The sequence below is a fragment of the Strix aluco genome, chromosome 13 (genome assembly GCF_031877795.1).
Source record: "Strix aluco isolate bStrAlu1 chromosome 13, bStrAlu1.hap1, whole genome shotgun sequence".
Taxonomy (NCBI): domain Eukaryota; kingdom Metazoa; phylum Chordata; class Aves; order Strigiformes; family Strigidae; genus Strix; species Strix aluco.
The window spans coordinates 5,664,434-5,908,286 of record NC_133943.1 but is presented as its reverse complement, the minus strand read 5'-3'; the positions used below and the strand labels follow the sequence as shown (position 1 = coordinate 5,908,286).

At 41.7% G+C, this 243,853-nt stretch overlaps 4 protein-coding genes across 20 annotated transcripts; 2 read left to right on the top strand and 2 right to left on the bottom strand.

Moving 5' to 3' along the window:
* Positions 1 to 467: 467 nt before the first annotated feature.
* Positions 468 to 34,921, bottom strand: CNOT6 (CCR4-NOT transcription complex subunit 6). 6 transcript variants are annotated; one of them, XM_074838227.1, is made up of 13 exons: positions 32,267 to 32,433; positions 30,165 to 30,544; positions 18,917 to 19,030; positions 16,193 to 16,379; positions 12,301 to 12,386; positions 11,213 to 11,317; positions 11,053 to 11,121; positions 9,458 to 9,615; positions 8,800 to 8,954; positions 7,974 to 8,128; positions 6,770 to 7,000; positions 5,238 to 5,440; positions 468 to 4,554 (listed from the first exon to the last, which is right to left on the bottom strand). In XM_074838227.1, exons 3-13 carry the CDS (start codon positions 19,026 to 19,028, stop codon positions 4,342 to 4,344), a joined length of 1,674 nt encoding a protein of 557 aa, XP_074694328.1. In that variant the 5' UTR covers positions 19,029 to 19,030; positions 30,165 to 30,544; positions 32,267 to 32,433; the 3' UTR covers positions 468 to 4,341. The 6 variants fall into 6 exon arrangements, with proteins under 6 accessions (XP_074694328.1, XP_074694329.1, XP_074694327.1 ...); XM_074838228.1 differs by having other exon boundaries at positions 30,165 to 30,490; XM_074838226.1 differs by lacking the exon at positions 32,267 to 32,433 and adding an exon at positions 31,006 to 31,202.
* Positions 34,922 to 85,322: 50,401 nt separating this feature from the next.
* GFPT2 (glutamine-fructose-6-phosphate transaminase 2) lies at positions 85,323 to 103,306 on the top strand. Its single transcript, XM_074838233.1, has 19 exons — positions 85,323 to 85,366; positions 90,267 to 90,374; positions 90,964 to 91,062; positions 91,749 to 91,874; positions 92,451 to 92,509; positions 93,016 to 93,150; positions 94,624 to 94,685; positions 96,264 to 96,343; positions 96,629 to 96,746; positions 97,434 to 97,597; positions 98,129 to 98,224; positions 98,330 to 98,427; positions 98,776 to 98,896; positions 99,212 to 99,369; positions 99,506 to 99,620; positions 100,235 to 100,362; positions 101,088 to 101,255; positions 101,689 to 101,850; positions 102,450 to 103,306. The coding sequence occupies exons 1-19, from the start codon at positions 85,360 to 85,362 to the stop codon at positions 102,492 to 102,494; spliced, it is 2,049 nt and encodes a 682-aa protein (XP_074694334.1). The 5' UTR covers positions 85,323 to 85,359; the 3' UTR covers positions 102,495 to 103,306.
* A 1,840-nt stretch (positions 103,307 to 105,146) lies between these two features.
* Positions 105,147 to 184,472, top strand: MAPK9 (mitogen-activated protein kinase 9). Of its 12 annotated transcripts, none has more exons than XM_074838937.1 (13): positions 105,147 to 105,285; positions 109,708 to 109,882; positions 114,562 to 114,691; positions 115,873 to 115,931; positions 116,946 to 117,084; positions 118,617 to 118,782; positions 120,047 to 120,118; positions 124,156 to 124,338; positions 125,268 to 125,392; positions 125,925 to 125,988; positions 127,606 to 127,677; positions 135,869 to 135,962; positions 184,438 to 184,461. In XM_074838937.1, the coding sequence occupies exons 2-12, from the start codon at positions 109,761 to 109,763 to the stop codon at positions 135,916 to 135,918; spliced, it is 1,182 nt and encodes a 393-aa protein (XP_074695038.1). In that variant the 5' UTR covers positions 105,147 to 105,285; positions 109,708 to 109,760; the 3' UTR covers positions 135,919 to 135,962; positions 184,438 to 184,461. The 12 variants fall into 12 exon arrangements, with proteins under 12 accessions (XP_074695038.1, XP_074695039.1, XP_074695043.1 ...); XM_074838938.1 differs by lacking the exon at positions 184,438 to 184,461 and adding an exon at positions 177,415 to 177,429; XM_074838942.1 differs by lacking the exon at positions 127,606 to 127,677 and having other exon boundaries at positions 184,438 to 184,472.
* On the bottom strand, positions 136,276 to 139,672 carry LOC141929329 (rho GTPase-activating protein 24-like). Its single transcript, XM_074838627.1, has 2 exons — positions 139,379 to 139,672; positions 136,276 to 138,175 (listed from the first exon to the last, which is right to left on the bottom strand). Exons 1-2 carry the CDS (start codon positions 139,630 to 139,632, stop codon positions 137,968 to 137,970), a joined length of 462 nt encoding a protein of 153 aa, XP_074694728.1. The 5' UTR covers positions 139,633 to 139,672; the 3' UTR covers positions 136,276 to 137,967.
* Positions 184,473 to 243,853: the final 59,381 nt, after the last annotated feature.

The following is a 243,853-nucleotide window of genomic DNA, read 5'->3' as shown; positions in this document are numbered from 1 at the left end:
CACTTTGTTCCTCTTCCACTGTAAATTAATCCCTTTGAATCCCTTCCCGCTGCCAAACCCCAAGTCCATTTTGGGCTTTCTGGGGTGGGAAGAGGAAGGAAGGAGCAGGGTCTACAGGCCCCAAACAAAACCTCTGGACCCTATGCTGCACAACTGACCTGACTGACTTAGAAAGGTTAGAAAATCGCCAGGTATGAAGACCTGGGGTTGAGATTTGAGCAGGTTTGGACACGAGTTTACCACAAATTCAGGTCTTCACTTTGCAACCCAAACCCAACTGATTCAAGTAACTTCTCTAGATCTGCAGACCAGAAAGCAACAGAAAATACAGGAAAGTCCTTCTGGGATTAGCTGCTCACATGTTTCCATTTTACCCTTAACATACTTCACTCACTCTGGCTGTACATGCATCTCTTCAGGAAAAGCTTTAGGAATTAAGTTAAAATATGAATTAGACTTCAAGAAGGTTTGAAACAGATATTGGATTTATTGGTCAGCTATGAGTAGGAAAATACATTGGTAAAGAAAAAGAAGACCCTGTATATAAATATAATACTAACTAGTTAAAATTTGACCAAGAAGAAAGTTCCACTGAAGAGAACAGTAAAAGCCCTTGTTTACCATCAGACCATATTCAGTTTCCCATTTATCTTATTGAAGAGCTGCCTATAGACAAATGCAACATTCTTTGAGCTTAGTGCAGATAATGTGCTGGTTTTTGTTACATGAATGGTAAACAAGAGTTAGTCCAGTGCATTACACATTATACAGAAGTACTGTGAATAAAGACTAAGATAATTCTATTTTAGACACTACTTAAACATACCAAGACACTTAAGTGTTACAAATTTATGCAACCAAAAGAAAAGAATAGCCGTTAACATACTAAAAAATACTGTGTCTGGCTGGATGAAAAAGGCTTGCTACTTAAGCGGTTAACTGAAGTTTAAGTTTTACAGTGTAATTAGTTGGGTTTTTCCCCCCCCCAATGGTGGTGTAATTATTTTGTCTTTCATACAGATTTTGTGTGGTTGAAAAAGCAAACCATAAGCTATTTTCTAATTCTGCTCTAAAAAAACCTTTGAGATTTGCTGAAGTGACATCAAAGATGCATACATACAACGTTCTTAAAGTCACTTTTGTCAAATGTTGGCCAAATTTACTTTTTTTTTTTTTTAAAGCTGCTAAAAGGGCAAAATAATTACAACACACACCGACTTATATGCTCTTCCCCCCCCTACTTCTGTTATGTTAAAAGCAGTAACTTGTGGTATTAGTCATTTATTCTAATCAATTCTTTTAGTTAAAGGTGTATTTCAATTTACACTTTGACACCCAGAATTCTTGGTAAATGTAAATAAAACTACACAAGATATGGCTGACTGTACTTTAAGTGGGAAAAAGCCTGGTCTAACCTAAATAAATCCTTTCAACCCCAAGGATGTTCTGTGACTTTTGCTATATGTGCTTTTACAACAAGAACACTGAAGGTACATTATGGCAACACCCAAAACCACCTTGAATAAAAATATTGTAAATAACCATTTTATGTTAAAAACTATGAAGCAAACATTTTGATTTTGTGAAGACACGGTTTATTGCCTTATTCTATGTTATAGCTGGAAATTGAGACTTTTGAGTTAGATTTGTTTGACACGGGAATATATTTTCTTTGAAGATTGTTTGACAAGGTTTATCTCAGCTCTGTTTTGGTGCCATCTGCTCTTTCCCTATATTCAAAATATTTCTCCTTCCTTCAGCCCCTGAGTCATAGCTGCAGTCCAGGTAAAACCCAGTGAAGTCAAAGGTGTGTCTTCAATGTATTCAGTGGGTTTTCAATTGGGACATGATGGACTAATATAAAAGCTGGAGAAAACGGTTATTTAAATGGATCCTTAGACTGTAAGGTGACTAAGCAGGAACAGTTGTGTCTCCAAAAGCACAAGGGGCTGTATTTTAACATGCTGTCATAAATTCAAATATTTTTTTAAGACTAAGCAATACAGGAGAACACATATTGGATAAAGCTCAAACCTTTAGAATCTAACAAGTGCACTCAAGCTCCAGCATCTATTAAAGTAAATTATCCCCCTCTAAGAAATACAAAATGAGTAAGTGCTTCCCTTCCCCTTCTGTAAAGCTTTCTGGACTCAATACACAATCCAGATAATCAGAAAAGAAAAATAGTTTGCTCAGTTTGACAAGCTAAATTGGCTCATCATCACTGGAAATTGTCATGATGTACATTACCAAGACATCATTAAGGAAACATGAGTAAAACACCTTTTATTCACACTTTACAAAAAAACCCCAAAAAACAAACAGAAAAAAAAAAATAACACTACGCATTAAGTCTACTACAGCAATACTACCAGCATTTCAATGTACTGATTATAAACTGGACATGTTTGGTGTTTTCACAACTAAAACCAAAACAAAATAATCCCAAGAGATCAGGTCCCAGACAAGGATTCAAGATCAAAATTTCTCATACTGAAATTTTAAAATGTACATTTTACATATCCGAACTGTTTGTAATTTTTACTTTCAGCTTAAAACAGAACGGTTTGAGCACACTTCTGTGCTGACTACTTTTCAATAAAATTTTGAATCATTATTACCAATCCACTCTCTTATATATAAAAATTCACAATATTTAGAAAGTTTTCTCTTAATGCTCAGTGTCCTTTTGCTTCCCTGCCCGCAGCTGAAACAAAAGCTGTTTAAGACCAAGCTCTCTATCTCCATTTTTAATTTTTTTTTTTTTTTACATTGATTATTCAAGCTGTATTAGTTTAAGGAGATGCTAAATCCTCCCTTTTAGGATACAAATAGACAAGTTAAATTTGTAAGCTGTTATATACTTGGCTTCATGACACAAATGGCACTGAGGGTACACTATAACTTTAGTCTTGCTTGACACTTTAAAATAAGACTTGGTCACTTTAAAAAAAATGATCTGAAGAATTGTCTTTGGGACCTGTATTGAAAATGCGTTTATTTCACACTGCTTCATCAATAGAAAATGTAGGGTTGTTGGTTTTTTTCTCTTCAAGGAATTATACTCTCTGAAACTGAGGAACACACTTCAACGAAAGAGAATTCACATGATAGTAATTCTTAGTGGGAAAAACGGCACTGTGCAATGACACTGAAAGAAGCAGTGCATGGGTATTAGAAGCTAGAAACTGTGTACCCATAACCTGAACATGTTCAAAAAGTGTGATATTCAATGCTTCACAAAGGAAAAAAAGATGCCACAGCTTATACAAAAGTATCTTCATAAAATTTTCACAAGTGTTAACATTATTTAAAAAAATAAAAGAGGATGCACAGGATCTCTCTGCATGCACAGGCAGTGCTAGTTGAGAACAAATTTAAGCAGGCACAGTGGAGATAGGACAAGTATTTAAAACAGAAATGAAGAAGCTGTACACAAGTATCCCTCAATTTTACTTCAAAAGTTAGAGATGAGAAAAATATCTGAGTGTATACACATCAGCAATAACTTTCAGTCCATACAGGTCTACTTATATTCACTGCTTAGCTTATCTGTTCTGCGAGAACTCCATGCTTTTCTCTTTTTTTTGAAAAAAACAGAAACAGAATGCATTTAGTTATCTCTGTAAGATATTAAGATTTTATAGGTTTGGATTTTAAAAGCAACGTTCTCAATTGAACATAAAAAGTAGTACAAAAGGGCTAACGAAACCCTAACAGTGCAAATCATTAGCAGAGAAAACCTGTGACAACCTCTTTTACAAGCTGGCCTTTATAACACATGAAAACAGATAAAAATTTAGCCTTAGTTTACAATACAATCATTTTCCAAATCTGATTTTTCTTTTTTTAAAGTACAAAATCTCATAAATCAGGTTTTCTGTTGTTCATATACAATCAATAAAGGCTAAATTCAAATTCTATATTTTACAAACAAGTCTGAAAAAGGAGGGAGTGAAGTACAGAAGAATGTTCTGTGGATGTTCCTACTGGCCTCAAAAAAGTAGTGCTACAGATAACTGTGCAAAGAGAATATACTGTATAACAATTCCCTATTTCAAGGCATGAAAATGTCACGTTGGATAAAAGAAACAGGAAGGTTAATTGTAACGTATTAAAGGTGCAAATGCACCAATTGCTGTCAAACAGTATACAAAGTATATTGGGCTCAGAATTGTGTCTGTTGATAGCACCTGGCTTTTACTATGTCTTTAGCAAATAATTAGATTTAAGATTAAGATTATTAAGAAAAAAATCCCTGTTGGCCATACCTCACTCCTCTATATTCAGATTTTACAATTGTACAAGTTAGATTGAGGTTGCCCTCTAAAATGTACTTGACTACCTCCTGCCAGGGAGATGGATTCCATTTACAGGAGGCAGGAAAGGCAGCAAAAGCTCCAGTTGTGCAAAAAGTGAGAAGTGGTCAGAAGGGATGAGTGGATGTGGACAACCACTTATATTGTTCTCTATTAACCAATGATGATCCAAAGGTCCAAGAATGCCAAGTATGTTTAGCTGAGGTTTAGAGTAGAAGATGTAGTCAATAATACCCTAAAACAAGAGAAGAAATAAAATCAGTTATTAGCATGTATTCTTGACTCAAGTTATTTCTCCAAACAAAAGGTGAGCTCAGTATTATGAATAAGAGAAATGCTACCATTCCTTCTCTATAGCACACCATCAACTTAGGAGACTTCTACTTCCTATATCCCAGGGTTGCTCAATATAGATTAGGAAAAGAAAAGATCACCCTGTATCACTTCTGCTATGCTCTTGTGGGTTGTAATTTCCAACCTCCTACATAGCTTTCAATTACATTTGTCTGATTTTGAAGAAGAAAAGAGCCATTTTTGTGTCCCCTGGGCAACAGAGCACAGAGTTTTCCAGTAGCAACAGGGATTGTTTTCCTTGAAGTCGACAGCTTAAGTGCCCCTCTTGTACTATTTAATTTAGCTTAGACTATGAAAATACAGAATCCTCCTATATACAGGGATGGTTAACAGCAACCCCAACTCTTGCAAATCTATTACAAATTACTACAAGAAAAAGGAAAATTTGGTTTCTAGGAGACTGAAGTGTTGGGCACTATAGTTTGCTATGTTTTAAATACAAACTTGGTGAATTTACTGTCAGCTACCCAAACAGATTAACTTGTCAAACAATTTAATACAGCAAATCACAGTAATTAAACTTCAAAATGAGAAACTTTTCCAAAATATCAGCCGAGTTCTTACCTTGAAGTCAAATGTGTAATTTGTGTAAGGCATTAGACCATTCTCATAGGCACTCTTCAACTTGAAACCATGTGTAATTCTTCCATTTGTTGTTCCATTTTTTCCATTACAGCTGAAGTTAGTAAGACTTTCATTGTATCTCAGTTCCTTAAAATCTTTGTGGTTTGTTTCCACTCCACCAGTGCTCAAGTACTCAACAACACCTATAAGGAGAGACACATACACACAAGAGTATTAACAAGCATTCAACAACTAAGAGTGTGTAGGTACTTCGAGTCATACATGCTACTTTATGCTTTATATAAGCAAAACCTTAACACATATACAATACAGTCAGCAATAGTTCTTTTAAAATACTGCAAAACAATGTATCTGTACATCAAGAGCAAATGTCATCTAGAACAGAGAGGCATGCTTTTATCAGAAAAAAACGAGAAGGTGAAGGAACAGACTAGGGGGGAACATGAAAAAAGCTGAAGGAAAATTCTATAGATGCTAGGAGTCAGCTTCCTCCTCTCCTAGTCTCTACGCTCAAGTCCTGGCTTTCACTGTTCTTCAGCTGGAATGTTGCAAAAAAGCAACTTTTCTAACACTACTTCAAATAAAGTTAACTTTAAAGAGGCTGCAAAGCCAAATTGACAAGAGTTGTGTCTTGGAAAACTATGATCCTGCCTCTTAATTTCAGAACAGCTGTGTTAAGGTTCTGGAAGGTAAGAGAAGCAATTAGTTGTTTTGAAGACACAATCAGACACATGAACTGGCTATTGCAATAGGCTGTAGCGATCTTTGCCTTCCTGGTATCAGAAAGAATCAATTTCCAGTACTGCTGAGCCGTAACTGCTCCTATCAACCCTAACAGATATTAAGAGTTGCCAAGCAGAGGCCAAAAGGAAGGGGGACCAGGAATGGAGATTATTGTATTGAACAACTAGCAATAAGAAGGTAGGATGGCTCTTGAGTTCAGCACTTCAGCTGGGTACCTAAGAAAGCCAAGAAGGCGATCACTGAATCTGTTCTTTTCTTGCACTTTACAAAGTTGCCACCAAGTACAAAAAAAGTTGTATGTTAGTAAGGAGGGAAAAATCCCGTTCTGACAGGAGATGTATTGAATTTTAGAAGTCCTAAAACATTTGAACCACAGAAAATGATTGTATGGTGGCAACTTTAAAGAGAAGAACCTATCTTCTCACACTTAAAAATTAAGAAAATCCAATTATCAGCAACATACTCATGTTTCCAGTTATTTTTGGAAGATAGCTTCTTCCTTTCCATTCCTGTATTGTAAGATAACAATGAAAACGCTTCTGAAAGACCAGACACAGCTATACTACTGCACAGGCAATAAGGTCACTCACAAAAGAAACAGTTCTGTTTTCTCTCTCTTCCTTCTATTTTCTTAGTACCTTTAGAGCTTATGATATCAAACAATGTATTCTCTAAATTGAAAACTCCTTTAAAAAGTGAGACTTTAAAATTTAAATTGTTACACACTTGAAACAGTTTAAAAAAAAAAAAAGAAATAGAACTCTTACCAGAGTCTGGTAGAGAATTGAGATCTGCACACAGTACAAGTGGAATGGTTCCAAGTTCTCCCGAAACACCAGGTTTGAGACTACGAGAAGCTTTATCAATAATGTTCTTTACCTCGGACAGGAACATCATAGTCTGAACAAGCTTCACATCAGAATAATCTGGGTCCCAATGCATATGTGCATTAGCTACAAGAACTAGCTGCTTTTCCATCCCAAGATGTGGCTTCCCAGCTAAAATTTAAAATCAATTATTTACCTTACATGGTCAGCAACAGAAAACACTATTATTGAATTTTAAACAAGATGCTCGAGGTGAAGAAAAAAATAAATAATACACCAGTATAACTCAAAGAGGGTTATAATACCTTTTAAGAGGGTCATACAACTCCCCTTACATCTACTAAGTGTTTTATTTGATATAAAGCATTAGGAATAATTGTGTTTCACATTCAAGGCCATTAACAGACAGACTATCTTGTTACAGGTAATGCTTATGTATTTAAGAATACTATGAATTAACATAAATAACATATAATCCTAATTACAGGCAAATAGTGTTCTAAAAATTACAACAGTTTTCCTCAGGTTGTGATAGTAAACAGGCACTGCTCTCATCTTATTAGGCAATGAGCTCTGAATTTTAAGTTATTCACATTATAAGTTACCTCTCTTGCTAGAAGTGCTTCTTAAAAGGCTTGTTTGTTAGAATCTGAATTATATAAATATAATTTGGATAAATATAACACAGGTTGAGTAGGTACCCACTGCGATACTTATAAAGCCAGTTTACATTTCCTAAATTAAGAATGACAGGGCAGAACAAACAGGTTGTATAAGCATGACAGTGAAGAAAATAACAAGCTAAAATGATGCAGATATATGACCCAAAAACACATGACTAACACCAACTGACTCTTTGATACCTGTACATAACAGGAAAAAAAAAAAAAAAAAAAAAAAAATCACTGAAACTCAAGTCTTTGTATTTTTTAAGCAAAAAGGTGTAAGTGGGGGGAAAAAAAAAAAATCTTCGTCATTTGAGCAATATGACTTTTCCCTAAATCCTCTTGGGAAATAAATTTGCCTGAGCATACAATGTGCAAAGTTATATTCATCTGTAGAACCCAATTTCTCTGGTTTACTATACTAAGTCATTATTTGAATTTACAAAATACAATCTATTAAAAAATTAAATAGGACTTACATGACATTTCTATCAATTCCTTTCGCAGCTCTAACAATACAGCAACTCCAATGTTATCTTTTGTCATAACTCTGTTCAGCATAGCTTCTGAACCTTCTGAGTTTGCCATAGCTAGTTGATTGAACTCAACAGTATGTTTTTGAACCAAAGTAAATCTGAAAGAGAAACATTATATACATTTTTCAGGAGCTGGATACAAAAGGAAACGTTATAGATAATTCTCCTTTTAATTAAAGCTCAAACACATTTATGATGTGAAAAATCTCAATCACATAATTTCATAAAATCCTAAAATGAAATCAAAGGATACAGTTTTCCCAGCAATTTTTATATATTTTATAGTACCTTAGTTTCAATTAAAAGATTTGAGAGATAAAGAAAGAGAGAGAGAGATTGAGATACTGAGAAACTACAGAAAAGGAGTGCTTGTTTCTAATTCTGCACCAGTTTCTAGTTCGAAGATGCAGGTTTAACAGAGGGACTAAATAATTTTTCTAAGCCAAAAGGTATCAAACCTGGCACCTACATTTACTCGCGGACACAAAGGAATGGAAGCAGGAGGAGGAAGAGAAGTTATTCCTTCATATCCAAACAGTTGTACGAGTTGTACATACATGACATAATCAGTAAGTCCGGCAGCTCTTAAAATAATGACTTTTTTTCAGAAGCAAGCAGTGATGTTAAGTGCCTTGTCTTTTGCTTTATCAGAAGACTACAAAAAGAGTGACTAATGCCAAACTGTTTGAGCTACAGTCTGACCTGACCTGAGAAGTTACGTGAAAGGGAGCAAGACACAACAGAAGGCTTTGCAAAATACATCACTTACTTTTCTGTTTTGAAGAATATTGCACAACCATCAACATGTTTTCTTTCCTGTTCTGACATTGTCCTAGCTCTAGATTTTGGACTGAAGAATCCATTATAGCCACGTTCTTTCAATTCTACCAGGAAAAAACTGTAGTACTGTTCTGTTTCAACCTCCTATAAAGTTATAAGACAGCACAGCATGAATGTACTATTAGCAAAATACAGAAGCCTGATATTATTTAGACTCTTCAGAAGTGTAAATCACTTTCAAATTAGATTTAAGGCAAAAAAAATTGTCAGAATTAAGTACATCAGAGAATGCAAATTTAAGAGCAATATCCCTATTTTAAGAAAATATAAATGAATTTCTGTAATCCCCAGAGTTAAGATTATCTCAAGACTTTGATTTGAAAATGTGTCAATTATAGCCCCACATACACATGCAGGCACAAAGACACCCCCACGTACGTTTCTTTGATCAGCAGCTGCTGGTTCACATTCCAGCTGCGTGGGCTGAAAAGCATTCTTTTGATGTCAAGCAACAAATAATGTTCTAAACACCACTTTTTTCTTTTGTTTTCAGAAGGTTTTGAAAACAGACCATATACTGTAAATACATTTAATATAGAGAAACCAGCACATGGGAATAGAAAAAGAAATAATAGTATATCTTTTACCTGAAGACTTATGATGTCAGCATTGCAGCTCAGGATTTCCTGCATAATGGCTTTTTTTCTGTATTCCCAGTTCAATGCCCAAGATGGACAATAGCCATACAGCTGCCGGGTAGCATATTTATCACAGAGTACGTTGTAACACATGACAGAAAACAAGGCTGCAGAACAATAATTTTACTTACACTCTGATATATTTAACAACAACAACAGAAATTATGTTCTTCGCTTCCATCTTCTGCAAATTTATCAATTCATGCTTCATTTGCTTCAATCAAAACACAGCTCGTGTAGCTACACTGAAAAAAAATTGCTAGTCCTAAGACAATAAACTGTAAGTTTGGACTTACGGCAGCTGTCTTCTAGCACTTAATTAGAAAACAAAAACAAACCCCCTCTTCATATGGTTAATGCAGTAAATAGCAGACAAATGTACTTTATGCTAAGTGGTGCTCTACTGTGAAAAGGTAAGTGTATTTGAACACTTATATTTGCTAGCTATACCAAGGTTTGCCAACTCTTCAAATAGATTATTTAAAATCTACCTTAATTATTACCACCATGAACTGGAACAGAGCCATAGGCAGGGTAAGGATCCCTTCACACAATGAAAAAAGTATAGGTAAAATAAATCCCCATATGTTTCCACCTCAGAAAGCTTACAATTCAGGTGTGGAGTTAAGAAACATCTACTCTATGTACCATTTGGAACAGGAGTGATAATGAGACAGTCTGGGGCAACTTAACAGGTAATCAAGCAGCATGGATTTTGGGTTTTGCTTTGTTGGGGTTTTTTTGTTTGTTTTTAAAAAGCACTAAGGAATTTGCAGTACAACAATGAGATGCCTGCAAGCTTACTGGGAGCTTCTCTCAAATGTGGAGTACAACTCAGGAAAAAAAAAAACCAAGGCAGTTGTTGGAAGATTTAGCAAATTGAGTCAATAATCTCAGGCTGATTGGGGGGTCAAAGCCCAGCATTTTGAAAGCAGACAGGTGACAGCAAAAGACAAGCTGCGTTAACATCATCATCTTTAAAGCAATGCCTTAATAAAATCAACAGGAGAAAATAATGTACATCAGTCCAGAAAGAGAGGACACTGCAATATTTGAGAAATACACTAAGATTTTTGGTGTGCAGGTAAATAGAAAAGGCTTTAGACAATTCATTCAGAAAAATTAGGAAATGATTAAAGATGACCTGAATCCCAACAGCAAGAAAAGTACTGAGTCAAAGATGATACACTGATTACTTAAAAAAAAAAAAAATCTACTTTTTTTTGGAAATTATGCTCATATTCTTCAACAAATGTTCAATTAAGCCTGTTATAATTCAACTATTTAACTAATTGTGGACAACAGTTTCAATTCCTTTGAGGAAATTATTAATTAAAAAGAAATTACTTTATAGTAAAAGATGGGTAAATCTGAAACAGGTGTTCCAACTGAGATAGAACTACTTCAGCTGGCTGGTCAGCACTGCACAGATGACTGGTTAATTTAAGCACTTTTTTTTCTTTCCCCCCAGTAGATAGTAAAGATCAACAGCTTTTCTAAAAGAAAAAAAAAAAAAGGAAAAAATCCTTAAAATGTTACAGTACCTGTTGGTCTTGTACGGTCTGGTTCTTGCAACATAATCCAAGATCTTGGAGGTGGCTGTTCTGTTGAAACTATGGGAATATTTTAAAGTACAGATACAACAAGTGATAATCATGTTTAATTTACACAGCAGAAATAAATGTTTGAAGAATGATCACTTACTTCTTTTTGCAGTACCTGCCAAATTATCAAGCAAATAGTTCAGTAGCCTTCGCGTCCCATCTGGTTCCTGATAAAGGTTCAGAATATCCTGTGTAAGTGGATTTCCTGCAAACAGATTTACAGAAATATTGAATAAAATATACAGAACCGTTATGAACTTACATATCAGTGTTTAAAGCTGGAATCTCTCAGAAAAGATACTGCATCTTCTATGAACTACTTAGAGGTTTCAGATCTCACATCTTCAATCCCCCCCGATACACTAGCTGTCTTAACAGCTCTAGTGAAGTTCACCACATTCCCCCCTGCCTCTGTCCCCTGAACACCCCAAGGGCAGTCGCTGGATCTAACTAGAACTGGCTGGTACAACACACAGGCAGAGCTGATAAGAACCACCTTCTGCTCGCTTTGCTCCGCATGAGCGAAACATCCATCAGTTTATTTGCCAGTCATATCTGAGTAGAGTCTACCGTCTACCATCTCCCAAAAGCATAAGCAGATTGTAAAAGCTTTCACGGACAACACACATTGCAATTATCCAGTTTTAAGGGAGAGAAAAACAGACTTCTGAGACTTAACAGTGTTTAGAGGTATTGTATCACTCAGTGCTCCTGATTTTGTGACACGATTTCCCCCAAGGTCAGCAATTTTACAGCTAGAATCCATATAGTTCAGAGAGAGGAGAAAAAAAAAAAAAGGAAAATATTTAAATTGCTACTTGCGTAAACAGCACACTACCCTACAGCAGTACAAAGCACATCCCCTTTTTGGTTGGAGTTGAATACCTCCAGTTAACAGCAGACTATTTCTTAGTTAAAGCTGCACTGTATGCAACCCCTATGCGAGCAACAGAAAGCTTCCGCTCACTCTGCAGAAAGAGAAGCAAACATCTTTATATGTTGAGTGCTTTGCCAAACTCGTTCTTTTTTTAAATAATCCCTAAATAACAATATTTATAGATGTGGAGTAAGTAGCTACATCTGGGATTGCTATTCAGTAACACTTTGTGAACCAGCAGTCTACAGCCATCACATCACAGAAGCGATATCATTAAACAAAGTGTGGATACCAAGAAAAAGCAGCAATACCTTTCAGACCCAAAGTCTGTAACTGGAACAGTTTTCCCAGCTCAAAGGGTAGAACTCGTAACAGGTTGTTATTTAAATGTAGTTCCCTGTAGACAGAGCAAGAATCATACAGAGCTGAAAACAGACCAAGATTTGCCTTCAGCAGCACAGCACAAGAAGTTTAACTAAAAGAGAAACAATATACTAGCAAACCACAATATTGAAAAACTCAAAGACTAAACAGCAATAGGGAAATCCTGCTGTACTTAAACACACACACACACAGACAAAATACATATTACGTTGAAGTACAGAGGAAAGTAGCTGTTTGGTGAGTTCATCTTAAAAAGTCAGAAATTTTGTAAACATTAGCAATAATTGAATACTTTAATAACTGCAAGTGATGAAGCAGTAATAGCTCTGAAAAACCAGGCCATGAAACAGTTTGGCTATGATTAAAGGCCAAAGGGAAATTATATCCCAGAAAACAAATAAGCAAAAAAGCCAGGATCATGGCAGTATGATTAGAACTATGACATTACCATGTAATAGTCAATTACAACAGTAATTTTCTGTTGTGGGGTTTGGTTGGTTTTTTTTTCCCCTCATAATTTCAGTGTTAAGACAAAATATGTGCTTTTTAACTTACAAAACCAATATGCAGACAGGAACAGAATTCATGTCCTGAATTCTGATTTCCCAACGAACTAGGCAGACAAAATGGACTTGTTAGGAACTTTTCACTTTCTTCAACACATTCTCATCTACGCAGCAAAGACCTTCCTCATCATATTCAATATAAAGTTGCTACTTCAAAGTGTTTACAACTTGGTGCCCAGAGACTTGAAAAGTATTTTAGGACAACAAAAAAGGGAAGAAAAAAAAAAAGAAAAAGAAAAGAAAGGAAACCTGGATGCCAAGAGTTACCTTAGCTCTTTTAGATTCTACAAGACAGCACCTGAAGCAAAGAGACACAACTCTTCTAGACTTGCACTTCAAAAGTAAACTCTGCTGTTTCCGAAATTCTGTTTCACTGCATATTTAGAAACCTTGGTAAAAGTAAAGTGGCTTGTTTTAGAGACACTCTGGGGTGTGTAATAGTGGAAGAAGATACAGGAGAGGACCTTTTTTTTTTTTTTATTTCCCTGGGTTCTCTAGAAATGTCAAGTCATTGCTCAACTGATTGCCAGACTGTAGCACACCTAGCCAACTGGGGTTTTTTTTGGGTTTTTTTCCAATATAAAAATCCCATAGACAAAAGCACATATTCCAGAGAGAAACTCAGAAGACCACTACGTCATTCTAGGGTTTCTAAGTACGAATGAGGCCCATGGCAGGTAGAAAAGAGGATGGGGGGGGTTAAAAAAAATAAAAATCAACATCTCCATGAGTTCTCAGCACTTCCATAGACATTTGAGATTTAAATTGCTATTATTTTCAGGGATGATATTCTATGTGACATTAGTTTATTCTTTAGGAAGCTACTTTGGCCTCTCAGAGTTTTTCAAAGCACTGCTGAAGTCTAAAAACTTATGTATGAATTACAAAAAAAATACACTAAATTGTTCCAGAGGAAAAACACCAAGCTGGAAGAATGGCACAGTAGTAGGTATCATTACACCTTCTCTCTTGGATGAAAGAATTATTTTCTCTAATGATCCTTGCCTCCACAGAACCCGCCCCCTCTACACACAAATGGGATCACAGCAAATCGCACTAGTTCTTTCAAGCATATCAACAGAATCTGTTTTACAGTTGAGCTTTCCAAGGTAACATGTTACAGTGTTTATTTTTTCTCCTCTTTCTTCAAAGATCAGAAAGTGTACTGCTCTGACACCTCTTTCTTCAAGTACCTGTAGTAAAAAGGAGATGCAAGGAGCCTTAGGTGAGCTCTGCCACACAGACCAAACCCAGAGCTCCAGATGCAGGAGCTGGAAGACCTGTTATCAATTCTCAATGTGAGAGCACAAATTATTTCTGTGGCTCAGGGTATTAGCAATGCCCAGTGTTGAATTACCGTTGGTTTGAACAACTTCCCAGAAGCTATGGGAAGTGTCTGCAGTAAGAGCCAGCCTGAAACATAAAATGTCTGCACAGCTGAGACCTGCAGAGCACTATCACGTAGGATGTGCTTACGGGTTTTTCTTCACTTTCACCCCAGTGAAAAGAAATCATGGATCAGCTGCAATTACTGAGACCAGACAGTGCAGTGGATCAATGCACTCGCTTTTCACATCGAGAACTGGATTCAAATGTTATGTTTGGGTCATAAATAGAAAACAAGTGTGATCCTAGACTTAGCTACACACTTCACATTCACAGCATTTAGCCTCCTCTACTCAGAAGAGACTTAGGACATGGAAGAGCTGAAACTTCACAGAATCAGCGAGAATAAATTCAAAGAGTGTTGGGAAGAAGGCACAGTATCTTTTGACACTACTGATGACTATACACTACTAAGCTAACTCTATGTCATGAATATTATGTTTACATCAACATTTTAAAAGGAAAAAGACTGATGAAAATAAAAGGATGCTAATGAAGTACGAAGATGAATTTGAGAATATTCCAGTACATTTAGGACTGCTAGCTCACAATACCTGAGGAGTGGACAAAGGAGAGAAGAAACCTGTTACTAATAACTGCTTTTACTTGAAACAGTAATGCAAAGCTTTCTTTAGAACAGACTACTTCACAGCTGAAAACAACTATACAACACACTACAAAACAGAGCTGCCAATTATGCTCTAAAAAGCAAGGTCCCTTTGCTCAGCCTCCAAGGTTGAGTCTTTAACTGCTTTGGAATTTAAGCTTTTAGTACCAATTTAATCAGCTAGTTTAATCCTCCTCACAGAATGGACTTTTCTAAAGTAGAAGAAAATGCAATGACTGATATTTCTCTGTGCAAACTTGCTTTGCTTCCAGTTTCATTAGAGCTGTGCTGGCAGCCCATTTCTCTATTGTCTTCTTTACTTCTAATAACATTCTCATTACTTTTAGACTCAGTGTTTTCTGGATTTGAGAAAGGTGTCCAGAAATGTCTTCAAAATTAAAAGCAATGAAGGCAATTACTGGTACCTGTCTAATAAACCTAAGTTACGGCTCTTCCTTTGGGTCAAGGGCAAAAGGATGTTGCCTGTAAATATTTACTCTTGTATTAATTATTTATATATTTACAGAACAGTGATTTTACAAAGTTAAATACTATAGCCTTAACTATCATACAAATAGGCATAACTATTCGTGTTTCAATTCCAAAAGGAGGTATTCCATGCAAACTTTGCACATCTTAGCACCGTAAAATTGAGAAAAAACAAAAGGTACATTTAGAACATTTTTCTTCTTCCTAGTTTCTCCCAGGAACGCAGTTACATGATAGCAAACGTGGGAAGGAGACGATATTAGACAAGTTGCAGCTGTTATAAAAAATAAACAGAATAAGAACTACTGTTAAAGATTAATAAAGAGGAAAAAATTGTAGTTAGGATGATTATGAATGTTTAATCTGACCTTTTTCCTACCTTACTATGAGTTAAAGGCAGGGGTTTTTTGTGCATCAATATTTCTTAGAGAAAAACACCACATAAAGATTTGTAAAAGAGTCTGCAAAGAGACATCTAAGAGAGGAAACCCAACTTGGAAAAACATAAAATGGGTGATTGCCATAAAACCAAGCACTTCTGAAGCTCATTCCGTACTGTCATACATCGGAACAGGAGATCACAGGAAAGCCAGCACTGCTATAGCTGCACAGACCGTACCAAGTATTCAGGGAGACAGATAAAAAGGAGTGAGGAAGGGGGAATTTACTTATGCTTTTCACTTACTAGAACGTAAAAATTGTGCTGAAATTTAAAGTGTTGCTACAACAATAGTAAGAGAACAATTTTAACTCCTGTTAAAATTTACATACCTGAGTGACACCATGTTTCCGAGCTCTGCTGGTAAACTGCGGATTTTATTAGAGGACAGGTCCAGATATACCAGATTGTGAAGCTTGGCAATGTCTGAAGGAATACGGGATAAGGAATTGTCACTGAGATGCAAAGCTGTCAAATGGGTCAGTGTCCACAATGACGAACTTAAGCTCCTCACTTTCCCTGTGGAAGGAAGGTACAAAAAAAAAAAAAAAGAGAACATTTAAAATACCTAGGTTTAAGAATAATTACACATCTTATAAGTATGTAGGAGGGGTTTGGGGGGGGGTGGGGGGGGGGGGTGGGGGGGGGGGGGTGTTTGGGTTTTGTTGTGGTTTTTATTATTATTTTTTTATTCAATAAAAATTCAATCAATCATCAATTCTATAGATCAAAAAAATTCAGTGATGCATAAGAGAATGTAAGGTGTTGCCAAGGATACTTCGACTGGTTTTTCCGATCCATACTTAAGGTTTAAACATCTTTCCCCAATTCCATACAAAACAAGACATATTTACTAACTGACCATGAATTCAATAATTAACAGACATGTAAGAAACATATTTTTTTCAATTACAGTTTACATTTGAGATGAAAGATGCTTCTTCGGTTTGCCCCTTATTTCTGCACATCTTTCAAACCAAAAATCTTTATTCTATGGCATTAATCCAGCCAAGAACAGATAGAAGCACTATATTTAGGGTGACTAAGATGCTTAGTTGAGAACATGGATTTCCATCTGGCATTCAACTAAAAGCTGCACAAACTATTGCCAGATATTTAAAAAAACGGTATGATTTTTGTATAAACTGAAGGGTGGAAACATGGATTTGTGTGACAGAATCAAGATTTTTACATTGCTGCATGCAAGGAATGTGAGATATCATCAGAAGGTCTCAAAACATTTCTTCTCTCCAAGATTTTTTTCCCCCAGATCCTTTTTCATTTACAGAAGTCATCTCACTGTACCAAAAGCATCAGAAGAACAGTACCAACATCAGTTTGTCCAAGGCAAAAAGTTACTTGCGACAGCCTTTAAAAACCCCACCATAACTTACCAATATTAAAACCAGTCTGGTTAATATTATACCAACATACACACTTTATAATTCCTTTCCTTAAATGATTTTCTTCAAAATAAAAGAAGTCATATTTAGTGCCTGGGGAAAGCTACACCGATACACGTGTATCTGGGACTCAGCCCTGGTAACAAAGGGTTTAACACAGGTATCATTTCCAGTGACCTATAAGAAAGTGAGTGGCATAAAAAAGCCTGCAGTGAAAAAGCTCAGTGATTTAAATGAGAGCACTTAAAACATTTGTGGCTTTCTGTATTAGACGACCAGGTATTTAACAAGGAAAAGACAGTGTGAACATTAACAAAAATATTGTCACATTTTATTTTGCAAGGCAAATGCATACAGTTCTTAAGGGATTCGTGCTACTGTAATGCTCATTAAAGAAATCTTTTGAAAGGTTGTATTTAAAAAACATACAAGTCAATAGCTCTTTGTATTTTTAAAATTGAATTAACACCTCTTCCCCTCACAATGCAAACAGGTGACTGTAATCAAAGAAACCCTTGTAGCCGAAAGGATTTCCAATCAACATCACTGATCCATCCTCTTCACTACCTGCATCTCTTTTGGCTGGAATCAGAGATTACCAGGCATGAAAGGAAAGAGCCATCACTTAATGCATTTCCTATGCAGAGGCAGCAGATGTCCAAGTGGATATCCAAGCCTAATGCTGATACATAATGCTGATTCCTGAAGCAGCATTAAACTAGGTTTCTGCATCTGTAACCTTCAAGTAAAGAATGCTATTCACATGTTAAGGCACATGGCACTTGAAGACACAGATTCAATGATCTGGATGGAAAGACTCTTCACAGTTAAAAGACCTCTGCTTGTATTCTTCCTTCCATAAATTTATCTATTAGACAGTCATTTAGAAATACCACATACAATCTTTGCAGTCTCTTAAAGAACCTCCATATTTAAGTAAAATTTCAGCCTAAATTTACACCACCACAAAATAATTTTTAAATTCTTAAAATATTTGCTCTAATTTCCTTGTAAACACACTTCGTGTAGCAGAATCAGAATTTGCTCTACAAATCAAGAGAGACTGGTATCCCACACCAGTTGGAATTCATGTTTATGAATTCTGAGCATTATCTTATTTTCAAGAAAAGATCCAAAAGTCAAACAGCAGTATCTCAAGGCTAGCACAGTTCTTGGATATTTTTTTTTTTTTTTAAATCTCAGGAAGGGAGCAAAGATTTACAACTGCTTTTAAATGGAAAACTTCTGCTTCAGTAAAAACTATTCTGTCATGGACTAATACAACATTGTTGTTACATTACTTAAAGTAACAGCATATGTCTATACATCATCCCCCACTTCACCCTCTTCTCTTTGACAAATCAGATCTTAAATACATGCTCTCATCCACCCTGTCTTCTTAAAACAGAGCACTCACATCCACATCCTCATCTTTCCAACCTTCCTATGTGTTAGGATTCCCCACCTCCCTACATTATCCCAACCCAATCTCTTCCCTCGACACACCCAGAGGCTGGCAGCTGCTATGCTGGTGTGCTGGCTCACTTCAAGGTAGGTAACTCCACTCCAGACTTCTTGTTCAAGCCCGTACTACGTAGGCTAGTCTTAACTTGCAACGAGTTCATAACTCAGGGCCATCCCTCAGTTTCTTACCACTTATTTCCAACTCTGCCCAGTGTGATTTCTTTCCGTTGGCTGCTTCCTCTGAGGACATAATTGTGTACATCCTCCGTGGATCAGGTGGATCGTACTTTTCCTTGGGCATTCCTGTTGAGACAAAAAACCAAATAATTAAGACACTATATGCTGAGAATTCTTTAAAAGATAATTTCTGTTTCAGTTAAATTTCATATTGGACATTCACTCCAAATACTTTTCAAAACTTCAGATAAATATAAGCCATGCCCATTTACAAACTTCACTGAGTGGGAAGACTGCTCTAAAACAGAAGAACACAGATTCCTGATGCTCCTAGAATAGCAGCACAGCCTAAGCCCCCCATCGAATATGTAATCTGTAAACCAACACAAACATTACATCCTGCAACCTTTCCAGGGTATATCACTGTGTCCATCAAAATCAATCCATCCTACCACAGGCACAAGCAACAAGCTATACAATTATTTATATGAAATAGAGAAATTAAATAATGCTGGCTCAAATCACATTTACAAACACATTACAAGCAATATTATGCAATTATTAAGCAAAATACAGCTATATTACAATACTACCCAAAAACACTTAATAAAGAGGAAGCTATATGGGTCAAAATTATGAGCACACCTACCTACCAGGTTTTTTAAGGCTTTCTAATTTTTTCACATCCCTGGACAGAGTGAACACATCAGAAAAGTGTTGTAATTATATAGAGAATAAATAAGGAATAACTGTAAAAAAAAAACTAAAGTAGACTATCAACCAGACTTATTAACTGTTTACTGAATGTACTGGAAAGTGTTTACTCTGCATGTTAAAAAACAACAGAAAAAAACCCAAAAGTTCCAGCTAATTATGTATCTTAATTAAAATAAAGCTTTTAGGCACCACACACTTACTTTAACACAACAGCTCTTTTACTAATTCACACTCCTCCTTCCCTTTCCCACTGCCACTACTGGTGAAAAACAGGTTTCTTCAGTGAAAAGAAATTCCCCTTTAAAAAGTGAATTGTGGGTAAAAGGATGAGATTATAAATAGCAGCTGGGTGGAGCTCCTTAAAGAATGAAGGCACTTGAGTACCCAGGGTACTAGAATCACCAAGTGTAACACTTTCTTCTTCAAACTAAGCTAATTAAAGGAGATAAGACTGGATTATAACCACTAGAAAGGTAAAAGTAACTTCTCCCTGCAATAACTATGCTATATATTATTGCACTAGTTGCAAAGTAACATATAAAGCATCTCTTCTGAAATTGCTATATATAATTATATATAATTCACAAAGACCAATGCCACATAGGAATGCTCCAGTGTGTCAGGAAACATTTACCTTCCTTGGTCATTTGATGCTTTTTCTTCTTGCAGCTCCCTGAATTAATAAATATGTTCCAATTTTTCAAGACACGAAGCAGGTATACTAGAGACAGAAATCTCATTCAGTACAGAAACACGAACATTCCCCAGAGCACACTCAATCACATGCACTAATTAACAACCTTGCTGGTACCAGCAGCATATCACTCCTTGCTACCAGAAGAGGATGACATACTTTTCCAGTGGGTTTTGTTAATGTGCACTAAAACAATTACAGATTTAAGAATTTGAGGTTTTAACACTGGATCCTGGTGACCTTGTGCTCCTGGTCCATCCCTGGCACTATTCTCCCTCTCATTAAAGTTCCTGCTCTTGATGGGTTTTCCCTCTCACTGCTACATTTCACAGTGGACGATTCCCCGCTGTTTAAGATGACCAGGAGGAAAAAAAAGCAGCAAATGCTTGAGAGCCTCCTGGCTGGCTGCAGGAGCTGCTGCTGACCAACATCATCACTGACATTGGCCACACCAGAACACCAAGGACACTGTCACACCATGTCTCAGAGCATCTTTATCCCATCACATAGAGATTCCTCAGGATATGACAGCAAGGCTAAATTTGAGTTGTATTTCACAGGACATCATGAAACATGAGCGCAATATCTTGAATTGCATTTCAAAACTTCACACCATGGAGTAGTTCAAGAAAATCAGTCTCTTTTACAAATCACTGTCTCTCCTCCTTTCTCTACCTCCCCAAATCCAATTTTAGAGCCTGCTGAGCTGCTACGGTTAAACGTAAAAGCTGAGGTAAACGTCAGATTAAGCGATACAGTTTTGTCAGACTAAAGCAATTTTTAGTAAGACCCATTAAATGGTGTTGAACAACCTTGAAGCCATTGATAACTGCAGCTTTAAACTATCATAATGATCATTTTCAAAAGAGCTTGCACACATCTGTAATTTTCAGTTGCACCAACACAGACGGTGGAAACCACCACTGAACATTAGGCTCTTATCACATACAGCAAGTTAGTTCATGAAGGTGAAAATCTTTATAAACAAAGATATGACATGGATGCCGGGAACACACCCCAGACTACATAAATTTAATGAAGAGGACATTTACATATGTTTGAATGCAAATGAAACTGTTTACTATCTTGTACCAGGTTATTAAAATTGTTATTTAAATAGTTGTAAAAAAAAAAAAAAAAAAAAAGAAGAGCTTGAGAGTTCAAGGAATGTGGCTGCCCATTTCCACCCTGGGTCACAGTCCCAACACAGAATTAACACCCCTTACTCCAAAGCAACTGAGCTAAACAAGGCCGATGAGGTCAAGAGCACAGAGGGTCTGCCATAGGGAATTAGATCTTGAGGCTTCAGTGCAGACAGTTTTAAGCCCTGGTTTGCACGGAGGGTACTGAGAAAGGGAGTAGGACAGGGCAAGGGAGAAGAGCAGCAGACAAGATCCTTCAGGGAAAGGTGCAGGGCAAGGATGATAAGGATCAGAGAGAGAAGAAGAAAAAACCTGAAGGTTGTACAGTCAAGGGAGGGCAACCTGTTAGAAGAAGAGCTGACAAAGTTGGCTAATACAGCAGGTGGGTGATGGAGCACTGGCTCTGGCTTCACCCGGGAACAGACCACTGGAGACAAGGCCAAATGTTCACAGGTTGAGGAGCACCTGTACCGATGGCTGCCTGTCTCTCCACATTAAAGCAATGAGTGCAGTCAGGTGATGAACAGCCAGGCTAGGTGTTGTTTTACAGAACTGTCCTGGACAAGAGGCACTGTGATTACCAGCAGCCATGCGAGTGGTGTGCTCTGCTCCTGAGGAGCTCTTACAGCTGCAGCACCAGTGCCATTACGGGTGTGGTGTCAGGAGGGGTTGGTGGCCTAGAAAAGAAGGAGTTGCTTGAAGGCCCAGCTGTTTTAGCTACACTGCTAACTGTAGAAGAGTGGGAAGAGTTCAGACCATTGCCTGACAAGATTTCTGAAATGGTAAGTCTTCTAGGCTACAGGTGTGTGTAAAGTGGAAGCTGGACTATGAGGTAGTTAGTGCTCCAGACGACTATGTAAACTACTGATAAATAATGCCTCTAAAATGGAGAAATTATAGTCTGGTAAACTGCTTTGAGTGACAGGGCAGAAAAGATGCTGATTTCTTTCCTGTTCTTCCCTTCTGCCATTTTTACAAAACTGGAAGATGGTGGGGAGAAGGATTTAATCAAAGTAAGTAGGTGAGCAGTTTTTCTGAGTGTAGGTTGGTTGTTTTTTTTTTCTTCAAAAAAAACCCACCAACACCAACAGAAAACACTACAGCAGTTCCTCATTTCCTGAAATGCTTTCTGTAACACCACAGATAACTCTATTTCAAAACTAAATGTACTAGACAACCCCTGGAGGCCAAGTACCATCAACCTTTTACAGTATTAGTTTTACTATAAATGTAGATACCAAGTTTGCCCCAAAAACTCTCCTAGAAACATCAACTTCTTCCACCTCAAAATTTAAATTAGGCAAAGAAAACCTAAATTCTAAAACTTTGTAGAAAACAATGAACAAGTGAGGGCAATGTGGGTTAGTGTTCAGATACAACTTTATCTGACCTAATCAACTATTCTGAAAGAACTGCTTCAATACTTACTAAGCAGCACCTACAACTCCCATTTACAGATATACAAAAGCACCTTTAGCTATACCTCAAGATCACTACGCTGAAGCACTGCAACTTGCTTCTGAAACTTCTTGACATATGTTGACTTCTTTTGACTTCCCCCCCGGCCTTTACTTGATATTACTTACCACTAATAAACTAATGTAGATCAGGAGATAGCCAGAAGGGAGAAGTAAACAAAGTAGCACCACACCTGATCAAGTGCAGAATTACTCAAACTTCTTGATACTTTAATTAAAAACAGTGAATAAACTATAAAAAAATAGATCTAACAAAATTAGAAGTAACAAGATAACTGAAGTATATTTTCCACTTATTGATGTAGTACAGTATTACTCACCAAATAAATGACTTTTACACTGCTGAAAAGTAGCAGGATAGAGAGCAATCTGCAGTACTTCCTATTAATTATAAACCATTAAGTTGCTCAAAGATTTCGTAAGGAAGCAATAGCACATCTGGGAGAGTTTTTTTTCCTTTCTTTCTCCAAATCCTAATACTGGAAGCTCATCCCAGACCATTCATTTGTAACCTTGTGCCTTTAACCTTGAAGCTCTTTTCCATGTAATCCAAAGTTTCATTTGAAAATAGGTTCCAATGACCCTCCCCACGAACATAAGTGTTTCTTAAGTTGACTGATATATCTTGAATTCAAAGTTAATTTAGGATCCTCCTCGCCCCCCCCACCAGCCACTTGCACTGTGGTTTTACAACGCATGAAGCAGAACTAAGCTGGTCCTGCTGCAGTTCCTTCCTCCCTGGGACTGTGTATTTCTACTTCACTCTTGCATCAGCACTGACTTTTGTCCGATAAGAAAAGGAGCTGGTGAAGAGAATTAAACTGGCCAAAAGCTAAGACGGAGGAGGAAAAAGAAATATTTGAGGGAGCCTAGCTGCCTGTATTATTATTCCTGCAATGTATGTGTGGATTTGCAGCACAGCTGTTTATGGGACTGAAATCAGGACAACACCACACTTGTCTTTCTGGCCACACCTACCCGAAATCTCTTCTTGCACAGCAGGAAGCAAAAGCCTTGCTTGCAGCTACCCTCATCTATGCATTAGTTAAATAGTAACACTGAACAAAGTCTAAAATCCTAACTGAAGTCAAAGTACACTGCTTTTTAGATAACTTAAATCTGTAGCAGTTCTAGCAATGTATATGCTAATCAGAAATGTTAACCTGTATTTAAAGCATTAATCTCGACTGTTGAGCTTTATTAGAACGAACAGAAGTTACTGCTTTAAACTCCAAACAGTGACCCTCTTCAAAGGGAACGTAGAACAGAAGTACATCTACAAGATACCTACTATGCTTTGGAAAAAATTCTTTAATTTCATAGTGTTGTAGTTCAGCATTTACCATAAAACTCAAGATTTGCTCAAAGATCTGCAACCCATTCTTTAAACAAGTGCTTTTCCAAAGTGAATCAAGCTTACTGCTTTCACCTTCTTGTCACTGATGGCACTTTACTCAGCAAGTTACGAATTTCTATGGCAACTTAATTCCATTTCAGCTTAAAGTACAGGCAAATGAAGCAACAACCCTGCATAAACAGACACTGTCCCTGGCCAGGATGACAAGATGCAACATCTGTCTTCTCACACAAAAAGCAAAAGAAGCTTGAACAGGCTTATGATAAAGGTCAGTCCCTACAGAATTTACACACTTGAATTGATGTGTTGAGTCAATGACTATATTTATCCTCAGTCTATATCATGCACGGGCAGCAAACATGACAGTGATCTTACTGAAAAAAAAAAAACAAACCTATTTTCAGTATTAAGTATATAGAATCGAAAAAATAAGACTAGGAAAAGTCCAATTGGAAAATTAGCTAAAGGATAACACCTGCATTTTTCAGAACACATACTGCAAATTAAAAATTTCCTTTTACCTAGTGTGAGGAAGGATGGTACGTAACAGCTGTGTGTCCAGGCAGCACCGGAGCAGCACAGGGGAGCAGCACAAGAATGACTCCTGAAACACTCCCTGCCCCCAAGAGGCTCAACTATGTGGGAAAGCATCAAGATCCCTTTAACCCAATTTATAGCTTAATGTTGGAATAATCTAAGTTAAAAAAATTAAAGTGCTGTTGAGTCAACAGAAAGTCAATTGATTCATTCCAAGTGGTTTTTTTCACTTGGTAGGATCACATTTTTAGTGGCTGTTAGCATATTAAGATTTAATAGCTTCATCAGGGAAGTAATGCTTCTTCATCATATTTTGAGGACTTCTAAAACTAGAGTTTTACATGACTGCCAATACAAACCCACAAGTTACCCTTCCTCTTTTTCAGACTTAGATAATGCAGTGGGATGTGAACATGCATTACAACTATGTAATAATAAATACAGGATACTGTTTAAGTCAATACACATTAGTTCATGTGAGTATATCTGGAATATGACTAATCAGATGAGTTATTTGATTTTGCATATATAAGTTCTGCTACAGAAAACTCTGAAGTTGACATATGGTTTAATATTCTTTCAAAAAAATCTATAAAGCTGTAAAAGTTCTGCAAAACCCTTAATCTAGCCGAAGCTGACTAAAATGAGACAAAACCCTTCTGAAATTTAAGAAAAACAAAGCATCCCAGTTCATATCAACTGGGCCATGAATGCCAAAGAGTATATTTGCTGTTTTCAAATCAGGAGGACTTGATTAGACAATAGAGCTATACAGCCCCAACAAGATCAGGCTTTAAATTTTAAATCTAAAAATCAGTCAATTCATATTTTTAAGACGACCATATTATTAACTTTTGTCCTGCAGGTATTTCAAATTTAATAAAGGTTTCTTCATCCTTCTTAACTGCCTGTTTACAGAAATGAAACTGGTGGATTACAAGGAGTGTGGCAGGGGTAGGCAGATTGCCATTTTCCAAACCTCTCCTTCTCCTCTTGACCAACCTGCCACCCCTCCGCTCCACTCGCAATCACAGTTTCCTATTTGATGACCAACCTGCAGCCTGGTATTTTAATGGTGTAGATGTAATCCCCTAAAATTTGGAAGATGTGAAAAACTTATTAACCATAGTTTCACTAGTGCAAAGAAGCAATTCTCACTTTCATGTTCAGTTGCTATGAAGACCAGTTTGGGTTCAAAAGAGAACTCTAAAATGGTCAGAATGCAAAAGGCACAATTCAGCATAGAGGTCCTTGACTGCTCCATTTTCTAGACAGACCTACAAGATAGATCTATTTTATCTGACTCATGATAAAGAACTCAAATGCCCACCCCTTACCCTGCACAACATCTAATGATTAGAAATACTACGTTCAAATGCTCTCAGTGTAGCGCATAGTCCAGATGATTAGAATCGTTCTTAATTATCAGCAATTGTATGTAATTATGCCTATAGTAAAAGGCTGCTGTATACAAAACAAACATTAACACAAAACCAAATTGCAAAGCAAAGGCTGACCTTTAACTGGTATCCCTAGAAACACTTTGCCTAGCTAACGAGTACTACACAACATTCAGATTTCTGCATTTTCTATTTTAGTGTATTCTGAAATGCCAATGCATTAAAAGATCAGTCAGGTTCACTAATTACTTTAAGAATTCACTTGCATTACATAATTATATACTGTAAGATAGAACCTAAAAGATTAACTTTAAAAGGAAGAGTTCTGTCATAAAACATTCAGCTTCATGTTTTAAAAATGCAGATAGGCAGTAAGACCAAGGCCTAAAAACTTCACCTACAAACGTCTTCAGAAAGCTAATGAGAATGGTCTTACACTCAAAAACATTAATACAATACCAACTCTCACTCCACTGGCTGTGTCCAGTCATATTTGACAATTTAGTTATGATTCTTCACTATACATGGAACATTAATCCTTGTTTAGAGTAACTGCTGCACAATTTCTTATCTCGGTCCAAGCCAGTAGCTATTCTAAATACTGGCACGTATTCCACAACGTTCCTTACCACATTTTCCTTTATGCGTCTGCAGAATACTGACCACATTTCTGTTGTTTTGTGGCTGAAAACATGAAGTCACCACAAAAAAACATTATTCTCTTAGCCTTGCAGTAGAATTTAGGAGTAAGAGAGAACCTAGCTATTTTAAATGAAGTTTGGACATGAGCTCATTTTCAGCATTCCTGCTACAGATCTGAACGAGAGCTTGACAAGAGGTGTCAGTATCTAAATTTAAAAAAAACTCTTCGCCTTCCTAAAAAACAATCTCTAGATATTTAAATGCTTGTTAATATTAGAGCTGCTAAACTAACTGAAGTTCAGGATATTACAGACCTTGTTCACACAGTTCATGCTCTAGTTCATCTAGCCACATCCTGATAAAAGCAACCAGCCTATTCATAGACTGTTTTTACTTCAAATTAAACCAACAAGCCTGAGAATGTTGTTCCACAACCACACTCTTGCACAACAAAGCCAACTTGAGACTTCTTTCCTGTCCCCATGTTCCACTTCATCACCTCTCTCCATTGTGTTGATGCAGCTGTTTGTGAGGCAATGCTGAAAACCGATGATACCCAGCTAAGAAAGTGGGATTTATTTTTTTTAAAAAAAGTATCACCGCTCCAGCCATGTCACTGGTTGGTTTTCAGTGTTACTCCAACAATGGCTGTACTGACATAGATTATGCGTAGTTAATGAGCAACCAAAGTAGCAGCTTTCCAAGTTCTACCACAAAAGTTCTGACCTAGTATAGCAGAAGAAACCATGGGGTGATCTAGCCCATTGCTCTCCACATAGAAAGCATTTATGCCATGACTGACAATTACTGTACAATCAATTCTCATATCTCCAGAGGTGGATCTTTCATGATGTTCCTCAGCAAAGCAAGGATTTCTTCAGTTTTAATTATTCTTCATACAGATTACTTGTTCCTGAAAGTACTCTATTTACAGAGGAGCTGTGATCAAGGCAGCACTGAAACTCCTCTTAGTCCACAGGACCTTTGCTTTGTCAGGCAAAGCTCTTCTGTTGGGTGGACATCTGTTAAAACGTCTTTAAAAGAATACTAAAAAGTGTTAATGGTCAGAATTTGACATAAACCATCTTAATACTTTTTATTATTTAGCCATTACAATGCCATCTCCTTGTTCTGACAGGTGATACACATCAGACAGTACACACTTAAACCTAGATGTTTTAGTTTAGTTTCAAGCCTTCCTGTCTTTGTAGGTGTCGATTCAACGTGGGTTTTGTTCCAAAAAGCACACGAAAGGATCTGTCTCTGAAGCGCAGCCAGTGCTTAAAAGTTTTTTTTTGATCCCAGACTCTGCAAACTGATCTATGCAGAGATACACTTTTGTGGAGCGCCATTTAAATCAGATCAACTTGCAGGATCCACACCTCACTCATCAATGTACTCCAAAATAGGTCAAGCAGTAAAGATGCACAGATTATTTGTAATATACAGTATACCAAACTACAGTATACTTCATGGTCTCCTAACTATGGCAAGATGACCATAATATAATGGTCAATGCCCTAATGACATAAGCTACCACGCAGATTGCTTCATCATGTTCTAGAAACCCCCAGTCTTCAGACTGAAACTGCTGCCTTGCTAAGGAAAGGGGGAAACTCAACGAGCGGAAGGAGACCTTGGAGATACTGGTATTATAAAATGGTATAGGCACTTTAGGATGGTCTCAAGGTAGGAAGCCACTCCACTTGTGGAATAAAGGCTGCGTATCAGGAACATGAACTAAGGCACACAAGAGAGACATCAAAATATCCAGGCTGTGATCCCAACATCTAGGTGGCAGCCTCTATAAACACACTTAACGGACTTCCCAGTCAAAAAAAAAAACCCAAACCCCAAATCAATCTCTTCCTGCAGAGCTTCATTATAGCATAAATCTGAATACTAACAGCAAGTATTTTAAGTTCTAAAGTAAACAGCTATGTATATATTTTCTGCTCCTAGTCCCTCCTTGACACTTTCACTTAAAAAGAGCCCTCTGAGGCATTAACAAAAGGATTCATGTTGCAGTCTTACAAAAGAAAAAATTGAGTTGTTGCCAATTTTTTTTTTTTTTTAAATAAGCACCATCTTGGAAGTGTAATTAGTAGGTCAAAAGTACACGTTAAGCATTTAAACAGTTTATTCTATGGGACCTGCCTAAGCATCTGTAAACTCAACTGCAGAAATCGCTTCATGTAGAAATTGTGAGTGCGGGTCCCCAAGTTTATGCCAAGTTTCCCTGTTCAGTGGATTTCCTCAACCCAATTTCAATGTAGGAACATAAATGATGTCACTTAATACAATGCTAATAATCCTGCAGGATACTGTACAATAATCACACTTCCAAGTGTAAAGCACCAACATTGAAGAAGGAATACAAAACAGATGAAACCCTGCAGTGATTCAGTTTGAGCAATTTATGTATAAAGCTTTCAAAATTACACCATGAAGAAGCCTAAATTTAGACTGGATTCAGTAATCTCAGTATTTTGACACTGAAAGTAGTGTAAAATCTCAGTATACGGATTAAAAAAACCCAGATGCACTGAATGCAACAGGCCAAGCATTAACCTCTGTCTCATGCAACTAGGACTAAAATCTAGAGGTAGGGTCTGTTGAGATTATTCTTGTGGGTTTTTCAGGTCAGTGGCAGATTTTTCAAGCTCATCATATGCAACTGTAGCTTCTGAATACTATATATTTCTCCGATCAGAAAAACCCTAAGGAAATAAGTGACAATTCCTGTACATTCTTTCAATTCTGAAGACTGAAAGGCATCTTCATTCATAAAGATACCAGCTGTGTACAATCTTTGCTTAATGCGGCGCCATTTGGGCCAGAGATGTAATGGTACAGACTGCACATATACAGCCAAAATTACATGACAAAACCGGAAAATAATTCAAAACTCAACAGTCTGTTAGCAAACAGAACCAGGGCCCCTGCAACATGGACTGCCTGTTGTAGCAGGTGCTGCACAACTGGAAGGAGGAACTGTGGTTCACCTCCCGGCCTCCTAGGCAGGTGGTAACCCAAACAAGACCACACACTGCACTACAAACAAAAAAACTTAGCTTTTAGGTGACAGATTAACAGGACCGTTTTTATTTATGCTGCCATGCTTTTAAAAGTAGATGCTTTTGTTCATGCGTTGGGAAAGAACTGTCTTCCTATTTATCTAGTACAGCCTGATCTTAATGATTTTTACCTAAAGAGATACTATGCTCATTCAATTTGTAACCCTTCATAACGTGTTTTCAAGCCTTCATACATAAAATACCAGAAGTATTTACCTGCCCATGCAGTATTACAGTCTCATCTATCTTTGTATTTCAGTTCTTCCTCTAAAATTCAAGCAAAGTAAACAGCCTGAACACATCAAGACCGCATTCAGAGTTCAACTTCAAAACGCAAACAGAAAAGAGATGCATGGTAGTATCCTTTTTATAAATGGAACAATCCAAGCGATTCAGGTGAAAAGTGAACAAAGAGTTAATCCAAATGCGAAGGGCTCCATTTCAGTAATAGCATGAATAAACCCCCACAGAAGGCTTCATTGCTAGCAGCAAACTCCACAGAGTCCAGATGAACCAGCAGGAAGAACAGAGGGCGGATAATCCTGTAAAATTACCCCAGTGGAAATGTTGATAAATTCCCAATTACGGGACCTGCTCTAGAATGAAAAAAAAATGCAAGACACAATACAATTACCAGTCAACACTTGCACATCTTTGTATTTAAGCCAGACAAATACCACAGGTATTTCTTAATCCCTTGAATTTTGAATTAGTTACCCATTGTGGCGACATCTAGATTAAGAAAACAAGCCCCAGAAATCAAATGAAAAACCAGAAGATCTGCAACACTAGCTACAAAGCAAATACCTGTCTGTGAAGTTATATTTTCAGTAATACAATTTTTTATGCGTTTGTGGAAACACAGGTATCGGTATTAAAAAAACAAACACAACAAAGCCTCTGGTTTTACTGTATTTGTTCTGACTGTATTTCTTATATTACACAAAGCAAAGTAGGTTTTGTATGAATTTTTAATGTGTGTGGAAAAATTGCTCATAGAATACGTGTTCACAATCCATAAGTATATCAAGATAGAAACAGGTGCACATATACCTACTTTTCTAAAGCCTTGTCTGATCCCAGGCTTAAAATTCTCTATAAAATTCTAAATGAGAAGCGCTGTCCTGTGAGCGCGACGGCAGATCACGGAGCGCGGGAGCTCCTACACGGCGCTGGAGTTCCGCGCCCGGTTCAGGTGCTCAGTCCCTACCCACCTGCCCCAGACTCGAAGGAAGACGACAACAATCCCCCCTAATTAGCTCAATCAAGGACCGATTGCCGCCCGAGCCCGCCGTTTCCCCGCCCCCATTCCCCTCTGTTTATCCCTGCATGCGTCTGTCCCGCGGCCTCACGTGCCGGCGCCCGGCCCGCCTCCCGCGCTCCCCCATTGGCCGCCGCGGCTGGCAATCACCCCCCCGCGCCTGCCTCGCCGTTTCCCTCCGCCGGAACGAGCCAGGGCCGCTCCGGGGCCCCGGCGCCAGCCAGGCCTCGGCTCCCGCTGCCGGCGGGGCGGGCGGCTGCCAGCAGCTCCTTCCGGAGCAGGAGAGGCGCGGCGCTAGCAGGGCAGCGCTGCCGGTCCTCGGTGCGCTCCCAGCGAGGCGCGTCGGCCTCCGGGGAGGCAGAGGCGCGGGGGGAGCCGCGCGCTGAGGGTGGACGGGCAATTACCAGATTGATGTCATTTCCCTCTGCCTTTGTTTAATTATTTTAAACTCAATTGCACAGTGAGGAAAAAACAACAAACAACAACAACGAAAAAAAAAAAAAACTTCAGGCTTCCAGATCCCATTATACTAATTTCTCTTAATTGCCTTCCCGATGCAAATAAACCCGGGCTCCCTGTGAGGCGCCGCCCGGCCCGGCTCCCCCCCCGCACGCCGGGTGGGTGTTTACCGGCCTCCGGCCGGGGGTGCGCGGCCGGGCAAGGTCCCGCCGGCGGAGCCCCCTTCCCCCGCCTTGCTACCGGCCATTTCCCAGCCGCTTCCCCGCGGCGCGGAGCCTCCCCCGGCCGTCCCCGCAGCAACAACCGCCCGGGGCCCAGCGCTTCCTCCAGCGCCGCCCCCCACCCCCCCGCCCCTTCCCTAGAGCCCCCTCACGCCCAGAGGGGCCTCGCCCCCCCCATGACACCCCCCAAACACCACAACGCGGGGGAGCCCCCCCCCAGCCCGAACTCTGAGGAAGGCTCCCCCCGCCCTCCGCCGTAATAACGCCGCTCCCTTCCCCCACAGCACACCCCCCCCCCAAGTACTGCCCCCCCGAGCGAGAGCCCCCCCTCGAGGCGAGGCGCCGCGGACGCCCCCCGCGGCGGGGGCCGCCCCTACCTGTGGCTGCAGCATCCCCGTCCCCCCGCCGCCCTCGCTCCGCCGCCTGCCTGGCTCTTTGTTTCCTGCCGCGGGCCGGACGGGAGAGCAGCTCCCCCCCGCCTCCTCCTCACACTCATTGAAAGCAAACAAGCATCATGGCGGCGCTGGCGGCGGCAGCGGCTGCGGGCGGGCCGGCCCTCCTCCTCCTCCTCCCTCCTCCTCCTCCTCCTCCTCCTCCTCTCCCTCCGCCCCGCCTGCCCAGGCCGCCCGTACTCCGCGCACGCTCCGCGGCTGCGGAGGGGAACGCGGGGTGGGAGGCCGGGGCGAGCTCGGGGGGCAACCGCGGGTGGGGGGAACAGAGGGGCTCGGGGGGGCTGCGGCGGAGCTGGGCAAGGGGTAGAGGGGCCGGGGGGGGGGGTGATAAAAGGTGCGGGGAGGCGTTTGGCGGGGTGTTTTGGGGTACCCCTGTAGGAATCGGGGAGGGGGGCAGAAAAGTGGGGGAAAGTAACGCGTCAGCTGTATCGTAAAACACAAAACCAGTATAAACGGTATATCGCAGGGAAACGGTTTCTAGCAGGAGCTCAGAAGCCTAATTTAAATAGTCGCTTGTTTGAAAAAGAACTTTAAATTCTCCTGCAAAAGTCCGGATCAGGAACTCTCAAACTTGCAGTGGACGTGCTCAGGCGAAAGGTGGATGGTGTGCTGAACGCTTTTTAGGAAAGAGGAGATCTTTTCTACGTGTCTTTGATAGCAAAGGATCTGGGGCACTATTTTGCTATGACATTGGCACAGTGTTTACCGTGAAATGGCCACCGGAATTGCCATCAGCACCTTTGTGAAACTCAGATAACGGCTCACGTAATTTTCTCTCGAGTCAGTTAATGGATGCATACCAAGATATTTGGAAAAATAAAGGACATTCTTGTTATGTGGTGTTACTACTGCCCCTGTGCAACAAGACTTTACAGTAAGACGAGAGGTGCTAGATGAAGTGATGGTGGGGAAGTGCCATTCGTGGTGGTGTATTGGCCAAAATCATAATAATGACTTCCTAATGAAGGCTTCCGTCTGATTTTCAGAGAGTTAAAATGTTCAAGCATTGGTGATGTGGCAGCAAACGTGCGCTTGGTATGCACCACCTCACTGAAAGGAATAGTAAAGAAAAAGACTTTATCCCAGATACACAACCCTATTTCTGAACTAGGGAAGCTAAATGAGAATTGAAGCCTCATCTGTTTAGGTATAACTGGATACGTAGCTGGAAATAAATGGCACTCACACTGTTGTGCGATAAGGCATTCTCTTTTAACATAATTTAAAGGAGGATGGCACCTGGTCGTGCTTCTGAGGAGCACCACCACCAACCATCAACAGGCGCAGCACTTTGAAAAAGATGACCGTGGCACGCTGTGTACCAAACCCGATCGCAGAACATCCTCCGTTGAAAGGCTGAGCCCTTGGGCACTTTGTTGGAAATAATCCTGCTATATTTCAGATTTCTGTTCAGCCTTATCATATCACGTATCTGAAATGCTCTCGGATGATAAACTATCTCCTCGCTGCATGGTGCAGTCCTGTGCTAGGGATATCTGAGCTAGCTCCGTTACGGGATGCGGCACGGGCTCTGGCAGAAGAGCCATATCTGCTTCCTGGGCTTGGCTGGCTCTGGAGAGCTGACAGTCATTCAGAACTAACTCGAGTAGCTCTACATGTCATTCTCCTGCACTGCATGTCTTTTCTTTCCGATAACCAGCTGTCCCACACATTCTTCAGTTAATACTTTCTAGGTCAGATATGGCCTCGGTAGACTATATCATTTTGCTCAGAGCTAATTCTCCAAAAGCAGTAGGAAAGTCTTTGAATACGTTGCAGGATTTTCCAGGAATTGCTGCTCAGCAAAGAAAATTCAGCTGATCATAAGTCTCTCAAAAAATGCTTGCAGGGAAATTTCATTCCTCGGGGATGGATGCTGGGGTAATATTACAGTAGACTTGGAAGGGTCTACTGGCGAGGGCCTTCATCACTGCAAATGGAGAACTAATGGCAGAAAATACTAGTAATTCTCAAATAACAGATAAGCAAAAAGAGCATTAGAGGAACTAATTTAAAAGAAATTAAAAAATAATTCTGTATTATTGCCCATTATATAAACTAACAGGAGATCCCAGCAATTTGGCAGACTTCAAGTTAATCAACTTTCTGATAACTTTACAGGTTATTAAAACCAGCAATATTTGAAGAGTCTAAAGTTATGGCCTTTTATGTCAACAATTTTTCTTTGAACTGCCAGCTTGCCTATGTGGTTTGAAACAACAGAATGAAGTAAAAACAGGTATGGGGGTGTTTTTTTTAGAAACTGTTATGCTTCACTGAATTTCCTGTGCAGAAGTGCTGTTGCTCATCTGTACATATGATTAACTTTTGCTCCCTGTAAGTGTTATCAGATCTGTAACCAGGCAAACACTGGAGCAGATGGTCAGTGCCAGTATCGGTGTTTCTGGTCTGGGTGCTTAATGAGATCTGAGAGTGTAATATGAGCCTCTTTCATTTTGTCTGTCTGGCAGGGCAGATATACTTCGTGCAAGTGCTCTTGTTGCTCAAGGTCACAGATTCATCAATCAAGAGAGACCCCTTCCCATTAATCTTTTACCTGATCATGACAGTTTCCATACGTCTCAGGAGCTGCCGTGTCGCATGGAGTGCCGTTGTCCTGAGTTCAGGGCAGTTCTGCTGTGAAGGACAATCAGATTAGAGCAGAAATTAGTCACTTTTTAAAACACCATGTTAAATTTACCATGTTCTGAGTGTAAGTTTTCACTCATTAACCCTAAAACAAAAATACCTTCTTGTGCTGTGGAATAAGGCTTCAGTTGGGGCACATCTTGCTTGCGACACACAACCATGTGTCCCCACAAAATGAAGGTCAATGTCCCACAACCTTTCTGACCTTACACCTGGAGATAGAAGTATTTGCTATGAGTAGTTTAAAAACTCTTAACACCCCTGCCATCTCCCCTCTTCACACGTACATCCAAGCAGGAGCTGGGGTGTGTGCCTGGGAGGGCTCGGGGAGGGCTGCTTGGTCCCTCTTACCAACACTTACAGCTGGTTTGAGGTTCTGTTGCCTCCGTGCACTGACAGAGGGATGTGAAACTTGTGGTAGAGAGCTGTCTTTGTGGCTGAGCTATGGTACTTTTTGCTTTGTTTAAATTGCCAAATTTGGTGCAGCTGTACTCTTTTGAAATATCTATATGCGGTTGTACAGTAGAGGCTTGTTTGACTTCTAAATTATTTGAGGTAAAAGATGTGTCCTTCATCTTGCATGGCTCATACATGGTGGGTGAGCTGAAGAGACATCATCCCATCCTGAGAGAGAGCAGGTACAGAGCTGTCATGGCTTGTAAAAGCTCTCGTGTCTGGGGTTACAGAAGAGGTGAACAAGGCAAGGCTCAGTCCTCTCTGCTCCCCTGACTTCTGTGCCCAGGAAATGTGAAAAAAACAAGGTAACTGGAGGCAAGAAATGAAACAGAGGAGGAGAGCAGAGTTATGGCAAAGCAGGGGAGATAATGAGGAGGAAAGAAGGGAGTAACTGGGAGGAGGAGAGGGATCTCAAATAGGGCAGCAGAACTTAATTATGGTCTACATTTTCAATATATCCAGGTAGAGACAGGGATCAGAACTGCAAGGTAGCTTCCATGGCTATTGAAATCAGTGGGATCACTGCTCTGAACATGGGATATTCCTAAAATGATAGGTACTCTGAAAAATGAGGACTTGGAGCACTCATATTGTACATCTGAAATCATTGCACGCTTAATGATTTCAGCCTTAAGTTTTATGGCCTGTTCTTCATCTACCGAGTTAATGTAAGAGCATCTTCTGTCACAGTTGGATAGTAAAGATAAATCTTTGATGTTTATCGAGCATTAAAACTACAGTGAAAGCTCCTGAAAACAAAAAGCATTGAAGAAATTAATATTCCTGCTTTCCTCTGCATGGAATGGAGTTCAGTGGTTTCCAGAAGACTTGTATGTAAAGAGGTAATTGAAAACTCCCCTTATGCGTATCCACAACATGGCTGAATTAAGGAATTTTAATCCTGGAATGGCACAATTTGTAGGTAAGGGCTTTGCAGCCTTAGCATTGCTGTAATATGCATTGTTACACAAAAATGTACTTAATTGTACAAAAAAGTACTTAAAAAAGTTGAATATGATCAAAAGCTTTCTTTCTAGAAATATCTGCATTTACTATAAAGGCTTCCATAGTGAGAGAAGAATTTCTAACTCCTTTTTGCCAGTTATGGATACTACTACTTAACTCTGCCACCATCTGAGATGCTTTATGCCATGTTTAGATGACTATTATAATTATTTAGATATTTGATCTGTTGTCAGGATTGTAACAGTTTAGAATGTGTATTGAATCTCGTTCTCTACCTCAAGCTTGCAGGTCTGTGGAGCATTTAGGCATTAATATTTTCTAGTGTGTACATTTGTGCTGTACTGTAGTAGTGAAGTAACAGATCTAAGAATACCATAATTCTTACTTCTCCTAATCAAATATTAAAATCTGAACACTGATAAGAAGCTGGAATTATGAACCATGATGTTGTTTTCCTCACTGTAATTTTTTAGGTGCAGGTTGATTCTTACAAATTATTGTCTCTAGAATCACTTCTCCAGCTCTTGGTTACCTTTCTCCAAGAAGATGACCATCTTTTTGTATTAAAACTAAAATAATGATATGAAAGAATAAGTAAAAGGTACGACCTGCATGTATTCATTACACGGGCAGAGCTCCTTGTTGCATTCAAAGCAGCGCAAAAGGAGCACAAGGCTTTGCCTTTCACAGCAAGAGCTTTTATGTATGTGAGCAAACAGTGAAAATTGCTATGAAGTACTTGAATGCCCAGTTACGGAGTCACAACTGGGAGGTTAAATGCCAAATAACGGCGTTATTGATGTAAGATGGAAGGATTCTCATTAGTGGAAAGTCAGCTGCTCAAACTACCTGTCCAGCTTTTTGGTTCTTTCTACCATATCCTCTTCTCTTTGTACCCATTTTGGCGGGTTTTTTCCCTTCTTCTGTCAGCATCCCATTTTTCATCTTTATTCATTGTTGCTTTCTACGCTTTCCTCTAGCAACAGAAACATATTTACTTGCAAGCTGATCCCATCTGTGCTCCTGCGTTGTAAAGCTTCCCCCTGCCGTGGCACTGCATGTCTGATTTAGTTTCGTACGACTGCTAGGAAGCTCCAGCCTTCAGGAGTGCCAGGATTTCACACCACGGATCAGATAGGCAGGGTACTGCCACTTGGGCATGGTTTTAAAGAAAGAGGGTGTGCGGTTTTTCTTGTGTAAGAAAATGCAGTAATACTATAATCATTTGACGCCTGATAGTTCACTGAAATGGAAGACTGCTGAACTTTTAGCTTAATTGGGTCTCTCATGATTGCACTGTTTCTTGCTCATGAACCAGAATATATGGGGACTATAACTCAAATATACGCTAAGCTGTCCCTGCTGCAGTCTCATACCTTGCAAATTAAGTAGGATCAAGACTCAAAAGAGATAACTAAGGAGACCTATGTCCTGGAGGAAATTACCATGAATTACAAAATGATGGTTTCTCTCTTAATAAAAAATGAACTTACGCTCCAGTGTGACACTATGGAACTCTTCAGTTTATAAAGGTACTGTCTTTCAGGAAATATATATGATAATCCAGCTGTCATGCATAAATTCTCATTTGGGCCCTGATCTAATTCCCATTGAAGTAGAGATGGACTCAATCTACTTAAATTTCTCCATGCAGTTTCACGGCTTTCCACTATCTTCATCTGTTGTATCACATTACTGTGTGTGGGTAGAGTTGCCACATTCCACCCATGACACAACTGTTTCAGTGGCAAGTGAAGTGATATGTGCATATGGTATATGCAGTCTTTACACAAACCGTATGCTTTCAGACAGCTATCTATGTAATTGGGGGAAGTTATGGAGGCTTCTTGAATATTAAGTCCATTTGCTACACTATTAGAAGATGTTGCAAGCTTCGTTTATCAGTCCTATGACCTTACTTTTCATATTTGAGAGATGGAATGAGTGATTTATTTTTTACTTTTTGTATATTAGTAACTCATTTTAACTACTTCGAATAACAATAAAATGGTGGCGTGAAGAGTTTAGAATCAATCCCTTTAATTTTCTCGTTTCTTGCATCAAACCTTAGGTACAAATTTTACTTACGTAACAGTAAGTGACTTCATACAATTTCCAATTACGGTTATACATAATCTCAATTTTACTACCTGTTACACATTTCCAAGATGCTAAATGTCCTCACTGCTGATTGTTTCATATAGGAGATCATTATTTATCTGAAGAGTTTTGGCTAAGGACAGTCTCTAGTGGGGAAAAGAAACCTCCACTGAACTTATAAAGTACACTTTAATCATGAGGCTATCATAGGCGCTAATATTTTTTTTTCATTGGTAGTTACACAAAAAATACAAAACGACAATAAATGTGGCTAGTATTTAAGTGTGGATATTTCTATATTATCTGAATTGGCAAAATACTTTCCTTAGGACACTGGGTTTGCAGAGAGGGGAGACAACATAGTATTGGGTGAAAGACCAACACAGCCAAAGTAATTAAATACTAAAACTTGGCAGCTTCTCATGGAGCTACACATTAGAGTGCTTCCCTCTTGCAGAGCTGGGTCCGTTGCTCTGGGACACACCAGGCTGGGATTCGCCAAAATAAACGTGGGCATATATTGTACGTGTCTGTGAGCTGCTCACCGTAGGCTGCCCCCGTAGTCAGTGGAGGCTACAGTACGCGTTGTTGGGGCTGTAATTTCGTTTTGAAGGCTTTGAAGGCAGGCATTGAAGCTGAGATTATAAAACTGGAAGAGGTTTGTTTCCAAGCACTGGGATACCTCAGTGAGCTGAACAAACACAGGGTGTTCACTGCTGCAAGGGTGAGGGGGTTGACTCAGTGTCTATAGCCATGCTGGCTAAAAGGCTGCACCACAAAACGGTCTTTGCTCAGAAGAAGATGAAAATCATTGCCTGCTTCTCAGGTGATCACTGCAGGTGACAGAAGGACAATTTGTCCAACGTTTACAGCTGGTGATTGGTGTGGTGCATTAAAGGTTTTTCCACTCCTTCCAAAATATTAGGCGCTTTGAATAAATGCCTTCAGTTGGGGCGAAATGCCAGGTTGAGTGAGCCACTGATCTGACCTGCCATTGTTTCCTCTGTGTCCAGAACTGTTGGGCTGTGAGATTAAAAAGAAGAACAAGAAGTTGTAGGACAAAAATCAAAATGTCTGAGCCTAATGCAGCAGCCTCAGGCTAAATCACGTTTCCAAAAGTGTGGCTTTCAATATCAAGCCTACTCCTGAGGAACTGGCAAATGCTCAACGAGCACAACACGGAGACAACTGGCAGCCTGAGTCATTTTCGCATGTGATTGTTGAATGTGACAGATTGAGAATAGCAAGGAGTACGAGTTCATGCTAAGAGAGTGAAGTAACCCAGCATCCGCTCACTGGCTCAAGCCTACAGATAGATGTGGAGTGCTGCGGGAGAGAAATGCCATCGAGGTTTCAGGGGGAAAAAAAAGGGTTTAGAACATATGTTACTTTCTTCCTTTGCTCATTTTTATTTCACCACAAATTGTTTCTTTCTTCTCTTTATGGCAGATGGAAAGTAAGAGAAGAGCCCTTGAAACATATTTGTAAAGCCTGGATTGCCATTAACTTACTCCCCTTTCTGTTTTTTCTCTGAGTAACTTTTGCCTTTCTACTTTACACTAATGCTGGATTGGCCTTTTTATTCCTTGGTAGTTACTGCTCCAGCACGTTGGCTGAACAGAAATGGTTTCAGATAAAACTGGGGTAAATGTGGTTGTGGAAATGATCACTTCCAAACCAGCCCAGTGTAGGTTTGCTTTCAGAGCAAACTGCAACAGGCTTGGGAAGGCCAGGGAAGTTACTGGTGAAATCCCTGCTGCAATCAAACCTTCTGCTGCAGTTGGTCAAAATGTTGTATCTGAGTAATTTATGAATTAAATTTAGCCACACTTTATTTTCATACACGTTCTTGGAAAAGGTAACATCCTTCCCAACTGCTTGTTCATAAATGTTGAATGCGTGATCTCTGCCAGCAGAGCGGAGCACACTGGCTGTTTGAGACAAATCTGCAACGTCTTCTCCAGTGAGTTTGTGTTTGAAGTTTGCTGCTCAGCTATATAGTGTTGTATGTGAGGGATTAATTCATTTAACCTTTGTAAAACAGTGTGCTTGATTAATTAGCTGTAGACATGTTTTGAAGGTGTTGGACGAGAGGCACCGTGGACTGGTGGCACCAGTGACATGTTGTAAAAGAAGCAGATGTAAAGACTTTGAGATGTGTAACTTCGATGCCCAGGGCTTTTACAGACACAAAAGCCTCTGCACAGGCTGAGAAGGATAAAGGTGGATTTTTGATGTGTCCAGAAGTTTCTTCCATTCTTTTTCTCCTGTAAGATCTTATGTGTAACCATGGGTTCAGAATGTATGTGGTTCTGGTAATAACAGTTGGAAGCAGATCTTTTTTCCTCCTTTAAGTCCCTACTTGTCAAGACTTTGGGAGGGTAACAATTCCTGGGAGTCCTTTGGCCGCAGTGAATGGTGAGTACCTAGACTGACTCCACTGGTCTCCATTTTATTTTACAAATAATTATGGGTAATACATTAACACAAGAGGAGCCTGGACCTTTGCTGCCTAATGTGCCGGGCACACTCTGTTTGCTCACCACGGCAACAGAAAAAGATTAGATACATTCTTTGTATTTGTGAGCTCTGGATCATTATTCTTGCCAGCCTTAGGTGATTTATTGCTTCAGATTTGTGTTGCTAGTTCAGAGTCAATGACCTGGTGAGGATGTGTGGAAGTGAAGTGACCTGTACAGAAATTTGTCTACTTAAACCCGTATTTATTTGGTGAATCTTCTGCTGGTTTTTTGCCATGATTACAGTCTGTAACAGCAGCAGCCCGTCAGCGATGGGCCAGCAGGCGATGACAGACCCCAGGAGAGTGCCCAGGACGTGGGTGTGTGGAGCTGCCATCGCTGTTTTCTCCATCTTGGTACCTCCATGTTCGTCCGTGGATCTGACATCTATATGAAACTGCTCCAGCCTGGGCACCTTTCTGGCCTTCCCTTTAACCTCGTCTCCTAATTCTCCTCGATGCTGCTCTTTATTGAACATAATTCAACAAAATCTGAGCCCGTTTCTCTTCGGGGTGGCTATTCCCTGCCGCTGAGGCGGTCCCTGCACAGACAGCCTGTGCTGGGGCAGGAGTGGGACATCAGGCCTCAGCGCTGCCCGAGCTGTGGAGAGACCGTCCAGTGCCAGACCGTGCTGAGGAGGCTGCTCTTGCAAATAATGGACAGCAGGTGGTAGCACACGTTCATTTCATCACTTTCTATTTTTTTTTAAAGAATTAGGCTTTGCAAAGCTTCTTATTTTATAAAAAGGGGTATGGGCAGGAAGACTCCTCCCAAAGACGATGAGCACTTGGCTTGCTTCCGAGTTTTTCCACAAAAGCTAAAGCCCTTCCCTTCCACTCTGACATTTCTAGAGACACTTTTCCTCCATGAGCTACTTTGCCGTGTTTCCAAAAGAGCTTGTCTTGGCTTGACTCTGTAATCCCATGCAGGATAAATTTGCTGTGGAAGCATGCAGGTAGTGCTGAGCAAGCAGAGCACCGGGGCTGGGAAAAGCAGTGAGCTAAAACAGTGCGTACCTGCATGGGAAAGCCAAATTAAACTGGTTGCATCAGCTAGCAGTGCTGCTGAAAGGAAACAGTCTCTTCCAGCCCAAAATTCTCCCCAGAGGTGAGATGATAGCTGAGGCAGTGTTTCAAACAGACAGGGTCTGGCCACTTGGTTGAGTCTGCCCTCCAGCCGGCAGATAAAATGTTGAGAGCCCTCTTCCCTACGATCTGTACATCACCAGGAGCAATGTAAGATATTTTGGACAAAATATTCCTGTAAGTTTTTCTGATAAGGTGGTGCTTTGTATTGGCCTGGTGTGAACATCTGCATGGGACTGGACAAAGACGCAGATGTAGTTTTGAAGCATTCAGCCCAGTTAATCCATACGTCGATAATATATTCATCCCGTGATTTATTTAGTACAGACACTTTATTTACTGCTCACTTTGGAAATATTTCAGCTCCAATAAAGCTGCAAACTTGTGGGTTTTTTTTTAATAACTGGACTTTCATAATTAACTTACATGTTATGACAGTCTGCTGTGGCCTGAAAAGCAGAGCTTCAATGAAATGTCTTAAATGAAATTAAGGCGACCTAACCTCAGGTTTCTCATTTGACTGGGTTTATAATTGCTTTCAGACTGCCTTTAAAAGCGCCCACATCTGGACAACAACATCTGCAGTTTGGCCACTGGGATAATGACCGAGTTCTTTCCTTGTCAGACCTAGGCCAGAGCACAGCTGATGTGTACCAGGAGGCTTAACCCTCCTACGTGGCATGTATTTTCAGGTGTAGCTGGTCATGTTAAAAATGTTATACATCTAATCTATTATATTTGTATATATCTATTTATAGTTGTGAGAGCAGAAATGCCACCATTTTATGCTACAGGAAATGGATGCTGTCAAAAGAATATGTGATCCAACTTGGCTCTGCTTATTCTGAACTGTTTAGGTTTTTTCAGGATTGAACTATAAGCCTACTGTGATTAAATTGTGTTTGAGGTTTTATGTCTTGATTCTGACAAGCCAGAACTTTTCTTCTACAGCAGCAAGCTGGGATCCCATTCCCAACATGAATGTAGAAAAAGTAACAATTCTCCAAGGAACTGGCCAGACTTCCAAATCTTCCAGAAGTTTGTTCTGTAGTTTAAATTAGTTCTCAATACACTGTAGTTACTGTGTCATCTGTTTTTCAGTGCAAACCTGTCTCAGGCAGGTGCTTATTACAATATGTGGCAATATTACCTTTCATTAAACTTTTACCAGTAAAACCTCATTAATTCTCATCTGGATAATCTAGAAGATGAATTATCACTGCAGTACTCCTGTTTTCTTGTAGTTGAGCCAAATCCCAACTTTTCCAGAAAAATGGAGATTAATTTTATATCCCAGTCAGCGGGTAAATCACATAGTAAATGTTAATAGCAGGAATGGTTCCTCAATGAGGTTGCATGTTTCTAAGTTATTTTTTCTGAAGTTTACAGCAAAAAAATGACTAGCTAGTAAACCATCTTATGAAAGATGCATTTTAAGTGGAGGAGAAGAGGGGTTGCTAGCGATGACTTATTTGTTCTTAAATAAGTGAATGTAGAAGTAGCAACTGATATGAAGTTACTGGTCAAACTGTGCCAGATTCTGATGGGTAATTGCAACATGCTACTTCTGAAGGGTGGTGCTTGCAGAAATATCAGTGTTTGTAAGTAAAATTCCCTTCAGGACAGGATGATAGGAAAGCTCTGGGAACAAGCCCTAACGTAGACTGGGTGTCCTGCCAGTAACCTTCACTGTGGTGACGTGAGAGGAACCACCCGTTGCAGGAGTGCAGATGGCTCATGCTATTAGAGATGTCCCCGACAGGCTGGTCAGCAATTTCTTATTTAATTTCAGTGCGACAGGGAACATGCTATTAATTGTAGAAGGGACATGGATGTGCAGGATGGTGCTCAGCTCTGTAAACAAGTCCAAAAACCTGAGTCTCCCCTCCATCTTCTCATACTTGGGGCAGATGAGGACTGCACCTCTACTAAAATTCCCTCCCTTGTAAGGCATCTTTTATGGCTCGCAGCAGCAGAACCCAAGCTGTGAATCAACATTAGCATGAAGGTGGGACTGGGACAATCTTTCTGGTTTTGCTTAGTGGTGTAAATGATTTTTAACTTTGTTTCTAAGCTGTGTCTTTAAAAAAAATTAAAAATAGAATTGCTCAGAGACAAGTCGCAGAGCCTTATTCAGGAGCAGAGGCACTTCAGTCTGAAAGTTCAACTGAGCTCACATATGTTTTTCTCTGATTTGGGAAGCTCTGCCGTTCAACCCCCCTTGGTGGTGGTTCACATGGTGCAATACTTAAACGTGTCCCTTGACAACCATTTGACACTGTTTTCTAGCCAAAATGAGAAAGTGTGCACGCCTAGAGACTAAAGGGATGCTTCACTTAATTTTGGCAAAGAACACGATGCTCATATCATTACTGATGGGTGAGCAGGCTAAAGGCTGTCTCCTTCGCTATCTTAGCAAAGCTGTGCATCAGCTCCAGCTCCTGTGGCTCTGGCTTTCTGCTGGGCAGTTCACTGGCTGTCGGCCAAGGCAGCTGATAGCTCACATACAGTGTCCTGCTATTAGATATAGATGGGGGCTAGGGAGAACATTAATTCAGAGCAAGTCCACCCTATATGGTGGAGATACAATGCCCTGCTGGGAGATTCCCATGGAAAACTCCAGTAAACCTGATAATCCATCAACTGACCTTTGACGTCTGCAGGTTTCAGCTGAAAAATGTTTAACCTAAGGAAACAGTAAATCTGATGTGTTCCCGAGTAGATGTGAGTGAGGGCAAGCTGCAAATGTATTTAGAGCTTTTACTATAGATTTGTGGGGTTAGTATGGTCCAGCTAGAAGGAAAAGGTTTTCCTTTCTATGAGAGGATACTGTTGCCAGTTACCTACAGAGGCCAGATCCTGTAAGTCTTGTTTTGTTAGAAAAAAATCTTCTCAGCCAGAGCTTTGCCTGAAGAGATTCAGGCCATGCCTGTGTTTTTCTCATATTACATAGCTTTCATTTAATTGTTTGTGGTGCTTGGGTGATGCTTGTGGAGGTCAGAATGGTTCAGGGGATTTTATTCTGTGCATTTTTCTAGTGTACATCCCTGGAGGCTTGTACAGCCCTAAGGAACACACTGGCCCTGCTGCAAACTGTATCTCACCACTGCAGAACTGAGTGAAGAAAATCATAACACAATGCAGCAGGTGAAGTAACCTTCTGGCTCAACACCGTGAAAGAGTTGGAAGCAAAGGAGCAGCCCAGACTGCAGACGTCAAGGGGGAGCGGAGGCGATTAGCATGCAGGAATGCAGAGGGGAGATCTGCTCCAGACCCCAGCAGTAATAAAGTCAAGCTGCAAAAATACCCTTTTTTGATGGGAGATTTCAGGAATTCTGTCGGTTATCGCTGAAAACCAGACTGCAACCTCCATTCTCCTTTCTCCAAGTGTGAGGATGTGTAGGTTCAGATCAAAGGATCTGGTTCATACTTTGTAGCTGCTCATCATGGCCCTACAAAGCATTTCAGTGCTTATGCAATGAATGTGAATAATTTCATTGATCTCATTGAAACTGCTGTTGTATTTAAAATTAGGTGTTGGAGTGCTTTGAGTGGTTATAAGGGCCTCTAGGAAAGAAAAAAGTGATTAAATGGAAACATTTAAGCACTTCTAAAAAAGAAACTCCTCCTTCATGCTGGACTGCCTGAATTCAAATGAGACTTATCAGACCACCTCTTCAGGTCAGATAAAAAAAAAGAAGATAATGCAGGGAAAAGAGCATATTTTTAAAAGAAATTACTTCTTTAAGCATAGCTTCCAGTAACTTTGTTAGTGACGCAGTATTACTTGATGCGTCATAGGGTGTGTTGGGTGTATTACACTATATGGTGTAAAATTGTTCTCATTTGGCAGGAGAAATGTTTGACAGTATTTTGAAGGGCCTGTAGTTTGTCCATAAAAGACCTTTGTTTTTCAACTGCTGTACTGCTATGCACTGGAAAAGTGATGTTCCATATAACCAAGCTGGAAAAAAAAAAGGCATTTCTGGTTTTAGCTCTGTTTACCAGTATAGACAGATGTAAAAGACTTGCTTCTGTTTGTTTGTTTTTATTGAAAGATTAATGATTAAAAGGATTGCTTCATCTCTTTAAATGCACTAAAAGATAAAAAAGGTTGTATAAGATACGACCTAATCCTCAGATTTTTAATACAAGTTCTGCCTGCTCCATAGTGTCTGATCTATGCCGTTGCTCACAGAGGTGACTGAATTGATGCAGATGTTTTCCTTCCTACATCACAAGTAACAGCTGAACACACAAATCCCAGCCTTTCCCAGTCAGAACTGATCGGTTGCCTCATGTGTAGCTTAGTAATATATAGAAAGTAGATTTGAAAATGTTACAGGGAACTAAGCAATTGTCATTTTTGCCTGCTTTGTAACCCAAGCCACAGAATTAATCAGGAGGTTTCTGTATCAGCCCAGATGCTGTAGCCCAACTACCAGCTGTGGGGTAAAGATACGTGAGCTTCAGTAGGCTAACTGCACCCAGAAAATAGGAGGAGGGTTGGGTGCTCCCGGGAGTGGTAGAGGTCTAGTTTAAACAAAGACCCACACTTTTGGCTTTGCTCATTTAAACCTGTTTCTTCCCTCTAATCAATAGCTTCCCTTATAGCATTGTTTCAGTTGATTGAAATAGTGATAACTCTGTTACAGGTGGTCCTTGTGCACTTAATAGTATTAGAAAGGGCACTATAATGTGCTGTCTCTTCCATTCCCTGAGATAGCTATAGTAAATCCAAGGGACTACTCCTCACTTCCAAGCGTCTATGAGAAAGTATCCCAGACACTCGTCTCTGGAAGTTAGTGGAGAAGCTGAATCAGAGAACAAGCAATTTAAAAAGAAATGGTATAAAACTATTTGCACTGTTTGCCTTTTAGAAACCAGATTGTCTGTGCCTTTTGCGAAGTGGCACAGGATAGATGCCCAGTGTGATATTTCATGTGGTGTCCTGAAGATATTGGAGTCTCATTTCCAATAACCATCACCAGCAGGAGCAAGGCTGGCGTGCCCTGCGGTTTGGCTCTACTCGCAGTGAGGGATTGCAGAGCTTCCCCACAGAGGACATTACGCTCCTTAAAAAGTGCAGCTCGACTGTGCCAACCACGAAGCAGAGCATTACACAGAGCACTTGATTTTCTACAGTCATTCAGTCGCTTGTAAGAAATGGAAAAGAAAATCAACTCTGTTATAACAGCTGCCTTTGTAGGGAAACAGGGTGGATTTTATGACCCTGTTAGAAGCATTTTATTACTTAATAGTAATTCCCAAGTTCTTCTTTTGTTTCCATCTCATTTGAAAGTAAGATAATTTGAGGATAAATACCTATTTTGGGGATAAATACCTATTTTTCAACCAACAGTCTTTCCTTGGGTTCTTAATAAATCTTTGGAGGTGTTTTGATTCATGCATGTGCAAACCCACCTGTCAGGGCTTTTGTAAACCAGCACCTCCCTCTTCTGTTGCCCTGGTTTTGTACCTCCTCCTGCCCTGCACCGTGCCTGATCTGAAAGCAACACGGCCCTTTCCTGTCAACGTGGCAGCTCCTTCTTCTGCCTCTCTCCTGACTTTAGTATCTTGATCCCCTGCCCTAATTCACTCAGAAAACCAGGACTCCTTACCTTTAGATCCCATTTTGATTTTTATTTTTGCTGCAATGTCACTTAACTGACTAGCTAGTGGTCATCTAGCAAAAAGTCAAAGAAGGAGAGTTAGTGTTAATTTGGGAAAAAAAACAACCACAAATGTTAGATGTTTTATAAACATTATTATTTTGTATGTTATCTATCCTCCTGGCTCTCATCACTTACAAATTTACAGCTCTCCATGAGACCACACTCCTTAGCACAGCAGGATCCTGATTTGATCCTAATTGTGACTGCTGGGCCTGAATATGCTGTTTATAAGCAAACTGTACACGTGCATGCAGCAGCAAGTGTGTGAGCCTAAGATGAGTAATCTGATTATCTGGCAGCCATCACCTCCTTGCCCCACATCGTGCGAGACCCTGGCTTACCCGCAAAGTGGGGGGAGCGCAGGCACCAAACCTGCTTATGCACAAAACTTTTGAGAGCTGAGAAGGCCAAATTTTGCTGGCTTAAACTCTGGACTAAGCCAAGCAAAGTTCTGCAGGGACCCAGTGGTGCCACTAGAGGCTGCCAGGCAGCCCCTGTCACCTGAAAATCTATTTTTATATGAGACAAAGCCTCACCCAGGTCCCTGTGGACATGAGTGGGTGAAGAGTCCTCAAGTGGCCCCGGAGATGTCCCAGAGTGGCCGGCTCCTGCGCCGACAGCAGCCTGGCCAGAGAGCTGCGAGGCTCAGCAAGGCTGAGCTACCCCTTTATGTCGCCCCTGAGGGCCTGTCTTCTCTTTCTGCTGCTTCTTGGGAATCTTGGAAAGCAAAGCCAAGGCATGAAAATCGTCCACACGTTTGTCTTAAAGGCAAATTACTTGATGCTCTCCTGCAGTCTCTGCCAGAAGGTTACAGGAATAAAGGCTCAGCTATGTTATAAATAGCTTGAAACCTTGTGTGTGAAGGTAGTTCTGGGGTAATTAGGGTATTTTTCTACTTTAAGAATCCCATTGGGATTGACCTTAATGCTCCCTCATGCACAGATCCCTCATGTGACTGCAGACATCTTTTCATGGCACAGCTGCAGGTAGGGTCTAAAATCCATATGGTCCTTTGCGTTGTGGTGGTAACCTGCAGTTAAGGCATAGAGAGAGGGATTCCAACCCTTTTTAACTTACTGACCCCCTAAAATTTTTCTAGTGGAAACACAGCCCCTTATACAAATTTTGCATGTGTAGATTGCAAAGAGAATACAGACATTTACAACTATGTCTTCCAGATCACTTCGTAGTAGTCTATAGAACCTTAAAAATTTGTGAGCAGCTGATTGAACTCCACTAGAAAATATTATGTTGTTTGTTGAAAGTCCTGTAAAACCTTCCTGCTCTCCCTCCCAGAAGAACAGGCAAGTTATCTCATAGATTTATGCAATTCTTCTGCATCACAGCTGAGGGCCCTAATGAGCTCAGCTGGCAATGCCCCTGGCCGAGTCTGCCAGAGGAAGAGCTAATGCTGTGCAAACCCCACTGTATCTCACTGCGGTTACCCCAGTGGGAATTGCAGGGAGATAAGTCAACTTCATTTCATATCAGCTTGAATTCCTGCAATGTGTCGTTTCATTCCGATAATATTAGCCAGTCATTTTAGATTTTAACGGTTGCTTTCCCAATGGTGTGAAGGTGTAGGAGAGTGGAGTTCCCTCTCACTCACCAACATGTACAGGAAGGGAGCACAGCACAAGGAGGTCAGTGCTTGCTGCAGAACAATAACCCAAGTGAGATCTGAAGTTATTTATTAAAATACATGCTTTTAGACTTCTTCCATTAAACGAGTCACTTGCCTACAGGATGACCCATTTTGTGTCCCATAGTAGTATAGAATTCAGCAGTGCCAGTGCTTATGGAAGATGTGCTAAATGGTGGATACACAGAAAACTAAATATCACCTCCTCCAGAGCCATCAGCAACAGCCTCCATTCTCTATCAAGCTGGCTGGATTTAAAAGAGTGATAAAGTGCAGGATTTTTCTCTAGCCTCTGATCAACCTTCCATTTTTTATGTTTGTATTTATATCTGCAGGTGGCATCTGATCCATAAGACAAGTTAATTGAAAGCCTACTTTAATCATAAAATGTGGGAAATAGCTGGAGGGTGAAATATCAGGCTGGGATTATGAGACTAAAGCTATGTTTTATAAAGGAAAACCTTGTGCCTGGCAATTGTCCTTGTAATGTTGCAAGAGCTGGAGGCGTTGAATTAATGCCCAATACAGCTGAGTTCTAATTATCCAAATAGATCGGGGGGACCCAGCAGCGACACATCCCCCACTAAAGCTCACAAAGCCACTTCAAAGCAATGTGTCGGTGTTCCCTGAGATGCTGTTGTGTGTGCAGCCATCACTGGTGGTACCTCAGTCAATGTAGTCTCATACCTCAGTGACATACTAAGCGATGCTTGGTTCTGTTGCTTTCAAATAAAAAAGGGACATCCACTTATTTAGATAATGCAAGTAGGAGAACACAGATCATGCTGAGATAATGGAGAGTGGAGTACAAAAAGAAACCAGAAAATGGAGGTTTCTGCAGAGGAGCTTGCCATCTCTAGGCAAATTTCCATGTACTTTGAAGGAGCTACATTCCTAAAAGGACAAAGCCAATAGTTTATGATTTGAGTGTTTATCTGTCACTTGCTGATGGTGTCTCAGTTTTCCTTCTTTCGCCTCTTGTGCTCCTATGAATAGAAGTCCAGGGGAGAAGGCAGAGCACAGCTGTCAGCAGGATTTCCAGGTTACTGGTGCTGGAGGCACACACAGGTGTCAGAGGGACCAATATTCCTGCCAGAGGGAAAATGTGGAGAGGGATTGCTGGTAGGTAGGTGGAAAAGGAAAGAGAAACCACAGGATGGCAGCCCACAGGCAGGTCTGCACTGGGGTTGCTCATTGACTGCACTTTGGGAGTAAAATCCCACAGCCTCTGGTATTTAACATGGCATTATTGCTAAAATAATCAGTCAGTGACAGACTTGAAAGATTTAATGCAGGGTAGAGCCTAGAGACTGGCTCATATAACCGCATGTATTTTGTTCCATTAGCAGATTTCTGCTTGGAGAGCAATCATAATGATCTTCTTCCTTAAAATGCATTAATTGTCTCCCGGACAGGTTGTCCAAGAAGAGTCACGGTCTGGTGGGTCGCTCTGGCATATTCACTGCAAACATATCTGAAATTCAGGCAGAGAAATGCTTTCTGCCAGGATGAGCATTGCTTCCACAGCCAGGCTGCCCATGCAAATCCTTTCATTACTCAGAGAAAGGCTGTAGCAGCAGCAGAGGTCTGAAGGCAAGCTGCCCTGCTGACGTTCTCAGTGCAGGACACATCCAAGTCGAGCTTAAGGTTATCACAGACATTTATTTTAAATTGACAGAATAGGGTGTGGTGTTTTGGGCTATGGGTGGAACGTGGATTTTTGGGTGTTTTCCTGATTTATGATTGGAAATACTTAAAAAGCAGTTTCTGTTTTGCAGAAGAATAGCTATGTCATCTTCCTGTGAATAACACAGGGTGTTCACATCTCCATGGCAATTGGACATGATAAAATAAACAGATGTTCTGAGCTTCTTCTACAAGAAAAGTCCTGTAAAGGTTTGAGGTTTAGTGCTTCTAATGAACACATATCCCTTTGCCTCCACATTTCCCAAAAATAACAAGGTCTGCCATGGGGCATGCTACAACTCATGGGAGAAGCAAATACAGATCTGAAGAGAATTATGACTGGAAAAATTTTCATTAACTTTGTTTTAAAAATATTGGAGAAGATTTTAGGAATAAGGCACCTGATTCAACATGCCTACCCTTTATTTCCATCTGCACTAATCCTGTCTTCAGCTTTAATTTCGTATCCTAATTCCTTTCCTCTTTCAGAAATGAATAGAGGTATCTCTTAAATTCCTCAGTCTCAATCCCTTGCTCTCCGCAGGCTGCAGTACAGCAGCCCCTTGAGGAAGAATACTTATGCTAAATACCCTCCTGCCCAGCACAAGCATGTTATATGGCTTTTTATTGGCATGTTTTCATGAACACGCACACACACACACATATACATACCCCACACACAATTTCAGGAAGCCATGAGAGACCACAGCAGTCAAATGAATTTGAGCCTTTATTTGAACAAATGTCAGAATTTGTTGACCTTCCCGGCGCAGCTGCAGAGCTCTTCTGCCCGAGCCAGCTCCCGCGGGGCTCGGGGCAGCTCAGGGGGACTTCTGGGTCTGGGAAGGTGCTGTGGAGGTTTTGGGTTGCATTTGCTACACAGCTAGTGGCGATGAAGAGGAGGAGAGTGTTGCTGTCTAAGCCAATTTGTTCTTGTGGATATTTCACTGGTGCCTAAAAGCCCGGTATGAGAGTGTAGCTGCTTAGTGCTCCGTCCTGTGTACGGCCTTGCACACACACTGCTTTCCCAAAAGGCTTCATCCTCTAACCAGACGAAGCAAAGAGTGGAAGGGGAGCATGGGGCAGTGGGGGGTGCTTCTCCACCCCGCTTGGCAGGTCTCTGGCTGCGCTGGAGCAGCACCAAAGCCTCCTGACTCCCAGCCCAGCATCTCAGCCACATCATTTCTTATCTTTTTTTTGCATTCTTAAATGCATTTGATGGACTGCGGTTGCTGGAATACCCCAGACCTTGTGAGAGGCTCTCTGATGTGCAGTTGAGGATTGAAGTGTAAATAGAGTATCTTTTGGAGAGCTAGCCCAGCTCCAGTGATAAGCCTGGGGTAAGAACGGGTCAGAGTCTGTTCTGCACATCTCAGACAAAGCGACTGCTGACACATGGGGCATCCTGTAGTTGCGAGAGTTGTCAGATTTGCTCTCACTTCATATAAATTGTAGAGAAGAGAGAATTTTATCCTCGAAGAACAATAGAAAGAGGTATTGAAAGTATATTCACCACAATTTCCATCTTTACGGTACCCTTTAATTTCAGATGCATTGTTCCAAGTTGTTTTTGCTGAAATAACTATAAGGTGTTGGAGTTTATCGTCTTCCTGGATGACAGCCGTACCTGGAAAAAAGCAATGAATAAAAGCCACGTTAGCAGTTAGCCCTGGGCTGGTTCCCACTGTGAGCCAAACCCGCTGCTCCGGAGCTCAGCTGTTTGCACTTGGCAGTCCATTTATTTAAAAGCTGTTAAAATGCCCAAATATTTTTTCCCTAGGAATTTGGTGAAATTGAATGTAATTAATTTCCGCATTTCTAGCAAGCAGTTAAATTATTTTTGTTCCACATTAGCTAATAAAGCTCTCAAGATGGAAAGCTGTTTTCCTGCCACAATGAAGCAGTAATATTTTGCTCTTAAAACATCAGCATTCATGTGAGGGCCACAAAACATTTTGCAAAGGTGGACAAATGTAAGGGTTGGTATGTATACATACATACATACATATATATATGTGCCATCTGTCATCGGCATTTCTGTCACAATCTGTTGTCTCTAACTGCAGTCACAGCTGGTTCCGGCTGGGGTGAAAGCTGACCCTCACCAAGGAAATGTGTTAACTTCCAGACCCCTGAATTCTTTAGAGGTGGTTTAAAAAGTTTGAAAACTCCCATTCAGTCTCTTTTCCCCTCTACCTCCATAAAAAAGACTGGGAATTTTCTGATTATGCTTTTTCCTTAAAAAACCCAAGCGAGCAAACAAAACCCCTCAGCTCAAGCTGGCTGGAAGATTTATGAGGGTGAGTTGGGGGGAGCTAATTTTCTTGACTGGTTTCAATTTCATTTCTAAGCTGAAAGAAAATAAATTTTGAAACCTCCATTTTTTTATTAAACATAATGCTGTTTTCTAGCAAATGCTAAGTCTAAAAAAACCCAACAAAAACTAACATGATCCAATCTTGGGTGCCAAGGAAAATCCTTTCTGACATGGGTAAGAGACCAGTGTGCTCCGTGCAGGCACAGGAGCATGGGGAAAGATCGGGGCAGGATTTCTGGAGAGATTTTTTCCTCTCCAGGAAAACTTGATGGGAGGCCCATCAGCCCTGGATCTCTTCCCTTCATCCAACCAGTAATTCAGGCTCTCAGTCCCCAGCCAAGTGCCTGTCCCTCCGGCAAGCCTTCTGGCCTCTGTCCTCTATGTCAAGGGACTGGTTCCCCCTTGGTTGTCTGAGCAGTTAATAGCCAAGACTCTTCATGTGGGCTTGGGAGATTTATCTTCTGCATTTACCCTCGCACTCTTCACCGCTCTCTCCTCTCCCCCCACGCTGGCTGAGCCTGGCTTGGCCTCTCTTTTTTCAAACTTCTGAGATGCTCCTTCTGCTCCAGCACATGAGAAATGTGACCACACACATTGAGAAACAGTCCGCCTTGACTCCTTCCCGTGGAGGCAGATTTGCCAGGGAGGGGGGCAGTGAATAGACTCTTTCAGTCTAAAGCCAGAAAGCACTGGTCTCATTTGCTGTATGACGTTTCAAAGGGAAAGTCGCATGATTCTGCCTGATGTCAAATGACAAAGCGTAGCACTCTGATAGAAAATTGTTTCCAGTTGCTTTCCAGCAAGTGAAATGAATCCAACCTAAACCAGCCCGTATTACCCGTATTCACCCATCCGTGAGCAGATGAAGTTGCATAACGGAGTGTCCAACCAAGCGATTTCTAGACTGAGAAGATAACGGGATATATCGTATTTAATTACAAAAGCAGCAGAGTCAGTTCAGAGATTTAGACTTATGAGCAGCTGTGAGGGTGGAAATAAAACAGACCTCTTTCAAAATATACTTTAAGATCCTTTGCCAAACACCTATTCTTATTCACCTTTCAACGAACACTAGCCTTTTTAATTAAAAAGGGAGCAAATTCCATTATTATGAACTGCTGTCAGTAGGAGAAGAAACATCTGTCCTGTGTTAACTAAACTTTTAGAAGGATTTTATTTCCCCAAAATGCCTCCTTTTTATAGGCTTTAGCTTTATTAATACTATAAATGCAACAAATTGTATCAATTTAAATATCCACCATGTTTTATTCAAAATGAGCTGTACACCTGGTGTTTAATAACCATGGATATAAGCCACGGAAGAGAAATCTTTATGAAATGCAGTGAAATTTTTATGAAATACAGTGCAGTCACTGGAAGTTTTGTCATTATCTTTTCTGTAGTCAGCTTCTCCCTTCTGTTCACTTTCGATTCTCATTTCTTTCTCCAAACATGGAGACAATATCTGTCCCCTGCTGCCACCTGGACCTAAACCAGGCTGGCCAGGCCATGCCTTCATTTCTATCCACAGGTTTATCAGCTTCCCCAAACCTGCAGCACCACCATCCACTTTCCTCCCTGTTGCTTTGCTGAAGGCAAGTGCAACCCAAAGCAGTCTCCAGGCCACCTGCCTGGGATGCAGCCAGATTAAACGCAGGCAGGTCTCAGGTCTGAGGCTACATCCACACCCTGCAGAGACCAGCATCGCCATTTCGGTGTCTAAGCAACATAAATTAGTCTGCCTGGAGCTTGGCAGCAACACCGCCACTGATTTACTGAGGTGGGCAGGAGGACCTCAAGCTGTTCCACAGCATCAGCTGGTGCAGGATGCGTTCCCCCATCCCTTGGCAGAATCATGGTCCTCACCTCTCCCTCCCTCAGTCCCTCCCTCCTATCCTTCTCCCCTGCAGCCAACTGGTTCCAGTACAAGAGCTGACTCACCCTGAGCTGCCTGGACTATCTAGAGTGGATGCTGCATGGTATAAGCTTGACAGATATTAACTATCCTTCTTGGACTTACTCATAGCTTCCAGCAATGCTGGTTTTATCAAACTGCAGTAGCTAAAAAGAGTTCTTTTCCTTCTTTAGGGGCTCATCAGTCACCACCTTCCAGGGCATGTCCTAAAATGGAGAAAAAGACATGCACTGTCACTCAGAAAGCAGAGGTTATAAATATTGACCAGGTTGGAAAACAAGCGGTTCTTTTGTGTTTGATCCCCATTCTTCAGTGTTGGGTACAGCAACAGAAAATGACCCAAATGACTCCCATCATCAGTAAAGATGCTCGTCGTCTAGAGTCTGGGAGAGGCTTCAGACTTTCTGGATAGCAGCACATGTTGCTACATATGCACAAAATGCCTGGCTTAGATATTTTATTTAGCTTGGTTTGTTTTCCAGTTTCCACTTCAGGTCTTGGAAGTGGACTGTTTTTCACACCTGAGGCTCACAAAAGGTCTGTAGATCAGTGCTAGACATGAGGGAAGAGGGCAGGAGATGGCTGGCAGGGAAAGCGATGCCTCCAGAATCCAAAAGGTAATTATTTATGTACCCAAAATGTCACTGGCCGAAGCAGTGATTGGAACAACAGACCAGAGCACTGAGAGCTGTTTCATATTGAGGGAATGTGACTCCTCCAACAAGCGTTGCACTCACGGGAGGAATTTCTAAAGTAAATGGAGCCACTGCTCTGCCCCTTATCCCAGGGCCCTGACCCAGAGCCCGCTGCAGCCAAAGGGAGTCTTTCCAACATCTTAAGCACACTTGGGATGGAATCTGAGGTACAGAAACGCTAGATCTTGTGCACAGAAAAATAATTAGAAAAATTCTGTTGGCTGCAGTTGTTACCATCTTGCATATTTGTGGATTTGTCTGGCCGGACACATGGTTAGAAGAAAGAATTAGGACTACACACATATCCCCCTAGAGAATTAACTTCCCTTATTCCCATCTGACCAAACCACCAACCCCAACAAACATCTTGACACCAGACTCTTCTCTAAGATGTTTGTTAATCTGCAATGGAAATGAGACTAAAAGGGCCAGATTCCATTGCTAAACTGGTCAGGGTGGACTGTGCATAAATCAGGGGCACAAATCTGTTTGAGGAACTTTAGATAAATCCATCTTGCCTACAAAAATCTTTTAGCTGTAGATACACTCAGGCAGTTGAGGCTTAGGAGGCTGGGATCCTCACTCCAGTTTGGCCATGGGCCCACTGGGTGATCTGGGCAAATCACCTTTGTTCTGTGTGGCTCATTGGAGGCACTTGATTTACTCTGCAATTAGATGTTTCTGGCAGCCCAGATGCTTCACGGCTATTGGGTATTTTTCCTTCACACTCCTGGGCACTCTATAGAGAAATCTTGCATAAGAGAGACTCTGGAGGCACAGTCAAGTCAGAAGTAAATCCTGATGTCGGAGTGGCTCCAAGCCTTTCCTCCAAACCTGATACTTCTGCTGACAGATCTTTCACCCAGGCCCAGTTTTACGCCCACTTAACCTGCTTTTATATATCTATTGGGAGAAATGGTTTCTTGCTGAGTTAAAAAAAAGGTTCAAATATGATGAAATAATGACAGTGCTGGTGAAGCAGCCCTTAGTCAGAGACCTGAACTGTGGGACTTCATTACTCATAGTGAGTACAGCCTTACTTTTGTTGGTACACTTCCTTGCTTAGGATCAAGCTGAACAATTACGCAGCCAGGGTATCTTTCATTGCAGTTAATGGAGGTTCACCTGTTTGTGCTAGACTTGAGTTTGCCCCAGTATTTATGTGTCTGGTAAAGATCCAGTTGCCTTTTTTTTTTTACTTAGGCTTTGACAAATGAGAGTCAGGAGAAATATTAATCTGAAACGTGTATACTAAACCTTTGATTGCCTTGAGCCAATGAGAATCTGTGATTAATTTTAATCCTTTAAATGTTCAAATGCAAATCCAGAAATCTGAATTAATATATTTTGCTGGCATCACCAAAGGATTGTGAAACAGGAAATTAAGAGCACAATAACTTAAACAAAAGCTTATGAAGAAATAATGGCAGTGAAATGGGTAATGAGTCAGAGTGAAGGTTGGGCTGTTCAGAGAAGCCTGTAAGAGCTGGGTACCAGTTTGGTGGGATTTGGGGACCTATTGCCCCTTAAGTTTCTGGAAAATCCCAGCCTAAAGCAGTTGCTAACATTTTATTGCAAGTTTATATCTTCATAGTAAAAATTCTTAATAAAATTAGCTTTCCTCTGACCTTGTGCTGAGTCTCAGCTAGAGCCTTTGCCTGTGGGTTTTCCTGGAGTCTATTGTCTGCGGCAGAGGCTCTGATTTGTGTTGAACGGGAGGAGTGAAGATGGTCTCCCTCATCACGCCAGAGAGATGCTATGGTTTAATTGCTTCTTGTTACTGATACTGGGCAGCAGCCTTACAAAATGCAAGATGTAAAATATATCTGGGGTTTTTGATCTGTAAATTTTGGTTATGCATTGTGAATTGATCTCTAGTGTCATTCATCGTATTAAAAAGTGTCGTAGGTATTATTTATACATGCCAATTACCCTACTAAATTACTTATAAAGATTTAATAGGTGATAGATGTTTCCATGAGGAACAGGTGTCACGAGTCAGTACAGTCATATGAGCAATAAATAACAAGTCATAAAAGACTAACTCTGTAACAACAGATTAATCATCATTAGCCCTCTCTGGAATATTTATAATTGGAATCAGATCATAAATTTTCTGCCTACAACCAGCAACAGGTTAACCAGCCACTTTTATCACTGAGCTACACCTCTGGAGGCCTGATCCTGATCCTGTTTGCAATCCCATGGGGCTAGAAATGACGTTGCTGCAAACTCTGTGAACTGGTGCTGCTGGCGCAATGTGCTGGGCTCCTTCGTGGCTACCACAGGCAGTGGATGTCATCCTGCTAATGCACTCCTAAAAATACTCAAAATATTTACTAGCCTGTGCGCTAGTCAGGTCCAAGGGGAATGAGTTTGGGAGTTCGTAATGTCTCTCTTTCTCATGCTGCCAGTCTCCGCTGTCTGTAGTAGTCTGGGATTATGTCTGAGCCTGTGGAGCTGAGGAATTGTGTGTGTGTGTGTGTCAGCCACTGCCGGAAATTCAGCATCTGGAATCGATTGTGCCACAGTCATCCTGAGCTGAGCTGGAAGCCAAAAGAGCTTCAGACTGCATGGGTGCATTTTTTAGCTCCATGCTTGTGGGATTTTTAAAGCACAAAGCAAACTCAAAAAAATCAAATTCGCAACATCTCTAATCCTCACAAGTTGACTTCACATTCTTTGGTTTTAAGGGTCAAATTATGACTGTTGCGCAGGAGCCAGAGAATCTCCTTCCTCCTTCCCTTTCAAACAACACCACCATTCCCAGGCACACTGCACCCACAAAAAGCCAGACTGGGAGAGTGCTGGCCCTACCTCCACACTGCCAGGGAAGGATGTGCAGCTGCATTTCACCTCTTTGCACCACTCAAACAGTGGTGAAAGGACCACAAAGGAGGCTGAAAACAGCCCCTCCAGAATCCCATGTCTATCTCCATGACAGGCATCATCCCTGTGCTGCCTGCCTCCTTGGCCCCTTGGGTGAATATGCATCAGGCAAAAAGATGGAGAGCAGAGGGAGGAAGAAGGTAGAAAGGGTGGGTGGTGGGCTGCCGTTGTGCAGATCCTCATGAAGCAGCCATGGGACTGCCCTAGGTTACCCTGGGGACCATGCCAGACCTCAACTGCTTTCAGAGTGCCAGCAGCACACACGGATTTTTACCCCTTTGGCATTGCGGAGCTCAGTTTTGTTCTATTTTAGAGAGAAATTTTTCTCTGAGGTTTTTAGAGGCTGCAACATGACACCTGTGTGCTGCAGGAGGCAGGAGCCAGAGGGTGGATTCAGTGACCATGCCCAGGGGCTGGTGCACACAACAGGGCACTGGGAGAGGAGCTGGAGCATCACCCTGCTATGGCTCAGTCTGTGATACTTGGAGGGCTAAAGACCAGCTGCCACCTTTGTGGCACATGCTGCAAGGGTTGACAGTGGCATAAATCTGGGAATCAATAATTCACCCTATGGCACAGCCCCCTCCTGGGTAATGCCACAATATGTGGTGCTGTTACCTGGGTTTTCACCTGTTAGAGGCTATTCCAGAACCGTACTGCTCAGAAGTGAGAAAGCCCCTGACTCCCAGCCTGAACTGGTCTGTGGTCAGGTAACCTTATCTGTTCCACTGCCAAAATTGCTCTTAAATAGATCTTCTCTCTCACAGGCATTATCTTGACAAGTATTTATAGAAAGCAATTGGTGTCCATACTCACTCATGTAGACTGAAGGTGTCATTTCTCAAAATCTGTCTTTGGGGAACTCCCCATGTGACGTGAGCAGTCAGTAGTTCCTTTTTCTGTTGCTGATTTGGTATTTCCCTTTACAATGCAAAATTGCTGTTTTTCTCGTTAGCTGGGGAAATTACTTAATCAACAGTTCCTTATTAATACCCATTTCCTCCAAGTTATTTGATTTTTCTGGGTGATACCTAACGAAAAGCTTTACTGAAGTCTTCGTAGCTGAGACCTACCATATTCCTGCGGTTTAGAAAATCACGTATCAAGGAAAGATTCTGTTAGTGTAACCAGTGTTACCTTTGATAACTTGCAATATAGGTTTATCCTGGTTTTCTACATCTGAATATGGAATGAGACTTCAGGCACACTTAGGTGCTATAATAGTTATTCCATGTATGAAATGCAGTGAGTAAAGTTAAAGAAGAGATTTGAAGGAGACAGATATGGTCATCTTTCAGAAGATAGATAAAACATCAGGAAGTTAGGTCTGGAGCAAAATGAAAATGCTTTGGGTTGTTAAATTTAATAAAATCCTCCATTCTGTTGGATTTGGGACAAGAAAAAAAATTAAATCTGTGTTTCTCCTTTTAGGTTTTCTTTTGATGCGTGACACTTGGAAGACTTTGGGTCTTGACAGGGTAAATGAAACTGTAGATCTAGTGAAGGAGAATTTCCCCTAAAATCCGTTTTTTCTGTCTTTCTTATACTTTCTGGTCACCTTTCCTTCCCCTCTCTCATGAGCTGCCAAGCTGAGGGGTTCGGTGCCAGCTGGTGGAGAGCAAGGAAGACTTCTGCAATGAAAAACATGAATGGTCTTATTTCAAAACACTAATATAAGCAGCAGGAGGCTCTGCCCATGTATAATGAGCCTTTGGGGGTGGAAGGGACTTGATCTGCCCATCCCTGATCAGAGCTGCCTCATGCCAAAGAGATGGGAAAGATTCAGATCCAAGCCCCCAGGAACCACATTGGGTTCAATGCAGGACTTCGAGAGCTCAGCACAGTTTTGCCAACCATGATATCCAAGCTCATAGTGGGTCAAACAGCATAAGTTACATGGAAATGTCTTCTGCCTCTCTTGCGTGCTACTCTCTGTGCCAGTCACTTTGGACATCACAGCGTGCCGGCCCCATGCAGGGTGACTACCACAGGAAACCTAAAGAACTCTTTCTCTGTACAAACCAAGGTTTGCTCATGTGTCCTCTTGTGTATCGCTCTTATGTCAACCTCATATGGCTAATGAACAGCAGGGACTGCCCAGGTGTCAGGGCTGAATGTCACTCTTTTCCAGAGGTGTAAGGGAAGGCAGTTCTGAAGTGAGGTCTGAATTTGGCTGGTTGTCCCATGGCTTTGCCATATGCGTATATCCAAACCCCTGTTTTATGGGTAGAACTGTGCTGCAGTTCACCAGGATATATTAGTTAAGACTTAATGTTCTAAGTGTCATAAGAAATGGAATAGCAGCCTGTAACAATTTTTTACTTTATTGCCTTAAAAAAGCACAAGTTGTAGGAGTAAAATGCCCCTCCAACCCCCAAAACTGACCTAGTGATTCAAATATTCCTGAGCTATCAGCTCCCTTGATCCTGACACAGAATTTGTGCCAAACTTCAGCCAGAAAATGATCACTGAGGGATGTTTAAACTGAGAAAACAAATAAGCCCTGGTGCATTCTGAAGGGATGCAGATTTTCACTGCGTATGAATCTTGACAACGTACATTATGTCTACATTCAGCAACAAATCTGTTATCTTCTGGCCTTAGAAACATGCCACAGATGCAAGTTACAGAAAAACAGCTGCTACAAAAAGGGGATGTGTAAGTAGTTACTATCAAAAAAATCCACAAACCTAAACAAATGTGAACTACTATAATGTCTCACTGCTTACCACAACAAAGAGAGCAAATCTGGTCTAGAAGGGAAATGATGCAAAGCACCGATCTCCAAATCAGGAACATCCCAGCAAGACCTCTCATAGCAACAAAAGAATTAACAATAACAAGGAAAAAAGGACAGGGCACGCAGCATTACCTGGGCTGCACAATCAAATCTAGAATCCCTCACTATTACAAAGAAAATATTTGCTGATTAAACCACTTCCACGCTGACACCATCACTAGTGGCACTGCAGTGTGGTACTTCCAGCATCACTACTGTGAGCCTGTGCTTACCGCAGGCTGATTACACCCTACAAAGTGAGGTCTCCTAGATATGGTCTTCAGTGCACTACCCCAATTACTAAAATCCAGATTTCTAATCCACCATATAGTTATGGTTTAAGAGAAGGAGCTAGATCTGGAATTAAAAAGCCCATGGCTTTTAATCTAGCCACTGGGAAGATTGCCTGCTGCAGATTTGGCCAGGGGTTATTAAGTTACATGAACTGCCATGTGAATACGTGACTAGAAATGAAGTGGGCCCTCGAGCAGATAGAAATTGGCCATCTCTCAATTACAGGATCACTCTTTGGGAGGCTTGAGTGCCCATGGTCAGCAGTTGGCCATGAAGTCATGTCAATGGAAAACAAATGGCAGTGAATGAGCTCTTTGACACTGTACCTGGTAAATGATAGCTCTTCAAAGTGGGATAGGAACTGGACTATACAGAAATTCATTATTTCATATATATACAGACGATGTATTCTGAGTCTTGGGTCTTTAAATCTCAAAACGTAGCCAGCTATTTGTACTTGGCTTTTATATTTTCTTTAATTACTTCAACCCTTGTCTCTCAATAGACATTTCTGCTACAAGCTACTACAGGGACTGCCCAGCTCCATTCCTGGTGTGACAGTACAGTCAGACTGTCTATGTTTGGATGTTGGAGTCTCAGGGTTGGAACTATTCACTAACGATGATTTTGGCCGCTGCAGTGGCATATCAGGCTCTAACATCTTGCCTTCTTCTACTTTAGAAATCGAAGGGCATCTGCCTCCCAGCCATCTGATGGTTATGTGCTGAGGAGCTTTCTGCCCAAGTCTTTGCGGGCACATGAAGTTTACAAATATGTGAAAAAGAAAATGCCATATAGCATTTTCTCTTGCCTAAGTATCTACCACATTATAACTCAGTAATTGCTGAGTTCTTTGCAATAGAAAACGAAGAGCTTATGAAAATTCAGAGGAAAAGCTCCCCAATTCCCCAAAGAACCAAAAATGGGAACAACATATTCTGAAAGTTCATCCTCAGCAGCCAAACTCTGATCCAACACAGATGTAGTTGAATCTTGTAGATGGAGAAGATTATCATTTTATATAGTTTCTCTTGCTTTATCATTCTCTACATTTTTATGGGCTAGCCACATCTTGCTTCATGTATGAATGTAAATACATATGTAAATGAATACTATTGTGCAAAGACTTTTGCTGATACCAATAATGGGATGTTTTCATCCCAGGGTTAGATGTACAGCATACTAAACTGCACACTTTTGACTTTTGAGTATTATACTATTTCCTGATAATAAAAGTATGCAACCACAGTTTATTGCTCTCCATTTAACAAAGGAAATCAATGTTTATTTTGTATGTCTGAAAAGTACAAACTCAATTAAAGGAACGACCGATGAAATACTGACTCAGGAGCTTGTACACAGACTTAATCACACATGTGGGAGAAACCCCCCTGGAAGATTGATTGTGCTGCCCATTGAAAATGATGCCAAAATCTATGAACTACAACAGGAACAAGAACTGGCCCAATCTCCGAGTGCTCAGCCAGCCTCTCCAGGCTAAGGGTTGGCAAGAAACTTCCAGCATCTGCTGCAGGGTCCTGTCTTCTGCTGTGTATACAGAATTGCTCCTTTCACAATAGCCCACATCTACGAAGACCCCCTGCTGCAAAGGGCAGCCAGCTGGATCTGGGTACCCGGCAGTGCATAACTTGGATCCCTCAAAGAATTCATCTGTTTTTTTGGTATTAATTTTACTGTACTTGAGCAATATACAAGAGTGGACAAAGGTCATAACTCAAAAAGGCCAGTCTTGCCTTGTAACACTGAAAGGTGACGGCAATTTGTAGAGTGTTGGTGATGTATTTCCCATTCAGAAATATAGCAAGTTTCAAAAATCCCTAATATCGCTTATTTAAAATATCACTGACAAATTTTAATAGGCCTCACTCTAGGAGTTCTATGTCTGATTTTTAACACATAAAAAATAGAAGTCTTTTTCACTGGAACAGACTGCATATTCAACATCATCGTTGGTAAAGCTGAAGGCAATGACACAATTTTTCAGTTGTGTCATTTTCAGTGTGATTTAGACACAGCCACTTTCAGATGAAAAAGACATTAGATAGGACAAAAAAAACTCACTGGGTGTTATAACCCATGAGGGTAGCCAGTTCCACTCCCCTACTACTGATGACTTGCGTAATTTGATGGTCAAACCTATTGAAACTACACAACATACTCTGTTTTTCAATTTCATAGACAGTGATGTAACTCCAAAACAAGCAATGATTAATGAAATATCATTCGTCCCACCCAATGCAAGAAATGTCATGCTGTTCCAAGCTTTGCTATTAGGCTGAAAATGTGTCTCTAGAAGAGCTTCTGCAGTGCTGCAGAGACATGGCAGCTGGTCTTCTCTGCCCCAGAAAATTTCATGTGACATGGTAGGGATGCTCTAGGTACATCTGGAGAATGACTCAAGTGGTTACAATTGGGTAAATGGTTCCTTGCTCAATATCCTATGTCATTATATCTGCTAGTTTTTGTGTTTTCATTAAAACCCAAGGGAATTGGGTTATCTCATGCAAAGTCACAGCTGAAGAGGAAGTATCAGAAGAGAAAATATATGAATTTGGGAATGTCTCGTTTTGTGGAAAGGTGACTCTGTCATGTCTCATGCATCAAAGACTACTTCATGACTGACTGCTGTGGGAGGGGTGCATGAACCCTGGACCAGGAATTCCCATGGAAACCTCAAAAGTTCAGATAGATTTGTTCACTGCTCGGCTTCATCATCTCTCATTCTCATTAAAGTAAAAATATCATATAAAAGAGGATATCAGTCAGTAAAGCTTCCTCTAAATTAACTCATAATGAAGGAGTGAGAGATGAAAAAGAAAAGGAGAAAGCTGAAGAAAGGCACAAGCAAATGCACAAGCAAAGCTGCTGTGTGAAACGTGTCCGCTTCCAGAGTCACGCAAATCAACAGCAGATGTTTTAGATAACCTCTTGTGGCTGTTACTTGACATGTCAAAGAGCAGTTCTGCCCTACAGCCCTTCACTTTTTCTCCCCTTAAGAGGGTAAGAGGAGATCTTTCTGTCATCCAGTGAAATTTCTCTTTTACCATGATGCTAACATCAGTAATTCAATATATATTAGCCTCTGAAACTGATAAATGTTGAGGGGCTGTGGAGGTAGAAATCTCTTCAATCTTTGGTACTATTTTGGGGATTTACTAGGACACTTCCATGAGGCAAAAGATAGTGCTGAAATGCTCACAGCAACCCACAGCCCCTGAGGTCTGCAGCAAGTGGTCTCCTTTGGATGGCCACTGTTGTGCCAAGCACAGGTGGGAATTGGGTGAACGGGGCTCACATGCACAAAATTGATCCCTCTGTTGGTGTCATGGCTTTTTTTTCAGGTAATAGAACTACAAGAATGTTTTGCTGAGGAGGCAGTTGGGCTCTAATCCCTCATGGCAGAGCAAATGTGACATGAATGATGCTGGCAAAAAGCCTTGCAAAAGCACAGTCACTCGGCAAGTTACTGGGATTAATATTTTTGTCACCAAAAAGTGGCAATTATTTCTTCACCCATGGGATCTCTGTCTTCTCCTCCTGCAGGCAATAGAGTAACATTTATGTTCTGGTTTTCCTCCAGAGTGCATTATAATGACATGACAGAAACAAGAGAGAGATCTTGGATTTGATTAACCCTCATGTACTGAAGGCATGAAAAAATAAAGCCCAAGGAAAGCTCAAACTGAAGAGGGATTTCTTCAATGTCTTCATCTTTCTAGAATCATTTTCACTCAGATGGCCCGGCATGGGGCAGCACCCAGGTGGTGAGCTGGCAAGCAGAAACATTCCTTGGCAGGATCAAACCCGAAGTCACCAAACCGAATAAATATGCCCGAAGTGCAGGCAATAACCTGGGCACGCCAAAGATCCAAACTGAGTCTTGAGGTTCATTCTCAGTGAATCCTTATTATATCGCATTTCTGCACTATAGACACAGGACAAGGCTCCACTTGCTCTCCATCATCACATCTTTAACACAACTACACATATATGAGTCTAAAAGCACTTTTGTCCCCCAATAGATTTAATCAATTTTTTCCTAACAGAGGTCGATTTTCCTAGTTGTTCTCCTGCCTGCCTAATGAAAAATACTGTAGTAAGGAAGAAAATGCTGCAGCAGCTCCTGCTTATAATGAAAACCACATTGTGGCAGAGCCCTGAGGACTGGCTGGGGGAGGTGGAGGCAAGGGGCTCCCTGGCTCTGCTCACAAGTATGATTCAATAAGTCATTTCCAGGGTAAACATATAAATCTGTCCTTCTTGAACAGAATCCAAACAATAAGAAGTATCCCCCTTGCTTTATTCAAAATGTCTCTGCTGCTACTGAGGAAATAAAAGGAGTGGATAAAAACAAACACCCTTTGGTGGAAGTCAAAAAAGAAAACATTCAGTGTAAATGTTCAGATGGCCACTGAGTAACTTTGCTCAGAGGCTAAAGTTCTGGCTGCTGCTGATGTTCCTGATAAGTACCCTACCTCACTAGTGGTGTCATGTGTGCACTGATGTTGCTCAGAGTGTTAGGATTAGATGTGAGGATGGATGCCTCCAAGAAAAGAAAAAACAGATGGGAAAGAAGAAAAAAAAATCAACAATTCTTCCCCTGCAGCAAATATGGTTTAGCTAATGTGCAAGTCTGTATTTGTACAGAAAGCAGAACCTACAATCGCATCCTGTTTTCATCAATGTGCCCTGCTGGGAAAGTTTAAGACTGGCTCAGTTGAATGGGGAAGACCAAGAAGAAAATTCTTTTTATGAGGGTCAAAACTGCTGTGTAATCTGCAGTGTCAGATTAAAAAACAATTCTGATAGATTTTGCATTACAGTTGAAGGCTATTATGCTGTCGTAATGCAAGCTCTCCCCTCCCCAAAATTTGGTTCTGTGTATAATGTCATTGCAGAAGTCATTAACTGCTACAGTTAGTGACTAGTATGGCTCACCCTGCTGTAAACCTGGTGTCTGTATGAGAAGCTTTTCAGATCTAGTGCTATCTTGTTTAAAAAGTTGATCCTCATTGTTATCCTAAAGACCTTTTTCTGCAAAAGCAATGATGGTCTTAGAGAGTTGGAGTTACAGTGAAACACCAGATGTTACAGAGGTGTTTTCTTCTGGATAGTGATTCAAACTGAGCATTTGAAAATGGTGATAGCAGAAATCACCTCTCTAGCTATGTTCTAGGATGCATTCCTGCTGCAGAATCGTAAAACTTCCCATCCTTCCCTACTGAGATGATACAAACAGTTCTAAGGCTTTTACTATTGGTCTTCATTGGGAACACCAAGAACATAACACACTGTTCAGCTTTAGCTCTTTCCCAAATTGTGCTATTCAATGCTTTTCCTTGCAGACCCTTCCTTTAAATACAAGGCTCAATCTATGCTGCTATAACCCAGTAAAAGGATGACTCAGAAGGTGAGCCAGTTCCCCAAAGTATGGTTGTAGACAGGACAAAGCCAGTCAAGCCATGGCCAGTAGAAGTCAGGAAGATGCCTCCAGACAGTTCATCCTCTCTGTGTAACCAGCTGGATTCTGTCCTGAGGATCTACAGGCAATTCAGCAACAAAACTGAAATTTTTCAGCAAATGCATATAGGAGACTGTGTATTCTGTGATTCTTTCACAAGACTTTGGTAGCTACACACTTACCTTTCCATCTGGTCCATCCTACTCATCAGTTCAAATCTCCCAATTTTCATGTAAATTGGTTAGCTAGAAGATGGTTTGGACTTCCTGTAGGCCATCTTTTCCCTACCTCTTGCTTAACTGACTCCACTCTTGAGCTTATATTTATTGCAGAAGATTATGAGATGTAATTCCCAACAGTGCAATACCTGACGCTACAACTTCAATGGGTCATTTCCATCTTGAATTCAACCTCTTCCTGCATTAGCTCAGTTGTATGTGTCACTAAGACGCACATGATCCCATCACTTGACTCTGTTTCTACGCACAAGGGGAGAGGCAGACAGCAGAGTGAGTAGTTAGGAAGGAATTAAATTTTTTTTGTCAGTCCTTTCACTAGAGAGGACGTTTAGAGATATTATTGGCATAGTCATGTAAAGTGTTTTCCAGGCTAGATTTCATCAAAAGACTTCAAAAATAGTTTAGGGACATAAATTTAATATTTAGATGATTTTGTGAGGAACAGATTAATTCAGCCTTGCTTTAAAGCTGAAGTAACTCCCAACAAGAATAGAATAAAGTCCAACACATTTTATACAGACGGATCCTCATTATTTGAACTCACATGGCTCATGCAGAGTGTGTCAGGGAAATAGTCACTGGCAGGGACCAGAAAGTTGAATCTGTTCTCCTACATTAAGAAGGAATAACACAGAGAACCCACGCAAGGAGGAGCTGGGGGCACACTGGGGACACTCCAGGAGGGCATGGTTTGGCTGGTAGGGGATGGATTACAGTACATACACGCAGGCGTCTGGGAGAGGCTTCTGGCTATTCTGGCAGAGGGAACTGCCTCTTCCTTGTGTCAGATACACATATCAGGTCAGACAGATGTATTGGGCACCTGCTTTATCATGTGATCATCTTTCATATCAGGTCATTTGTGGGTAGCTTTGATGTTTCAGTGGGGTTTATTTCCCAGTTCCCCAAGGACATCCTTCCCTCTTCAACTGCTCTCTTCCCATGCGTAACTTGAAAGCATGGCTACTGAGGGCTGAAAGTGCTGCTGAATTGCTTTTAGAGGCTTAGGACTCAAATTCCTAAGTTGCCCAGACACAAGGCATTATGAAACCAAGCCAACTGGTACCCAGGTATTTTTAATGATCTGAATTCAAGTGACTTACCTACATTTACATAAAAAAGTCAGTGGTGGAGCATGAGATTGTAATAGGATCTGCTAAAGCCCATTTAACCCCTGAACCATCTTCCCATGATCTAACTGGTGCTTTAGAGCTAAAGGAAAATGCCACAAGCTTAGTTCTAGGGTTCACTTTGGAGACTCCTCTAAGTAGAAAGCAGACTTGATAGATATTTCATGTCCCTTAAGGGGTACATTCTGCTTCCACAGCACTTTTTGAAGGTCAGGGAATCACCTGCTCAGAGCCTGTTCTGAACAGTTTGCAGACTGGGAGCTTCAACATCTTGGCTTGTGGGATTGTGTTTCAAAGGAAAGTTGCGGGGGGGTGATATTGTAAAATTAGGCTCCTACTCTACATCCATGGATACTTACTGTCTATTATTGCAAATTGCTGTTATATTTCCTACAAGAGTGACTGCTGAAACATTAAATCCAGCTGCTAACAGCTGGGGTGCTGGGGAATATAATGCATGTGCTAAGCCATTTTCTTAGAAGCTTTTTAGATATCTAAATACAGTCTGAAGAAGGAAATAATTTTCACTGAAGATACCTTACTTTTGTTAGCTTCCTCTCCCAACGACGCTCTTCTGATGTCTCACTTCGTGGAAGGAAGCAGAAAGGCTTGTTGCAAACAGTGAGGATACTGCTTTACCACAAAAGATCTGGCAAAATGTTCTGTGGGTTTAGTTTCATTTTGAGCAGTACAGGATCAAAAGACCAGCTTCTTTCTTTTCCTGAATCAAAATATGAAAGCAGAGGAACCTAACTATTTCCATACACGAGGCTACAGCTGAATGAAGACACCAAAATCTTGTCAAACAGAAAAGATTAATTCACTTGGTTGCTATTATCATGAGAAAGACCATTAATTGGCTGAGTACTGGAATGGCTGAACATTGATTTCTGGAAAAGTTTATGTCTCCTCAAAGAGGTACAAACAGTGTTACATCAGAAAATTCACATAGGGAAAAAGTATGTTCTAATTCACGGTTTCTGTATTCTAACACTTTGAAATTTATTCCATTGAGTCTATTTGCCCCAAATATTTTACAACAAATAGTGGAAATGAACATTTGCAGAAACGTGTAGGCTGAACTTTGCCTTATAGTATTATTACTCTAACAATTACGTCCATATAAAGCACAATCAACTGGCAAGCAGTACATTGTCAGAAAAGAGAAAATATAACTAATATTGGTGGATAGTTTATTTTGTATTTTAATGTCCTACCGACACCATTAAAGGTTGGTTAGCTTAGGATGGCTAATTTGTTTTTGAATCTCCATCTGTGTAACATGTTTTGTTAAATCTAAGCCAAATTTGGTAGAAAGAAATTGTATTTTTGCATGCCAGAAAAGGATGTATTTCCTGTTAATTTTGCAGACATGCCTTTTAATTTTCTGCCCAGTGAACTGAGCTCAGATCTGTTAAAAGGCAGTCATTACTTAAACCTCCTCTAAGCTGTCACTAAAAGCTATTTATTAGAGGTGATCCTTTAATAAAAGGAGAGCAAGAACTGGATGTAGCTTACTCATGCGATACTTCTTAGTTCCTTCTGTTGCCAAGAGGTTACCAATAAGGAAAAGTTTTTATTGCATTTTGGAACTGTTCCACTAGCAATGCATATCACAGGACAGTAAGAACAGGTAAAGAGAGAGGAGAAGGATACTGGAATTGCTCCATTATTGTTGTTGGCTGCAACAAAAGCATTCAATCTCCTCTTGGATATGTTTTCTCAAATATGGAGTAACACACCAATATGTAAGAATTGCAAGGTAAGAAGAGTTAGTCTTCAGAAGATAAATTTGTAAAGGGCAGGTCCTACCTGTCTAGATCATCTGGGAGACCTCTTATATGAAAAAGTGAAATATTTCATCACTTTATTATTTTCAAGTGTGAGCTGAGAGGTGAGAGATGGGCTTGGGGTTGAGACAGAGACACTACAGGGGCTCTATCCTCAGCATCATGCACTGCCTCTGGCTTTCTTTGACAAGTCCTTTACCTCATGTCCTTTGACCTTTGACAAGTCCTTTACCTCATGAACAGGAAAAAGAATATTTATTTATCACTTTATTTATCTCCTCTGCAGATGGTTTGCCCTGTTAAAACCAAATACAAATGTTGAATTGCAGGAGCTGTGAATAATCCATCCTACATACATCTCTGCTCATTAAAAGCCATGTGCACAGGTCTGAGATCACAGCCTACAAAAACCAGCGCTTTCCCCAACCTACAAAGGGAGCATACTGCCCCCAGCATTATATTTCTGTCTTTGAAACTTCTGGCAATAAAGACTTGCTTTCTTAGGAATTTCCCTAGCAGCTGATTGCCTATCTAAGGAAAACAGATCTATATGAGTGTAAGCAGACCCACAGGTACTGGATGCAAGTTATCAGTGGGATGGGACTCCCTGAGGCCAGCAGTTAGGCTTGAGTGAAGTAAGTGTCCACCCAGCCCAGAGCTGATAAGAAGCAATAAAACCCAAGAAACCACCAGTCTGAACAAGAAAGGAAGAAATAGGCTCTAGCTTCATTCTTGCCTAGTTCAACTCAAGGGATGATACACAGGATAACCCTGGGGCCAGCTCCCACTAGCTGCAAGGCAAAACCAGGTAGTTGGTGCGGTATCGTACAATATACACCACTGCTTGTCTTGCATGTTTCGATGAGAGCTGCTCAATTTTGAGCCAGTTTACAGAAGAGTGGGTCTCAGAAGAGCCTGATGAATACAACGCTCACAAACGTAACTCATGCTTCCAAAAGCTCAAATCTCATCCTAACACCTTAAGCCATCTCTATGGAAAATGGAATGGAGTTTTCCAAAGCAGCTGTGTATTTGGGATTTTTCCTTGAAAAGCTTATAGTCGCCACCTGTGAATTAACTCAGCTGCTCTCAGCTGCTGTAGATCAAGTAAATTACTCTGTTGTGTGGCTAAACTTCTCCTTCTTGTGGGTGACCTTGGCTATATTTAAGGGCTGTAGTCTTTACCTACCCCTCTTCCATCTCCTTTGTGCCTCTAATTGCATCTGACTGGTTATGCCTATGAAAAAGAAGTAAATTTTTTTGGGGTACATCTAGATCCATTAACTTAAAGGATAAGGAGGAAGCTTAAGTTGGTTCAGTATTAGCAACCAGGTTCAAGGCAATGAATAAACTGTGGTTTACACCATTAACAGAGTAGGGAGAAGAAGACTAGGACTGGGTTTTAGATTTTGTTAGTTTGTAAAATAACTGAAATAGTATTTATTCTTGTTCATAGAAACTTACAGGAGTTCTGTCCCTAGGAGGAAATATGTACTCTATTCTGAGCTGTGTTTTTTCACAGCCTATCTGGAAAAAATATATTCAGATAGGCTGTAACAATTGAAGCACAAGCTGTTTATGCATTGCTGGGTATTTCTGACTTGAAATATTTGACAGGCTCTATGTTAAATATGTGGGTTTAGTTTCTAAATGTCTATCTCAAAGCATCTCTTTTGCCTGTGTGTTATTAAAAGAAAGGCTGTAAGAAAGGAAGTGAGGAAACTTGAAAGTTAAAAACATTCTAGGGGTTTGCCTGTGAACAGAGAAGCACATAGGAAGCCTTCCATGGTATCAGCTCTCCTTGCTGTCTTTTGTTAGTGCATTGAAATTGCTATATTAATTCTATTAATTAATTAGTTTGTGTTTCTTTAAAAATTGCGAACACATCTAGGACTTCTTAAGGAAGAAGTTGCACTTAGGGATAGAGCTCTCAAAGATACCAGAATCAGACTTAGCTAAACCTTTGTTTGCTTCACAATATTTGCCTCTGCAGTTGATGGGGATGTGTTTACTGGGCTGAAGGTAAGAAGCAATCACTTCAACTGTGTGTGTCTGGAGAAAGTTTACTTAGAAACTGTCTTCCAGAGGTACTACATAAAACCCCTGCCCTATTCAGGAAGAGCATCAGGCTGCCTGGTGTGATCTGTGGTAGGAAGCCATGTGTTACTGTCAGCAGACTGGCAGAGGCTGGTGCCTTTGCTACCGAGTCCCAGTGATCATGCCCTTGCCTTGAAACAATGCCCAGCATGTGACTGGGAATCCTGTACTGCTGGAGCTGGTGTCTGCAGGTAAGGCATAGAAAAGTCATCCTGATCCTCTCAAAATCACTGGAGATTCTATACTATTTTTCAAAAGAGAAAAGGGTTTAGTGTTAATGCTTTAATGGGGTTCTTTGCATCAAATGGGTGTGGTGGGGGGTGATGGTTGCTGTTCTTGCAGAGGATGCTCCACGGTGTCAGCAGCACGTTTGTGTAGCAAACTAAGGTATTGCCCTTTCACTGCACACAGTTATTAGCAGACTTGTAGGTGGATGTCACCGATAGCCTCAGAGCTGGACAAAAAGATTTGTCCAGTTGTTTGCAACGTTAATGCAATGATTTGGTTTGAGAGACACCATAAGCTCAATGGACCCTCTTCTTGTTCACATGCATGCTGTCTCCTTGAGAGCTGCTGGGCTGCCCAGGTACAACAGGAGAAACTCTGAGTTATTTAACATCATTAATGTACAGCATCTCAAGTCCTGCCGCCCAGGTTGGACAATAAAAGCCCTGGTAGTGTGCTTTGCCGTCCACTGACTCTTTATTATAAGATTTTGCAAAAGCAATGAAGATGGACCACCTATATAACCTGTCTGCCCAATGTGATCAGGGTGATATTGCTGGGTTTTGCAAAGGTAAAGGTAGTGATAAAGCCTTGCACTGAACCTAGTGGGTTTCGCTAAACTGTACTTCAATAAGCCTGCAAATTTGGGGTGTAGAAACACAAGTAACTGTATAATGTTTTGTTGCCTTTCATACAGCTGTGCTCAGTTGTTGACAACATGACTTGGGAGAAAGCAGATGGTTTTACAGTCCAGAAGTCTGGAATTCATTAGTGGAAATTTTCAGACGTGGGTTGGTTATTTGTTTTTTATTTTTTCTTTTTTTTGGTTTTGTTGGGGTTGTTTTTTTATTCCTTGGCTTAGCTACAAGATGTCAAAGCAAACAGAGCTGAAAATTCATAGTGAGGGGTGTGAAAGAGTTTCTTTGCTCTCTTTCACCGAAGAAGTGACTGGGCAGAAAAACCAAACACTCGAGAATTTCTTTTTCCTGGTTTTCTTTATCTGTGACAGCAAACCTTTACTGAGAAGAGGGGCTCTTAAGAGCTTCTCTGGAATTCAGGTTTATTTGGAGAACACCAACATGATCCTTGCTACTAAAGACTGCAGTTGTGCTAACCTCGTAAAGGAAAGGGGAGGAGACAGGAGAAGTAATGTTAATTTATTCACTGAAGAGTTCCAACTGTGTAGTTTTTCCTACAAGGATCTTTTTCTCCTGCACAGGAACCCTGCACAGATATAAAAACTGCATGGCAAATGTTAACCTGGGACATCCTGACTCGAGACAGCAGCAAAGCTCTTTGATAATGAGGTGCTGTGTCTTGGAAAGGTGGAGTTTTGCGCTTGAACTTTTTATTGGATGAGTTTGTTTTCTAGGCACTTAGCAAGAGCAGACTGCCACACTTCAATAATGCCACTACCTGGAAGAACCTGGAGGTGGAATTACTGGCGGGGGGGCAGGGGGTGTGTGTGTGTGAAAAATTCTTTGCATGAGAAAGCACAGGAGTACTGCAGCCCTCCTGAGCCAGGCACCAGCCTTGCTGCCAACCTGCTGCCCTGGCACAGAGCTCTTAGCCAGGTTCTGCTTTGAGTTCTCCCTTCTCAGAGTCTCATATCTGTTTCTTCCACTTCCCCATTTTTCACCCATTCCTACCATCTAGATGTGTTGTTCCAGGCTCCCCCTATTTGCGGGGGCAATGCCATTGTTCCAGCTCTTGGCAACTAATTTCTAGAGCGATTTCCTTGAGGTCCTGTGCCCCAAGCCTGCCCCAGGGGCCACTCTTCCCTGCCAGGTTACTTCCCAGTATCCTTTAGACAACAAATATTTCCTATCTTGTTACACTCCTCTGATGCTAAGCCACAGAAGAGGCTGGCCTCTGGTTCAGGGCCAACAGCTTTCTGACAAGCACAAGCCACAGAGTAACAAATAACAAGGCCCGGGAGAGCCACCTTTTCAGTAAGTAAAGGGGAGGCGCAGAGAGAAAACACGCAAGTGAAACCTCTCCTTCTAAAATCTTTCAGCACACTCTGTGGATCTGCTACAAAGGATATTTCAACATGAGCTTCTGGAAGCTGTACTGCTTGTGAGTGCCGAAGTGGTTTACATGCACCTACAGTCTGGGAAATCCTTTAAGCCTTATGTAAATACAGGCTAACAAAGCTACTTTGCCTGGGACTTTAAAAGTGTTAGGTAAACTTCTTTGGGATTGGGAGGCTTGGTTGTTTAAAAAAAATCCAAGTTTCTGCTTCTCATTCTTAGTCCTCTTGGATTTCCAAGCTGAATTGGGTATTATCCTCCTATACAGACATAGGGGGAGCAGAATCAGTGTGTCAGCAGCCTTGAAGCAGAAGTCGTAGAGTCATCATAGAAACACAGAATGGTTTGGGTTGGAAGGGTCCTTAAAGATCATCCAGTTTCAGCTCCTTGCTGTGGGCAGAGACACCTTCCACTAGCCCAGGTTGCCCAAAGCCCCGTCCAACCTGGCCTTGAACACTTCCAGGGGCATCCAGAACTTCTCTGGGCAACCTGTTCCAGTGTCTCACCACCCTCACAGTCAACAACTTCTTCCTCATATCTAATCTCAATCTACTCTCTTTCAGTTTAAAACTGTTACCCTTTCTCCTACCCCTATACCCACCTTTCCTGTAGCCCCTTTAAGTCCTGGGAGGCTGCTCTAAGGTCTCCCCAGAGCCTTCTCTTCTCCAGCTGAACCCCCCCAACTCTCTCAGCCTGTCCTCACAGGGGAGGTGCTCCAGCCCCCGATCATCTTTGTGGCCTCCTCTGGACCCGCTTGAGCAGGTCCGTGTCCTTCTGATGTTGGTGCCCCCAGAGCTGGACACAGCACTGCAGGGGGGGTCTCACAAGAGTGGAGTAGAGGGGGAGAATCTCCTCTCTTGACCTGCTGGCCACACTTCTCTGGATGTAGCCCAGGACACAGTTGGATTTCTGGGCTGCGAGCACATGTTGCTGGTTCATAGGCAGTTTTTCATCCACTAATACTCCCAAGTCCTCCTCCACAGGGCTGCTCTCAATCCACTCATCACCCAGCCTGGATTTGTGCTTGGGATTGCCCCTACCCATGTGCAGGACCTTGCCCTTGGCCTCATTGAACTTCATGAGGTTCACATGGGCCCACCTCTCCAGCCTGTGCAGGTCTCTCTGGATGACATCCCTTCCCTCCAGCGTGTTGACCGCATCACACAGCTTGGTGTCATCAGCAAACTTGCTGAGTGTGCACTTGAACTCACTGTCCATGTCACCATCAAAGATGTTAAACAGTGCTGGTCCCAGTACCAACCCCTGAGGAACGGCACTCGTCACTGCTCTTCCCTTGGACGTTGAGCTGTTGACCACAACTCTTTGACTGTGACCATTCAGTCAATTCCTTATCCACCCAGTGGTCCATCCATCATATCCATGTCTCTCCAATTTAGAGACATGATGTCATGCGGGACAGTGTCAAAAGCTTTGCACAAGCCCAGGTAGATGACATCTGTTGCTCTTTCCTTATCCATCAACACTTTAACCCTGTTGTAGGTGGCCACCAAATTCTTCAGGCACAATTTGACTTTAGTGAAGACGTGTTGGCTGTCACCAATCACCTCCTTATTTTCCGTGTGCCCTAGCAGAGTTTCCATGAGGATCCGCTCCATGATCTTGCTGGGCGGAGGTGAGACTGACTGGCCTGTAGTTCCCTAGATCCTCTTTATTTTCTTTTTTAAAAGCGTCATGTTGTAAGAAAGCTTTGCCCATATCTGGAGAGGACAATAACTCTTGCAGTTGGAGCTAAGGACTAGCTAACCCCTTGTCAGTCCTCATCTCTAATCTATAATGTAGAGAAAGTGCTGTGGCTTGTTACTTCACATAACATCTGTGCTCCTCGCTCTGACACAGCCAGTAAACAATGTGACTAAGAGAAAATGAAATTGGAAATTTTTTTCTGTAAGATGGAATGTGTAATTATGGCAGATGATAATCCTCCATTTCTTGGAAAAGGCAAAGACTCTTAGCTGGGATTTCCCTAGCATGACCTAGTTCAAAAAGCAAATGACACTTCATAGGAATCACTGCAAAGCTAAAGTAGCGAATTTCTGGTCCTTAGTGCCAAGGGTGGTGGTGACTGCTTGTGAACTGACACTCTTCCCTTCGGTTCCCAGCATGGAAATTCTTGTTCTAACTCCAGTGGGAGATGCAAGACAGACTGTGAAGCTGTTCCTTCTGCCTTCTTTTAGTGCTGCTTGTTGGAAATGAACCCAGAAGATACATGATATAAAATAGAATGGTTTCTTATTTGAAATTTTTTCATGAACTTATATTTTTAGCACATACAAGTTAAAACTGCATTCGTTTATGTTGCTTAGAAGTAATTTCAGGTTTTCATGAAGGTGGATTAATAAATGCACATACTCCTGTTAAATGTTGGCCATTTCGTGCCTTTAATTCAACACCTATCTGTGTTTGAGTTAATTTAAATTGTACCAAATGGTATTATAATAACATATCTGAGGCCAAACTCTGAACCTGAATTGATTGTACTGCATTCAGATGCTCTCTTAGGCTACAGCAATGCCACGTGTGTAGCTGTACAAGCACCAGTTTAAACACTGCTATGGTTAGAAGACTTTAGCACTACTTCCATGGGCAGAACCTTCATAGCTCGTAAAGCCAGATCACCCCATCTGCCTGCTGCAGGACCTGGTGGTAACTCCCTTGCCATAGAGTTGACGTCCTGCAGCACGATCATTTATGGGGGGTGGAGGAGAGTCTGGTACAGGCAGCTGTACAAATAAGGGATTTAACTGGTTTGGTTTCAAGTTTACAGCCAGTTTTGGTCAACAGAATTGAAAACTGCCTGCTTTTGCTGTCAAAATATACAGCATATAAAAAAGATTTCGGATCTGACTTGAAATTAAATGTTATGACTTGGGGAGAATATTTTTTAAGAGTAAAACCACTTCATTTTAAGATGTAACTAAAATACAGAAAAGAGAAATATATACTCCTCATTGGTTTTCTGGTAACTCTCTCCTCCCCCTACCCCCCTCCCAATTCTTCCCTGAATTTTGCCCAGGTTACGGTGACTTAGTATATTTTTTTTCTCTTTAAATTGCAGAAGCAGTAGGAAGCATTTAAGAAATGTGTGCTGTTTCAACACAGAAGTCAAAGCAGCATAGTTAAAAGTGGAAATACTACTTTTACAGTCAAAGAAGGTGCCTTTGAAAAAAAACTTCCAGTGGAAAATACTGTCATCTTGTCTCTCGCTTGCCTAGATACAATGCTGGGGTAAGTTGAAGACAATGTTTTGCTTCAAAACTGAATTTCCTGCTTTCAGTCGACCTACAGCTTACCTCGTCTGGGATGTTCACACCAAAATAATCATTGCCCAATGACAATACCACGGGCAACTTTGGTTGCCAAAGACAACTTTACAGAGCAACAGCATAAACATCCCCATGGGGATGTCATCTTTCATGCATCTCATGGGATACCCTAAACATGGGGTTCTAAATCCAGTTAGTAATTGGAGCTATTAGGAGTAGATAGAGTCCATTTCAGTGAGTGAACCCCAAAGGGGATTTTTAATTTTTCTGTAACACAAAAATCCTATGCTTAATATTAGGGAAAACTATATTTAAAAAAAAAAAAAAAAATACAAGGAATTTTTACTGGCAGCAAACCAGTGCAATTCATAGCTTGGTCATCACAGTTGTTTAACTGAACAGTTGCTTGCAGAAGTTGTCAGGGGATAGATTTATGGCTGGACATGAGCCTGACTGAGGGGTGGTAGCGGCAGAGGTGGGTTGGTGTGGGACATGCAATCCAGGTGATGCGGTGGAGGAGCTGTCGTATCGCTGCACAACTTTTCCTCCATGGCATGCTAACTTAAGGTTAACATCCTGCACACTCGATATAGGTTGTACAGCACTGTGTTTCTGTTAATTTATGAACATGTAACTTCTACTCAGCAGTCTCTATCACCCTGTCCTATAGCAATACTCTGTGTAGTGAACAAACTGATGTCCAGCATTATTTCTTCTTAGGTACTTCTTAATCCCTAGTACAGAGGAACTGCACAAGAACTGAACTGGTTCTGGATATGGCTGGTGATATAAAAGTTATCTTGAAATCCCCTGTGTGCAATGTCTTTATTTCTACCAATGCAAATGTGCCCAAATCTGATTTTGACAACTGGTAGATTATGGCAGATTGAAAAACCTCAAAACTCTATAAACAGAGACATAGAGCGGTCATTAATCAGCAGTGAAAGAAAATTAATGCTTCTATTTAAGCATAGTTAATGCCATTTTTCTTTGAATAAGCTGCCAAAAGAACATGATCATAAGCTGTTACAAAAACAACTTAAGCTGTAGCTGTGATTTGCGTCAAGCATTCAAAAAGGAAAAATATAGAAACCGTAGGCAAGAGCAGGCATCAGTGCAATAGCTGTGATTCCAGGACTGAAAATAACCCACCTGTGAAATGAATTTCCTTCAATCATTTATCAGTTGCTAAACAACAGCATTGCATATCTATCATAACTGTTAACGTATTTATTAAAGTTGGGGAATCTCTGGTCACCTGGGGGCATTTAGGTACTTTACTTTCAGCCTCTTTTAAAATAAATAGTAACACTGCAGCTGCAATGTTAAATACACCAGTCCTAAAAATTACTTCTGTATCTCGATTCTGGCTCCCCCCCTTTATTTATTTTAATCACAAATGGGAGAAAAAGGGGAAGAGGGGTAGTGTTTAAGTTCCCAGTATGTAATCTTTTGATGCCTATCTTGATTGTAGAAGGAAGTGATAGGGACAGCAGATTTGAGTGTGTGAGGGAAAGCCAGATGCATCTTGTTATATGGGCTGCTTTTAGAAATTTGGATTTGTTTTCTTTTAGTCTGGAGCTGCTGATAACTGGAGCTGTGTGGAAGCAGCTCCTACACCCAGCACTTTGCTTCCCTCCAGCTCCTTCCAGTTGCTGCTGTAGCAGCTGCTTGCTGGGCAGTGGTGGCAGAAGCAATGTTGGGGGGTGAGACAGTGGGGGAGAAAACTGGACTATTATTTAGCATCCTCTTGCCTTGCTTTGTGGAGAGTACAGGTATGTGTTCTGCAAAACAGCAGGTTTTGATTTGCAAAATCAGAAGCTTCTTGCCAGAGAACTGTCTAAAGGGCAAACCAGAGGGCAGCCAGCAGCAAAACTATTTTCTAGCTTCAAAGGTGTTCTTTTCAAAGGCCAGTTTAAATCCTTGAAGTATTAAAGCTGTGAAAACAAATCAAGAGAAGAATGGAATGAAATTGTTCTTACCAAAATAGCAAGCCAGGTTCACATGCTTAGAAATAAAATTAACCAGAGCAGTGCAGAAGTTGCACTTCACCCTGCTCTGTGGTGTTGAGTGAGCCAGTGCAGCTTGGGCAGTGCCGAATTATTGCCCTTGGAGGGTGGTGGCTGCCGGGACGGCTCTACGGGAACTGGGGATGAGTGTAAGGCTTTCCTTTGGTGGAGAAGAAAGAGGTGATGCTGTGGCTGGTCCTGCAGTGTGATGTAGCTGTAGGAGCCATATGGAGTAGCTCCGGTACCTTTTTGATTCTACAATTGGCTCCTTATTCAAACACTTTCAGCGAAGCCATAATTTGGTGAATACCAGAAAAAATTGATTTCTTTTAATGCTTTTTTTTATCTTTGGAATTTAAGCTTTTCGACTCATTGGGCATGCTTCCCCCAGCTATTATAAATAGGTAGCTTTGCTCTCTCCAACCTCATGCAATCTGTGAGAATCCCGTATTTATGAAAAACACTGAGTGGATGGACCTGATCCCTAGAAATGTGGCAGGGGAGGGCAGGTATACAGATATCTGTACTGCTCTGTCAGCGTTTCTCACTCTTGACCTGAAGGACCACACAACAGGCTGAGAAAACTAATCCAGCACCAAAAGCTAGCTTGTTTGAAAAATCTATAGACTTTTCCAAACATTTCTTTTTCTCCCCGCCACTTCCCATTAACTTACTTACAGCTCCTGTTATGAGGAATTTACATCAAAAACTCAGGAAACCACTTAACGCTGTTTAAAATGTAATGCTTTAGATGAATTATTACTGAATGCGCCTTTGTGTTTTTAAAGTATTTCCAGTCTAGTTAATTAGCCGAGTTGGTTTTACATTACACATGCTCATCACGATAATTCTGCTGAAAAGCCGTCATTGAATTAAATCATGGTTACTTAATTCTCAATCATAGCTATGACGTTGATTCACATTTATACATAACTCCTCCTAACACACGTAATTTTTAGCATTTCAAAGATAGCTGTCTGACAGTGACAAATTATGATTAACTCTCCCCTGTTCTCAAATGAAAAGCTGTTAATTACTGTTATGTGCTTTTAAACTGAAAATACCAACTCCTTAGTCCTAGACAGATCCTAGGTGAACAGCTAGTTGACACCTCCACTGAGAGAACCATCAGTGTAACAAACATGTTTTCCTCTCCTTTGAACTTCTCAGCAGAAGAAAGGTGTTGCTGTCTTCACTTCAAAGGCACTTGCCAATTATCTCCAAACTCGCTGTGGAGCCAAGATGGATGCAGAGGCGGGATGGCCTTTCCCACCCAGCTGTGTCCTGTCCTGAAGCACACAGGCGCTGTGCCATGCACAGCCCGACCTCCTTCCAATGTCAGCAAGGTCAGACCCTTACATTTGTTTTTTCTATCGGTGAAATTCAGCTTCATCGGAGTGACTCCTGGTTAACAGCAGTCACCATTACCAGACTGGGAAGAAATTGGAGAGAAGTTCAGATCAAGCTGGCAGCCCAAATATTCTTGAGAGCCTTGGTAGTGAATAACTCTGTTCCATTTTGTTAAAATTAAAGTGATGGTGATGGGAGTGTTCAGCTTTTCCCAAGGTTTTAAATATTTTTATTGGGAACAATACATAAAAATTGCAGAAGTGCAGGAATCTAGTTGAGGAGGACAATGATCTGTAATGTATGATGGCTCTTTTGGTCTCTCAACTTCCACATTTGAAGCAAGAAAAACTCTTCAGGGCAATTCTTCCTACTGTTCCTTTTCTCTAGTTTGTTATTTCTTTCTTTTATGTATATATACAACTAAAATAATGAATTATCATTGTTAATATAAGAACAAGTACTGTGTATTCTAGTATGAATCTAGCAACAGGCTATTAGTTCTCAGAAATGTAGTAGCCACTCAACCAGCAGTCCAAAAAGGGCAATTTCAAAGGAGTTTTATAACCCAGCTATAATCATAGAAGTGCTGGAGTTGGAAGGGGCTTCCATTTGGTCACACATCCTCCTTCACACCACACACAGATCATTCACTTTAGTGATGCCTCACAGGACAGGGTCTACTCCAGCAGTGTCACCAGTGAAAGGGCCATAAACCAGCCTTGGCAGCCCGTTCTATTGTGTAACTGCTCCTCCTGACTTTTTCCTGATATTTTTCATAGTTCTTTCTTCTGCAGTTCACATCCAGTAATACTTTTCTCCTGCCCCTGTTTACTAATGACAATGTTTTTATCCTTTTACTCCCTGGGACAACTGAATTTACTGAAACTCCTCAGCAGGAAATTCAGTCCCCTTTGGTGTCTAGGATGGAAGAGAACAAAGTATTTAGATATGTATCTGAATCTCTTGAATGTGCAAATGCAGTTTGAAATATCTGTCCTTAAAATGCTGCTGGCTGCTTTTCAGGGCAGATCATAAATGCTGTAAGAACTACTACCTGCATCAGGCTCAGAGAGAGCTTAAGCATAAATCCCTCTTCTTTCCAACCACATCCTGAATGATTTTCATTGCTCCTCACCTTTGCCTAATGGTGCCCCAGGCAACTTCCCTGTTACCTGATGCTAAAACGGCAATACAGTAGTCTCCATACTGTACCCTACGATTTCCTACTTCCATTTTTGATCACTTGTGTGAAGACAGAAAAAAGAAAGACATAGCTGGGCAAAAATTCCGGATCCTTAGAGAGTCACTGTGGATTTGTGCTCAGATTTTCATGGGAAGTTGCATCAGTTGACCTCCTTTGTTGCTTCTCAGATGCCTGTCTCTTATAGCATGAAAATGGCAACCTTCAATTTTTACACTCTTTGTCAAAACTATCTGTTTTGGGGTTTTTTTTATGGTCTCCCAAGAAGAGCACTTTTCCAGAGTACAGGAGAGTTGTTATATCCTTATTGTGTTGAATATGGTAGATGATATTTTGGCTTTTAGACTTTATCAAGTTTTAAGGTGAGATGGGATCAGTTTGATCATCTCATCTGAGTGCTGTAAAATCGGTCCCTCAGGCCAAACAAACCCACCAGTAAACACAATTAGTGTATTCTCTAATACACTTCCAAAAAGTCATGAAAAAGCCAAATGGCATCAGACAGATGAGTCTGGGAAGTGTTGACTGATAAGTTATCAAAATGACAAGTTAACCACTAATTAATGCAGTTCATACTTGCAGCTGAGTCTCATTTTTGTTTATTTTTCTCCCTGGGAATGTCACATGGAAATATGAAATGTCTTGCATGAGTGAAATTTTGGGCTCTGACTCGTGATCTTTGGCAATCAGTATTGCAGTGATTAAAAAAAAAAAGTGCTTCTTTCCTATCATCTGCACCACTCATTAGTTGAAAGGCATGTTGTACAGGGAGCAAAAAAAGTTTATCTTTATTCTAATAATTTAATATAAATAGCTATGCTACTTAACACGCATAGCTGAGATTAGGAACCTCTCCCTTTGCTTGGGCTGGACTGGGGGAAACAAGATCAGATTGCTTCTGAGGAGGAGCGAAGTAACCTAAACAGACAAGACAAACTGGAATGGAGTGTCAAAATGACTTGCTTGATGTGACACGGCAGGTCAGTGACAGAGCTGGGACTGCACTGTTTGGTTTTATTCTGGGGGGTAGGGAGAAGGAAAACAAAACTGGTTTTTACAGAGCATGGTGTGCATAGCTGTTTCACACAGGCAGTAAAAACCACAATTTATTCCTCCTTATAAACTAATTTAAAGCAGAATTTCTAACACTGTTTTCTTTAATTTTATGACTTGAGAAGATTTTAAATCTAGGTTTTTGCCTTAAAAGTGAGACAGAGTTTTCCTTTCTCAAAGTGGCAAAAAAATTTATGAAAAACCAAAAAGTTTTTTTGTAGTTGAAATGTCGATGTTCCAATCTTTATCTTTCATTTGACCTCTGCATCAAGAGAAAAAGTGACAAAGTTTGAGGGAACCACCACTTTATGTAAAAAAATTATGTACAAAAAGAAATTCAAGAGAAAATGAGCCCTTAAGTTCTAGCTTAAGTAAGATACCTCGCACTTGAGTTTCAATAACTATGTGTGAGATAACTAGGATCCTCTCTATGAAAAATTTTGGTACTTTTTAATAAGGAAGGGGAAACTATAAGCAGGCTGAACCATCGTCGAACTTTACGGATTTTTAAAAAAAATCCCATTTGTTCAAATAGTGGCTTGAGCTACTTCTGTGACTGCTGCAAGGCACTCGCTTTAAAAGTCACCATTCCCTTTGCTTGGAGGAGGCTCCCTGAGACAAGGGATCACAAGTTTCTTTAGCAGAAGGTGAAACTCAAGACTGCTGCCCCGGGCTCGACGCCGGCCGGGCCAGGGCCTCTGGCCTTCCCTCTCCCTCATGGCATCTGCCCCCAGGAGAGAGCCCAGCCCGGGAAGAAAAGGCTGGAGAAGGCTCCTAGAGCCGATCTGCTGTTTCTTTCTTGCCAAGTAAATGGCAGAGACCACACAGCCCGACCAGGAGTTCAGTCTGCTACTGCAGGGAGAGGCTCTCCCTCAGGTGGAGGCCGGCGGCCCCTGCCCTTGGCCCTCGTTCCGCCGAGGGCCAACACAGGTGCTCTGGGTCCATGTGCGGATGGGGCTGGCTGCTGAGCGTGCGTCTCGAAATGCTTGTGGCTGAAAAGGCTGAAAAATGGGGGACACCTTCCCCCCGCCAAGCTCGGTGGGGGGCTGCCCTACCCCTCCGCCTCAGGCCCGGCCATGTTGCCCTGACCGGACGGCCCGCTTCGCCTCCCGCCCGGGCTCCTCCGCGTACGGAGCCCGGGAGACCCCACCGCTCGCCACAGCCCCTGGAAGGGTCGAGCCGGGCAGGCGTGCGTAGCCCCCGGGGCAGGGCTGGGCCGGGCCGGGCGCGAACCACCGCGGGCCCCCCCCCGCCTCTGGGCCGGGGCTCTGCCCCCGCCGTGCAGCCGCTGGGGGCCCCGGGCGGAGCGGCCCCGGCGCCCGCTCCCCGGCCAATGAGCGGGGAGGCAGGGGCCGAGCCGGCCGCACTATAAGAGCCGGGGCGGCGGCAGTCCCCGAGCAGGGCCGTCGGGCGGGAGCCGCGTTTCCTGACAGCGGGAGGGACCGTGCTGGAGCGACCATGTGCGGTGAGTGACGGGACCGCGGCTGCCGCCCCTCGCCCGCCGCAGCCCTTCGCCTTCCGGGCGGGATGGAGCTGGGGGCCTCCCCGGGCCGCGGCGGGGGCCGCTGGTAGGAGCGAGGTGCCCCGGGCCGGCCCAGGGCCGGGGTGCTTTGTCCCTGAGCTGAGGGGTGTCCGGCTGCCCCGCGGGGAGTCCCGCGGGAACTCGCCCCCCCCGCAGCGGGTTCGTTCGGGACTGGCCCCGCTGCATCCATTTTGGGGGGTTGGGATGGGGGAATGACCGGCTCTTGCGGTGGTGGCAGGTAAAGGTAAAGCTCCTCCGTCCGCCCCCTTCTCCCAAGGAGAGGAGACTGCCTTTCTGCTCCCCAGAGCCTCCCCTCTCTGTGCCCTCCCTGTCCGGCTTGGCCCGGATTTGTGATCGAAAAACATCCCGTTCCCACCGCCCGGCTGCCCTGGGGGTATCTCGGCAGCGTGGTTAACCTTTGCTCCTCCTGATGCCTCAGTGCATCACTGCTTTGGCTGATGCACAGGCTTCTCGAGGCGCTTGGCTCTGGTTTTCATAATCCAGGACTAGGGATTAGTTGTAACTCACTTCCCAATTGCGACAATAGGGAAAGTTTGTGGTTTTCAAACAAAGGCTGTGAAGGAGCTTAATTCTTAGCTGATGTGAGTTTATTCACCTTCCTTTATCTAATAAAGATGAGATGGTGAAGATAATACCTACATCGTGTATGCAGTTGCTTAGATATGCTTTGGATCAGATTAAAATCAAACTGCAGATTCAGAAGCTGTTAATGCAATGTATTTTAGTTATGGAGGAAATTTTAGTGAAACTTTACCTGTCACTTCACTGAAACCTCCTCTCAGGTCTGGAAGGATACTTTTGTTGAAAGTAGAAAAGATTGTGCTTGTACTTAGCCACCATGAACAAACCCTCTTTTGTGAGAAGCAGACTGAAAATGAGTTGAGTTACTGCTCCCAAAAATGTACTTTCTGAGCTAGATATCTTTTCCCTGCCTCCACATCCTCTTTAATTGTAACCTTAGAAAGAGCAAGGAGTCCAGTAAGCCTCTTTCACTTGAATGGAAACACGAGGTGATATTGTTTGAGCTCCTACGTGACTCTCGGTTCACTATCAATGAGACAAGCTCGGCGTCTTCTAAACAAAACCCCTTTAGGTGAGAGACTTGGCTCAGTGCCTAAGCAAACCAAAGGTATTGGTGGCAAGCGCTAAGCAGTGAGACATAATGGTAACATCAAAAACTTAGCCTATCTGGGCTCTATATTGATTGGGAAATGAGGGTGTTAACAGTGTTAAATGAGTTTGGTAAAGCATCTATCTTGGGGTGGAGTAACTGACTCAGTATGAAATGACAAAGAGAGTGGCAGTTCATGAAGTGCAGTGAGAGTAGTGTTAGTTTTCTTCCCATCAACATTTGGAGACGTTTTACATGACATTTGTTACCATGAAAGATGTCCCATATCTTCCTTGCTAGGCTGATCTGCTGTAAAAAGTGCAGGAGTTTTTGAGGTTGCAACCAACAGTTTCTAAATTACCTTTTTTTGTTTGTTTTTATTTTTGCATATCTTCCCAGGTGTAAGTGTTGAAAATATGTCCTGTTGTGGTTTTTTTTTTCTGATTTCAGGTAGCACTTGAAGATTTAAACCTATTGATTTCTGTTTTGAAAATAGATAGGTCATTAAATACTGCCATAAACATGCTCTTTAGGAAACAAAGTTGAGATGTTGTCACACTAACATGTAGAGAAGACAGTATAGCAAAAGTATGCAGGGTTTAAAAACCAGGTAAGATACTCTTAAACTGATGATCTACCTATTTTAGATCAAAATTAGTGTCATCAGGGTATGAAGTTGAGACTGGGACTTTCTCAAGGCTAAGTTTCTGGCATCAACAATGTGCTTACCTTTATAGAGGCATCATTTTATGTAAAAAAATAAATAAATAAAAAAAAATGTTCAAACTTCAAGTATAGGCTGCCCCCTTCTTGATTTTGGTGAAGTCTTGCAATTGCAAGAGTTCTTGTGGACTTTTCCTACAAAAAATAGTCTTTTTGATGCTCTGCTTGCAATCCTGAAAGGGAAAGGGGAGTCTCTAAAGCCTTGCTGTGCACATACAGGGAGAGCCTTGCTTTTAGTGCCTGCACCTGATTAAAGCTGGTTTTAGTAACATTTTAACAACCTTCTGTTTCTGTTTTGAGTATCTGATTCTAAAGGTAAGCCACACATGATTGACCTAGTTCACACTTCTGTGCAAACTTTTTAATTATGGGAAATTATAAACTATATTCAGAATACAAATCAAGAGTAATGCCCTAGTAAACCGCTTCTTAATTTTTTTTCATTGGATTCTGATTGTATGTATGACTTGGGAAGGTATTTAATTGATCATGTTGTGCTGACAAATAAACATTACCTTGCTTGATAGGTATCACTTCAGTATTGCATTAGCTTAGAGAGTACTTGAGTCTTCACTGGGGAGGAGAGATGCAAGCTCTGGAAATGACGTCTAATAGCTTGGAGAGGCCATTATAAAGTAACTTGCGAGCATCACAAGGCTTTCTTATCAAGAGTATGATTCAACTAAGATTCAGTTGTATTGGTTTGTTTCCAGAAGGAATTAAGCTACAAGAAGTCTTTATCAGAAGTTCTTTCTACATGAGTTGAGCAATGTGCTTTAAATCTAGCCAAAATGATGACCGAGTAGGGAAGAAAATATGCAAGAGGGTAAATCATGAAACAGAAAATTACTAGAGAAACGGTGCTGAGAGAAAGATTTATTTCCTTTAACTGAAAGAGTTTATAATATATTTCTTGAAGTCAGGCTGCAGCTATTGCTTTCATTGTAAATGGCCTCTAGTGACTTCTGTGTCTTATAATTCACGTGTGTGGAAGCACAGCTACGGTTCCCTGGAAACAAGGATCTTTTTAACAATTGCAGCACACTGGTAGCATTGTAAGGACGGTCCCGAAGGAAGGTTCTTCCTGGAGCTCTGTGTAGTCAGAGATGCCACATGGATCATACGAGGCTGATGCATCTTAAATACATTGTGAAATCTGGCCTAGAAAGTAGAGCTGGATCTGAAATGAGGTGTGTAGCAATGTTTTGGAATGATGTTGAGAAACTTGTATTGAAGAAATTGAAGAATGCTGCTCTTGAGGTTCGTGGTTAGTGCCAGAGAACGGTAAATAATCTGTCTGGAAAAATGATCAACAAGCTCTCAGTCTAAAGTTACTGTATATAACCAGAGGCATTATTTTTCAAAGCATCCATGAAGAACAGTATTTAGCTGTTCAAATTCCCAAATACCTCTTTAAATGCAACTATTGTCTTAATATCTTCGTTAATGTTGGACGTTCTAGAAATCGTTAGGCTGGCCTCCTCATAAATCTCACTTCTGTAGCAGAAAAGCATTTTTCACCCTTTAATCCTTCCAGGATAAATTCAGAGACCAATGTAATAGTCTGTTAGTCTCACTGTCAAATCAAGAGTATTAATGGCTTAAAACCAGTGGAGTAACTGAATTCACAACAATATTTATAAGGGAGATTTATTGGTGTATCATTATAACCGCATCTTCACTACAGCCATTTACAGTTCAAAAGCCTTAATTGAAGGGGAAGAGGGTGTTAAATTTCAAACAAAGGCTTTCTCTATCTAAAACGCTTGTCTGAAGTGCTTATCTGTTGGGCTCTTAAAAGTCTGGTTTTTGCTAACTGTAGTCTCCAGTCCTGACTTGTTTCAACAAATTCTCCAAGAAACAGTGAAATTAGATATTTCTGTTTTATTGGGGTACAGATTTGCAAGAGTTAATAAAAGGGCCTAATATATCCTTATAAATGGAGAAGTCCCAGGAAGAGCAGTAGGCAGAGAAAAGGAATGGTTGTATTTTCCTTTGCAGGTGATCTTTTTATTACACCTTTTCTAAAGATAAAACATCCCCTGAATTCCTTATAATGAATAAATGCTTGTGTACTTTTGCTTTCCAAAAAAAAAAAAAATTGTGCAGGGGTAGGATGAGGAGGGAGCCAACCCCAAAACTAAAAAAGCCACTTCTTGGTTGATGACTGGCCTATTCAAGAGAAGAGGGATCAGACTTGCAGACTTTTCCAGGCTCTGTTTGCCAAGTAGGCAAGGAGTGAGTTCACGTCTTTCCGTATGACGCCTCTGTAAGAGTTGACCTGAGTAACACGGGGCAAGCAAATGGATCTCATGTCTCTACTGAGTTGAGTTTGGCAGGCACCATTGTGTTGAGGCAGTGCAAAGGGTGAATGCTTGTTTTTTGGGTGACCCTGTTTTTGTATCTTCTGTTTCTTTCCTTTGTTGTCCTATCCTTTTGACTTCTGCCCTTTCTTTATGTTTTTTTCTCTGTTCTCCTCCTGCTGAAGTGACTGTTGTATACAGGATTAAGCTGGAGCCTCTCATAAATAGATGTTGTGCCTAGTACCTACCCGTGGGTATTTAAGGCCATGACTTTGATTACAAAAGTCTCCTTGTGTTAGTACTGGTGAATATATTCCTTCTTTGAATGTCTGGATATGAAATAGATCACAATGTTCCCATTTTCAGCTGTGGTTTTCACGAAAAGTAGAGATTTTTTAAGCTCTCTCAACTGTTTAACTCTTGGTGGGTAACATGAGGAGAGTGAAACTGGCCAGGAAAGTGTATGTGTAGTGTGGTGAAAATGAGAGTCCTGAATCCTCTATTGTATTTGAACTCTTTCCATTAAAAAACCTGGTAGGAGGAATTGTACTAATTGGGAGATTGAGTCCCCTGGGAACTCTCTGTGATACTAGTTTTAAAGGGTTTTAACTTGAGTCTGAAGGGATGGAAACTCTAAAAAATCTTTGCTTCTTTTTTTCCCCCTTCCCCTTTTCTCTTTAAACAGGAATTTTTGCTTATCTAAACTACAGAGTGCCTCGGACTCGGAAGGAAATATTTGAAACCCTGATAAAAGGATTACAGAGACTGGAATACAGAGGATATGACTCTGCAGGTATGTAAACTAACTGAACAAATTAACAACCAATAGCTACTTCTATGACTTTTTGGGTATTTTCAACTTCTGCATGTTGGGTTTTTCTTTTTTTATCCTGCAGATTAAAAGATCAGAACTAATTACCTTGATTCTTGGAGTTTCTTCTTCAGCTTTCCTCAGGACTTTAAACTGGGTGCTTAGCTCTTTAATCAGATGGTGGTTGAGGTTTAGTACACATAAGCAAAGCAAACAGGGTGTGAAGAAGAAGACCTCCATACAGGGTCATGTGATGTGTGCCTCAACCTTTTTTGTGCATGTGAATCCCAGTGAAAGGATGAGGAAGATTAAACTTTAAATTTAAGTTGGCTAATTTCATTGGGCAAAGTATATCAGTCTGTCCTCAAGAAAAATTTGAGATGGCTCATGTATATTTTCATCTATGCAGTGGATATAGATTTCATCTAGGGACAGACTTCAAATATATCCCTTTGAAGGATAATTTAAAAATAATTGTTTCACTAGCATGTGCTTGTATTTTCTCAGCCTTCTTTTCATCCAGTGTATTTCACGATTTAAATAACACTTGTGACTGTGTCCTATACTGTAGGAGTGGCAATTGACGGAAATAATAATGAAGATAAAGAAAGGTTCATCAAACTAGTTAAGAAAAGAGGAAAAGTAAAGGCCCTGGAAGAAGAGCTGTACAGTAAGTGTCTTTAAAAATTACCCTTTTACTTTGGCGTCCCAGTGAGATATCATCTGCATCTCAGCAGAAAGTCAGACCATGAAATTACAGTTACGATTCTGTACCAGAAATAACTGCATTATGTAATCCAACGGCAGTTAAATTGTTTGTGCCCCACAAAACTGCACTTGAAAAGCAAGCTGATCTTTAGGTACAGTGTTGTGAAATTATCAGTCTACTCTCCTCTCTTTTGGCTGCTGCTTTGTTTGAGACCTGGGCTCCCTGGTGCTTTACTCAGATGAGTTCTGTGCTTGGGAGCTGAAACGTCGAAACATGGACTCTGACAGAATTTACGACCGTTTAAGCAGCTGGCTGTCATCACAATCTGCTTTATGCAGTGCTTCCATCTGTGAAGAACTGAAGTTTTATTTTAATACGTTTACATTAGATTTTGTAGTAATGTGGTCTGTTAGCCTAGCTGTTAGTATTGGCTGAAAATGTTTGAGTCTTGGCAAACAAAGTTTTAATCACAGTAACTTGAACTATCTGAAGTGTAATGTCAGGAAAGCAAATGGTTTAGAAGAAGGCCAGAAGATAACTTTTAGATTTTGCCTGTAGGAATTCTCTTAGTGTTTTACTAGGGGTGTGTGTATGTGAGAGAGAGACTCAACCTTAAATATTCAGTAAACTGAATTTCTTGTGTATAGAACAAGATGACCTGGATTCAAAAGCAGATTTTGAAACACATTTTGGAATTGCTCATACTCGCTGGGCGACCCATGGAGTACCAAGTGCAATAAACAGTCATCCTCAGAGATCAGATAAAAGGAATGGTACGTGATCTGCAGCGCTCTGGAACTGTATGAATTTGAAATGGTTCAGTCCACATAGTACATATGCTCTCCATTCTTACTAGTGTTATGGTATTTATTTTGTATACTAGGCTTAAGCTGTTGCCATTCTAAGTTAGATACTTTCACAATAAAATAGCCTCTTCTGAGGCTAAAGTAATACTGTAAAAGATTAATGAGCTCCATTCTCTGAAACTTGATGCAAATTAGTCAAAGTACAACAGTCTTTTTTTAAAAGATAAGACTGAAAATATAAATGCATCAATATTGTCTGGGCTGGAAAAGGGAGATTTTGTATCACTTTTCACTTGAGATGGCTTGGTGGTATTCTACTGGGTGTAGTTTAAAACTGTCTTAATGATTTGGAACAACCTTTGTATGCCTTCAGAATTTGTAAACTTCTATCTTCTGTTATCGATTTTGTGATAAACTGTAGGTCTGAAAGCTATAGCAGGTAGATTCTAGCATATTTCTAAGCTTTTCTCCCTCTAATTTTGTATTCTGAGTTAAATATCTTAATTTTCTGCTACTGATGAGTATATATTTTTTTCCTTTCAGAATTCGTTGTTATCCATAATGGAATCATCACAAATTATAAGGACTTGAGAAAATTTCTGGTGAGTCTGTGGCAACTTGATTCTAAAACTAGAAAGTAAATGCTTCACCAACTACCATCAGATATTTCATGACTTTGTCGGAATCTGAATGCAAGTTTCTTGATATCATCTATAAAATAGGTGAAGGAGTCTGCCTAATAAAGATACTGGTGAAGTGCAATATGTTCTTGTAATCCAAAATGCAAAGTCATTATGAGTAGAGTAGCAATTTATGCTCAAATTCTTTGAGAGGGTCTGTGGAGTGAGCTCCCTTATGTCTCTTGTTGCTCGACAGATGTTAAACAGATCTTAATACTTGTTTTATTACAGTGTTTCTGAAAGATTAGCTATGACAGGATAAGTCTTTAATATTTTGTTTATAGTGATACATATCCACTAGTCCAGTGTAGTGCTCCAAGCAGTCTGTCTTACTGTGCAGTTTCTGGTGGGAGGAAGCTGAGAGGCCCTTCTCTGTTTCTTGCCTGAGGATGAAAACACTTTTTTTACTCTTCTATACGATATTTCAGGAGAGCAAAGGCTATGAATTTGAATCTGAAACGGATACAGAAACAATCCCCAAATTGATCAAATACATGTATGACAACAGAGAGAGCGAGGACACCAGTTTTTCAGCCTTGGTAGAAAGAGTTATTCAACAGTTGGTAAGTGGGACGTTCCTGTTTTCCTGGACTACAGTATAAGCTATTTGTGGGATTCCTTAGTATTCTGCATTTAGATCCTCTGCAGGAGTCCTCAGAAAGTGCTGCAAATAACACTTTTTGGCCTCTAAACAATGCTTAATAGACCAAGAAATGAGATTAAAATTTTGGAAACTTCAAAGGCTTTTCAATGGCAAATCTTTAAATTGCATTAGCAGTGGGGTTTTTCTGGTGGTTTGTTGTTTTTTTGGGGAGTTTTGGGGGTTTTTTTTTAAGCAAGAGGTTATCACAGTTTTTTAATGAAGCAGCTTAATTTAAAAAAATTAATAGCCTCTGGGAGTTGAAATCTCTCATAAAGGGCAGTGTGTTCTTAAAGGCTATCCTGATCATGTTAAAACACTGCTGTGATTCAAGTTTATCTAATAATATGCCTTGGCTCCCATATTTGGAAATAGATCTAACAAGCTGTACTGATTCATGGCATAGTTGGTTTCCAAACTGCGAAGTGGGAATCTACTGTTACTTAGTATGTGAACACTTAAAAATGTTGATAGATGCATTGCAAACTTGGAGAAAGCTTGCTTTGTTTCCTCCCCCAGTCTCCGGGCAGATGTTTTCCCTCCCCTTCATGCAGTTTCGTACACTCTTTTCACGTCCCCTTTCTCCTCTCTGAAGCAACTCTGTAGGATTCCTCTAGAGCAGGGCTGACATACACACAAAGTAAAGACCTGTATGGGTCAAGAGGGAACAGTGGTGCAGCCACCTAGTTGAGGGGAAGGGTGGCTTCCCCTCACCACAGAACAAGAGCAGAGTAGTCTGACTGGAGTTCCTGCGAGAGGAGTGAATGTTGCCATCTCTCTTCTGTTTGCAAGGTGGGGGGGCTTTTGCTCCTGCTTTTGTAATGCTCCTCAAGTTCGCGAGCTGTGTTAATACTATAGAGTGTTTGACTGTGTCCCTGGTTTTGTGTTGTGGATTTGGGGGTTTTATTGGTGGAGGTTTTGTTTTGCGGGTTTTGGGGGTTTTTTTATTACATTAATGAGAATTTGCTACTTAAACTAGAAGTAGTAACTCCAAAATTTTAGCTGAAAATGCATGATAAAATGCAGCTGCATCCACATTCTCATTAAAAGTCTCACTAAAAGTAAAGTTCTACAGTCGTCATGTTGATTATGAGTAACATCTGAGAGCTTCTCTTTATAAATAAAAACAGTACCTTCTAATGCAAGGGTTAAGAAACTAAGTGCTCACTTCCTGATCTTTCAGCTGTTGCACTGTTATGTGCATGTTAGCTTGTTCTGCTCCCTGACCAATTCCTTTAAAGGTGCAGTCTGCCTTCCAGGAAGAGATTCCTGATAGTAGTAAAGAGCTCTCCTTCACAGCCCCCTCAGGAAGAGGGGCCCCAGTTTAATGAGATGTAACTAATTGAGATAAGTTGTTTAGGATTTTTTTTTTCTCTTCTGTTTGCATGGTTTCCAGGAAGGTGCTTTTGCATTGGTTTTCAAGAGCATCCATTACCCAGGTGAAGCTGTTGCTACCAGGTTAGTGAAAGTCCATTTTGTACTTAATTCATGCTCTTTTAGGTTTAAAAAAAAAAAAGTGGTAACATCTATAAAAAAAACCCAAAACCAAAACAACCAAAAAACCCCCCTTCAAGAAACCTAGAATACTGATGTCTAAAACTCTTAATTAACCAAAACTCTGAAGGTAGATAGCTGCACTAATGGAATCTGTGTGAAATGCAGCAAAGTTCTGCTGAGCATCTCTTCAACTGACTGTTAAATATTACTTAGTTTGAGCTGTAGTGACAGCAGGTCACAGAATTTCCAGAGGCTTGTGTTGATTCTCTATGGTATTTAACTTGATTTTGTTTAATAAATTAGCTGTGACCACTCACTTTCTGAGGATGCAAAGACAGTAGTGAAAAGTAATCAGATGATGTTTTCTTGCTTCATGCAAATACACTTCTGGTTGCAGATTGTCCAAATGACACACTCAAGAGGGTACTACTCACACACTCATTCCCAGGCTGTCCTTTTATCTGTTACAGTGTGTCAATAAAAAAGCTCAGTATATCTCCTGTTTCTAAAGTGGTATTAAGAGTTATCCTGTATCAAAGAGGGAGGGAGAAGGGTATGGTTCAATTTTACTTTACATTGAATAAAGACTAAGATAAATGTGTTCAGGTTGGCTAAAATGCCATCATACTTATACAAACAGTGTTCTATAGCTGTCATAGCATTTATGAGTTTTTTCTGTGTAAGTTCTGCTTTTATTTATGACTTAGAAAACAACTTTCAGGCAATGTAAAGATACTAAAGTAGCAAGTGAAGTAGCAGTGGGAATAAAGACTGTTTTATACTACAACCAAAAAGCCCATTGCTCCTGTGTGCTAAAATGGGACTATATTAAAATTGTGAAAAAGCCAGCTCTACCATCATTCTAACTGGAGAACATCTTCTGAAATGAACTATTCTATATGTGGTTCAGGTTTGGGTTTTTAGGAGTGAGGGGATTAAGAGAAGCTAAATTTGTAATCTGAGGTGTTGGGGGTGGTGTGAATTACTCTTTTATTCCTGTGAGATTTTTTTTTTTAATAAGCTCTTCAGTGTGGCACATGACCCATATAATTGAAAAATGATCTTAATATTCTACAGTTTCAGAGGTGCAGTAGTGATGGTTGACATTTCTGAATTTAAAAGGCTAAAGGGTGGAACAGTATTTCAGTAGTAAAGAGCACTGGATCTTATTGCTGGCTCACTTCAGAGGCAGAGTAAGCTTTGTTTAAAAACAGTATTCAAATTGGTGCCTGTGCTAAGCTGTTTTGTGATTACTGGAAGGAAAGCAACTAGTTCATCTACGTTCTCCTCTGTCTGGGTGTAGTTCATGGGGAAAGAATCACCAAGGCATATGATACCTATTCATGTAATAATATTTGGTGAATCTGCCAGAAACAAGCCAAGTTTATATAACTCCTGCCATGTAATGGCTTTAGGATTGGGGTTGGGGGCGATCTTTAGGAAAGCTAGATGGTATATTGTCTTTCAGCTTCCCAGATGTCCTCTGACTTCTTTGAATGCACCTTTTTCTTTATAAATTTACATGTTTTCCCTTTGTAGGAGAGGGAGTCCTTTGCTCATTGGGGTTAGGAGCAAGTACAAGCTCTCCACTGAACAGATTCCTGTTTTATATAGAACATGTAAGTTGGTAAATCAAATTACATTATTTTTAAGAATTAAAATTATTGTTACTTTATGATTAGAAATTAGGTTAATTGGTCTTTGTACTATAAAACTACCAGTTGATGCCCCAAATAGCTTCTTAGCTGAGGTTGTTATATTTTTATACTACTGAACATGTACTTCATGTAAAAGTCCCATCCCCTCAAAATATTTGTGTAACTGTGATGACTTGAACCTGTGTAGACAGTAATCTCTAACTTGAACATTGGTTTTACATTTAAAGTGTCTCATTTCTTTAATAGGCAACATTGAGAATGTAAAGAACATATGCAATTCCCGAATGAAAAGATTGGACAGCTCTACCTGCCTTCATGCTGTTGGGGATAAGGCAGTAGAATTTTTCTTTGCTTCAGATGCAAGGTAGTAAAAGTACTTAAACATTTATCAAAATACTGGTTTTGTTCAGAAGCGAGATAGTTCTGAAAATCTTATGCTGTCTTCCTGCTGTATAATTGTTTTCTGATAAAATAGTTTCTAATCGAGGTAACTTCATAAAGGCCCCAGCTAAGAAAAATGTGAAGGCTTGACATCAGCATTTGAAATGCAAATGAGTGCAATATCTGCCAGTTGTTAACCTCTGTGTAAAATACATCCAGTGTGGGAAGTTAAGTTGGGTACAAATAGACATATCAGCTGAGTATTTGGGCAGACTATAGGTTAGTCTGGGTTTTGGCATTTTAATCCAGCTATCACAGGAAGAGATAGTGGTGTGATTCCAAACTTAGCAGGAACCTGGTGTACACATTTATCTCAGAAACAAGATGGTGACCTTAGGGGTCCATCACTGGGAGGCAGGATCAGATCAGGAGGAACTTGCTGATGCGAGATGCTGTGGTTCCTCAGCCTTGTGCTCCAGGTTCCTGTGAGAGTGCAGGAGGAGCAGCAGATGGAGCCATTTCCTTTAAGATGTCTTTATCTGTGGTTATGTCCAAAAGGAAGATAGAAGGGGGGCTGGAAGTGCTGTGTGGCATATTTAAATGCTTTGAGGAGTGCTGCTACCAACTCTTTCTGACGTCAGGTGTGTCTTGCTTCTGTTTTTTTCTGTAGTGCTATTATTGAGCACACCAACAGAGTAATTTTCTTAGAAGATGATGACATTGCAGCAGTAACTGATGGGAAGCTTTCAATTCACCGTCTTGAGCGTTCAGCTAGTGATGATCCTTCCCGGGCCATTCAAACCTTGCAGATGGAATTGCAGCAAATCATGAAGGGTGGGTTGAAACATCTGTAAACGAATATCATCAAAGATGGATAGCTACCGACTGTGTAGTAGATGAGGCAGAAAACTGCTCATTTGTTGTGGAAAATGACCTGATATTTAGGCTGTTTGTAGTGGGAACTGACAACTCCAAGACGAAGGGAAGATGGGCGGAATGGGACCCTACCCATTTTTAGCCTTGGAAAAGTCTTAGATGCTTCTATTCATCTCAGTATTTAGTGAAAATATAACTAATGTTAGCATGTTATAGTTGTTGGCAAACTTTGACTGTAAACTAAGACCTGAAGCGGAATACAGAAGTTTCCTTAAAAAAGAATTCGGTTACCTTGTCAGTGCTGGGAAATGAAACCAACCAAATACTGAACCACCAGTCCCTCTTTTCTTCTCGCCTTTTATTTAAGCTAACACAGTCAACTTAGATTAGCTTGCTACCACAGGTTGTCTTTAAAGTCGTCTCTTTGTAACTGTATGTAGACTTCAGATAACAAACCTAAGCATTACCATGTAATGTTTTTCTAAACAGGTAACTTCAGTGCCTTCATGCAAAAGGAAATTTTTGAACAACCAGAATCAGTTGTCAATACGATGAGAGGCCGGGTGAATTTTGAGAGCAGCACAGGTAACTCAGAACGGGCGTTCAAGCTGCACTAAGCCTGCAAATTTTGAACATACTAACTAGAAAATAAAATACACCATTGATAGATGTTTTTTTGTTTGTTTATAGTTCTGCTGGGGGGGCTGAAGGATCATTTGAAAGAAATCAGAAGATGCCGAAGACTGATCATTATTGGCTGTGGGACCAGTTACCATGCCGCAGTAGCTGTATGTTCAGCCTTAGCTGAAATGCATATGTAACTCCCTAGTTGCTGGGTTTCTAGACAATAGCTCTTCATCTGCTTTTTCTTCTATATTTCAAACTTTGCCTTTCATTGAGGGGTCTTGCCCTTTTATTTATTTTTCCTTTGTGCCACATTCTTTATGAATGCTCCAATGCGGTTACCTACCATGCTAGAAATTAAAAACCAAGGTGAAAAAAGTTAAAGCTTTAGTGAGCTGTAATGATCAATTTTTGTAATAAGAATCCACTTAGATTATCTCTGACTCAACTTAAGATGTCAAGACTTCTATAGATGGCAATATTAACAAATACTGTGTGCTGCTTGAATACAGACTCGACAAGTATTGGAAGAATTAACTGAATTACCAGTGATGGTGGAACTTGCTAGTGACTTCCTGGATAGGAACACACCTGTATTCAGAGATGACGTATGCTTTTTTATAAGTCAGTCAGGTGAGCTGCATTTACTGTTTTTCTTCACTTGAGTGAAAACTGTAGAAAAAATATAAAAAGCCAGTGATTTATTACTTTCTGCATGTTGCAAAGGAGGATGGTGGCTAATGGCCCAGATTTGTCTTGAATGAAAGTTTCTTTCAGTCTTGAGTCAAATATGTAGACAATGAGTGAGTGTCGAAAGATTGTTTTCAGTTGCATTTTGCATTGTGTGTGGATGCAGTTATTGAGAACACAGTTATGTAGAATTTTATGCTTTTCAGGAATCATTACTATCCTCTGTCAACCTAAAGTCAAAATGTAAATGTTTTCCAGGTGAAACTGCAGATACACTTATGGCCTTGAGGTATTGTAAAGAACGTCGTGCTCTAACAGTTGGCATCACAAACACCGTCGGGAGCTCAATATCCAGGGAGACTGACTGTGGTGTACATATCAATGCAGGACCTGAGATAGGTGTGGCAAGCACAAAGGTAATTGCTGTTCAGTGTTTGACTTTCATACTTCAGCCCTGTGGAATCCAATTAAAATTTTAATTGTAGCACTTCAAACTGAGATCATAGTAACTCTCTGCAGACTTAGCTGCTAAATGCTTTTTTTTGTTTGCAGGCTTACACCAGCCAGTTCGTGTCTCTTGTAATGTTTGGCCTAATGATGTCTGAAGACCGAATTTCCTTGCAGAAAAGGAGACAGGAAATCATTAGTGGACTAAAATCATTGCCAGGTATATTAATATTTTGGGTTTGAGAAGGGATAAGAGATGTTGCTTAATGGGCAATATGAAATACTACTCAGGGATGTTTCTTTCTCATTTAAGTTTTGCTCTCCCCCTCCTCCTGAAAGGTAGACAACAACAAAAAAAAAAATGGACTATTAGTTTCTGTACTAATTGCCAATTTTACAAGTGCCCTTCCAAGAAACTTGGCAGGAAGATCAGAATTTTCATGGGTTGGATTTTCTAATTACAATAAGGTAGTTTTATATGAAAAATATTACTTTATCTCCTAAATTGGTGATTTGAAATTTTTAAAGCCTTTCACTTTAAATTGGGATAGATAAAAGGAAACTAATTCAAGGTGACTTTAAAAACGGATATACACAACTTCCTTTAGAAATACAAATGGGATGTCTGAGCACTGCTTAAACTAGTAGTTGCTTTAGATTTGTTACTCTAAGGCTGGAGAAAATATCCTTAAACTGCAGTCAAAGATGCAAAGTTAATGGTTGAATTATATTAAGCATATTTGTTCTAAGAAATCATTAGAACACCCTTCTACAAGCAAGCTATTTTTTCCAATTAAAAAGTTTTTAATATGTGCTTTTTGTGTGCCCCAATAGAGATGATTAAAGAAGTCTTGTCCCTGGATGAGAAGATACACGATTTGGCTCTTGAGCTGTACAAACAAAGATCACTGCTGGTTATGGGTCGTGGGTATAATTATGCCACTTGTCTGGAAGGAGCTCTGGTAGGAACCCCTCAGTATTGTTGGATGTTATTGAAAATGAGCTTTTGTGGCTTCTGCAACATAGTTTAATTCTAATATTTCATTACAATTTAATTCTGCTTCAGTAAAACTGCTATCTATAATTAAGAGCATTTAGTCCTGTTGGATTGAACACATGTAAGGTGAACCTGGACATGATATCAGTTTCTTTTTTCTTTCAAATAATAATAAATACAGTGTTTAATGAGTCTATTTAAAAAAAACCCAAACAATTTAAAATGCTGACCCATTTGAAAATAACATTGGAAAACACAATTTGTTGATGTTCAGATGAGATGCTCATGCAGGAAACTCATAAATTATGTTATGAACATTCTGGTGGAATGGATGCATATCTATCTCTCACAGAAATTTGAAATGTATTATTGAATATTGAATATAAAGAATATTGAAATGCATTAGCCAAGGTTGTGCTGGGTGTTCGGTTCTTAAAGTTCCTGTTGATTATTCCATTTCTTTGTCTGCAAATGCACATGCATGGGCAAGCTCTGCTTCTACCAGCAGCCTGCTAGAAATCCCAGCAGACAAGTCTGCCTGTTTTCACTATTAACTGGTATTTGAAAATACCAGTTTGATACCGTATGTCTGTATTTAAGTGGCAGATGTACAGCTTTGGTGTTTTGCTTCTTGTGGCTTTTATTTCTCATCTGATCTGCTAGTAACTTGATGGCATTTGTGTTTTTTAGAAAATAAAAGAAATCACATATATGCACTCTGAAGGTATCTTGGCTGGTGAGCTGAAACACGGGCCATTAGCCCTCATAGATAAACAAATGCCTGTTATCATGGTGATAATGAAGGATCCTTGTTTCACCAAATGCCAGAATGCTCTGCAACAGGTCACTGCTCGACAGGTAAGCTGTTTATCTAATACAGTGTGATAGGGAAAGAGATTGTGGATGTCGTATTGCTGCTGACTGTGCCTCAGAAAAAGGATGTATTGGTGATTTTATTTTTGTTCCTAATTATTAAGTTATAAATAAGATGCATAATCTGCATTGTAGGTTCTCATTAGAGGTTAACAACAGTAGTGAAAACTGATTCCATGTGGATCATTTGTTTGGGTTTTTTGTTTGTTTTGAAGCAAATGGAATTATGTTAAAACTCTAGAGGGTGAAAACATTCAAGTCTTACAGAACAGTGAATGACAAAAGTCATTACACAAGACTGGCATTGTCTGTTAGCTACCTGAGCATCTTCAAACATAGTACAGGCATGCTGTGAACCAGTATTTCAAAGCAGTTCTAAGCCACCTCTTCACTTAACACTGTGAAATTTTATTTTCAGGGTCGTCCAATCATTCTGTGTTCTAAAGAAGACACAGAAAGCTCAAAATTTGCATACAAAACCATCGAGCTGCCTCATACAGTTGACTGCCTTCAAGGAGTCCTGAGTGTTATTCCTCTCCAGTTGCTCTCATTCCACCTGGCTGTTCTCAGAGGATACGATGTAAGTGCTTTCTATATTTAGCACTCCAGTTAGTGCAGTTTTGAACTTCCTCCCACCAATGTAAAGTGAGAGACCCAGTTATATTGCATGTCGAACAAAGAACTATGATAATAGTTAGTGGAGCTTGTAGTGACTAGTAGTAGAGGTGGCATTTTGGTGCAAATTCTTCAGCTTAATTTTTTTAATTGGTATCCTAAAAAAATTATAATTTGCTTGGTGTGATTAGTTAAGAGTGCAGATAGGACTCTTTCAGATAACTAAATCTGAAAATGTGATATTGCACTTTAAAATAGTTCATTACTTTGTACAGCTTAGTTTGTTGATGCTGGCTGGGTGTGTCAGTTTGATAATGACAACTGCTTTGGAAAGGTACCCTGTGCAAAGCAAATATGTATTTGTTAGGAGGGTTTTGGAAGCAATGATGAATTCAACAGTGAGTCGTTATCTTGCAGATCTGTAGTCGCTTGTGTGTGTGGAATGTGTCTAGAATAAAGCAGAACTCATTAGGCAGTCTAAAAAAAAGCACACTAAATGAACTGTCGAATGCAGAACGTCAGTATTACTCTGTCATATATTGAAAGTCTGTCTCTTCATTCTAGGTGGACTTTCCAAGAAATTTGGCCAAATCTGTTACTGTAGAATAACAGCCAAGAACAGCTGATGTTTTTGTCACCAGACCTCTGAGTTATACTTGTAGAAATGTGTTGTTCTGAATTGATAGGTACAAGTTTTTCTAAAGAGAATGACAGTGCTAACTGGAAAGTGTCAGAAGGATTTATCTTGCAGCTTTAAAAGCTTTTGATGTGCCTTGTACCCAAGTGCTTTTGCTCACAGCAAATACTCCTCTAAGTCCTGAAATTGCCAAAGAAGATAAAAATTGTTTACACATGGTATACTGAATGAACTTTTCTACTGTGCAATATATATATATACAGCTCTCTCCAGAGTAACTGTGAACATTTTTTTAGCCTACACTACTTAACTAGTTTTAAAGATATAGTATTTATAACTACAATTGTATAGCTTTTTTTAAGTTATTTTTTTAGTACATTGCTTATCTGTAGCATTGGTAATGCTCAGAATGTAAATACTGAGCATGTTGACACTTGTGTACAGTTGTTAGGGTTTTTTCCTACTTCAGCTTCAAACTGGAAATTTGTTGTCCCTCTTCCTCCCCAGCTTCCCGTCCCTGCTTTGCATCTGTGTTTTGTATTTTAACCAGTCATTTGCAAAGCTCTTTTGTGGCTGTAAATTCCCAGCTATGTTTTAAATTTCTGCTTCTTTCAACTAATTATTTGAAAAGCCAGAGCAACATTTTGGTTTGTATGCCACCCCAGCTCTTATTTGCATAACATGTACAGTGCAACAAACTAAGGGAACTGGATGTCTTTCAAGTGATATTTCTGTTTGAAGAGTGTACAATAAAATTACAATGCCATTAAAAGATTATACAATTCTTCTTGTTTTGTGGTTTTTGTTTTTAACTTGATGACTCCACATCTCCAGTCTGAACACGGGTACAGCACTGCAGTACTCTGATACAAGTCTTGTCCCAGTCTTGCCTAAATACTGATATCAGAGTTCTTTCTCTTTTTCTGGGGTTAGTTCTTTCTGTGTCACACAGGTCTCCCAGGTAGACATAATTTTCTTTTCCTTATCCAGCAGCTGTGTTTGAAAATAATATCTCAGGTTTGGGTAGCTTGCTCCGTATCACCGTATTTCTGAAGCACATGAGTACAGGAGAATTAAAGTTGGTGACTGTTTGTTAGTGTTTTGCCAGACATGTACTGATACAGCGGTGTCATCTCTGATTGTAGCTGCTACTGTAGTTTATACCAGCTATTGATTAAACCTTTGTATTTTACCTTCTGTTGAGGTAGATGAATATGGGAAGAAATTTATTGCAGGTGAAAATAGAAGCTGTGTCTCTATTTTTATATACAAAAACCCCCGGTACCCTATACTGGCAAATAGGGGACAGCTTCAAGCTCTAGAAGTAAAGCCATATTTTATTAATGTATATATTTGCAAAAGCACGCTTTGCTAGTTGTGAACTAACTAGCAGTAGGAAGCATCTATAAATCTCAAAGAAATAAGCCAGATATACACATAAAATTTTTTGCTTGTTTGTTACTTTGGAACAGTCAGAAATAATATTTATTTTCTGCATTTTATTAACTAAATCCTTGACTAGTGGAGTTTTCTTTATGTATTCCTCTGCAGGCTTGCTTCTAAATGAAGATTGAATGCTTATGTAGGTTAATAGCTTGAAAGTGTCACACTAGCTTGTTGTAATAGGAGCTTCTTACTGGAAACTGCTCTAGTACTTTTTATAACCACATAAAAGAACACAAATCATAACAAGAAGTGATAATCTGACCTAGATGCCAAGAATATGTAACTCAGTATCCAACGTGTTTTGGTAAACGATACAAAGGTTCCTTTTACTCTACTAGAATTGGTAACTTCTTTCATAATAACAAGTGGAGCTATTAAAGGAAACTGATGTAATTCTGCCTATATGATACATTAAATTGATTTTAAAAAATTACAGATGTGCTTTTCTAAAATCATCTATGAGAAATCACAGAAAAGAAAGCTCTTGTTAGTCCTAGAAGAGATGGAAAAATATATTTTTATTTTTAGTCAGCAGCTGTTTTAAAAAATAAGCAGTCCTAATGTCAAGGCAGGCGGTATGGTAACGTATAGAAGGCTTATGATTTTTGAGTGGGGTCAGAAATAGCTGGGCTACCGGGAGGGAATAAATCCCTTCCCTTCTGCTCCGTCCCCTGCGGAAAAGCCGTGTGAAGCCCATTCCCCAGTGCCTGAGGCCATCGCAGACCCGACGGGGACCGGGCACAGTGTTGTCACCCCAAAGCAGAGCTGTGAGGTGACCGGGGTGGTGACAGGCTGCCAAGGCGTGACGTCATTCTGCTGTGGCGCTGTGAGGGCTTCCTGAACACGGGAGGTGTTTCCCTCACGGAGCACTGCCCCCCCCCGCGGGCTGGAGCAGGGCGGCTGTGAGCATTGGTGCCACCGCAACTCATGACGCGGCGCTGCTGTGAAGTGACATCAGAAATGTGGTGACAGGTTGACGTGCGATGATGACATCACGCCAGAGGGCGGGAGCTGCGCCCAGATTGGCCTGAACTTCCCTATCTCCACTGCGGTCCTTCGCCGCCCTCCCTTATATAGTGGCTGCTAGGTCCCGCCTCCGGAGCTCGATTGGATGAGCTTCGCCAGCAAAGGGCTGCGATTGGGCTGGGCGGCTGTCTGTCACCCGGCGCAGGCCTGGCGCGGCCTGTGTGGAGCACCGGGAGGCCATTGTGGCAGGGGCAGCTCTGCGCGCCGGAGGAGGAGGAGGAGGCGGCGGCCGCGGCCCGGCAGCGCCGCGCCCCGTCCCGTCCCGCCGAAGCCCGACCGAGGAAGGAGACGGTGAGGGCGGCCGCCGCGAAGGGACTCTGTGGGCGGCGGGGCTGGAGCCGGACGGAGCGGGACGAGCTCCCGGCCCTGTGGTGACCAGAGTCTCCCGGCTTCTCCCGCGGGCCCTGCCTGCCGAGGCGCGGGCAGAGCCGGGGTTCCCCCGTGCCGCTGCCCCGGGCCGAGCGGGAGGGAGGCGGGGGGGAGCGACGGGGCAAGACTGGGGGTCCCTTCCTCCGCCGCGCCCCGCCAGCGGACTGCCCTGGCCGAGCCCCCCGCCTTTCCCCGTGCCGCAGTGCCGCCGCCGGCCCTGCTCCGCTCCCAGCGGGAGCCGCGCCCGCTCCGCTGCGCCGGGCGCTGCCTCTCCTCCACCTTCTCCTCTCTTGCTTCGTGTCCGGCCCGGGGCGGGATCGCCCCCTGCCCCGCTCCCGCCGGCGAGGGCAGCGCGCTCCGCAGCCGAGCAGCCGGGGACCGGGGTGCTCGGCGTCCCCTGGGAGCTCCCCCTCGGCCTGAGGGGGTCGAGGGCTGAGCCGAGGGAGAGGCCCGCGCTGCGCGCCCCGCTCGATGCGAGGGGAGCGAACCTGAGCTTCCTCCTGAGCCGGAGCAATTTCTCAGCAGAAGTTTTAGAAGAGATGTAAGAAGTGCTTTTGCTCAGTTATGTGGCAGTTACATAATTGTACAACAGCGTAACTGGTTACAGCAGATGCACGTTGAAACTTTTTCCCTTGTCCCACCGACTTGCCTCAGCAGTGGTGCTGAGATACACCCAGTGTTTCTCTGCAGTGTATGAGTGATACTGTTACAGGTAGTTGGTAAAATCTTTGGTCAGTAATTGTTTGGGTGGCTTAAAGAAAAAGACTGACTTTTCAAAGAGCTGAATAGATGCGGAGTACTGCTACACTCTGCTGTAACCGATTGACATTACTCAGCTACTGCTTTGCTACGATTACCTTTTTTAACACTGTCCAGGAGTTGTGAGTAGAGGGGTGGGAGGCAACTCACTGTGGTTTTGTAGTTGGACTCATACCTGTTGATATATATTGCTGTAAAGATTAAAGAAAACCCCAACACTATTGAATAATAGTCTTTAAAAGGGCACACCTGAATTTGAAGATCGTTTGCAGGGGTGAATAAGAGAATGGGGGGAGATTTTCTGCACAGAATTTACATATCTTTTCATAAATATATATGTGTGTTCATTGTCTTTTCATTCTGTCAGTAGTAGAGTTTTAGCTTTAGGCTTAAAAATCAAGCTAAGTTTCTTCATGTTCTTATGCTTCTTTGTCAGTAATAACATTTCTGTAACCAAAACAACCCTGGGAATGTGTTCCCAACCGCTACAACCTGTTTGTTTCAGAAGCCTTTGACATGAAGATATCCAGAGGACAGATCTGGTTAATAATAAGTTGCCGTTGTAATAAATGCCTTTTAGGGAAGTGACTGTTTAATACAGGATGTATGCTACAGTGCAGTTGCTTTCAACTTCTAAAAATTTCTTGGTGGAATTCCGTATAACAACTGATAAGCCTACTGATGGTAGGTTTGATGTGATGGTTATTTTTCTAGTTAACTTTCATGAACCGCTCCTGTAAGTTTCCTATATGTGAATTTAAAAAAAAAAAAAAACCCAACAGCACCACTCAATTTACATGCATCTTCTGCATGTTCTAAAATAGAAAAACATCTTGAAACATTGTGATTCAGTAACATGCTATTATCAATAGGTAGAAGTATGTTTGCTGACTATCCTGTGACTTTCATTTTTGCTCTGGTCCTATTTGGTGCAGCTGCAGCTAGGAGCCCATAAATGAAAATTTATGGCAATAATGCCTATTTCAAAAAAACCCCTGTATGGAAGTGTGGAGTAGGTTACTTGGAGTGATTAATTGAATAATTTCAGGTAGGATAGTAACAGCTCAGGATTAAGAAACTTACTTGTCTGATATACTTTTCCCTTGAGCAGTGGCAATTCGGTTTTTATTTGGGGGATCTTGCCCCCAAAATAGATTGTCTGAAGTCCTGCAAACAGCTACAGTCCCATGGCACCTAATTTTACATTAATGCATGTGTCTGAGATAATGTATGTCCTGATGCATCCAAGCAGCTTGCAGCCCAAGTGAAAATTAGGGCTCAGCTTATGGAGAGGCCGGGTGCTTAGCATGGTGAATTGCAAAGGATGTCAGAACACATAAAACTTGTATGTTGTGATGCCTAATTCCCTCTTTGGGTCTTGTCTAAAGAGCTTATCCTGATCTCTAAATGATTTTTAAAAGATGGCTTTGTGCACACAAGGTTCCTTAAAAGGGGGGTTTCTCTGGTTCAGGATAACTTCCTTTTCCCCTACTTCTTTATCACTGTTACAGAAAAGTGTTTCATTAACCATGAGGAGGTATAGTTCTTGTGTAACTATCGGGTCTCTAACTTGATACCCAGCTTATGCAAAATCTATACTTGCTTGGTTTTGTTCTGCAAGCCCTTTTCAGAGACAGGATCTTGGCCTTTCAGCCATACCTTTCTTCCAGTGTATTCACTGCAAATACCATGGCTGCTCAGGGACTGTTAATCAAAAAATTTGGTACCTCAGAGTCCATGGCTTTGGAGTAATAAAAAGGGTCAGAAAGAAGAGTGGGGCTTTTCCTGGGATGTAATAGGAAAGGTTGGGAGTGCCTCTTAAGGCAGCATTTTGGTCTCACGTTAGTCTGAGTTGATTGTGGAGCTGCATCTGACTGCCCCTAAAAATACTGTATTGGAGGTGTAATTCTTTTCTTCCCTTGCTACTACTGCTGTGGCAGAGGCAGAAAGTTGGTAGCTCACATTTTCCCTTTGCTGATTCTTTCTCCTCTGCTTTTTTTTCTTAAGCTTCTAAGAGGAAATATCATGTAAATTTACTGTCTAAATTGCTGCCAGAGATGACCAAGTTGAATATTACTTAAAATGCTGCTTAGATTGTGAGAAACTAGAAGGTAGAAGGGACTCGAGACATTCTTGAGAATCCCTTAAGACTAACCATTATCAGTTCAGTTTAAGCCTGGTCTTTATTAGGATTTGTAGGTCTTCCACCTGTTTTATTTGCAAATTTCTTGGAGTTCATCTGCTGGCTTAAGCCGTGGAAAAGATGGTGCTCCCTCCTATGTGCACCTAGGAAGAGAGAGGTCCAAATTCTAATTCTTGAAGCAACCAAGAGCTATTTGTGTGGCTGTATGCTCTTCTAGGATGGGCTTCTGCATTGCTCTTAAGGCTTTCCTGTTTTGCATTTTGCATTGGCTCACAAATATTCTGTAGGCCAGCAAAGAGAGAGGGACTAGCTGCTCTTTCTTTAGCTAAAGCAGACGTTGTACAGCCGGTGGCTAGGACAGCTGCTCCGGGGGAAGGTGATCTGCTTTCATTTCCTCTTTCAAGGAACATTTGACGGTGCAATTTACTCTGGGCTGTAATGACACTATTTGTCATAGTGAACGTGAGATTAAAAATTTGAGACTTTGTGAGAGACCTCCTCAGTAATTATTGAGGTAATTCTCTTGTAAGGTTTGCAAGAGCGTTGGAGGCCAGGAAAACTGGAGGTCTCTACTTGTTACTGTAGCACTTTAGAGCTGAAGAGGTTTAGTCCATTACCTTGGTCTCGGATGTAATTACCTACCTCTAATTCATTCTTGACAGATGGATATAACTTACTGTCTATTATGGCATGAAAGTCTCTTTCAAACTATGGCACAGATCTCTAATTCTGGTAGGACTGTAGGTACACTAACTGATGGCATAGGATGTTGTGGTGTGTTTAAAATGGGAGGGAGCGTGGGTTGCGATAGGTATGGATCGGGGAAGGGTTGTCTGGCCGAGGTGAGGAGGCAGAGCCCTGCTTGAAATTTCCTCCTGAACTAGATTGAAAGGAATGTTGGAGAAACTGCATTAGCCTTGGCGATTTTGGGGGCAGTTGTTTGGTTTCAAACCTGTTTTGCAGTTGTAATTAAGTCTTTTATTGAAACCCTGTTTCCTTCTATGTATGTGGACTCCATGGGTTTCTGCTGTTGCTTTTATCTGCATTATCAGTGTTTGAAAGACATTTTTTTTCTGTAATACAGAAATTAATACAGTCCTAGCACATAGTAGTAACTCTAAGTTAGGGAGTAGCCTTCAAGTAGTAGAGTTGTTGAATTTGGGTGGTTTTGTTTGTTTTTACAGTTGTTTACTTAACTGCTTTTTGTTTTAAGGATTGGAATAGAAACATGTATTTACTTAAAGCTGTGAAAGCTGTAATTATTTGCTCTTTGTCTGCAAGTATTTTTCATTAGTGATAATACATGAAGTTGAAAGAATGCTTACTTAATGGTCTGCTATTGAAAAATTCATACGTGTTAAAATATGTATAATATATTTTTCATCTTGTTTGCCTGACATTAGTGAGAGATTGAACATTTGTTGTCTTTCTTTTTCTTTAAGATCTTGAAAACTTAACCAGGTCCTCGAGAGAGAAAACTACATGACACTACACCATGAGTGACAGTAAATGTGATAGTCAGTTTTACAGTGTTCAAGTTGCAGATTCAACATTCACTGTACTAAAACGTTACCAGCAATTGAAGCCCATAGGATCAGGGGCACAGGGCATTGTTTGGTGAGTAATAAATACTTTATTTAAATATAAAAAGCTATAAATATAAACCAGAATTTGAATGTATTCCTGATAGAGGTGCCAGAATGTAAAATACTGATGATCATTTCTGTCTCTTGCTACAGGGTTATGGACTAAATAAATTCTAAAACACCTGCTTGCTATAGTTCATGTGCAGACCTGTTTTTTATTTCTGTTTCTAGTTCTCGCATTCCCCATGTAGTTATGATATTGCAGTGTGAGGTATGACAATGTGATGGTGAGCGATTCTGGGTTTTACTCGTTTCTTCATCACGGCCCCCTTTCTTCCCCCCCTTTTATTCCCGATCACTCCTATCCGTTTCTAGGAGCCATCAATGCAGTGCCTTGCCATTAACTGGCAGGATGAGGCAAATCAGTGTCATTGTCACTCCATGGATTAACCAGAAAGGGATGCTGTATGAGGGGTTGGGCTGGCCGGCTCTTCCTTGGTGTGTCACCTCAGCTATGTGTCCAGCCTCCACTGGCCCAGGACGTGAGAGTCGTTAGTCTGATCCTGAACCTTAGTCTCTTGTATGGCACCACACCTCTGGGCCAGCTAAAGGTAAACACTTTCAAATGTTTTTTAGACTGCACCAATCCATTCTGCACGACTTAGTGCCAGCCCGTATTTTGTTGGGCCAAACTTACTTGGTAACAGCAGAAATGTTTATTGATGCGGTTTTTAATTCCTTACACAGGGAAGCAAACATGCTCAGGAATCCTCTAATATTAGACTTAATCACAACACATGGTGGGCTGTTCATGCTTTAAATCCAGTCTGCAGTTTCTCTTCATCTATAAATTCTGCAGAATAAGTCTGATGACTCATGTGTTGTGAGCAACTCCTTATACAGCACCTGCCCATTTCTTTTTGGTTTTTCATAACCGTAGTAAGTTATATATGTAGGAAAAGAGTGCATTTTTGTGAGAACATGCCTTTATTTTTAAATTAGATACCCACATTGCCCTGCTAATAGGTGAAAAATAAGCAAAATCAGAACAGCATATTTCATTCTTCCTTAGTGGGTTGAGTGATGAGTGGATAGGCATACTAGATCTTGGTTATTAGTGTTGGGGTAAGACTTAGTATAACGCTAACGTTTTCCAGGTATAAATATTCTTAAAGTTGTGCTTGTTCTAGATGGCATGCAGGAATTTAGAGTGTTTATAAGCATTCCTCCTTTCATTAGAAGTAGTGCATTTCTAAGCTATATGACTTAAACTAGGTGTTTGCTTCAAAATGAAGTTAGGGTCGTGTTAAGGTCAATGTTTTGGGAGGAAGAAGGAATGGTCTGTTTTATTGACTTGTTTTGAGAATACTTGATTTATGGAACAACAGAGTGAAGCATTGTATAAACTTTCATCTTCCTGTGAAATACCTGAAAACTATGTCTAGGTTTAAGAAGGTGCAAAATTTCTCCTAAAATTCCTTATAGTACACAAAGCAAAGATACAAACTACTAGGATGTAAAATGTAGTAAACTCAGTGTAAGATGAGTGCTATCCTGTCGTGTTTGGCTGAAAAAATTGTCCAGTCGTTAGTGTGGCACTCAGATGTGATGCTTTTTTTTAATCATGCAGTGTTTAACATGAAAGTTAGGAAAAGTATTTCTGGAGTTTTGTGTGTGGATTTTATTTTTTGGTGAGAAAGTTTTAATATTGCGTGTCACTTCAGCTAGGAGAGGTCTGAATTTTGCTATTTTTTTTCTCAAAATATGAATGGGAAACTCCATTGGTATTGGTTCTGCTTTTTTTTTTCTGTGATTATTAAAATGTAGAAAAACAGTTTTAAAAATACATATTTAGGAAAAGTGATAAATGAAAGCTCTAGGAAGATGAAAAAGTAACTCAGTTGTTATGTAGAGGGATTTCTTTCTCACACTGCAAACAGGGTAGGAGAGAAATTGGATATACCTGTTGTATTTTATGTCAAAGTACACTTTTATACATGACTTTCTGCACTTCTTTGTTACTAAGTATTAATACATTTAAAGTCTTATAATCTATTTAGGACTGAATAATCACTTATACAAAATTATTCTTTTGAAATAACTTTTGTCTTTGTCTTCCTGATATCTCTCTTCCGTTCTTGTCCTTGATTTCCTAAACTTTCTAGTGAATCTGACTTTTTTTTCTGTCCCAGCAAATTTCTTTTGTCCTGCAATGCAGCAAAGCCTTGATCTTATAGCACAGCTTTGTGTTGATAACTTTACATACAGTTGAATTTGAAGAAATGGTTGGGATAAGTTTGTTATTATTTGCAAACTCCTGTTTAGACAGTAAGGAAAGAGTTAGTGAAGTGGAACTGTCAGAGCAAGAGTCCATAGTAGTAGCATCGTGCAGTTCAAAGTGGAAGTCATTTGCCTACAGAAATGAAGTGTGATTTCCTACTGTAATTTAGGTCATAATGTTTTGTTAATAATTTTATCGTGTATGTGGCATCACTACTCTTAATATTAAATGTTTGCTCAAGATGCAAAGCTATCACAAGTGCAGTGAAGACCCTACTACAATTCACTATGATCAAATTGAAATTGCTGTTATATGGTGGGATAGACACTGAAATTCTTTCATGATACCAAACGCTGAAATAATTTGTAGACATTATGTTAGTAGCCAAGGTGATAACTGGGTAGACTCTGGCAAATGTACTTGTTAAAAATCTGCCTGAAACAGTTGTGGTGATGAAAAAGTCTCTTTGAATTCAAATGAGCAGGAATGGGGAAAGAAATTTAGCACCAATTACATCCATGATTTTTTTTTTGTTAGTTTATGTAAAATTATATGATATTTAGAAGTGTGGCCTTGGTACTAATAGGGATAATCTTCTGTCTTTTTTTTTTTTTCTTGGTAAATTAAATAAATGCATGCTCACACAATTTTTTGTTTTTTTTTTTCTTCTACCAGTCTGTTTTTAATTCTTTACCCTTGGATTGTGTAGGTAGCAGACAGCTTCATTTTTGTAAAAAAAATTTTTTTGGAGCTCCAATATTGGTCACTTCCATGTAGATAAGCAAAATAAAGAGGTTTAGGTGGTGTCCTTCACATGTGCTCAGACTGAGCCTTGACATATACCCAGTTTGTCAGATCAAGGGCTACTTCCCCTAAAACTGGTCCTTTGTCCACTGCTGACCTGTGATTGACTCGAACAGCTAATTCACACAGACCCTGTTGGTTAATGATTTTCTACTAATTACCAGGTGTAGCTAGTCATTAACATATGCAAACCATTTTAATTTACATATAACATCTTGGTGAAGTGAATACTGAAACATCAGTGCTTTCATATTTGGGAGGAAAATAATTTTTCCAGCTGTCTGGCCAGTTGCCTTCCTCCCATTTTGTGTTTTGTTTTGCACAGACATAAAGGCTTTAAATCTGAGAGTGATCATATCATTGAACAGTGACTTGCATATTTCACAGAACTAAGCTGAAATAAATGCTAGCAATCCTTTAGTGCAAGTGGCACATAGATTCAAATTTGGGACATGTAATCTGGGCCGTGCCTCCAAGAAAACTCATCTCATGGGTGAGCCCTGCTTTGTGGTGGTATTGCTTTTTCCAGTAGGGAAAGTGGTGACTTGATGCTGGTAAGCTGCGTTTAATTTGTGTATTGTTATCACAGGGGAGCTGTACTTTTTGTGAGAGTACTGTAATGTGATGGTCCTTGTACGTGTCTTGACGAGATAAGGAAGGAGCTCACAAAGAGCTTAAATAAGCTTGGAAAATATATGTGAATGAGAATTCTTCCATACCTTAAAAAAGTAACATTAAATGGAAATAGAGTAATATAGGAATCCTTATTTAAAACTGGAACTATTTAAAGATTGGAACTCTTGAGTAGTTTGCGGTATGAATTCACATATATTTTTGACAAATTGTGTGTTAATGAAGAATATTTCCACTTCAGTCTCATTCTGCATATACATATAATTTAGCTGTAGATTCTTACACTTGTTAAATCAAGTTTACACCTTGATCTCAAACTGCAGAGGAGGAAGGAACTGAAAAACAAGATTAATAGCCATGTTCACATTTAAACTCTTGTGTTGCTCCCTGCAATCTGAGTTTTCCATATTTCTCAATTCCATTAATTATATTTTTTCCAAAACCAGATGATGAATGTAACTTTTTACTAGGCACTGCAATTGTTTATAATTGTAAACTATCCACATACAGGAGAGTATCGATGCCTGCAGAACGGATCACGGTGACATGGTTGTGACTCTCCTTTAGCAAAGAGAAATTTCTGTTGCAAATACTAAATGATTGTCAGTCAACGACAGTGTTAAGAAAATACTCCAAATATACAGATTAGACAACTGAAAGGCTTCTTGATTTCAAATAAGCTCAAAATATTTTTGGATCGCAATTTTGAATGTGAGTCTTGAGTCAGCAGATTCAGTCTTAAGACAGAAAGGAGGGCGGGAAGACTTCTGGTGAGTGTCAGTGGCTTCTGTTTAACTATTTGTATTTATTAAAGAATGTGTAGATTTTAAGGGATGTTTATTTTCTAAATGAAAATTACATGAAGTTAATATAAACAGCTTAGTGGATATGCTTTGTCTTGAATCTTGAATTCTTTCCTCCTGTCTCCCTTTTGTCCCTCCTCTCCCTCAAACAGACTTCAACTTAAGTTGTTTGTCTTTGAAAACTTCTAGTGCTGCGTTTGATACAGTCCTTGGAATAAATGTTGCTGTAAAGAAGCTGAGTCGTCCTTTTCAGAATCAAACCCACGCAAAAAGGGCTTACAGAGAGCTTGTTCTTTTAAAATGCGTCAATCACAAAAATGTAAGTTTGGCTTCAGATTTCTCTCCCTCATTACTCTAGGTTGTCAAAAAAGCTCAGGATTTGCTCTCCTACTTGCTGTTAGTAACCAAAGTAATGGAAAAATAGCGAGAGAAAGACTGGCAAGGTTTGCTGTGGGTAATGCAGTTAGTTCTCCACAATGCACAGTTAAGTTCTTGGGTGAGCTGTCTGGAGTATGAGGTGCCACAAGGAGAAGGTTTTTGCTGCGTTGTTGGTATAGGTTTACCATCAGTGTCAGATTTATAGAGGAGGCCCTGCTTTATTGCATTTGCCCTCTTAAGTCATGCAGCAGCAAAGCCTGCTTGGCAGTGGGTTTCTTTGTGGGTTTGGCTCTTGTAACTGCTCTGTAGTTAAATCTGAATTTAGACAAGATTTTTATTAAATACAGTGTTTAACTGGTGGGGTTTGCAGGTATGCAGCACTGTCTAACAATTAGTTGGTAAACAGAAGTGAAATACTATGGACAATACACATATATTTTAAAATCTTTGAACCTTCTAAAATAACAAGCCTTAATCGATACATCAGCGTTCTAGTACAAGAACATAAGGTTTATGTGACTGTTATGTTTTGATACTAATGTGAACTAGAAACATTGCTGATTTTTGAAGTTGTGCACTCAGGTCTAAAACTTCCTGGAATCAACTAGCCTTTTGGGATTGATTTTTAAGCAAGCTTTTGGTGAAGTCCAGAAGTAGCAGAATAAAAGCAAGGTGGTTATTAAAGATGGCAATACAGTAATTTTAGCAGTTCTTCTGGAAATAGTACATCATCATCTAAGTTTAACGGGGTGGTGTGGGGCAACTCTGTGTACATGTTCTTGGACAGCCTTAGTAAAAGTTTCTTGCACATGTGATTTAAAATAAGACATTTAGGATTTGGGATATATTTTAGGCACTGAGGAGGGAGATAGGTGTCGTATAACTTTAAAAAGAAAAAAGTGGTTTTGTCCTGTCTCAGCTCCTTTGGCATCCATGCTGCAGTTTTGAACTATTTCTGAATTGGCAGTTTTTCAGCACATGTGAATTAAGTGAAGCCAAGTAACATTCAAATTGTATATAGTAACAGCGTGCATTTGGTTTTTGAATAGTAGCTTCTGCAATAGTGAATTTTTATGTGATTTAAAGTGGAAGTTTCTTCTAATGTTTATTTTTATTTTATAGATAATTAGTTTATTAAATGTATTCACACCACAGAAGTCACTAGAAGAATTTCAGGATGTGTAAGTACTAGATTTTTTTGGTTTAATTTTCCTGACAAATACTGGCCTAAGCCCTGGAGCTGTATTTCCAGTATCCTACAGACTTCACACTTTGAAAATAAGAGGGTAGTTAAAAGCTGAGTTTAACCTTTAATTAGTCTTTATCTCCAGATTTTTTTCAAGAAAGACCAAAAAAGTTGTTTCACTACATGTGTAAGATGGAAGTGGGAAATAAAAAAATATTTATTTACCTTTTATTCATCCATCTGCCATTTGTTGATTGCATATGCATCTGGTTTGTGTGCATTGTCCTTTAGCTAAATGGGTCACCTCAGGATAATATGGTCTGAATAACCTGATACCATTTTTTGGCATGCCAGTCCCATCAGCACAACAGTATTTTTGGCCTCAATTAAGAACTGACTGTTTCTTTTTTATGCAAGCTGTGTCAATTGGACTAGAAGGGATTCATGGTGATTTAATTGGTGGGATATTCATAGGTTCCAGTGAATATGCTGTTGTGGTTTGTGAATGGGCTTTTTGGGTAAACGGGGGAGCGTGTGAGTCTGAGGCAGGTAAGCAGATGATATTTTAACTTGAAAATGAATCATTCCTCCTTAGTTCTTACTGTGCTTTGCTTAATTTTCTAATTTTTAAAAAATTAAAATACAGTAAAAGGAAGCATCATTTTTTGACACATTGCAGTATCTGCAATTTCTGCATCAGCTTCAGTCAGTCTTAGTTTTTCATGCTGCATAACCTCAGAATTATTCTTCTGTACTGCTGTTTATAAAACTGGTGGAATTGTCATCTCTTGTGACAGACTATTGAACACTCAATTTTTAATAGTAAGACTATTTGAATAGATAATAATTTGATTTTGAAATTGTGGTCACGTATGATTTTTTTAATCGTAAGCTTTTTGACACTTAAGTTAGCAAAGTAGTTGACTTTTATTAAACGTCTCTCATGCTAAGCTTAAGCCTGATGTGTAAAGACTTGAGTTTTCTTAATGCTTTCTTTTTTGTGCTTTAGATATTTGGTTATGGAGCTGATGGATGCAAATTTGTGCCAGGTTATTCATATGGAATTGGATCATGAAAGAATGTCTTATCTTCTTTACCAAATGCTATGTGGTATCAAACATCTCCACTCAGCTGGTATCATCCACAGAGTAGGTAGTATTAGATCATTAACAATACTCTTTATGAACACAGATGTTCTCAATGAGTCAGGGGGAAGGCAAGGGGTTGCTATTTCATAAGTATGTTTCTTTCGTAAGAATGTTATTAAACCTAAAGATAGTTTTTATCTTTGAACTAGAAACAGTATTGTAAATAGATCTTAAATCAGGTAATCTCTGTGGATTTAACTAATGCCAAACTAATTAAAAGATAAAACATGAGTATCTGGACCTTTCAAATTACTAAAGAATGAGTCTTTAAAATTTAATAGTTACCTCTTAAATATCTCTATCGTTGGAGGTATTGAAAAGTCATCTGGACATGGCCCAGCTGGCTGTAGGTGGCCCTGCTTGAGCTGGGGGTGAAACAGGTGACCTCCAGAGGTCCCTTCCAACCTCAACCATTCTGCGATTCTGAAAAGTAAAGTTTGTAAATGATCAGAATTTCAAAGTCTCGTGCAGACTTCATATAGCTCTTGGCTTCTGTTGTTTTGCTGCTGCTCTTTTTTAAAAAAATGTTTAATTTCATCACTAGTCTGTTTGACTAATTAATTAGATTGAGAGTTGATTTTTGAAAAGATACCAGGCTAGGAAAGGAACAGAGCTGGGATAGTTCAGAAGGAATGGAATAGTAGAAATTACATCTAGAAACTACTCAGTCTGTGAGCAAACAGTACATTCAGTAGTGTTCTGCAGAAGATTTGTTGCTTTCCTGAAACATGCAAACCCACATGAATTATTTGCATGTCCCCATCTCCTTTAAGAAAAGGAAGTTCTGTACCTGAGAACATGGTTCATGTGGTTGAAGCGAAGTCCAGCATTTGAGCAGAATTAAATGTACATCTGCAATTTGGCTACTTCTATAATTTTCTGACTAAAGCCTAATTATTCTAGTTTTCCCTAACTGTGTATCCTTTTGGGTGCAATAATGGCTCTTCCCATGAGACACATCTCCTACAGTATTTTATTTCTCTCCTCACTCATTGGGTAACTGTGTTTTCACTACATCCTAATTCTGAGAAATTTGCTAATCGTTATAACGCAGGTGACTTGTCTGTCATTAACAAATACACTTATTAATGCTTTGTGTGTTGAGAAACTCCTTTTCCTACAGATACTTGACCAATTCATGATGCTGTCTTTATGGTCTATACCCTAATAATGGCAGTATTTGGAACTCCTTTACTCCTACCCAAAATATGTCCACTTAATGTGTGAAAGGAAGCAGATATATATACATATTGTCCATATATACACACAATTGTAGAACTGACTGTACTGTCAGTGCACAAATGGGTAAAATAAGACTTTGCAGGCAACTTTGATTCTGTTTTTCCCTGAATTTTTTTGAGTACTTAGCTGTGTAGCATTTAACTTCTCTAGCCTGTGTATAAAGCAGATATATCAGAGCAGAAGTTTGCAGCTGTTAACAAAGTGAATTGGTGACATATATTGACTGTGAAGGGGGGGGGTGTATTATTCGGTATGTTGGTCCTTCCTTAACTGAAGTAATTTCTTGTTAGGATTTGAAACCCAGCAACATAGTAGTAAAATCAGATTGTACGCTCAAAATCCTTGATTTTGGACTGGCAAGAACAGCGTGTACAAACTTCATGATGACTCCATATGTAGTAACACGGTATTACAGAGCACCAGAGGTTATCCTTGGGATGGGATATAAAGAGAACGGTAAGTTGCTGGGGTAATGCTTTACATTTTTTGTCTAAAGAGTATCTGTCTCAGAACATAATGCCTTTAAAAGGGGGAGGGAGAGCTGGTTTCCCGCTGTCATGTCTGTTTGAAGTGTGTTAATCATGGTAAATTACACCGTAATAATTTTGGAGAATATAATAGTTTCTGCTCTATGTGCCTATCTCCATTTAACATCTACTGCTCCCTCTCCCCTGCTATTATCTTTTCATGTGTTGTCCCATTGTCTTGTTGCCATTTTTTTATTCTACAAAACACTGTTGAGACATGCTGCATGATATTAAAAAAACCCCCCACATCAATATGTAAACAATAAGCCCTTTTATCAGTGTGATTTTATTCTGAAGCATCTTCTTTCGACAGTCTGTCCCCTTTTGCATCTCTGATTATTAAAATCAGTTTCAGATCCCTATCATAAACCATGCCTTATACTCTCTTAAATCTGCATGGCACTCAAAGAGGCTAGGTGTTATGTTATTAAAAACGATACAGCTGTAATATATTGAATGTTTAGCCAGCAAAATTGGCAAGGAAATTGTCCTTGACTTGCATTTTCGGGGGTTTTACCTGCTGATTTTTACTAGCGGTGGAGTAATAGCTGCCTCCTCTGGACTTCTATGCTGGTGCATCTTTTTGCTTTATCATAGGGGCTTGGGGATACCACGTTTTTTGTATACGTGTAACTTTGGCTGTGTAAAGCAAGGGACTTGCAGGACCTTGCTGGGCCACTGATAATGAAAAAAACCTGCCATTAATATGCAAGGCAGCTTATTGTACAGCAAATGCTGATGTGGATCCAAACTTTTGTAGAGGCTGTTCTGGATGGGACAAAAAAATAAATTATCTGCAGGACTGTAGGAATACAGTGTGAGCTTACAAATAAATAATTGTGTTTAAAAAAACCTCTTTAATCTTTTGTCCTTGTTGCACCTAACATATGATAGTGGATATCTGGTCTGTTGGGTGCATTATGGCAGAAATGGTCCTCCATAAAGTCCTGTTCCCAGGAAGAGATTGTATCCTTCTTCATGGTTTCAGATATGTAAACACTGATTGTATTTTACAAAATGCTAATAACAAAACTTAGCAACAGTCAGTTGGTGGTGATATGATTGAAAATTCATGTTAGCAGTTTGGTTTTCCACATTGTTGTGTTTTATTGTAGATGCTAGATGTTTTTGTTTGTTTTTCTCACTTTTGTTCATGATATTTCATAATTTGATCATTTCATTTTTACTTTCAGTTGATATCTGGTCAGTTGGGTGCATCATGGGAGAATTGGTGAAAGGTTGTGTGATATTCCAAGGCACTGATCGTATCCTTCCCTAGTCATCCTTGAATCCCTATGTTTTAATAGATCTACTGTACTATTTGAAATTAGTGTCATTAACCAAATTGTTGAGCTTTCCATTTTATTTTCTTAGTAGACTATATTTCGTGTAATTTGTACTGGTTGAATCCATAGAATTTATACTAAGAGCTTCAGCTTTTGTAGCTTAAAAAAGGATACTGTTAGGTTTAAAAAATAAATAGCAGTAAGTATATTTTCTTACTCTTGTTCTTTGTAGATAAGTGTTATAAGCAGAAGTCTACAAAGTTACTTTTTACTATGCATGGATTTTGCTTACTATTTGTTTGAACAGTAGACTTTTTTTTTTATCGTACAATTTTTTGAGTTTCAGACTTTTTTCTTGCTTATTAGGACTTGCTGGGCAACACTGTCCTAACTGCAAGCACACTGCATGAGATCTTTTTTATTACTATTATTTAATATAAAAAGAAAAACTTTTTCTTTTTGGAGTTTTTTTTCATTCTATTAAAATTTTATTTTGGGCTTACTTTTTCTGTAAGACTGTTATTCCTCCATTTCCCCCTCCCAATATTTTTGACTCAGATTTGTCTTCATAAAATTCTGTTCTCTTGTATGATAGTAATTGTAGGAAGTTATACTGTATTAAAAGCAAACAAAACCCTCATATGTTTTCATGCCTTAGAGACTGGAAATCTCAGTAACACATCACTGGGTCACAAACAAATCTTTACACTGTATTAAGCGAACAGAAGTGATCATTTAATAAAGTAAATGTTCTCTGAAGATTTTGATGTATTTCAGAATATTTCCCTAGAAACAAAATTTGAAACATTTGACTCATTATCAAGTTCCAATTATAAAAATTGGAGGAAAACCAATTTCATCCTTTATAAATAATATCTTACAAAGTAGTAGCTAGTGTTGTAGGACTAGACATTCAAAACTGATCATTAGATAAATAGAATCTGTCCAGGTGATGTAATTAAACCAGAATTGCCAGTTATGGCTGTAGGTCATCAGAAGCTATAGCTTCTGATTTTGAAGATTTTGAAGAAAGTATAATATTTTTGCTCGTCAGCAAGGAAAAGTTGAGTCCACCACTAAAGATATCAAGTACATGTTCACAGATACCTATGTATCTTATAGAGGAGAACTTTCAATTTTAATGCTAAATTTCATGACACTAATCTTCAGCAGTTGATCACACGTTATTTGGTAGTATAAATGATTAATTGTTAAATAAGTCTTTTTGTTTTCCACCTTTCTTCCTTTCTATACTTATTGTTTTACCTTTTGAAGCCTTCAGACCAACCTAACACAATTCTTCATGTATGTTATGTGTTTCACCTGCATGTTAGCATGGGCTATTTTGATTCATTCATGAATAAATGAAGGAAATTTTGTCCATACTTGTTGAATATGCAAGCTATCATTTGTGGTTCTCTGGAGGTCACTGAAGTTCCACCAGTCTATGTTTCAAGGAGTCTCCTCCCCTGGTATCTTATTGAAGTGCATAGGTGTGCTTACAGGGTTTTTTATTTCTTGTTAGACTTTCGGTTCTCTTGAATGTAAAATACTGATAACTGTGTTGTTGAAACTTGTCCCAAGTGGTAACTGCTTCAGTCAGATTGTCACTTTGTTTTACCTTCAGCTGCACGGTTGTTTTGACAGTGTGGTTTATGGGTGATGCTGGCGCAAGTGGACATGAAGTTTCCTATTTTTTTGGCTGTGTTTGGGGTTTTTCTGTTTGTTTGGTTTTTAAGTCAAATTTTGAAATGTCTTAATATTTGGAGAGGGAACCAAGTTCAGCCTGTTGCCTTTGACTTATCTTCAGGAAAGCCTACTCTTAGGCTCAGTAGTTTGTATTTTCCCGTAGGGTCGGTGGGGGTTACTGGGATAGTTGCAGTAGTGCTCTGGGGGGGATGAGGTGCTCCACATTGCCAGGGCGATGGGTGCCCTGAACCTGCTCCCGACTGGTGCTGCGGAGTCCTGAGTCACGGGCGGGTGCTGCCGCACTGGAAAGGCAAAACGTAGAAAAATCAGGCAACGTAGCTACCCAAGATGAAATAATGGAAAGCCTAGCAGCACCGGCGTGTTTTTAATGCTCTTTCTGCCCAGATAGTGAAGGAAACAAAGACTGATGCAGAAAGCATGAGGGGGCATTCATGCTTTCTTGGGAAAAATCATGCTTTGTTGTGATTGTAGTAAGAACTGTTTTCAGCTTTTTTTCCAGAGTCCCCAAAAGTAGGCAGATATATTTGGTATGGGCTAAACTTCTGGTTACTTTTGACCCCAAGGTCACTGGAACAGGAAGGGTAGTTTTGTCTGCAGATTGGAAGGTTATTCACATAGCATGCTGTCTGTGCTTTACATTGAAATTAGGGTGTTCTCCCATTTGGGTTTCTGACAAGAGGCCTAGCTTATTTCAAGTCCAATCCTATATAGGGGATGTTAAAAATTTTTTTTCTCAGTATCTGTAAAGCACTCTGAAGCAATCCAACTGCGTCATTGGGTTTTTTTTTTCCATTTTTTATTACCAAAGTGACATAGGTCATCAAGTTTTTCTGCCCTCCCCCCAGTGCTCTGAGACCACCATAGACTGGACTCTGATTAGCTGACTAACCAAGCTGCTGTTACTCAAAGAAAAAGCATCTTCTTGAATCTAGATTGGTGGAGATCTCACAGAAATCACTTTTCCAGCTAAGAACAAAATTTCCTGATGTATGTTAGAATTTTCTTTGTTATGTGTTTTGTTTTAGCATGAGAGTTAACAATATTGACTTCTTACTTCTGATTTTAATATGGTTTTTCCATTGGAATGTATTCAGTAAGCAAATAAAATTTTCAATCTTTGTATCAGAAGTCTAAAATCTTAGCATAAAGCAATTACTATACATATATATATAGTTGTATTCTTGGCATATTAACTGAAATAAAAGCACCTCAGTTTTTTAAATACATTTTAATTCAAAGTGCAGCAAATTTGTTGTTTTGTTACAAAATCTGTCTATGAGAATGGATAGGTTGAAGCACTAGATTGTGAATTTAGCTATGAATGTTTGCAAGGTCAGTGGTTAGACTCTGCTAGAATTGCACATTCTTTTTATCAAAAAAACCTGTAAAGTATAAATCTGAATAAACTTGAAATATCAGGAATACTAATGCAGTGTGATAAATGAGCTTTGTTACCCTGACTAGGCTCGTTCAGAGTGGACTCTGGTATCTCTGTAACAAGTGTCACCATGTCTAGGGGAAGTGCCTTCACTTGAAAGAGGGAGAAGGGACAGTCCAGAAGAAACTTGAGGCACAACTTCCAACTTGTGGCTTGTAAATGCAATTCCTATACAATATTTAAATTCTGAATTTAAGAACAGAGTAGCCTTTTTGAGTAAAACTGACAGAAATCTGGATTCACTGTTCAGAGCTCCTTTGAACCTTTTCTGAATTTAAAAATTCAAAAAATAAAACAGCAACAACAAACCCTGCCTCCCCCAACCACCCCACCCGCCCCAACGCTACAACCCAAAGCCTAATTTCCTTAGGAGACAGGCACAAAATTCCTTACTTTGAATGGGATGTATTTGTGCTTTAGGGTTTTTTCATGCATGTTTCCCTATTTTCAGTAATCTTCAATGTTGATGGTATTATGTTGCACTTAGAAGATTCAACAGCAGCCTTTCTTTTCTGTCCTTGTAGTTGTTTTGCTAAGAATGCAATTGCCAAATAACTACTTTTGGACTCCAAAAAAAGTATTGCTTTCAATACTAGCCAATAGATAATAATTAGCAAAAGATACTTAAGTATCATGCATTGTGCAGCACTTCTAGCCTGTCCTTAAGATTATAAAATCTGAATCTTATTTTTATGTCAACTTAGCTTTTTGCATGGTAGCTCAAAAGAGTGCTGTTGATGCTAGAATGAAGTTCATATTTGTGTCCTTTGTTCAAGTTTTCATTAACTTTTCAGATTTCTGTAAGTGATGTTTTTGAATAGTGCAGACTTCAAATTCTTCAGCTGATTTTCCTAAAGATATGGTGCAGATATTGATCAGTGGAATAAAGTTATTGAACAATTAGGAACACCATCAGCAGATTTCATGAAGAAACTACAGCCTACAGTGAGGAATTATGTGGAAAACAGGCCAAAATATCCTGGTATTAAATTTGAAGAGCTCTTCCCAGACTGGATATTTCCATCCGAGTCTGATCGTGACAAGTTAAAAAGTAAGGCGAGTTTTTTCTCTTTTCTCTTTAAAAGACGTTAATTTAAAATGTCTGCAGTACACTTAAACATTTTATATTTTTAATTATTGCAATAGGTGTCAACATTAGAAGCTGCATACCTTCTGTTTCATTTGTGACATGTCCTGGAATCTTAGTAGTAGTCATTAAATACAGAACTATTTCTCTGTCCCCAGTATTCTGTTTAATTCTTTTAATTCTAATCTATTGAATAATGTCTGTTGCTTAAATGTTCTCTGAAAGTAATACTCGTTATGGAGGTTATTTGTAATTGTCTTTTTGTAGTTGATGTGTGCATGTAACTCATTTTGGCTGTACTTTGACTTTAGATAATTAGTGATGAAATGAAAAAAAACCCCAACCTCATGATATTCTTTAGATGGTCAAATAATTTTTTTACATAAAATAACTTGTTATAGCCTATTTTATTATTACAATGATTGGTCAGACAAAAAAGTGATGTCAGTGATGTACCACTGCAACAATGGGTAGCTAGTTATTGTGCAGTAACACCTTTACAAGAAGAACTAATTGGATAGTACACAAATTAGATCATTACTGTACCAAGATGTATTTTTAAAAGCTTATTAAAAATGTTTAGTGTTTTGTGTTCAGTAGTTAGTGCCAAATAAATTGTGACTCATTTAACAGCAGAACTGTTCAAAATTGAGGTTGGTTGGTGTCAGCTGCAGGGTTTATTTTGGATAATAGCAAAATAACATTTACACTAAAGGTGTGGGACATTTTTTTTTTTTTTAAATGTAGCTGTATAGGAAAGCTTGGATTTGTGGGCCTGTTTCACAGTGAAATCTGTTACAGTGTCTGTCCTATGTTCCCAGTATTCATTTTCTGTGTCAGATATTAAACTCTACAGTTTTTACATGTATGTTCTTTTCATTTTTACTTCCTAGCCAGCCAAGCTAGAGATTTATTATCAAAAATGCTTGTAGTAGATCCAGACAAGAGAATTTCTGTAGATGAAGCCTTACGTCATCCTTATATTACTGTCTGGTATGATCCAGCTGAAGCAGAAGCTGTAAGTTTTTGCATTTAAAATAAATTTTAAGGTGCCGGTTTAATAGCTTTAAAGAATATCTTTAGTTTTAGTCAAGAGCATGCTTTGAACTCATTCTTTGGCTAGCAAAAGTCACACATAAAGCCTTCAGATCAACATTAGGGGCAGAATCACCTGAAGAACAGCTGCTGGAGTGGAGTTGATGTGATTTTGAAAGTAGTTGTTGGTGGTTCCTTTTACTTTACAGAAAGAGTTGCCTATGTGGTGGTAATGTAGGGCTTTTTGCAAAGGGGACTCTCTCTAAGGCCCCATAAAGCCTTACAGTGAGTTTAATTTTAGTTGATGCTTTTAAACAGCCTTTCAGTGGGAAGGAGGACTTAAAGGCAAATTCTGGAGTTGAGAAATGAAATGTACTTTTGAGGTATAGGAAATAGATTGCCAAAGATGAGGGTAACAAAATGCTAAAAAAGCTGTAATTTTTAGGTTTTTTCAGTTATGATTGGTTGTAGTACCTGGTGTAGTAGACACATTATAGAGTTTCTTTTCTTTGTAGCCTCCACCTCAAATATATGATGCACAGTTGGAAGAAAGAGAACATGCAATTGAAGAATGGAAAGGTAAAAAGTGAGCATGACAAATGACACTTATTGTAATAACTTGTATGATTAATGCGTGGCTCGCATTATATATACATGTGTATAATACATGTGTGCTGGATTGTGTAACTGACTGGAACTCACTGTTTCATTTACACAGTACTGCTTGTGGCAATATGAAAAGAAGTCAATAGTGGAAAGATGTTCTATTTGGAGTGAATATATATGTATGTGTGTATATGTACATATATATACATGTAACGTTCTGAAGTCTGTTCAACAAAATGCTGCAGTTATCTCTTTTCCTTCCCTTCCTCTGAGTACTTTGTTAGTCTTAAGTGTTTGTAACCTCAATAAGTTTCTTGATAGAAAGATCTCTGAAGGAGAAACATGTGCCTCTTCTCAGTGTGTATTATTTAAGCCATATCTCTTGACAATATTTACTATTGCATTTGTTTTAGAGGTCTTAAATAGCAGAAGAGTTTTTTTGGTGTGTTTTCTCTCATTGCTTGCTTATTGACCAAAGAGATTAAACTGTTGACTTAAACAAAAGAATAAATGGCATTGTGTTAGAAATCAATTACACCTTATAGTTGTAGTCAAAAACATGAAGTGGTGAGGCAGTTCAAATTTTAAGCATCTACTATCACAGAACCACCATCTTTGACTACTTTGAAAGCTCGTTGTTTTTGTAAAATAGCTTTATAGATTTCAGATATTGATTCTGGCTTATATATATATTTTTTTAGGGCATGTCTGCACAGGTACACTTCACATTTTTTTGGATTAATGCAAGGTGGAAAATTAAAATGAATCAGTTAAATATAATTTAATCCTTTAGTAAATGCTGTTACTTAGAATTAAAGAGGTCTTAACCTATTTAAATATTATTACTCTTAGCTACATTAAGACTATGGGTACATACACAAGGTGCTGTGAGTTAACTGAAGGTGTAACTTAAAGTATACCTGGTGCTCTGCAGCAGTAATAATCATAATACAGACATACCAAACGGAATAATGAATGCTCCTTTAAAGTTACCACTTTTTTTTTTTTTTGCTGTTGTGGTTCAGGTGCCTCTATGCTGAATTGTCCTTGATCAGTAAATGAGGGTTTTCATGCAATATTTTAATGGTTTAACCTACTTCAAAATTTTCAGACTTCCCTCAATGTGTCCATGGAGATTGTTGTTTAAGAATAAAGATGTTTGTGTATGGTTTCATTATGAAAGTCAAATTTCCATGGGGGTTATTCATACTTTTTTAAAAAAATCTAAATCTGTTGGTTTTCTTTTTTTACAGTTAATATTAGTGCGTTGTAGGTATACATAAAGCTTTGGGGTGGAATGGTTGTTATTTTTAAATGGGCAGCTATTATAAAATATGTTGATTCTGGTACATGCTTAGTGCCTTTCTGTGGTGCATAAAGAAAATCTGTAGAATTCTCTAATCATTGCTGTAGGCTTTTTAAAAAAAGGGAGGGGGGAAAGGAATAAATACCTATACAGTTGTACTTCCAGACTGACCCTTAACCATTTCATGGCACCTTTATACATATGTGAATTGTTTACAAATCCTCTGTGATCTTACAATGTTTTTTCTGTCACTTCTCTCATTCCTCCCACCCTTTTCTTATAAGAATTAATATACAAAGAAGTAATGGATTGGGAAGAAAGGAGCAAGAATGGTGTGGTAAAAGATCAGCCCTCAGGTTAGTCATTGTTTCTGTAGTTCTCCTGTAACTGTGATACATGGTGCTGATCTGTTGCACTAGTGAATGAAGAAATCCTGCTTAATAATCCAGGTAGGCAAAAGTTTTGTTGTTCAAGACCCTTGATTCTGATCTGCCTTTGGAGATCCACGTGCAGTAGTTTTTCATTGGTATAAGCTGTAGGAAAACTTCAGAAGTCTTGTGTGTCCAACGCCCTGAGCTGCCTTCTCCCCAAAGGGCTCTGTCATCAAATGAAATAATCAGTACCATGTTATGTCACCTGTTGCATAGATACCTTTTATGCTGAACGGTTATTCTGTGGCTCTGTATGAATAAGTCCCTTTCATGCAGGGTTAAATATCATTAGGGCTCCTTTAAAGTAGTTAATAGTGCAAAGTATTTATGGCCATGATTGAATCTTTGATGTTTGCTGCTGTTCTCTTGCTTCAGTAATTGGAATATTGTGCTGTCTTTTATTAACTGTATCTATTAGACTTCTTTACACTCGGGTCACTATTCACATTATACATTGCCTTTTTTCCCTTCCCCCCCCAGAGAGGGGGAAAAATATCTCTTAATGTTCACCTTGTGATTCAAGTGCTAGGGAACATATTGCTTGCTTTTCTAATCTTTATTAATTTCTTTATCCCCTAAGGATTTCTGTGGGGAAAGTGATACTCAGAGCCTAGAAGTGTGGTTATTTGTACCTGCAATATTGTCTTGCCTCAGATTTTATTATGTTTGGTTTACTTAGCACAGATGCAGCAGTGAATAGCAACACCAGTCCTTCCCAGTCATCATCTATCAATGACATTTCATCCATGTCAACAGAGCAAACATTGGCCTCAGATACAGACAGCAGCCTCGATGCCTTGACAGGACCCCTTGAAGGATGTCGATGATCAGCCAGGATTGCAGACTTGACTTTGGAAAAGAACTCTTGCTTCCATTGGGTCTGAATTGCTTGTAAGTTAATGGAACCAAGTAGAAAAACTCCATGTTCTGCATGTTCTGCTAAAGTAATGCCTGTTGTTTTTTTTTTTTACTCAGTTGTTATGAAATTGCCTGCTTAATGTTGTAGAATGAAAGCAAATCAATGTCTAAAGAACAAGAAAATTTAAATTTAGACACTATTATAGGCATTTCTTTGTTTCGGCCTATTTCAGGTGAGCAGTTATAATAGACTTTATTACACAATAAAATAACTCCTCTTCAGTGGGTTCATGAATCTTCAGTTCCGACTGGCAGGCTTCTGTGACACAGTGGTTGTTTACATTTTAGTACAGTATTGCTCATTAGTAGGTTTTTTGAATGTATAGTCTCTATGAAGTTTGTTTTAACATGTGACTGGCAGTTTGCTTTATTTAACAACTGGAGTGTTGTATGTAAGTGTGAAATCACACATTGAACGCTCTCAGTACTATGTTTAAAGGGCAGTTATTCTTCCACATAGCACTTTTTTTTTATTGAGCCCTTTCTATATTCGATTTCCAACAATTCCGTCTATCTTCTTGTAGAAGAGATAAACGTGAAGTTTAAAGAATATAGCCATTACTTTGTATTTCACCTACGAGTATGTGTCTTTTTCAGTTTTTTAAACATGGATGGAAGTTACAGTGACTTAAGGTCACTCATCCTTCCTTAAGATTTAATTATCTGTGAAGCAGTGCCTGTTGAGAAAGAGGAGAGAGTTCTAAGATGTTCTGTATTTTCTAGTTTGTGATACTGGTCCTTTAACAAAAACAGACAGAAAAGGAAATTATATCTGTGATGCTCTTCATTCACTGCAAACTCTGATAAAAGGTCAGATGAACTGGAGAGACTTGCAGCCTCAGAAAGAGCTGCATAAATGTTTTCCATTTTTTTAAATGGGTCCACTCTATCTAGCGAGTAATTAGAGAAATAAAAATACAGTAGTTTTGAGTCAGTTGAGTTGTAAATTAAGTATTTGGTTAACAGAGCTTAGCTCTATTCCCGCCGTAGGAAAACCTCTCTAATTGTACTGGGGGAGTAAAACATATTTAATACCTATTTTCTCAATACAGTGTCAGAAGAGGAGATTATTTACTGTTTCAATACAGGCTTATCAATACAGTTTTCAGAATCGGATAATACAAACATTGCCTGTTACATTGCACAACAGAAAATGTGTTTGCAGTAGAGTAGGGCTTAAATTGCTTTATACTACACACTTGTGAATTTGTGCACATTGACTTTGGAGTGCACAGGTGTGAAATTTTGCTAAAGGATCTTGTGTGTGCATGTGTGTGAGATTAAACTATATAACTGTAAGAGTAATAGAGATGTACAAGATGAGGTAAAACACCGCTTTCTTAAAGGCACTATATTTAGCTGTTGATCCAGATACTTTTGACTTGAATATATAAATAGAACTTCTAAAATATACTGGCCCAGCCAGCCGCTTCATTACTGACATATTTCTTTTGTAAAAGAAAATTGTTCATTGTTTCTGACCTTGATTTGAAATTTCTCTTTATGCAAACATTGTTTTTATGTTAAAGTTGTACCCCTTTTTAATAGCTTAATTTGCTGTAGCAAAAATACTAAGGTTTTATTGTCCCAGAAGGTTAAAAAAAATTCAAAAATTAGCAAAGTATTTAATATGATGTTAACTTCAGAATTGCCATCTGGAATTACAGATTTTTAAAATTCTGTTTAATTGAATTGCAGCATATTGGGACTTGTTTTTTTTCTCATTGTTTGGTTTTAAACTGATGGATACCTTAATTTATCTTTGGATACTGACAGTCTATGTGAAATATTTTTAGTACACTTTTGTCACTGGAAAAAACATTTTAAAATACCTATTTACCGTGTAGCAGAACAGTACAGGTTGCTGTTCTTTTGCGTTTTTTAAATCCTTGTTATCTGTGTAAGTTAAAATTACTAGAGACACCTATTCAAAATGAACATTAGTGATTCACTATGGAAGTAACCTACAGGATTTCATTTTTCAAGATTTTTTTAAATCTTTTTCAACTGAAGTTGCACTGTGCCATGTTCATTTTAACCGTTTCTGCTTTAAAAGATTTAAAAAAAAAAATTTGTTGTGTTAAATTTTTTCATGTGTTTTGGATATTTGCAGAGTTGAGTTTTTCCTATTGGACTTGGGTTGCTCAGAACACCGGGGGGTTGGACCAGATGACCTCCAGGTCTTTTTCAACCTAAATTATTCTGCGATTCAAATTATTGTTTAATGTTTTTTATCAGACCTGCCCTATCTCCATGATGTGAACTAGTATCTGACCTTCTAGTACACACTGTTAGCTTGAATATGTACTCTTGGAACAGAAAAAAAACAAAACCCTGAGGTGAACTGAGTTTATTTGTAAATCTTGTTATAGGAAAAGCTGTCTCATACCTTATTTTTTTAATGTCGTCTTGCTGTGGCATACATTGACGCTTCAGAATTTTACAGAAATGTTGCTGCTTTCAGAGCATGCATGAAATGTCTGTGAATATTGTGGATTTTGATTCCAGTATAATTCAAAACCAAATTGCTAATAAACTGAATGAACATTGATCTCAAGATGGCACATATGCAGATTATGTTCAGAAAAACGCATGCAGAATAGATGCATGCTAAAGTTCCCATGCTATTTCAGTGTGCACATATAGACTATAAATGCACTGCATGCAGATTATATACATATAGTTGTATTCCTGACTGCAGATTAAGTTCAGTGCCACGTTTGTGAAATGGTCATCAATGCCACAAGAACCTCATCATTGATGGAAAACAAAATGCACATGTAACTTGACAGGGGTTTAAAAGTTTAGAGAGTTTGGTGTGCAATATAATCACTGTTATTCCTAATACTAAAATCATGTATGTAAAGTGATGCAATTGACCATTTTTTTGCACTTTGGCATTTATAAATATTTATATGTATTTAAAGATTAAGAATATGTGTGTGTATACATATACATATATATATTAAGAAACCTGCTCAGTTTTGTAAACATGAATGTTACTTTTCTTTGAGAGACTTTGTATAGTGTTAACACTACTGCAGTATACATAAACAATTTATGAAATATGACTAAAAATAAATGGTGGTCAACATAGATACAATCTGTAATCTTAACTGCTCACCTGAAAAAAAGAGGGATCTATAACTATCAATCAGATTATCTACCAGAAACATTGTGTTAAGTATATGAACACTGAGTAGCTGCATGGCATTGCAGAAATGGAGTAGGTTTTAAACAGTTCATTTCATCTGTGCTCATACAATTTTTCCTCAAAAAAAAAAAAATCCAAACCCAACAACCTTAGAAAGAGAAGCTTGGCGTTTTGGAATCTGGATAAGCAGCCTGTAAGTGTGCTTTGAGGAAATACTGTGATATGACAAGTCTAGTTTTTTATTGAAAGACAAGAATTGAATGTCAAAATTAAGGCTTTGTCTGCATGGATCATACAAGGTTAAACTAGCTTAATGACTGGAAATTAGTGTTTGCAAACAACCTTTGAAATTTTGGAATGTTTCCAGTAAGGGTTTGCATTTCCATGTCAAAATAATGAAAATTAAACTCAACCTTAACTAGAAATTAACTGGTTAGTTGGTAAGTTTCAAAAACTGTTAGGAACCAGAGGGGACTTGAGGTTTTCTTTGTCTTTAAGTCCTAACAGAGCATATGTGTTTATTCAAAATGAATTAAAAAAAAAAAAAAAATTATTCCATATGTTTAATTTTTCTTTCCTAAAGAAAGGACTTTAAATGAATGCTAAATCAATTTCCTCTTTAGATCTGATTGTATTTGGCTTAAAATTATAATTTTATGAATGAAGTAGGATTTAGACATTCAAAATACAGCTGATATACCGAGTCTCCAAGAACTGAGTGGATGACCCTTTTGGCAGAAGTGCAGTTCTCTAGTTTGGTGTGTGCTGGAAGTTCAGTTGTTAAAGTGCAGACAAATCTTTACTGAACATAATGCCGTTTTGGAGTACGGGTTCAGTCTTGCAGCAATACAGTTTGTGCGGAGTGTTTTATTTGAATTGTGACACTTTAAGTGTGGTGGGGGGTAAATGCTGAACAGCCTTTGTCTGTATATTCTACATATGTCATATGGATTCTATCAGGGCTTGATGCTAAACTTAGTGATACCATATACTGGGAACCAAATTCTTTCCTGGGATATGTATTGTGTAATTCCTGCTCAAAACTGGTTTTGATCCAGGGACACCTGCACCCAGATGCAGAATTTGGACTTGAGTTCCTATAGATGAATCTGGTGATTTCTTTGCTTTTCCAGAGTGTCTTTGATTATTTTTTAACATGTTGAAATATGACAGAAAAAGTGTATTCTGGCTCATTATTTTACATCTATTGTAGATTGTCTATTACATGAGTGATAGTGATGTTCTAAAAGCTTATTACACGACTTATCAAATCAGTTTTATTTTTTGCCCGCTCTGCATGCTAAAAATGTCTGGAGCTAAACTAATGTTTTAAGTAAACCATCTTTTCTCATATTAGCGTTGGAGGAAAGTGGAGAGATAACCATCGTTTCTGTTTGTGTTCTATAAAATGACTATTTTTGTAGCTAAAATTTTAGTTGTTGGATTTCAATCCCACAGTGTTGCTTTGTGGATATAAATTTACCTGGGTCCGCTATTTCAAACAGTATATGTATAACAAGTCCAGTATAAAATTAAACTAATAAAATGCACTCTTCTGTAATTTGTTATTGAAAATATGGCAAATTATTTTGGTCCAAGAATTCAAAACAGAATAGAGAAAATACATTTAACTATGTAAGTTTTTATTCTGTGATGCTGCTGCTTATTTTTTTGAAAAGGTGCTTGCAGTTTTGCACAAAAGAAATCAACTTTATTAATTGTTGAGTTTGAAGCACTTTAGGATTCTTCTAAATACAACCAGTATATGGTGTAAAAAGGAATGACATAAAAATGCTAAATATGTTTAAGTTTTGGTTGCAATCTTTGCTATTCTAATAGATTTGATCAGCATGTTCCTTTAAATAGAAACCTGTTTTCAGAGATTTGATATTAGGTTTTTTTATGGGCTGAAATTTAACACATAGTAAGAGATCCTTTGAGAAACATCTTGTACTCAGATGCCTGTAGGATGACTTGAATAGCAATGTGACTACCTAGCCATCTATTATATAAAGATACAACAACGTTTGTTCCTATAGCAAGGTCAGCTAGCTAGGAGCACTAGGATTCTTTTTCTTAAAAGAAAAAACTTTTTATTACCTTTTGCCTAAACATCATAATGTAGTTGTATGTGCTGTGGTAAGGCCAGAACACCTGCTTCTTGGGACTCCACTGCAGTAGGTGCTCTATGAATACCACAGGAAGACACTGTCCCTGCTCTGAAATACTAGTCCCAAACCCTGATACTTTCTAGGGTGTGCTTAAGCAAGTACATGTGTATTTGTTTCCCAGGCTGGGTCTGTAGTTCATCACTCCGTAGTTTCTTAGGATAACAAAAGCACAGGAGAAAGTAATCGGGTGAGAGCAACGTTTTATGTTCACTACCTGAAACAGCAGTCATATTTGTTACTGATAACAAGGCTAATTGAGCATATGCCATTGTATTGTCTTCTAATGGGGAAAAACTTTTTTTGAAAAACCAAGTGTGTCACTAGCTTTTCTATAAATTCAGATGCTTAAATTGGTGCTAATTTTTTAAAAGAAAATGTAACAGATGGTTAGCAGTGTATTTGTCTGTTTTTGATACCTATATTTTCTTATACGGTGGCAAACCAAACTTTATAAAATGACTAATGTGCATTTTCAGCTTCATCAGATTCCCAGATTTTCCTAAAGTAAAACATTTAAACTTCCGTGGTGGTTACTGCTTCTTTGGAGCTATTGCTTTCAGGTGTTTTATACACTAATAAAATGAACACAATTAGGAAGGATAGCAATACATAACTGTCCCTTTCTTTAAATTACATGACATGTTGGGTTCCCCAGGTGGTTTTAGCAGTTTACTGTAATCAAGATACCTAATTAAGAGAAAATCACAGATAACTCTGTGCAGTTAACTCAGCACAGTGAAGCCTTACCTGGTCACTAAGATAATTTATAAAGATTATACAAATTTTCATCTATTTTAGAGGGAATAACACGTAGAAATAATTAACTGTTTTCGTAAAAATGCAAATGTTAATTTCAGAGAATATATTGTATAGTGTACTCCAGAACACGTGCTATTAAAGAGTATAATAGACTCTGAGTGATTTATTATGAAATTCAGTTTTATCTAATGATTCAAAATAAATCCCCTCCAAAAATTAGTTCTTCGAATTTCTTTTGAAATGCCTTCAAGTTTTAACTACCTTCAGAATACTTAGTATGTCTTGTTTTGGCCCTCTTTCCCACCTTCTGTTTGCGAAATGTCACAAAAAGTAGCATCAAGCCCTATCACTTGTTACAGTGTTCTGATTTTATGGCCTTAATATTAGTTATAGTATGGTATATAATTTCAGAAGAAAGATGTGCTTTGAAGTCTAATTATATAGATACATGTGGCCTCTTCTGCCTATGAAATTAGGCTTTGATTGTCATATCCCATTCTTGATGCTTGTGCAATAGGAACATGTTCCTTCCAATGCAGTGGCTATTTTGTCTGATGCTGGACTTTGTTTTCAGGATGACTAGAAAGTTTTTTGGTTTTTTATGGACAGCAGTCATGCTTCCTTGGTTTTTTTTGATTGATTTTCTTTAAGTAAACTAGAATTTCATAAGGAAAACTGTCGATAACTAGTTCTGAAGTTCTAGTTAAAGCCTCATTCTGAAGATTTTTTTTTCCCTCCAAAAACCTAATCGTAAAACAGTACGAAAGCCACTGTAAAATTACAAATAAATATGTATACTTAAAAGATTTGAGCAGTCTGTCTTATTTACTGTAGCAATGTTTTATTTTTCTTGATTCTTCCTGTGTTGAAATGAAATGTTTTATGTAACCAAAATGATGTATGCTCTTAGTTATTTTAAAACATGAAGTTTCAGTTTTCACTTTAGCTTCCAGTTAACCAAAATGTAAATATTGGTATGAAAAATGAATGAACAGCAGCTTTAAGAGATTGGTTGGAGCTGCTTTCTCCTGGTCAGCTGGAACATTTGGACAGATTAACAGCACTTGGGTTTACTGCCAAGTGTGTTTTGAAATGATTTTTTTTTTAATTGCAGAAGCTTGCCTGGTAATACTTGACAGATCTGTATTCCCATCCATGTGCTGAAACAGTGTCATAATCAGATTGTCAGACTTCCTTGCAACTTTAAGGTACTGGCTATATACGTGTGTGTGTGTATATATGTACATATATAAAAGGACTTTGGAAGAATTTTCTCTTCACCTTGTGCTCAAACAGTGTTTCATTTTGTTCTCACTGAACAAAACAGAGGTACAGCTAACTTGAAAAAATAGTTCTGTTGTACTTACTTTGAGGAAGAGGTAAGTATTTTTGCGAAGAGAGCGATGAGGTTTCCAGGCACTTTGCAAAGCTGTCTGCTCTAACTCTGGAGAAGGTGAAGTAAAACTTAACTGCCACTTTGATCTAATTACTTTTCATGGAGGTTTTCTAATATTAAAGGAAGGGTTAACATAGCCTCCTGTCTAGATTTATGGCTAGGGCTCTCAGCCAGACTTTGGCATCGTAAAAGCTTCACCTATGACAGTCTGAAATAATTTTTACCACAACATTGCTATTTCTTGCATGGAGAACTTGAAGTTTTAGCTCTTCTCTACAGGACATTGCAACAGAGTTCTGGATAAAGCAGGGATGCCCAGCAGATCCCAAAGCTCCCCTGTGTTTGATGATAGGATATTTTTCAGGTTGCTTTTTCAGCTACAGAGGAAAATAATTCATTAAATAGAGAACAAAAAAAAAATAATGAAGCAGGACAATGATGTGTGTGCAGGGAAGTGCTTTACAAAGCATTACCCCCAAGTACATTCCTTGCCTTACGCCATTTCTTTATATTTCAAGTTCTTGACATTGACAGGACAATTCTAGAAAGGTGAGGAGAGAAAGAACTGATTAAACAAGACCCAAATAATTTTTGAGAAAAGTGTGAATTCAGAAGTGTGTTTTCTCATAGTAACAAGGTTTCAGAAGATGGAGAAAAAAAAAAAGGTGGGAAAAAAGTGGAAAAAATCAAGAATGTAAGTGCATGGAATTAAAATTTTAAAAATACTTCATGATTGCTTGGTGTGAAGGTAAGGTTGCAAAGAAGCCAGTTCTGGTTCAGCAGGGTACTCACTCGTGGAGACCAGGCAATGCATTGAAGTGGTTGGCCAGCGAGCACGTATGAATAAAGGGCCTGCAGTGTGGAATAGGGCAGGGCTGCTTCACCCCGTGAACCTTGTGGGGTAACACTGGTTTTTTGATTCACTCACACTTGATCTTAAAACAAGCTGCTCACTCCTCTGGGGAAGAAGATCGTCTGTGTGGTTTCTGCTTGCACATTGTGAGCTGTTCTAGTGAGACACTGAGTTATCAAATAGATGGTCACTCTTACATTTAATCTTGCTGAAGAGCAAATAATCACGTGGTTTTGTCATATAAAGTATAATTTTAAATTCAGTAAAGGTTTAGGTATACAGATGCCATTGTTAATGTTGAAGTTCTTCTGCAGTGGGTTAAAAGAACAGTGGGTTTTTTCCTGATATTTAACTATTTTGTGTCATTAATGTTGGTATGAAAATAGTTAACACAGTTGTTGTGTGGAGAGAGGTAACTCTGAAGAGATGGGAGGGAGGGAGCCTACCAGTGATAGTCTTAAGACTAATGTGTTCTTACAGGAGTCCTGTAGGGAGGCTAATTATAATCTGGAGGAGCAAATGGCTCAGCACTCTCTACAGCCCATGTAATACCTGTGGGACTTCTGGGGTGGCTGCTAAAATGGACTCCAGCAAGCATGACGTCCCTTGATTGAAGCCACTCACGCATTTAGTGCGTCGGTACAAGACTCAAGGCTGGCCAAAAAGCACCAGGGTGCTTCCCCAGCATGCTGCGTAGGCTGGCGTGGGAGCTGGTAGTGCAAAGTGTCTGAAAGATTTTTCTAGGGGTAAGAGAAAGCGTCTCTGGCATTAGCAGGGTGGTGCAGAGCTCCTGGAGTTCAGGGATCCCCACGAGTTTGCATCAACTGCACTTTATAATCAGCACACTAGTTTTTACTGTTGGGTTTCTTATTTCACCTCTGAGAGGGGAGTATGTGCTGAAATCAGGATCTAGCCTTTCTCTCTCCTACAGTTTAGCTCAATTTCAAGCTGAACACATGCCTGTTTATTTCCATCTGTTAATTTCCCCGAAGGTTTCAAAAAACTCTTCCATTTCTTTTTGGAGCATTTCATTTCTTCTCTCTGCATCTTCCTTTGCTCTCTCCGCATTTCGCATTTTCATCTCCACAAGACTGTACCACTTACGCTGCTGTCCCAGTTTTGAATGCATACCCTTAATCTCTGACTGCAGCTCTCTGTTCCGCTGCTCCAGGCTGTTGGAAAGACAAACGTTGTAAGTTACAGGATTTTTTCCCCCTTTTTTAATAAAGCTAAAGGCTTTTTTAAAGCTAGCATTTTTTAACATGTTCCTATAAATATAAATATTGGCATCCCCAATACTTTTCCAATTTATAATATATTAAAATAAAAGCTGCAATTTTTAGTTATCCTAATCTACAGTAAGTAACTATATGGTCAAAGGAGTCAGTTTTGGGGTTGGAGGTGTTTGGTTTTTTTTTTGTAGTGGTGAAATACTACAGTAGTCTCACAACAAATGGCAATGCAACGTATTTTAGGAAACGTAGGATTCTGCTTATATTGCAGTTCCCTTGAACTGCAAGGGAAAACTAACAGAATATGGCAAAGAGATTTAAAAAAAAGCAAGCTAAAAACCTAGAAATAGCTCCTTTTATGAAGAAGAAATTGATTAATACTTTTTCAAGGAACTAAAGATCAAATAGATTTTTCTTTACACAATGTTCAAGGCAAAGTGTCATTCAGCATAACGCACTTGCCATCTGTTGCAATAATGCATGTTGAGGTATTTTATGATTTAATCAAATAGTCAATTTGCACAACATACCTGTAAATTACAATATTGTTCATTAGCTATGTTTAGAAAGTTCATTCCTTTTAACTACACAGTAGAAAAGCAGTACTATTTGGAAAGTAGAGCCTGGAACTGTTTCTGGGTTTATTTTCCTGCATAACAAGCTCTGGCTAAATCTATTCAATTTCTAATCTTAGAATTTGGGAAAATACTTATGAACACTTTCCTCTGAGTTGTTAAAATTCATGACTTGCAATTTGTAAAGGATAATGACTCACTGCTAATGCTGCCGAGAAGCCTGCACACTTTTCCCTAGAGAGATGCTCAGTATTGGATTAAGGCAAAAGGGAAAAATACACAATAGACCAGAGGCTTTTCAAGAGCTCTGCGCAGCCCTGCAAAAAAAATCTTACAGATGCTCTGGAGTTTCTCAAGCATCTGACATGAAAATGAATTCAAATAACTTCAAATAATTGATAACCTAATCCTGTAATGCTGGATCCTGGGTGACATTCGCAGTGGCATGTGGAGGCAATGGCTGCAGCAGCATCCGTAGCCTCTACTCGCAGATAAGGACCCTGCAATAGTTGCATACAGTAGGAAAAGTTGCCTCCCCTGAAGCCTCATATTTTTTAAAATCCTTTACCTTGCCATTTTAGATTCGTACTCGGCCTTCTGTCTGGACATCAGCATCTTCAGATTTGCCAGGTGGTGCTGTGGGGAGGTTGGGTTTGCTGGCAAGTCACCGGAGGATGCGAAGCTGTCGCTGTTGTCTGCTGGGACGTGTGCTGTGTTTTCCTGATCCCGCAAAACATGGCTTACAGCTGTGTTGGTTTCTTGGGAGTCTTCTGGGTGGGCAAGTCTTGTCAAATATCTTGAAGGAGGATTTTCCTCAAACATTGTTTAGCAGCAGGAGCCTGCTGAGTGTGCCCAGCCAGCACCACCCGTGCCCTCCGGGCACTGTCAAAGTCTCAGTGCCTTTTCTGTTTTAGAGGAGACCTTGTTTTCGTGTCTGCCTCGCTCTGCCTTGTCATGGGCTGTGAGAGTTTTCTTCCTCCCCACAGCTGTTTGAAGCTTTTGAAATACTTGGAAATTGTCCATTTTGCTGGAGCCTGGATCTTATTTCAGGCTCCAGCTCTGCTTTTTGTACACAGTGGGTTGAGGTCTTGAGCTGTTGTGCCCGTTTGCTACCGCTCGCCTTTATCGTCATGGCTGGTTTATTCTCATCTCTGGGAACTACTACTGCTTTCCTACCCTCGGTCTGTTTGGTGTGGTTTGTCTGACATCTGTAGGTGGCCTATTTGATAGCTGTCTACCCTTGACTAGTTTCATTCCTGGGCTGGGGAGGTGAATTCTGCAGCACTAGCCCGGTCCCAGGGCTGCTCAGGGGGAGCAGGGCACCTGCTTTGCAGGTGGCAAGGACAGGGCTCCTTGTGCTCCCCTTCGCACCCATCAGGAGAGAGATGTCTTGCATCTGCTTTGGCTGCACTGTATCTAGTTGGTCAGGCATGAGAAAAATGGCATGAATGTAAAATAGCTCCTTGGGCCACCTCATCTCTGGTGCATCCGCTGTGTCTGCTTCACAGAGAGCAAATAGTGGTGCAGGCGAGGGAGGCTGGTTTCTCCGGGCATGATGTTTCAAGGGCAAGAATCTGGAGGTTAAGAAAAAATAGGCCACTTGTCAGTTATATTTCAATTCCTCTTGGAAACACTATTTGATGTGAGTAAATATGGAGTGTTTATTTTAGTTTCCTGTTCTCACAAGAGAATCAAGCACAGTACAGAAATAACTTGATTATAAAAAAGGAGGAGCAAAATATGCATGCGGTTTAAGTGCATGTCTGAAAAATAATAGAGGTGGTTTAAAATAACCTGGAAAGTTGTTTCCTCTTCCTGACCCCCACCTGTTCATTCTCTTGGTACAAGAAGTGAAAATGAGCTGGTTTAAGTGCCGTTGGATTTCTGTAAGTGTTTTACTGGTCTCCTATGTGAAAACCACTCCTGTTTTTCACTCTGCACACCTGACACGCCTGTGACGTGTTCCTTGTCAGCGTCAGGGCTGGGAGGTTATTGAGGCAATTTCCCAGTTTGACCTGCACTCCCTTCAGTAGGAAGAGTCCTTAGAAATGAGCAGGCAGGTAGGTGAATGTTGTAGGAATCTAAAGAAGGCTTGGGGTGAGGATTATATTAAAAAAAAAAAAAAAGTGTTTAGTCTTCTGAGGGTGAGATGCTGTGCTGGAGGAAGGTGGAGAGAAATCCATTAATTTGATTTCAACCATCAACACCCTGCTCTCCCCCCCCAACACTGCAGTTGCTGCTAACTTACACTTTTCCCTCCAGAAAAAGATATTCCTGGAATATTAATGCCAGTGCTTTGCATGAGTTCTGTGTCTATTAATAATCTAACAGATGGCTGCAGTTTCTGATGAATCGGATTCGGTTTCATTGATTAATCTGTCTTCTCCCCACCCCTAAGGAGAGAGGCAGCAGCTGTGCTGACCAGCAGCTGCTCTCGCACAAGCGGGAGTGTCTCCAGCCCCGATTCCTGCAGGCACCTCCACTCACCTGTCGAGGAAGCGATCCCAGTGTTGCTGCCTGTCGGGAGGCTGGTAGGGAGCAGGTCCCTCACCTCTGCAAAGTCAGGATGGAGAAGTGGGTCTGCTGAGGGGTCCCTGTTTGAGGGTGGGCAGACTGGGAGGAACCCAACCTTTGTGGTCGCATTTTTGGTTACGGTGCTACAGCAACTCGATGTGGGTGAAATTAAGGAGGTCAGTGGGATACAGGCAATTTGGGGGGGTGTGCTTAAGGCATGTAACCTCTGATCCCCAAGCCAGTGTATTAGTGGAACTGATTCAAGTGGCTCATGGGGCAGACGTTCGGAGGCAGCAGGTTTTCAGCACGTGGGGCTGGGATGCGGAATGAGCAGTCCTTAGTCCTGTCCCTCTAACGCCAGAGCTGTGTGTTGGCACCAAGACAGTGACCAGTTCCTTCTCTTGACACTTGACCGCTCAAGGAAAGTGTAAAACCACCACTCGGATGTGGAGCCAACCGTGCAATAAGGTGACTGGGAAAATCACATGAAGGTGTAGTGTGTAGTACTCCTCTGCTTTGCCTTCCTTATGCAGCTTAGCACTGACTTGGGCACTTGTGTTAGCTCATGCTCCTCTGGGAGAGCTCTTTTTATTTTTGGATTTTGCTAATTACTCACCTTGACATTATCTTGGAGCTGATGTGCAAAGAAAAGACAATGATAGATGAAAGGAGTCCCCTTTCCTGCTGCCCCTCGCACGCTCACTTCTAGTGCTGGTGTGGCTTCAGAGCAACGTGAAGCACGTCAGCACTGATGCTACAACGAACGGGGGCCGAGAAGGATGCAGCTTCTCTGCTTTCTCCTGGAGGTTAGTGCTGGCAGGGGAGCTTTATAGCAGGAACTGCTGACAGCTGCTCTGTGACAAGTTGTTACTGCGTGAGCTGGGCTGGTGGTGTCAGAGGGGAAAGAGGAAGATAAGTGAATATTGCATTGAAGGTTGCTGCACAGGGGCCAGCTTCAAGGCTGGGATGAAGGTGAGGGAGTGATGCCCAGGGTTCCTGCCACAAAAAATTATTTCTTCAAGCAGGAGACTGTCTTCTGGGTGTCCTGCTGGTCACAGACCCATGGTACAGAAGGCTTTGGGCATCTCGGATGGCTTTCTCTGGGGTGTGCCAGTACTGACAACTGCTTTCTCAGACGTCGCATCCCTGTGATTCTTAGACAGTCCCGTAACACCTCTTTTATAGGGTGTCTGCCAAGCTCCAGGTTAGGAACTCGGAGTGCATCAGAGCAATATCAATGGGGTATGACAGCTGGAATCTCATCTACTCTGTGCTTCTTCTCCTGATTATAGCCTTGATCAGGCACAGCACCATATAATGCTGATTCCCCACACACCACCACCCCCCTGCCCTGAATTTACATTTATTCATATGCCATGTTCTTTCACCTTCCCCATGGCTTCTCGGGGAAGATTGCTTGTATTAGTTTCCTGACAATTTAAAGGTCAGCGATGAAAAGAGCTGTGTATTTTTTTGCCCTGAGGCAGAGGAAGAGCTCTGTTCCAGACTCTCAGCTTGCAGGGAGCTGGGATGTTTTGAAATATTGTTTCTTATTTTGGCCTGACTTGGGATGGAGCTTGTGATTCTCTGCGATGACCTCTCCCTGGAGCGTAGAGATGCTGCCATGTGTGGTTAAAATTTAACATGCTTGAAATAGTTCCTCCAGGCGAGCTGTGGGATTCAGCCTCCCTCAGTTCTGGTCCTGTGCCAGCTGCCTGTTCCCCTGCATCGCCTCCAAGCTCTAGAAGAGAGACCAGAGCACCCTCTCTTCGCCTTTTGTAGGGTGTCATTGGCACTGTGGACAGATGGGATGCGGCTGTTCCAAAAAGGATGTCAGTTTGCCCCAGGGATGCGCATGTTTGAGGTTACTACCTAGATAAAAGCTCATAACTTCCTTTACACAAAAACTGATGATAAATGGACCCTGGTGTTGGTTGGTTGGTCTGTTTTTGTAAGCCAGGTTTATCAGCACTTTCTCCTCTTCAACATGGTGGTAGAGATGAGCTCAGCTGCCAGCAAGGGCCTTTGTATAGGAACAAGCATCATAAAAAGGCAAAGATTAAAAATTTAATTAGCTTTCAATATCAAGCTATGAAAGTTTGCTTTTTATTAGTTTGTTTCTATTTTCCTTTGCAAAAAGATTTCTATCAAACAATACAGGACTGCACACAGCTTGCGGGGCATGTCCTTATGCCAGCCTCAACTGTGTTAAAAAAAAATAATTTTAAGAAGTGTGTAGAGTGTGTGCAGGCAGCCAAGTGCCTCTCAAAATGCACTCCCAGCTGTACACCAGAACGGTTGGGCAAGGTAACACCTAAAAACCAGCCCCATGCTCCCGAGTCTCCTGGCTCTTGATGAGCCCCTCGTGCAAGGTGTCCTGGGCTGGGGAAACACTGCTGGGAGGTGGCTGTGGGATGCAGTCAGAGCTGTGTGTGTGATGCCAGAATGAAAGAGTCTGAAGTTTAATAATTTCAGATGTTCTTTGGGAAAATATTTTAATTCTCTTTGGTAACAGTGACACACTCACCCTGAAGTGTCTCTGCTAAACTTGATATATTTTATAGTTACTTTGGAGCTAGGTTAGACCCATACATTTGTGTGAGTTGTTTGCTTGCACATGTTTATTCAGACTGAACTTCCACACCTTCTCTGTGTTGTAATGAAAGAAACAGTTCTCATGGACTGACGTAGAATGATTTGTCTTGACCTATGTTTGGAAACTAGAACCCAATAAAAATACATGAACTGATTTTTCTATTAAATGAGACTATCTGTAGTCAACATGTTTCGCATCTAAAATTGACTTTAATTCTATCTTGGTTTGCCATTAATGAATTAAGTTTTGTTCTTGCTGGAATTTTTCAGCCTGGACTTCATGATGTTAGAATGGTGAATCCCATAGTCTCATCTCTAGTTTTCCTCTCACAGTTGAATTAAAAATAAAATCAGTTTCCTGTGCTTTTTTTTTTTTTTTCAAATCCTGTTTGGTCTTTTTAACTCTGAATGGACTATTTACTGTGTGAAATACGCAGAATAAATGGAAACAAAGAAAAAGTTCTCTCTGCACCTGCAGAAACAGGACAAAGCGCTCTTGGCTGGGACAGACTCTGGTTCCAGGTGCTTACCAGCTTCAGGAGTCTGAGCTCTTTTACAGTTTTGGCAGCAGTCCTGTATTGTTTGAAAGCAATCTTTGTGCAAAGAGAAACAAACTAGTAAAAAACAAACTTTCACAACTTGATTTTGAAAGCTGATTAAATTTTTAATCTTTATTTGCCTTTTTATGACGGTTATACAAAGGTGTTGCCACATCCCAGTAGAGGAGGAAGAGGCATGTATGGCTCAATGCTGTAAGAGCATGAGCTTGTCAAGCTTTGGGGCTTGTCAGGAATGTTGCATATTGCCTTGTTTGCATAACCTAATGGATTTGTGCACAAATACGGAGGTCTGCAGCTAGGCAGAGTCACAGAAAACGAGGGCGCTTGCCTCTGGGCAGCTGGAAGCTGCTCGAAAAATAGAGCTGGAATCTCCTTACTGCGACCCCAGCAAAGAGCTGGGAGCATTTTTTTTTGTTGTTTTTCTGCTCATCGCAGGGCTGCAGCTGACTGCGGTATCGCCCTCTTCCCTGCCAGAGCTGGGTTATGTCCCTGCAAACAGCCGCTGCCCAGCTGTAACGCTCCAGGGCTGGAGGTGGCTGGGGGCTCTGCAGTCCCTCCGGGTGGGAGACACTGTCAAATGTAAGGGGCTGTTGTTGCCAGAGTGCAGGAATGAGTGGGAAGGGAAAAATGACCTTTTTTTCTTTTCTCTCCAGAGGAGAAGGGTAGTGTTCAGCTGCTTACCCACTAGATGTCATGGTTGGGTCTGGATATGTGCTGCTGTGGCCAGTACTGCCTGAGCTCAAATGCCTGGCGAGGAAAAATCGCATAATTTTTTCAAGCTCACTGGCAGTTTGTGACCAACATCTTGTAAAAGCAAGACATAAATTAATTTTCATCACTTAAGCAAGGGCAGAAAGGCTGGTGAGGGGGAATATTTAAAAAACAGCGGCTCCTGGCAGGAGAGGGCACTGTGTACTTTGCTATACCCAAGGAATCGTGCATTTAGGATGAGTTTATTTTAGGTGGGAGGCTGTGCAGCCGCAGAGCAGCCACCCCATTCCCCCTGCGGTGTGATACAGGCCCTGTGCCGTGGGGAGAAGCTCCCGAGGAAAGCTGGTGAGCCCAGAGCTGCTCGCTGCGCCTCTTCCCATACCACGCTGTTTTTTAATTAAAACCTGCTTTTTACATTATGCTGGGTTAAAGTGGGTAGAGAGGCTGTTGATGGAAAGGGCTGTGGGGAAGGCAGAGCGAGCGTGGGGAGGGGTGAACTGGGGCTGCAGCATGGGCAGTGTCTTCATCGCTCTTCAACAAAAGCATCCTCACTAAATATATGCAAATAGCTTTAATCTAAGTTGATTTTCTCCCACCCCAGCTGTATTTTGTGTCTTAAACATAGTTTACCTGTTTGCTTTAAGTGTAGGGTTTCCATTTTGGGGGAAAATGGTGTTTCATTTGAAACGTATGTTCAAATTAACTCTCTCATCCATTTTCTTCTGTACAATAATTCCTGTTGCATTATAATGGGGAAAAACTGCTTGGAAGGAACCCTCCCAAACTGCATTTCTCATGGACTTTGCTTTTAATTGGAGGCAGTTTTGATGCAATTCCTTACTTCATTTTTATTTTAGCTCTGCAGATCTGCAAGGAAGGATTTCAGGTATTCGGTTTGTTCAGGGCTAAAGGCGAGCCAGCTTTCTTGTGCTTTCAGAATGATCCTCGACCACTCAACAGCCTGTTTAGTTCAGCCTTTGTATTTCTGGTTAACATTAATGGGAGCTGCTGATTTTCAGGATGACATTCCGTTTTAAGGATTTTTTTTTCCTTTCGGGATCTTCCCAAGGCGTGTTTCCATGTGGGACTTTTGTCTTTGTATAAGGACAGGTCTTTGACTTTAAAATAGCAAAAAAAAGTCAAGATCTCCTGCAATCCCCCTGGAAATGATCATTTTAACAAATGCCTGCTGCTCTGCTTAAAGCGAGCTGTCGTGTTTAGCTGCATTTTGGATGGTGTCTATAAACACAGCAGCTGTCTGCATGCAAACGGGACTTTCCAGCAGTGCATAATATGAAAAGAATCTTATTACTAGTTTAAAAAAAAAAAAAAGGCAAGAAAGGCTGAAAGAGCTCGGATGATGCCAGCTTCCTATCAGCTCCAACAATAGTCTAGACATCTTGGAGAGTCATCAGATTAATGTGATGTGCATTCAGCATTTACAGCTCAATGTTTCTTAAAGAGAGCTGGGAAAAGTGAGCTTTCCTCCAGGGATCGGTACAACCCTGAAGGGCTCCTTTCCTCTGTCCCACTTCTTATGTATTTCTTTCTCTCCTCTGATATCTGGGTTTGGGGTGTCATGGGTCACCTCTTCAGTGAATCACAACTTAAAGCATGCGATGATGACCTTCATTTAATGTCATTAACCTCACTCAGAAACCCCACAGCGTTTTGCAAACCCTCCTGGGACAGGGAGGTAGTCGCTTCATTTTGCCCTGTTGCAGGGCGGCAGCGGCTGTGGCTGTGAGATGGGCTGAGGCTGTAGGAGCTTGGGTGGGCTCTGTTGGAAGGTCAAACGGCTTCACCATCCCCTTCCCTGGTCTTCACTCAGCGTGGTGGAGATGGGACAGCTGAGATCTGGCCCTGCTCTGAACGCTTCCCCCAGCCACAAGCTGCTCTCCCGCCTGCTCCGTTAGCCCCAGCACCAGGGCATCCAGACACGGGGCAGCTCGTTCTGCCAGGGACCATTTCTGAGTCGAGTGTAGCCATCACCTCTTGAGCCAGGCTGCTCTTCAGGGTGAAAATAAACTGTGTCCCAGCTGCAGGAGTCAATTTGTAAAACATTATAAAATTCTGCAAAAAACCCTGATCCCTTGCTATTTAGTGAGTTACGTTACTCACTTGAGTGCAAAGGCAGGGATCGAAGTGGGTTTCGTGCCATCCCTCGTGGCTGGCCGAAACGTGGGTGATGCCACAAGAGAGACTTGGCTCTGCCTGCCTGCACCGAGGAGGTTCCCAGAAAAGAAATACCAAAACACCAGAGGAAAGGCTGCTTTTATGATATCTTCTGGCCCATCCAGAAGGAGAAAATGTCAGGAATTTCCCAAAAAAAGCTGTAGTCTTTCACTTCCCAACTGAACTGTCCAGAGCTGGCTGGGACAGAGGAGCACCAGTGCTTGTGGGTGTCCTGCATTCCCACCAGTGCCGAGACTGGTCATTTCTTTACAGGGCTCTTTTTTTTAGCTACATTTTAACATTTATTTAGTGCTTCTGGGTTTTTTCTTCTGGTTTGTGTTGACACAATTGTGTTGGGGAGCGTGCTGGGCTGGTACATGGCTGCATTGTTTGCATGTTAAAGGGGGAAAAAGCAGCAAGAAAATGGTGAGACTTGTGGAAAAGTAGCACTTCTTTGCTAGCATTTTTGGAGAATACAGTAGTCCTAAGCAAAGATACTGAAGAAAGAGGGAAGAAGGAGATACATCAGTTAACAAGTTATTTTATCTAGGCAAAGCAAGCTGATATCAGTAAACTCAGTGGAAGGAATAAATCCATGTTGTTATTCAAACTGGTTAGAAAAATGCATATTAAAAATAAAGTGATGGCTTTAGGGGGTTTAAAATTATGGCCATAAAAAGCTCCAACAACTAACTGATTTGAAGGTACAAGGTTCACAGTTGTTCCTGTCTAATCGCTGCCCCGTGAAAATGATTTTGCTTTTCCCTGCACCCACTGCTGGGGGCTGTGTGCTTCACCATGGAGAGTTTAAATTGCCCACCAGCTCGGGTCCTGCCTGTGGGACCGGGGATACCAGGCATGGGGCTGCGTGGGACAGTCCCCTCTGTTCCCTTTGTCCCCCCCATCCATGGAGGCTTTTCATGGCTGGAGGGGAGTGCAAGGGACAGACCCCCCAGGGTGCCCAGTTCAGCCCACACTCAGGCAGAGTTTTAGGGAGAATAAAGCAAAACGGTGCGTGAGCCCTGTCCAACGATGGTCCCGGGGAGGAGGGGGCTCAGGCAGGGCCAGTGCTGTGGGGTCACTCGGGCTGAGCATGGGGGAATTGAAAGGGAAAGCAGCCGTGTTAGACCCTCTGATTAAATCACTTTTTCCTAAATGTCACTTGAAGAGAGTGGTCGTAATGTTGAGTCATTACCAGCCATTTGCATGTACAATAGCAACAGGGAAAAAGATAAAAAATCAATACAGGAATCAATAGAGAGCTCCCTGCTCTAGGTCTTTTGCCGGGATCTTACCGTTAGTAGACACTTAAGGAGCAGAGGACTATTAATTAGAGGAAACATTTGCCATCTGGGGCAAATGACTGGCAGCTGGAAAATCCTTGGATTTTTTTCTGAGTTTTTGAAGGTGGGTTTCTTTTCCCTTTCTCTTCTGGACTCCTCTGTGTCCCAAGTGAAGCATCTCCTTCCCACCTGTGTTTTGAAGGAAGAGAGAGGTTTCTCACCTGGGATTTTTGGAAAGGATGAATTTCCAAAACTGGTGAGCAAAAGCCTGGGGCAGCCCTGCTCAAGTTTAAACCCTCTCTTAAATCTTTGGGCAGTAAATCTCTGTTCTCTCCTCTCTCGTACCCATCCCACCCAGCACTGCTCACAGCCTGAAATAGCCCATAAATAAGAAACATATTTTGTTGTTTTTACAAAGAGCAGCTGCTGGGTTTCCAGAAGAGGGGGCTCTCGGCAGGCAGAGCATCCTCTGAGCACTGCTGGAAGCCTCCGCTCTGGCTTGAGCAGGACTAGGACCAGGTGGATGGGTTGAGCATCGCCCTTCACTTCTTTTACCCAGGCTGAGTGACTTGCATCAAACCTCCAGGAAAAAGCCTTGCTGCCCCCAAGGGCTGTGGCATCCCTCGATGCCCAGCTCATCATCTCACCATCGAAGTTGGTGCCATGGGTTTGGCTGCTTGTCGCTGACCCTTGGGAAATGGCCCTGTGGCGAAATTCAGTCTCGGAGCTCCCAGCCCACCCACCCACAAACATCAGGGGGGAAAAAAGAAGTGCACAAATAATTACAAAAAAATAATGCTTTTGCTTATTTTTGTGACAGTTCCATGAGCCAAAAGGGAGACAGAATGCAGTGAATATTTTTAGGGATAGCTTCAAGCAGCCGTGCCGGGGTGGGCAGGGGCTGTGCTGCCGTGGTGCTCCCTGCGGCATCGCACCCACAGGAGGGTTGCGCATGGCATCGGGTCGGGGAGCACACACTATTTCTCAGGCGTGGGGTCAGGGCCTGAAGCAACATTTTTTTTAGCATTTTGGGGGAGTTATAATGAATTTTGGATGTGGGAGAGTGTGCACGATCCTGCCTGGACTAGCTGGGCTGTGAACCTGGCTCTTGGCAGTGCGTTTGCTTTATTGTCTGCGGTTGTGTATTTACTTTAATTAATAAACATACGCTGAAACCACATTTGAGATATTGTTTCTCCTCTGCATCGTGGTTTAGCTGATCCCAGGCAGCCACTATTAGATGGCTTTGTATTTTGGGGTTTTTTTCATACTCGCTATTACTACTATGAAATCATTGCCAGGCCCCAGGGAGGATGATGAAAAAAAAAAGCTCTTTAAAAACAGCAATTATTCTTAGTAAAATATTCTAAATAATTCATTGCTTATTGGCTGCACTGTGCTATTAAATGCCTTTTAGCTACTACTTGTATAAACTCTTAAAGCCCTGGTTCAAAGCCAAGCTCAGGTTAATGACACAGCAATTTCTGCAAGAAGCTCAGTGCTGCTGAGAAAGCAGCTCCTGCCAAGTGCTTCATGGGGCCGGGCACGGTCCTGGGGGGTCGAGGGGGCTGTGGGGTGCCCATGCTGGGGGCTGGTGATGCTCCCAGCACCCATCCAGCAGCCCTCAGCAGCTCGGGGGCAGGATGTGCGTACGGGTGCGCAGGAGGGCTGAGGCTCGCCCCTGCCTTGGAGCGGGTAGGTCGGGTTCAGCTCCAGCACAGGATTTAGCCCTGTGGCTTCAGGCAGTAGCTTTACCCCTGCTCGTGTTGGCACTGCTTTTCTGTTTGTAGGGTTAGATCTTAAATGCGTCCGGGTTCGTTGGGCTGAGGGGTTTTCAATGCGTGCTGTTGCTTCTCCAGGTGATGGAGAGGCGTCTGTGGGCGTGTGCCAGCATCACTGTACTTGATTTTAACTATTTTCTCAGGATCTCTGCATTTAGAAAGTCTTCTCATTCTTGCCCACGTTCTGGAGAAGCTGGGTGGAAAATACACTGTATTGGTGTAACACTCAGGTTACAACAGTAACCCTCAGGATTTAAGAATGGTGACAACTGCCTTTAATGCATGGAAGAAAGGGCAATAAATGAGAATACAGCAGTAGCTCTATTAACTTCCTTCTCCAGCAGCCTGTTTTCTATGCATGCACGCTGGAGATAAATGAGTGCGCTCAGCAGGCTGGGCTCACCGCAGTGCCAAGCGTTCCCCATCTTTGTAGTGTGAAGGCGGTTTTTCTTTATCATATGCCTTCTCACCTCCATCATTTATTTGTTTCTATTTGGTTTAATCCCAATCATTTCCTTTTGCCTCATGCACTTCAGCCACTAAATCTGATCTGGATGAGTCCTTGCTTGGCTGCTTTAGTGCTGGCAAAAGGCTGGATGACAGGGCTGAACTGGGCACAGCATTACACCCAAGGCATTTGCCTCCAGCTCATCGCTTTGAGCATCACTTTCTGGTGCAGCTATAACGAAATGACTGAAAGATCCTGACGCACAAAAATTTTAATTTAAATTTTTTCTACAAAGCTTTTTTTAATTGCTTCTGCCTATTAGCAGGTATTAGCATCTCTTTGCAGCGAAGATCCTAAACAGTTGGGTAAAAAGTAAGAGCTATGACATGGCTCAAGAGACGTCATGTACATCAGATCTCAAGGCTGTTTTCATCAGCGATTAAAGCAGAGCTTGTGCAGTCTGTAGGACAGGGCGTGTTTCCAGGGGAAATGGCTGGCAGAACCAATTAAAGGTTTTTCAGTTTCATTCGCATTTAAAAGATGAACATTGCGGAGTTTTGGCAGTCACTGGGCTATTTATTTTGTTATTTCAAGTGTAAAATAGGTCACATCACGACTTAAACCACAGAACTGTTTGCAGAGTTGATTCCACTTAGTTTCCAAGAAACAGTATTTTGTTACTAGAGCTGAAAAATATCCATCTCAGCTGCTGGCCCCCGTCCAGAAGCAGCTCACCCCGTGGCACTGGGGTCTCTTCTTTCAGGCTCAGTTAAAGACATGGGATTTGCAGGATCTGGCTCAGGGTGCTGTTCAGAAACCAGCGGACATAACGTAAGGTCTGTTCTTCCCGAAGGTCTCCAAGAATTTCACAAACGGTGACCTTCGCTATATCTCTTGGAGGTAGGTAAATAGTAATATACTAATTTTACAGATGACTAAACAGCGTGGAGTGTTTAAATGACTTGGCCAAGGTCAGAGCAGACAGTGGTGGGGCTGGGAGGAGAGTCCCATCCTGCTAAATCCCGTCGTTTCCTCTAATAGCTCTGAGCAGCCCCTGCCTTTAGCAGAGCTCGATGGTGTGGTGTTGAATTTAAATGGATCTCAATTTCATATACAGCAAATGCCAGGATATAAACTGGGGTTTTCAGAGCAAATCTTTTATCTGGGCAGTTTTTAAGGACTGTTTCATTTAAAATTGCACTCGGCAGAAATCGGGCTCTTAGAAATCGGAAAATAAGCTGCCTCCTGAATGACAGCTACGAGGGAACAGGCGAGTTAGGGGATTAATTTGTTTGATTAAATCTTTAAAGAGTTTACTCTGAGAGTGCAGACAGGCCTACAGATTATAGCATGGGCGCAGTGGTGGGCAAAGGAGTTATTTAGATAGAGCCTACGCGCTGTCTTTCATTTTTCTCAGTCCATAATGAATAAATAAAATAAAAGCAAAGCCACAACCGAAGCTGTGGAATTAATTACCATACTATTTTTGCTCCTCCAGGATAATAAAATAGTGCAAATGACTGATAGCAACTGAAGTGCCTCCAGCAGCCACCAGCACCCTGACACTGGTGCTCCAGGGAGAAATCCGGTGGTGTAAATCACCGTGCCAGGAGCGATCAGTTCTATGGCTTGTGCTCTGAGGAGAGACTACACTTTATCTGGAAGGAACTCCAGCATTTGGGCACCATAAATTGTGCCTGGATTAGGCTCTTATCAGGTTATTTAAAGATGCACAGCTCATATTTCTGTAACACTGCTGATATAAGGACCCGAGGCAGCCACATATCAAAATTGTTGGCCAGAAGTTAAAGTCTGACCCCAAGTTGAAAACACAAGTGTTGACTGTGGCCATGGTATTTACACGTGCTTTCTAAATCTGCTGTGGATCATAGCATCATAGAATGGTTTGGGTTGGAGGGGGCTTTAAAGGTCATCTACTCCAACCCCCCTGCTGTGGGCAGGGACATCTTTCACCACAGATGAGGTTGCTCAAGGCCCCGTCCAACCTGACCTTGAACAATTGCACAACTTCTCTAGGCAACCTGTTCCAGTTGGACAGATACTTCAGGGTTTCCATGGTAATAAGTTACTGCTGGGGAAGAAGAGGCATAGCAGAGCCAAAGCCTGGTTCCACATGGCCAGTGGAAGAGGAAGTCACTTACACAAAACTGAACCCATGTTCAAAAGGCACCAAGAGTCTTGCTGTGTGCAAACCATTGAACATTGCCAGGTTTTATGCTTAAAGCATCCCAGCCATTGACCCAGACACTGCTGGGCCTGTAAAATTTTCCCCACTGTGTGTGGCTGCTGGAGGAGATTCTCCAAAATAGCCATTATTTTTCATCTTTTTTTGATCTGCAAACCTGCACCAGAGTTGAGGATCTGTAGCCAACCAGAGCCAAGCACAAATGGCTTGGCTGAGGGTTGTAGTGTGAAGATGGCACACCTCTAAATCGGGGCATTGACTGCACTTGCAGCCACAACATCATGGCCCAATACATCATGCTGGGTAATTTTTTCAATTTCTGCGCTCACCAGTAGAGCAAATTCTCTCTCAGTGCCTTGAGTTTGGTCTTCTCCATCATCAGTGGAGATCAGCCCGTTTGCTCGCTGGTGGCAGGAATATGTGGTGGGTCTGTCCTGCCTCCCCACCAGGAAATGACAAATTGCCACCCACCACCCCTGCAGAGACACCAGGAGCCTCATCCCTCCCCAGAAGGGCTCCTTTAGTGTCAGGACTTCAAAACATAACAGCAACAGCAAACCCCAAATGGGAAGGAACCAAATTAGCTCCAGACAAACCGGCCACATTTGGCAATGGCAGATTTAGATTTGTGGCCCCTGGCCACCCCACTGGCTCTGGGGGATGAGGTGGGTTTGGGGATGCATGAAATTTCTTGGTGCAGCAGGATTTGTGCACTGCGTGTGGCTCGGGGCTGGATGGGAGATGGCGAAGAGGCTCCAGTCAGTGCCACAACCCAGGAGGGCTTTTGGTGAAATAATTTTTATCATCCAAACATTAAAGCAATTGCTGAAAGCACGCATTCAAGGCAGAAACAAGTTGGAGACACTGAAGTTTTTGATCACATTAACGAGCTCTGTTTTCATGAGGGCTAAGAGACTGAAACATCCCCATTTGTCTCTGTGTTTCTGCTGAGCCCCCAGTGAGACCCCGCTCGCAGGCAGCCTCCCACGCAGCTTCTGAGAAGTGGCTTCCGTGTCGCTGGCCATTTGTTGCTGCCATCTGATAACATAAGCACATTTATTTAAATCAATAGCAATTAATGTTGGGGGGTGGTGGGGGTGGTGTTTCCCTTCATTTTTTCTAAGATATGCAATGCACCAGGAGCATGGCAACACAGGTTTTTACTTTATTTAATGACTGGATGCAGCAGTTCCCTGCTGGCCCCCAGGCTGCAGTGCACTGGCTGTCACAGAAGAGCAGCTGAAGGAGCTGTTTATTAACTGAGTTTACTCCCCAGGAATATGAGGCTGGCTTTTCATAAACCCGGTGTTGATGATGGGGTAGGGTGCTGCTAATCAGGGACAACTCCCCTGGACCAACCTTTCCTGGGACACCTTAGGGAAAGCCATGCAGTTGGGGCTGGATCCTCCCCACACCCCTGGCCCGGGCAGTGCCCTCAGCTGCATTAATCACTTCAGGGCCAATAATCCCCCAAAGCCTTCACCCAATTTGCCGTTACCTGCCCAAAAGGAGGGATGAGCTCGTTTCAGAATTTGGCCCTCTGCCTAATGACTCTGGGGTGGGCAGGTATAAATGAGGGGCAGCCTCCAAAATTAGGTGTACTCAGTGTGGCTGAGGTTGGAGGCAGGCTGAGTCCATGCTGTATGGTTATACTAAAGATTTTTTGTCTTGATTGCAAGTTTTGAAGGGTGGAAGTGGCTGTGGAGTGGTAGAGCTGTACCCTTAAACTGACCATAGGAGATACCAGGTGGGAGATATTTCTTAAAAATTAATTTCTTCAATGTAAGAAACTGCAGGAGAGCTCAGTGTATTTAAATACCTCACTGAGCACTTGGAAATCTGGTACCAGGCTTGCAAATGGTGTGTGGGGTGAGTATCTGCCTTGTGAGGGATGGCCCAGGTGGGAAGGGGAGGCAGGATGTCCCCAGGTTTGGTGGCCACATGGGGAAGCATTCGCAGTGTGGCTGCGTGTGACCCCAGGATATGTCCCTTAGTACAGTGTCCTCAGCTGCTCCTTGTCCCTGCCCCCATGTCCCCATGCAGCTACAGCTATCCCTGATGGGCACCTCATTGTTCTGTGCCTTTGAGGAGAGCTGTTGGTGAGGTTAACTGTGGATGGTTTGCTCTGCTGAAAGGCCACAAGCAACTGCTCTGAGGGGACTGGTGACAGAGATGGGGAAGGTGCTGGCTGCTGGTGCCATCATAAGCATCTCCTGCAAGCTGGGAACCCTCCCTAAAACTGTGTGTCTTTAAAACACTATAGAGCTGAATGGTTGGTTTTTTTGGAAGTGTTTGGTATGGGAAAAAGTGAAAACAGCCAAGTGACACTGTTGCTGTCAGAGGGAGAGTCAGAGGCTTTCAAAAGCCTGGAAGGACTTTGTTGCAGGTGGCAACTCAGCCTCCCCCTCTGGCCTGAGGTTCATCGGTCTCTGCAGCTTCATTCCCTTGTGTCTGGTTTATGAGATGGGTTTGCTCGGTGCCCCTCTGGGACCCCCAACCACAGAGGTGGTGTGTACCAACCTGCTGGGCTGGACTCGCTTGGTTTGAGGGTGCTGGCTTGGTGGAGGTGATGGTTTTCAGTGATGCTGAAGCATCACTGCACTGTGGAGAGGGTGGCTAATGAATGTGAACATCAGTCTTGCTTTTTATTTGCAATTAATGCTGGCTTTGCTCCTTGAACTCTTGTTTTCTTCAATGCGTGCATGCCTGTTCTGAATCATTAACCTGACAGCCAGTGAATAGTAGCCTTTATTTTGTCATCTCCAAAACAATAAAAGTCCTTTTGTGGAAAATGAATGGAAGATCAGGTTATAAAAATCCTACAGACATACTGTGGTGAGTCACTGAAAAGCCCAGGTCCCTCTCTTGTTCACATCACTCTGATGTTATCCACACAGGTACCGGGGGAAAAAAGAAGGCCCCAAATTATTAAAGCCATAGTTCAAGGGCAACTGAACAATATACATCCGTAATACACTGGATGAGTGGTGATGTGAACCACAGAGGAGCAGGGCTGTGAGGGAAGGGGAAACCTGGCTGTGGCAGCAGCGGGTGCTTCAGCAGAAGGACAGAGGAGCCCTTTGCACGGGGCAGCATCTCATCCTCCCTGCAAATGCATCCTGCGGGGCAGGAGGGCTCTGCTCGCCCACGCTGCTGCCAAAAAGGTCCAAGTGCAGGCATGGCCAGTGAGCTGCCCTGAAATGATCCTTGCCTTTCTCAGGCTGGGTTTGCACTTAAACTTTGAACTATAAAGGCACTGTGTGTTTGTGATAACCTAAAGCTGTTACAAGGTGTACCCTGCTGGCATCCCGCATTACGGCTGCTGGTTTTACCCCTCTGCAGCTCCCTCAGGCCAGATCTGTTCCCAGCTTTGGTGTATTTGGGCTAACTGAAGAAGCAGAGCTTTGCTGGCTTGTGTCAAGGCAAGGTCCTGACCTACTGATTTTGGTTTGCTCTAGGGTAGGAAGTAGCTGGGTTGGTGCTTATATGCAACAAAAGTGGGAGTGATTACCTGGGGGTATGGCGTGGTTCGGCTGACAAATGTGTTCACTGTAAAACGGCAGATTTTCAATGCAAGTGCTGTCCTATAGCTTTTCCTACATCTGACGATGGACAGATCTTCTAGTTTGGTCAGCAGTAGAGAACAGGAGCTGGATACCCAACATGTATACGTTATACAGCTTTGCAAATTGAAAACAAGTGTGTTTCCCACTATCTTTGTCAAAATGATGGTGCTGGGACAAATCCAGAGGAGCTCTCTTGAAGCCATGGCAGAGGTTCCAAGTTCATGTGGTGGTGCTGAGAACAGGATGATCCTGCCGAATTTTAGCAGCAAGTCTTTGCAGAACAAAGAGTTCCTGTAAAGCAAATGGCCCTGAGCTGCAATTTAATTGCACTTCTGTTTTTCTTTTATTATTATTCCAGAAGCAGTTTGGATTCCCGTGATATTCTGCTGTTATACGCATATGTAGGAAGCAGTCTGGCAAGAGCCAGCTTATGGTGTAGAAAGAAACATCCTGGGGGAGTGAATGCCTCAGGGATGAGGTTTAAACTTTGTTTCCCCACACAAGTACTCCCAGCTGAAGGAAGGGTTGAGTCAGTGGAGCAGCAGGTAACATCCCTGCTCCCACCGAGAGCATCACTGCTGTCTCATAGTTTTAGCTTTAGGTTGTAGGTAGAATTTGTGGGATTTCTGGGTGGTACAACCCAAAAATGCACAAGATGCAGCATGGGGGTGGAAAACAGCCTTCTAAACCCCTCTGGACAACACAAGAGTCACCTCCTCTACCTGGTGGCTGTGCCACCAGCACCACCCTGAGCTGTCCCCAGGAGGGGTCTGGGGAAGGGCTGGGAGCAGTATTGCTCCTGCCTAGGCTGGTGAGGGGTCTGGATGCCACCTCTGCTGTCATCTTGCCCTCTGTGACATCTCCCTGCATTGCAAGGAAACCCATCCTAATGACCAAGAAATTGCTTGTCTAATTAACTCTTGCATTTCACCCATAATAGACCTTAAGCAGCCTAAGTGTTATCGACCCTTGGGAAAGAAGAGTCACAGAAGCATCCCGATTAATGAAAATAAATTTCAGGAAATTCAGATATTCTTCCTCCTGAGGACAGAGTGCGGGGTGGTTGATGCTAGAGCTGAGGAAGAATGAGGCATGTTCAGCTCTGCAGGGGTTTGGTGTGTGCAGGGGCCTCCAGAGGCTTCTGTACTGCTGCTTTGCTCTTTGGATGGAGAGAGGAGGGCGTTTGCATTGCCAAGGATGAAATAGGGAAACTGAGGCAAAAGGCACCAACTTTGCTGCCCTAAATGACCATAGGCCCATCTGGTGTGTTTAAGGTGTTACAGGTGATGAAACGGACTTTCCTGAGGCTCATATCTTTGCAGCATAAGAGGAGGTCATGGAGAAGATGACGTGTGTTTTCACGCTGTTGAAGCCTTAAGCAACAGCAGTGGATGTAATGTTGGACTGGTTTGGGGGCTTTGCACTGTGCTGGCAACCTGTGAGCTGGGGTTAGAGCAGCCCGTGCTGCTGGGGCTCTCCCAGTCCTTGTGCTTGGCTCGGCAATGTGGGGCTCAGGCTTCCCAAAGTTCCCCACTGTCCCTGGCTGCTCAAGGCTCTCTGGTTTACTACGTCTGCCTACCTTCTGCTGCTCAACTTGGAGCTTTCCAAGGGAGAAGTCCAAGTGTCCATGAAACTTGAAAGCAAAAACTTCCTAGCAGCTTGCAATAAAAAAACTAAGCAAGCTCCTGTTATGAAAATCTATGGAAAAAACCTCTTAATTTGCGTGTGGTACCTCTACATTGTATCTTAAAGAAATTTGGAAAAGAAGGTTGACATTGCTGCCCCCATTTTACAGCTAGAAAAACTGAGGCACAGAAAGGAAAAAGATTTCTCCAAGCTTGCTTGGCAGCAGAAGCAGGGAGAGCCATTGTGCCTCCTAAGGCAGAGTGTACCTATTACAGCACCTCCTTGTTATTATTAAAATATCTTTTTTTTTTTTTCCTCCAATTTGAGGACCTTATTCCACAGGCTGCCTTTCGGGGTGGGAGAGGGGTGGGGGGAGGGAAGGCAATTTAAAAAGAAATACCAAAGCTATAAGAATCTAGTTCTGTTGTAAAGACAGAACTTGAGGAGCAAAAGGAACTTACAGTATTTTGTCCTTGCTTGCCATTTTAAGTATAGGCCCCCTCTGCTTTTCTTGTTATTGCAGCATAAGTATTTAGCAAAGCATTAATCTTGCTTGTCAGTAATAACATGCAAATTAAACACCTGCTCTAGGAATCTGTAGTGCTTTGTTCCATTAGATGGTATTGACATGTCAGATATTTGGACTTTAATTCAGAAAAATGGTGCCATTTTCATTTATCTCTCCTAATGAAGAATGAAGGTGTGCACTGATACAGGGCTGCCCACAGCAATGCAGCTAAAAGTGAAAAACAATACTTAATATAGCCACTAAATTACATGTGACATCTCATTTAAAGATAAACAGCCTGAAGGCATATGTCCAAGTGGCATTGATGAAATTTTTAAATGTTCCTTTGAATTTTCATTTAACCAGTAATTTGGTAGTGAAGGTGCTGTGCTGGCTGGCAGATGTAAAGTGTTGCTGCTTTAAATGTGAACTGAAAGCAGAAATAGGAGAAAGATACAAGTGCTGAGGGAGACTGATATGGATTGACCCAGACATTCCCCTCCAGTCCCATGGGAAAGTAGGAGCTGCACCCAGTAGATGGTGGCCATGAGATGGGTGGATGGGGCTCTTGTGCTCCTTGCTGGAGGACAGGTCTTACGAGGAGCGGCTGAGGGAACTGGGGTTGTTTAGTCTAGAGAAGAGGAGGCTGAGGGGAGACCTCATGGCCCTCTACAACTACCTGAAAGGAGGGTGCAGAGAGCTGGGGATGAGTCTCTTGAACCAAGGAACAAGTGACAGGACAAGTTGCACTAGGGAAGGTTTAGACTGGCTATTAGGAAGCATTTCTTTCCAGAAGGGGTTGTTGGGCGTTGGAATGGGCTGCCCAGGGCAGGGATGGAGTCCCCATCCCTGGAGGGGTTTAAGAGTAGGGTCAACATAGTGCTTAAGGATATGGTGTAGTTGAGAACTGTCAGTGTGAGGTTAATGGTTGGACTAGATGATCTTCAAGGTCTTTTCCAACCTAGATGATTCTGTGATTCTGAGATGTCAAAGCTGACTTGTCCCCACTTGCAGAGCTGAGCTTTTGAGAGCGACACTGGTACCAAACAGTGGGCATGGTGTGGGGGTGTGCTTCAGCCTTGCAGAGCTGCATGTGCACTGTGAATGATGTTCTGTGGTCTTGGGAGCTGCAGGTTGGACACTGCTGAGCCCCCACTGTGTCATATCTGACCCCATCTGCCCATCTGGCTCTTCAGCTTCCTGTTTTCTACTTTCTGGAAAAGTTCAGATCCACATGGAGAAATGCTCCTTAGCAATTTAAGCTACACAACCAACCTTATCTCTGGAGATGGGTTTTCCTCTGTGTGGGGGATCACAAGGGATGGTCACTGGGAGCTCATTCCCTGCCCTGAGGGATGACCAGTTACACCTGCCGTTACAGTCACCAGTTCAATCTGTGCTTAAGGACCTCCTGGCTGGACACCTCACAGTCTTCTAACCTGATCCAGTGCTTTGGTCACCTGAGCTGCAGAAAGAACTTCTCTCCCAACATCCAGTCAGTATCCTTTACTCTGGTTCAAGCTCGTTTCTTCCCAAATGATCCATCACAAACATGGAAATTGGGTCCCATCTTCCATCTTAGTAAGGAAGCCCTCTGCATTTGAAACTTATCACGTTCCACTCTTGTTCTTTTTTCCAGCTAAATAGTCCCGGTTCATTCAGTCTTTTTCCACTGCTTTCCCAGGCTGGTTTTGTTTTCCTCTGGACCTGTTGCTGTTGGCTTTCCTGTGTGATGCCCAGCTAGACACAGTAATGAAGCTGAGGCTCTTTCAATGTGAAACAGAGAAGGAAGTTTTTTGGTTTGGGTTGTTTTTTAGGGTTATGTTTCTGTTTGTGCAATAGAAAGCAACTGATTTTCAGCAGGGCTTCATCCTATGGTTTTGCTTGTGTGGGCTATCTGGGCCATCAAGAAGCAACTAATTCCTTGTTTGTGTGTGCAGCTGGGGCTTTTCGGTACCTTGCACAGCCTGTTCCTAGAGGCAGGCCCTGGGGCAAAGCATCTTGTGGTAAAAATAAAGACTTCCAGAGGGAAGGCACAAAGTGCCATATTCTCCTATCGATACTTGCCCATCTCTTTAAGTGACTGCTTGAACTGGTGTCTCTACGATGTTTTTGCGGTTGTTCTTAGATGATAGCCTTTGATTTACTTTCAACTAATTTCTTTTGAGAAATGCTCCAGAGATGAGCTCTGTGATTTATTCTTGTCCAAGCTCTCCTAAATTTACACCAGAGACTTTTTGTTTTCTTGCTTGTTTTCCCCCAGTACGTAACAGGCAGCAGCAGGAGCAAGCTCAAGCAGAGGCTGCTTTTGTGGCCAGGCACTGAACACACAAATGACCAGGATGCAGAGCTTCAAAAACGTTCAGCAGCAAGAAAAAGCCATGTCAGAGGCAAACAGCAGGCATTTATAGACCATTCCCCTCCAAATCTTTGATTAGTCACATTTAATGGGATTTCTTCTTATGTTCTTGAGCTGCACAGCTATGCTAGTGTTTGACCATGTTCATAGTCACCTATTGCCAGCTCCAGCCAACCCCCATACATTCACTAAATGTTTCTTTGCTTCTCCTTGATAAATGTCAGGCTCAATCTATAATGCAGCTCTCAGAATTTCCTGGTATGGGGTCACTTGGCATTCAGCACTTGGAAAGATCACATACTTCTACTTGTTCAGTCTTGATTTTGATCAAGAGAAGAGCTGATGTCATTTCAGCATTCCTAAAGCTCCCCCTCCCCTTTGGCTTTTTTTAGAGTATAAAGCAATTTGACACAACAGGCTGTGCTTTGTTGGTTCTTATTTTTGCATGTGACAATATCCATAATAAACACAGGCTGGGATTGCTTGTAGAGAATCTACACTTATTTTGAATAGATCCCTTTCCTGTTCCTCCAAAGATGTTTAAAATCTGCCTTATTAAAAATAAGAAATCAATGCATTTCCCCTCACATAAAATATTAAAAGCAGTGTGATGGGTTTTATTGTTTAATAAATAGTTTGCACTCCCAAGGCTCTTTCCAGCAGAGAACGAGTACTTCAAAAGCCTTTCCAGTGTCTGGCCATGCAGCTTGCCTCTACCAAAGAGTTCTTAATTCGCATCGTACCTCTAGACGATGTGCAATTGTCAACCCAAACCCCAGCGCTTTCTAATCGTGGTTGGCACGAGCTTCCCCCTGCTGTCTTTCAAGCTGCAGGGAAGTCAGACATTTTCATACCCGCTAGATCTCTGGGTATTTTGTGATAGAGACAGCAGCCCATTAAAAGCTGGACCTACTCCACCAGCTAAGCAGGAATTGGGTATTTCTAAGACTAGCCTCACTTATTTACGCTACTGAAGTATCTGTACAAAGTATCCTTTAATTTACTTCCCCCTAGACCATGAGAAATAGGGCTTTTCCATGTTGTTTAGCTGGGAATCAAGGCTTGGAGAGGGGAGGGGCCTGTCCGCAGAGAGCCCAGGGCAGAGCCACGAAGCTGCAGAGGTCTGCTAGCATCATGGCCTCATCCCTGCTCTGGTTTCTCGTTCACGTTTCCCTGAGCTGTGCAGCCCTGTGACAAGTGACATTTAGCAAATCGTGTCAAACTGAGGATTTCTTGGTATGATTCTTTTGGCCTGATGGAGAGGGAAAAAAAAAGCCTTAGTTTTTCTTGCTAGCTCTTGCTAATTATCCCAGAGGTCTCTTCAGCAGCAAATGCTCATGAAGAGCTGTGCAGGGGAGTCGAGGCTCTGCTGAGTTTCCTTCACCCCTGCATTTCTACAGTTACACATAAGGTGTTGCTTTGGTTCACAGATGATGACTTGCAATATTTGGGTGGCTTCACCTCCTTTCCCCTGGCACAGCACAGGTTATTTGGAAATGCTGAGGAGCAGCAGCCCACAGAGTGTGCAAGGGCAGCTCCTGCCAGCCCCAACCAGCTGGGTGTGGCCCCACCATTCCTGTCCATGCCCCTCAAGAAAATTTAATTTCATAATAAGATGCCTAAAATTCACTATTACATGGTCCTATTTTATGGGGGCCTTTGTGTATCTTTTCTGATTTGCCTCACTCTCCTGGATGGCATGTCAGAGCTCTCTTGGCCCAAAAATTGTGGTGTCCTTTAGGTGGGTCTTTATGGGTGACAGACACTGGGAAAGGTGGGGATAAGTTGTGATCTCAGCTCACAATACTAGGGGAATGGGGTGTTTGAGAGACTCTGTTACAACAAGATGTGAGCAAAAATGGCAGCAGGGAATAGATTCTTAATTTAAATAATGAGCACCCCTTGTTGCCTGACAGATGGTCATTTTCTGAGAAATGCAAAGTCTCTTTGGAGGGGTCAGATTGCTTGTATTTACATGGAATAATGAGGGAGAGGCACCGGTCCCAACACATGCTGTGTTTTTCACATTTTTCCAGGGGTATTCCCAGCTGTCTCTGAAAAGAGCAGATTTGATCCTTTGCAAACCTTGTGTGAATCTGACCATGCGTTATTGCACGAAGAAATCAAACAGTGATGGGAGTGTCTCTGATATTCAGGCAGCTATTATAATGCCCTTTAAGCATCTTTAGTTGCTAGAAAGGAAGCTTGATACTGATGCCAGAAAACATCTTGGGCCTGAATGTGCCTTTACTTGTGCAGGGCTGGCTGCAATCCAACACCCAGTTATCTGCACGCCAGTGGCGTCTCCCGGATTTAACACGTGGGAAGGCAGATGGATGGCAAAGAATTTGCTAAGGGGTAGGGCACCTTCCTACGCACTTCCCCGCTTGCTGCATCCACTTTTAATGTAAGAACTAAAGATCAGGCACCTAATACTGTGTCTTAACCATTATTTATTCCACCAGTGCTGATGATGGACAGCAGGAGTTATACTGCAGGAAGTTTCTTTTGGGTACACCAGGAACTCCTTGCTGTTTCATGGTATTTTAACTGGGGTGGTGGCAGCCCTGTTGGGCATCAGGTCTGCTCTGACAGAGGCATCTCAGTTGTCCAGCTGCTTCTCTGAAGCATGCTGGTGCTTGCTGTCTTCATCATACAGAGCATAAAGCAAAGCAGCCTGTCCCAAACCAATGGCCAGGAGACAAAGATCTGGTTGCTTATGGCTCATGCTCCCATGGTGCCCAAGGCCTGTGCTGCTTCTTGGCTGAGATCTCAGGCACAGCTTACAGGGGGTTTTGTCTACATGAAAGCATTCAAAAAAGTACAAATTGAATGAACTGTTGAAGGAGTTGTTCAACCATCCTTGAACCCCCATGGAGGAACCGTTATTGACAGTTGGTGGCCTTAGTATGGTTTCTCTTACTGTATGTAAATCACCATTTAGGCTAATTTTGGCACAAGTAAGGCCCTTACAGTCCCATTAAGCTTCTCCTGAAATGGGAAGGAAAACAAACCCTAGTCTTGAACCAAAGAACTCTTGTAATGATACAGACTGTACTTATGTGTTGTCTTTCTGCCTTTTCCTGTATGTGGATCCCTCATTCTGCCCCATGTCTCCCAGTGCCGAGGAAGCATGAAGACTTTCTGTTGGGGAACATGTAGTGATGATAGACCAGGGAGAACTGAGCTTGCAGATACCAAAACAGCCCTCTTCTGAGTTCCCTTCAGCGGTGTAGGGATAGAGTTTACTTTTACATTTTAAAAAAGGCTAAAAAAACCCCAAACCCTCCCAACTTCCCAATTCTGAAAGCCTAGAAAGGTGCAAGCAAGTTTGAAAACACCAAAGGCAATAACTTTCTTTGTTGCTTGGCAGCTGAGAGATGCTCCCATAAAATTCAGCAGTTTCATACATCCTCACCATGTGGTCTTTAATCTCTGGGTAGCAATGTGTTTAGAAGAAGCCAAGTCAATCAACACCCATTTTTCACAGTGAATTGACTACTAGTGTCAAATTCTGGTTCACATCTTGTGCCAGAAAAAGGCTTGTTGTCACCTACATGGAGAGCATGCCATGTCAGGCTGCAAAATCATTTGTTTTATGGACATGGCCCTAAATTATGTTCCTTGTCAAATCTGGGAGATTGAAACCAAAGTTGTATTGTGGTAGGGTTTTTCTCCCTATTTGGTTCATTCCTCTCCAAAGGTGGTTGCCTGCTTTTTTCCATATACCCTGTGCTCAGACTGACAGAGAAACAGGAGACTTGAGCAACACATTGTTCCTGTCAAGGTTGTTGCTCGTCCACTTCTGTTGGCCAATGCTACTTGCTAGGAGCTCTGTGCATCTGGGAGGGAGTTTCCAGGGACCTCAAATTACCGGACAGTTTACAAAATGTTGGCCTGATCTGCATGGCTTCCTGGCAGCATATGGAGGCGTTAGCTTTGCTCTGGCATGCATAGGCTGTTACAGCTTAAAAAAATATTTTCTTTATAAAATTGGTTTTTAGCTGGTGACCTGCAGTGAACCAAACAGGTGATGTTTACCTGTGATCTCCACATGTACAGGACTTATTTGCAGCAGTGGGAAGAAAAGGAGAGAGACTGGAGCAGCAAAGCAGTTGACAGTGTCTAGCACTGACAGGGACCGAAACCTGTAACTGAAAACAAAACAAAAGTCATTTTTTAAAAAGGTTAGTATTCTAAATTTAGCTCCAAAGCTGCTAAAAGAAGATGGAGGATGTTTTTTAGTAGGTGACCCAATTGGTCTGTGATGTCACAGGCAGTGAAAAATGTGTACAAAGCCAAAAAAAAAGTTCATGCTCTTCTGCACCCCATCATCCATGCAGGCTATATTTGGGCTCAGGGACGACACGTGTATGTGCGTCTGGTGGTGGCATTCAGGAATGATAGAGGAGCTGGTGACAACCAGGAATGATCCACTGGTGTGCAATGGGATGCTCCCAAAGAACCTGCCCAGCTCTGTGCTATGCGTGATTGCAGATAATGAAATGCCATGTACTTTCATTACGCTTCCAAATACTAAGGAAGCCTTCATTTATCTATGCCTGGAGAATCAGAGAGAAAATCAGCATCAAAGAGAACCTCCTACTGAAAGCATTTGATGTGATAAAGGATAAAGGGTATCTGGCGGGGGCCTTAAAGGGGGAAAACCTGACAGGCGTTCAAGCGCTGCTAGCAGTCCAGCCTTGTAGCCTCCAGTTTAAACGTTCTAAGAATATGATGATAATGCACTGGGGCATTCAGAGCACAAATTGATGTTTTGTCTTTAGCTTTTTTTTTTTGGTTGCACTAAGAATCTGCCCTGCAGCTCCCAGATTAATTAAATGCTGACAGTCTACTAGAATAGGAGCGGAGGATCTCTCCTGCCCTTTATGCGTGTTGCACAGACTGGAGTACATAGTGCCCCTAGGAAAGGAGCTTGTTCCATTAGGCAAAATCAATAAGGCAGAAATCTCTGTGAAATTCTTCTATTAAATTACAAATAGACTAAAACCCTATACCTGGTGACAGCAATCATTGCTTTTGTGTCCTGGACAGATGCTTGTGGGAGCACTTTGGTCAAGTAGGCAAGTGCACTTCTGCAAACATTGGCTTCACTTCACTGCTGTTTCCTACAGTGGCTGATTTTTCATTCTTTGGGCTATAAGAACAAAACTTTATTTTGTCTCTGTGCCTATTCTGAGAAATCAGCTGTTTTCTGGAGTATTTAGAGTAACTCTAGTATACCTATTCATGCAAACATTTGCCATTAAAGGTCATTTTCCTGCTGATAAATTCGGGCTCTCTCCCTGAGTAGGATGTTCTAAGTTTATAACTTTCCTTGGTTGCAGCATAGGCTTTTCCTCATCATACAAGTTTTATCTCAGATCCAAGCTTGGAGCCTTCTGCCATAGTGGGGCAGGGATGGGTGAAGAGCTCAAACACCTACACGGCAAGCGACACCTGTGCCCAAGCAGTGCCTGAGATAAACATCAAATGTGCCATGCATTTATTGTCTCTGAGTGGCCCAAAGTGACACATGCCCTGCGATCAATCTTTTTGTCAGTAATCTTTTAAGATCAGAGTATTCAGTTTTGCAAGCAGATCTTGGGCTGCTTCTCAGCTGGGGCAAAAATCAAAAGGTTCAATTTATGTCACAAGGAACCATGTCTGTAAAGGCAAAAGTTTGGGCACTGATGACTTTTGATGGCCTCTCAGAGACCTGCCATGCCTTTCACCTTCTCTTACGTGTCCTGTCTCTAGCAGGTGTATCGTGCTGATGAGCTGTTAAAGCAGCAGATGCCACAAAGGTTTATTTTCTTAGGAGATGCAACATGGGAGAAATCCGCAAAGAAATCATGATCCTTATTAGTGTCATTTTCACAGAAGATTAGTCTCCCGCTGTCTCTGTATTGCACTGAAAGACCCAATCCTGAAAAAAGTTCTTTGATATTAAAAAAACCCAATATTCATGCAAGTGTATCTGGTGGATGGGGCAGGGAACAGCAGAGTTAAGCTGCAGCAAGCAAGGGACATGCTAAGTGTTAGAAGAGTGGCCAGGGACTGGATTGCTTTGAGGATGTGGACAGGACAGTCTCCACCTCAAAACTCTTAAGAACACCCTGGATAAGGTTTGTCAGAAATGACTGACTGACAGCCTGAGGAAAGGGTTATGTCATTTCTGGTCCTTCCCAGGGTTATTTGTCATCAGTGCTGAAGGTCCTGTGTTATGTCAGGGTGCTGTGCACCAAACTACTTGTTTCTTGGAGGTTTCCAGAACTAAAGTCCTCCTTACAGTTCCTGGAAAAAAAATGGCTTTGGGGGAACATATTTTGTTATGAGGGTCAGAGATTAACACCCTTCCCAGCATCCATAGCAACCTGCCTTAAAAATCTCTGCTTGGAAATCTTTTAATCTTCTTTGGATGCTTTTTGAACATTTTCCAGGAATGTTCTGCGCTTTCCCATTCACAACTACTAAATATACACTCTGTTTGGACTGTGGACCCCAGCCTATTTTTACATTTATTTCCAGCATATTTTAATTTTTCTACCCTGGATAGAACAATTTGGTCTGTTCTTAAACCCAAGACCTTGCTGCCCCCTCTCCTGCTGTTGCCCAATTTCAGCATTGCTTACAAAGAGTTTATTATTCTGGGGTACTTCTGTGTGGACAAGGACTGCACTAGCTTCTGTCTGTCTGGAGACAGACATAAAACTAGGAAAAAGTGGGCCGGAAAGAAGGGAAGTCAGCTGTCCCTATAAAAAGTAGTAATAAAGCACCTCTGCAGTCTCTATGCTGTTTGTAAATGGTTAACTGAGTTTTGGGGCAGAAAATATTGTAATAGAGCAGTGAATTCCCGCTTGTGGAACATTTCTCCTTCCTCTTGGGTTGAAATGGCCAATGGTTTCCATGTGTAAGGCAGAAAACAAGTGACTGCTTGCTGCTTTGTCCTCCTGTGTGCTAATATTTAGCAGGGTTTTCTTTATTTCATTAGGTGCAGGAATATGGACTCATTGTTTACATTGCATGAACGGGAATGGCAAGAAATAGATTTTTATCATTGCTACTCTTGTCTTTGGCTGCTCCTTTGGCCTGTGGAGTGTTTCTTTCTCGATCTGGTGAAGATTTAAAGGTGGGGGAGCAAGATTTGAGAAAATATTCTCAGGCACGTGGGTTAGTGGAGGACTATTCCATTTGTGCTGTGGCTTGATTAAACTTATACATCTCCACTTGACCTTCGTATGGAAATTCACCTTTCAGATAATGTTTCTAAGTCTCCAGGGTCAAATCCAGGCTTCTGTGATGCAAAACATTACTAATGAAATTACTGTGTCCTGAGCTGACAATATCTTACTGGCCAGCAAGGCTGAGCTCAGAACAACAACAGGATGCCCTAGCTGTGCTTGGGACCTACCTCCAGCCTTTGGGAAGGGGGTTTAAATCCAGAAACAATGAGGTTTTACGTGTGGGTGGAAGCAATGGAAAGCTTAACTCCCACAGAGGCAGCCATGGTCCTGCCCTGTCACTTCTGTTAACTGGCACCCACCACAGCAGCTGGCTTGGCTCTACTTATTTATTTTTCCTCCAGCCATGGACTGTGCCCTTTGATAGTGACAGAGATAAACTCGGCTCTCCCAACAATACTGGTGCTTTAGAAATGGGGGAAAAGAAACCCAAGCCCCAGGTCTATTACTATAGAAACAAAATCCTTAATCCACTGGGGTTGGATGGTGCCGCAGAAACATTGACTGGAGTTTCCAGTGTGAAGGCAGGTGAAAGGGTTAAAAACGAAGTTGGTGCTTGTTCCTCCATGGTATTATCTGTATGATTGCTTTTCATATCTTGTTTATTGTGGTTAGCAGAGCAGCTATAATATAGAGTGCTAGATGCAATAAATCTTGTCATTGCAAACAGCATACTTTTCATCAGAGCTCAAGGAATTGCAAGGTAAGCATTCAAAGGCAATCTATAGATTTAATTATATAGAAAGTCTAAACTGTGTAGATCTTAAAGGAAATTATAACTGAAGATTACATGAAGTTGTTTTATTTGTATTACGTGTATTATCCTATTTTAGTTGTTATGAGGATGCAAACAATGGCACTGCCAGCACAGCGTCTTCTGTGGTTTTGTGTCGGCACTGAACAGCCAAAGATGCTGGTAATTTAAGGGCTGAGGTTTTTTTCCCTTTCTGACAGCTATGTCTATAAATTTACACTCCTGCATTTTAAAATCTTCTCTGATGCTAATTGTAGGCCAAGGAATCCCATCGGATAAAGGAAACCATCTCCGATTTTATTTATTTACTGAAAGACAGGCCTGTGACCGCAAAGCAAAACTCTGTGCATCGAAGTGACAGGTCCAAATTGCTCTAATCTCCACGCTGCCACGCTCACCAGCTCGGTCCCTGGCACTGGGCTGGCCACAACATGTGCCCCAGTGGAGGTTCATGTCAGACATCCCCCTTCCCTGGGGAGGTCATTTACCCTGTCAGTGAAAACTGCCCACAGGAGTCCTCAGTGTTTGGGATTATAAAAGTTTTAGCAACTTTCATTTTTTCCTGACTTGTAAAATCCCCATCTTGGGGTATGCTGATGTGTGGGCTTGGGTAGATCAGCTGACCTGTGGTATGGGGTCAACGCGGGACAGGATGGGTGGCTTTAGGGCTTGTTTTTCCTTTATGTTTTTCTTCTCCCCCCCGGCCCCAAACTTCATGCCAGCTATGTTGCAACATGCAACAGCCATTTGCTCTCCAAAAGCCCCATGTGTTAGCTTGTTGTGTTCATCCCTTGGTGGAGTGTAAGCACCAATATGCTGTGGGGCTTTTCTCCCCCAACACAAAGTCCGTGGAGACAGCAGGGGTGTGAGGGGCAATGTAGGAGGTTTTTGCTGAGGCTGGCATCCTTGGGAGATGAACTTGAGGCTCTAAGCAAACTTCTGGGGGTTGAGTTGCTTTGCTCTGCGGGCAGCAGGGTCTGGTTCACTGATAGTTTCCCAAGCTGAGGTCTGAGCAGGGTTGCTGGCCCCAGGCTTGGTTCTCCAGGAGGGACAGGAATTGGACTGTTAGAAATGGAGAGATGGGTTCATTCATCATTGCCAATTAATGATTAGACCAAGCTGGGTTAAAAAACTCAGCTCTATCTGTGGCTGCTGTGCAAACACCATGACACGGTGTGTGGTTGGGAGAACCTGCTCTGGCCTTCCCAGCTCAGGAGAAGGGCTGGGGAGCTCCTAGGTGGTAAGTGAATTTTCCAGATGTGTCACTGAAGTGTTTCACTTGGACAGAGTGACTGATGCTGTTGGGCTCACTCCTACGTGCCATGAGTCAGGAGGAGGTTGCCCAACGTGCCCTCAGGGGAATGTGTTGCTCAAACAGGTTCATCTAGAAAGGAGCACCAAAAAATCCCAGCTGGGAAGGGGCAGAGCAGGAGATGAATCTGCCTCAAATTCTCCACACCTTTCTCATCCGCAGCCCTGAGAAGGGCTGAGGGGTGTTTGCACCCATTTCACTGATTCACTGGTCACCTGAGTCTTGTGTTGTGAAAATGGGGTCACAGCCCTGCAGATGAAACAACACAAAATTGCTACCAGCTTATTTCATTATGTTGGGCTGTAGACTGTGATTCAGGAGCTACTTCACAAGGGCTTGCACTGTCAGTGGCATGAGGAGCCTTGGGGATGGTGCCAGGCAGGACCGGAGGGGTCACCACACCACCAAAACTCGTGGGGTTTGGTTCTGGTCCTGGCTTTCCCCCACGGCACTGCCCAAAGTCCTCCAGCGCTGCAAACCGCTGAGTTTGTCCAGTGCTTCGGTTCACCACCCTTCATTGGAGACAGGGATTTCCTACTTCATGCTGAGGCTGGAAAAACAGAAGTAATTGGTAGCTGTGAGGTGCTCTGCTTAAACAGTAAGAGCAGTGTAAATACTAGATCAAAACTAAAAGTGCATTTACTTCCATCTCACTAGCATAAAGTAACCACAGCTGACTAGAAAACATACTCTAAAATCACTACCACCTAAGCATCCACAACAAAGTACATTAATTATCACAAAAGTGCTTATTTCCATCCATCAGCAGCAGATTCTGAGGTTTCAGTCCTGCCTCAGTGGCAGCAGCCTTGCTCTCCTTGAGACCCCCTCACCAAATCCCCTGAGGACTGGGGACAACAGTAGCTTGGATCTTGCACAATTAAGATGCCGTACAGGGTGAATTAAAATAGAATAAATTTGACAACTCTTCCAGTGATAAAACTTTGAATAATTATTTCAAGTTCTGTGTGCTGACGTGGTAGGAGGGGGGAGTGTGCCTCGGTTCCTAGAGCAGCAGGGAAGTCACTGCCTGGACCATGGTGCTAGCAAGGAACACCTTGGTGGGACTTTCTGCAGCCCCATTGTCTACTTCCCTTGCTATGCTTTAAGTTCAGGGAAATTTTTTTTTAAAAAGCATACTAATATACATTTGAGTAGCAGCACAATCCCAGAAACGAGCTCTTTTGCTCATACACATGGTAGGAGCCAAGATGTATAATTTGTGTGGACTTGGGAAATTCTGGCCCATGTTGTTTTTAATAAGAGGTTCTTAAAAGCTGTTTTTTGTGCTGATAGCAAACCTGTGATACAAACCGGTGTCAGCAGTGTGCACACAACAGCTTGTGTGCTTTTTAATTCCATGCAGGTGTGTGATCATGAAGAAAAACCTTCTTTCCCAAAAATCTCCCAGGACACCTCTGCACCCACCTCGTACACCTCCCCAACTCCCTTTGGTATTTCTTCTGGTCTGGTGGGAAATGCAAAGCATCTGTGGTGACCTTCTACCTGTCCTAGTTTTTGGCTGACAAGGAAAATCTCTCCTCTGTGACTCTGATACAGATCTTGGTAGTTTCTCCTGCACAGGATCAATAGCGTGGATAAGTCAGGCATTGAGCTATACCCTGACTGATGCTTGCACAAACCTACACCCTTCACAAGCTTCCAGAGAAAATCCCAGTCCTGATTCATCCAGACCATATTGGGGGTGGTGCTGAGTTCCCCTAATCTTACTGTTATGTTTCCATGGGCTTCTCCAGGGGCTGAGATTCCCATCCTGGTTCAGGATTAGGTCCCTGGGCACTGTCCCCGCTCCCTCTCTGAGCAGTTATGAGGATGGGTTGGTGACAAATGGGCAAAATCATGGCACGTGTCTAGACTTTAGCACGCAGAGCTGGCTTGTAAATGGGGCGTTTTGTTAATGCAGAAGGAAATGGATAGATATTAATTGCTCTCTGGCAGTTTGTCATTTTTCATGTGAGCTGTTGATGAAATAACAGTAACCTGAGGGAAAACAGACAGAGGTTGAATTCAGAACCTGAATTCAGCGGAAAACACCTATCTCGGCTGAAAGAGATAGGCTGCATTTTAAGCTGAATTCTTTTCCAGTAGATTTGCCAATATCCAAATGTTTCAGGAATTATTCTTGGCCTCACCAAGCTGCTCATAGAAAAATTTCTTCTGAAAGTCAAAACATTATTTTAACACTTCCAAAATGAGCCATTTTGATTTTTTTTTTTCTTCATATCTTTCACTTTACATTCCTTTCATTATGAAACCCACAAACTTGGAGGGGGGGAACCACCAAACCTCATTCAGCCCCAAATTGAGAGCAGAGCAATACAATTTTAGTCTAAACAGAGAGGAGTGTTGTGTTTGATTCCTGAAAGTTTTGCAACTTTTTTCTGCTTTTTTTTTTTTAGCACACTTGCTTGCTTTTTGGGGATTGCAAACAAACTATAGTAATAATCATGCAATTATTTTCCCTGCTGGGGACAAACTCCTCTGTTGCAGTGACAGTAGTGAGTTTATTGATGTTGGACCCAGCAAACACTTGAGTGTGGACAGAGCTTAAATGAAAAATTACGGTACTTTGGTCTGTGCTGAATCCAACCAAACATCGTTATGGTCATCTTGGGCCAGCTCTGGGGAGGGGAGTTTTAATTACCTGAGTAGGCAGTCATTTAACTCCCGCAATTTAGCGGGGAGAATAACCACTGAAGCAGCAATGTTCCTTTTCCAGCAGTGGCACTCTGTGTGCTCTTCGCAGTTCAGAGAGGAGCAATGAGCAGGTACAGGTATTCAATGAAATTTATTAAATTTCCTATAAACAGCAGAAGGAACGAAACCGTTCATGTTGGATTCTTTTGCCCTTTACAGATAGAGAGTTACAGTTTCTTTAAAGGTGCAGATATACAACAGCTTTTGGTCTGGGGAAAGTCCAGGGGAGAACAGAGTGCGCTTGAATTGCTTTTGCTGGGAATTTATAGAAAGCTTTGACCTTAAAGGGAATAGTATAGCTTTGCTCTGTCTGTTTGCACTTTGCATTGTTCAGTAATGTTGCCTAGCTCTCAGCATGCTATTTCATTTATACATGCATTTCTAATAATCTTCTCTCTGTGCTTCAGTCTCTTCTCCCTTTTACTCTTCTTTTCCCCCAGTCTCCGCATTCCTGGCAGTTGCAGTAGGTTGGGCTGTTCAAGAGGTGATAGACAAAAACCCCCCGTGTTCTCACCATCTTTAAGCACAGAAAAGATAGAGGCTTTTCTTGGATAAAAGGCTTTGCCACTCTGCTCTAAGTACCATTTGAGCTTCACATCCCAAAAATGAGATTCTACCCTTCTCCCCAAGAGCAAGGCAGGGAAAAGCTTTCTCTAAATAGACCCAACTGCAAACAGTCATTGAAATGCATCGCTCTTTTTCTTCTCACTGCTTCACTTCCCCTCACCTCTGACGTAAATAGTAATTTGGCCAACACCTGGTGCCAGCCACCTACATCACATGTGTGACTAACACTCCTTGCACCCGTCGGACCCGTTAGCCCTATTTTCTGCCTGCAGCTCCATGAGCGACGGCTGCATTGCCGAGCCCTGGGTACACCCGTGTCCCTGGGCAGGGGGAAACTCGGGCTCCCCAAAACACAGACTATGAGGGATGGATGAATGGGTTGTATGGGGCTGGTTTTACTGGGCCCCTTAGAGGTGTTGGCTTCCCTGAAGCTACCACAGCTAGCACGTGCTCACTAGCATCTGTCGTGTGCTCTCATCGAAAGATTCAGCCCAAAGCTTGCTTTATCCTATTTACAAAGCAAATTTGGTGCTGCTGGACAGAGTGAGTCCACAGGCATGGGATCCTTCCCTGACCTCCCATCACAGGCCTCGGTGAGGCAGGTACAGGCAATCAGGCAGACATGGGTGAAATTTGATGCACACTGGTGCTTAACGAAGCGTGATTAAGTGATGTCCATCACAGCACGGCTGCTGCTCCCTGGCTGGGGCCCTGTCAGCCGGCTGAAGCGAGCACAGCCCGTGGGCAAAGGGATGCTCGGGCACTGGCAAGACATTTCCCCACTATGTCCCTGCCTCCCTCCTTCCTTGGTGTGGGAGCAAGAGGTTTTCCACATAGCCTGTTCCTACAGGAAGAAGAAATGACTGATTTCAGTGTCTGTATTCAAGATTAATGCACCTAAGCAGAGATGCTCTTAATATCCAGCGTTTGGTGCACTGTGCTTGGCCCTGTGACTGCCCAGCTCAGGTGTGAATGTCACCTGTGGGCAGCTGCTTGCCTGCACTGTCCTCCCATCTCCTGCCTGCAAACAGGCTTCACGCTGCTGTGGGCACTGGTGAGAGCCACGAGCATGCACGGAGGTTGTTGGATAAGCAATGATAAGTACAAAAAATTATTATGGTTAGGATTCTGTACAAGTGCTAAGACATGGGGGTTTTGTAGGTGGTAAGGGAATGTTGGAAAATCTGGGGGAAAAACGGTTTTTATTATGTTCTAGTGTGGGGAAACTATTTTTCAGGCTATTCTTGGTAAGAGTCACTTGGTGTGTGTTGCATGGGGTGATTAAAGCAAGCCAGGCTCAGGTGGGCTGCTGGCTTGAGGTGGTGGCAGGGGGCTTCTCAAATAGGGGCAGGGAAACACTGAAGTGCCCTGAGCCATCCCCTGGGTTAGTTTTCATGCCCCAAAGCAGCTAGAGTTGAGGATCTGCCCTGATGTTTCTGTAAACCCTTTGAAAAGCAATTCAGACTGATCTCTCCCCACACTCGGAGTGGGACCATGAGTCCTGTGGATGTCACTGTCATGGGCAAGAGGCACGGCACAGCCTCAGGAAGGGACGGTGCACCCAGCCCCTGAGCAGCTTCATCTGCTGCTGGCGTGTCTGTGACTTCAAAGACAGGAACTGAGAGGTTTTTCAGAGCTTGGCTTTGTTATTCATCTTCTTCGATGCTCATAAATTATCAACAAACAACCTCAGCTATCAAGTCGGTGAGGAGGACTGGGTAATTATGTTTGTGGTTCAAAATGAGGGTTGTCAATTTTAATTAGGGAAAGCTGAGGGCACAGGGAATTTTTAATGTTACTACCTGAACTCTTGAGTGCTGCACAGAAAATAATTGTAAATGAAAAATTAATCAGGGCTTGGTAGGGAGTGCAAGGGTTTCCTTCTATTTTATTATTTTGGTCCCTTTGAATCAAATTTGGGTCTAGTGACACAATCACCAACAGGTTTGTTTTTAATTACAATAAGAAAAAGGTATAAGCATGTACCAAATGGGCTGGGTAACTTCAAGGGGAATCAGATTTTGAAAAGCCAGAAATCATTGATATTTAAAGAGACTTCTCAGGTATGAATTTTAGAAGCAACTCCACTACCTGGATGGTGCTGCTGTCTGGGGCTCTGCTCTCAGCAAAGCAATCCTGAGCCGTTGCCTGTCCTGCTGGTGCCTATGGCCATGCCCATGCCTGCATGTTTTCTTTGCCCTGGTGCAGGCAGGACAGGCAGGATTTAGGCTTTGCACCCTTCCTAAGCTGGGCTCAGCAGCGTACATGGAGAAAGCTTAAAAAAGGCAAAATGAATTGTATTGTGACTCTCCCCTGGTTTGTAATGGGAGTGAGGTGCTCTGTGCTCCTATAGCTACATCCCTCCATGGTGAGGGTGAAACCAGAGCTTATCCCCAGGGACGATGGAGGGGGCAGGGGGTGCTGGGGTGTCGCTACGTGGCAAAAGGCTTCTCCCCTGCATAGAGCTAAGCACCAGGGAGTGTTGGTCCCAGTATACCTGTTCCTCCTAAAATCAAGGGAGCTTCATCCTTTAATGTCACTGGCAGCCAGAGGGGCTGTCTGTGTGATTGCAGTATTTGAAGAGCAGGCAAATGTCAGCCCATCATGGGGATCGTGGGTTAAGTTTTAATCATCAGTACAGTATCCTCTCTTAATTTATTTTCCTTCATTTAGACAGGATTTGCTGGATTGCATGTGATCTTGTGAATATTTATAATGAGAATTATTTTTTTTCTTGCTGCTTCTATGATTAACCAATTTGGTACTTTCCAAGGACGTGCACAGTGAAGGTTAAACTGAAAAGGCCCAATCCTTTCCTGGCATTATCCTTTGAGCATTAGCAGAATTTTGTCAGGCGTGACTTTGGTCTCTGCACATTCACTAGGAAGGGTTTTTCCATAGCCAGGTAATGCTGCCTCGCTTCAAGTGTGCATGGTACCAGCAGGGCTGGATCCAAAATATTGTCAAGGTGGCAGAAAGATGCTTTGGGCCTGATCCAAGCCCACTAAAATGACTCGACTGCAGCAAATAAGCTCCCATTCACTAACGTAGTTTTATAATAGTCAAGCTGCAGACAAGTAGTTGGCAATTGTAGTTGTTAAGTCATGAAGAATAATGAATAAAATGCAATTATTTTTTAATACTACTGTGCTGGTTTTGGCTGGGATAGAGTTAATTGTTTTCATAGTCTCTAGTAGGGGACTATGTTTTGGATTTGTGCTGAAAACAGTGTTGATAACACAGGGATGTTGTAGTTACTGCTGAGCAGGGCTGACACAGCATCAAGGTCTTTTCTGCTTCTCACCCCACCAGCGAGGAGGCTGGGGGGCACAAGGAGTTGGGAGGGGACACAGCCAGGACAGCTGACCCCAACTGACCCAAGGGATATCCCAGACCATATGGCGTCATGCTCAGCACATAGAGCTGGGGGAAGAAGGAAGAAGGGGGGGATGTGTGGAGTGACGGCGTTTGTCTTCCCAAGTCACTGTTCTGTGTGACAGAGCCCTGCTTTCCTGGGGATGGCTGAACACCTGCCTGCCCATGGGAAGTGCTGAATTAATTCCTTGTTTTGCTTTGCTTGTGTGTGTGGCTTTTGCTCTACCTATTAAACTATCTTTATCTCAACGCATAAGTTTTCTCACTTTTATCCTTCTGATTCTCTCCCCACCCCACTGCAGGGGAGTGAGCGAGTGGCTGTGTGGGGCTTGGTTGCCAGCTGGGGTTAAACCATGACAACTACATACTTCTGTTATGGTAAGAATATGCTAAACCTCTGGAAATACCTTGAGTCACTCAGCAGACACTGGTAGGGAAGATGATATCATTTACAGCAGATTACATGTCACTGGCTGGATTCACAGCCCTCCTAACAGGCTGGTGATGCAAAACCAAAACCAGCCTGGATCAGCTGGCAAATGAAAGTCTCTTGGTTGCCTCTTTGTGCCATGGAATGTTAAGTAGTCCTAAGTCAACCAGTAAATGAAAGGACTCGCTCTGTTCTCAGTTACACTAGTAAAAAGTGAGCATAATTTTACTGCTATTAGCAGACTCAGGATCTAACCCCTTTTGCAGAGTGCTGTGGATTCGGGTGGACCCAAAGAAGCCCCTAAACCTCCATACCGTGGAGTAAGTGGGTGTCAGCCCTTCCTGTTCATGCAGGTGCAAACTGGAGGCGAGTGCCGGGGGTTAAATGCACCTCTGCCCTGCCTCCAGCCCTGCATTCAGCCGTGAAAATCCCTGCTTTAATCCCCGCAAAGCCGAAGGGTTTGTATCTGTCACACCCCCTGCAAAATCTCATTGTGAGAATTTCCAGGTGCCTGCCATGTCGATGGGTAAGGTCAGAAATTAAGAGAGAAAACGAGACAAGCTTCTGTTCCCAAGCCCCCGGTGCTCCGGTAGGGCTGGAGCACTTGCAGTCGCAGATCTCCTTTGAATGCTCACTCTGTAATCCTGAAAAGCTGAAGTGTCTGTGGTCTGGGAGCACAACTTGGAGTTGCTTTTGCCAGGCAGGGTGACCTAAACCTCAGTGATGTATCATCCCCAGTCGGGCTCTGGAGACAGCTGCCTCGCTGCCTTCTATGAATTTCAGCTTCTCTCGCTGCAGTTACTGATTTGCAACCAGGCTTGAGGAATGGGGATATTCCTATCGAGGAAAGCTGCAGGCAGGCTGACCAGCTGCTGTGCAGCTTATTTGTGTACCACCGCACCTCGTGTCAGCTCTTTAACTGTTTGACACTCCAGCGTTTGAAGGGAAAACATGCCCGGGTGCAGTAGGTTCCTGGGGGCCTCCATGTTTGCGGGTGTTTCTGCAAATTGCAGCCGAATGCGTTTCGAGCTTTGCTGTGATTTGGGGACAGGAAGGCAAAGTCTGGCAGCAAAACCATTTAGCCCCGAGGTTTTGAGACAGAAGAATTTTGGGGACCTGATTAACACACGGTTACTTGGCTTCTATTTATGATCCTAGCTCAATACAACCAAACCAGTTCCTTGTGTTAGAAGATCTGGCACGTTTATGGGTTTATTTTGTCACGAACAGACAAGCCGTGGGATGCTGTCCTGTAAATTGTTTGGTGCCCTCAATTATTTCTCTCCAGGAGCCTTCTTCATTCAGCCTGCTGCCATGTGAATGCCTGGCATCATCTGGAGGGCAAAAAGTACTGTTGTTCATCTGCACCGCGGCGGAGAGCTTGTAAACTGCCTGGCTGCAAATGGGATAGAGGGTGGTAATTAAAATGTGTGCTCAGAATATAGAAAGAGGTTGCAGACAAGTATTTATCAGCTCCTAGGTCTTCAACGGGCTGGTAAAACACCAGAGCATATTTAAAACAGCTTAATTAAATGGTGCTACAGTTTTAACCTTGTCTAGGAAAATTGTTGGTTTATTTCCTCTAAATCATACATTTAGAAAGGGAAGGACAAAACCACTCATAGTCAAAAACTTGGATTGCTGGCCAAAAATAGACAAAAATGCAGTCAGGGGATAGAGCATTTGGCTGGGCTTTAGAAGAATGACCCTGGTTCTGCTGCTGGCTACTTCTCTGAGTCCCCCCTGTTCTCTGCATCCCCTTCACTCTGTTTGTGAAGAGAAAAAACAAGATGAAGGCTGGTTTGCAAAGAGCAGAGCTGCAGGAGGCAGCTGATATTGTCCTCCTGTCATGCAGATCCTTGCTCACATGGGAGCCACTGCCAGCACCTAGAGGCTATGGGATGAGTTTGTCTAAAACAGGCATTAAAGGGGTATAAATGGCAAATGAGCAAGGCTGAGCCTGCAGTAAGACAGGGAGTAGGGGGACACGATGGCTTCCAGTCACTGGCCTGGGCTGGTGCTATCCTGTCCTCTCCCCACAGCTGTGCCAGGCACAGCCCAAACCATGTTAAATCACAGGGCAATCACCTGCTTTCTTCAGGCCTTGAGACCAAGGTGATAGAAGGGATAATAAGACATCATCAGCTGGATTTTAAAAATGCTAGGAGCCACAAATTGAGCCTGGCTTGTTTCTGTATGCCCAGAAATGCTTGTATTGCTCCGAGGACTGTTCATTGGCCTGCTCCACAGAGCATCACCTACAAGCCGGGAGCTCTGTTAAATCAAGGGAAGGGTCTGACCTCAGTTTCTGCAGTCTGATACGATTTGGAGTTTCACACAAGTGTGGCAGTGGGCTTCCTGCTCTGGAGCAGCCTGTACGCACAAGGAGACTGTGCCAGTTGCAAGCGATGTCCGGCTGCGATCACCCTGGCAGGGACCAGCTAACCACTGCAGTCCTTCCAGGGCTTTTGGTCCTTGTTAGGAAGCCGTTCCCAAAGACAAGTGTAAAGAACCGCGAGCGCCTTCTTCCCTGTCTGTTTGCATTTGTGGGATCTGACCTACTTCTTATTTGTAACACAAAAGCCTCCCTTGTTTTCTGACTTGCAGCGAGCTACTGCAGGAGTGCTCAGTGCCTGGGAGCTATGGTTGGCTCCAGGAGAGTCCTGGCAGCTTGCACCACAACGAGCTTCACCTTAGAAAAGCTGCCCCCAGGGAAGGAAGACACTATTTGGGGAGGCTGATGCCAGCTGCACATGTAGTGACCAGGGTATGTCCCCAGCCCTGCTGCTCCAACCTCCCCCTCCTTGCACCTGAGCTCAGAGCTGTTCCTCCTGTGGTTGGGGCTGTCAGGGCTTGGGGGTTGCTGCCTTTCTTCTCCCAAAACCCAAATGTGCAAACCCTCAGCAAGAAATTCTGCAAAATTGTACTTTTTGTGGCCACAACCTCTACCTGTTTCTGAAAGGACACGGATGGTTAAACCACTACAGTGCGAGGGACCTCTTCTCAGTCGTTGAGCAGCATCACTTGACATGGCAATGTTGCACTTGAAGAAAAGGGGTGAAATGGATGTGCAGAAGCCGCTCCTCACGCAGACTGTGCCCCAGGCAGACCGTGCCTCGGCACAGGGCAGCAGCATGCTGTGCCTCTTGGCTTGCAGCACCAACCACCCATGGCTGTGTATCACGTGCCAATGGTCGCAGCAGTCCCCATGTGGAGATCAGCCTTTTTTTTTTTTTTTTTTTGAGGACATACAGGAATAAAGCCATTGCTACACTATGACTTGCAATGGGCACGGGTGGGCTGCTGTGAGGAGCCCCGATGCACTTTGCAGAGACCTTTAGCTTTCCCTCCTACCTATCTAGCAGCAATCCTGGGCTGCCACCCCTCCGGGGGAGAAACAGTCGTTATGAAGCAGGGACAAGGCTCACAGGATGCACTGGGGATTTTGGAAGGTCTGAGCTTGAACAGCTAGGAAACATTAATATATGCTCTTTCCCCTTGTAAATATTTCTTCAAAAGGCACTGCAGCTATCTGGGATGCTCCTACACAACAGCAAGTCATAAATGATGGCTTTCTTCAAGCAGAGTAGACTGGAAGCTCAGTTAAATACATCAAATTAACTGTCAAAATAATCTTCCAGGACTTGATGAGCCCAAAGATTAAACGGCATGTTATTTCTTCTCTGTGCTTTTTTATCTTAGCAAAAGGGATTTACAGTAGATTCCAAAATCCATATTTTAAATGAATTGCAAATAGTTTTTTGTAGACTTGGCCCATATGAAAAGGATTATTACCCAAAACAGCCCCTCTGTCAGGGGGAATGTAGGTTAAAGAGAAATGGGAATGTAAATAAATTGTAAAGGCTTTACAGTGAATTCTGCAGGGGGCATGTTTATTTTCTCTTTTGATTCTCCAAGCCTGGCTTCCTATGCAATTAGAGGGTCTAGCTCTTCATTGCAAAACATACAATCATTTCTTTTTTGTGTCATCAGTAAATATTTGGGCTGAAACTGTTTAAACATAAGCTTTCAATAATCTTTGTTTTGCTTTTCCCTGTTCTCTGGCTGAGTCTTGGTTTGAATTTCCATAGACTAAAAATACATGATTTTGTTTGAAGAGCTTAGATGATCTTGTTCATTTTGCTGTTTATCTATTACCAGGAAAATCTAATCCTTCTTTGATTGATGTTCAGCGATACAGGATATGCAGCAGGGAGTTATTATTCCTAACCACGCTCTTCAGGTACCTGAGCCCACTGCTGACATAGCGCATCCACCACATATTAAATTGTATTGCCCTAACATAATCTTCTGCCACAGGTCGGGAGCAAAAATGTTAACAAATAGATGCAAAAAGGTGATAAAAGATAGAAATAGCAGAGGATATTAGGAGGCATAGGGCAAAGAGAAGATTGGTAGCAGTCAACCCCGATTTTCAAGATAACATGACTCTGAGGCACCATTCCCTGCATTGTTCATGTTTGAACACTGACAGGGAAGGACAGTGCGAGCCCAACCCCTGGCTTCAGCCTTAGCTATGCTAGGTATCCATGTATTTATCTGGGGCTCTGAATTTCAGCTTCCCTTCTAGGATGTTTTATGGGGAACAGCTGGTGATTTATTTAAAGACCTGTAGGGTAAAGAAGCAGGAACAGGAAAAGAAAGCCAAAGCTTCCAGAAGGATTTCCCCGTTTACTGGGCTTCTGGATGTTCATGTCAAAGTTAAAAAGTAACATTAATTACAGGCATCTAGAAAGAGCTGTAATCATCTGTCATTCATGGTGACAGGATGACATCTCCTGTTTGGATGGTTCATCATTACCATTCGCAATTTCAGGAGCTCAGGCTACAATGATAACTATTTCTGACAACCTTGGGAGATGAGTTTGACATTCTGGATGTACGTGTGTGCAGGGGAGGTCATATGACAGTGCAGGTATACGTTAGGGCCTTCCCCAGACAAAGAGCAAACAGGTATTTTCATTCTGAGCAACTCTTAGTTTGGATAAAGGGGGAAATAAGCACAAAAGATGAAAGCACTGAAGGTGGGGTACCCCGCGTGCCCTCCATACAGCTTGTATTCACCGCTGTGTCTAGATGCTGTACACCCTTAATGACATTGAACTCTTCCAAATAGCCAACAGGTGAAGTGTGCTAAGTCATTAACCTGTGGCAACTCGGGTGTGCATCTTATTCTTCCTCAATCCCCCCTTTTACCTGGGAGCAGATCAAAAACAAAGCCTGCCCTTTCCATGGAGTGGGGTCACGGGCTGCCCCAGTAACCTGGCCAGAAGGAACGTCCTCAGAGCCTGAACTTCATCCTTTGCTCCTGGAAATCTCCTTGTAGGTTTTCTTGCTTCCAGGATGAGTTTCAGTGAGAAATGCTTGTTTGGAAAAATAAACAAAAACTAGTGGCCATTGAGAGTTGCCCTCTTTATTCCCTACATCTACAATGTTATGATTGCAACTGTCATCAAAATCTTGCTTGAGAGTGCCTAAACTGAATAAATTGGACTGGAGGGCAGCAGGGGCAGGAATGCCAGACCCAAATAATGGGTTCAGCATGCTGAGACTCACCAGTTCAGGACTGGTAAGCACCCATGAGCAGACTAACAGATGGCCAGTATCACATCTCTGCACAAAGCAGAGTATCATAACGTCAGATCCTTTTTGGCCGGGTGGCTTTTTTTTTTTTTTCCCCCCTGTCAGATATCAATCTCTTGAAGAGCTGGCATCTCTCATATCCTCCCTGGCTCTGGATTCTCTATACATCTGCATAAAGTAGGCCTGCTGGCTCCTGCTCAGCTCAGAGCTATGTAGAAATCAGGAGATCCTGCCTGCATTGTTGCCTGCCCCACAAAATGTTCCTGTGTGCCTTCATCGCCTGTGTGCTGCTGTGGCTAATCCCTGCATTTACAGTGCAGGTAGTTTGCAAACTTGGGGTTGGTCACATATACTCCCTGAGTGTATGAGGAATGCAGCATCTTCATCACTCTTGATTAATAATGTGTCATAAGAGATGAGAGCCATTTACTGGTGAAATTCACTAATGACGTGTTATATTAATAATAGCAGAAATGAAGAATAAAGAAGCAAAACAAAAAACCAACCCCATCTGACCCCAAATCCAAGCTAAATAATGTAAGGAGTGTCTCCTGTGATCATCTTGCTGCAGATTAGATCAATAGCAACATCTGAACAAAGGCACGAGAGTGGCTTTGAGCCCAGAGCTCTGCAGCACTGGCAGTATTCACAGCCCTTATCATGGTTTATTACACAAACGTTTTCCCTGTGCATCTCAAGGTTCCCTGGTTGGCTAATATACAGCCATTGTCGAAGTAAATATTTTGTTAATTTTTTCTTGCTGGAGGAGAGATCAAGCAGTAACTCTTCACTGCCACTGGGAAAGAATATGCAAAGCCAGTTCTTCAAAAGGTCAGGCTTATGTTAGACACTGTGATTACAGCTAGAAAAGGAAATCTGCGCTCATTCTGCCCTTTGGGCAGATGCTAGACACCACGAAGTTTGGTGTGCAAAGTATTTTTTTATACTTACGGAATAGCGTTTGCAATCTGGACTCTTTGAGATAGTTGGTAAGAATCTCTGCTGGGTCTTGACAATGGGATTTCTAACTAACATGATGAATTTCTTTGTTTGCCATGTTTATTTTTCTCCCTCAACTGAACCAGTCTCATAGTCTTTATTGTGTAGTTCATTATTTATACCGCAGCATTCAGCTGCCCTCATCGGATCAGCTCCCTCTGTGCAAACACACAGTGGGAAAGTCCCTTCTCTAAAGAGCTTTAGCCATCAGTGCTAATTAGAAGACAAAGGTGCCTGCTGCTCTCCCGTACTTTGTTCTCACCCACAATAACAGGCAGTTTGTTTTCCACAGTGTCCCGGGAGACGATGGGATTGTACCTCCCATGGGTCTTTTGCCAGGAGCCAGTGCCTCAAGGGTGCAGGTTCAGAGCTGTTGGTGGAGGATTTGTCCATTCTGTGAACAGATGAAGATTTGCAACATACTCTTTTCTTGTAAGATGTTGAAGCCTTAGCATGTCATTGTTTCTTTTAACACAAAATAAATATCTCAGCCGTGGGAAGCTGTCATCCAGGTGCCCTTAAGTTAGGCAACCAAAGAAACCTTGCTGTTCCTGACAGGAATGCTGCAGGAGGTAAGATCATGGTACCACCCTCCAAATACACTGCCTTCACTTTGAGGACTCAAAAGGACTTTAGCTGTAACTTCATCTTCCATCTTTCTTTATCTTAGAGCTTTACAGTCTCTTTTTGGGAAGATATGAAGAAATGTTTTCCCACGTTCCTGGTTATTACACAAGGGGAGTGTGATATACAATGAATGTTAAAATGATTTATAATGTAGAACGCTCCAAAGGATATACACAGGGAATGAGAGAACTGCTGGAACGCAATCTTTTGGCAGCACATGAAAGCCCAATAATGATCTTGGAAACGTACTGAATCAGGGATTAACATGAAAGACATCCAGCTAGGATGCTTAGTTCTGTTTTGGGTGGCATCACTGGAAACCTTGAGGAAGGTCAGTAGATCCCGTTGACTCTCAGTCATTCCAGTTGAAAGTTGGGTGAGAAGCAAAGACCTCATGGAGGACCAGATGCTGTATCCACACTTATTGTTCCAGGGTAAATAAAAGAAGAAAATGCTTTTCATTTGTTTGGGCAGCTGTTGTTCTCCAGTGAATCTTCCACTTCATCATTTTCAAATGCAAATTGGCTACGTAACTGTACATATTTCAAATGATAATTAAAGATAAAGTATAATTTAAATACATAATTCTATTGGTGTTGAAATGGCACGAGCCACACTTTGATAGTGCAGTCAAAAGGGTTTCAAGTGTGGTGACATAGAAAAAGCCAGTTGTGCTGGCCAGGCACATTTCTCTTGACTGCATTACACAAGGCTTTTTGAGAGAGGCCAGAAAAGTAACATCATGAAATAAGACCTGGAGGATCTGAAATGGTTTTAGTTTTAAAGTACAGCTGCTGTCATTTGCTTCCCCATCTCCTCTCAGCTATTTCTGCAATGGGGACCATTCAGACACAGGATAGATGTGGCTAGAAATGCAGACTTGGCAGCATGTATTGGATGCAAAGAATACTGTATACCTTATAGGAAGATAAAGCCATGTCAAGCTGGAAACAGAAAGCTGATACTTTGCACTGCAGCTCTCCTGAGCCCTGCACAGCCTTGTGTGATGGGATGGGAGAAGCTGAGATCAAATCCTGCAGGCAGTCCTGAGCACATCACTTCTGTGTGGCCACGCTCCCGCACGCACACCACGTTGCTCAGCAGCTGCTCCGGTGCTCTGGCTCCTACACCTCGTGCATGAAGAGCTGCAGGTCCACGGCAGCGATTTACTGCCCAAGGCACCACGGTCAGCAGTCCTGTGCTCCAAGTGCTGTGCTAATCTGGTGATGTGCAAATGGTGTCACCTCTGCAATTAGAAGAATTCAGTAACTGATTTTAGGTGGTTTTCATGATACACAAGTCTGACTGCAACTGTACAGCTCCTTAATTAATGACTTGCTGGCTTCATTCCCAATTCATGGCTTCTCCATTTAGACTATTCCAGTCACATACACTCTTGAAACAGCTTTGGCTTTTACAGACACAATCCAACAGATGAATAAATAACAATAAGCTCCGGCTGAAATGCATTCAGGAAACATTTGATAGGAACTAATTTATTTTACTTTACTATTTAGCAAGCCAATATATAAAATTACCTAACACAGCAGCAGATTAGATGATGCACTCACTTTCTATTAGCTTTTGGTTGCTGTTATTGAAAGGCTCAAGTATATTTTTGGAGAGGCAGTTATGTAAGAAAGAGGGTTTTTTAAAAAGACAAGATATTTTCAGGGTTTCCTGACATCAAAGTATACTGAAATAGTCCTGCATCGTCAAGCCTTTAAAGTATTGGTCCCTTATCTAAGCTTCATCTTAAAAAGCTGTGTCCTAGGTTGGTTTTAAGGAAGACATCACTGAAAACTCTGCCATAAAGATTACAGCTGGCACAGTCAAACTTTCCACCACACAGGTGAGGTGTCCCCAGGGGCTGGTTGTGCCCCCCAGGAATGGAGCATCAGCTTAGATCTCCTTGCTCTTGGCTCTGGAAGCAGAGCCCATTACACTAACTCATCTCTAACATGAAAATGGAGCAGCATACACAGTAAGAGCAAAACCCCAAATTAAATACTGCCAAAGCAAAGTGTCTTCTTGCACATACGGTTCTTTGCTTGGAAAGGTAACACAGGGTGCCCAGCTAGCTCCCTGCTAGGTGTGCTGTCGTCTAAGGGCACTGGTGTCTCGGGCAGTTTCTGGGCTTCTCCCTCCTGCCACAGTCTGCAGCATTGAGTTCAGGTTTGTCTGACAGCAAAACTCATCACAAACATATGGGTAATCCTAGAAACCAGGAAGACTAAAATGAACCTTAAGTAGTTTGGCTGCCTGTGCACAAACACTGTCTCTGCTTTGACGACAAAATGTGGACAGACTGCTCGGAGTCATAGGAAACCAGAGAGGGTAGAAGAAAAAGCAGCCAAATATACTCTCCTAGCTGTAAATAGCCACTACTAGAGTAAAACCTTTTGTTAGAAACAGTGAATTTGCATCACTGAAAAATAAGAGTCACAATTGTAAGGGTGAAAATTGGAAGACCAGTGAACTCACCAGCTTTGGATCTCCAAGATGTCTAGGAAAGGAAAGCAAACCTTCAGTAATTCCAACTACAGCAGAGTTTTTTCATTTTTAGAGTTTTTCTGTTGTATTCTGATTTATCTGTTAGACAAAAGAAACAGCTCAAAAGAAATATTTAGGCCCCATTCCTGAAAATGAAAACCAGTTAGAGGTCTCACAGTATCTGAATTAAATAAATGTGTGAGTCTTTGCAAGAGAAGAAATATGTAATGTTATCTGAAAATCTTGTGCCCCTGTTTTGTAGAAACAATCAGAAACTGAGCAAGGGTAACTCTTTGAAAATGTTATGGTGAGTCCAGATAGTAAAGAAATATAAATGGAAATCTGTCTATCGCATACCAGGAGAAAATGAAAGTTGAGTGTGTCATAGACTTGGGCTGTTTTATTTGTACAGTCATTTATTCAGCAGTCATCCTAGGAGTTTTTATACCCCTTCAACTTTGTGCAGTTGTAGAAAATGACACAGTGTCTTTACAAAGATTTGTGTGGTTTTATGGAAATAAAACTCTTCATTACTTAAAAAGGTCACAACATGCAAGGAATTTGTTGGCATGTTTAAAAACTAGAATGATATTCTATTCAATTTTAGGACATTTAGCAGAAACTAAGAAATCATTTAGTTCACCAAGAGATGTGTCTAGAAAGTCAGTAACCTGAAACTAATGGTTTGGCAAGTAAAGGTAGATATACAATTGCTGGAGAAAAAATAAATTGAGAAGAAACCAAACGCTTAGTGAAAGAAATTCATACTGGTGCAATTTCTTCTAATGTATTTAAGAAGGCAGTTAAATGGGCAAGACTGGCAAATGTGTAAAAAAGAGAGTGTTCAGATATAGGTAGGTCACTTTTAAGACAGGGAAGGTTAAGTGATTTTGAGCACTGACCACATCCCCAGGGTTCGATGGGATAAAAAGAAGAAAGAAGCATAACCAAAGAAAATAGAATATTGAGTGTACTAGAAAGGGCTACCATCAGTTAATTTCTGAAGTTAATGGTAACACAGAGCAACATGACGTATGTCTGAGGGGACCTGTGGAAGGGAAGAGTGCCTGGCAGGGAAGGGCAGTGGGGAAGAAGTTCTCCTCTTCTGCTGCCACCAAACGCTTGTCCAGCTCTCCATGTCCCACCTAGCTTCCAAAGGCACAAAATGCCAAGCTGAGCCTGACTGTCAAACTGCCTGAGTAACCAAGCAACTCCAAATATATATATACATATATATTATATGTCTTCCTCCCCCTCCCATATATAAATATAGGTAACAGTGTTCTGATATACCCAGCTCAGATTCTGAAACTGGTTTCCCATTTCTGTAATTCCCTCCCTGAACACAAACTGGCTTTTTTTGTCAGCGGCCAAAAAATACTTTGCTACCTTTTGTGAGTGACTTTCTGTGTATTTTAGTTCTGGTCCTTAACATCCTGAGCATCCCACAAGCCCTTCTTCCTACCACAGCAAACCCAAGTTGTACTGAGGTGGTTGTCTCCTGCTCTGCAGCACGGCGTATACACTTGCAACGATAATTCCCGAGACAATTTAGCTGCGCTTGGAGGAATTAGTTAAACCTCCAGCTCTACCTAGAGCTGAGGAGTTTGTGGGGGTGGGGACGCTGCATGAAAAGTAGGCAGCATGAGACAAATATAGAAGCTGTCAAGGGAAGCTTATTTCAAGCATGTCCCCCCAAACCCACCAGTCTATTATTCTAGCCATAAATTTGTCCTTCAGTGTTTGTTTTTCTCATCTTAGAGTCTGAAAGGCCTATTTCTAACATTGCAAAGCCTCAGCTGTCATATCTGCTTTCCTCTTACTGCAAGCTGCGCACTGAAGCACCGTGCCTTTTCATATCAAATACATCATTAAAATACATCCTTTTTCCCATCAGAAATAAGCTCTGGGTATAGTTACTCAAGCATTTTCTCTAGCAGCCAAGCCACTCGAAGACATTCCCACCTTCCTGATGACCTGTTTCTGCCCACGTGTACGGTTTCTATCCCCTCACATGTACCTGTGTGGGGGGCTGCCCCATGAATTTGATCTATGTGGATTAAAACCAGTGCTCTAAAAACCCATGCCTCAGCACAGCAGAGGGGAGCATCCACCCCCAGCATGGAGACAGGGAATGCATCTGTATAACTTCATCTTCAGACACTGCCAATGGCCGTTTCTGCTGCTTACGGGCACTGCCCAAAGCAAGGACTGCAGGCAGTGAAGAACCTGACCTGAAACCCTTATACATTTCTCAAGCAGCCAGCTAGAGACCAGAATCATTTATTTATCTTTAATGGCACTCTCCTTAGGCATTCCCCCAAACAAAATTAACACCTTTAAATCCCCAAATCAATTCAGCTTCCACATTTTGTTATGATTAAGTAACACACTGTTATTTATTTAATCATCTTTGGGAACAGCAGAGCTGCTGTGAACAGAAGAGCCATGTTTATTTTCAGGTATTTCAAATTCATTACACTTCTGTACTCATAGATACATACAGAGATTTATATCCTTGATACAGAGAAACCCATTTAGTGAAACAAAACACAAGCATCTAAAATACAAATTAGGGTGAGCCTTAAAAGCTGAACTGCAATCTTGTGTCCTCCTCACAAGCACAAATCTCACAAAAGACTACAGCTCCCAACATGCACCGAATCTAATGGCATTTCTAGCACCAGGGTGACAGCTTGCATGAAGAAGCAATTAACCTGCCTTGGCAAAACAGGAGCAAGTGTGAAGAATAATGACCACAGCTGCTCCATATTCTTGAAAATTTGGTGCAGCTGCCAGCTTGCAAGTTTACCCTGCGCTTAAAGCTAGTGAAAATTTGCAAGCTGTTTGACATGATGGTTGTTGGGAGGAAAAGAGATGCTAAAAATGACTTGTGGAGAGCTTGGTGAATACTGTAATATCACAGGAAGAGAATTAATTTGCTTTGGAGAAAATCCTTTAAGTTAAACTAGTGAAGGAGCAGAACAAAAGATAAAATGTATCACAATGGGTATTTGCATTCACAGTGCTCTAATGAGCTGTTTCACCTAATGAATGAACCTGTGTTCAGTGTTTTGGGGATAATGCCAAAAAGCTGCAGCTCTGTGACACATGTGCAGAGCCATCCGTAGGGGGTTTGTGCTGCTTCCTTCAGACAGCGTCGCTGGCAAGCTCGCGGCCAGCCTTGCCAACCAGCTGCCACCACAGGGCATACTGTGTCCCCGGTCCCAGGAGGGAAGCAGCCACCTCACCCTCAATTTCCAAACTGCCTGCTGTAGTTTTTTGCTATTTAGGTGTGTATGAAACTTTAGCTTTTTCCAAATCTGAGATTTTGTGAAGAGACACAGGCTTGCTGGGGCTTATCACCTCAGCAGAGAACAAGAGCCTGGGTTAATTATATTTCCATTACCAGTTGCATCTGTAAAGTTCAGCTAGAACTGGCTGGAGAGCAGCAGCATCAAACCCACCGTGTTTCTGGAGCTTCTCTGCAAGCCCAGCACAGACAGGACAGTCTTTTGCTGGAGGTGAGAGCAGGCAGGCAGCCCCAGGAGAGATGTGGATTTAAATCTCCTCACCATGGTGAGAAGGGGGGGAAACCACACCATTCCTTGGAGCCAAAGGGGGCGGGGGAGCATGCTGGATTTTGATATCTCCACGCTCTTTTGAACCAGCCAGCAGACTGGTGGACTCCCAGTGTCCCCATAGGCTGCAGCAGTGCTTGAAGTCTTCCAGCACCTTCCCCTTTCTCATGCCAGGCTCTGTCCAAAGCCCAGTGTGCACCTCCATGGGGAAGCCAGGCTGTCTCCAGGGTGCCTGCATGGGAGACCCTCACTCTGCCCTGAGTATAGAGATGTCAAGTCCCTTTAAACAATTCCTGTTCTTTTCCCTGGGGTGAAGAGGCTGGATGAGATGTTAATTTAACTGGGAAGAATAAATCCTCTTTATTCTCACATCTGATTTTGCAAAATCTTAAAAATAGAAGAACCCATTTGTGTTTTCTCCAGCCCCGTTCAGAGTTAAGGACTCGAGTGTGTATTTGTACAACATGTACATGTACGTCTATAAAAATCTTCACCTCCTCTTCTTCTCCCCCACACACATATGAATGCATTGTAGCACTTGAAATTCTACAGTTGCTTGGTAAAAAAATGCTCCGGAGAATGATCAAAGGTTAATGAAAAGTTCAGCCAAGGAGCAGACCCCAGCAGAGATACCAGTTCTTTAAGGCTTTCAAACAGCTGACAAGAAACCATCAACAAGTATTTGTGGTCAGGGATAAAGAGAAACATCTTTTTGAACATATCCAAGCATGAAACCTCTGTGGTAGTTACCTTATAATATTATCCCTACATGTCAAACCATGTCATTTTTATGAAAAAGACTGATTTATATATGACAGCAGCAACTTTTTACAGCCCTCAGGGGTTGTGACTTCAATAGCTAAGATCCGAGTAGTAGAACTGTAGTCTGCAACCCTGTAATAAATGGCAGTGGGAGGAAGACGAGCGTTGCGTTCTCAATCCTGTTACCAGACTTTAATAAGTATTGCCTGCAAGTGCAGTCAATTTGCTTTCAGAGCTCAGTAAAAATCATCTTTGTGCAGCAGTGCTTTTTTTTTTACTCTTTTTTTTTTTTCCCTGGGTTTCTCATCTTTTAAAATAGAACTTTCCTGAAAGTAAGTTTTTGCCTTGATGCTTGGGAAACTCTTAAGGATATTTATTTATGTTTTGCAAATGTTCATGTTATAAAATGAATGTACTTGTTTGTGTTACTAGAGTACCGAGAGCTCCACTCACATGAAAGCATGGTCAACATTCTTTCAGAAAGGGGACCAGGGTTGCTGGAATGGTTTATCTGGACCAGAGCCTACTCCTGCCTGAGGTCCAGGAGACCTCAGGAAAGATGGCAATGGCAGCAGCCAGCAAAATGGGGCCTCGACGGTCTCAACAACAATTCATGAGAAAGCATCATCACCTCGTGTGGGCTCTAGTTTGGGTCATTACACCAGTGGTCAGAGAGTGGGGGCTCATCAAGTGGGGATGATGTTGGAGAACTGATGCTGGAGGAAGAGATTGATTCACAGTCTCTGGGGTTAATTATATGGTGGATGTTGATGAACTGGGCAGAGACCTTAAAATCGATAAGGTATTTGTGATGGGAATTTATCATCATACCTATTCTGTTATTGATCAAATGGTAGTCACAAGACATCTGGACTCTATTGATTAATTTAGATATGTTAATGGTGTGTGTACTCTAAACACAGTTTGATGCACTAGTGGATTTTTTCTTTTGTCTTTATTTTCCTGTCACCATGGTACTGTATATGTAAACACTCCTTATTTAAAAATATCAAATATGAAGGCAGATTTAAAACATTTTAGAACGTAAGTGCTGGGATCAGAATAACATGGGTGGTGTTTTGACATGAGCTGAAAATATATCCAAAGGCTCCTTTCCAGCATGCTGACAAAATATATAAATTAGCCTGGCAAAGGTCTGGCTCTCGCCAGAGCTCCCAGCTCAGTGCAGAGCTCTGATCCAGCAGAGCAGTCGAAGCCACTGCCTCTGATACGTGGTGAATCATCATTTTTCTAGCAAAGATTGTACCTGTGGTCATCACAGTGAGGACTGCCATGAAGCCAGCAGCTCACTGCCTCTAAAATCAGTGATAAATTAACATTGCTCTGTGACTGGCTGCTACACTGGTGGCCGAGAAACCCCCAGAGTGGCTTTGGCTATTCTATCAGTGGGAAGAGAGGGAGCAGAGTCACCCCTCAGGGTAACGGCAAGGGAAGACAGCACTTTCTAAAAAGGAGCACTGAGCACCAAATCTCGTATGTCCCTGTACCAGCACTTTCCTCTTAAGGAGTCATTCAGTGTTCTGGATCCACTGGGTAAGGGAGACAACCTGGTGCGAGCTAAAGCATCTTTTTGGTGCTTGGTTAGCCCTTTCCCAAACACAGCAGCCTGCAAGATTCGGGGCTTAGACTGTCACTTTTTCATACAAAATTTAGTTTTCAGTGCACAGCCACCTGGTTAAAACACAACCTGCTGCTTTGTACACAGCTGTCCTAGCTGGGTTTGCTCCAGGTTTCTGCACCAAGCTTTGCCTCCCGACTCACGTTTTTAATTTTAGACCTGTGATGGTTAGGGCAAACAGGCTGGTGGAGATACGAAGTGTCCTTGAGTAGCTCTAAAAACAAAAAAGCAAATTTATTTAGGGATGTTTCTTCTAATGGGTGATGGATAAAGTTCACCCTCAGGCTTGAAAAGATGCAGAGTTTAAATCACCTTGTAAAGAAAAATATTTTCTCTTGGGACACAAGAATAGCATGAAAAAATGCTCAAAAAGAAAAAAGTCGCTTTTATTGAGTTAGATATTTATTTAGGTGCCTAAATCTGGTTCCTACTTTTGAGCACACATTTTTACCAGCATTGAGAACCCTGCCCCTGATAACACCAAAGGCACAGAGGCACCACAAGGAGGAAGTTAACATGAAGAGCGCAATTTCTTTTAAAGCATTACAGATTCTGTGATTTACACTTCTAATTTCTACAGATGCTCTGGAAAAGCCTACTTTAAGTGTTTGTCAAGCATGCTAGGACTGCTGGTGGGAAGTGCAAATTCAAGCATTAATATTATTGCTTAGTTATTGTATCTAAAATACAAAGGGGCCATGCAGTCTTCAAATGTCATTTGGAGAAAAAAATATCTTCCCCTAGAGAGATCAGCTTTCTTCTTCCAGGAATTCTCTGTTCCCAGGCAGATCCGCAGTATTGAAGGGAGACTTGTTCACGTCTTGTCTGTTCTTACAGAGACTGAAGGAAATTCTCCCAAAGGAATGTATGCGGCTGCTATAGCGCTTGTGTTTTATTTCTGCACCTCATCTGTGCTGTCCTGCAGCTCAGCCTGGTGCACTGCTGTTAATAAAATGCCAAAGATCAAGCTGGTATTAAAAATCAGGTCAGCTACTGTGTCTCTGTGTCTCAGTTTTAGGTGCTCTAATTACTCTATAGCACAGCAACACACACACAGAGACCTCAGAAGGCTCACCTTTGGAACAAAACCCCCTCTCCACATTGCTGGATCTAAAGAGGAGTTATGTTTTGCTTTTAGAGCTATTAATTTGGTAAATTGTTGCAGGTGTAAACAGCCCTTCACCTGGGTCACTCCATCTCCCCTCACAGCAGCTGGTGGTGAAGGGAGAACATCCTTTTAGCTGAGGAAAAACCCTGAATCACTGCCAGCTGTGCACTGCACCCTCCATCCTGCAACACACCCCTCCCAGATGTTTTACAGCTGTGCTCTAGTGAGCTATTAGTTAAGGGGGTGTAGCTACTCTAATGTGTGTTTGAGGGGGATTTCTCCCCCCTTTATTACTGCATTATGCATTTTTTGAAGCTCTCTTGCAACATGAGTGATTCTTCAGTCACAGGTCAGCAGTAGTCCTTCAGCCAATTTGGTGCTGAATGTCTTCACCTGCAGTTTTACTTCTGTGGATCTTGAAGTGGATGAGATCAAGTGGGTTGTTTTCTCACAGTTTGCTCCCAGGCTCCTCTGAATGTCCTGAGACAATCTGCTAGGGAAGGAAGTCTATGTCCTAGGAAAGGTAAATGCAGGCTGAGGTTCTTTATGGGTTGCTAAAAACATGAGACCTGTATGCTTCTTTTTTGTTATGATTGCATATCATCCTCTGTAAAACTAACTACAGTTATTGTTTGTGGGTTGTTTGGGCATACAAGGAAGTTTAGTGGTATATGGTTAAGTATTACTGGAAACTTTTTGTTATGCTTTGACTGGCTTTTTGCCCACAATCATTATATTTAAACTTTGATACACTGTTTATGAAATACTGATCGCTCTGGAAGAGTGTGAACATATAAAAGCACTTAGCAGCTCTTGGTGGGCAGGTACATAGTGAGTTTCAGAAGAGTTTAATACCGATTGTACTAAGAGCTCTAAAAATAAAAAACGTTGAGCAGAGGATGAAAGATGTTTGATCCTGAGGTATGGAAAGTGCTTGACCTTTTGTGTCTGCTGCATCCTCCTGTCGCTGTAAGCTGCATCTCATTGCAGTGGGCTACACGACACATTTGTGAAAGACCTGTTTTACACCTGAAATAAAAAAGGGGTTTCTTGTGGTTTCTTTCCCAATAGTCTGGACTTCTAAGCTATTCAGATTTTCCTTTTATTTATGACAGCTTTCTGTTGTTGAAGTTTATAGTAGTTTGTGGTGGTTTATACTGGTATAAGAACAAATAACTTAGAGGACCAGGACTTTACAGAGTAAAAAAGACTGGGGAGAAGTAAACCTTTCCCCAGATTTGTTGTGACTGCATAAGAGTTTCTTGGGGTGGGGAACTGGCAGTGAAGTCTTGCTTGGTCTAGAGTAGCTAGTGTGTTTTAGGTGATCTGAATTTTTGCTGTAATTATTCTCTCCTAGCTGAGAATCTCTGGTTGATATTAGAGCATCTGCAAGCCCCAGAACAAAGGGCTCAATGTCTCACTGCATAGAAATTACTTCCTTCCCAGTGTGTCTCATCTGCATAGTGCAGGCGTATGGCAGGCAGGCGGGCTGCCTTGGGCTCTGTGCATTACAGGGGTGTAAACTGGGGATTTCTGCAATGGTGGAGGACTGTCACTGAATTCATATTAATGAAATGGCATCAGAAAGAAAAAAATTGAGATCTTTGCCTAGACTCTTGAAGTTTTTTTATTTTGATGCTAGAAATGGACCTGATATGAGAAGTTCAATCAATTCCCCTACTTAGGACAGCAGAAATCTATTTCTGAAGAACAAAGCAATGTGTGATAAGCACCAAAAATACTGGCTTGAAAAACACAAGTAATTGATCAGAATCAGTTAGTTTATGAAAATTCTGAACCTCCGTTAGACATGAGAATCTTAAAATTCCATTTGGCCAGCAGGAATTGTGGCAGGATCCAAAAAAGTTACCTCTTGAAATGCTTTAAATTATCCTGAGCCCTTTGGACAGTAAATATCTGGTGTTTTCTTTGCTCTCATAATCACACTGCTTTACCTTGGTGAAACTGAGAAGACAATCCAACCTTTGTTTCCGATGGTTACTTTTCATAAATGACCACCTATCTTTCTCCAGCAAGCCCAGTTATGTTCTTCCATATTACATTTCCAGTCATTTCATAATTGTCTTTTGTACCGTGTAAATGAACCATACAGGCCTGTAGTAAGTGCCAATCCTGGTAAAGTAAGTCCTGTTTCAGTATATTATGGTTGGTTTGCAGTGCTTCTTGCTATTACTATACCTTTTTGTCATGGAAAATGAGGTGTACACTATTGAGCTATTACACAGGTTTAACATTATAGTTTCCACTGATAGCAAATGTTGTAGCTGAGGATGCAAAATGGCTTCCATTATAAAAATCTGACTCAGTGTTCTCATCATTAGCCTCGGAGTGAAAATTGTCTCCAAACAGAATGAAAGCACTAAGAAAATAAAGAATTTGGCCTACCACAGTCCTTTTATTGTAGAATCTACCTCAAGTCCTCTGTTAAGTTACTGAAACCTTAACTTTCCATAAACATGGGCAACTGAAACAAGATATCCTGCAAGCAGCAGAACTAATACAGAACAACTTCTCAGTATTGAGCTGCCTCCAGTCAGGATGGTCTTGTGAAGCCAACAGTATAGTCAGGTTCCAGCAGTGTTGTACCTCTGCTAATGAGCCCAGGCAGACTCTGCACCTGGGCCATGGTTGTTCTGCAAGTCCCATAATACACCCCAGGGTAACAGTGTTGATGGCGTTGTATGACATGCATGTACAGTACCACATACTGTGTTAAGAACATGGAAGAGACAAGCAATTGAGAAGTATATACATGCAAAATGGATAGGAAAACAAACTCTTGCACAGATGAACTTTCTTGGGTGCTGGGCTGCTTGGGTTTCCAGTAAAATCAGAGCCTACAATGCATGGAACTTTAAATTCACATTTACTGGTTCATTCACAAGAAAGAACATACATGGCTTTGTTGCCCAGGGCTGCCCAGTCCCATGTAATGGTAGCCCTCCTCAGCTGATTTTGGGTAGTGGAAGAAGTGGTTGGGATGCTTCAGCACTGCTTAGTTTACATGCCAGCTTTCACTCAGTTTCTAGGGCAGCTTCCTTGGTAGCAGGAGCTTGCTTTCACTGCAGCAATCCAGAGATCAATTTTGTCCTCCCCAAAGTAAAGGGTAAGGCAAAGGTACTCAGAGAAACAAAGGATAATCAGTTAGCAGGGGGTAGAGGGCAAGGAGAGGGTGAGTCTGTGATCTTCTGCAACGCCAGGGACTGGGTCTATTCCTATTCTCACTGACCTACTCTGACTCTGGGAAACGCACTCAGTCTGTTTCAAATCCCCATTTGTAAGGAGAAGGGAAATATTCCTTTACCTCCACCAGTGTTGCAAATATAATAGTCCTTAGCTAAGGGATTTCCTTGAATATTATGATGCTTCTTATCCTCCTTCCCCTCAGCTCTAGCTGCACAGGGTATATTGGCAGACTTCAAGGAGGGAGGGCATCATCCTTTTTCCCCTCTTCCCACTTAGTGTCCTTACTAAATAGAGGAAAACATTTTCATAAAGGCAAGGAATAGCTTTGCTGCTCTCAACGTGCCTGATCCAGAAGAGGCTTTGTTAGCTGACTCAGCCTCAGCAGCACTGAAATGAAATTAGCGGGTGTTAAGCCTGTTTTGAAATGCAGCATCACTGTGACCTGATTAATAAAGGCCTAATTCTTTTAAGCTGCCTCTTTGGCCTCATATAATTAAAATTTTGCCAATACATCATGTCGTTCCCTTGGTTTTTCTTATGCCAAAATGAAATTCTCTTTATTGCATTAGCCTCAGTAGCTGGAGGATGCTTGTTATCGAAGGCATTCAGATAGCTGTTGTCCCGTTCCTGCAGAGAGCACAGTGTGTTCAGTTCCTTATGGAGCTCCACAGGTACCAGCAAGGGCTGGCTCAAACCCAAGGATGTGCAGAGCTGTGCCTTACCCATGGCAGTAACTGACCTCTGGTAGAAGTTGGTTTATCTGGATGGTTTTGTTTGGGATTTCAGATTCAAAGCCTGCAGTACTTTCCTTGCCTGTTTAAACTGAAATCCGGTTTGTAAATAATGTGCTTTGCTTGCCTCTTGTGCCTTCTAGATTGTAAAATTCTATGGTGGTACGGAAAGACCCATATTCTTTGCTGATGTGCATCATGGCAAATGGCAAATAGCATTGCATTTTTTTTTTTTTTCTTTACTACTTGGGTAGGGTGACAAACCCTTTTCATGTTTTCCTCATTTCGCCTGTGTGATGTGGCCTTCTGCCCATTTCTTTGCTGCAGATGCTGTTGGTGAAACAGCTTCTAAGGAAACAACCAGGTGTAATGTATTGAGATACCAGTCTCTGCCTCAGAAGACATGAATGCTATCGCTCCCCTTGTAACCTTCACCTTTCTGGGCTCCTATTTTCCTCCCTCAACTTGTTTATTTAGTCTATATGTTCTTAGGGCAGGGCATGGCTCTGTCCTTCCATGCCACATTCAGCACAGCAGAGCCCTGATTCTTTGGTAATGCAGCAATAAATCTCTTGGAGAGTTTCCCAATCTGACAATTACATGTGTTGAGTCCCATCTTCAGACATGCAGGAACCCAGCAGAGTCAAGTATCTCAGAGGTAACCAGCAAGACAAGAATGGAAAACTAGGTTGTTTTTTTGGAAACTAGTGTTTTGATACCCTGTTTTTCATTCAGCAATTACCACCGGAAACTAGATAACCACATTTTCAATATCTAATGCACTGATGTCTTCTGATAATCTGCCCACTGGTTTTGATGACTAAGTGAGGGCTGATTCTCTCAAGGTGCTGTTCCTACTTGACCTCTGAGATTGACTCCAATATCTGATGGTGGCAGAGATGATGTTCATCCATCTGCAGAAGGCTTGTACATCACCAAAAACTAGGCCTTATACAGTGACTGAACCTTATCCTGTTCCTTATTGCCATCTAACCATGCTACTTATCCCCACGTGACTCTGAAATCTGCTATGGATCTGCCGGATGGTGGAGTTGAAGGGCCATATTCCCTCTCTCTTCCAAATATAGCTGGCCAGTGCAGTGTTTACACCCACAAACACATGAGGCAGTAGCAGCTCTTAGCCATGCTACATCCAGTACTAGGGCATGCTCTGCTAGACTGAAACTGGTCTAATCCCACCAGAATCCCCAAGCTGTGCAAGTTCATACTGCCTAGCCCTTTGCTCTGAGTTTCTGAGTGCATCTCTGAATGTAAGAGGGGAAAAAAAAGCATGAAGGCAGAATACTCATTACAGCTAGAGGGTGTAAACTGTTAGAAAGCTAAAATTGCTTGTTGCTGCTAGAAGTATTTGAATTGTGAAGAGTTTCTTTGGTTTGCCGGGATTTCCTTGGTTCATAGTATTTTCACGCTGATATAACAGTTTGTTATATAATTGGCTTTTGCAGATGTCTTGTATTTTGATACAAATTGTCTAGCGCTACGGCTATCGTAAATGGTCATCACAGTAAACAAAGCCCAGTCACTGTATGTTGGGTGAAAGGAGCAGATTTGCAGTAAAACAGCTGACAGAGGAAGAGACAGTGTGAGACTTCAGCCCTGAAACATGTCACTGACTTCAGGCAATGCAGACCAGCAGGAGACAGGACTGCAGCAGATGGTCTGAGTTTGATTAATCAAATGTCCTGAATTAAAGCCTGATTGTTTAAAACAAAAAAAAAGTAGGTTAAAAAATAAAAGCAAGCTGACAAAGCAAATGAGTGCACTGTCTATCCCTATTATTAACTTCGGATAACTGAAGGGTGAAGGAATCATTGTTTTCCTGACAGAGCTCAGCATATCAAACATTAGAGTGTTTAAATATATTTTAAACATTGTGGGGATCAAGCAGTTGCATAGGTACAGCAAATTTGGCATCCTCTGGAAAGGCTGAGCATGATGGGCTTGGGGACCTGATGAACGACAAAGTTGTGTTAAAATACACGGGGGCCCCACCAGTCTTGGGAACTGCTCTGGGCCATAAAACAAGCCTGTAAGTTGTCTGTTCAACCCCAGATATACACCACCCTGTGTGGAATTCAATGTAGTTGAGGATTCAAGCCTTCCAATGTGACTTTATTTCCAGGGAAGCAAACCAGACCTCAGTTCTCCATGGCTGAGACTGCATGATTCTTTTTTGCTTTTTAATTGTGTGCATAGTTTATTATAATTCATCATCATAACATAAGAAATGGGGAGAAATGACACAAGTGGTGAAAATCATACTCAGCCCTGATTTCCTTTCTCTAACATAGCAAAAACTACCCAACATTTCAAGAGTGCAGAGCTGAATTAAAAGTATAGATTGATCACAAGTCCTCTTGGCTATAAGCCAAGAGTGGAGCTATTAATTTGATGCAAATTAATCTATGCAAATTTGCACACTGATTTAATGAAGAGACAGACATGCAATCATTTCATTACTTCTCAGGTTTTCAATTAGATTGAATTCAGTAGCTGGCCACCATCATAGTCACTGAGTTTTGTTAAAAGGTTATTTGATGAATATTTATTAATTTGGGACTCTGTTACAGCTGGGCTTAATAGCAAGTATCATACTTTCTGAGTACATGCAAATGGTTCTTCAAATATCCTAATGTAGTGATTGATTTACCTTTTTTTTGTCTTGACTGCTCTATCTTTAATCCCAGTTATTACTCTGGTGTTCTGGTCTGAGATAAATGACTTGCTCAGGGGTAAGTGACTGTTTTATATTATTACAAATACTGTCTTGTTTTGTGGCTATTTCAGTGTGAGATGTGATGTTCTAAACAGCTGGAAATGTGACAAACCTCACTCAGAGTGCAAACAGATAGAAACTGAGACAACCCATAATATTGCCCTGGGTAAAAAAGGTGCCACTTCTACAGATGTCGGAGATTAGAGGGATGGATTCCCTTCTCATTGAGTTCTATAATGCTATTCACCTTGCAGTCGCAATTAAGGATGTGTTCAGCTGGAAGTTTGATGCTTCCACTGCGTCAACTCCAGTGGAGCTAGTACATGCTTAAACATTGCTCCAGTTTGAACTGGTGCTTCTGAACCTTATCCAGTTTTTTCTGAAATGAATGGAGCTAGACCAAATTGTTATAAATAGGAATAGGAGCAAGTCCAACATGTTCCATTCCTGCCTTTCATTGTTTCAGGTCTCACTTGGTGTAAGGATCCAGAATAAAAAATGAACCCCTGGATGCACAATACATCCATGTACTGCAGGACTGGTTTTGAGTCAGTGGATGTTCAGGGAACAAATTAGACCAGGTAACTAAAGCTTTAACTAATACACACATTCCTCCTTCTTCAAGAGCTTCTGAAATGTTCTCCTCTGGACTCCTTTAAGGCCATAGAGGACCTCTAGCCTCAAATCTGAAGGTGCACCCACTTTATTCTTCCAGGCAGATACTTTTATTATTAAGCTTTGTTTTTTTCTTTCCATCTTTCAACCTGTCTGTTCACAAGCCATTGGGATCAAGTTGGACCAGATCTCTTCTGGAAACAAGAAGAATCAGCAAAAGCTCTGCAAAATACTGGCTGTCTTCAAGTGGCTTTTATGCCCCAATCTATAGGCAGAAGGTCAGAAACTTAGGGCAGAAAATAATCCGTTTGGTGCCAAATTAAACAGGGACATTATTATGAACACCCTGAATCTTCCTTTTTCTATATTCATCTGTGTAGGCTCTTATAAATCCTCCAATAACCGTGTCAGTGCCTCTTCCTGTAACCATAAGTGAATTGTCTAGCATCAGGCATGAGAGATTCATTGTGTCTCTGTCTCTCTTCTCATCTAATGGCAGGGGGGCTGGTACTAGATGATCTTTAAGGTCCCTTCCAACCCAAACCATTCTATGATTCCGTGATCTGTGCTACAAATGGGATTTGCTTTGGGTGCTCCTGAAGTCAGCCTGGAGAAATACACAGCTAGTACTTTGGTTAGGAGATAGGGAAGTTTGTGATGCTCTTTAGCTCCTGGAGAAAACAATTCTGACGTCTGAGGTCAGTGCCTCACTGTTTATCAGACACTTCAAAGTTTGCCTTGGACTTTAGCCTTTTACCAGTGCAATGCATGTGAAAGCACAGGTAAATGTGAAAGGAAAATGGCTGTAACTTGTGAGCTTTTCAAAATGAGATCTTGAACTGCACAAAGCAGCATGGAAATAAGCCCTATATTTTATCCATTCAGAATTGGAAAGAGTTGGCTAGCTAGAGTAAAAACATACGTATCTCTTAGTAAACTGTGATGGAGATGACAATTGTAATTTCAGAACTAAGCCAAAACTGGTGTCACTTGCACCTTCTGCCAGACTCCTTGGTATGCTAGTTAAACCAGTTTTCTTGCCCTTTGGTTGACACCCACATATATTACAATTACTCACACATAACCACAGAACTGGCTTACTCTACCTGAGCAAGAGTATTTTCTGTGCAAAGAGCCAGAAGAGCAGGATATATCTAGAAAGACAAGAAGAGGTGATAAGGAAGTGTTGACTGAAGTAGGCTGCAGTTCCTTTTAGGTTTCACTCTCCACTGGAGCCAAGGTGTTAAGCTCATTCATTCCTACTGTAACATATACTATTTTGTATTTTCCCACTGACCTCTGCTTGCTTTCAGACTATGAATTAAATCTTGTTTGTGATGGAGGAATTTAGCTAGGAAAATTGGAGAGCAAAAGACTTCAGAAGGTTAGGAGATTGATAGGACCAGTAAGGCATGTTCCCGTGCTGCTGAGAGAAAAAGTCCTATTCTTTTTAACTGGCAAGGAGACTGACTGGTCACTATTCAATTAATGGCTCCTGAAATAAAGAGTACTTATAAAGTCTCTGCAATCCCTTTACTCAACAAGGTCAAAAGGGTGCTGTTTCCATTGCAGCCTGTTTCTTGCACTAAATAAACACTTGCAGGTTATGTCAGGCAGGACTCAGCTGCTCTGTGAGGAAATGCTGCAGGATTTCAACACAGGGGCCTGGATTGCCTGGGGAGAAAAGCTAATTCAATATAGGCTTTGGGAAAGTTTGTAGCAAATGTCATTGGCAGGGTTTGTCTATATGCTTATGTAAATCAGAGTACGTGTGGAGGAGGTTTATCAAACTGGCAAAGTAATAATATTACCAGCAAGTGACCTAAGGCTGAACCATTGCAGGGAGGCTGGGCTGAGTGAGGACTGCAAAATTTCACTCCCTCTTTTAAGGGGTTTCTAATTTCCACACCAATTCATCTGCATGATGTCTGCGCAACCGAGTGTCTAATCATCTCCTGCTTATTCACATTTTTCCCTGCTCTGGAGCATATACTCCCTGAGCTTTTTCTTTAACCTAACAAAAGGAGCTTTCATCACTACCTAGAGATGTAACCATACAACTCGTCTGAGAGGCGTCGCTCCTTACGGTGCTATTATAAGACAGTGCATGATGTTTCCACACTTAACTGGAAAGCTTGTCGAATGCCTCATTGCCTTCCTGAAAACCACCTTTCTTCTGAGCAGCAGTGACAAATGACCATCACAGGGCCCATGGAGCAGGAGGGGAAACTGCAAAACTCAGTAGAAATTAATTTCCTGAAGTAACAGACTAAACCCATGCTTGCATGGCCTAATACATTTCAGCCACTGGCAGCATTTCTGCTTCCCTTATGGGCTGCAAGCAGCTGAAGTTTCCCCTGTGCCTCTCAGAGCTGGTGCTCTTTGCTTCTCTGGCTCACTGAAAGGGCACGGCACATCCATCTTAGCACAGAGTGAGATGTTCCCCTGCAAGACCTTCCTCCAGGAGCGGGCAAACACCACCACAATCCCATATCCCCTTTAAAAAGCAGGGCTGTACAAGAAACGACTGCCCGTCTAAGGGACTAGGAGATGGTTTTGCCCCCAGTCCTGCCACTGGCCTGTGCTGGAGTTTCTGGCATGTCTCTGTCCTGCCAGTGGGCATCCTTCCCTTGTACATGCAGGCTGGGCTGCCATGCTTGGAAAGGGGCCCTGAATGGGCAGGAGACATCCTCAGAGCTAAGGATGTGGGTGAACCTGTGAGGGAGGAACAGCCCTTTGGGAGGGAGGATAACTCTGTGTGTCCTGGTGAAGGCACCGCTGGCTTTACCTGAGGTAACTCCCCTGCTGCCACTTCTGGTCAGTCTTGTTATCTACTGCCAGAGCCACCCTCAGGAGGAAAGTATTGGCTCACTCCTGAGAAAAGGAAAAAGGGGATAAGAAACAAAATAAAGGTGCTTTCTCTGCACAGGGAAGGCCTTTCCCCCCCCAGGCACAGTGCTCAGGCACTGACTCTGGGGGAACTATAAAATGGCTGTCCTCACCTGCCTCTGTCAAAATGACTTCCCCTCTGCCTGGGGGCCAGGAGGAGATGTGCCCTTCCCCATGACAGGGCCACTTTGGCAGGGTTAGATGTCATGTCCTGCCCTCACTCCCCACCGTGCTTTCAGAAGCCTCTTGCTGTCAGGCTTTGAATGCTGAGTAGGGCTGGCTGGGCCATGCCCATCCCCTTCACTGCTCCCTGCATGGGAATGTGCCCTGGGCCTGGGCCTGGGAGCTGTGGGCAGGGCCAGTAGTGGCAGGGTGACTGGAATAGACATGGAGAAGCTCTTCCCCATGATGCAAACATAACAAGGAAAACATTTTATTTAAAAAAAAAAAAAAAAAAAAAAAAAAAAAGAAGCAGCAATACATTGCCTTGTTTCCTCTGGGTGTTTAGTCCATGCAGGTACTCCTGAGCTCAGGCCCTGGCTCCTCAGCAGGCACAAGGGGGTGAGTTCAAGTCCCCACAGCAGCCCCTTACAGAGTGCTGGGAGAGAAGTGACTGTTGAAGGGCCCTTGGACATCATCTAGAGCTCAAGGTGCTGGGAAATCACCTGTGAACACTCTTTGTTGTGTGAGAAGAGCATCAGACAAGGCAGGTAGGCTCTGGATTTGTGTGTGGAGGTGTTCCTACTTCAGGGTCCGAGACCCTCTGCTGCTCCTGGCACTTGCCTGTATTTTGGGGGTGTTTCTCATTCCCTGGCCCTGGCTACATGCTGTGCCTGTTTTGTTGCACTTCTGCACCCATATAACCCTCTCCAAACTGCCCCCAAGCAGTGAGGTGGCTTGATTTGTTGACTGTTAGTATTAGGTCTTTCAGCCATACTGCAAATAAACCTCAGAGGGAAATCAATATTTCTCACCCTTAGCACATTGATTTACATCACCTTTCCTCTGCTGTAACAAATGCAAAAGGGCTTTTAAAGACTTGTCTGAATGCAAATGTCTTCCAGGTGCAAAATACAGCCATGTGGGGTGGTGGGGAATACATGGCCCTGAATAAACTTGCAAGGGGCAGCACAGACTTGTGCAGGGCTGGATTTTGTGCTACTGCACGCACGTGCATGTTTTAGAGATGCAGTCCATAGTCTGGGAACAAGCAGTAAAACAGTAGAACGCTGCCTCAGCATGTGGGTTAAAATGGAACTAGGATGGTGACAATACCTAATGACAATAAAAAAGCACAGCATATAAATAAAGATAGTGACAATGTTTCAACTCGAAGCATTTTGCTTCAAGAGAAGAGAGGAGCTGAACAAAAAGTAGTAGTAGTACATGCCATGCCGTTCTTCTGAGTTGCCTGTATATCGGTGCCAGGCAGCTGAGTGCCTTGATTCTGTGTGCGAGGCTCAGTCAGATGGTTACAATACCAAAATATTGGCCTTTTAGCTAAAAGGACTGCAGTGAAACTCCCTGCTCCAGGGTTGGTCCCAGACAAGGGAAAGAAGCTGCAGAAGTAGCTGGGATCAGATCTGGGGCTGCAGAGACAGGCCCTGTCTTAAAGCAACAGGCTTGATACTTGCCCACACCGTAAAGCTCTTCAGTGACCTGAAAGCCACCCAGGATTGTGACTCTGCCTGTTCTTTGAATTGGCTATATAGAAAGTATAATTTGTATCCTTACGAGTTGAATGAAATCTAGTAACTGCTTAGTCACAGTAAACCTTTGTGTTAGTGGCTGCCTCTTCATTTTGGAAAAATACAGCAGATAGCTGATCTCCCCCTTTGTGCGTCAAAGCATCCACCAAAACCACAAGCTGAAGTCACCAGTCAGGGGAGATGTAGGGGCTTCACAAGATGCCGTTCTGCGGCCCTGGCAGAACGGCATCAGATCATCTGCGTAAACAGCCAGAGAAAAGCACTGGCAGCACAGTCTTGAGAAAATGCTGAATGCAGCTTTTTGCTGACTAAAAGAGACTTGGAGCTCTCTCCTGCTGCTTCATTCCTGGTGTGTGAAGGGAAACAAGGCTTTGTACATCATTTGAAAGAAAACAGGATTGTGTCAAAGATATCAGACTCTACCATTAATTATTTCTTCAGACTAGATTGACCCATGGGAGTCCGATTTTTAGCCATCTCCTCCAGGCAGGCAGATAATATCATGAAATATTCTTATATGATAGAAGTGGGTATCACTCCGTGGATGTTACACTGATACACATCAGCAAAGAAGCTGACAAAAAAAAAAAAAAACCTTCCATTGGAGTTGAAGCTGAGCAGTACATGAATTTAAATGGCCGCTTCAAGTTAGCTACTTGGTATATTAAGTACATCATTTTCCTGCTCCATTACTTCCACTATAAAACAATCACTAATGAGGACTATGAATTAGTTTGAAAAAAAAAAATGTTTTTGAATCTTATGCAGTTTGACTCAAACTGACTCCTTGTCTAAAAGGGTAGATCTGATAGATCATAGATCTGCAGGGACTGCTGATACATACTATGTAGTTGCTTTAAAGGTGTCAGCATTTCAGAGCTGTTGGGCTATACATCTGCATTGCTGCATTCTGTCTATGACTTCCCATTAGGGCAGTTTCCAGTATTTTCCAAGCTTCATCTCCAATAAAATTGCAGGTCCTTGGGGAAGAACGTGCAGAGGAGAATAACTTCTTACGTGTTTATACAGTATCTACCACCGTAGGACTCTAATACTAACTGAAGTCTTTGGGTACTGCCACAGTATAAATACTAATATTTAAAAACTGTTTAGGAGATTGTGCAGAGTGTCTGAGTCCTACTGTGCTAATTCACTGGGACAAGGGATTTACTGTTGATTATTCTGTAAGAGAAGTGTTTGGCTCATAGTAAGAGCTGAGCATTAAGTTGTCATTGTTCTCTTGAAGTCCCCAGACTGCACCAGAGGTGCAAAACCTAGACAGGGGCCTGGGCTTTCCCCAGCTCTAAGGCTATATTGGGTTGTGTGACCGTGTTGGGTCTTCAGATGTTATTTGATATGTAACTTGCTGGGGTCTGAGTATCTTCTTGGGTTCAACAGGAGCAGAGGGTTGGGGTAGCTCAGGACCTTGTTCATAGGCAGACTCATCAATGCATTCTAATGCTTTTGGTTCAATATGTAGAGTGTTTGTTCCTTGAAGGAAAAAAAAAAAAAAAAAATCTGTCCAACAGGCAGGATTTGTAATTACTGCTTGTAATTTGGATAAAATTGGCACCTTTGACTTGAATGACCCTCTATGCAAAGATTCTTTCATGCACTGAACAGCATGACTTCCCATCAATTCCCAGAAAAAACACTGCTCAATCAAGGTATATCTACTTGCATGGGAGAACAGTGCTGAAGCAATAGTGTGTCCCTTGGTCACTAAGCTGGGCTTATTGTGTACATTTGATATTCCAGCCATAGTCTCACTTTCATAATTAAAAAAACATGGATTTTCCCAGCAAGAAGTTCTGCCTTGCTGCAGATCTGCTGTGCAGCTGCCTCTGTCCTCCAGCTCAGCTCTCAGTCCCAGCAAGTGCCTTGGAAAATCTAATACTTAAAATAGTAACAGTTGTATGTGCATCAACCCATACCAATTGTATTTATAAGCTGCCACTGCTCTGGGCACGTATGAGGACAGGCACCAAAAAATGGAAGGAAATGTCACAGAGGCTTTTGTGCTTGCAAACATCTTGACTGTAACTTAGATATTGGGAAATATGCTTCATAGGGCAGTGTGTGATCTCTGCAGTGGGACCCAACTGCATGATTTGTCTCTTCTGTATTCGTGAAGAGCGCTCTCATTATGGCTACTTCTCACATTTATTTTATTTCTAATTACAGTGATTTATGACTGGGTTTTAATTAACTTCTCTTGTCTGGAGCCTACCTATATACTTAATAGATCCTTACAATCTAGACCTAACACATTCACACTGGTGGAAGTTGCACATGGAAATACCCTTGTAGCCACAAGCTTTAATTAATAAAGGATTAGATTCTGTAACAGAGCAGTTAGTGAGGAAGATCTCAGCTTTTGTGTTACAGAGGAGGTGAATGACTTGTCCAAGGTCTCTTCCAAGCCCTGGTCTCCTGACTAAATCAGCATCGTGCTCCTCAGACTCCCATTCCCATGGGCCGGGCACACCGTGCCTGTGGATACATCCTGTTGCCCAGGCAGGTTGGCTTTGCGGCTCCTGTTTTTCATCTTTGTGACACTCAGCAGCTCCAGTGAAACCTCAGATCTGACAACTTTGGAGGATGCTGGGACCCCACAGAAGACAGAGAATAGAGAACTGCTGACAGTGTCGGACTGGTGATTCCCTGTGAGGCTGCCATGCATTTCAGTCTGAGAGAGCTGACTAGCACTGCAGTCCTGGCTGCAGAGATATATAACAGTGCTATGAGTTAACTTTGATGTGACATCAAACTTTTAGTTTAGTATGACAGTTCCTCAATTTTCTAATAAATTTGGGTCAATGCTGGTCTTTTGTGGGATAATTAAGGTTGATCCATTCTGCAGGGCAAGCAGGAAGAAAATTCATTACTATGTGGGGAGGTCAAAGAAGGCCAAGGTGGAGAAATATCTGTGTCCTGAGCACTGCTGTTTAGTGCTGCATCCTAATTGATCAGTGAACTATGTAAATGCTGAACAGGTCAGGCTCTGCATTTTATAAAGTGTCAGAACTGATGAGGCTTTCTTTGAAAAGTTACCTTGCTGTGCTGCATGCTGCTGAGAGAATAGGAAAATGGGATTTTTAGTATTGTTCATTTTTAATTCATGGCAAATTCTTTTTATGATCTTTATGCATCACCTGGTCTGCTGAGCATAGTGATTGTCTCTGTAAACAAAATGCTTGCAACACAAATAAGACAATAAACAGTCTCCAACCCTTCTTACCCCCTTCACACCACCCACCCCCCCTGCCCATATACTGCTGGGTGCTGTACAAAGCAATCATGGAGCAGAGAAGTGATGGTTTCTATGACTGCAAACAACATAGGTGCTTTGTAATAGGATTTATTAGCTTGGCCTTGGGGTCAGGAAAGTTCAACTTCTTGTTCTGGAGCTAAAATCAAAGGTCATAGAGGCCACTGTTTCACACTCCCTTGGGTGTGGACATCCTTCCCTTGTTTTTAAGGAGAGAAACCTGATCCAAAGCACAGTCTCCCTCTTCTTCCTTCCACCTGGGCTCCAGCATTCTGGGTAGAATGTTGTCATGAACACTACTGCCTTGCACAGGAATAGAAAATAGGGGCATCTCATAGCTGAGTTGGGTCCTTGTACAGCACTTGCAAGCTGAAATCCCAACAACATTGGACAGAGATCTGCTATAAATACAGGGCTTTGTTTGTAGAGCTTTGACTTGCAGGATCATGCCCAAGTCCCATAGCCTGAGCACTCTGCTAGAACAAATTGCACTGAGAGATCTCAGTATTTTTCAATTTACTATGACTGGAGGAATGCCAAGGTTTTTTTCACTCGTAGCAAAAAACTTATCTGACCTCAGGGCTTTACAAAGCACAATGAGTTAGAATCATCCAAGAACAAGACCTTCCTATGAAGCAAACTTACATATTCATTTGTACAACCTATGTGGTGACAGAATTCCTACTTGTGGTATTAATCATTTTTGTGATAGGCCCTTCACCACTACTTCCCATCAATGCTAAAGCTGGGAAACATTGTTTTTCACAATGAGAGAGGCAAGAAGTGGATCTCTAATTATGAATACTATTAGGGAGCAGAAGCAAAGCAGCCAGGGTTGTTTTAAGTATCAAAGAATACAAATCATCACTCAGGCTCAGACAACATGTGTCTGTTACTGATATTAGACTTGTTAATATAAACATGTCATGGTTTTCCCTCGTGATAAGACTGTGCAAATGAAAAAAAAAAAAAAATCATTTCAGAGGATACTTGAAATTCTGGTTCCTCCAGGCAGAACTCTTCTGGTGGGCCCTGGGCTGCCTCTCGGACACTGACTGTAAGAATGGAGTGACAGCTGCCATCCCAGGCTGGGAGAGGTATGCTATGGCTGATGGTCTTGCTATGAAGAACAAGGAATCTCTGATCCTAAGATGGGATGTTGAGGCTCTCATAGGAGAAACAGCTTGGTTTACTGCTTCATGAAATGAAAACTAAGGAAAGAATGTAATTGCTGGCTATAAATACAAGAGGGATAGATAGCAGGAAGGATAAGAGCTCTGTAGTTGGCCTGGGAATCTGTAAGCTTGCCCAGTGCTTTCCCATTGTATAAATTGGTTTAATGAAAGATATTACCTTTCCCTGCAGACTTTTCTTTTGTTCTACTCTTAGACTATAACGACTATGGTACTTCTATGCTTGGCACTATAGTGGAACACTTACAGTCTAGTTGAGGATAAATTTAGTTTGAGTGTGAGGAGGTTTCCAAGTATGAGAGCTGCAGGCATCTGGAAAAGGCTCACAGTAAATATAATGTAGGCAAGGCACCTGAAATAGGCATAAATTGTCATTTTATTAGTGTCTGAAGAATTGCATGACATGGGAGCAAATGACAGCAGAATTGTGATGGCTCAAGAGATCCTCTGCAGTCCTAAGGGAATGTGAGCTGAAATAAAGAGATGTAACATCAGTGAAGTGGGGAAAAAATCTGCGTGAGGAACATCACTAGATTTACTATCCGGTGGTTTCTATTCAATTATTGATAGTAATCCAAGTACTGCTTACTGTATCTTGTACTCTTTTACAGTGTTTTCCTCTGTGTATTGAATGTCTGATTTACTAAGAAACTATATGCCTTGGAGTTGTGTAAGAACAATGAATGTATTCATCAGCTTTCATATAAAGCAGCTGTAAGATCTCACTGAGGAGGGCTTCTGCAAAGAGTTAAGCTGGGGGATGAAGTGGAATGTAATAGAATTATATATAAGATTGGCACATCCATCTAATGTACTCCATAGGCAATGTCATAAGGTTGGTTGTTTTGTTCTCTCTTTCTGTGTGCTTAGAACTTACAAAAGGATTGCAGAAATTCAGTGTCCATATCTAGGGTAAGATTTTGGCTCCCACTTAGGCACTGTATGAAGGAGCCAGGGTCTCGAATGGACTGCTCTGCTCAGCACTCTCTCCTTAAGTCTGCCATGGAGAAAAGCTGTTCATCGCAGTCAGCCAAGAGGAACGGAGTGCAGATGAGTGCTGGGGCCTTCCTAGCTCACTGATGCCGGCAGTGGGAGGGTGACTGGCTGCAGGCACTTTGGGTACCCAGGGAGTGCAGTGTTTTGAATTCTGCAGTGGTTTCTTCAATAGGACTGGATGTGGGATGGCATGATGCAGGACAATTTTGCATGAAAAAATTTATCTCAGTGAGTTGCCAAACTTTTGCCCAGGACAAACAACCAGAGAACATTAGAATATTTCTGTAAGTTAAACTCTGCCAGTGGCATCACTGGAAGTACCGGGAAAACCCCTCATTCTTCCTCCGCACAGCGTTGCATCCTTGCTGTGTATTGGTAAGAGGGAGATTTCTTGTCCTGGGAAAGGATATACTCTAGAGCCTCAAGATATATGGTTCATTGTGATACAAAATACTTCATGCACATACTGTAAAATTGCAGGTCTAAATTCTTCCTTGAAATCCCATCTAAAGGGGCAGGCTATGATGGAGGGGCTGCTAAAATAGGATGGAAGACCTACCTGAGCCTCCCTGGAGGAGTATGCGTGCTCAGAACAACAAGCAAAAAAAAACCCTTCCCACGTACTGCATGGGCCTGAACTCTGAACTTGGGCTGCTCTTTTTGATGGCTTGAACAGGCTTTGGATCAAACCGTGTGAATGGGAACATATTCCCAGTAATTATACAGCAATACTTATGAGGTTACCAGCAGTAGTTAGGGAGCCATTGCAAACAACTGGACGCACACAGGATAATGTTTTACGCTGTCCTCAGTTATCATTCTTCTCCTGTTGTAAATTCATCCAAAGGGTGTGATTCCCATTTAGAGTATATTATAGAGCCAGGTCAAACATGAGGAATTCATTTTTTACCTGTCTAGTAACCTGACAGATCATGTAGTTCGATCCTTGTGAAATTATCTGACTAGACGCAGTGCTCTTCGAAAGCACAGGATTAGAAACTATTTAGACAAAGATGCAGACAGGTGTATTAAAATACAGTGATAAGAATAGTTGCTTACTCTAGCCTTACAGGAAAATGAAATTAATGGGGAAAGTGTTACTTATTTCACTGTGAATGTGGGAATTATTAGTAATTGCAAGAGTAATTCCTTGATAATGATGCTGTAATGATTCCTTCTATTACAAGTGGTAATGCTGTCATTACTACATTACTCAAACTCAAATCCATGGGGAAGCTCTGTAGGGTGAGCAGTGATTGAAAGTTCCACATTAAAATAATTACCCTCGATCTTAAATTTAGAATGTGTGTGATATATATCTAATGTTCACTAGATTTCTTAAGGCTCCTCTTCCACAAAGATATTTCTCTTATCTGCACTGGGCTCTGGTTATTTTGTTCTTTTTACACTAGTTAATCGTTCAGGACATGTTTAAGGATGATATTCAGAAATGGAAGAGTTTTAGCATTCTTACAATGGTGACAGTTGATAAATGAGCAGCTTATTTCTTATCTATAATGTTGCATAGGGAAAAATGTATCATTCCTTATCCAGAGCTTTTCTGTTCGTGCCACCTCTTTGAGATAGGATTTCAGCATCTCAGCTGAAACATACAGTGGCAATGTGAGAAATATGACATAGGTAGGTGTAACAAATGCTAATCCAGGTCTCATTTTGATTCTGAAAGCCCTGGTGAAGAGGGCAGGGGGTGTGAAGGACTGAGAAAAGCCCCTGATTAGAGTGGAAGAGAGAGCTGTGGAGTTGGGCTTCCACACAGACTCTGTTTGCTTTTGCACCTGTCTCACTAACCCAAGTGCACCTCCAGAACTTCCTAAAGAAGGCAGGACAGGCCCTTTTCCTGGGAAATACTGTTAATTCAATTCTCCAGAGGTGAGTAGCCTGCTTGATCTGGTATTTTAACTAGTATTTTCCATACTACTAAGTCGATTCTTTGACAGACTGAATGAGGCATGTGGCTGTCATGTACAGATATACCTCAGTATAGCAGAGACCAGGGAACATCACTGAAATGCAGTGAGAAAATAAGGTACTTTCCTGTCCTTACTCTTTTTCTGTGGTATTCCTGGTAGCAACTGGGAACTGTGCCACTGTTATGCCCTGCCCTTGGCTATTCTTGCAATGGAAGGCTGTGCTGACATAAGTTCTAAATGCTCATGGTCAAGGATTGCTATTAACTTGTAGGAACAATTCTGAAGGAGGGTTTTATCCTGGCTTTTCTCTACCAAATGAAGGGGAAGGAAGCCGCCAGAATCATTTTTTGTTAAGCTAACTGGATGTGAATTAGGTTGCCATAGAAAAAACACAACTCACTTCAACTGGGAGATGAAGAAGCAGTGGGAGCTGGACCATCTCCTCCTTCAGAAGCACTTACAGAGCTTCTGAACTCTGTTTCTTCATGAGGTCCTGAGCAGGGGCTGCAGGCTGGGAACACTGAGGAGGGTTTGGGTCCCACATGAGGGTGATGACTGGCCCAGCTGTGGGCCCTAAGGACTTCTTGATCTCTCACTGCTCTTAACCGCGGTGACAATCTTGTTTCCTTCCTGAGCTTGTCCCAGTTAACTGAAGACAGGGACTTGCCAGGATTCTCCTCTGGCAGAGAATTTTAGTCTTTGTTCTTCACACATATTCTCCTTTGTAGAAGTGTTCAGAATCTGTTTTCTTTTTAAGTATAATTTTGAACATATTAATGATATTGGCAATTACTCAAAGAAAAACATATAATCAATGCTTGTTAGTCTGTGAGGTGATAAATTTTAAAAATACAGTCTGTGCTCGCCTGGAATTTATTGCTTCAGGCAAGGTGATAGCTTCAGCAGTGCCATTTCCAAAGACTGCGCTGTGCATTTATTTTCTCATTAGCATCTAGTTTCTATTGTATATTTTGAACAAAGGTAACCTTGGAGTAGGAACACATTCCTTTCTGTCAGGAAGAACTTGTGATGCTGTTTCAAAGGTGCATGCATGATTGAGCAGCAATACATCACAAGAAGCTCTGCAAAGAAGATAATTCTCCATAGACTGTAGTAAAAGAAAAGAAAAATCCATTTTTTTAGATTAACGTACTGGGGGGGGGGGAGGGTTAATTTATGTGTGTTGTGACAAGTTCTCTCAGATGGCGAGCAGACTGTTTGTCAACTCATTCTCCAAAATAGCAAAGATTCGACAATTTGCATTTTAGTAGGTTTTGATAAAAAAAATTATATTCCTTTGGAAATGATGGAGGCTCTTATCAGCACAAATTCTTTAAAAAACAAAAATCCAGACTAATTTTAACATTTCAAGAGAAGAATTTGAAAGAGTGACTCTTAACTTTCCACTGCAGCATCCATTGTATAGTGTAAAACCCTTGGTATATTGCTAGCATTTAAAACATGGTTAGGATGCATACAGTCCATACAGAGCTGGAAGTTCGTAGTAGCTGCATTTCCAAGGATAGAGGAGAAGACGTGGTGGGAAAGCGAGGGAGGGCAGTCCCCAAAAAGCACTGAGCTACCTCCTGGAGGAAGAGGAGGTCTGTGGTGGAGGGAGAAGGCTATGTGACCAAGAATGTCAGTACATATCAGTGGGAGACCTCGAAATGGCCTCTCAGGTGTTCCTGTTTTGAAAGCGTCTGCATTCCAGCAGCATCTCAGAATATTAGATCCAGCCCAAGAAGGTAACTCAGAGTGGTCCTTTCTGTAGCTTGGACCAGAGCTGGCATAATAATCACCACCCAGCACAGGAAAGACCATTTGCATCCCCAGAAACCACAGGGCATAGTTAGAACAGGTAAGAGGAAAACCACTGGTGGCAGAGTCAGGTATCAACAGGATGTTAATCCCAGTACTCTCATTTTACAAAACACAAGCTGAGAGCTTTAACAGCTCTACCTAACCTCAGACCTGCCTACTTCAGCAGAACTGTGCCCCCACACCTGAGGTGAGCACTGATGCAGAGGAGTGGCTTCTAAAAACCCACCACTAGCTGTAAAACCTCTCATGTTGGAAAGTTCATCGGTGTAGGGGCAGCTGTCTCTAACGCCGCCGGGATTTTGACTTACTGTGCCATTGCAGCAGCTAACGGTGCTGTCTGCAGCAGCGCTCTGGGTGCAGCTTCAGTGGCCTCCTAATTAGCTGAGCTGTTCCAGGAAAACAGAAGCACAGATGAACTGTGGAACGAAAATAGTATTTCTTCAGTTTGTTGTTCTTGATGGATTTTAATAACAGCCGAGATGGCTCTATCCATCCTGAGGACGCTGTGTGCGGAGCGTCAGGCTGAGTACAAACAAGCTGCTCAGGCTCATCCTGCTGCAAAGTGAGAGCAGTGCCTGGGGAATTCCAGAGATATTAAAGGGCTGCACCAGCCAAAGCAGCTGGATCGTGGCTTTCAGCTCTCACTTTGAGCAAGCTGTGGTGTTGGCCCTTGCTCATGTGTTTTTATGATGATGGAGATAGAAGAGGGAAGTGACACCCTGGAGTTTCTCTCTTTTGGGATTTTTCTGTGATAGCAAGTTTGAATCCTCAGCTTTCCTAGGGGACAAGAGCCACAAGAACTTGCTTCAGTGGAAAACAGGGCTGTTAAGTCCTATGCCAGGTTGATCCTGCGGGCTAAAACTGTATCAGAAAAGTTAGTGGTTTAGGGATAAACTGATGTGAGGCATTGTATAATCACAACACAAAAAGATGGCTCTTGGCTTGAAGAGCATTAGCTCTGTAGTTGCCTACAGCTGTTCTGGCTTGAAAGATCATATTAAAGTCAGTGTCTCTTTCTATTCCTAAAATTTGATGTTTTTTCAACAATACAAACTTTAATGTGTTTGAAGGTGCCTTAAGTTGGTAATAATGATGAAATGCAAAGAATCATCCAAATTTTTAGTGTTTACTTCTATAATATAAACAGCTTTATTCAGTAGTTCCTGCATGGGGTATTCAAAATTTTAAACTGACAACAGAAATCCACATATGGCTCCAAAAAGTGTTGGCATGCTCTTGTGTGAAGTTTGTTAACATGGTATGATAGACATCTTGTTACTTAAAAAAATCCTTTTCCTTTCAAACAAATTTATTCTGTGGTTTAAAAGCTAATTGGACAAGGTCAAGGATATAATTAGATTTATACTTATGCAGAATAGTCTTCTAGGACTATTCTGTAGAAGAACTCAGTCTGAAATTCAAGTTTGTCACAATATCACAACAGGAAAAAAAATAAAATTGCCATCCGCTCCAAGTGACAGCTCCAGTTGTACCAGGAGGTTCTCGGTATCTAAGGCAGAGATGATCTGGTACCATTATTTACTATCCACCTTGTCAAGCCTTCTTCCCCTCCTCTCCTGGGAGTGATTCTGACTGCCAAAATCATTGGACCTGCTGATGGTGTTTGTAGGATGAAGAAGGTTAAACCAACATTTGGTCACTCACTGAAGGCTGATGATTCATAGCTGTTAACGAGCGCGTTCAGCAGTCATATTCTTTCTGACCATCAAATTAATCACATCCTTAAGAGGAGCAGAAAATAGTTCATTTAGGTAATAAGATTTTTCACAAGCAGCCTGAACTTTTTTTCATTTTTTTTAGGGAATTTAAGTTCTCTCCTTCCCTCACATACAAAAGTTTCAAAGGAACATCTTCCAGTTTTTCTGTACTTGCTTCCTTGTAAAGTCAAAGATGAACAAAAACTTGCTGAAGGCATCCCACAAAAATAAAACCAGTCAAATCAGGCCAAGTTGGGTTTTTTGGCTTTCTGTCAGGTACGTAACAACATTATGATTTCTAAACTGTAGCTTATTTTTGCCATTCAGATGTATGCAGCATGCACAAACATGACCCCTGCACAATCTTACTGTGCTTAATTAAGCCTTGTTTTAAAAATCCATCAAGGATGTTTTTTCCTTAAAGAACAATAAAAGTGAAGTGGAGAGCAGAAAGCTAACTTCAGCTATTCAGTTACTTCATTTATTTCTGAAATCTTTGTGCTATAGGCCTGTAAGTGGAAAACTTCTATGAACATTACATACTGAAGTACCCCAGACTTCAAATATGGATAACCAGGCAGAAAGGTCCCTTCCTCAAAGCTTAATAAAGATTATTCAAATGGTATCCTACAACTTTGGTAGCAGGAATTGTTTCTTGTCTTTGCTAATTCCTGAGTGGGACAAAGATATATGAAATTAAGGAGAGAAAGAAGATGGGCTACACAGGACTGCTTGAAACCTCCAAAGTTTAGACGTGATCTGCAATGTTGATGATGGTTAGGCTCAGCCTGTGCATTTTCTGTGGCCATTTCCAAAAAGGAACTGTCTCCAAAATCTAAGTGGCTTACCAGACCTCTGTCATCAGGGAGAAAGCTCAATATGATGCAAATATACTAAATTTGTAACAAATACATTTCTTACATCCAGTTTGCTCCTGATACTTCAAACAGTGGAACCAAAAACAATCTGATGTCTTGAGGTCTACAGAGCCTTGTCAGTAATGAGTTACACCCACCTCAATGCGGTCCCACCACCTTGGCATCAAGGAGCTGCTGTCCTACAGGCTATTTCTCTGTGTGCATGGAATGTTTGGGTTTTTTTCCCACCTCTTCTTGATCCCCCGCACCAACTGCAGCTGTATCAGGTCTCAGGTCATCCATTTTACCTCCAAGTCTATTAACTGTCCCAAGATCTCTGGTGGTTCTGCTTTTCTGCCTTTGCCTGGATCATTTCATGGCTGAGATATGTGTCTGGGCTCTCCTAGAAAAGCAGAAATGTTATTTCATTCAGCTAACCCTGGACTTGTAACTGCCCTTCCCACCTATGCTATAACTTGTTAGGCCTCCCCTTATGCTTTTACCTGCCTCGCTGTTATCACACATCAAAGATACAGGCCGGGTCCTGTCTAAATACAAGGCATGCTCTGGCGTATTTCTCTGTAAAGTGCCAGGGGCCACGTTCTCCCCTCAGCCTCTGTGCGTGGCTCTGCTTTCATCTGGCAGGAGCTGTGTGCACAGGCACCTGGAGGAGCAGATCGGCTTACCTGTGGTTTGCCTCTGCTCCCTCCCAATTATTACAGGAAGCAGCAGCTTTTACAGTATAAATGAGACATTTGAAAGCAGCTGTTGTCAAAAGGTTCCTCCTAATTCCATAATGCAAATCTTGCATACTAAAGAAGTTGTCCCTTGTTAGGCACACGCTATCATTTAGCATGCAGAGGTATCAACCAAGGACAGGTATCCCCCGTTGCTAGTATCTATAGTTTGGGTAATTAGATCTTATCTCTATCCTGAAGAACTTCTAGTTACAGCTTGTACGCAAGACTCATAGGGAAATTCTTGAACAGGAATTTTCCAGTTGTCAAATCTGAGTGGTTTTGTGCAAATGACCTGACTTCCCAGACTTCTGACAGAGCATATGCATGTCTGAATGGCCATTATTTCTTACTTTCCTAGAAGACCCAGCTTTTCCAAAATCCCATACAAATTGAGTAAATAGCATAGGAATTCAATTCCATGAAAGGTCTTGGCCAAAAATGATCCTGGAAATTTCAGGGTTTTTGCTGAAACCAAAGTCTGGTTTACTGTTAAGCTCTATTGTCCAATAGAAAAGATTGAGGAAATATGCCTTTGAGAGCAAACAGACTAAATGACTTCCCCAGGGTCCCACATGTACTCCAGAGCAGAAGCTGAATTGAACTTACAGCTCCTGAATATTAGTAGGGCCTTAACCACAGAATGATCTTTGTCTTGTTATATTAACACAATGTCAGTTATATGCTGGCTGATTTAAACCTCTGAAAATAAAAGCAAAGCTCTAACTCAAAAATGAAATAAAATGCTGGAATGACTTCAGTAGTGAATTATTAATATTAAGCATTTAAAGAAAAAGTCACTGTTTTAGAGGAATAGCTTTTTAAAAAGTGTTTTCAAAGGACAAATGTTTATATTCATGTGGATTTTTTTTTCCTTAGCAATTCAATAACCAGACTGCAGGGAATCATCTCTGAGAAAGCTGCTTTGACTCTTACTCTGAGTCCTTTACCTGTAATTTGCTAATTAATTTCAGCTTAAGTGCAGTTAAAATTTAAGCGTTTGACTAGAGAACGGGTTGAAAATAATAATTTTCCTTCTTCCTGTTTCCTCTCTAGGCACTTGTTAAGAAATGTTTGAATGCAATGAAGTGTTAAGAGACTGAGAGCTTGTTAAAATAGCAGAGGGGCTGCTGTTTGAGGGGTTGTGAAGAAGAAAGTAAGGAAGGAATCTGAAGAAACTTCCTTTCCAAGGAAGATTAAAAGCATTTCAGTTTGGAGAAAAAATAAATGTCCTTTCAGATCTTCCTGTTACACACTTTAAAATCAAATGAGCCAGAAAATTTGTTGGCTGCTTCTATGAGCATCGGTCTTTTATGTCTGTATTGGGACACTGGACCTGGTGTGCACGTGCCCAGGCTAATTGCACTGCTATGATCTCACTGCAGCAACTGGATCCAAAAGTTGATGGAAATTTAGGAATAATGGATTCATTCACAGGATTGGCTAAAACCAGGATAAAGTGTTCAAATATCTAGTTTGCAGTCAGTGATTCATCCAATTTTGATAAAGACGTGAAGTTCAACAAAGCCAAGTGCAAGGTCTTGCACCTAGGTCAGGGCAATCCCAAACACAAATACAGGTTGGGTGAAGAGTGGATTGAGAGCAGCCCTGCAGAGAAGGACTTGGGGATGTTGGTTGATGAGAACCTCAACATGAGCTGGCAAGTATGCTCACAGCCCAGAAAGCCAACCATGTCCTGGGCTGCATCAAGAGCAGTGTGGCCAGCAGGTCGAGGGAGGGGATTCTCCCCCTCTGCTTCACTCCCATGAGACCCCCCCTGCAGTGCTGTGTCCAGCTCTGGGGACACCAACATCAGAAGGACACAGACCTGCTCAAGCGGGTCCAGAGGAGGCCACGAAGATGATCAGGGGGCTGGAGCACCTCCCCTGTGAGGACAGGCTGAGAGAGTTGGGGGGGTTCAGCTGGAGAAGAGAAGGCTCCGGGGAGACCTTAGAGCAGCCTTCCAGTACTTAAAGGGGCTACAGGAAAGGTGGGGAGGGACTCTTTATCAGGGGGTGTAGGGATAGGATGAGGGGTAATGGTCTTAAACTGAAAGAGGGCAGATTGAGATTAGATGTAAGGAAGAAATTCTTTGCTGTGAGGGTGGTGAGACACTGGCACAGGTTGCCCAGAGAAGCTGTGGCTGCCCCCTCCCTGGAAGGGTTCAAGGCCAGGTTGGACAGGACTTTGGGCAACCTGGGCTAGTGGAAGGTGTCCCTGCCCATGGCATGGGGGTTGGAACTGCATGTTCTTTAAGGTCCCTTCCAACCCAAACCATTTATGACTCTACAATTTTGAATGAAAAAGGCTTCTCTTTCCTCAATAATAAATCAACTTCTATATTTATGCTCAATAGCCATTGCTCAGCTCTGGTTAGGCATCTTCAGGGATGGCTTCTCCTGGTGCTTCTGCTTTTTAATACCATGCATCCCTTGCAGTCTGCTCAAATGCTGTGACCTATCAACTTTAAGTAACAAGGGCAAAGTCAGACAGCTCTAAAGCAAGAGCAGTATCTTTGTCATGGTGCTTGCTGGCTTGGGTAGAAGGTGAGTTCATGCCCCATCTCTAGGAGCACACAGCCAGGCTCCACAGGGCACAGCCCTGGGGTGAAGCAGCACACAGGAATGAAGCCTGCAGCTGGCATATCACAGTAACTGTAGAGGTGGGGACAGACATCAGCTGCAAGTTTTCACTGTTGGTCATCTCAAATGAGAAGCGGTTTGTTTGTCTACCAAGACTGGCACAAGAGCGACTGACTGGGATGTCTCTGTGTGTGTCTTTGCCACATATGAAAGGACTGGGGCAGGTTCTCCATGGGTCCAACGCACTGGTGCCAAATAGGAAAGGACTGCTTGGCCTCTCCCCTATTCCATTCTGCTCTCTCTTACCTGTGGTCTGTTGGATCTGATGCTTCTCGGGCCCTGCATGGAGTTGAATCCATTTGTTAATCCAGCAAAAAGTTAGCCACCCAAAACCAAAAGTTTTTTGTTTTTTTTTTTTTTCCTGATTTGCCACAGAGTTGGCTCAGCACAGGTTCTGATGAATGTCAGAGATGAAGCAAGGCAGAGAGCAGGACTTCTGATTTCAGTGCTGGTATCTCAGCTGTTGTGGCCTGCCCTGGGAAGTAGAGTTAACAAGGAAGATTTGTTTACTGTGGAGTGTCTTCATTTTTATGAGACTGTTACAGGTTAACAGGACTATCTGTGGAGCAGATATTCTGCTCTGGGAGCAGATCTGACCTGACTCTCTGTAAGGGTGGTAATATACCTTTACTTTTGCGAAACTGGACTAATGTATGTGCAATGTTATTTTTTTTCATGATTTACAGGCACGGAGATCGAAAGCATTCAATTAGATTACATGTGATTAAAGACACTTTTGCTGTTAATCGGTGTGGATTAGGAGGATAGGTTTAAGAGTTTAACACCGAAGGGGTCTTAAAAATATTTGTGAAGTATGGACTTAGCCATTCATTCAGCTGTAGGCCTCTGAGATCCTGAGAAGCCCATGTTTCATTTCACAACAGCATATAGATGGGGAAAGTCTGTTTACAGATGCGTCATGTTCTGCAGAAGGGACTTAGTGTGAATGTTTGCCTTGGACTTTTAGTATTATTCAGATATATTTCTGGTTTAGCTTGGATTTTAAGCAAGAAATTTGCCTCAATTCTATTCTTGTTTGCATTTCAAGGTTTACTTGTACAAGTGCTAGTACAGATTGAGCTAATGCTACTGAAGTCCAACACAGGATGTGGGGATGCAGCAGGCACAGGGACCGAACTGAGCTCCTGTCCCATCCCAGCTGGCGTGAACATACCACGTTTGGATGCACTGAACTGTGCTGGGGTGGCCCATTGCTATGACCCTGTCACACCCAGCTAGTCAAAGGAGACATTTGGTAATTACTTTGAATCCAGACCCTCAAGTGAAGATACCTTGAACTCTTAAACAAACTGTGCAAAACCCTGATTGCTTGGCTGATGTGCACCTTGATAGGCAGCTTTCCAGCAATCCAGGGAATTAAACAATAGCCTTGTATGGATTAGTGTTGCTGGCTTTGAAAATTGTAGTTGTATATTTTAAGGACTGAATTAAGCCATTTAAATAATCTAGCCTGACTTGTATAACAACATAGTTTTCCTGCTTTACATTCTAATTGAGATAAAATACATCTTTTAGATGTAAGGACCAATCTGTCACATCCCCCAAACAGGCTGTTCACCTACAAATCGTCTTTACTCTTAAAAGTGCATGTAGGGGTGCTGATGCCTCTAATCGTGTTGTCAAGTCCATAAAATTGGTTTTGATCTTCAGCCTAATGTGCTAAATTGAGCCTGGACACTGAGAAGCTGGGTTGCCAGTAGGGCATATAGGTGCCCTGACTTGAAATTTGGCTTCTTGTCACTACAACATGTATTCTTTACCTTAAAAACAAAAACAAAAAGCCAAACCAAAAAACAACCCCAGAAGAACCCCCAACCCATATTTCCAGCTTGTTTACACACAATCTCAGCTAGTCTCTATGTGGTTGCTATAGTGTTGCTAACACAAGTATGTGAATTAGGAGTAGTAATTTTCTGCTACTACTTTTCCAGTTGAGCTATAAAATAATCCACATTGGTGTACAAACAAGTACTTTTTAGCACACAACAGAAATGGCTTTATCAAAATTCTGAATTAAAACAAACCCAACCCTAGCCTTAAATTTGAAAGCCTATTCATTGGTAAAACTCATTAGCTTGTCAATTTGTTAAATATTCCCAGGACTAAACTCACATCCCTAGAAAGGACAATGCAAAATGGAGAGTTTTAACAAAGCCATAAGAGGGGTGGAAGTCCTTCTTTCTCTTGCTAATGTATTTTCAGCACTGGTTTGCATCCTTATGACTCTGGGGAACATAGTCTGCAAACTACATGATTAAACATTATCATAATGATTTCAGAAGCCATTCTGTTACACCAAGTAATAATTCATTTTCCACCATTGTGCACACCAATATTACCGTCTGAGCTCTAAGCTAGACCCTGGCACTTGCACAACAGGGGAAGAGAAGCCGTAAACTAGCAATAATCATTGTGTATAGTTTTTTCCACTCATGACTTTTATACTTAGTAAAGCCAAACAGGCCCATGGACTAGATTAAATGGGCAAAATAAGGCTGTTCTGTTACTCTGAGGCGTTTCAGTTTATGATTATAGTTTTCTGTGGGTTTGTAAGACAGTCTTATGTCTTCCTGGAGGCACCATTTTAATTTTGAGGGCAAATCATGACCAATGTTGGATTCATCTGTTTAATGAGATTGCTCTGGGTAGAAGTGGCTCTCTGTTAATTAAAACATTCACTTGGACTCAAACTTGAAGTACTGTTTGGAAGCAGGAGAAGCAGCAGCCCCTGGGTGTGGATGTGAGAGGGAGGCTGAGGTTGGCAGGAAGGTGGAGTTTTGGGCAGAAAGAGGAGCATGAACCTTTACTCTTTTAATCCCTGCTTTTTCAGTCTCCCTGTACAGCCATCTGATATGCAATGAAATGATGGCTGTGATGTCAACTGATAGAGTATTACAAAGGGTTCTTACTGCCTATAATCCCCAGATGCAAAACTGGAGACCTAGCCCCCAGTTCCCAAACAGGGAGGAACGTTTTCATTACTATGTTAATTCAATCTCTCCTATAATAGTGATACTTTAATTGCTCCTCTGTTTTCCTCAGACATAATCCAATTCCCTTTGGCCTCCTAGTTTATCCACACATTAATTGGGTTATTGCCTTGTAAAACAGAAGGGCAAATATATCACTTAATTTTTATCACAGACAATTAAGAAGCATGACTGAGATTTTTAGAGTGCCCTAATACAATTAGGTGCCAGGCTCCCAGGAATTTCAGTGGGATCTGGGTGCCTTCCTGCATCACACCTACTTGGAAATCCCCATCCCAGACACATAAGGAAAACTATATTTCTTTACTGTACATTGAGCACTTCAGGGTTTCTCCTTTTCAACCCAAATTCCTGATTCTACAGTCTTTAATCTTGTAAATCTGCTTTTGATTTAATCTAGTAAAATTCCTTTTGATTTCCTTGATTAAGGATTGCAGGGTCAAAGCCTTTGAAGTACACTGAAAGCTTTAAAGTATAAAAAAGGCAGAGACAAGGCTTGGGGGACTGGTAATGGGACACCCAGCTTCTCACGTTCAGGTCTGCAGTCTCTGTCAAAAGTGACTCCACTCTTCCTCAAGCTTGTGGCTGTGGGACTGGTGTCCATAACTCGAAATCTGATGGGGCTGCTGAGTAACAGCCTTGTTCAGCAAGCTCAGAAAGCTCTGAAGCTTTATCTCCCCGCACCAACTTGTTGTGGAAAGGAGCTCATGCTGGCATGGTCAGGTCTATGCTAGTTATACAAGCAGACACCTCTGAGCCCCTCCTGTTTCATGGGCAATTTTGTCCTGTGAATTTTTATTACCTGTGTCAAGGAACACTGAATCAGGATAGCAGCAATGAAAATTGTTAGAAAAAACCAAGTTGGACCATCAAGAATGGCCCTAATTCGTTTTCACTTGAGCAGTGCGGTGAAACACCAGGACTGAGCATGACATGGAGATCTTACCCTCTTCATGGCTGTTTCAAGCAACACTCACAGCAGCATGGTCAGAAATACCCTTCATTTGTAATGAAAACCATGCACCCTGTGACTCCTTCAGTGGCGTTTCTTGGAGGCAACAGGTTGCAACAGAAAGGGAGATGGCTGCTACATCCTCCCACAAGTTCCTAGTGACACTGGTATTGGGTAACAATGAACAAATAGCCACCATTACTACAAAGCTTCATAAAGGAAACACATGTGCTGAACTAAGCCCTCTTTATTGTTACATACTTGGGGCGTGAATCGACCAGCATAAAAGCCAATAATGCATGATCAAAGGGTGAGTACTAATGATAAGACTATTACATTAAGTCATTGGATATCTCTCCCATACCAGCGAAGATATTATAACCATGTCCTACCCACAATGTGTCTGTGTAGTGGCAATGATCAATTTTCTTCAAGCAAGCAAGGGAGAAATAAGAATTGCCAAAGCAACACATACTCTGTACTCTCTCTTCCTATAAAACATGGAGTGAATAAAACTGACAGGCATCATTTTCCTTTGAGTAGTTTTTAGATAAAAACACTTTCCACCCAACCTTACATAGCATAGGTATTATAATGGCCAGGGAAAAACATACATTTTGTAGACCATTGCAGGAGCTGCTAAAATGAAACTAGAAATAAGTTAAAGTGGTGTGAGAGAGCTGGGGACAGGTGCTCCTCCAGCGTAGCTCAAGCAGGGGCTGAAGTCCCAGGGCTAAGCTTAGCTGGAGCCCATGAGCCCTGGTCAATGCAAGGCAAGATGTGTATAAATGCAGTGCTAGATTACTGCAATAGTTTCTCTTGACCTGTAACATGTTGTACATGGTAAACCTTCATGTGTCAGGGAAGAAACAAGTCTCTTATACTAATGGATAAGGGATCTGCTGGGAAGGTGTACTGCATCTGTCTCACAGAGGGGCTTAACATCTTCTCCCAAAAAGACTGATGTTGGCTGCCATAGGTCACTTGTTTGGTTAGACCATGAAAATCCCAACCAAAGAAAGACAATTGGTTTTGGTCCAAAATTATTTTCTTTATTGGAATCTTTCTTAGTTAAAATAATTTATGGATTTAGAATCAGTCTCAAGTAACTATTACTGACACGTGAATTTGGGCTTTTCAGGAAGTACCGTATTCCATACTTCAATGGACAGAGGGATAACAAGTGTTCTGGTTCACTTGGGTGCTTCACGGAGCTAGGCAGAGTGTTTGCTTTTGCTTCTGAGTCTTCCATGAGGAAAATCAGCCCTATTGCTGTCTGGGCTTCCACTTGTGTGTTGAGCAAAAATTACTTATATCTGGGAAGCTTCTCATGTGAGAATGTAGAGATATGCTAATCCAGATGAGCTGATCAGAGTCTCTGGAGGGGCTATTTTCTCCATCAGTTACAGACAAATCTACAATATTTCAAAGGTACCATTGTCCAAACAAGATGAGAGCTGTGTGGAGTGTCTGTGACCTGCTACACTAAGTTGTCTATGACTGTCATAAATATCATCTTAAAATCTACAGACAAACCTTGTGTTGTGTCTGCAGTTCTTCCATTTCCAGGAAACGTCTTTAATTTAAATAGAAAAAGTCTGGGTAATTAAAGCAAACAAGATGCTGTAGTGAGGAATGTGCCATCCAGCTGTGATTGTGCAAAGTACCAATGTTTCCTTTCTCCCCCCCAAAGAAATTAAAGGAATTATAGTTGAAACAACTCAGCTAGGGTTCCCAAAGCTTGCCTTACCCATTTACCACTGTTACTGCTGCTGGCTGTAGGCGTTCAGCTGTATGCACAGAGGGAAGCATGCAGCTGCCTGGGTTGTATTCATGGACGACAGCTTGGGAGCACCTGAACTAGCCTGGCCTCAGCACAATACCCGACCGAGTGGAGTTGTGCCAGTGTGTCTGGGAGCACAGGCTGAGCCTTTCATAGGCATTACTCTTCCTGCTGGAGTCTTCACTGTGTTTTTGCTGCTACTCAGCTGCATGCTGATTCAGCCAGCTTGTAGGACTGAGCGGCGAGTTTTCCCTTGGGGAAACTTCCCTGCCATTTCATTTGGAAAATAATAAAAATGAAACACGGAGATTTTCTCTGTAGCGGGGGATTTGGAAAAGAGGGAAATGACTGCAGTAGTGTTCTGTCAAATGTTCATAGCCATGGGGGAAGGGATGCTGCCACTGCTAAATTTGGGGTGGATTAAAACTCCCTTGTAGTATAGGGCAGAGCATTTTCATTTGGAGCTTGGAGTCTGTCCAGAACAGAAATGCAGAAATACAAATCAAGCTGGGATTCTGACAACTGCTCAATTCTGTCCTCCCGTCCCTTCTCCCTGTACAAAAAGCAACACAAGTTTTGGTCTCAAGCCTTTGGTCTTGCTTTTCCTTTTGGCTGAGCACTCATTCCAGGTAAATGTTGTCAGACAAGCTTGTTCTATTTCTTGAAAACTTAAAAGTCCAGGGATTAATTTTATGAGGTTTTTTCTTCATTGCAAGCTTCAGAGTTTACACAAAGGGCCAGGACACATTTGTTGGGTCTTTTAGTTACAAAAAATATCTTAAACAAGGTCTTTTAGAGCCTCATAATCTTTATTTGTTGTTGGGCTTTTTTAATACCTTTCAGGATTTATTAGCTGTGTTTATGGAAAACACCCTAAAATCAGATAATCTGCAATATCTTTACTCAGGCTGTTGAGTTGATTGCACTTTACGAGACTTTGTGACATCTTAAGTACTTTATTGAAGCTGCAGCTATAATAAGATTATTGCTAGGTTATTGGCATTAGATATAATAGTAGCTGCAAGGTTTTAAAATTGTTGTCTATATTAGAAATGGGATAAAATGTATCATTGATTATGCTGGAATTTATGCACCATTCTTTAAGACAGCACTGTGCCCAGATGAACTGGGAAAACCCTGATCTTTTCACTGATAAGAAGCTGAGCTCGCATCAGTTTTGCACTAACAGGATCGGGCTGACAGAAAGAGCCAGAGACAGGGAAATCAAAACACCATTTAAGTTGGTAGCTGATCTGCGCCTCACGTAACTGGGAGTTGGGCTCCAAATTCAAAGAAACAGAGGGAAGTATAGCACTGATTTCCTCACACTAAATGACCAAGGAGTCACAGGGGATTGGGCATTTTCTTCCCTCAGTGATTTTCCTGGTCTGCTCTTTGAGTTATGTTAGTTTGGCACCATTCCTCATAGAAGAGCTGTCTGGATTGAATGGTCTAAAACCTCTAAGATCAGCAAGAAATTCCCAAGCACAGATGGGAAATTGAGTCCTGTCACTAACTTTGAACAGGCAGTGTAAGAGCTCAGGAATAAATGAGAAGGCTTAAGGGAAATGTGGTGCTTAAAGGACTTTATTACTTACATTTCGTAGCACTGATTTTGATGAATAGCTCTCTAATGCTAGAAACACCATATCCAGATCAGAGGGAGCTCCACACACTGGAGCTCTACAGGGACCTCAGAGCTCAGTCTAAGGGGCACAATCAAAAGATAATTCATGTGGTTGTAAAAAATGTGATGGCCAAAATGGGAAAGAGGGCAAAGGTGTTAAAAATGCAGGTATCTATTATCTATTAGATCAGTTTCAGTTAAGATCAGTCATGGTGCATGCTGTGTGTTCAGACATGTTATTCTGGGTTGTTACCCTGGTACATCTGAATGGACTTGAGTCTGGGGTGCTGAAAATTGTGATGTGATGCAGATTGAACCACTTCTTCGTGTGCCATGACACATTTTCCCTAGCGCACAAGGACCATCGAAGGCTGAGAGATTATTTGACTCCTAGGGATGTACAGACTGTAACTTTGCCATCTACACTTGCTCTGTCACTCTGAAAAATCAGCCGTTTGGCAGGCATGAGATGTGAATTTCCCATTCATACCAGCTGGTGCAATGCAAGTTTCAGGACTGTTTTAGCTGGAGAGATCTGTGAAGGTGGCAATAGCAGTTGAAGCTTTATCAATTTGTTCGGACTTCTACGTGAATGAATTATAGGCTCTGTTTATGACCTTGCACTGAAGATGACCATTCTCTTTTACAGCCTCAGCATAAGTCTTACCAGGACCTCATGAGAAAAGCGTTATCCCCTTTCAGTGCAGAGCAAGCCAAGGGTTGTGATCCTGAGGTCTTATGCAAGACAAATCCAGTTCTGCTTTCCCTGGCCACAGCCAGCCCAACTCCTGTGAGATTAACGAGCCAAATTCTGATCTCAGTTATATTTGTGGAGTTGTCCCATATTTGTCCTGAATAAATCAGTCTTAGCCTGTTCAGGAAAGCCAGCTAGGTTTTGGTCCCAATTAAGTCAACGGGAATGTTGCCATTGACTGCAGTAGGTTTGTGTTGAGAGCTTTCGGTTTAATTTAACTATTTCATATTGGAGAAGGCAGTACTGTCCCAAACCTGAAATAAATATTTGGCATCCTCTAAACCAGGCAGCTCTAATCTAAAGGTGCATTGCATTTCCCATAAAGAGTGCTGCAATATTTGGCTGGCCAGGATGCTTCCCTTTCATGCTGAATCAACGGCTCTAATTAAGCATGATGACAAAATATGAGGACTTCTATGTAATTATGGCAACGACACCACCTGCCTCTAATTAAGCTGCCAAAACATTTGGTCTAAAATGGTGCTATGAGTAAGAAAAAAAAATTATATCCAATATTTTGGCAATGCAACAAGAGGCTGGCTTTCCTCACATAATTAGCTTTAACAAAGTGTTGTTAATCTGATTTCTGATTAATAGAGTATTTAATCTCATAGCAGTCTGACAAGACTCTGAGCTGCCTCTGGTTTAAGTTTCTGCTAAAAAAGATGAGATTTCTAACAGTTTTAAGGGATATACTTATATGAGAAACATTAGATTTTCTTATTATTTCCATTGTTCTTCATGAGAGCCCCAAAGGTTACATTCTCAGAATTCACTGAACTTTTAAGCCTTTCATTAAATTGGAAGCCAGAGGAAAAGCTAATTTTTTTCCTCTTCCTAGTTCCTTGTACAGAGAAGTCACTGGTATGACTAATTGGGGGGAGGAGGGGGGCCCAGAAACCTTACAGGCTCTGCACATTTTAGAGCTGCTGATCGGCTGGCAGAAAGTATCATCTTTGTGGGCTGCTGCGATGCCCTGGGGTGTTTGGTGGCTAATGGTCTCCTCCTAGAAGTGCTTCTCAGGTTGGATTTAGTGACAATGAGGAGGGGAATATAATGTGTAACAACAGCAAAGCAGCCCAGCCGCTTTTTCAGGACTTGTGTGGCCATTTGGGTTTCAGAGCTGTTAATGTAACCTGGCATGTTAAATCAGACATGATCAACACTGTAAAAGAGCCAAGCATACCAACAGTACAGATGGGTGGCAGATAATGAAAGCAGCCATGGCTGAGCAGTGTAAAACTGCTGATCAAACCATGTTACTACATGGGACTCACATTTCTGAAAATCTGATTTTCAGCATTTGAATATACCAGGATGAAAACAGGTAACTGCTGTAAGTGCTGAACCTTTAAAAACAGGTTTTCAGCAGCTTTCTTGTGTCCTGCTGTGGCTGCCTTAAATTTTCTTTGGGCATGACTTTTCTACTGCCTTGTGCACCCTGGAACAATTGGTGACTTCATAAAGTGGGTGTACATAGTTTCTGCCAGCCACAGTGTTTTATGTCTGTTCTCTTGCCCTCCTGGGTCTCTTTCCCATAGCAGTGTCTGCAGTGGATTATCTGCTCCCACTCCAGCTGCAAAGTCTTGACTAGCTTTAAAATTCAGAGGAGTTTCAAGGAAGTCCAATAACTTGGCAGCTCTAGGTTATTTGTAAAGATGACTGTTAATTCAAAAGATTTGTTTCGATTTTCTCAGCCTGAAGTAATGATAACAGCAGTGTTCTTGTATCTGGTATATTGCTGGAACAGTCGTGAGATTCTAGCATTTGAGAAAAGGCTTCCTGGTGCAGTTCCCTGCTACAACCCCTTTGTAGGTTAGACTGCCTTTATATCTGTGTGTTCACACGCCCTTCAGAGTTGGGTGCAGAAGTCCATTTGTTATCTCGGGGCTCCCTTTGGGCAAGCAGTAGGTTGGTTCTGTAGTAAACCTTAACAGATTTGCTAAACAAAAACTTAGTTGACGAGTTGTACCATGACCTGCCAGGCGAGAGACAGCAGTGTAAAACCACCTCCAGATTCCACCTACTTGAGATGTGGAGTGTCCTTAATAAATGCTTTCTGTACAGCTGCATGATAAGAAGAAAAGATGAGGGTCAGAGGTCTCATTTCATGCTGATAGAGCGTGTGGATCAAAACTCCAATGTGGTGAGTATCCCACACGACCTGCTGAAGCAGCAGGAATACCCGGTTACTCACTGCTCACTGGGACTCCAGCTGACAATAAAAGCCAGGCTCTCTGTTAATTCCCAAATCTTGTCAATACACCGCCCTGCTACTTCAAAACAACAGCAACAGCCCTTAGGTGACCTCACCTCTCTTACACATTGGACTGGCAGATGAAATGCTTACGACTTTTTTTTTTTTTCTTCCACTCTCTTATTTATCAAATATGTTTTCAGATGCAGATTTGGGAATACCCTCTGTTTACTTTTAAGTGTGCTTGGTAAGATTTGTTTTCTTAAGTGCTGATCCAAGAACTGAACAAATATGCTCCTGAACCCATATATAGAAGGAGATGGCTAGGGTCAGTTTAATGTTTTCCATTATTAAAGTACACACTGCTGAGTAAATATAGGGAGGAATTATATATTATTTGACTAGCTGCTAATTCCAGTGAGCTCTTCCTGACTGCTCTTCCTTTATAAAAGATGAAAGTCAGATCCCTCAAAATTCTCATATTTAGTTCCTTTGGAGAAAATGGTCTGGTAAATAAAACAAGTATTACTGCTCTAGTTTGTGTCATGCTTCTTTTGCATGCTAATCCAAAGTTCCCCTGAGATAATTTGACAAGAAGGCCATTAATGCAAATTTAAGCATGACCTAGAAAGGATTTATTTTTCATGTACCACATTGATTCCTTGCTATTGTTATTTGGTTTTCTTTGTTTTAAACTACCTAGTGTTTCGGGCTTGCTTTTCCTTCTTTTTTGTTCTTCCTTTTTTTTTTTTTTTAAAAAAAAATCTCATTACCATAGTAGTGTAATTCACCTCAAAAGAACTATGTTACTTTCAAATAAAATGCTCAAGTAAAAGATGAAAATGTGCATGTAACGAATGGAGTTTATCTGGCAAACACTAGGTATAGTTTGGAAAAACTGTAAGCAATTAAGAAAAGTTGGCTTTAATTTCTTTTATTTTACTGGAGAACTTGTGTGTAAATTTGCCTTATAGATACCTGAGCTTTCCCAACAGATGTGGTCTCAAAGCTCTCCATTGTCCAACTGTGCCAACTGGCCAGCAGAATTAAGTAAATACTAACAAACCCAAAATTATTGCAGATAGCGGGATTAAACATTCTTTTTTCAATTGCTTAATTTTGTTTCTGTAATTTCTAGGCATAACATAACTTTTTGGGACTCTAGCTCTGACATTCATGTGAGATATCTAATGTAGAAACAAGCAAGGAACAAAACCAAACACCTGAGAATCTCAACAGTTCTGGGTTTGGTTATATCTTGTAAAGAATAAAAAGGTCACAGTTACCTGCCTCCCTTTAGCCCTTTGCAGGTCCCTTCAGGGCTCTTACTACTTTTGTAATATAATATATATATATGGAAATAAAGTACGTAACCTTTCCCAAAGGGATCTCAAAGCTCTGAGCCATCTTCTTTCACTAAACCCTCAAAAAATATGCCATTGCTCATAGTCAGGAGAAAGAAATCTAGCTGGTTTCCAGTTAAGATGTGGCCTGTTACTATGTGTTGGGAAAAACCTCTCTCTCTCTGAGCCTGTGCGTTTTTTCCCCTTCGGACTGCTAATGGCAGAAGAAAAGCGGTTACTTTCCTTTTAGCTCCTGAGTGTGCTGGGAGGTTATTGCTGATGGTGGCACTGAGAATGCACGCAAGAGCACACATACAATTCACTTCTGGGTTAGTTAATATTTTTCCCTTTCAGGTCGATACGTCTGCTTTATATTCGGCTGAAGAGAATGCAAAATACTTCCTCATGTGGTGCAATGGGGACAGTGAGCAGTCCTGAGGCGGAGGGAAGTTAAATGACTTGAGGTTAGGGAGTAATTGAAGCAAAGGCAGATCGAGGTGTGAGTCCCGCTGGAGCCAGGGCTGCGCTGGGAGCCACGCCGCCAGGCAGCGAGCTCTCGCTGACACTGTGCCAGCTTCTGCTGCTGGAAAACGCGTCCAGTGTCCAGCCCACTTGACCCCCTGTCTGAGTAACTTGTTTTGCCATTTGTCACTGCCAAATGTTTCTTTATTCTGCCTCAGTCACTTGGGTTTGCCACTCATTTGACTCCCTGCATAATTAACTTTGCCAGCCAATTGACTCGCTGTGTAATTATCTTTGCCAGTCACTTTGGTCTCTGCATGTTAATCACGGTGTCTAATGGGCCTTGGGGCAGGTTGCAGCTCGGTGGGCCTGGCAGCAGGTGCTGGCCAGCCCTCGCACCCACCGGGCGCGGGGGGAGAGCCCGAGGGCTGCCGGTGCAGACGAGGCCTCGCTGGGCAGGGACTGCAGCACGGCTGGGACAGCTGCAGAGACACGCTGCCACTTGCTGCTTCTCTTCCCTGACCCAAATTTAACTCTGCTTCCCAGCAGTGCCCACCTCCAGCCCTGCCCCTCCTCATTTAATTGCTCTCCTTTCATATCGCGTCCGTCTGCCTTTGTCAGCTTCTCTGACAGGCTTCCCGTGTGCTTTACCGCACTCTGGTTGTGCAGACTAGCCCTTCACTCCCCAAATGACCTGCAAGGCATCCACAAATTCTTTGTTGAGCTTCAACTGGGGGGCTGTTTTTGCAGGATGCCTTGGAAAAATTATCTGACTTAAAGTGACAAGTGTGAAGAGCAGTTGCAGACAGTTTATACATCCTCCTCAGGGAAAATAAACCTGTTAGTGTACGCCATATGCTACGAAGAAGTGGCTCTCGGCCATGCAGCTGAAACACTAGAGCCTTTCCTTGACTCTTTGTCTGCTCATCTATTTGTCTTCAAAGCAGGAGCCCCTTACAGCTAACACTTCTCCTTCTGTCCTGTTTGCCAAATAGCTGTGGACTTTGTAAATAATGTAGACAAAAGTTTTGGATGTTGTCAGGAATAAATAACGTCATGCCTACATTTATCATCTAATTGCAGAATAATGTACTTTGGAAAATGATCTTGCCTGCCTGCTTACCATTCAGAGAGGTTTGGTTTTCTCCGTTGGTGCACTTTGCCTTTAAAATCTCTCTAGCCTGTGTTTTGTTCTGCCCCTTCTGCCGAACTTCAGTCTAGCCCATGTATTGCTTAACCAAATTTTGTACAACTTCATTCCCCGTCGGATACACTTCAACTCTAAAAACACAGTCCAGCACCAAAACCAAACAGACTTCCAATCTAATTTTCCCTGATGGTGTTTTCTAGTTTGCCTGGACAGATAAAATCTATTACTAGGATTTTGGCCTCTCTGTATCCTTTTATATTGACTGGTTATTTCATAGTCCAGTTATTCTTCTTGCTTAGAGGACCTATTCTTGTAAAGAGCTTTTATAAATCCTTTCCCATTGCTCAATATTTTGCATTTGTATGTAATCAGCAATGTCTCGCAGAGCTTATTTTTCTAAAGTATCAAGGAAGATAAATCCCCAAATGCATTTCTGAGATACAAAGGTGCACGTCTATACTGTGCAATCAAGTGTGATGTTGTTATCTCACCTAATTTTGATTGGGGTAGCTCCACAAACAGGAGTTTTCCAGCTTCTGCAATTAGTATGGCACTAACACGAGGTGCTTCTGCCCCACTGCCCAGCCCTGCGCAGCCGGGGCTGTGCTCAGCACAGACTTGCTCAGAGCTTGCTCATGGACCTCGACATGGTGCACCACTGGGTATGACTGACGTGACTATTTTGCTCATGTCAAGGGGAGGCAAGTATTCCCCCTCCTCCCAACTCTTCTCTCAGTCTCCAGCTTTTACATTCTCTGACATGTTCCTTGGAGAGCCTGAATTATTGTTGGTATTGGTTTTGTTTTGCAAGAGTACGAGTTCTTTGGCTGACTAACACACAGACAAATCATCTGTCCTGGCTTGGTCTTCCCATAACTTCCGCATAACGAAAGGAAAAGGAGTGATCACATCTCAGCTGTCCTGCGCTCGTGTTTCAGTCTGGGGCAAGATAAGGGTACTCTGCCGGGAAGAGATCTGAAGTTCACAATCTGGAGTTTTTCTTCTGAGGTTTAACAATTTTTTTTCTTCTTCAGAAAAAATGAGTTCATGTATGAAGTATGACTGCTGTTAATTTTTATTTTTTTTCCTGAAGTGGCTCTGCTCTGCCTCTCCTGACAGCTTTGAGCTGCAATAAACCCACTCAGAAACACATCAAGAGCTAGTTCTGACTGGTGCGGACAGTGCGGCTGCTGAAATTCAATTTCGGCACAGGAAGTGACATGACTGGAGCAAATTCCTCAGCTTGACATTTAAGAGCAAATATAACATCACTGGTGGTTTGGCTGGGGCTGTTGTTGTTTTGGAGTAGGCTTGGGTCAGCAGGAAACATGGCAACAGAGGGGATGTACTAATGCAGCCTCACGTTGCCTGCTCAGCCGGGGAGAATGTGGGGGAGAAGGGGACAACTTTGTATTTTTCCCAGGTCAGTCCTTACCCTTGCAGATGTATAAACTCAAGGCTCCATGCACAGGGAGCTCCAGCAGAAAGGAGGAAAGAAACACAGTTCTTGCAGTGAGCTCTAGCTAAAGATTAACCTTGCTGACTAATTGAATGCTGGGAATGAAAAATGTTAAAACAAATTTACTAAAGAACCGGGCTGTATTTTTCCTCTCCATCTGCTGATGGAGCGCTGTGTTGCCACCTGTCTGGGCCAGTGTCTTTGGATATTAAATAAACGCAGTGTCCTTCTGTGGTACAGCACAGAGAAGTTAATTCAGCTCCATTAGAAAAGTCTACAACATAAAGCAAGCCAATAACAGCTTTGAGAGTGTGTCCTTCAAGTTATATTTCACACTCACCAAGTACATGGAGATAACAATGTTTACTGCCACCTTGTAAGTATAACTCTCTGAATGACTAAATCAGAAAGTAATGAAATGCAGCTGCCTGCTGTATTTCTGTTTTCTCTTTTATTTATTCATCTTCCTGTAAAACAGAAGGTCTGTGATCCCCTCCTAGGGGAAAAGCAGTAGGAGGTTACTGCTCTGTGGAAAGCCTGGCATGTGGGTCTGGCTGCCCTGCTGCAGCGGGGGAGATGTGGGGGCACCAACTACTGCTGCCAGGGGGTTTCAGCTTCAGTGATGGAGTAGGTTTGGTTCAGGACTCCTAGTTTAGACTCTTCACTGTTGTCTGAACCTCTGGAACATCATTCTAGGAAAAAGTGTTACTCTTATAGGGGGGATGTGAAACAGTGAAGAGGTTGTTAACGAGCAGCTCAGGGCTGCGGTGGTGGGTTCCTGTTGTGCAACCAGAAGCAGCTGCTGTCCCCGGCAGGAAAGCATCAGAGCGCAGCACAGGTACCCGGAGGAGAGGCTGGGGAAATGCAGCGGCTGCTCTTGTGGACAGTCCTGGTGTGGTAATGAGGTGCTCTGGAGAGGTGTCTCGGGAACCAGCTTTGCATTCAAGACCAAACGTTACCACTAATCCACATGGCATTACAGATGGTGTTGGTGGGATGCCCGTTCAGAGCAGAGCTTGCCAGGAAGGGACCCTTTGGCTGCAGGACACGTTGCCACAAGAGATCAAAATGATATCAAATCCTGACACCCTCCAAAGTCAGTGCAAGATCTCTCTACCAGAGCTGACCTGCAGTGATGACTGATTGTCAGAAGCGAGGGAGAAAAAAGAGACAACAGCGGAGGAAGGGGGACAGGGATGCTGTTAGAAATCATGGACCTTTTAAGATCTCCTTTAAAGTATCTCTATTATTGCAAAGATGAGCTGGCTAGAAACTTCTGAATGGACAGACAAAGTCTGAGATGCAAGAGAATGGGCCTAAGACAGTTTTCTATTATCTGGGAGATTTCTGTCTTAATGGAAGCTTTCAGAGCCAGCATGACAGTTGAGCTCTAAAATTATGCCCCCACAGGAACTGAGTGTGTTCTGATGGAAAAGACAAATAAATTGTGTTTTGTGATATGGTATTGGACACACAGAGTATTACTCTGCTGGTTCTCAAGTCACATAGACTCCATCACAGACAGTGAGCCTAAATGTCTTCTGTGGCAAAAATAAAACTTACCTTCTGGTCTCACTAAAGAAACACTTTGCTCCTATGGGGTAATACTGGTCAAGGTGGCTTCTCTGTTCATCTTGCAGAGCTCTGCAGAGAGTTTTCTTCTCCTCTGTGCTGCTAAGCTCTTTCTACTCTTGTGCACACATTTTTCTTTTAATTTTTCTTTTGACAGTATCTATTATCTCAACCTGTAAGTGTGAAATTAATGTTTACATAATTTGAACCAGTTAAAACTAATTAAAGTAAACCGTCACCTTCCAGCTTGGGCTGAAAATGGAGAATAGCCCATGCCCCAATACGCACACACATACAGCCACCTGCCTGTCACACAGCAGGATTAAATGACAACAAATCATAATGTCAGGTTAGACAAAGTTTTGCTACCCTCATGTCCTGCAATTTCAGTCATTGGAACGGAACTCTCCACATTCAAACCTGTGGTTTACAAAATAGATTTTGTACTTTCCATCTTGCCACTACTTTATTTACTTTACTACCTTCTTTACTCACCACTTCTGGGTGGTGTCTCCTTCAGGGACGCTAGCCACAGCTTCCATTATTGGCTGCACCGTTTATCATAATTCCACATTATTTCCTTTTCTGCCAATGGCAATCACACAAGAGCAATGGATTATTTACCTCCTTTCTGTTTAAATATGATCTATATATTTCAGCCCAGCTTAATAGCTCTTACATTAACAGTGCATTTGGTTCAAGATTTTAATTAGATGCATGTTCCAGTAACTCCTACCACAATATTTATTTCTCTGCTAAAAAACGGGATTCTGTAAAGAGCCTGCCTTCATGTTTTACAATTTTTAAAGAGAAAGAGTCTAATGAACAATTTTTGGTGTTACACTTTTTTTTTTTTTTAATCTGCAATTAAGGGAATGTAATTACTTTTCACCTTGTCTTCTGTTTGCTTTTTGCATTCCACTTCTCCTGTGCTTGGGGTGTGAATCATGTTTTATTTCATGACTGGAGAGCAGGCAAGGGTGTGCTGCTGATTCTGTGTCTGGTCTGTATTTTTGGTAGAGACACTCAGCTGCTACAAATCAACAAAGGAGTCAATGAAGCCAAGTTGGTTTAGATGAGCAAAGGACATAACCTTTGATCTTCTGCAAGGGAAAGCCCTTGACCCTACCCCTCCAAAAAAATCTAATTTTAAAAAAAAGTACATGACTGTCAATCAAATACATACTGTTTTCTTGCTGTTTGCTCTTGCAGGCTTTTTTCCTCCTCCTAGGAATGCAGTTGATAGAATTCAGATAAAAACCTGATACCTAAGAAAGACCCTTCAGCAAAATGTTTGTCCAGCAGTGTTAGAACTTGTCCCTGGATAATGAGTTAGATCCAGCTTTATTATTCTCTTGCAACTCTCACGCAATTAAGCAGCCAGTTCCAGTGTTCACTGAAACTTACTGACGGTTATCAGCCTGTATCTGCTCCTGCTGACAGTCAGTTTTACACTGCTGGAGCAGAGTGGGCTTGGGCCCATCTCTTGCAGGTTACCTGCCTACGTTCAGTACTTCCTTTCAAACCTCGTGCTGTATCACTGATGCAATAACTTTGTAGGCTCAGCTGAGCTTTCCCTTGAACTTGCTCTCTAATTAACCACCGCTTTGAGTTCTTATCAGCAGATTAACTTACTGCAGAAACATTCTGCATTTCCATAGCTTCCAAGCCACATAGGAGCATGGCTTCTGTCATCTTGCCACAACTTTGTCATTACTCAACATGTCAGCTGAAGTCTTAGAAGTTTTCCAGACCTTTTAATCTTTATGCCTCACTTAATATTGTTCCCTTCAAATAGATGTCGTTCCACCCACAGACACTTTGCCCCATGGGGATCTAAAGCAAGCTGGGTTGAGTAAAGACCCATTTCACACATGGAGAAAAACACAAGAAAGATAAGAACTCTAAATATAAGCCTCCATTTAGGAGGACAATAAAGCCCGTGCTTAAATCCATTCCTGTTGTAATTATTGATGTTATGAGAGCTATAGAAACTACAGCCTTATTTGTACTTGATGTTGTACAAATATATAATGAGGAGGAAGTGTTGTGTCCTGAAAGACTGCATAGCAATGTAAGACTAAAGTCAACAAAGAGATCCAAGCAACAGACGGGAGTACGGGAAACTTGACAAAACCTTTATCTACAGAGGGATTCCCTGGCCAAAACAAATTACCTGTTGAACAGCGCTGTGATTTCTGTGGGTATTGTGGCATATCCTCAGCCCAAAGCACATATTTAAGTCTAATTGAAGAAATTAAAGTTTAGCATGTGCTTCAGTGCTTTGCTGAATCAGGGCCATAACGCTGCCACCAGCCATTTTAACGCTGGACGAAGATGAGCTAAAGAATGTGTCTGGTATCAGTGAAATTCCTTAATGGCTCCCAAATTGGGCACATTGTGTCCAGCCAGTAGAACTGAAGTCCCTTTCTGTACTGTGATTTTCAACTCTGATTAAACCATCTCAGTATACATTCCCGAGGCCACTGATGTAATAGATTCCTTCCAGAGAAAACACTGTGTAAAGCAACGCTGCCAGGAAATGAGAGTCCTCACACTTGGTGCCTGTATTTATTGTAAATATCCTGACTGAAGTCTTTTGTGTGGTAGTTTGAGAAGAAGCTTGTTGTTGTCACCCTCCTCAACTGCACCATTGTCCAAGTCTGGAAAGAAATTGGGATCTCATCTGTGGTGAAAAAAATCCGTCGTAGAAAAAGACACGAAATACACTGAAAATGGGTTGAATGGAAAGTAAGTTTCCTGGAGGTCTTGTCAAAATAATCTTCATCAACAAAGGACTCTTATAAACGCTATTGGACTTCAGCAGGGTTTTTCTTCTGTAATAGTAGATTCAATACATTAGTGCTTATTTCCCAAAAGTGATGCTCTCCCTGACCGTATGGTCACAACATGACCCTATGGTCGCAACATGACCCTCAGCCCCTTGCTTCAAACAAATTCAGCAGCTTAGCAGCTTTCTGTGGAAGGAGCCAGCTCACCTCACTCTTAGGCGTTTCCCAGAAACAGCAAAATTCAAGGAGAGTTTTGCAGCTGTGCAGGATAAAACTCTTGAGTGTTTGTGCTAGGCACTCTACCATGGCTGTAGCACAGGCTCGAGAGTTCTTCTGCTGGAATCAAGAAGCCCCTTGTCTGAGTACTCCAAACGTGCAAAGCTCCTTTATGAATTAAGCAGCTAAAATACATACGAAAGAAGCAGCCAGTTTGTTGGCATACTAATAGTATTAAATGTCATTATACTATTAAGTGTCAAAGATACTGAGCTTGGAACAGAATTCTCCCCTGCTGAAACCAGTTAGTGACTGCTGGCTATGGCATCAGGGCAGGCCAGCACTAACCAGAGGTGCACATCTGCTGTCTGTGAGTACACAGCCCTAGTGCTCTCTAAGACAGCATCCACAGCTACGTTCAAGCTGCTACTGAAACTTGTGGGTCTTCCTATGGACCTGACCGCTTGTTAGATCCTCATTAAGATGTCAGAGCTAAAGGCAGAGATTGTCATGTAAAATGAGGGGCAAGGATGGGGCTTAGTCCCACCACAAGGGGCTCCAGCCATTGTCCCTCGGAGCAAGTGAAGATGCTGGTCCTGGATGATAACTCCTGTGGTGGCTGTGGACCAGCTGCACCTGCCCTGTGACTGCTGACAGGCCTCACCTGGTAAAAAATATCACAACGCTAACAAAAGAGCAGGTATTTTCCAAAAATGAGAGGGGAATATCTTAGTGAAATCAGATGGCTTACTGGGTGTGCCTTTCAATTAATCCCTCAGTGAAAACATAGGCAATGTGTCACCATAGGCGCCTTACTAATTAAACTGAGAACATACCACATCTATTTCTCCATCTATGTCCAGTGCTCCTTTCCTGGGTGCCATTCGCAGCACTGGGTTCGATCTATGAGCTCCCTGTGTGGTTTGGTTAATGGCTGCCTTGGAGCATGCTCCTTTCTCCTCCAGCCACTCCAGCAGCAGATACCAACGGGGTGCTGTGTCACTGACTTCCTGAAACCAGGCTGCTGACAGAGATTTGGGCAGTTCTGTCTTACTGGAATTAACTCCCCGGCTGAGCCAATAAACCATGTATGTTGAAGTTAGCACAGAGCATAACGCTAAAGCAAGTGAGAATCAAGAGGGTGCGTATCTATCTTAACCAAGGAAACCAAGCTGGTGACTGTCACAGGACACCTTTCACAAAAAAGTATGGAGTGAGTCAGCTGCTGATAAAGAAAATATAACCTTTTGCCACCTCTTTCTTTCTTTCTTTCTTTCTTTCTTTCTGAGCATCACATCTACATGTCAAATGATGATGAGCAACAATCTTACCCTTCCTTCTGCAGCCTGTTGGAAATGTAGGAAATACGGCTTGGTTGCTTAGAGAGACAGAAGTGACATGGAACCTCTGAGGACTTGAGGCCTCCCATTCCTTCCATGGTGTTTTATAGATTCTACCATCGTCCTCCCTTGCACATGGGAGATGGGTTATGATGTGGCAGAGAACGATGGTGTCACACAGCTGGGTGAAGCTAAGGGGCTGCACCTTTGTGTGCAAATACCAAAAAGTCTTTTTTCAGGAAGGCAGAAATAAGAAGGGATTAGGAAACCCACTCAAAAATATTCTTGGGTTTTTGTGGTTTTGTGATGTTTCTTCATTCTCCCAGGTGTCTCATTAAAAATGAATTAAAATGAGACAATTAGCTGCTACTGAGAATTTACAATGCTACTGCATCAAAGTACTTACTAAATAACAGCTGAGTAATTGGTACCTATCTCTGCTGTCTGCCACAAAGACAGTGGACATGGTGAGGGTCCTGGAGAGATACGGTCTTTATTGAAGAAAGGAAATGAATGTTTAAACAAGCAAATTATAAACAACATATATAAATTAATATGATTAGCGGTAGCTTGACTGGCTTTGTTTTCTTTTTCTTTTTTTTTCCTGCTTCCTTCTAGATTTCTTCTGGTTGGCTGTAGAATGGGTTCCCTGGTGATCAGACAAGGAAAGGCAGAAATAATATTCCTTTCACAAAACCTCGGTCAAAAGGCCCTTGTGCTTCTTAAAAATGGAAAATGTGGCTACATGTCAACTGGAAACCACTGCCTGACAGTGGTTGCAGGACAGTTGAAGCTTCTTCCATACATCCCCTCTAACCTTGCTTCTCCTTCTGTTACTTCTTGAGCAGAATTCAGGTCTTGACTTACTGCCAGGACCAAAATAATGAAGTCCAACATTTCCCATGTCAAACCTACTGTGCACGCACCACCAGTCCTTGTGTGTGTGGTGCACACACATCGTGGACAGGGTGCCCCTCTGGCACATGCAGGTTTGATCCCTGGAGGCAGAGCCACCAGCCCAGGCTGCAGGGAGCCTGCCAACCCTCTGCTTTGAGCGGTGATTTACTGCTTTTCCACCTCTGCAGCATGGTACAGCTGCTGCTGCCTTCCCAGCTCTCCGCTTCTGGGTGGCAGGATTTCACCCCAGGAAAAGGAGGAAAGAAATAAGAAAAGTAGTAAGGCAGGAGAGTGGCAGCAGAGAATTTCTGATTAACTCTTTTTCACAGACTACATTTTTATTTGAGACTATACCAATTCCAGTTTTCATAACAATGCATTTTTCCTTTGACAAGTGCTTATTTAATTTCATATAGTTGTCTAAATAGTTATCACGCTGCTAATGTTTCCAGCCAGAAATTACTCCCCAATGTGCCAGATCCAGACCTTCCAGTAATTTGTGTATGTAAATTCAGATTATTATTATGTTCACATGTAATACTAGGGGTAACAAAATGAAAGAGCAGATACAATTTATCTGCATAAAAATCTGCATAAAATATTCACATATGGAAACCTAATTTTTCTTGTTTGTATAAATGTCTGAACATGTAAGATCTATCAATCAATCTCACTTGTACCCATACAGCTCAGAAGCGTGTCATATTTATTGTGTGAGTCCTAACATCATCTTCCAGTAGTTCATAAAATATGATCACTTCTAGGAGCTGATTGCAGTTCAGAACTGTATGATCATTTGGTTGCTACTGTGGGTCTAAAATGTCTGTCTTTTTTTTTTTTCCCTGCTATGAATTTTTCTCATTTAACAGTCAACTAAACTATAGTGATC

Bases quoted from the DNA above. Each gene is read 5' to 3' on its own strand.
- CNOT6 (XM_074838229.1), bottom strand. From the start codon at position 19,028: ATGCCCAAGGAAAAGTACGATCCACCTGATCCACGGAGGATGTACACA. The intron at 9,616-11,052 runs GTACTGTAACAT...ATTGTTCTGCAG, and splicing joins AGACCGTACAAGACCAACAG to CCTTGTTTTCTGTCATGTGT. The intron at 5,441-6,769 runs GTAAGAGTTCTA...CTCTCCTTATAG, and splicing joins CAATTCTCTACCAGACTCTG to GTGTTGTTGAGTACTTGAGC.
- GFPT2 (XM_074838233.1), top strand. The intron at 91,063-91,748 runs GTAAGTGTCTTT...TCTTGTGTATAG, and splicing joins CCTGGAAGAAGAGCTGTACA to AACAAGATGACCTGGATTCA. The intron at 98,897-99,211 runs GTGAGCTGCATT...AATGTTTTCCAG, and splicing joins CTTTTTTATAAGTCAGTCAG to GTGAAACTGCAGATACACTT.
- MAPK9 (XM_074838930.1), top strand. From the start codon at position 109,761: ATGAGTGACAGTAAATGTGATAGTCAGTTTTACAGTGTTCAAGTTGCA. The intron at 109,883-114,561 runs GTGAGTAATAAA...GAAAACTTCTAG, and splicing joins GGGGCACAGGGCATTGTTTG to TGCTGCGTTTGATACAGTCC. The intron at 125,393-125,924 runs GTAAGTTTTTGC...TTTTCTTTGTAG, and splicing joins ATCCAGCTGAAGCAGAAGCT to CCTCCACCTCAAATATATGA.
- LOC141929329 (XM_074838627.1), bottom strand. From the start codon at position 139,632: ATGTTTGAGGAAAATCCTCCTTCAAGATATTTGACAAGACTTGCCCAC. The intron at 138,176-139,378 runs GTAAAGGATTTT...TCTTTCCAACAG, and splicing joins TACGAATCTAAAATGGCAAG to CCTGGAGCAGCGGAACAGAG.